At 31.5% G+C, this 228,358-nt stretch overlaps 5 protein-coding genes across 10 annotated transcripts; 1 reads left to right on the plus strand and 4 right to left on the minus strand.

Moving 5' to 3' along the window:
• Positions 1-35,156: 35,156 nt before the first annotated feature.
• On the minus strand, positions 35,157-54,262 carry LOC143042645 (dehydrogenase/reductase SDR family member 11-like). Its single transcript, XM_076215058.1, has 7 exons — positions 54,150-54,262; positions 52,022-52,173; positions 47,533-47,736; positions 39,648-39,742; positions 38,644-38,764; positions 37,070-37,222; positions 35,157-35,991 (listed from the first exon to the last, which is right to left on the minus strand). Exons 2-7 carry the CDS (start codon positions 52,151-52,153, stop codon positions 35,950-35,952), a joined length of 747 nt encoding a protein of 248 aa, XP_076071173.1. The 5' UTR covers positions 52,154-52,173; positions 54,150-54,262; the 3' UTR covers positions 35,157-35,949.
• Positions 54,263-57,751: 3,489 nt separating this feature from the next.
• LOC143042652 (serine/threonine-protein kinase Sgk1-like) lies at positions 57,752-116,486 on the minus strand. Of its 5 annotated transcripts, none has more exons than XM_076215085.1 (15): positions 116,383-116,486; positions 109,779-109,893; positions 100,288-100,371; positions 85,545-85,690; positions 72,588-72,678; positions 72,011-72,060; positions 70,795-70,852; positions 70,018-70,233; positions 67,438-67,550; positions 66,554-66,590; positions 65,865-65,951; positions 63,246-63,449; positions 62,859-62,996; positions 61,985-62,042; positions 57,752-61,227 (listed from the first exon to the last, which is right to left on the minus strand). In XM_076215085.1, exons 2-15 carry the CDS (start codon positions 109,878-109,880, stop codon positions 61,112-61,114), a joined length of 1,500 nt encoding a protein of 499 aa, XP_076071200.1. In that variant the 5' UTR covers positions 109,881-109,893; positions 116,383-116,486; the 3' UTR covers positions 57,752-61,111. The 5 variants fall into 5 exon arrangements, with proteins under 5 accessions (XP_076071200.1, XP_076071193.1, XP_076071184.1 ...); XM_076215078.1 differs by lacking the exon at positions 116,383-116,486 and adding an exon at positions 110,373-110,515; XM_076215069.1 differs by lacking the exons at positions 109,779-109,893; positions 116,383-116,486 and having other exon boundaries at positions 100,288-100,992.
• A 5,759-nt stretch (positions 116,487-122,245) lies between these two features.
• On the plus strand, positions 122,246-141,645 carry LOC143042679 (intraflagellar transport protein 52 homolog). 2 transcript variants are annotated; one of them, XM_076215120.1, is made up of 14 exons: positions 122,246-122,381; positions 125,827-125,951; positions 126,700-126,787; positions 127,291-127,420; positions 127,909-127,984; positions 129,244-129,306; positions 130,048-130,174; positions 132,307-132,390; positions 132,844-132,912; positions 136,875-137,029; positions 137,933-138,020; positions 138,627-138,735; positions 139,225-139,370; positions 140,982-141,645. In XM_076215120.1, exons 2-14 carry the CDS (start codon positions 125,830-125,832, stop codon positions 141,030-141,032), a joined length of 1,308 nt encoding a protein of 435 aa, XP_076071235.1. In that variant the 5' UTR covers positions 122,246-122,381; positions 125,827-125,829; the 3' UTR covers positions 141,033-141,645. The 2 variants fall into 2 exon arrangements, with proteins under 2 accessions (XP_076071235.1, XP_076071225.1); XM_076215110.1 differs by having other exon boundaries at positions 122,252-122,292.
• A 3,592-nt stretch (positions 141,646-145,237) lies between these two features.
• On the minus strand, positions 145,238-164,731 carry LOC143042698 (putative ferric-chelate reductase 1). Its single transcript, XM_076215137.1, has 12 exons — positions 164,605-164,731; positions 163,570-163,767; positions 162,212-162,307; positions 161,825-161,996; positions 151,262-151,375; positions 150,363-150,478; positions 149,419-149,505; positions 147,981-148,061; positions 147,390-147,489; positions 146,560-146,709; positions 146,254-146,354; positions 145,238-145,682 (listed from the first exon to the last, which is right to left on the minus strand). The coding sequence occupies exons 1-12, from the start codon at positions 164,713-164,715 to the stop codon at positions 145,590-145,592; spliced, it is 1,419 nt and encodes a 472-aa protein (XP_076071252.1). The 5' UTR covers positions 164,716-164,731; the 3' UTR covers positions 145,238-145,589.
• Positions 164,732-173,297: 8,566 nt separating this feature from the next.
• LOC143042690 (putative ferric-chelate reductase 1 homolog) lies at positions 173,298-209,129 on the minus strand. Its single transcript, XM_076215134.1, has 16 exons — positions 208,962-209,129; positions 188,670-188,864; positions 188,068-188,201; positions 187,358-187,455; positions 186,477-186,681; positions 185,687-185,890; positions 185,320-185,415; positions 183,937-184,108; positions 183,476-183,589; positions 182,380-182,495; positions 181,698-181,784; positions 179,852-179,932; positions 179,272-179,371; positions 178,491-178,640; positions 177,927-178,021; positions 173,298-176,381 (listed from the first exon to the last, which is right to left on the minus strand). The coding sequence occupies exons 2-16, from the start codon at positions 188,857-188,859 to the stop codon at positions 176,289-176,291; spliced, it is 1,935 nt and encodes a 644-aa protein (XP_076071249.1). The 5' UTR covers positions 188,860-188,864; positions 208,962-209,129; the 3' UTR covers positions 173,298-176,288.
• Between the last annotated feature and the right edge of the window lie 19,229 nt (positions 209,130-228,358).

The following is a 228,358-nucleotide window of genomic DNA, read 5'->3' on the forward strand; positions in this document are numbered from 1 at the left end:
TCATTTAAATGGACAAATATGCATTGATTCAAAGTTCAAATTTTGGATGGTGTATTCGTATAATTAGTTTCTACGTTGTTTTAGTATGACAATAGATGAAATTCTTTGTTTTAGTTTTGCAGTCTAAAATATTGTAGCGAAATATTAAAACAGTCTACTGATTTCTATTTCAGGCATATATGTTGCTGTCTTTGTATTATATTCTTTATTAAAGATAGGAAGGAAAGACATAGCGAGAGAGAATTTGAACAATCGCAGTATATCAACAAAAACTTGAGGGATACTGTAAATCAAATTAGAAAAACCTCAAAAACATCAGTGCAGCCATTGAATAATCTTACTTCTTCCTATAGGCTTCTAAAACATCCGCTCCAAAAGAAATGTATATCTCACATATGCGGATCTGTTGATATAATCTACCTTGTAAAATCTTCCGTGTTGAATTTTAGTCAGAGAATCGCCATTCGTGAGACATGGGGCAACAACACAGGAATGCGTACGTTGACGATATTTATCATAGGATACAGTGAACCTTTACAATCATTAATTGATATTGAATCAAAACATCACGATGATATTCTACAGTTCGATATGCAAGATATATATGACAACCTCGTGTTTAAAACTGTCTTCTCAATTGCTTGGTTATGTGATATTAACATTCAGGCAAAGTTTATACATTTCGTGGATGATGATAGGATGATCAATCCACAAAACCTTTTAAACTTGGCGATTAAAAGCATACCATTGTTCGAAATGAAAATGGTAGGGTTTAAAGTTACTTCTGCAAAACCGTATCGCAACAATTCTTCCAAATGGTATATATCAGTCAACGAGTATGAGTTTGATGTCTGGCCTCCGTATTTAATTGGAGGAACAGCAGTAACAAATATGAAGGTGATAAAAACACTAAGGGAAGCGATACCTTATTCCAAAATTATTCGAATCGAAGATGCCTATATTGGAATACTGGCAAATATGCTAAATATAAACGTGGAACATAATGAAGGTTTTTTGCCAGTTTTTGTACCTGGTAGTGAATTGATTCATAAAATATCAAGTCCGGATTATAAAAGTTACGATATCATGAGTAGGGAATGGAAAGCAATAAACTCTCATTCTGAATATTAGTATAGAGAGTAATATGGTTTACAGCGAAATTATTGTGAACTTTCCAGCTATTGTTTTAAACTTTCTTTGTACCAACATGCTATTCAAAGAGACAATATCACACAGATAAAGCCCCAAACAATATCGTTTTTGTGTGTAAAACATTCCAAACTAAAAGACAAATTGAAAGAGTTGGTATTGCTTTGTTTCATAAAAAAGAATGGTCAACGAAGATACAAGTATCTTGTCTTAAGAAGGATAAATCCTACTTTGTAAAAGATCACTCTGACTCAAACAAAAATATCTCTGAAACTGACATTATCAAGATGCTTGATTTCTTGATTGACAACATATTTGTTACGTTCGAGGGACGTGTTTTTGAACAGACTATCGGCATTCCAATGGGAACGAATTGTGTCCCTCTTCTTGCTGACTTGTTTCTTTATTATTATGAGGCTGTCTTCATACAGGAACTTCTTAGGAAGAAAGATAAGAAGTTAGCAATATCCTTTAACTCTACGTTCCGCTATATAGATAATGTTCTTTCACTAAATAATTCAAAATTTGGTGACTATGTCGAACGCATCTATCCCATTGAACTAGAGATAAAGGATACAATAGATACAGTTAAGTCGGCCTCATATCTTGACTTACATCTAGAAATTGACAATGAGGATCGATTGAAAACAAAACTTTACGACGAAAGAGATGATTTCAGCTTTCCAATTGTGAACTTTCCATTTCTAAGTAGCAACATTTCAGCAGCACCTGCATACGGGGTATATATCTCCCAATTGATACGATATTCCCGTGCTTGCATTTCCTATCATGATTTTCTTGATAGAGGGTTTGCTCACAAGGAAGCTATTAAATCAAGAATTCCAAATAATGAAGTTGAAATCATCTCTTCGTGAATTTTACGGACGCCATCACGAGTTGGTTGACCGTTATGGAATAACCGTTTCACAAATGATTTCGGATATGTTCTTTTCGTCGTAACTACAATTCCCTTCCCTTTCATAAATGTGACCTACCGAATTAGACTATTTACAGGATTTGTTATCTCATAAGCAACACGACGGGTGACACATGTGGAGCAGGATCTGCTTACCCTTCCTGAGCACCTGAGATCACCCCTAGTTTTTGGTGGGGTTCATGTTGTTTATTCTTTAGTTTTCTATGTTGTGTCATGTGTACTTTTGTTTGTTTGTTTGTCCTTTTCATTTTTAGCCATGGCGTTGTCAGTTTATTTTCGATTTATGAGTTTGACTGTCCCTCTGGTATCTTTTGTCCCTCTTTTATATGTACTAACAAATGCGAATTATGCAAGACGTCTACAATTTTACTAATTCACTAGTTTCGACTATTTCATAAAACTAGGGAATCCCTTCATAAGTAATTATTTTTAGGAACAATGAAACACATAATTTGAAAGCTTTATTAAGAAATAGCGGTCAATATCGCTGCCCTCTCTGTAAACTCTAAACATGTATACAATACTCCAACTTAATTCTACTCTTAACATACCAAATCGATGTATATTTTTATGACTGTTGTAGATAAGTCCTGTGGCCACTTGGTGTCGATTTTACAAGGTATATCCAGAAAAGTACTTCGGACGCAAGCAATTATTAAACGTGTTGTTTTTATTTTTTTATATCACTGGGTCGATACCTCTGCTGGTGGACTATCCGTCCCCGAGGGTATCATCAGCTCAGTAGTCAGTAGTTCGGTACTGACATGATTTAACACACTTTACTAAAATTGTCCGTCTATAAAGTTAGAAATTATAAAGAAACTTAGGTTTCAACTCCCTCAGGCAAAGTTGGCTTTAGATGAGTTTGGCTATTTATTTTAAGAATTTTTAACCTATAGCTCTTCAAAAGTTTCGGTACTTATACATCGTCGGGTTTCAAATATTTGGCTTTCAGCGTTCCTGATGAAGGTATATCCAGAAAAGCGCTTTGGACGCAAAACATTATTAAACGAGTTGTTTTCAATTTTTTACATCACTGGGTCGATACATTTGCTAGTGGACTATCAGTCCCCGAGGGAATCATCAGCTCAGTAGTCAGTATTTCGGTACTGACATGATTTAACAAACTTTACTAAAATTGTCCGTTTATAAATTTATAAACTATTAAGAAACTAAGGTTTCAACTCCGTCAGGCAAAGTTGGCTTTAGATGAATTTGGCTATTTATTTTATGTATTTTTCTTCTCAACGGTTTCGGTACTTATACATCTTCGGATTTCAAATGTTTGGCTTTTAGCGTTCCTGATGAAGATATATCCAGAAAAGACCTTCGGACGCAAGAAATTATAAACGTGTTGTTTTCAATTTTTTACAATAAAATTGAGAATGGAAATGGGGAATGTGTCAAAGAGACAACAACCCGACCATAGAGAAGACAACAGCAGAACGTCACCAACAGGTCTTCAAGAAATTCCCGCACCCGAAGGCGTCCTTCAGCTGGCCCCTAAACAAATATCTATACTATTTCAGTGATAATGAACGCCATACTAAACTCCAAATTGTACACATGAAACTAAATACAAGACTAACAAAGGCCAGAGGCTCCTGACTTGGGACAGTCGCAAAAATGCGGCGGGGTTAAACATGTTTATGAGATCTCAACCCTCCCCCTTTACCTCTAGTCACTGCAGAAAAGAAAACGCATAACAATACGCACATTAAAATTCAGTTCAAGAGAAGTCCGAATCTGATGTCAGAAGATGTAACCAAAGAAAATAAACAAAATGACAATAATACATAAATAACATCAGACTACTAGCAGTTAACTGACATGTCAGCTCCAGACTTCAATTAAACTGATTGAAAGATTATGTCTTCATCATATGAATATCAGGCACAATCCTTCCCGTGAGGGGTTTAGTATCATACCATCATAACATATATGAGAAGAACATAACCCGTGTCATGCCAACAACTGTTTTTTGAATAAATGTGTTTAGATCCGATGCAAAGACCCTATAAGTTAATCAATATTAACGCCAAAATATGCAATCTTTAATGACCTGACAACAGTATCGCAACTATATCCCTTCTTAATAAGTCTATTTAAAGGTTTTGTTAGCTTCTGAGGTGAATACTGACATATTGTGCTTAATAAAGAATATTTCCATAAAATACTGGATGTGAAATACCTGAACGTATAAGAAGTCTGCATTTTGAGCTTCATTTACGAATGATGTCCTTCTACCGATGATAAAATTTAGTAAATGTTTTGACTAGTTTGTGATATCAAAAACCCTGGTGTAATAATTTTTCAGTAATACATAAATTTCTCTCGTTAAAATCTAAAACATTGTTACATACACGAGCGAATCGTACAAGTTGAAGTCCAGTGCACGCGCGCGCGCGATTTAAAGCTTAGACATATTTGTTAAATAAATTTATATCGAAAAATGAAGTAGAGTCTGTATCAGATTCGCTCTGGAATAATGAAAACATTAAAATAGGAACAACATCTATTTTCTATAAAGACAAAGTAGATAAAGGGATCTCTTTGAAAAACGATTTCTTAATCGATGAGGGAAAACTAATGACTTTCCAACAATTCCAAAACATTTATAAAATACATCAAACTTATAATGGGGTAATTTCATCAATAAAATCATATTAAAAATCTCTAAAGAATAATTTACCCATAAACAATCTTTATAAAACACAAGGACCAATTATTCCAAATAATATAAGAATATCTTTTTTATTGAAAAATATCTATGTTTTATTAAAAAAAAAAAGCAGTACTAAACTTAGATTTGTACAAAAATGGCCCTTAACACTGAAAAAACTTTTGAATGGAAAACAGAAAAAAATTATATAAAACATTTAACAAAACTACTATCAAAATAGACCAAAACTGTGTGAAAATCAAGTAAATTTCGTAGGTCTGAAAAAAATATCTATAGGAAAATCTAATTATATAAAGAAAAGAAATATTCATTTGACCAACTAGGTAAACATTTAGAAATTTTCCGTTACCTGTTGCACGCCTCAGTTTCAGAATCGACTAAGCTCTCAATCTTAGATGTAATTCGTCAAGGTATTTATATCACAAATTTGATTTAAATAATGATTGAAAGGTTTTAAATATTAGTCGCAATAGGTTTTCTTTCCATTTCTGTAAATTATTTCGAAGTTTCCTTTGACCCCTCTATTTTAGAAACGACTCTCTGATTGTTTTAATTACTCCATCGGGGTATTTATATTAAATACATGCTGGAAAGGCTGCCAGTTCTGTAAAACATATCATTGAATTTATTTTATCCTGCAATTAGGTCTCCATTATGAAGATACAGCCCTACAGATATCGCTATGCAGGACTACGTTTGTGTATTGAAGAGTGTTGTATGAACCTGTGTGACCTCCGAATGTGTATTGTAGTCGCATTCCAATGACGTATCAATTACGCGAACTAATAATTTACTTACACCTAAATAACCGACAACCCAGTCTGGATATTTATAGACATTTAAAATTAACAGCTGATATAGGACAGTGGGAAAGCTAGTAACGTTGAAACCATGTAAATTGTTAAACTTGGTATATATCATTCGATCTACACCAAATAATTAGGAAAAGGGTGTAAAGGGGAAGGGGTTAATTTGTAAAGGTGGTTTTTTTTTCATTTAAATTTGGTAACTAAAAAGCATCAGAGAAATTCTTTTACTGAGTTTATTATTAAATAGTCCATTCATATTTAAAAAAAAAAAATAAATAAAACCTTACCTATCGCCCCAATCTTTTTTATGGACTTCTGGCTTTGGCAAAGCAACATTTTTTTTAATGTGGCACCACATCATGAATTGATACAGTCACCCAGAAAGAAGTATGTTACATGTTTTTATTTAAAACAATAACTATTAATTAAGAGGTCATAACTTTTATTGATATAATAAAAATTACCAATCCAACACGCATCGTTTAAGTTGTATTTCGTCATATTTCATTATATTATGACACAAAGAATTACATGCATCCCGGACTCATCAAAATCTATTGGGACTCACCATTTCTAAAAGTGATGAGTCCCAGGCCTCGCCATGAAAAATTCCTAGTGAGAACCCTCAGAGTGGCAGTTCTCTTATGTATCATTGTCATTTTTCTTAGTTTCTTTTGTTACCTATCTGATATCGGAATCGGACCTCTTTTAAACTGCGTTTTACTGTGAGTGTTGCTAGTATGTGTTTCTTCATTCTACATTGGCTAGAGGTATAGAGGAGGGTTGTCAACTTGAGATCTTACAAATCATGTTTAACCCCGCCGCATTATTGTGCCTGTCCCACGTCAAGAGCCTGTGACCTTTGTTAGTCTTGTATGGGTTTTTTTTATCATCATTTTAGTTCATTTATACGTTTTGGAATTGAGTGTGACGTCCATTTCCACTAAAATAGTACACAACTATATTTAGGCGCCAGCTGGTGACCACTTCCGGGTGCAGGATTTTCTCGCTGCGTTGAAGGCAATTTGATGGTCTTCGGCTGTTGTCTGCACTTTGGTCAGGTGGTTTCTTGAAATTTTCCCTATTTCTATTCTCAATTTTATTATTCTATGAGATTATTCTATAGTCATTGGGGAAAAAAATCTTTAATGTTATCGAAATTATTGAACCAATGCATGCATATGTTGTGTACAAGATTCATGTAAGTTTGTACAAATTATAATTTGTACATGGTTTTTGTACAAGTTTTAAGTTTTTTGACACATAGATTCTTGCACCAGGTGATACATGTTTATCTTCTACAATGTACTCTTTCAATATATAAAATTCAAATTTATATTGTTCAACCTAAAATTAAGTGCTATTCTCCTTGTTCCTGAATGGTTTAAATTCCAATTTTATTTTTCTCCGGATACTATATTCATATTCATAAACAGTCTTTTTGTGGTCTAATAATGTTTTTGTATCAATGCTCAGTATTAGATTGTATCATGTAGTGAAAATATGACAGAAACATGCGAAACAAAAGACTGTGTGCTTGAATCGTTCATGTGTGTTAAGCAGTTCATAAAACATTGATAAGTTGTACAAAAAAATCTGTACAAATTATAATTTGTTCAACATCACAACTTGTATACATATAAACTTAGCCTGGCATTAATATTAACGTTCTTTATATTTATAACACATATATACTGTATTATCGACAATTCAAAAATACTTCTTTCAGTGGTTGTTGATCGAAGCTAATTAACTTTCGAGTTTGTTTTCAAAGTTTACCGGATCGTGACTTCAAAAGTTTGATTAACAATAAAAACAGAACATGTGGAAACGTGACAGATACGTGTCCTGATATAGGAGGAATTTAAAGAAGGTAACCGGTAATTAATACAACCGAAAACTAAATGTGACATTATATAAGAAATAGTTATCCCATTCGGACTTGGTGTGTCAGTGTCTGAGGTCAGTGTAAGATCAACGCGATGCCCCAAGTCCGAATGGGATGACTTTTTTACATCCAAACTGTTTTAGATTAGACGAAAACCCATTTACAATTCATAAAATCTAGTATAGAAGGCCACACATCCATAATAATATACTTTATATATTACTATATAATATTTACCCTTTATGACCCCTGAACACGATATTTAAATATGAAACCATGTCATCTCGCCCCACTTTCCGATCGGCCCACACTAAATTGTCTGTCTGTGAGATCGCCCCATTCTTGTTTCCCAACTCGTCCCACTTATCAAAAAAGTTAAAAGCCCCTTTCGACAATCAGTCGGACAACTCGCATTATTTATGAAAAGGGTAAAAATCCCACTGAATAAATCTGCCAACTCGCCCCACTTATGAAAACATGTTGCTTTCTTTAAATATGTCGAATTACTGAGAGTTGGTATCAATTCGTCCAAGTATAGGGGTATGTGTCGTGGGTTCATATGCTAAATGTAGCATGTCTTGAGTTTGAATCCCGTCATAGACGGTGGATTTTTTATACATGAATTTTGCAAGGGTGTCTTTTCTCAATAAATAATTTTAACTCTGATTTATAGGCATTCCCGCCAAAATGTTACAAAACAAAGTATTGTTTTGTCCTTTTGATATTTGGAGAACATAGTAAAAACTTTACATGTCTCTGACTCATTTAAAAGTGTGTATTGATAAGACGTGTTGGTCTTCAAATGTTTAATATATCTTTTCAACGTAAACCTGCTCAATAAGGTGTCTAATAAATGTACGTATTATGTGTATACATCGGTAAGACAAATTTATGTTTTGTATGTTATAGATAAAAGCTTGTGACTCCAAAACAAATATAATCATATGAAAATGAAATGCCGCTTGACCTCGAGGTTGGGGAAACATGTGAAATTCCACGTCCTAGTATGCCATATTTTCAGCATATCAATACATAACGTAACAATGAATACATAAAACAAAACCAGAAAAATCACATCCTTTAAATAGGGGTGGAAATCAATTCATTGAAAATGACTGATGCGTAAATGTGTACATGACAGTACAATTGAATTTGTTACAAATTGTGAGATAAATTTACACACTTACTTTCGAGTGCTACCTTAACAGAAATATAAAAGGACAAAGTATTGAATAAATGTCAATGAGACAACAAAATAACAACAACATGTTCTCAACAAGATGAGAAGACTACGGGACAACACATTGTAACTCAAGTGATGGGTTCGATATATGATCAAGTCAAGACGAGAACTTGGAAATTGGTTTTCTATTATTCTCCACAGTTGAAAGCATAATTTAGTGGTTTCTGCTGTTGACTAAATGGTATTACCAAAAGTATATGATGTAGTAATTGACGCATTTTTGGGCCACACATAAAAAATAACACATCTACATACTTCATTTAAAGTGTATATACGCATAGTAACTGTTTTAATGGACGTAAAATGTGATGGTGTTGAGAATCACACAACTTGACTTCATGTAAATTTCAGAGCTTCAGATAAGCTGCGTATTTGCGTGATCACGCAATAGAAATAATTAATCAAAGCGCTGTAAGCACTGTAGGCAGTTAACCAAAAACCAAGGCAAACATAATTATGAAAACTGTGGCAATGTTGCTTCAATTTTTTTTTTTTTAAGATTTAAAGATTTAAAAGAACAAACATTAAACATTCATATATAATTGTACATTTATGTTCATTTAATGAATTAATCATTAAGGCAAATAATTCATATTTTTATTTCATGGTCATGAGTCCCGAGTCAGCAGTGGTACAAATTCGCAATGATTGAAGTTCTTCTAGTTGATCGTAATCGTTCGTATTAGTTGACTGTTAGTATTTCAAGTTGACTTTAGTACGAGCTTGTAAAAGTATGAATGGACTTGCTTCCCTTGAAAGAAAACTGAGTTTGTGTTCTACAGTACAAAAGTTATGAGACACAAATCAGACAAATGTTTACTACTACAGGGATCAATAGTGAGGTCTGACTGACCTGTCCATAGTAAATGTAAATGACTCCCACCTTCAACCCAAGTCCATGATGTCTAAGTTTGGAATAAAATGACAGGTGTTAGGTCTAACAAAGTGATATGCATATGTGACGCCTATGAGATTGACCTTGTATGTCATTCAATCTTTTTGAAATGACAAACAGGAATGAATATGGTTTAGGAGTTGGTATCTCAATCTTTTACAAGTTCTCAAAACACACACAAGAGGGTGTGAGTGACCCCAGGGACTACCCCTATTTTTCATTTGATTTTTTATATTGTCCCATACATGAATATATATAGTTTAGGGGTTGGGGACCCCAGTGACTTCCCCTATATTTCATTTGATTTGTTATATTGTCCAATACATGAATGTATATGGTTGAGGGTGGGGATCTCATCTGTTTCGAAGTTATCAAACTGGATTGGGTAGGGTGACCATTAGGACTCTCCGTATATTTCATTTGATTTTTTCTTTTGTCCCATACATGAAAATATATGGTTTAATTTAAGGTTAGGATCGCGACTGTTTCCAAGTTCTCAAACAATAGGAGGGGTGGGGTGACCGCAGGGACTTCCCCTATATTTTATATGATTTGTTATTTAGTCCCATACATGAGTATATATGGTTACGTGGTGAGGATCTCGACTGTTTCCAAGTTCTCAATCATGAGGGTACAGTGACCCTAGGGACTCCCCCTATAATTCATTTGATTTGTTACATGTATATTGCAGAGATTGGTCTGATTACTTTCAATGTAATTGATTACTTTGTCATTTGTACGATTAAATTAAATTAACGATTGCATCATTTCTGAAAGTATCTGATAAATTAATGATTACATTCGCAAAGTAATCATGATTACATCTGATTACAATGAAAAAGAAAATAACATTTTGAATGATGTGAATGAATAAAAGTTTAATATAGCTAGTATAACATTTTTGAAAAAGGATTTTTTTTTTTAATTATTATAAAATGATAACTTCAAACTTCATCCATTTAATAAACCACAAAAATTCAATGTATATATACATGCACATTGTGTCACTGGTTATGACCTATCACACTTTATCGTCATTGATCTCTGAATTGTTTTGAATTTAATGAATAAAGGTTTATGAAAAATCTGCTGTAACTTGTCTTCTGATCTCTTCCAGACTTTATATGTATTGCAATTTATTGAAGTTAAAATATGAATGAAATAAAGTTAACAGTTAAAAACTACTTGAAATTTTAATAGAATTGTTAAATCAAATTGTAAACAAAATATAAGTAGTAAAATCATTGCATTTTACATGTCCAGTCCCAATCCATACCAAAATTTGTTTATTTTCAACAACATTGTTGTCCAACTTTTATTTAGTTTGTGCTAATTAGATATTTTTTTATCTTTTATCAAATGCATTGCCCTACAGCTATGCTCAATTGGTAATTGCAATAAAAACAAATCTTAATTGGTCTCCTACCTGTCAATTCAAAGGTGACAAAAATCACAATTTCAACAAAAGAATATTATTCAGGGTTTATAAAGAAAAATATTACTTGAATGTAACAGTTATTATCAAATATACATATATATATGTTACAGGGATTTTGTAGAATCACTAACATTTCAGGGAATTTGTAAAATCACTGAACTGATTAGTGATTTTATAAAATCCCTGATTTTGACTAGTGACTTTACAAAATCCCTGAAATAATTAAGATCTTTTTTACAGATTCACTGATTAGATTCAGGGAATTTGTAAAATAAATTCATTCATTTTTATGAAGAATTTCTGTAAAAAAAAAGTCTACTACAGTAACGTTCACTCAGTTGGAGGTTAATCTAACCTTTATTTTACTATAAAATTCAAGCAGTTTTTATGCACTATGTAACTGATATACTGTAGAGCAATGGCTCAGGAACAGATGTCTTTAACTCAAGAGCATACACACAAAAGTTACTTCAAATAATTGACAGAAAACTAAAGTGCAACAAATGGAACCAGGGAAAATATGATGAAATTTTTGAACATGTTATCAATGAGCCACAGAAATTAAAGAAGACAAAACAAAAACAAGCTCTTTTCACTACCTTGTTTGAAAAAAGTTACTGTTTATTATAGTTTTTCTGTAAATAATGTATAAAATTAAACCAATAATATCAATTTTTTTTAATGGAACATTACATGTAGGTCACAGTGATTGCTGTCATTAGAGAAGAAAAACACATATGTAAGGTATAAGAAATTGAGTGGGTTAGGGTATATGATCCAGTGGCAAATATTTTTAAAAAAAATCGTTAAAAGCGGTATTTATCAGATGAAGATGTTTTAAAAATATTATGTATGTCTTGAAGACACGCACAGCATAGTTCAGAAAATTTACATGTGAATAGATCATGATGGTAGGGATAAAATGGTATTAAAAATGCGCAAACAGAAAGTGTGCAAACTGTACAAGGAACTTTAAGACATACATCGAAAAGCAGGGCAATTATGTAACAGTAGATGTCACCCAAACTTGCCATGCAAAAAAAAGTAAATTCACAGTGGTCTAAATATCCGTTTATATGTCTTTTAGTCATTATCATTATACACTAGTCCTAGCTCATAGGTTTAATAAACAAATATATTTAAAAATCATTAGTGATCATTAGTCTATTTTCATATTAAGAAAAATACATTTCTAATAGCAAGTTATACTTAATTGAAATCAGGGATTTTACAAAATCCCTAGCTCTATTTTCAGTGATTTTGTGAAATCCCTAACAATTTTAGGGATTTTACAAAACCACTGAAACTGTTAGTGATTTTACAAAAATCACTGATTAGCCCAGTGATTTTACAAAATCCCTGATTTTACAAATTCCCTGTAACATATACATGATATATGTACATCTGTAAATTGTGAATATATGTACAATATCTTTTTTTCAAAGGCCAGAGACATATAATTGTAGTATATGTCTCTGCATTGGCTATTGATGAATTTTCAGTACTGTAACAGTTTATTTTTTTTGCTGAAGTATGCAAATCAATTAGCATGCTTAAAGTAAACAAAAATAATTTAACATGTAAAATATTCATTAAATATGAATAACAAAAAGGGACATAAACACAGTTTTAGAATTTTTTTCATTGTAATCAGAATGTAATCAAAAAGTAATCAGGATTACAGGCTATTTTAAAAAGTAATTGATTAAATTAAATTACATGTAATCAGATTTGAGGCTGATTAATGATTACACTGATTACTTGAAAAATTGTAATCAATTACAGCTGATTAACGATTACAATTACAATTACCCCAACTCTGGTATATTGTCCAATACATGAATATATATGGTTTATGGAGGGGATCACAACCGTTTTCAAATTCTCAAACAGGAAGGGGTAGAGTGGCCCCACGAACTCCACCTATATTTCATATGATTTGTTATATTGTCCCATACATGAATATTTATGGTTTAGGGGTGGGGATCTCGACCGTTTCCAAGTTCTCAAACAGGAGGGGTGGGATGACCCACAGGGACTCCCCCTATATTTCATTTGATTTATTATATTGTCCCATACATAAATATATATGGTTTAGGGGTGGGGATCTCGACTGTTTGAAAGTTCCCAAACAGGAGTGGTGGGTGACCCCAGGGACTCCCCCTGTATTTCATTTGATTGGTTATATTGTCCAATACATGAATAAATATGGTTGAGGGGTGAGGATCTCGACTGTTTCCAAGTTCTGAAACAGCAGGTGATGGGTGACCCTAGGCACTTCACCTATATTTCATTTGATTAGTTATATAGTCCTATACATGAAAGTATATGGTTGAGGGTGGGGATCTCATCTGTTTCGAAGTTATCAAACTGGATTGGGTAGGGTGACCATTAGGACTCTCCGTATATTTCATTTGATTTTTTCTTTTGTCCCATACATGAAAATATATGGTTTAATTTAAGGTTAGGATCGCGACTGTTTCCAAGTTCTCAAACAATAGGAGGGGTGGGGTGACCGCAGGGACTTCCCCTATATTTTATATGATTTGTTATTTAGTCCCATACATGAGTATATATGGTTACGTGGTGAGGATCTCGACTGTTTCCAAGTTCTCAATCATGAGGGTACAGTGACCCTAGGGACTCCCCCTATAATTCATTTGATTTGTTACATGTATATTGCAGAGATTGGTCTGATTACTTTCAATGTAATTGATTACTTTGTCATTTGTACGATTAAATTAAATTAACGATTGCATCATTTCTGAAAGTATCTGATAAATTAATGATTACATTCGCAAAGTAATCATGATTACATCTGATTACAATGAAAAAGAAAATAACATTTTGAATGATGTGAATGAATAAAAGTTTAATATAGCTAGTATAACATTTTTGAAAAAGGATTTTTTTTTTTAATTATTATAAAATGATAACTTCAAACTTCATCCATTTAATAAACCACAAAAATTCAATGTATATATACATGCACATTGTGTCACTGGTTATGACCTATCACACTTTATCGTCATTGATCTCTGAATTGTTTTGAATTTAATGAATAAAGGTTTATGAAAAATCTGCTGTAACTTGTCTTCTGATCTCTTCCAGACTTTATATGTATTGCAATTTATTGAAGTTAAAATATGAATGAAATAAAGTTAACAGTTAAAAACTACTTGAAATTTTAATAGAATTGTTAAATCAAATTGTAAACAAAATATAAGTAGTAAAATCATTGCATTTTACATGTCCAGTCCCAATCCATACCAAAATTTGTTTATTTTCAACAACATTGTTGTCCAACTTTTATTTAGTTTGTGCTAATTAGATATTTTTTTATCTTTTATCAAATGCATTGCCCTACAGCTATGCTCAATTGGTAATTGCAATAAAAACAAATCTTAATTGGTCTCCTACCTGTCAATTCAAAGGTGACAAAAATCACAATTTCAACAAAAGAATATTATTCAGGGTTTATAAAGAAAAGTATTACTTGAATGTAACAGTTATTATCAAATATACATATATATATGTTACAGGGATTTTGTAGAATCACTAACATTTCAGGGAATTTGTAAAATCACTGAACTGATTAGTGATTTTATAAAATCCCTGATTTTGACTAGTGACTTTACAAAATCCCTGAAATAATTAAGATCTTTTTTACAGATTCACTGATTAGATTCAGGGAATTTGTAAAATAAATTCATTCATTTTAATGAAGAATTTCTGTAAAAAAAAGTCTACTACAGTAACGTTCACTCAGTTGGAGGTTAATCTAACCTTTATTTTACTATAAAATTCAAGCAGTTTTTATGCACTATGTAACTGATATACTGTAGAGCAATGGCTCAGGAACAGATGTCTTTAACTCAAGAGCATACACACAAAAGTTACTTCAAATAATTGACAGAAAACTAAAGTGCAACAAATGGAACCAGGGAAAATATGATGAAATTTTTGAACATGTTATCAATGAGCCACAGAAATTAAAGAAGACAAAACAAAAACAAGCTCTTTTCACTACCTTGTTTGAAAAAGTTACTGTTTATTATAGTTTTTCTGTAAATAATGTATAAAATTAAACCAATAATATCAATTTTTTTTAATGGAACATTACATGTAGGTGACAGTGATTGCTGTCATTAGAGAAGAAAAACACATATGTAAGGTATAAGAAATTGAGTGGGTTAGGGTATATGATCCAGTGGCAAATATTTTTAAAAAAAATCGTTAAAAGCGGTATTTATCAGATGAAGATGTTTTAAAAATATTATGTATGTCTTGAAGACACGCACAGCATAGTTCAGAAAATTTACATGTGAATAGATCATGATGGTAGGGATAAAATGGTATTAAAAATGCGCAAACAGAAAGTGTGCAAACTGTACAAGGAACTTTAAGACATACATCGAAAAGCAGGGCAATTATGTAACAGTAGATGTCACCCAAACTTGCCATGCAAAAAAAAGTAAATTCACAGTGGTCTAAATATCCGTTTATATGTCTTTTAGTCATTATCATTATACACTAGTCCTAGCTCATAGGTTTAATAAACAAATATATTTAAAAATCATTAGTGATCATTAGTCTATTTTCATATTAAGAAAAATACATTTCTAATAGCAAGTTATACTTAATTGAAATCAGGGATTTTACAAAATCCCTAGCTCTATTTTCAGTGATTTTGTGAAATCCCTAACAATTTTAGGGATTTTACAAAACCACTGAAACTGTTAGTGATTTTACAAAAATCACTGATTAGCCCAGTGATTTTACAAAATCCCTGATTTTACAAATTCCCTGTAACATATACATGATATATGTACATCTGTAAATTGTGAATATATGTACAATATCTTTTTTTCAAAGGCCAGAGACATATAATTGTAGTATATGTCTCTGCATTGGCTATTGATGAATTTTCAGTACTGTAACAGTTTATTTTTTTTGCTGAAGTATGCAAATCAATTAGCATGCTTAAAGTAAACAAAAATAATTTAACATGTAAAATATTCATTAAATATGAATAACAAAAAGGGACATAAACACAGTTTTAGAATTTTTTTCATTGTAATCAGAATGTAATCAAAAAGTAATCAGGATTACAGGCTATTTTAAAAAGTAATTGATTAAATTAAATTACATGTAATCAGATTTGAGGCTGATTAATGATTACACTGATTACTTGAAAAATTGTAATCAATTACAGCTGATTAACGATTACAATTACAATTACCCCAACTCTGGTATATTGTCCAATACATGAATATATATGGTTTATGGAGGGGATCACAACCGTTTTCAAATTCTCAAACAGGAAGGGGTAGAGTGGCCCCACGAACTCCACCTATATTTCATATGATTTGTTATATTGTCCCATACATGAATATTTATGGTTTAGGGGTGGGGATCTCGACCGTTTCCAAGTTCTCAAACAGGAGGGGTGGGATGACCCACAGGGACTCCCCCTATATTTCATTTGATTTATTATATTGTCCCATACATAAATATATATGGTTTAGGGGTGGGGATCTCGACTGTTTGAAAGTTCCCAAACAGGAGTGGTGGGTGACCCCAGGGACTCCCCCTGTATTTCATTTGATTGGTTATATTGTCCAATACATGAATAAATATGGTTGAGGGGTGAGGATCTCGACTGTTTCCAAGTTCTGAAACAGCAGGTGATGGGTGACCCTAGGCACTTCACCTATATTTCATTTGATTAGTTATATAGTCCTATACATGAAAGTATATGGTTGAGGGTGGGGATCTCATCTGTTTCGAAGTTATCAAACTGGATTGGGTAGGGTGACCATTAGGACTCTCCATATATTTCATTTGATTTTTTCTTTTGTCCCATACATGAAAATATATGGTTTAATTTAAGGTTAGGATCGCGACTGTTTCCAAGTTCTCAAACAATAGGAGGGGTGGGGTGACCGCAGGGACTTCCCCTATATTTTATATGATTTGTTATTTAGTCCCATACATGAGTATATATGGTTACGTGGTGAGGATCTCGACTGTTTCCAAGTTCTCAATCATGAGGGTACAGTGACCCTAGGGACTCCCCCTATAATTCATTTGATTTGTTACATGTATATTGCAGAGATTGGTCTGATTACTTTCAATGTAATTGATTACTTTGTCATTTGTACGATTAAATTAAATTAACGATTGCATCATTTCTGAAAGTATCTGATAAATTAATGATTACATTCGCAAAGTAATCATGATTACATCTGATTACAATGAAAAAGAAAATAACATTTTGAATGATGTGAATGAATAAAAGTTTAATATAGCTAGTATAACATTTTTGAAAAAGGATTTTTTTTTTTAATTATTATAAAATGATAACTTCAAACTTCATCCATTTAATAAACCACAAAAATTCAATGTATATATACATGCACATTGTGTCACTGGTTATGACCTATCACACTTTATCGTCATTGATCTCTGAATTGTTTTGAATTTAATGAATAAAGGTTTATGAAAAATCTGCTGTAACTTGTCTTCTGATCTCTTCCAGACTTTATATGTATTGCAATTTATTGAAGTTAAAATATGAATGAAATAAAGTTAACAGTTAAAAACTACTTGAAATTTTAATAGAATTGTTAAATCAAATTGTAAACAAAATATAAGTAGTAAAATCATTGCATTTTACATGTCCAGTCCCAATCCATACCAAAATTTGTTTATTTTCAACAACATTGTTGTCCAACTTTTATTTAGTTTGTGCTAATTAGATATTTTTTTATCTTTTATCAAATGCATTGCCCTACAGCTATGCTCAATTGGTAATTGCAATAAAAACAAATCTTAATTGGTCTCCTACCTGTCAATTCAAAGGTGACAAAAATCACAATTTCAACAAAAGAATATTATTCAGGGTTTATAAAGAAAAGTATTACTTGAATGTAACAGTTATTATCAAATATACATATATATATGTTACAGGGATTTTGTAGAATCACTAACATTTCAGGGAATTTGTAAAATCACTGAACTGATTAGTGATTTTATAAAATCCCTGATTTTGACTAGTGACTTTACAAAATCCCTGAAATAATTAAGATCTTTTTTACAGATTCACTGATTAGATTCAGGGAATTTGTAAAATAAATTCATTCATTTTTATGAAGAATTTCTGTAAAAAAAAGTCTACTACAGTAACGTTCACTCAGTTGGAGGTTAATCTAACCTTTATTTTACTATAAAATTCAAGCAGTTTTTATGCACTATGTAACTGATATACTGTAGAGCAATGGCTCAGGAACAGATGTCTTTAACTCAAGAGCATACACACAAAAGTTACTTCAAATAATTGACAGAAAACTAAAGTGCAACAAATGGAACCAGGGAAAATATGATGAAATTTTTGAACATGTTATCAATGAGCCACAGAAATTAAAGAAGACAAAACAAAAACAAGCTCTTTTCACTACCTTGTTTGAAAAAAGTTACTGTTTATTATAGTTTTTCTGTAAATAATGTATAAAATTAAACCAATAATATCAATTTTTTTTAATGGAACATTACATGTAGGTCACAGTGATTGCTGTCATTAGAGAAGAAAAACACATATGTAAGGTATAAGAAATTGAGTGGGTTAGGGTATATGATCCAGTGGCAAATATTTTTAAAAAAAATCGTTAAAAGCGGTATTTATCAGATGAAGATGTTTTAAAAATATTATGTATGTCTTGAAGACACGCACAGCATAGTTCAGAAAATTTACATGTGAATAGATCATGATGGTAGGGATAAAATGGTATTAAAAATGCGCAAACAGAAAGTGTGCAAACTGTACAAGGAACTTTAAGACATACATCGAAAAGCAGGGCAATTATGTAACAGTAGATGTCACCCAAACTTGCCATGCAAAAAAAAGTAAATTCACAGTGGTCTAAATATCCGTTTATATGTCTTTTAGTCATTATCATTATACACTAGTCCTAGCTCATAGGTTTAATAAACAAATATATTTAAAAATCATTAGTGATCATTAGTCTATTTTCATATTAAGAAAAATACATTTCTAATAGCAAGTTATACTTAATTGAAATCAGGGATTTTACAAAATCCCTAGCTCTATTTTCAGTGATTTTGTGAAATCCCTAACAATTTTAGGGATTTTACAAAACCACTGAAACTGTTAGTGATTTTACAAAAATCACTGATTAGCCCAGTGATTTTACAAAATCCCTGATTTTACAAATTCCCTGTAACATATACATGATATATGTACATCTGTAAATTGTGAATATATGTACAATATCTTTTTTTCAAAGGCCAGAGACATATAATTGTAGTATATGTCTCTGCATTGGCTATTGATGAATTTTCAGTACTGTAACAGTTTATTTTTTTTGCTGAAGTATGCAAATCAATTAGCATGCTTAAAGTAAACAAAAATAATTTAACATGTAAAATATTCATTAAATATGAATAACAAAAAGGGACATAAACACAGTTTTAGAATTTTTTTCATTGTAATCAGAATGTAATCAAAAAGTAATCAGGATTACAGGCTAATTTAAAAAGTAATTGATTAAATTAAATTACATGTAATCAGATTTGAGGCTGATTAATGATTACACTGATTACTTGAAAAATTGTAATCAATTACAGCTGATTAACGATTACAATTACAATTACCCCAACTCTGGTATATTGTCCAATACATGAATATATATGGTTTATGGAGGGGATCACAACCGTTTTCAAATTCTCAAACAGGAAGGGGTAGAGTGGCCCCACGAACTCCACCTATATTTCATATGATTTGTTATATTGTCCCATACATGAATATTTATGGTTTAGGGGTGGGGATCTCGACCGTTTCCAAGTTCTCAAACAGGAGGGGTGGGATGACCCACAGGGACTCCCCCTATATTTCATTTGATTTATTATATTGTCCCATACATAAATATATATGGTTTAGGGGTGGGGATCTCGACTGTTTGAAAGTTCCCAAACAGGAGTGGTGGGTGACCCCAGGGACTCCCCCTGTATTTCATTTGATTGGTTATATTGTCCAATACATGAATAAATATGGTTGAGGGGTGAGGATCTCGACTGTTTCCAAGTTCTGAAACAGCAGGTGATGGGTGACCCTAGGCACTTCACCTATATTTCATTTGATTAGTTATATAGTCCTATACATGAAAGTATATGGTTGAGAGGTGGGGATCTCATCCGTTTCAAAGTTATCAAACAGGAGGGGGTAGAGTGCCCCAAAGGACTCCACGTACATATAATTTGCTTACATTCAGGTATCATGTCATCTAGTTTTAGTTTAGACATATTTTATTTGTTTAAATACAAATTGGATAAGACACAAGTCAAACAGACTTATGAAGTCTTCTCCATTTAAAGGGAAACTTCGCAAAAAAATCAAAAATTGATATTATGTTCATTCTGTATAAAAATGCTCAAATTCATAGATATTAAAGTTTTATTCCGCTAGATAAGCGATCACCATCGATTTTAAATTTAGAGTATTAATTATCTGCGTTCCGCCATTTTGTCCTTCTTTCCCGATTAATGAAACGATATGTCTATAAACCACAAAGAAACAAAACTACAGTAACCGATGTAGTCGTAATTGCGTGTCGATATCTTGTCAATTGTACGGTTGTTTTATCCGACTAACTAACAATGGTCTGTTGTTTTTAAACTTGATATTGGAATTAGGTGAAAAGTCAAAGTTGAAATCATAAATAAGTGTTCCGTGAAAATTGTTTTCGAAAATCTAATTTGTTCATAATTCTTTAAAGTAATAAACTGTTTTCAAATAAATTTTGATCTTCCCACTTCTGATCACCAGCATGGCTAAAGGTATTACTTCCAAAGGTATTGTGAGGGGTGTGAGGTGACACGTCCAGGTATTCAAGCGATTTCCTGTCGGGCTTGCAAGTTCACGCATCGTTTCACTTCTGCAGGTATTAATCAGTGTACACGGCTAATAACATTTAACTTTCCATTTTGAACTATCAGATGTATAATATACAACTCTGTCTTACTTGTCATTACCAAACTCATACGCTTGTTTATAAATAACATTTCTGGTGTAAAGAATATTAATCATAAAAATATAAATAATACCCAAAAAATAAGATTTGATGAAATTAAAATCTATTTAAATATTTTTTCCAAGGGTGAATTTGGGAAAATGTAATATATACTCATTGTCAAAAGTGAAGGACAGATTGGAACATACCAGAAATATTGATTTAAAAAAATGTACGCACTTGCCGACGATTCGTTTATACGACTGGATAGAAAGTTACGGAACTATAGCGCAATTTAAAATATATACATGTATACATTGAACATAAGAAAAAACATATATTTTGAATAAATAGGGGTAAAAGTGTTGTAAATAGACTAGTCCACGTATGCCAATAGTATGTAATCATCGAATGTCGATAGACTATTGTATACCAGAAGAAGAAGAGAACCAATTTGATTTAAATACAGGTCGATATATAACTTTTGCTTTGGTTCATTGAAGTTGTGGACATAGTAAAATCACAGATTTATATTTCAATAAGATTGTTCTCGAACAAAGGAAGGAATTCGTCATCACAATTGTTATATATGCCACTGGACAAACACTAATTATCCCGAAGGGATGTGAATATTTTGCTGGGAAACTTTTGAGTATCAAAGTTTCAAATTAATTTCGGGATTTTTTTTTTCCTTGGTATTCAATAACAGAAAAAAGAATAAATAACTTGTCCGCTAAATAGGGGTAATCTTGTCAGATGAAAGACTTTTAGTTATATTTAAAAAAAAATAGGGAAATATGACATTGAATTGGTTCTGTCTTTTTTTTAAACATCGTTAAAAAGATGTGTGTCTAAGGTGAACGCCACAAGAACCCTGTAATACTAGTACGAGAGTATAGCATGTAAACATTCCTTCTCAATAATATGGTTGTATTGGAAATCTTTTCATACAGATTGACAACTCATTGTCCGATATGCATGTAATATTTGCCACATGACGCCGATAGTTCTTTCTACCATCATCATCTTATTCTTTGATATTGCTGTCAACATCGATGGTTCACACCCAAACAAAAGGGGAGTAATGGACCTTCGGAGCTTCTCCTTGTTATACACTTGTGAAATATATAGACGAAATTTCTGTATTGAAATGAATATACATCTCACAAACAGGATTTTCAAATAACGATTTTGAGTAATCACCTTACAAACCAATATAAACGTATGGCAAGATATAACCATGAAGGAATTTAGTTTTTGTCAGACTCAAGAACTCATCACTATCATAAACGTATACGTATATATGCATACAATTTCAAATATCAAGAACAAGCGGTCGATGTCGATAGTCCGTTTTCCAACTGTTCGAGTTAGACATGTCACTTGTTCATTCTTGAAAGCCTTCATATTCCCCGTCTAACGATGGGAACTGTTTCTGATTGTGTTGACTATAAATGCTTGTATGGTAATTCTGTTGTTTAGCTGTACAAGCGGTTGCATTTCATCTCCTTTCCCAACAAACAAACGAACGAAACGCTACTAGTCTGCTTTCTCTGGAGCTCATCCTCAATGGCTCTTATACGTCAGGAAACTTACATGTATACTAATAATGATTGTTTCAAGAACAACGATGTATGGACGAACTATTCTAAATTCGTCAATATCAGTTATGCATGACTAAAATATAACTTTTATTACAACTACTGTATTACTTATTTGGATTAAAGGGAAACTTCGCAAAAAAATCAAAAATTGATATTATGTCCATTCTGTATAAAAATGCTCAAATTTATAGATATTAAAGTTTTATTCCGCTAAATAAGAGATCACCATCGATTTTAAATTTTGAGTATCAGTTCTCTGCTTTCCGCCATCTTGTCACCTTCTCCGATGAAAAATCCCGATATGTCTATAAACCACAAAGGAACAAAACTACAGTAAACGATGTAGTCGTAATTGCGTGTCGATATCTTGTCAATCGTACGGTTGTTTTATCTGACTGACTAACTTGATACGGAAAATGGTCTTATATTTTTAAATAACCATATAGTCTGTTATTTTTAAACTGTCAATATTGTAATTAGTTAAAAAGTCAAAGTTCAAATCATAAATAAGTGTTCCGTGGAAATTGTTTTCGAAAATCTAATTCGTTTATAATTCTTTCAAGTAATAAACTTTATTTAAATAAATTCGGATCTTCCCTCATCGGATCACCAGCATGGCTAAAGGTATTACTCCCAAAGGTATTGGAAGGGGTGTAAGGTGACACGTCCAGGTATTCAATCGATTTCCTGTCCGGCGGGCTTGCAAGTTCATGCATCGTTTCACTTCTGTAGGTATTGATCAGTGTACACGACCGTTACTTATAACTTTCCATTTTGAACTATCAGGTGCATGTATAATATACTTTTTTGTCTTGCGTGTCCGAAAGTGATATAATATACTACTAAGTCATTACTGAACTCATACGCTTGTTTATAAATAACATTTCTGGTGTAAATAATATTATTTATAAAAAAAAAATAATACAAAAAAAAAAAAATTGAAGAAATACAAATCTATTTACATATTTTTCCAAGGGTTAATTTGGGAAAATGTAATATATACTCGTTGTCAATAGTTTAGGACAGATTGGAACATACCAGAATTATTGATTTAAAAAAATGTGCGCACTTGTCGACGATTCGTGTATACATACGCCTGGGTAGAAAGTTACGGAACTATAGTCAGTAGCGCAATTTAAAATATGTATACATGTATACATTGAACATAAGAAAGAAACATACATTTTGTGTAAATTGTGGTAAAAGTTTTGTAAATAGACTAGTCCACGTATGCCAACAGTATGTAATCAACGAATTCGATAGACTATTGTATACCAAAAGAAGAAGAAGAAAAAAAAGAAACAATTTGATTTAAATACAGGTCAATTTATAACTTGCTTTGGTTCATCGAAGTTAAGAACATAGTAAACTCACAGATTTATATATCAATTAGATTGTTCTCGAATAAAGGACGAAATTCGTCATCATCACAATTGTTCCAACATTCATGTAAAATATATGCAACTGGACGTACACTAATAATCCCCAAGGGATGTGAATATTTTCTAGGAAAACTATTGAGTATCAATTTCGGGATTTATTTTCTTTCTTGATATTCAATGACAGCAAGTTAAAGAATAAACTGCTTGTCGGATATTTGTCCGCTTTAGGGGTATTCTTGCAAGTTGAACAGACTTATAATAACATTCAAAAATAGGGAAAGATAACATTAAATTCGTTGTCTTTAATTTTAAACATCGTTGGTCAAATAGTTATTTAAGTATATATATACGTTGGGAGACGACGATTATTATAGTAGTCTCAGATTTTAATAAGGACGTTCCCGATTATGAATAAATTTGGTCGACGTTTTTCACAGTTGAAAAGAATATCTATTCGTAATTTTTCGATTCCATTCCAATACAAAAGTATTTTTTCTTTATTCGTTCATATTATATTCCGCTTCGGTAGAGTTATCTTCAGATAGTTTCATATATTAATTAATACATGGCTTTCAAAAGTCTAAATGTAAGTGTTCTCGTACATTTTTTCGCCTAATAAAGACAAATAAAAATGATTTAGTAAAGCTATTTCTAATTTCTAAGTCCCCCTTTTTTATGAGACATAAATCAAGGACAAGACTTGTATATCATTTCATTCTGACATATGAATTAAGATTCCCGTCTTTAACCGAAAATTGTGTATTTCTTAGTAAATTAACTTATTTGAATTCAAATAAATAATAGCACCAAATATAATTAAATAATTCCACGGCGACCAATTTTTATTTGTCACCAACTTGAATATGTATTTTTAATGTGTGTATTAAATGCTCCCACTGATCCGAATAGACAGTCACACCTGGCAAGGTGTGCCCTAGAGGCGTGGTTAAATACCGAAGTGCAAATAACAATTTACCTTTCAACAAGCCATCTACGAGTATTGCCACAGAACCGTGAATACACACATCGTATAAACCTAGTCATAGCAGAGATAGTAAAAGGTCAATAATAGTACACCAACATATTGTCTTGACAGATTATTGTACTTTAATTTGTTCACCTTATCAGTCCGAAAATGCATTTATTAAAAATAAATTTATAACTTTTTGTGTTGTCTACAAAAATAATTCGAATATATACGTTTAACATAGATAATTTATCTCACGAATGAGTACAATTGAACGTCTGTGCGTTTTATCTTCTTATTATCGGATGGTTATTAGATAAAGCATAAGTCATCGGCGCGCTTACGATTACGTTAAAATATGATTAAAAACCAAGACTTTTAATGATTGTATTTTAAATCCCGGCATGCAAAAATCAGGAGAAAACGTCACGACCTACAGGAAGTAGTTGATATTTTTTCATTAATTATTGAATTTCTCCTTTATTACTGCACATATAGCGATAAAACTTTGTGAATATATATATTATGTCATAATGAACATATTTAAACCATAAGTAAAAAATCGTGAATTTTCCCTTTAATGACGGCTATCATGTTCAACATTGCACAACTATTATCATAGAATTAAAAAAAAAATCCTCAAAAATCCTTAAAAAAAATTAATGCCTTAGCTTAGATAATTGGTATTTTTTCACAAAAAGTTCGTGTAAATGATTGTCAAATGAATTTAATTATGTAAGAATAAAATGTTAAAAAGAAACTAAAAAAAAATCATGTGTGTTGTATTTTTTTGTCAATTAAAAACTTTAAAATTGCAATAGTTTTATTAGCATTTAAACACAGCCAGATTTGAATACAAGTTCAGAAATTCCGGTAAAGTCAATGATATCAAACAGATGCACAATGGTATATCAAATTGGGTAATATTGCATTTAGTTTTTATTTAAAGATTAAAACTACTATTTTTTACTTCATATTTGAATTTTTACGCCAATTGCCGCTAAGAAAGCAATCAAAAATTGTTTCCTTTTATTTTTATACATTTTCGGATTTACGAATCTGAATTTTATTTTCAATTAATTTACACAATTCAATTATTGAATCTTTATTCTCATCGTGTATTAAATCTTAGTGTATTAACATCGTGACATCATACTCTTTCTAATCCTTTCTGGATATCCTTTCCAAATAACAACATTTATACCTGTGTACGCTTGAACTCACACCTGCGGCTAAATAGCTACAAGGTAAACGAATTGACCTCAAGCCGAGAAATATACAGTGACCTTTACAAAATAATATACACACTCTGCTCACACATTAGTTGCATTGAAATGATTATCAAAACAATAACGGTAAATAGACAAGTAAATAGTAAAAATGTTCAATAAATATTTTATGAATAAAATCTCAACAATAATTAATTAAATTTATTCAAAAACATTTACTAGAGACAGAGACATATAATTTTATAGGAGTTTAATTCAATGAATACAAAACGGTATATGCATATTCATTTTCGTTCATTATTATATTGTGGTTAATAACTACGACCATTCGTCAGCTGTGCGCTTTTAATTACGTATATTGTCGATAAGCTATAAGAGTTAAACAGATTTTATTTTTCCCAGAATTCAATAAATCGGGCTAATACGTCACGACCCACTCGAGAATTCAACCAAAAACGTTACAAATACTTGATTTTCTCCGTTATTAGAAGGAATATAAATTTAAAACTTTGCAAATGTGTTTTTTATATTAAGATGAACATAAATAGATGATAAGTAAAAAATCTCGGAATTTCCCTTTAACATTTATAGCAATATAATACAAAAATATATAATCTAGTTGTACTACTAGTATATGTGTAAAATAAGAAACTCCCAGCTATTTTAACTGACCCATCAAAATTGAGAAAAAAAATACCCATTTAGTAATATGTTTACACTTTAAAAGCATCTAACTTGCTTTACCAACATTTATTACTGATAAAGAAAATTTATACTGTCACCAGGACCATATATATTGTTAGATATACTGTTCGCATCTGTCACAAAGACTCACATTGTATTGGAATTTGACATTAAAATTTGTCAAAAAGTAATTTTGAGTTTCCTATGGATACCTGTGGATCTTCAGAACGCTGGTACTGTTGCACCATTATATTCTGCTCTACTTCATCATTATTGTATTTAATTGTACGTTTCTCACATTTTCAGTACAAAATATTTTCTTTTTTTTTTTCATTCTTTTACATATATCTTTTGGTTTTTAATTCTAGTGTTTATATTTATTTACCATGCAAAGATGTATTTTTATCTGTCTGGTTTTTTTAAAAGTTCAAAGATCTCCAAAACCCGGAATTAACCATATCCGCTTCCGGAATCGGAACCCCTGCCTCCAAATTGAAAAGATACAAAAAGTTCGTCTTATAATTTAAAATTGCCGCCAACAGCATGAACAGTGGAACTTATTTTAAGACTACTGACGTAGTTGACTACGTATTGACGACAAACAATATTCCTACGACTTTTGGCATTTGGGAAATCTAAACTACTTGTCTTTAGAAATTTTCGGCGATTAAACATTTCATACATTTGTTCTTTGACAGCTTAGCCAAAATCTCAGCGGATAATAAACTACATAAAGATTCCTAATGTGCCCTACTTCCTATGTGCAAATTCAAAACTTTTGGATAAATCGACGATCATTTAAGATTTTTTTTATCATATTTTTTTGTAATTAAGAATTAAAAGTATGAAAAAATTGTCCAATTAGTTATGAATAACATAACATCCAGCTAGATACTAACAATGGCACATATTTCAGCATTTATTGGGTAGAACACAAATCCAGGGTGCTCGCATAAGGCAGCTTAACTGCCTAAAAACCCAATGCAATTGCCCATTGCAGCGTTCAAAAACCCAATTAATTCAAAAGAAAACCCAATTATATGCCAAAACCATGAGTTCTTAACGCTTTTATTCGCTATCGTTTGCGTTATTTACCCTTATTTCAGCTTCTTTTTGATAGCCAAGGGATAACTACATGTATGATGATAACAAGACTCAGCTAGTGTTTTTAGGAAGCGTCTATCCGAGCATCCATCGAACGCACGGGCGTGTTTGCGTGCCTTTACGAGAACATTGTTAGAACGACAAACACGGGGTTTCGTCAATAAACTCAGTTGGAACAGTAAAAGGCCAAATCAATAAGAACATCATATGTAGTTGGAAAGCATCGGAACCAAAAGTTCTAATAACATGAATAAGGGAAAACTTAACCCAGATTTATTTAAATTAACAAAAACATTCAAGTATAATTTTAGTTTATATATTATTTTTTTTATTTTAGTTGATGAGTGAACCGTGACACATATGCAGCTTGGCCCGTTCTCTATTTTGGTCTAATTGTTCTGTATGCTTAAGATAGTTGTCTTATTGGCAAGTGCAGTGTAACATTGTCATTATTTAATTGATGTTGCAGGATTATTTGTAAATTTAAACCCTATCATGAACCTGGTCAAGGTTTTGGGGGTATATCTTAAAACTGGGAACTGCTTATTTTTTTTTTCAAAGTAGTTCTGGCAAATAGGTGGTATGACTGGCAAAACTATCTTGCAGCACCTCCCTTATGGAACTGAATTGTTTGCCGCAAACTTGCAGCAGACTTGCTGCAAGCTTGTGACAAACAAAAAGTTTACAGGAACACAGAAATTAGTGTTTGCAGATGTTTGCCGCTAGCTGCAAACTTCCGGAAAACATTGCAGCTTTTTGCTGCAAGCTTGCGGCAAGTTTGCAGAAACATCAATGTTTGCCGTAAGATTGTCAGAAAGTTAAGATAATAAAGAATGTTTGCCGCAAGATTGCAGAAAACTTTGACCATTCTATATGTTTGCCAGAACATTGCAAGAATTATACAATATTGACTGGGCATGCCTAGTTGGCACTTCCTGGAAGCTAACAATTTGAAATTGTGGCTAGGTCATGTTGATTGTGTTTGGAAAATGTATTTCACATATAAGAGATCAAAGGGGCATTTTGGTTCAATAATATAGGATATTCAATATCTAATTTTGTAAGTACAAATAATTCATAGAACTGCATGTTTTAATAAAATAATTAATGTCACATCATACATAATTAAGTAAGCAACTATATGTGTGTTTGAAAAACTTTAGTTATTATAAGTTTGAATTTTGTAACTGATGTACTGTTACAGTACCATATTTATTAAAATTAAGTTTAAGTTAAATTCTGTAATGCAATTATTACATAGCTTTTTACCCAATACACATTTGAGATTTATCCCTTTTCATATCTTAATACATGTATATGATGTCATTTGAGAATGACCTCTGTCCCCTTTTTCAAAACTCAAATGCATGCATGTATTTCCTTAAATCTTTAAGTTTGCAAGAATTCTTTCAATGTCTGTTTGTATACAGGCAGGAATTCTTTTTTGAAATGTTGCTGTGTAATTTGAAAGAGATAAATTGAATGAGTCTACACACACATGACATTGGTATATATGTAACACTCAGAAACGTGTCCTTCCCCCCAAACGTGTCCGATTCCCCAAAACGTGTCCACATTGACGTCACTGAACTGCAAAACATGTCTAGTTAAAAAATCGCCAAAGCGTGTGATTTGTATAAACGCCCAACGTGTCCATTTCTCAACAAACCCCAAAACGTGTCCATATTAAGCGATATTTAGTTATTGCTATTTCATTAACGTATTCTAATTTTACCATTTCATTAAAAATATAGATAAGGCACTTTATTAAACCGGCCGAAAAAAATGGGTAAAAGTGGGGGCGTCATTTCGGCTATGTCGTATGTAAATTGTAAACAAACATGTTTAGTTAAACTGTACAGTTAACGGACGAAAGTGTCCCTTTCTTTGCACATTAAAATTTGTATGTTCTCTAAAAATAAAAACTTGTAACCTATTTTCTCTCTAAATATGCATGAAATACTTACAACTGGACAATACGCAATCATCAGTTTAAAGATAATATAAACAGTATAGAACAGTAAAATAATTAAAACATGTATGTTCTCTAAATTTGCATGAAAAACTGGAAATACGCCATCAACAGTCTAAAGTTAATTTATACAGCAAATGTAAAACTATTTCGCTCTAAATATGCATAGAGTACTTGCAACTGGACAATACGCTATCAACAGTCTAGAAAGTGAATTTATACAGTACAAATTAAATTTGCAATTACGGTAGCCACTAATAAACGGCGTTGATCACATAACATTCATATTAATAAAAAGAATCTATAAAACCAATGCATGGAATATTTGGCACTGGATGTTATGTCTCTTGATCGTGTGTTTTTAGAGATGCTGGAAACCTAAAATTTATTTAAAAAAAACCAGTTTATGATGTGATGAGTTTTTGAAATACACACAAATTCAGATGGAGAACTATTAACAAAAGTAAAAAAAGCATCATCGGAGTTTATAAATACAAAATAATTTACAAAGTCACCGAATAATTCAACTCTATAATTATGTGCAGGTTCGCTCTAAATGAGTTTGAAATACTTGTAACTGAACAATAAGCAATTTCAGTCAAAAATTAATTAACAATTACAGATTAAATTTTGAATTATGATATTCATTAAAAACCTACATTTAATTAACTAAAGCTAATAAATGAAAACTTTGTCACCTGTGTTCCCATCATAAAATTGCCGTAAACGTTATCAGCGATTTTATTTAGGAGATACGTGTATTAACGCTAAAAGACATGAGACGTTCTGGCGTTAAATATTGGACACGTTTTGGCGAATAACATTTATCGGACACGTTTGGGGGTTATGAATTCGGACACGTTTGGGGAATATTGTACATTTCGGACACGTTTAGGGAGAACAGACACGTTTGGGGGAATCGGACACGTTTGGGGGGAAGGACACGTTTGGGAGTGTTACATATATATGTGTAGTTCCTGCAAGTTTGCCGAAAGTTTGCAACAAACAATTGCCGCAAGCTTGCAGCAAACAATTGCTGAAAGCTTGCGGCAAATCTAATTTGCATAATTATGTTTGCAGCAAGCTTGCCGCAACCTTCATTTGCATGGTAAAATGGTTGCGGCAAGTTTGCGGCAAATGTTTGCGGCAAATGTTTGCCGCAGGGCTTATTTGTCGGTAAGGGCTTATGTTCACAAATAATACATAAAAATCTAAACACGTAGCCACACCTACTCAACCTAAACTGTAGGGTGATCATATGTGATCTAGAAAGGTAATTATAGTTACTGCCCAACTATTGACACCAGCTGCAGTTTATATAAATTGTGAGAAAATACAAAACTGGCAGAACGGTTGAAACCGGACACAAATTAAACCTACAATTGCTCGTCAGTGTATAAACCAAATAACACAGCTATCACATATACAAAGAAAGAAACATATTTAAGATGGATGAACATCTCGGTTTGATAAAATGTTATTATAAAATGCCTTATATTCAATATTGTGTTGATGAAAAAACTCAATACATTAAGGAGCTTGGTTGTGAAAAACCCAATTTGATATTTGCTTGAGGGGTGAATTGGAATTGATAATGTAATTAAAAAACGTTATCACTCAATTACATTAAAAAATGGTGGGTAAAAACCCCAATTTGTGAATTCTTATCTGGAGCTCTGTAATATATACTTCCCTTTTTTGCACCATTATTTTGAGGGAGTTATCAACATTCTTTGGGTACTTTTGTGATGCATTCAGCTGCAGAAACATTCCCGTTCACACCTGCCTTTGACGGGTGCCACATGTGGAGCAGGATCTGCTTACCCCTCCAGAGCATCTGAGATCACCCCTGGATTTTGGTGGGGTTCGTGTTGTTTATTCTTTGGTTTTCTATGTTGTGTCATGTGTACTATTGTTTGTCTGTTTGTCTTTTTTATTTTTAGCCATGGCGTTGTCAGTTTATTTTCGATTTATGAGTTTGACTGTCCCTTTGGTATCTTTCGTCCCTCTTTCATTATATGATTGTACCCTGCCCTTGAGATCAGATTAATGTCTCATTTGTCCAAAATTCATAACCATTATTCTAAAACTTGACTTTACATGTTAAAATCTTTTGCATACCCAGTCTTTGAAAATTGGTTGACTACTGTTGCTTTGAAAGGTATACTTTTGTAACATAACATTCACAACTGTCTTACTAAATTAGTAAACAGTTACAAGCGTTTATTACAAATTGACAAATGGGGTCTTCAAACAGACAAGCTGAATATGATTTAATTACAACAAAATAAAACCAAAAATATACTTATTTTGTTATTTTTAACTTTTGCACTTTCATTATCATCAACCTCTGAGTTGTCATCATTTTTATGTTCACTTTGAAGGTCAGTTGGGCAGTCCATCATTTTATGCCCACTTTCTTTGCAAGTTCTACAAACCCAGTCATTTGGACATTCATATATCAAGTGACCAGGCTGCAAGCATTTATGACAAGTTTTTACATTGTTTTCATAATTGATGCTTCTGTTGAATTCAGGTTGTCCAGCATGGAAAACCCTAGCCATGTATTTGCCTATCTGCAGATTTCTTGGTATAGTCTTGTCTAGTACCTTGCTGATTACCACTCTGTCACCAGTCTGGCAAGCTGTTAATTCGCCATTGACTCTCAAATATTCTCGGAAAAGGTCTTGAATGTCACACCCTTGTAGAGTTAGAGCTCTGTGGATTTGTCCATCGTCAGCGGACAGAGGGACATTCTTCACCTTAATACGAATAGTATTTTCTTGAAGCCTACCAGGATTGCGAGGATTTTGCGAGTACAGAGGCACCTGCCTGCCACGCAGGTTAAGCCCTGTCACTAACAAAGACAGTCTGTCCTCCTCGTTGTCCATATAAAGGCGCCACATTTCTCTGATCTGTTGAATACCTTTAATACACTCTGCCGGTGTCCTATAGCCATTCTTCCTCCATGCCAAATTTTCCGGGGGGAAAGACTGGATCCATCCAATATTTCCCCCCGGAAAAATTGGCATGATCCTACTTTTCCCCCTCAGCGTTATGGGGGGAAAAATAGGATCAGGCCAATTTTTCCCCCACAGTTAGCGTGAGAAGCTAAATTTTCCGCCTTTGAATATAACGTCGGCGACGTCACGGTAAGAACTTTTTATGAAAAAAAAAAGAATAGTCACTTTTCTTCTATCAGTTTATAGTTACCAAAGCTTCATCGTACGACTATACTTTTGATAGGTATTTATAGAGATATATATGTTATATTTATACACAAGAAACACAATCTGATGTGATGATCACATCCATTCTCTTTCGTGAACCCTTGGTATCATTAACTAGATGAATACAATTACTTAAACCACTTCTGGTCAAGTAGTAGATTTTCCCCAGGACAGACGTCTATGATGTCTCCAAAGTAATATGGTGAAATGACTTCACATGATAAATCATGCAAAGTATAATTACTAAGTAATAGAACTCACCAAAAGCACGGATAGAGATGCATACTCGTCGACTTAAAGCTTTAATTCAGGAGAAGAAGTCCGATACGGATGAAACTTCATCCAACCCAGAGAAGATATGAGCACTCTCTCTAGCCAGTACGGGAGACGTAGAAGTACAAGGACTAACCACAGTATAGTTTAAGATGTACAAGATCTACAAAAAAAAAACCAACCTGCCCTACAGATGCATAGGGTCGAACACTTTCCAGCACTCATGATACAAATTCGACGTGGTAGTAAGTAATTAAAGGCCGCTGGTACCGTACGGCATTTCACAATGAGAAACCATCATAACTCATAGTCGGCTAAAATGCCCCGACCATAAAATTGTGAAAAAATTGAAACAAAACTAACGGACTTATTTATAAGAAAAATTTACGAAAAAAACATGACCGACATGAAACGACAACAATCACTGTACTACATGTTCCTGGCTTTGGAATTACACATAAAGAACATGGCGGCCTTAAACTCAACCCTCCTCCAACCGCAAGAAAAACTGTAAAATATCATCGGCAATTGACTTCACTAAAATGTTAGTACGGTGACGGTGCACCATAATCACTTACATAAAAACAAGACACAAAGCACCGAAATGAAAGTAAAACGTATTCGCTTTTTACACTGAAAGGTATTTCAAAGCCAGTAAAAATGTAGTCTAGTCGGACTAGGGGACATAGACAGAATGGTAAACATGTAAACAGACTGATGAATATGTAGACAGACTTGTGGATATATAGATAGACAGTTAAAAATGTAAAAAGACTAGGGGACACATAGAAAACTGCTGAACAGAAAGACAGTCTAGTTGACACATTGACAAACTGATAAAATCGTAGACAAACTTGTGTAAATTTGAACAACAAATTTGTATACAACTAAATATAATTCTAACACTGTTTGGTTTAATTTCCAGACATGCATATACATATATTGAAATCTATATCATGGGGGGAAAGATCGGCTTGGGGGAAAAGTTACTATATGTATACGTATTGTCAACTTTCCGCAGGGGAAGAATGACAATGATCCAAAATCTCCCCGGGGGAAACATTGGCTCATGCCAGTCTTTCCCCCGGGGGAAAAACTGGCATGGGGGAAGAATGGCTATATAACACCGGGACTTTGGTACCTATGGCATTGTATATCTCTACATTTGTGAGCCAAAGAGTTCTTGGGGGTTTTACTGAGCCATGTACATCTTCGTCTTTAAGAAAGATGGGTTTTACAAAGTTCCCGGTATTATTACTTTGAGGTGTCTCAGATTGATTGTTTTCAGTTTGTTTGTTTTGAGATTTACCAGTGACTACTTCAGAAAAAGACGCCATTTTTTCTTTGTTTTGATTATGTTCATTCATTTCATCTCCGTCAGATTTACTTTCTTCGTTTTGTAGAACACTCAGGAGGCGTTTCATACGATCAGCATTCATACGCTTACATATTGCTTCAAGTTGTGGATCCATCTTACCTCTATTTCATTAATAATTACACTTTTTTAACGGAGTGCTATCTCAACGAGCCTTAGCAACAAGGGACATCACTCTTCATTCCAAACTCAAGGGAGTTTATCTTAATAGATATAAAGTAGTCACCAAAGTTTCATGATAACTGCTGAAAGCATTATCAGAAAAATAGAAAATCACCCCTTTTAATAAATAAAATCACATAAACACTCAGAAACGTAACATCTAAAATTTACAACGATATACAATAATACAGTAAAAAAAGGGGCAAAAAATAAAACTGTTCTTAAAATTTGATGAATTGCTTAATTTCTTTACCAATTTCAGTATTGAATTCTTAGGATTCTATTATATGCTATAGCTAAGTCTCAACGTGTATTTATATTTTGGACTTTGGGCCCCATATTTTAATCGGTTCACAAACAGGTCTAAAGGGTCCACACATAAAATGTGCTTGATTTCATCAAAAATTAACTTATTGATTAAACAATAACAAAAAGCTTTCATGTCAGTTACTGTCATCAGAGATGAAATTACAGTATTATGAGGAAACAATTTAAATGTGCATTGTGCGCAATACAGGTACTGAGAAGGCAAAGCATCCATTTAAAACAATCAAAAACAAAACATTTTCTCTAGATCCTAACACTAATTTATAATCATATATCAAGCTAGCATATGAATATAATGCATAACCTGTATGTTGTTTCTAGTCAAAGCCCTTAACTTCAACATCTCTACATTTCTGCTGTTGGAAATTAGTGAATCAGAGGGTACACTTATTTCATACATTACTATATATAGTTGCTGTTTTTTTAAGTTTCTAATAGTTCTCAATCTAAATATCATGGATTCCTTTTTATTGGTAATTTGCTACCAAACAGCAAAACATTCTCAATGAGCTTCATCTATATGATTGTATCATCACTTTTATTATAATATATTTTGTTCATGTAATACTCCTACACAACTTGTTCTGTTGGGCGAATCATCATTTCACTAACCTGTAAAATAAAGGATATTTTAGAGTTGAACTCCATACCTACTAAGTTAATATCATTTTTTAACAAGCATACTTGCTCTATGAAGTGAAATAGCTAGCAAACCTAGACATTAAGTACTAAACACCTTTCTCTGGGGGAAAAAACTAACTCATCTATTATGTTGGGAAACAAAAGTTTTAGAATAAAATACTTATACATGTAAATATTTTTAGATTCTGCTTAGTAAATTCATGTAACAAAAAGAAATAAATGAATCTAGTCTCCTTCCACTATTATTAACAGTCAGGAGTCTACTTCTCCAAAGTTATCTCCCCATTATGCAAAATAGTTTTATAACTTGTAAAAATGGAAGCCATTGTAGTAATGACATAGCATCATTACAATCCTTATATGCAATTTGCATTTATAAAGACAAATGTAATAACTGGCTATCTAACATCATTAATGGATGGTGGGTATGTAGACCAATGATGTAACAGTTTTTAATACCCAAGACTAAGAATAATTGTGCTAAGACAAGCAGCCCAAACTAGACTCGAGATATGTGTTGTTGTCCTTTTACAGGTTATTTGTTTTTTTTAATTTTACCAGTACAAACAGAAAATGGCAATTTTCTCTGTTTTACTTGCAGGGCCAAAATTTGAAAGTCCTTGCCAATGAAAGCAATAATGAGAATATTAACAAAATGATATAATATTTATATCCAAAGATCAATATATATATATATATAAACAACTTTGTCTCTGATAGAATATTACAGTTTAATTCTTTTAACTTTAAAGAAACTTACAAAAAAAATATTTTAAAATCTTATTTCAAAGCCATCTCTATATGCACTTATCAATTAGTCACATGCTCCGAAACAAGGCAAGATGTTATATAAATGTAAGATGCTGTAGATAAGTAAAGATTGAGTAAATGTAAAATATAATGTAAGCTAGACATGTAATAAATAAATTGACCAGTTCCTTTTTTTACATACACAATTTTCAAATATCCTTATTTTCATGCCATGCAACATTTCTAATAATTCGTTGTTTCAAATTCTCATTTTTGTTTTACTACAAAATACATTCACCTGAACATGTGATGGGTAAGATAGAACTGTTTCAATGGCATTGGCGATGTCCTGCGGATCCAGACTTTGTCTTGTACTGTAACACTCGTCAGCTGCCACTTCTCCAACTGCAGTATAGGCAAAGTTAGTCTTTACTAAGCCTGGACTAATACTCTGTAACAACAAATAAAATATGTTATAAGGGATCTCTGGGTTGCCAACAAAATGTGTTGATAAAAGAGCAGACAATAACAGCATGATGGAGTGTAAATGTTACTGAAAAATATATATTCTTATTATATTCATTCAAAATTCAGAATTGGACTCAGTGTTCTCCCAAAGGCCTTTCAGCAGCATGGTAATGTGATGCTATAATCATCAATGTGATGCTATCTGAAGTGGTTTTCTTTATACAGATTGTGTTATTGATGTGATGCTTGAATTTTAAGAAACAAGATGGTAATTCAAATTTCCCCTTTTTTACCAGGATGCTAAATGAAATATCTGGGCACCAAACTGTTTTCATTATTGTGAATTTCTCATCCAAGATACCCAATATGGATTCACGTACCACAGTATGTGTATATATAGGGGTTTATTTCTAAATGATGTACATGTGTGAATAAATAGACAATAGACAATATCTATGTTCACCAACACATTTATATTCAATGGTTATGGCATGAAGTATTGAGACAATAAACTGACAATAATTCAATTGACAATAATTTAATTAGAGTGACAAGAAAAAAAGATGATCAATATGTGTGAATCGATAGTTAACGCATTATTAATTTTCATGAATAAAATAAACAGGATGCATATTAAAATGTTACAAGAATGTGTCCATAGTACATGGATGCCCCACTCGCACTATCATTCTCTATGTTCAGTGGAACATTAAATTAGGGACAAAACTCTGATTTGGTAATAAAATTAGAAAGAGCATATTATAGGAAACATGAGTACTAAGTTTCAAGTTGATTGGACTTCAACTTCATCAAAAACTACCTTGACCAAAAATTTTAACCTGAAGCAGGACAGACGGACAAATGATTCAACAGATGAACGAACAAACAGACACTCAAACCAGAAAACATAATGCCTATAAATGAAGCATTAAAACATAAACTATACAGATGTTATAAAAAAAAAAAAAAAATCATTTATATAATGTGTGGTGATTCCTATAATGAATGGCAAACTGCAATTTAAAAGTGTGGTCATATGCCTGATTTTTATAGCTCAATGCAATATTTAACAACATTAAAATTTAGATTAGTTGTAATATTTTATATGAATGACTAGAATAAATGATAATGAATTCCATGATATGAGGTGTACAAGATACAAGATATTTTATCAACCAACCATGATGCCCAAAATTGGAGCTATACAATCAAATGAATTACAAAATAAAGCACAGTTAATGGTTAGAATGAGAATAATTAAGGGGTCATAATTTTAAACAATGTCATTGACAAAACATTAAGTCATTTAAGAAGCCACTGTGGCTTATAGAAGATATTTTTTCTTAATAACTTTATAGTGATTTTTATAAGCCCAAAGTTTTGTTAATACAGCTCTAAACTTACTGTTATTTTGATATGACTGTTTATTTCTCTTAGTTCCCATCTTATGCCTTCAGTTAATGCAGTCACTGCATGTTTAGTAGCTGAATAAAAGTGTGCTTTGCCACAACGATGTCCAGATAAACTTTAAATATAGTAATGATAAAGTAAACACATTTTCGTGAATGACAATCAAACAGCATCTAAAGCACCAATGCATCCTGCAATGTTGACCAAAACAATTAAAGTTTCATATTTTCATTGGCTAATTTTTCAGAGAAGTATCTTTATGCATCTTCAGCTTGTATAACTTAACTCAATAAAAATCTTGCCACTTTCAATAATGAATGCAAAGAGAATAAATGTGCATCATATCATCTAGCAATCCCATATTATTACCGTTTCTTAAATTATACGATTAAAACAGCCCTAATTCTACCAAAACAGCATGTGTCATACTGGTGACGTCGTCCTGGTCATATAAATCATGTGATCTATATTGCTTTTCGGCCCGGCTTAATACTGAAAAAGTATTCATTGCCAGTCCGTATTGGAAATATTGGCCCTATAATCACATCATTGCCAGTCCGTATTGGAAATATTGGCCCTATAATCTCATCATTGCCAGTCCGTATTGGAAATATTGGCCCTATAATCACATCATTGCCAGTCCGTATTAGAAATATTGGCCTTATATTCACATCATTACCAGTCCGTATTGGAAATATTGGCCTTTTATTCAAGCTTGATGTATGTTATACAGCATTCAGAACAAGTCTGTATTGAAAAAGTTGGATTATTTAATAAAAGTGTTATGAACTGGCTGTTTCTGTATTGTCACTGGTATAAATTCTGAGTCAGAAGTATTGCCCCTCGACCCTACGGGTCTCGAGGCCAATACAGAAATAGCCAGTTAATAACAATATAATATATGATAAAGAAACATTAAAGTATATGTTTGCTTATGAAATAATTCTTATATCAACCTAATATTTGATTTAAAACTACACTTAAAATAAAGATTTCACCTGTTGATATTTATGATATGACCATCATCAACTCCATTGGCCCTCATCATTTTCACAGACTCTCTTATACAAAGACATAGAGCCATCACATTCACCTAGAAAGACAGAACTATAAATAATAATCTTAATTATACATGTCATTCAATTAACAATTGAAAACACCAATAAGAGCAGCTTTTTGACAACTTTCTAATATTTATTATTGAATAACATTACAATAAAGTGGGTACTGTGTGTATTGCTTTGTGGAATTAAAAGTCAAAGAGCGATGATAAATGTAAAATCGTTAAAACAGGAGTAGAATCACAAAAGCCATGATTCGGATCATGACTTTCCAATATGAACTGGGATGACAAAGGGTTACAAGTAGCAATAACCAATCATTGTATAGTATTAAGTGAGTTCATAAGGTAGAAGGTGTTACAATTACATGTGAGACTAACTATAGAGATCACTGGTAAAGAGGGATCTATGAGATCCATTGGACTTGACAATGTTGAGATGGAACCAGATACACAAGAAATTATAAACCAAATAGTTAATATTTACAAAGAGTGTACTTCAAATTTGAAAGAGTTTAAAATTCCATGCATGTGTTTTTTTCGAATTACTCAGGTTTATAAGATATTTTATAGTCTGCGTTATGTAGCATTCAGCAGCTCGATGATGCATCATATTTAGTTTTGTGACGCATTAATTCATAGAGCCTATCAAAATCGAAATTTATCATGAAGGTAGAGAAGCTATTCTTTCTAGTAATGTCACATGTTCTATTAGCATGTAACTTAGATATTCATCAAAAGCAGGCACTAAGTACAGTACAATGAGTGCAGTATAAAAGCCAATAACAAACTAGTAAAAAATCTAAGATAATGTGTGACATTCTTGTTTCGCTTGTGTCTTTGTCAACTTGTCTAATTTTAATAAAAATTTAGTACATTATGTTTTTTGTTGGAAACTTGACACTTATTTTTCATTTACAGATTGTTTTCAAGAAGAAAGAAATATTTGGATATTATTGATTTTAAGAAAGGTAGTTCATATGTTAACTCAGAATCCGTGCTCTTCCATTACATTAAGGCAGCAACCATTTGATTTTCTGGGGGGGCTATGCATTTTTTTGGAAAAAAAAGTTTGTTTCCAGTTTTGGGAGAAAAAAATAATTTGTTTCTGATCCTGAGGAAAAAAATGTTTGTTTCACCCTCAGCTGCCACTTTATGTAATGCTAAAATTGAAAGAAAAAAATTGTTTTCAACTTCTCGCCAAAAAAATAGATTGTATTTCGCTGGAGGCGAAAAAAAAAGTTTGTCCAGAAAAAAAATTCATAGCCCCCCCCCCAAAAATCAAATGGTAGCTGCCTAAGAATTGAAAATGTAAGATACTAAAAAAATTGTATTGTACAGCTGATAAAGTTGAGGATGAGCGTCATTTTTCAATCCAATGCTCACTTCATTTATAATAATTTCAGGGAGGAACTCTTTCACCATATTTCTAGCACATGTAAGAACTTTAAAAAGTTAGATATAAATATGATAAATTTTTGATGTCAAGAAAACTTTACTATTATGGGGGGGGGGGAATGACAATACAATGATTTCTGAAATTTGGTTTCAAGGTTTATAAAAGTCAGTTATACTGTGTGATGCTTTTTCAAATTCACAACTCAAAAACTTCCTGTTTACCGAAATGTTTGGGCGGGGGTATCATCAATAGCTTGTACCATCAATGTCTGTTCTTGATTATATGCTCTTTAAAGATTCTTGAATTTGGAAAATGAAATATTCTTTTCTGTTATATTCTATATACAGATTTCGAATTGAGTATATAGAAAGTATTCGAACTACCTTAGCCTTATGTTATATATACGGAGTTATTTCTTAAAATATGTTATTACATATCTAAACGTAATAATACAGACAGAAAAATTTTATTTTACCCTGATACCCTGGTACTTAACTTGATAAGTGACAGACTTATGGGTTGTCGAAGTATTGGGCTGTCGGAGCAATGCCTTGTTGGACTATTGGGTTGTCGGACTAATGGGTTGTCGGACCAATGAGCTGTCGGACTAATGGGCCGTCGGAATAATGGTGTGTAACCATTTGTACTATAAATCAAAGAGCAGATTGCTCTGAGGGATACGATTGCCATTGTTTTCATTGACACATGTATAAATGTAGCTGGATATTACTATTTTCAAAACTAATTCAAGACAACTGCACATGTAAAATGTAATTTACGTAATCTGAATAGTTACAAAATAGCCAATCCCGGATACAAGTGTATGAACAATGTACTTAGGCCTATTGTGTTTTGTTTTTGTACTATCAATTCCAAGTTTACACAGCAATCACGTGAGAAGGTATTTCACTTTGTATCTTTATAATCTTATCACCTATTTTCGTACGTTAATTCTAGGAGGAACCCCATTCCTAACTCTTTAAACATTTAATTTCCTTTGGGTCAGTGGTCATGACTCCTTTCCGTACACATCCCTCGGTTTAAATTGCAATTGTTTTTAATATAATACGACGTTTATCGACAGAACAAGTTAATTTGTATCGTATATTTTGGTCTCTCAGAATTGACGGAATTTACTTCAGGAAGGGAGACAAATCGAAATGATAATATGGAAGACCCCATTTCGCCTGAAGGGGTGTTGTAGTTAAAGCTCTACGATGTGGACTACATTTATTGTAATTTAAATGATGCAGATGATTTAAAATTATGCAACAACAATAACCCTCAATAGCAGACATACATAGAAAAGTTCCCATGAGTTTTAAATTAATCAATTGAGTGGGGAATCCAGAGCAATCATTCAATCTAATACCCCTTAAAGTCAGAAAAACTATATGCATGCGCACAATTACCCAAACAAACCCTGGAGCGAGAACGTGTATTAAATGTTAATTAAACGACCTAGATGGTTCTCTATTTCTTTATTGAAGTACAATATCAAAATAGTGTGAGTTCGTGGTCTAGTGGTTAAGACCGATGGCTACAGTGCTGAAGGTCCCGAGTTCGATTCTCACTCGGGGTGCTAAAAATATCAGTACATCAGAAGGGTAATTTTCACCCTCTCACACACATCTCTGGTACCCAGACCGGAGTTTAAACTAGAATGGGTACTTTGGGGGCCTCGGTTGGTCAAAGTTGTTCCCTACTTGACCTGGAGATCAATCTTCTGATATCTCTCTGGTTTGTCTGTTTCCACTGAGTGGCCCGGTGGTTCTCTCCGAGTACTTCGGCTTCCTCCACCATAATAACAGACTTCCCGGTGTCCTAGCACTCCCTTGGTGTTGGGTGGGATTGAGTTGTCCTTGTAAAAATAATTGTCGTATAAATATACGTTAGTGACACATCTCCATTAATCCCAATAGGGAGTGTACATGGATGCCACTGTACCCTCGCAGCTTTCGAGGGGTTCTTCGGATATCGGAGGCATTTACCAGTACATACAAAATGTACATACATATCAGTTTCATAACGGTGACATATAAAAAAAACTCCACTTCAGTTTTTATATGACAGAAATAGATTGATCGGAATTCAGAGAACTCTCGCATTTTTATCAAAACTGGGGAATTCCCTCTGAAGTGTTTCGAAATTTATAAACACTAAATATAAATACTGCACAAATCTGATTTTCCGTGTTGTTAAAAACAGGCATATAAGTCAAGGGAAATATCAAACATGAAGATTATATAAAGAACATAATAGGAAAGTTGTTTAAGTTCAATCCCTTTGTTTGTTTCTACCTTTTAAAGCAAGACAATCCGTACGAATCTAAGATGTTCCTTGGTGTTTAGAATAAAACGGTTGACGTGAGGGCATAGACCTGAGCCACTGGTATAAGTCTACAGATTGCTTGAAAGCAATCGTATCCCAAGAAGTGATTTTACAAACTTGAAAAAATTATGTGAAATCAGAATGTGTATCTTTCTGTTTCGGAAAATTCTGGTTTGCTAATTCTTTGCAGCTCAGTGGTTTCCCAGTAAAGATGTTGTATTGTGTTTTGCATTATCGGATATAAATTTTCTATTTGCATATGGGCTTTTTTCGGTTTATTTTGATTCTGTAGACTGCAGATCATATTGGTAATTGGCGAGCTCTTGAAGAAAGTTGCATTTGTGAGAATGTTATGACAAGGAATCATTTATATTACATCTGAATACATCAACATTTTTTTTGATAAACAAATCACCAAGACGTTTTATTAAAGGCACTGGCTACGGTTACATGGAAATGTAACAATAATAAAAATATTATTGTTACATTGGAGACTAATTGCCGGAATGCAAAGTTGGGTGAGGAACCGATTAATCACAAATGTAACAATAATTACTGTGGCTACGGTTACATTACGTTATTGTTACATGAAAAACAGCAATGCACGCTAGATTGATTAAACTTAAATCTTCTATAGTTGTATTGCTTCATTCTTTTATATGTACTAAACAATACTTGTAATTTAATACTGATAAATAATAAAATATTATTATTCAACAAATGGTGTACAACTTGAATAGTTTTACTACGTATTAATGGTTTTGATGTTCTTAAAGATACTACTCAAGATTAGGAGTGTGACTGTCAAAGGCGAAAAATATAGTTCAATGGTTTCACTTTTTTAAAGTATTTAACTGCACACCTACTCTTATTACTGTCATTATACTTTGGACCAATTTTGTTTATGGTGAAAAAATAAAACTTGGGATGCGTTTTAAACGAAACTGAAACAATATCAAGACATACATTTCATACAGCTTTATAACTTGACGCAAATTGATAATCAAAAGCAAAGTTTGCTAACTGTAACTTAAATACTAAGAAATTCTGTATGTACACGTATCCGTGCAGGACGTAATTTCGTTCATCAAAAATGTGTCGGACTTTAAAAACAACTTACTGGATTTGTAGAAATTGTCATTGTAAATAAAAAATTACAGTAAATAAATTGTATGTTATAAATGTATGTAATAAATGTCCTCAACTTTTATTATTTAGTACATATTACTAGTCCCATCGTACATTGCTTTTTTTTTCATGTAACAATAACGCAATGTAACCGTAGCCTCAATAATTATTGTTACATTCGTAATTAAACAGGTCCTTACCCAACCATGCATTCCGGCATTTAGTCTCTAATGTAACAATAATATTTTTATTATTGTTACATTTCCATGTAACCGTAGCCAGTGCCTTTATTAAAAGGACAAACTTTTTACTCCTCATCGTGTAATTTACGGTAGTTTTCTCATTTTCTTTTCCTTTATTAAACATGTCCTTCAATGGAATTGATCTGAGGTCCAATTTGTATATTAAAGCTTTTGTATTTGATTATCACTTTTTGTTTACGGCCGTAGTTGTTTTGTTCATTTTCAAATTCAAAAAGGTTCAAAATGAAATCATACATGTTTCCCACCTACATGATTCTGGGGGAAAACGTCTTTGAAAACAATGAACTTGAGAACGAGTATAATTACGTGACAGATGATTTGAAAAAAAATAGCGTATACTATGTACGGTTGTATATGCCTAAGCAATTGCTTAGATAATCAAAACCACAATTTATAGTAAACAAATGCCGTAGCAGTTGTAGTTCTTTTCGGTAACCATCGAGCCCTTGGAGAAACGTTGTTAGTGAGAAAGTAATTGAATGAAATCATTTCTGTCACATCTGATTATATCAAAATATTTTTAAGTAAACAAATCACCAAAACGTTACATTAAAATGACAACTTTTTTCTCCTTATAGAGTAATTTTATGATAGCTATCTTGTGTTCATTTGCTTTATTAAATATGTCTTTCAACGTAATTGATCTGTGTCCCAATTTGTATTAAGTGTTTGTATTTGATTATCACTTTTGTTTACGGCCGTAGTTGTTTTGTGCATTTTCAAATTTAAAAAGGTTCAAAATGAAATCATACATGTTTCCTCCATAAATGTTTCTGGAAGGAAACGTCTTTTGAAAACTATGAACTTGAGAAAGAATAACTTAGTGACAGATGATTTGAAAAAAATAGCGATTATTCTATACAATGTACGGTTGTAAATGCCTAAGCAATTGCATAGATAATCAAAACCACAATTCATAGTAAACAAAATAATGTAGCAGTTGCAGTTCTTTTCGGTAATCAGCGATTCCTTGAAGAAACGCTGTGTTTGGTGAGAAAGTAATTGCATGAAATCATTTATCTCACATCTGAATACACCAAATTATTTTAAAGAAAACAAATCACCTAAACGTTACATTATAATGACAACCTTTTTTCTCCTTTTCGAGTAATTTTATGATAGCTTACTTGTTTTGCTTTGCTCTATAAAAGAATGCCTTTAACGGGGTTAGTCTTTTGCCCAGTTTGTTGTCAGTGTTTGTATTTGTGATTATTTTAAAATTTAAAAAGGTACACAATGAAATTAAAGATGTTTCTGCGAGGAAATCACGTTCCCGATGTCCATCTATGAGATTCGAATAAATGTATGATATACGATTAATTTAAAATAGTGCACCTTATGTACAATGTTAAGAACATGCGAAAGCACTTTCATAGATATGAAAATTAAAAATAATTAATGACAACAAATTACCTTCTTTTCGGTAATCATCGAGCCCTTGAAGAAATGTTGTATACGGTGAGAAAGTAATTGCATGGAATCATTTTTATCACATCTGAATACATCAAAATATTTTTAAGTAAACAAATCACCAAAACTTTACATTAAAATGACAATCTTTTTTCTCCTCATCGAGTAATTTTATGATAGCTTTCTTGTTTTGTGATGCTCTATCAAATTACGCCTTCAACGGGATTGGTCTGTGGCCCTGTTTGTTTTCAGCTATTGTATTTGATTATCACTTTTGTTTACGGCCGCAGTTGTTTTGTTTATTTTCGGATTTAAAATGGTACACAATGAAATCAAAGATGTTTCTGCGAGGAAATCACGTTTCCGATTTCCACCTATGAGACTCGTTATGATATACAATTTATAAAAAAAAATAGTGATTCTATATACAATGTTTTGTTGTTTATTTATGCGAACTTTCATAGATATAAAACAAACAACTCAATTTAATGACAGTCTAATATGTTGCATGTTGTACATGTATCATAAGAATAACTTGAATCACAGAATGTTTAACTGTAAAAAATCTCATTGAATCATAAATTTGATAAAATATTATACATATATAACAAAGTCAATCACATAGCTTCAGATATTTTTTGTTAAAAAATGATTTGATTAAACTTGCTTTTGAAATAAAAGTCACTCAGCTATTTGAATTGAATATGTGTAAACAATATCAGTTTGAACTTACCTTATGCCAGCACAATAAGGCAGCAACCATTTGATTTTCTGGGGGGGCTATGGATTTTTTTTTTCTGGACAATCTATTTTTTTCACAAGTCGAAAACAATTTTTTTTCTTTCAATTTTAGCATTACATAGAGTGGCAGCTGAGGGGGAAACAAACAATTGTTTTTTCTTAGAATCAAAAACAAATTATTTTTTTCTCCAAAAACTGGAAACAAACTTTTTTTCAAAAAGCTCCCCCCCCCCCCCTGGTTGCTGCCTAAGTTAACAAAAAATCCGGCGCCGGCAATACATTTTGTATTTTTCTGGTGCCAGTAAATAAACCATTTCTCAGTATAGAAATAAGTTTGTTTGCCTTATGAATCAAGATATGTCAATCAGAGCCGGCACTAACCAAACTAATATCATGATCAGTGATCAACATACTTGCAAAATCCCAGTGGCAGATCCAGAACTTTTCATTAGGGGGCGCTGACTGACCTAAAGGAGGGCGGACCCAGTCATGCTTCAGTGATACTCTATTATATAACCAACCACATTTTCCCCACGAAACGATAAACTCACCTGCCACATGTTTTCCCATGAAGAAAAATCTCCATTAATAATCGGAGCATCCAGTGACAAACCAGCATTGTTAATACAAATATCAACACCTCCCCATCTCTTTTTTATCATCTCAAACATCTCCATGATATCGTCTTGCTTTCGTAAATCACAAATAATTGACAGGAACTGGCCACCATTTTCTACAATTTGTTCTTCCAAATCCTAGAAGATCAGGAAATCATATTGATTCAATTCTCGCCGTGTATATAAATTTTATAATACATCACACTAAATCTTATTTAAGTGGTATGCGTCAAATTATTACACTATGCATACAGTGAACAGAAAAAAAATATGGCGTTTAAAACGCTTACATTGGCAAGGTGTATATTATAATAAGTCTCAAACAAAATTGCAGAGGTGTCTTTTTTCTTACAAAAATTAACATGTATACACTTGTGGTTACCCTCTAAAACTGACACTGTACATATTTAATTGATTATAATTTAATCACCGACCACTTATTTTAAGAATTAATTAAAAAAGAAATCAAAACGACATTGATTTTCGAAAAATCAAAAAAAAATCGTGTTCATGTATCAAAAACAGTTCGTTTCTAAATTTTAATTAAATTAAATTGTAATTTAAATCAGGAAGCATCATCAGCCGGAAATGAGAACCGTCGTCAATGATTTGTACTTGTGATCAACACGACGTGGGTCACATGTGGAGCAAGATCTACTTATCCTTAGGAGCACCTGATTTTATCCCGTTTTTTCTTACTGTGAATCGTGGTGATCAGTCTTTGGTTCACTATGTTGTTATTTATTGACTGATGTTTTTTTTTTTTCGTTGATTTTTGTTTTTTCTGTCATGGCGTTGTCCGTTTGTCTTCGACTAAGGGAGCAACCATTTAACTCCAAAGGGGAGGTATTTTCTTCTGAACTAAAAAAAAAGACTGTATAAATAAAGGCAAGAAACACATAAACAGTTCGTGACCGAGTTCAGAGCGGGATAACGTTTGACAATAAAACGCACCACAATAGAGGAATCGCAAAAACAAAAAGTCTCTTTCGCCGACTTGATTTCGACGTTTGGGTTTTAATAAATAAAAAAGCAACAAAAAAAACCACAACACTTCTCTTTTCCTGTGATATTTCAACACCACGCATGACCATTTTCTTCATATTGAATTTATATTTGTAACATCAATAGTCATAACAATTTAAAACGGCTATTTTATTGGGATTGATTGGGAGACAGACGATCGAGGACTGATGAAATTGTTCAAGCTTTCTTCTTAGGGGTATGTTTTGATATTTACAGCAACAGCAAAATACTGGTACATGTATCAGATCATATCTGCAAAAGTCGTATAAAGCATATTTGACATAATACTGGTAAGCCCCTCAATATAAAAAAGAAGATGTGGTATGATTGCCAATGAGACAACTGTCCACAAGAGACCAAAATGACAAAGACATTAACAACTATAGGTCACCGTACGGCCTTCAACAATGAACATAGCCCATACCGCATACGGTAAGCTATAAAAGGCCCCGATAGGTTGTTATCACTAAGTCTTGTAAGTAATTTAATTCAGGTCTCTAGATATAAGCGTTAATTTGTCCCTTGTTTGACATTAATGCTTTTGTGTCTGCATTTCTATTCTTCTGGGACGACTCTTTAGGTTTTTTTTATATTTTTTTATTTAATTTATAACTTCATTGCCTCTGACAGACACATTTTGGGGTATTTCAAATGTAGTAATATGATTTGTTACCCTTGCGAAGAACCTGAAATCACCCCTTTTTGTGTTGTCCAGTCTTTAGCTTGATATATGAAGGTTAGGTCTATTGGAGGCAGAATTCGCCGAGTTCACAGAAGCAACCATTACTCAAAAATAACAACAATCTACTAAAGGTTGAAAAAAAATAGCATGCCAAAATTATGACATAACAGAAAATGTGTATAAGAAGATCCTAACACGAGTTTTTTCTAAATAATTATTAAAAAGATGATTGGGTGTGATTGCCAATGAGGCAACTCTTCACAAGAGAGAAAATCACACAGAAGTTAAAGAACCTTAGTGAGCACGCTCACATACCCCACGTCCCCACATTGTCATTGAAGAAATTAAATAAGTATAAGAAGAAAAAAATTGTATAAGAAAAATTATTGAATAATAATTTCCTGTTAATATACACATCTACATAATATGTCCTTTTCATATAAAAAGATTTCGTGAAATTCTGTTGTGTGGTTTGAGAGGAGTTGCGATGACAAACTGTTGCAGTAGTACATTAAAGTAAATAAGTTCAAAGGGGCGTAACTCCTAGAAATAAAATTGAATCGTAATTTCCCGTCGATATGCACAACTACATAGTATGTCCTTATTATCTGAAAAGGTTTCATGAAATTCTGTTGTGTAGTTTTAGAGGAGTTGCGATGACAAACTGTTGCAGTAGTACATTGAAGCAAATAAGTTCAAAGGGGCGTAACTCCTAGAAATAAAATTGAATCGTAATTTCCCGTCGATATGCACAACTACATAATATGTCCTTTTCATATAAAAAGATTTCGTGAAATTCTGTTGTGTGGTTTGAGAGGAGTTGCGATGACAAACTGTTGCAGTAGTACATTGAAGTAAATAAGTTCAAAGGGGCGTAACTCCTAGAAAAAAATTGAATCGCAATTTCCCGTCGATATGCACAACTACATAGTATGTCCTTATTATCTGAAAAGGTTTCGTGAAATTCTGTTGTGTGGTTTGAGAGGAGTTGCGATGACAAACTGTTGCAGCAGTACATTAAAGTAAATAAGTTCAAAGGGGCGTAACTCCTAGAAAAAAAATTGAATCGCAATTTCCCGTCGATATGCACAACTACATAGTATGTCCTTATTATCTGAAAAGGTTTCGTGAAATTCTGTTGTGTGGTTTGAGAGGAGTTGTGATGACAAGAAACAGGACTGACGGACTGACGGACGGACTGACGGACGGACGGACGGACGGGTCAAAACCATTATACCCTCCGCAACTTCGTTGCGTGGGGTATAATTAATAACTGTAGGTCACCGTTCAATACAGCCTTCAATAATGAACACAGTCCAAACTTCATAGTCAGCTTTAAAAGGCCCCAAAAATGACCGTGAAATGTAAAACAATTCAAACGTGAAAATTAACGGCTTAATTCATGTACACACAAAAATGAACGAAGAACAATAATGGAACACTGCAACAAACGACAACCGATGAATTAAATGCTCCTGACTTGGGACAGGCACATACAAACAGAATGCGGCGGGGTTAACATGTTAGATGGATCCTGCCCTAACCTGGGACAGTCGTGTAACAATATATCATTGTTTATACTGTGTAAAGAACAATGGCATAAACAATTGAATAAGACAGAAATTATGATTTTAGGGAAACACTGGAGCGGGACCCGCCCCTCTTATAGCAGTCAGTACCCCCTTTTATGATCATTTCTGGATTCGCCACTGAGTTTGAATTAAATCATTTAACGGGAGATAATCTTGAATCTATGATTGGAATGATTAAATATTAGATGCTTCACTCCCTTTAAACTTCGTGAAACCACCAGAATCCATGAAGAGAAAATTGTATTTTTTTTACGAAGTAAATCAATATCAAATTATGTCTGTACGGTGTCTATTTTGATAGTTTTCCTATGTTGCTTGCAAAAAGAAGCAATGATTCTCCATCGATCGTCATATAAATAAAGTGTTTAGAAAGTGTTTTACCGTTAAAAACATATATTGAGAAATGCCAAGGTGACGATTTTGTTTTACTCTTGTGCTCTTTGTAGATACAGATAAACAATAAAAAATATTGAAACAAAAATCAAAACGTGGATTTCTTTATTGTATTTAGATATTTGTAAATGAAGAGAATACTACGATTAAATAAGATATTTTGTATTTTGATTAACTATAGCTATTTATTGACACCAGCTTGCTATTTCTTTTTTTAACTTTTAATGCATGGATTCACTTTAAAATATACAGATAATGGAATTTTATAAGAGCTCATTTTCAAACTTTTATTGGACTTTATTATACTGTAAACAAAAATTTTAAGAAATACATTTGTACCGTTTCTGATGTGGAATTGAAATTACTATTGAATCCGAATTCTGAATGATCTGCAATAGGAGAGAGCAAGCCAACACTTAAATTCATAGTTATAAGTTTCGTTAGTGTATGCTTTTCACAGACACATATGCATGGGAACATGATTTGGATAAAAAAAATCATTGTTTGCACTAAACTTCAATTTTTAATTTTCTATTTTTGTCAACTCTGATACAATCTCTTATTTTACTATTTATACTAAAGAATCTGTTTAACCGTTCTTAACATGAATATGAACTGTAATCTAAGTAGATAAAAAAGGGGGCTGGTTATGTTAATTGTTCATTCTGATATGTTTGATAAATCTGTTATATCCTCGTTATGAATTATTTCTAGTTTGAATTACACCCACCTTCAGTTTTTCTGCAGATCTTGCACATCCAACAACTTTAATGCCATGTTTAGCTAGATTCTTGCATGTTATATATCCGATACCCATTGATGCCCCAGTTACCAAGGCAACTCTATTTCTCCATGTTTCCATAATATTTTAGTATCTTAAAACTTTATGAAATAAAAAAAAATTAAAAAAAAAAATATTCACGAAAACAGATAATACAAATGTTTACTTCGAGAATGATGAACAGTTATGCAAGAAACCGTTTGTTGATTCTATTGTTTTTATCTCAGTTTTTATTATCATGATGGATTCCTAAAATTATCCAAATTAAACATCTACACAATAATTGAAGGAAACCCTAGTCAGAAAAGTCAATATATGTATGAATATATACAATGGAACATATGTGCAAGAAAAGGTATACAAAAATGTCAATATTTACTACATATGTTTCATCATGCGTTTCTTTTATCTATCAGTGAATCAATTTCATTCAATAATAGTCTTGAAAACAAGATAAGAAGTGCTAGCCCCTCTTCCAAAGACATAATAGTTTATCCATCCTTAAAAATTTTCAATACCTATGCTTTAATATTGAATAAACTGTAAATGCTTAGAATTCTTTTTCTTATCAACATTAAAAAATATTACATAAATACAAGTTCAACAAATGAGATATTTTTATTGTGGCCTCAGAAATCTATTCCAGGATATAATCTGTTTACTGTCAATACAGCGTCGGACAAACGAACTAAATGTGCTGAAATTGAATGAAGGTCGTATGGGTAAATGTCAAACATGTATACAAATGACCTTCTTTTTCAACTGATTTTTATAGTTCGTTCTTTTTATGTTGTACTGCTACACCACTATTCTAGATTGGGGGGTCCCGCTAACGTGTTTAACCCCGTCACAGTATGTATGTATGTGCCTGTCCCGAGTTGGGAGCCTGTAATTCATTGGTTGTCGTTTGTTGATGTGTTACATATTTTTCGTTCATTTTTTGTACATAAATTCGGCCGTTAGTTTTCTCGTTTGAATTGTGTTTACATTTGTCATTTCGGGTCTTTAATAGCTGATTATACGGTATGGGCTTTGCTCATTATTGAAGGCCGTACGGTTCCCTATTGTATTTCTGTGCCATTTTGTCTCTTGTGGAGAGTTGTCTCATTGGCACACATCTTCTTTTTTATATTCATTCAATTTCAGCAACATGGTGAAAACCAAGAATTTATTATTGTATTTTGTATTAAGTTAAATTGTGACCTTAACAAATGCGCTGAGCGAGGTCTTTTTTTGTTTGTTTTTGGGGGGTTGTAACGACGGGTGTGTCCCTGCATAGTTCGCCTCTGCAGGTCAGAAAGGGAACAAAAGAAAGAAAGAAAGATGTTAAAAATGCCAAGTTTTCCTCCCGTAGATATTATTTTGAGTGGTGTAACAGTACAATATAAGAACAAACTATCAACAAATATTTGATCCCCGCCATCTGAAGTAACGAAAAAATTGCCCTTTTTCCATCTCCCCAAAATCACAGGTTCCCTTTATTTCCGCCATTCGCCTATGTTATAACTGAATTACCGATCCTTTATAATTCACCGTGCATGCCAATGTCATACTTTTTCGGATTGTTTATGACGTCTCTATATTCAATTTCATTGGATGGTTACTGATTGATAGTTAAGTGTCGGAGAATATTATTTATTTATTATCAATTGGCTTTTGAATTAGTTTTCAGTAATTGCGACTATTCTTAGATCGGTTCTTGTCACACGGTTGCCTTCATTATATGAGTGTTTTGTGCTTCGTGTCAATTTGAGGAATCAAACCATTTCTAAGTGAGTTTTACTTAACCTACGGATGATATGAAGAAGATAATAATAAAGGATCATCGGAGAATTTAGTCAAGTGCTGACTACACGGCCGATTATAACAGACAATATGCACATATATACCTAAAATGCATTATTCGTGTATATGTTAAACATCGATGACTACAGTGCTTTATTAATCTAAACGTTATCAATATGAAAAACATACATACATAAAAAAAAAAACAACATTGAAATACTGTATTAATATAGAAAAAACGAATCCATGAACAAAAAATCTGCCTCGAGCTACAATAAAAAGTTGTACGTACCTTGTAAACCTTTTGTACCGTAATATATCGATTTATCCGACACAAGTGTGACAGATTGAAACTGCATAATAACTAACTAAATACGCATGTAGTATAGACAGCGTGAATCATCCCAACATCAATCTTTACAAAGTATATGAGCGCAATGATTATCAATAATATCAGAAAAATTAAATTGAGAATGGAAGTGGAGACAGTGTCAAAGAGACAACAACCCGACAAAAGAGCAGAAAACAGCCGAATGACACCAATGGGTCTCAGTCAACGCAGCGGCGAGAAAATCTCGCACACAGAGGCGGACTTTAGCTGGCAATGGTGTAGCTTTCATTGGCGGAATGAGGCTGCCTCATTCAAATTTTATCATAAAAAAAGAGATAAAGACAATTATTTACCGTGTAATTCATGTAGTATAAAATGTATACTTTCAATATGTCTTTTAACTAATTCATACGTTTAGCTTTAGATAACATGTATGGATAATATATTACCTGTGATATAAAATTGGTTGTTTAAACCCATTTGTGGTCTTCGGCTGTTGTCTGCTCTATGTTCGGGTTGTTGTCTCTTTGACCCATTCCCCCGATTTCCATTCTCAATTTTATACTGAGTGACGACGGTTCCAAATGTTGACTGCTTTACTCTTTACTCACTCATTCCTCACACAGGCACTTGTCTCCGAATTTTTTTCCGTATATACCTTAATATAACATTATAACGTTATATTAAGGTATATAGGATTTTTTTTCTGAGACAAGTGCCTGTGATTCCTAACTATAAACAGCCTCGAGTAAACAGCATGAAAACTTCCTTTTATAAAATGAACAAGACAGATGTAAATATCTTTGTCAAGTTAAACAGGCAAAGTATACGCTGCGAAAAACTGATAAAAACTTTTGATGGACAAAGTTTTCCAAGGACACTTCCGGCGTGCCTACATTTTATGTAGAGTTCTTCTGCCTTGGTTAATATAAGCAATTATATCACAGTTAATATATCATCCATACATGTTCTCAAAAGGTAAAGGTATGAAGTTAAAAGTGGATTTTAAAATTTAACTGATATCCCAAAACCTGTACAAAAGGATTTTTTAGGAGGTCACGCATTTAATTCTGTCATTAATTTATTTTCGTTTTGATCAGAACCTGTTTGTAAATGAAAACTTTAAATTGACATATTGATTTAATGCTTACTAGAAATATTATGTTATGATAGAATTCCATATTTTTCATAGACAGAATCTTTTGCCAGTGTGTGACTTATCAAGAGTATGATCACCCAGCTGTGATCACCTACCCCTTTTTGTGAGTTATATTTTCAATTAACCCTACACTCATTATTGACATTGACGTGTTTAAACAAAATGAGGCTTTTACTGCCCAAATTTCAAACATTTGCCCATCCAGATATAAAATGCATGTTACGCTGCTGGATTGTGTACTAATTCAATGAAAATGGACGTCACACTAAACTAACTACGGCTCTAGTAATGGATTTCAGATCAAATACAATTTTGCTATTTGGGTTATGGGGGGATTAAAACAAGTATAGATATGAATAAGCTAAATGTCCAATTTATGGCTCGACCTGAACATGCATCAAATATTAGCCACTGGACGACAACCAACCAAAAATCAATCATTCATGAACGTGAACGGTTTCAAGATGCAAATATGCATGATTCCACAATAATTTCTTCTTCAACTTGAAAACTTTCTTAAAAGCATAACAGGCATGAAGGTATCGTTGTATGCCCCACTTATGGGCATTATGTTTTTCAGTCCGGCGCATGTTCGTTTGACCATTTATCCATCCATTGGTCCTTTCTTCTATCTATCCCCTTCAGGTTAAAGTTTTTAATCAATGTATTTTTTGAAGACGTTGAAGTCCAATCAACTTGGAACTGAGTACACATTTTCCCTATGATATGATATTTCCAATTTAATGTCAAATAAGAGTTTTGACCCCAATTATAAGGTCCTCTGAACATAGAAAATGATAGTGCGGTTGGGGCATCCATGTACTATGGATACACTCTTATTCTTTTCATTTTTATCTCACCTGGCACAAATGGCCTAGTGAGCCTTTCTCAACACATCAGAAAACCTGTTGTTGGGTTGCTGCCCCTGAATTGATAATTTTAAAAAAAAATTTGAAGTGTTTGGTTATTATCTTGAATATTATAATAGATAAAGTGTAAACTGTAAATAGCAAAATTGCTCAGCTAAGTAAGCTCTACAAAAAAGTAATCATGACCAAATAATCATTTGAGTTAAATAGGATTTATTGCCCTATAAGGTAAATTTTTCACAATTTTTTCGTCAATTTTTGTATTCTTTTGTAAAAATCTTCCCCTCTGAAACTACTGGGTCAAATGAAACCATACTTGGCCTAAATCATCCTTAGGGTAGGGTATCAAGTTTACAAAACGTATCCAATGACCCGGCCCATCAATCAAGATGGCGCTCATTGGGTAAAAAGCAGTTTTTGGCATATATCTCTGAAACTAAAGCATTAAGAGCAAATACGACAGGATAAGAATATTCATCAAGTCAAGATCTATCTGCCCATGTATTTTCAGACACACCAGACAACCCTTAAGAGAGTTGCTTAATCTGAATTTTTGATTTTAAAGAAATTTTGCAGTTGGTGGTTATTATCTTGACTATTATAATAAATAGAGATAAACTACAGCAATGTTCAGTAAAGTAGGCTCTACAAATAAGTAAGCATGACCAAAATTGTTAATTGACCCCTCCAAGAGTTATTGCACTTTAAAGTCAGCTTTTTACAATTATTTTTATTTTTTTTTACAAAAATCTTCTCAAAACTACTGGATAGATATAGATAGAGATAACTGTAAACAGTAAGAACATTCAGTAAAGTAAGATCTACAAATAAGTCAACATGACCAAAATTGTCAATCGACCCTATAAAAACACAAAAACTGAGAATTGTGTCATGAATTCTATTCTTATCTTTGATATTGTAAAGTGTCCTTTGTTTAATATGCACTATAGCACATAGACCAAGGTGAGCAACACAGGCTCTTGAGAGCCACTAGTTCAATGATATTGAAACATGAAATAGTGCATATCAAAGACTTGTGTCAAAATTTTAAGGAACAAGAATGTGTCCAAAGTACACAGATGCCCCACTCGCACTATCCTTTTCCATGTTCAGTGGACCGTGAAATTGGGGTCAAAAGTCTAATTTGGCTTAAAAATTAGAAAGATCATCTCATAAGCAACAAGTGTGCTAAGTTTCAAGTTGATTGGACTTCAGTTTCATCAAAAACTACCTTGACCAAAAACTTTAACCTGGACGGACGAACGGAACCACAGATGGACGAACGGAACCACAGACGGACGGACGGACGAACGGCGACACAGACCAGAAAACATAATGCCCCTCTACTATCGTAGGTGGGGCATAAAAAGCAATGAGGGACTTCTTTTGTATCAGTTGCCCTAAGCTAACAATTAACTTTTCTTGCCACTTTGGTTTATACTATAGGAAGCGTTTTTTCCATTTACCAAAATTGCCACACAAAAAAAAATTAGATGGAAAAAAGAGGTTTTGAAATAAATAAAACATATAAAGACTTGGTTTTGTAATTTTATTTTATCATTGTATGCAACCAGTTGCATAGATATCAACATATTTAAAGTCATTTTGACTTAAAAAAAAAGTTTTAACATTGAGCATATGACTAAACAATGTTAAGTACAAACAAAATTTGTGTTCTAAAAATGCTACATATATGACTGAAAATGAGGTTGAATACTTGTACAAAATGAAGTTTATGATTTTTTTTTCTCCAAATACTTTACAAAGCAATCATGAATATACAAATATGTTTATCGTCTGTGTCTAAAAAACCTAATCTTTCCTTGATAACAGTTTGTTACATCTATACTGTTGTCAATACTATTCATTATGAAAAAATGCTTTTTTCCAAATTACATAAAAAGAAATTTGCTAAAAATATTGATGTTAAAAACCATTTAACCACAGGATGAACCTAAATGTTGATGCAACAGATGACAACACTGCTGACAAAAATGTTGTAGGGTTGACAATAAAAAGGAAGGATGAATCTCATATACTTTTATTAATAATGCTCAAAATGAGCTAACTCTTGAAAGTAAAGATACTATTTCAACAAAAAAAATTACAATGACTAAAACTTTCAGTGAAGATGCCATCAGAAATGTTTTGGTTATTAAGGGCATACGATACAGTTTTGATCCTGTATTTACAAGTTCGTGAAAATTTGCATATAGGCTATTTTTTACCTGATTAAATCAAATATGTAATAAAAAATATACCTTCATGTGCTACTTTTTGAGTAAAATGAGGTCGAAATTTTGTATATTTGCTCAAAATTCAGATTTGTGGCCGTAATTTCTTTTTCGAAAGAAAGACATAACTTTTTTGTTATAAAAGATAAACACAAATTGTTTTTTGTTAAATAATCGGTGATTTCTGTATTTTATAAGTATCATAAAAAAATATGCATTTTTTATTCAAAAATAACTCATATTTATCAAATGTTCATGAATTGAGGAAAATACGTCATTTTTTGCTGCATGTTTATCAAAATTAAAAAAAATCCTCTATTTACAGTTTTATAAAATTTTGGTCACATAATCTCCCTGCAAAATGAAACAAATTGCTGTTTTGAAAAATAGGGGTCCATGAACTCGTTTTCAAATTAAATCAGTTTGAATGTTAAAAATCATTCGAAAAATGCATCTTTTCCCGATATGTCACAGTTTGACGTCGCGAAAATATCATTTTACGTTAGCAACGTCATTACCTCCCCTGTAACTGTATCGTATGCCCTTAAATATTTTATGTTAAAAAAAGAATTATGGTAACCCCCACAATAATTTGTGGGGGTTTAAAATTTACTGAAGCATTTGATATAAAATACAGTAGTTACACGTTTTGAAAAATAATACCAAAAAAAAAGGAACAAAATGTATTTTCGAACTGTGTTTTTCATTCTAATTGAAATTCATTCTCAGTTCAATGAAAGTTCAATGAAAGTTTTTGTCATATCTTAGCTGAAAAATACTGACCAAAATCTTTAATCATTACAAAAATAACATTAAGTATTTTAGTAACCAAAACATATGGATATATTAACTGTACATAACAACATGAAAGTCCTTTAAACCGAAATGTTTTCTTTCTCAAATCGGTTTACATACAATGGTAATACCAGAGGAAGAAAACATTTGTATGTCATTTTAAACCTCTTATTAAAATAACTACCATTATTTTAACATAAGTTTAAAGTAAATGCTACTCTCAATAAATTAGTTTGACTACTTTCAGTGAAATATATTCAAATTTAAACAATTGTGGCAATGGCAGTTATTTTTCAAAAAGGCTTATGACATAAAAGGCACCTCATACAAGGCATAATTCTGACTAGTCAATTTTCTTATTTGGCATTTTACTTGTTGTATTAAAATAAAGTCTGTATAATTGCACAAAAAGTCCTTTGATCAAAGTATTTTGATTGTCTTTTACCAGTACCAAGTTAAATAAGTATTTCACCCAGTATTTATAACAATACTGGTATATTATAAGTCTACAAAATCTTTAGACAAAATTTTAATTATTCAGTTATGAATTGGTTTGACAATAATTGGCATTACCAATACCTTTTTGTAAACAAAACAAAAACATGGAAATTTTTTAAATTAATATTTGATATACTTATACTGTCTATATATTGTTTGGTCATTTCTTTCAAAAACTTAGGAAAAAGTGCTTTTCATGATTAATTTGAAGAAACAAAGTAATGAAGAATTTATAGTATTATTATTTAAAAGTTTATAATCATATATAAAAATAATTTTATAACAAACTTTAATATTATAATATATATATCTTGACATTAAAACAATATGCCCTATGGAATGTAATGGGGATATAGTATCATCCCTTTTAAGAGAATTGTCTTGTTTGAGGTAAAATCTGACTATTATTCACACTATTGGTCCAACATATACATCTATCTTATTCAAGATATACTATCATATACTCAGAACTTTTTATCATTAACAAGACATATAAAGGATATGATAAAATTTTGATGAATATATTGTTAAATTCAACAGGTTCAAGAAGTTTGTAAACATTAGATTTGGAAATACAGCATATTTTCAACTGTAGAAATACAATATATTTTAAAATGTAAAAATACAGTATATTTTTAACTGTAGAAATACAGTATATTTTTAACTGTAGAAATACTGTTCAAACAAAATTAAAGAGACGATTTCTCAACAGCTTACTTATGACTTGAATGACAACTTAAACGCATATCTAAATACAATATTAAAAAGTATTAACGACCCACAATTATAACATTGATACTTATCAATTATTAATGTTAAAATTGTTCAAGTATAAAACACAAAATGATAAAATGCACTGAGTATATAATGACAGTCTATGATGTAAACTAGTGAGTTTTAAAAAAATCACAAAATATTTAAGGTGTATAAGTCTGAACAATAAAATATACAATAAAAACATATAGCACCTTATTCAAAAGTTATAACAAAAGTCCATGCATGGTCATTTGGTGGGCACTGTTCATTTTTTATTTCTAAACCTGTATTGTTCCATTCTTTACACGGGTGGAAATATTGAGCCATCCTTGCACTGTATATTTATGTCTATAGTCTATTTAAAGAATAAATCAATGAACACATTCCATTTCACAGTCTCCTCAAAATTTGTAAGAGAGGAATATCACAAAATTCACTGGTTCCTCAATAAATGTCTATTTTTGTATCAATTAACAATATAACAACAAAAAAACAATATAATGTACAAATAATAAATATTTAACAACTTAAAATTCACAATTGGAAAATTGTTGGACAGGATTTTTATTAATATCACAACCATGCTTATAAAGAAAGTTAGGTTGGTAAATACTAGCTAAATGCATCTTCTGCTGGAGGTACATAAGAAAATCCTTGAAACATATTGTCTGCTTCCATCACACTAGCACTTACCATTTTACCTCCCCCTGCAGATTTACCAACAGAAGCTGAAAAATAATAATAAGGCATTTTAAATGTTTCATAAAGTATAATAATAAATCTATATGACAGCTTTATCTATGCATAAACAAAAAATCCAAATTCAGCACAAATACAAAAACTTGAATTCCATGAACGACATGTATAGTTTGTAGGCATTCTTTTTATGCAAGATTATTATCACTTTTAGTATTTGATTTTTGTTAAATTTAGATAAACTCTAATGCAGCCTTTAAAGTTTTGGTTATCATAAGTAATATTTAACTTGAATTCAGTGAAATAAGGGGAGATAATCAAATATATTGATATTTCAATCAACTTGATTGCTTATAAACTTTTTTTTTACATTAAATTATGAGTAACAAAGAAAAACAAATATTCTTAGAAGCTGTATTGAAAACACATAATTCATCCAAACTTTTATACTCTTCATTGAATTTACAATATTATTCTACAGCAGAAACTTTTCAATCCTTGGACGGAGGGTTGTCTCATTGGCACTCATACCACATCTTCTTATTCATATTAACCAATTTCCTAGTGCTTGGACGTTTTACTGGTCAGTTCAATTTACTTTTATCAAGTATTTATTAAGATTCCAGGTATTGAAATAAATAATCATAATGAAACAGCTTGAAGCAATGAATTTTCATTAGATGCAAACAAGTTACTACTTAGAGGTGTCCAAATTCAGGATATAAATAGGATATAAACCACAACTTTCATGGAATATTTAACATAAATTGTTTCTAGTGTATAACCTACCAGGCACAGGTTCTCTGACAAATTCGGGATCAAAATGCTTCAAATCCAACTGTCCACTCTGAAAATAAGGAATACATATGTATTACTTTGGAAATGTTGAAATAGAATGATTTAATTTTATATGTCAGATGAATAAAGATTTAATTTTATATGTCATATGAATAAAGATTTAATTTTATATGTCAGATGAATAAAGATTTAATTTTATATGTCCGATGAATAAAGATTTTATTTTATATGTCAGATGAATAAAATGCACAGACGTTTAACTTTTTTCACTGTTTACCAATGTCAATATTATTAAAACTACAAATGGCAATAGTTAAAATCCTAATATATGAAATTGAAAGAGCAGATTGAAATATGATGTGACTTTTTAACATTGTTAAATGTTATTACATGTAGTACATAATTGTTCAGTGCAAAATAAAGCAAATCTATACGACTATAGCAAATTTGATGCAGAAATTGCATTTATAGGCGACTTTTAATTTAACTGAACAACATTTAATTATTTTCTCCTAAGAATGTTTACATCTTTAAATGTTTTCATTGATTTAAAATTCTGTGTCTTTATTATCATGGTTATATCAGCTACTTTACTGTTTATTTTATTTTATTTCATATTTTCATCTCATCTTGTCATGTGTGTTTGTGTTATGTTATATAACTTTTGATGAACTTCTTTGTACCATTGTAACTTTATGGTGTTTGAGAAATAAAGAAACTTGAGGGGAGATAACTCATTTTATATAGTTTAAAACAACTCTTTACCAAATTAAAACATAAATTACTGTTGGGAAAATATGGTTCACAGTTGTACAATTTTGGTTGTAACACTATTATTTCTTATAAGATCTTTAAAATAACTCACCACATTTGGATTATATGGTGGGTGAATCTTTTTCTTATCAAGATCATCCCAATTTATGTCAGAGAAAAAAGAATGAGTTTTGATTTCATGGAAGTCTTTCTTGGCACCAAGTCTCTGTTCTTTTTCTTTTTGCAACAGCTGTTGGAAGACAAAACAAAAATATAATTAATCAAACAATTAAATAAAAAACTAAATTAAAAGTATAAGAATTTTCTTTCACATTTTTAATTTTAATAGGGAGAATGAAAGAGCAGTCTAATTTCTTTATGAAATATACAATATCTATAACAAATTATTTCACAATACACTGTACTTTATCTTAATGCATTTTAAAAATAAATAAAAAGGAAAGTCATATATTTTAATAATAATTTTGTAAATGCTTACCCCCTCTAGTATTGATCTAGCAGCTGATGAAACATTAGTTCTAAGACGAAGAGGTTTATATAGAATATTGTCATACATTTCAGCTGTATCACGACTGTAAAAGGGAGGTAACCCATACATCATTTCATATAACACAGCTCCTAAACACCACCAATCTACAGTTTTGTCATAGGGCTGTTTTCTTAACACTTCTGGGGCAAGATACTGAAAAAACAAAAGTTATATCTTTAATACATGCTATAAAATCACAAATCATCTGGAACCACATCATTCAGTTTTTGTCTAAATTAAGAATGTAACAGGTGATAAAAGACATCTAGACCTATATCACATGGTAGATCACATGGTATAAATAATGAATGGACTGTAACATCTTGTATTTAAAAATAAACATCTAATATCATAAATATATGTGTCATTGTTTTTATGCACTGCAAGTTAACATATTTAATTTCAATTTTACACTGGCCAAGCACATGAAATAAAAAGTTTGTTGTTCTATTTTTTAGACGTATAAGTGATTCATTATCATATTTCTTAATGACGTAGTTCATGATGTGACAATAGATCATCATCAATGTATGTAAAGATCCAAACAACTACCATAAATTATAATGTTTACATAAAATATATGTACTTTTAGTGTTCAGATGAAATTTAATGCTTCATTCTGATTTTGAATACATATCTATCTTGAATTTATTGACTTAATTTAGTCTTTTTTATTATTTTAAGGAATAAAAATTCTTATTATCAATAAACAAATGGTTGAAATTTCAAGCAAACACAAACATGGTCTTTTGATTAACATATAAACATTTTACGTGTTATGAAAAAACTTAATTCATGTTATGTAATTAAAATGCCACAAAGAAAAAAAAAATCCAAGCTATTAGTCAGTACTGCACATAACATTGAACTTTGCAATTTAATTTTCATAAAAAATTTCATTATTATGTTTGAATCAATTATAACAGTGTGACGTTTATTGTCAGTATGATTGACAGACTGTAGTTTAAACATATTAATATATCAATCTACTTAAGGGGTAACAGTTAGTGTGGATGTACTTTTATACAGTTGTGTTCATGTTCAGCATTACTTTTTACTGAGAAGCTTTTACTACTAATTATTGAACAATTGATTTTGTATGAAAGTTTTTTAAGTGAGAAACATATAAGATAGATAACTAGTTTTCTTATTGAATGCTGTACAATACAATCCTACAGCTGTTCCAATATCTATATTCTTATTGAAAGCTGTACAATACAATCCTACAGCTGTTCCAATATCTATATTCTTATTGAAAGCTGTACAATACAATCCTACAGCTGTTTCAATATCTATATTCTTATTAAAAGCTGTACAATACAATCCTACAGCTGTTTCAATATCTATATTCTTATTAAAAGCTGTACAATACAATCCTACAGCTGTTCCAATATCTATATTCTTATTGAAAGCTGTACAATACAATCCTACAGCTGTTTCAATATCTATATTCTTATTGAAAGCTGTACAATACAATCCTACAGCTGTTCCAATATCTATATTCTTATTGAAAGCTGTACAATACAATCCTACAGCTGTTTCAATATCTATATTCTTATTGAAAGCTGTACAATACAATCCTACAGCTGTTCCAATATCTATATTCTTATTGAAAGCTGTACAATACAATCCTACAGCTGTTCCAATATCTATATTCTTATTGAAAGCTGTACAATACAATCCTACAGCTGTTCCAATATCTATATTCTTATTGAAAGCTGTACAATACAATCCTACAGCTGTTTCAATATCTATATTCTTATTGAAAGCTGTACAATACAATCCTACAGCTGTTTCAATATCTATATTCTTATTGAAAGCTGTACAATACAATCCTACAGCTGTTTCAATATCTATATTCTTATTGAAAGCTGTACAATACAATCCTACAGCTGTTTCAATATCTATATTCTTTGGTCTCTGGTGGATAGTTGTCTCATTAACTGTCACATCTCCTTATTTTATTATCATTTAACAATATAAGTACGTTTCCTATTTCTACTACAAAAATACTGTCATCCCTGTACTTAACGAAAATGACTTTTAGAAGTATTACAAGCTCAATTTATCAAAGTTCTCTTTTTCACATATACAGATCTCCACCAAGTAGGCTATCTAGACCATGTGTTGTTGATGTATGTTTTAAAGGCTATTCCTATAGGAGGAGTTGTGTATTGGTGGTTTTTGTTGTCTGTGGTACTGTCAAGTATTTTTTGGCAATTCTTGTTTTATGTATTATTGAGATATTTCTTGACAATTTCTGGTCTTTCTTATTATTTATTAAGACATTTTTAATTACAAAAATGCACATGATACATGTACTGAAGGGAATGGATAATGCTACAAGACATTCAATGGCCAAATGTGTTAAATAATTTTTAACAATAGACAATTTTTCAGTTTGAGGCAAATGGTAGCTCAACAATACAACACGAAAAATCACAATTAGATTTTATGGAAAAATTGAATGCTTACAGAAGAGGAAACAGTGGGTATTTGAGGCTTGACAGTAGTGGCAATCCCTCCCCTCTATAATAAAAGTACTAATATATCCATAAGTATAATTACCTCTGGTGTTCCACAGAAAGTGCTAGTTGTTCCCATGCCTTCTATTCCCTCTTTACATAAACCAAAGTCTGTCAAAGTCACATGACCCTAAAAGTATATCATCATATAAGTATATAATAACAATGAAACTTCAAGCCTTTGCTTTTGTTTAAAAACACAAGCTTTAGGTTGCTTAAAATTGTTAGATTTTGATTGGTTAATAAGAGGGAGATATTCCATTCTATCCCATGGCTTATATTCTATTATCCTTCATGGGGACTCTTATCAATTGTGCCCTTTATAAAACACAGATGGTTTCTTGTTATTTAAGAGCATGCTATATTCTCATCTGTTTTGAAAACAGTTTTGTTGCTGTTTCATGTCTGTCATATTTGTTTTTCATCAATTGTCTTGTTATAAACTATGCTATTAGCTTTCTCAATAGAATAATTTCATATTTTTATGCTCAGGCCTTTTATAGTCCACTATACAGTATTGGGTTTTGTTCATTGTTGAAGGCTGTACAGTTGTCTAGAATTGCTTACATAAACTTCATTTGAACTTTGGTTGATAGTTGTCTCATTTACAATCATACAACATCTCTTAATTTTTATATTATCAGTTGCAGACAGGGTTGCATAATATTCTTTTTTTTCTAACTTTGTTATATCTACAACATAATACAAGAATTACTTTAGTAAAATACTCACTTTTGAATCAAGTAAAATATTTTCTGGTTTCAGATCTCTGAAAGAATTTTAAAAAAAATAAAGATAAATCATTTTTTAAGAAATAATTAACATAATTACCAACTGTTTCGGAAAGTCCCTGAAAATTTATGTTCTGTGAAAATGTTCAAAATACATGTATGTCGTTCATTAATGACTCTGACAGAAGGAAACGTACATCAATCATAAAAATAGTGGTCTACCGATATAACACGTTGTCATGTCATCTCACAGAAATTATCATTTTGATTGATAAAATCTTTTGGGTTAACATTTCAACACCTTGCAGTTTTAATTAACATATTTTTTATAATGTAAAAGTTAACTTGTAAAGATTTACTTCTTGTATTTCAAAATGAACCTAATCAAATGTCTGTATTCAGGATTTTTACTAGAGGTAACTGCAGTAACCACTCCAATCAGGCTATTACTTAGAACAGTAATTACACACAGATTCATAATGTGCATGCACCTCCTACTTTGAACTAATTTGAATTGTTTTTCTTAGGTTTCCTTGTGTCAAAATAAAAAGTAATTTTCAGTGTCAGATCCAAGGTTTTTAATAGTTTTTATTCAACATTCCTCAACAGTGATTTCATACTTAATGAAAATGTGCATCTTCTATTAAGGACAGATTTCAAGTATTTTTCTCAGGTTTCCCATGTCAATCCTCTTTTTTTTATATTGATTGTTTTTCTTTGCAATGCTGGTGCAGACACAGTTTTGGTCTTAAATATTTTAAGAACTTAATATATTATATAAACTTAGTGAAATATTCAAATGGAACAGTCAACTTTTATTTCTTTCTTTTAATAATAAAGCGAAGAGAACAGATAGACTACTATGACTATAACAAACATATCTACCTATATATGATATTTAATGAATGAAGGTAACCAATAGCACTAGCCATTTCTGCAGCATAAAATTTGGCACGTTGTTCTGGAAAATATCTTTCTCGTTGTAAATGAAAAAACAACTGGAAAAAAAGACAAATAAGACTGAAATTATAGCAAGCAAACCTTCTACAGATTATATATGCATCGACATTAAATTGTTACATATTGTGTCAGTACGAAAAGGTGAACAGCAATCGTATGAAACTTGCGGTTTGATAGGTCAAATTATGTGTGACAATTATTTACACATATTTACAAAGAATACTCATTGTGAATGCATACAACCACAAAAAAAACAATGCCAGTGTAGGGTTTAATCAACTTAGACACAATAAAAATATTCTAAACTAAAGTAATTTCATAACAACATTTACATATTAGACATAACTCATATATTCTTTTAGTAATATGTTGCTATTTTGGTTTTTAAAAATACAAATCAATCTATATTTATCTCATAAAAACATGTTCAACATTATTTTTTCAAATGCATAACAAAAATATAGTGTCTGTGGTTGGATGTATCGATTTGGATATTGAACCCTAACAATGTACTGATTCAAACCACAAATAACATTTCATTCAAATAGTTGTCATGTATTTTGCACATTCATTAATGATGTAATGAGTTAAAGAAAAAAGTAATATTTTATGGTCAAAACAAAAACAATGATGAAATAGTATTATGAAATAGTATTACCGTTCCATCATCATTCAACATGAAATAACAAAAAAAAAAAAAAAAAAAATGTTTGGTCAGCATAACAATGATAGTTCAGTTTTGTTATAAATCAAGATAAACTATTAACTACTAGATTATGTCTCTAAACATTATATGTCAAAATATGCTGTTATATTTATGAACACTGATTCTTTGAGAAGTTCTATATATAACAAAGCCAATTGTATTTATGGTCATTTACTATATATATATATGTAAGTTAACATCATTCAAGTTATAGAATGTATGTTTTTACTGAACATATTTAAAAAATATTCTTTGCATTGGGGGATCCAGCAATTTTCATAAGAGGGGGGTCACTGACTGTCATAAGAAGGGGCCAGTTTGAGTGATTTCGAAAAATAATCAAACCCCGGACCCCTGCAATAGGTACAACAAATTCTATAGGGTATCATTCATTACCAGAACATTCTATAAAACAGGTAGGACAAATTCTCTCTTGGTATACATGTGTATCATGTTAAAAGGTGGTGAATTTATGAAGTTAAAATCTAAAAATAACTTGATAAGGTTATCTGTCCAAAAATGTCTAGCATTCATACCAAAATAACCAAGGTCAAAGTTCAAGTCAACAAGATATCTATTTGTAACACAATTGTGTTTCATATCATTAATTATTATTATTATTACTGGAGTATTAATTAGGAAATTCATTAAAAAGGAATTGATTACAGCATAACCGAACATTCAATGAAATGTACTCTTTGGACACTAAATAACGATCTGTACGAATATTATAAACATATAACCTGCAGCCAATAAATGACCATGTATACTGTGAAATAACATGTATCCTGCGGGTTAATTGTATAGGTTGACAATTAACCACAGACTAGAATTATTCAACACCCAGACTAATACGTAACCGGCCATCAGCTATGGGCCGATGTTTATGGACCACTGGACTATATAAGATCCAGCTTTGGACTTGGACAAGGGGACGGATTAATACAAGGGATTGGTACCGGAGATTCCGCCACGGTCTCCCACCTCCTGGGTAGGCTGGAACATATGCGCTTAATATCCAAACGTATTTCATCAGGATTGAAACTATACGATCACGTGCCCGTGTGAGATATTGAACATTCGAACAATTCAACTTTAAAGACAGTTTGTGAACATTCGAACATTTGAACTTTAGAATCTTTCTTAACTTTGTTATTACATAATAAAATATATTTATCCTATTAATGACTTCGTCACATATTCTGTTACATAAATAAATAATGTTCTGAGACTAAAAACACATGTCTTCCTACCTTGAACATGTAACTGTGCATCAACTTTAATGAATTCATTGCCATTAACAGCTGTGAAACAAGTTCCATGTAGTTAGATAACAAGCCTTATTAGGAATTCTCAAATACTACATACTTATAATAATCAGAATTCCCTTGTAAGGATTGTACAATTCTGTCCTAAGTTTCTTTAGTATAAAAATGAATATAGAGAATGGTGAAATCTTTGACAGATATCCTGCATTATTCAACCCCATTAACATCTGTTTTCAAATTAAAAGAGCAATAGTCTATCTACTAACATTAGTCCAGTATAACCAGTAAAAGAAAACAAAGTATGGAATGCATGACAATACCACTTTTCCTTTTGCTGATCAAAATAATCAATGGAAAAAGCAGGTAATGACAGTTATGCTGATTTGGTAATTTACAAGGGAAGAAACTTTGTGTAGTATATATGATCAGTCTTTTATAGAAGAAACAGTTGTCTGCCGTGCAAAATCATAAGCCCAGAATAATTGAGGAGTTTTTTTTTGTATAAACATTAGCTACAAATAATCTGCTTACCTCTCCACCATTAACATAATCTAAGACAAAGTAGAGTTTATCTTGTGTCTGAAAGGAGTAATGAAGTCCCACCAGAAATGGATGTTTGATGTTTTTCAGCAAAACATTTCTCTCAGACATGATATGTTTTACTTCATTTCTCTTCATTATTGCCTGCTTCTGCAGGACTTTAATTGCAAACATTTTACTCTCATTCTTATGTCTGGCTAAAAGCACCTAAAAATTATAACACATACAGTAAAATTTTATAACATATAAATAAATGCAAATTGAGTTTTTTTTTCAGTAAAAATTCATGTATTGCAAGCTTCATGCCTGTTTGAATTGTATTATTTATGAACAGTCAGTTGACATCTTAAACTAACTGTTGTTAAATGTGCACAAAAACTATATTACAGTTAAGTATTTCTTGAGAATGCGATTTTCTAAATCAATGTTTCCCCTTTCCCCTTCCCTTAGTAACAATCCCCATCCAAACCCCTGTAGAAATTACATAATAAATGTGTACTTTTGTATAAGATCTGATTCATTCATGTTAAACATAACTGATAGCTTTGACTTCTCAACTTGAAGTTTGCATAATTGAAATAGGTAACTATGTATCATACTCTTTTTATTATGTAAAAATAGATATGCATAGGTAAAATGTTTAAAGTTAACAATTTCATAAAAAGTTTAATTCCAGCACCCATGGGTGTATAGATTTAAATCAAGCAATTATGAGTCAACTTCTTTACATGTTAAAAGAAAGCCTCAAGTCAGTACTAGTTAACTCACCTTGCCAAAGCTGCCCTTGCCGATAACCTTCAGAAATTCAAAGTCACTTGGCTTAACACTGAAACAAAACAGGATGTAAATAGTAAAACATAGATAAAAAGTACATATGCATAAAACAATGCAGTTCAAAGCAAACAGAAGGTGGGGGTGGCGTCAAACTGTTTTTGGTGATAAAGGAAATGATTTACATACTTAAGTAGGAGAAAAGAAGTACTTTAGCATCTCAGTACATCAAAAACGGCACAATTTATAACCTTAGAAAAAAAGAGATTTGACTATTTGCTGGCATGAAATTTTTTTTAATCAAAGGAAAATTGATAAATAACTGAAAATTTATGAATATTCCAATATTTATTTTTTTACAAACTGTTAAACATTTCTGCCATAAGTAGATATGTTAAAATAACATATTCACTAACTTTAAAAAAATATATATGAGAAGGGATAGTTTTGGATAACTTAATATGGATAGTAATAGAGCTTGACATAATGTGTAGGCACCCGTCTATTTTAAAAGGCCATATGTTGACCTCTAAATGTCTAGTTGGTTGCTGTCTCATTTATATACACCCAATATGACCTATCAACCATTTCAATTATTTAACGACCCATCTCAACAAGTTTAAGGGGAAAAAAACATCTACAGGGCACAACATTTGTTCTTTCTTACTGAAATGAAATTTTCCAAATAAATCATTTCATATCAATTTTTAACATCAATTTCTGCAAGAGTGGTAATAATTTTTAAATTTCTACCATATTTATTATTTCAAATATATAATATATTAAGTAATGACCTTGTAAAATAAGGCAACATGTTAAACATACAGATTATTAAAATTTACTGTTAGCTATTCTAAATTAAAGTGACATAAATATCAAGATGACATTCTACATATGACAGTAAAAATTGTAACTAATGAAACCTGTTAAGGTGGTACCAAACACGTTCACTCAAATTTATTTGGCTCATTTAATTTTCATAGAATTTTAACAAAATATTTACTTCGACCCTTTGACAAAAATTTCAAAAAGTTAAACCACACACTTTTTTTTAGAAAATTTTCTTTGGACATATAGCTGTAAGACTAACACCAATTTTGATCATTGAGAAGCTTAACATTTCTTTAATAATAAAACATAATTATAACGTTAGCTGACTTTTACAGAGTTATCTCCCTGTAGTGTTATGTATCGACATAAAACTAAGGCTTACCTTGTCTTTTCACTTGGACCAAGATTTACTGGGTTATTATCTTTGCCATTCTAGAAAAAAAAAATGAATACAATTGGTATACTTTTTCATGTGACCGAGTAAATACATGTACATAATACGCAAAATTAACATTTGCCACTTTACTGTCAATTATAACAATGATTTTATTTGAGTATTGGCACTCATACCACATCTTCTTATATGTATAGTCTAGCTGGTTAAGTTGGGATGTAAAAGCAGTGCCTTGAGATCCCAAGATTCAGGGTTTTGATCCTACTTATACCATCCATGTATTTTCACAATATTATTTTTCCCACAGATAACAATAATATTAAATACATTATGGTTGGTAACATTTCAATCAGATATCAAATTTACAAGTCAGACAATCATTTAACAATTCTTTTTTTACATAACCTACACATTTTACTATTAATTTACTTGTAAAAAGATACTTCCATTAAACTTATGTTCAAGGTTTCTAGAAAAAATTTTAATTTAAAAAAACACTGTGTACCCCATCACTGATGATACTTATAGTCTAAGGCATAAGTTTACAACTTTTATTTATGTTTACCATAGCTTCTGAGTCCTCAAAGGTGTCTGTATCTACTGGTTCCGAAGCATTTCGGGGATTATCTAGTGACAAGAAGGAGCGTACTTCTGGACTGAAATAATAAAAACATTGGTCAGTAACAGACTGGCAACATGATCCATATCAATTTCATACTTTATATCCTAAACATCACAACACTGGTTAAAACCTGATTTAATGATTGAAAAGATATTCTTAACACATCTCTTAGTTGTTGTTAAACATGGGATAGACTTTTGTCATTACTTATACCTTGTTCATTACTATTAAAGTACACTGTTCTTAATTTTATGGACTATACAATAGACAGCATGCCTATCCATGTAACATATTTATATAGTAGTTTGACATTATTAAGTCATGTCCAATTTATGGATTTTGTGAATCCATCAAAATTATAATCACCCCAAGTTTATATTTTAAAATTTCCAAAAATGTTATTACGTAAATAATGTCTTGTCTGAATCAGTTCCATATACTAACAATAATAAACATTGAATCAATAGTACCAAGAAGGTCCCTACTTAGGTCCAATACACAAGACAATAATAAACATTGAATCAATAGTACCAAGAAGGTCCCTACTTAGGTCCAATACACAACACTTGAAGAGATTAATGGTGGGAGAAGCCTAAGAAGAAGGTCCAATACACAGAACTAAAATAAACACAATAAAAACAGGAGCACTCCTTTCAAATATTTTTCATTGAGTTATCAAATGGAATACTGAAATAAATATACTGATTTAATCAAACGGTAACTGAATAATGTACAACATGAATTAATTTCATTAACTTGTATAATTAATCTTTCGTATCATATTGACAATGTTGCTCAATATGTATCCATCAGAAACATACGTCATTTGAGAATAAAACATGTCAATACCTCAGAGTGTACAATACAACACTCTAAGATTTATAATTACATAAACTTTGAAGAGAACTACTGACAAGAAATAATTTAGTTATCAATCAATTATTATATAAAATCATTCAATGGCTATTATAGTGTTAACACAATCGTAAATCCTAACTGAAAATGGTTGAATGACAAATTCAAGTTGCTCCTACATTACTACTATAAAGCTTAAGCTGCTTTCCTGATTAAAAAGTACTCTATATATGTTATAATATCATTCAGGTTTTGCCTGATATCAAAGTATTCAATAACCATATTCATGACAACACTCATATAATAAAGAGATGAAAAGCAATCATATTTTGCTAACAAATTGGTTCATAAACAGCCTTATAAAAATATTTAATTTATGGCAAATTTGGTATTGAATCTTAAAACTTTTTAAAAGAAACTTTAACATACCTTTTCATAAGTCTTATTCATTAAAATATTATCTACATTAATGTTATTTTAGTTCGATCATTTTAAAAGAATGTTCATTCATTTCCAGGAACAAAACACTTATAATACTTATATAAAGTACAGTACTTCACTTAAAATTTTCCAAATGTAAAAAATATTGATTTAGTTAATGTAAATGCAACATATTGTAAACTCTTATGACGTATACTAAAAAATCCACCAACGCAAATATAGTTCAATTGAAACAACTTTCAATTGTCTTTCTTAAAATGAAATTAAGATTTACTGAAAATCTATAGGGTTTTTTCAATCAATTACTTAATATTCAGCATTCAATTTTAGTATTATACAAAGTTGTTGATAATTGCACTTGATAAATACATGCAGCAAAATTTGGAAAAAAACATCTTCAATTATGTAACCACTTTCTAAAATTCAAATGAACATGAAAAATAAAGTGAGCAGAACGATGAACATTTAGTGGCCTTTTATAGCTGACTATAAGGTATGGGCTTTCCTTATGACTTAAAGTCGTACAGTGACCTATAGTTGTTAAATTCTGAGTCATCTGGTCTCTTGTGGAGAGTGGTCTCATTGGCAATCATACCACATCTTCTTATGTTTATATATAAGTGTTAAACCCCTTCACAACACAACTATGTACAGCATCTAAACTGTTTGTGAACAGAACACATTACATATTAGTTCAATGTAAAAATGCATTTCTTGTTTTTTGTTTGTTTTAATGTCATATCATAAATATGTTTTGAAATTAGTTTCCCCTAATTTCATGAGGAAAGATCTTGTATAATTTATCAACATGTTAGACAGAAATCTGGTTAAACTAGTGCTGAATAGATACCAAAGGGAGAAATCAAAAACATAAGTCTAAACCATAGTCAAAAGAAAAACAATGAACAGCAGTCTACAAAACACAACATAGAAAATTAAAGATTGCAAGATGTTATGTCAAGGTTCAAGATGTTATGTCAAGGTTCCTCATTGTTTATTTTCCAGTATTGAATGGTATCAATAAATATTACAAATATCAATGAAACAAAACTATAAAAAAAGAGTTGAAATACTCCAATCCAGATATGACTACAAATACTGTGAGCTTACACATGGAACCTTAAACCCTCCAGCTCACTCCTCCTCCAAAATCTTTCAAATAAAAAACAAAATGGTTAAGATTTTGATAAAAAAAAATAAATAAACAATCTACTAAGTGGTTAAGGAGGAATTACATATACAATGTAATACAAAATATGTACTCCAAGTAATGAGAAAGTCCATACTTAAGTCTTGCCAATTTTTACCCCAAAAATCATTCTGATGAAGAAATGAAATGAAATAGGAGGTATAAAAGTAAACTATGTAAGTAAGATCTGTGAAAGTTTTATTGAATTATAGTGCAAAAGGGGTACAAAAGGAAGAATGGACAGACAACAACATCACTATATATACAACTTGTCTTAAAAATCAGGCAGCACATGTATTATAGAAAAAATAGGAAATTCAAAAACACTTCAAGATGTTTAGATCTTAAATAAATTAAAAGAAAACAACCTCATAAAAGCCTTTCTTAATACATTACAATATACATACATCACATGTTTATGTAAAAGACTGCTCAGACATCGGATAATTTTTTTCATACGTGCCGGCATTAAAGATTTTCCCTTTTAGTCTTTCTTTCAATCAACTCTCTCAGTATCAATTTACTAACTGTTAATTACTGAGTCACTCCACCAAAATAAAAACACAAATTTACGTAAATTGTGTACTACTTTTATGTAAGAATTACGTTAGAAGAATAACATGTACGTAGAGAGATTAACAATATGTCCAAAATGTCATTATAACACCCATTATGGTACATGTAGTAGTTAAATCCAATGCAAGTTAAGTTATGTTGATCGTAGTAAGATATCCCAGTATTATAGTAAATGTCCAGTTATTAGGTCAGAGTCGTAGTGTCAGCTGATAGGCATGTGTCCTCTCCATTCATAGTTATAGTATGTTTGTTATGGTCAATATTAAAGTAGGTCGTAAACTGATGTCATAAGTTTATAGAAAGTTGAGTTCGTTTACACCAGAATTTTTCTCATACATTTATTTATAAACAGTATATCCTCCTTAAAATGATAAAATTCCATTGGTTGGTATATTTCCACTTCCCAGAATAAAAATCCTATAAAATGACAGAGATTTAAATAGTAATTGTAGTATATAGACCTACATCACGATAAATCTCTATTTAAATTGATATGTAATGGTTTCCTTTAAAAATACTTTTAACCAGTTTCCTTTCATTAATGTTATTCTGTTCCCTACATTTTTTTTATTTAGTAAGTAAAAAAAAGACCGATCCTTGTATCAGTAGCAACAGGTGGTTTCCTATCCACGTGGAATATAGTTTTATGTAGAATATAGTTTTACGTATTGTTGTTTTTAATTCTAATGTTTACTCGGTCAATAAGTTGGGAAAAATTTTTGTTAAGTACACATCTCAGGCCTATAACTAACACTTTAGGTAGAATGTTTGTTTATCAAATAAAAATATAAAATATTGAACAGTTTATTTGTGAAAAAATCAACTATACAACATAAATATTGCTTACTATTACTCTTATCACTATTTTAAGAAAAGCTTGGGCAGATAGTTGAATATCCAAAAGTGATTCAAAATAAATTGAAGTTTTTCACCAAAAAGAAATGAACTATAAAACGTCCTTGGTTTTTTATAAGCTCTGGTGAACAGTAAGACAAATATATTTGAAAATTGATTATGGATGTTTAGCTTAAAAATAAAAGCAGGACAACAACCTTCTTACGTCAGTCTTACTTAATAATTAATTAAGTCTATATTCATGGGAGTAGTCATTTGATGAAGATGATGTTTTACTGAAATAGTAATCATTTATTGCTATATTTAGATTTTCTACTAGTTTATGTGTAATTAACATGAAAAACATGAATGAAACTTCCCGCAATCCTTGAAAAACACTGTTTTACTGTATTACATTTCCGTTCACAAAGTCTACATACAAAACAACAATTTATGATGGTAATGACCGCCAAAATATTTGAGGTTAACAAATAAAATTGTCGTTATTTTCTAAATAATTAACTACAGGGATCGTGAATCGCTCACCTGGGTTATATATTTAGTTGAAAAGGACTTTAACAACAGTAATTTAGTGATTATTTTGTCAATATGATGGTAAATGAATGGTACTGGACATACTATATATTAATATTTTATGAGTATACTTGGTGTACAGGACCCTCTAATCATCAAGCATGCAAAATTTAAAACTATTTGTTAAAGGAGATTTTTTTTTCTTCAAATGTGTCAATTAGATTTCAATGAGTTCTTCTAGCAGATGTGTTTTTTGCTAGATTGAAACCAAAATGAGAATAGTTTGTAGAGGACCTTAAAATAAAATCATTCCTGCCAAGTTTGGTTAAAATTGACCAATATTAATGTAGCCTAAATTTGACCCAAAAATTCCAATTTGATAGGAATCATTCCCCTTCTATAGATGTTGAAGTTGTGCTAGTTCACTGCAATGAAGAGCAGTGGTGAGAAGTAGATATCAATTGTTCACCAAACTTCAATATTAAAATATCTTCAGCTGTAAAATCCATTATGGAAACATAAGCAGAGAAACAGTTTTCCAGTTTTTGACAGCTAGCCATTTAGAAGCCCTGAGACAATCCCATCCTGAGTCTAGTAGTAAATAGCAAAGTTAGGATGTAGATTGATCAGTTAATTCTTATATGATTTCAGAAGTCTTCATTGTAATTATTAGACTAAAAAGGATTGTGGTCCTGTTGCAAGAAATTGTAATTGAAAACTGTATCAATTTCGGAATTAACCAGCCATCATATGTATATGCATATACAAATCTCGTTCTGTATAACTTAAAAGGATTTCATAACAGCCAGAAAAACAATCACGTATGGATAACCCTTTTGAAAAACAATTTCAAAACTACGAACTGTTTCGCAATATCATGACCTCCCCTATCTGTGTCCGAGATTAATGCCGATCTCATACACCTTGTTTATTGACCCTGAATGGTATACACACCACAGTTATTTGACGATAATCTCAGAAATTTCACAATGGTGATCAAACTTAATCTTAACTTTTTAGGGTACATATCTATTCTTTTGAACTTTTCTTCAAGGAAGTCATTAGAATTTTGCCACTTCTTTAAGCATATTAATAATTATTACATGTGGTGTTATACCTGCTTATAGGGGAGGGTTGAGATCTCACAAAACATGTTTAACCCCTCCACATGTTTGCCCCTGTCCAGTGACTTCAGGAGCCTCTGGCCTTTGTTAGTCTTGTATGATTTTTAATTTTATCAACATATTTCTGACTTAAGTATGACTTCCATTATCACTGAACTACATAGTACACATTTTTGATAAGGGGCAAGCTGAAGCACACCCCTGGGGGCAAGATTATTTCGCTGTGTTGAAGACCCATTGGTGGCCGTCAGCTGTTTTCTGCTAATTGGTATTGTTGTTGTCTCTTTGACACATCACCCATTTCCATTCTCAATTGTATTAGTCCTAATTTCTTGTTGATGCAATACTACATCTCATTAAAAAGATACATTACACTATGTGTGTTTTTGGCTCCTCCAGTTATTATAAAAAAATTCGTAAGGGTTCCACGGAACCCAGTGTCTCGCCTACTTTTGCTGTTAATCGCAGACTCAACAAAAATGAGGAAAAACATCAATAAAAATTTCCCTCTCGATACTGTCTTTTGATTGAAAGAAGCTTCCAAGTTTGGAATAAAATCCAGGATAGTTTATGAATCTAATAAATGTTTTATAAACTTTAACTGCAGACTGTATGTTATGTTAACTGGAAGAAAAACTAAGTCCATTTATAAGTAAAATACGGAAAAAGTGATGTTTTTTTTTTACAAAATTTACTTCTGAATAATATCTTATGATCATATAAAACAAGCTTCTGTCCAAGTTTGGTACAAATCAAGGATAGTTTATGAAAGTTATTAAAATTTTAAAAACTTTAACCACAGAGTGAATGTAATGTTTCCTCGCAGAAAAACTAAGTCCATTTATAAGTAAAATACGGAAAAGTGGAAATTTATTTTTACAAAATTTTCTTCTTGATACTATCTTATGATCATATAAAACAAGCTTCTGTCCAAGTTTGGTACAAATCAAGGATAGTTTATGAAAGTTATTAAAATTTTAAAAACTTTAACCACAGAGTGAATGTAATGTTTCCTCGCAGAAAAACTAAGTCCATTTATAAGTAAAATACGGAAAAAATGGAATTTTATTTTTACAAAATTTACTTCTGGATACTTTCTTATGATCATAAACAAGCTTCTGTCCAAGTTTGGTAGAAATCCAGTATAGTTTAAGAAAGTTATTAAAATTTCAAAAACTTTAACCACAGAGTGAATATTTGTGGACGCCGCCGACGACGACGCCGACGACGACGGAATGTAGGATCGCTTAGTCTCGCTTTTTCGACTAAAGTCGAAGGCTCGACAAAAAAGAATGTAATTACTTAATCTTTGTTTATAGTTTGAAAATGAATTTTATCTGGTGAAGATGCTGATCCAAGCAAGCATTATACTTATATTACCAAAAGGACCACTAATTAATGTCTACTTTTACTACCCTTTAAGTCCATTTTCAGGACTAAGAGGTTAAAGAGTGTATAATCTTCATTCCAAACAATTTTCCTTAACATAAGCTTTTGGTTTAAGTTTAATTTTAAGTAGACCCCTAATACATGTTTAACAAAAACCTCTGCCTACAACAAAAGATTTGACTTTGAACATGGTAATAAGATTTATGTTCTTCCTTCAAGCAATGTAACCTACCATTAACAATTCATCAATTACTCATGGCTTTGTACTTAAATAATACACTTTTTATACCTACTGATATATCAAAAGTTCATCAAAAACAAACAGATTAATATAAATTCCATAAATTTGACTGTCTGGATATTTCTATTATTCATGACAATGCAGATAATATGCACAAAAAATGCATGCACATGCAGACAGTTTGTAGGAGACCTTCAGCATGTCAAAGTACATATGTTTTTGTTTTGGTGCAAATGTAACTGTGTAGGATCTAATACAATGGTTTGTAAAATACATTACTAGAATGACAATTTCACATTTTTCTCACATAATATAAAGTATCATCATAGTGCATAATTAATTTTCTTTAAGTACAAAGGCTTTGTTCATATTCATAAAAAAAGGTTTAAAAAACTAATAGTTCGCAGAGACATAATAACAGCTGTCATTTAGATTGATTGTAATTATTTTCACATAAAATAGAAAGTAAACGAAAGACTTACCAATTATTTTTCACTATAATAAGACTTTTACATTGCTCATTTAAAAATAGAGGTGGCTATTAACCATGAATAAAAAGAGGGAAAGAGTACCACCACCTTAAAATCTTTTCTAATCATTTAAACTATATTGTAAGTACTTGGCAGAGAGAAAATTAGTATATTTACCCTGCTTTATTCACCCTAATGATACCTTATTTGAGTACCATATATACAAGATATGGTGAACATACCATCAAATCACTATACATTACGCCTCAGGCCCATCATTGACAGTACAAATCTATAATCATTTGATACAAACTGCTCGTATCATATTATGTTCTGATCTTATAGGATTTCTTAAGAATTCTACAAATTAATCAACATTACAGCATAAAGTGTAACATTCAACAACCAGGTCAAAGGGTCATCTCTTTTAATTTATATCTAATTTTCAAAAATGATTAATTCTAGAAATTAAAAAATTTTGAAAAAAGTTTTGAATACCCGAAAATATGTGAAAAATTGCACTCCTTACAGACTTTTCATAAAAAATCAGAGATTATCATCAAGAAATCTTTTTATAAATAGAAACTTTGTTATTCTCTCTACACGTTTCATAAAAGCATAATTTTTCTTTACTTTTCCAAATTAAATTATTAATTGAACTTTTTTTCAAACTGTCTATTTATTAAATTATTATACTCCAAATCAAAACACTAACTTACATTTAGAAGAACAAATCCTTTTAAATTCATTCAATTCTAAAGACAATGCTTAAAGATGCTTATTGAGCAGACAACTCTCTGTACAAAAATAGCACTTATATGAATATTAAGTAGTTAGTGACCTATAAAAGACAATAACTAGTCATCAATTTCACACCTGAGCAGTATTGTAGGACAATATATATTCATCTGGTAATAAAATTATAGAAACAGACATACATCTCTTACCCTCCAGCTAAACATTAGTGTTAAAATCCATACTTTTCATTCTCTTGTCCTTTCATGACACATTTTACCTTCGCACTTATTTCATCAGTTATCTCCCTTTTAAATATTTTATCAGAGTTACCTCCCTTTTAAAGATTTTATCAGAGTTCTAAAAAAAACTTGACTGTTTTGCAAGATAACCTTGAATAATGCTTTACAATTGTTGGTGAAGTGTTGTTCTTATAATAAAGCTATAAAAGTTTATGACTAAAACAGAGGACAAGTATAGCATGATTTGATCATATATCAACACTGCCAAGGTCGATGCAAGACAGACTTCTATCCATAACAAAGGCATCTTCAGCAGGCATGACAATAAATAACAATAAGAAACTTATAAATAGTAAAACCAGTATCACGATACAGTGTTGACTATAACCATTTCACCTTTTGATTTTTGTATCCTCTCTCACAGAAGAACTTGACCTTTAAAAATAACATTCTGATAAGAGATTCTGATAAGAGATGCTACCAAAATACTCTTCAACACCATCTTAACTATATGTATATTTCAGTATATTAAATTCAAGGTTGATATAGATACATTAGTACAATGGTAGTTAATGCTAACCTTGTATATCGTGTCTATAAAAGACCAAAATATTTGTAAAACAATACACTTTCAATTTATGATATAGAGAATAATACATGGCAAAATCCGTATCATATGTCGTATCATCCCGAGACATCAATATCAGCCCAAGGGCCTTTAGGCCCGAGGGATGATATTGGTCGAGGGTGATACGGCATGTGATACGGATTTTGCCATGTATTATACGCTTTATCATATATTTCAACAGAAGAGTATTATATTTTATGAACTGTTTTCTGATCCATAGCACTGGGTTACCATCAGTCCTGCTTTTGTCTTGTTTCAAAGCCTTAAAATAACTGCTCAGTTAATTATACGAAGCACCTGGGTTACCTAACAATCTGTTGTTTTAAAAATATTTTGTTTATTATTGTATTTATTTGAGTGTTTTGTATTTTTTATAGTTGCACTTAGTGTGCCCAAAAATATGTTGTGAAAACTTGACGTTCGTGACGTCACATACAAAACAATGACGTCATTAAAAAAAAATATTTTGAGGAAATTTTTTCTTAAGCCAAAAAAAAAAACAACAAAAAAACTGACTTCATGTAAAAAAAAAAAAAAAAAAGTATGCGATACGGGTTTTACCATGCGATACGGGGTATGCGATACGGGTTTAGCTATGCGATACGGGGCATGCGATACAGGGTAGGTGATACAGACTGGAAAAACGAACCTTTATTACATATACAAAATAGCTGTATTTTGTACTAAATATATGATAAATATGAATAAATAATAGTCTGAGATGACAGTGTGTATCAACTCAAAGATTATTTCAGTATTTTTAAAAGATTATAATAATGACTAAAATATTCTCCTTTTAAAGAAAAAAGTATCATTATATGGGGAAGGGGAAGACTTCTTTATTTGTTCTTACTTGTGAATTTCAAATATCCAGTTATCTGTGAATAATTGGATATACATTTATAAGGATACTTTACATCTTTTTTTTTTTATTTATTTAAAAAGGGGGTGGGGGGGGTCTAAGCAATTTTATATTACAGATTTTAAAAAAATGACGATATACATATAAGATTAATACTGATTTTTTTTATAATTAAAATATTTTTCTTTGATTTGCATTGAGCAATGCATCTATCATGTCTATATATTCAAATAATAACCAATATTTATTTACCTTACAGTTTCGCTTTCAGTTGAATCACTTTTACGGAAAAATTTTGCTAGAGTAAATTTAACCATGATAGTACATATCAATACACACAAGTAACAATTGTTATAACACCACTGTAGTAAGTGACATCTACACACATAAAAACAATATTTATGTTTCCTGTCTTAATCATATTCACAAGAACTATGTAAAACCTAATATACTATTATTTTATTGGACGACACAGGTATGATCACTGTATGATAATGTGAAAACTATTGTAGGTGTCAAAATATAGGTACAGCATTGGACAATATAAACTTTAAATTCAAGTTCACTATTTATCTGCCAATCATTTGGATAGGAACAAGTTTTTAATTCTAAATATATAACTTCTTACACCAAACATAAAATGGCATAGATGGATATCATAAATTCTTGTTTTGAATAAATGGAAAACAAGAGTGCACACACTGAAATGTCTCGCCTTCTTTACTAATCATTGATATTATGTTGATAGTATAAAGCTTTACAACAACTGTCACATAAACTTAACAATAACCAAGATAGTTAAACAAAGACCAATGAACCATGAAAATGAGGTCAAGGTCAGATGGACCATGCCAGGCAGACATGTACAGCTAACAATGCTTCCATACAACAAATATAGTTGACCTATTACTTATAGTTAAAGAAAAATAGACCAAAACACAAAAACTTAACACTGTGCAATGAACCGTGAAATTGAGGTCGTGGTCAAATAAAACCTGCGGGACTGACATATAAATCATAATATTTTTCCTTACACCAAATATAGTTGACCTTTGGCATATAATATTAGAAAAAAAGACCAAAACTTAAAAACTTAACTTTGAACACTGAACCATGAAAATGAGGTCAAGGTCAGATGACATCTGCCTGCTAGACACGTACACCTTACAATCATTCCATACAACAAATATAGTAGCCCTATTGCATAAAGTATGAGAAAAACAGACCAAAACACAAAAACTTAACTATAACCACTGAACCATGAAAATGAGGTCAAGGTCAGATGACACCTACCAGTTGGACATGTACACCTTACAGTCCTTCCATACACCAAATATACTAGCCCTATTGCTTGTAGTATCTGAGATATGGACTTGACCACCAAAACTTTACCTTGTTCACTGATCCATGAAATGAGGTCGAGGTCAAGTGAAAACTGTCTGACAGGCATGAGGACCTTGCAAGGTACGCACATACCAAATATAGTTATCCTAATACTTATAATAAGAGAGAATTCAACATTACAAAAATTCTGTACTTTTTTTCAAGTGGTCACTGAACCTTGAAAATGAGGTCAAGGACATTGGACATGTGACTGACGGAAACTTCGTAACATGAGGCATCTATATACAAAGTATGAAGCATCCAGGTCTTTCACCTTCTAAAATATAAACCTTTTAAGAAGATAGCTAACGCTGACGCCGGATCACTATCCCTATGTCGAACTTTCTGCAACAAAAGTTGCAGGTTCGACAAAAATTAATATCCACAATGTATGCCAAATGATTCTGATGAAAATACTGAGCATCAGCCTGAACAGCACTATCAGAAGTTTATAAGGGACATTTTTTTTTTTATCTCTAACTCAGCTTGATAATAGAAGGAGATAGTAGTAAAAATTTTGTCCTTAAAAGTCAATAGTAACAAGAGTGCACACGCTGAAATGTCTCGCCTTCTATACTAATCATTGATATTATGTTGATAGTCCTAAGTATAAAGCTAAGCTTTAATACAACTGTCACATAAACTTAACATTAACCAAGATAACTAAACAAAGACCAATGAACCTTGAAAATGAGGTCAAGGTCAGATGAACCATGCTAGGCAGACATGTACAGCTAACAATGCTTCTAGACAACATATATAGTTGACCTATTACTTATAGTTTAAGAAAAATAGACCAAAACACAAAAACATAACACTGTGCAATGAACCGTGAAAATGAGGTCACTATACCTATGTCGAGCTTTCTGCAACAAAAGTTGCAGGCTCGACAAAAACTAGAACAACACGAATGGCCCTCCCCGCAAAAAATTTGATGCCATTTTTAGGAGTGGAAGTTTGAGAATAAAAGTCCTCACAACTGTTTAGATAATTTAGGCACACATTAGCGGAGCAGAACCAGGAATAAAGTCAATCAGCAACTGATTGAAGTTGACTCACTTACAAAATATCAGATCCATGTCTGAAGACATCTAGAAAAAAAGACTGTTATTTCCACAAAATTTAGAAAGTCAAATTCTCATTATTTCTGCAAAAATAAAGCAGAACTGAACCAAATCAATATAAGAAGGTGTTTAGAAAGAAAGGTCTCTTTAACTGCTTTGTAAAATCCACCTACTGTTATAATACATAATTTCTGTACAATTCACTCAATGTTGTGAGATTTTAGGGTGAGATACATGTACAACTTTCAGTATAAATTCTCCTACTGTTGAGAGGTTTTAGGGCCAGATACATGATCTTACTGTTAAGAGATTTTAGGGTATAGATTTACTTACTGTTGAGAGATTTTAGGGTGAGATACAAGTTTCTGTATAAATTCATCTAAGCCATCTCTTCTCTGCTGTATAAAGTCTGGATCTAGATTACCAAATAGTCTCTTTCCTGGCAGTCTGAGATTGGCATCAGGATACAACTTCTTAATCTGAAGAAAACAATCAGTGTCACAAATTAGTCGAAAGACAATTAAAAACAAAAGATAACTAATCATTTCATGCATAATGTAAGAAGAACTTATCTTTTATGAGTAAAAGAACTTTTAAGAAAGACATACTTGCTGTTACGTTTTTCTGTACAAAGCACCTTTTAACTCTGACTAACATACAAATATTGTACAAGAAGCTGGTCATCTGTTACAGTGATCAATAAAGACAAACTGACTTTTTGGAAAGTATAGTCAGCTTTAGTTACACATTAAAAACATTTAATACAAGTTATTAAAAAATCTAAACATTTATATTTAAAAATGATTCTCAGGGACGCTGAAATCTCTGGATTAATATCCAACAAATCATGCAGAGAAACAAAAAAGGCAATGGCATAAGGTCCTATAATTGTCAACAATTATAAAAAAAAATTAAAGAACCTTAGTGAGCACGCTCACATAACCCACGTCCCCACATTGACACTGTAGAAATAAAATAAACGTAAGAAAAAAAAATTGTATAAGAAAAATGCATATCTACATAGCATGTCCTTATCATCTACAAAGTTTTCATGAAATTCTGTTGTGTTCTTTCAGAGGAGTTGCGATGACAAACTGTTGCAGAAGTATTTTGAAGGAAATAAGTTCAAAGGGGTGTAACTCCTAGAAAAAAAAATTGAATCGTAATTTCCTGTCGATATGCACATCTACATAGTATGTCCTTATTATCTAAAAAGGTTCCATGAAATTCTGTTGTGTGGTTTCTGAGGAATTGCGATGACAAACTGTTGCAGTAGTATATTGAAGCAAATAAGTTCAAAGGGGTGTAACTCCTGGAAAAATAATTGAATCGTAATTTCCTGTCAATATGCACATCTACATAGTATGTCCTTATTATCTAAAACGTTCCATGAAATTCTGTTGTGTGTTTCAGAGGAGTTGCGATGATAAACTGTTGCAGTAGTATATTAAAGTAAATGAGTTCAAAGGGGTGTTACTTCTAGGAAAAAAATGAATTGAAATTTCCTGTCGATATGCACATCTACAGTACATGGCCTTATCTAAAAAAGGTTTCATGAAATTCTGTTTTGTGGTTTGAGAGGAGTTGTGATGACAAGAAACAGGACTGAAGGCCTAACGGATGGACAGACGGAGGGGTCAAAAACATTATACCCCCCGCAACTTCGTTGCATAGGGTATAAAAAAAGAAAGTAAAGGCATATCAACACCTAAATCAAACTGTACAAATTATGCTTGATTTGTCAATATGTTGAAAAATATAATGTTTCTCCATAAAAAAAAAAATATACAAAATTATTATTCATTGCTAACTGAAAAACAAAAATGTCTATTTTGTTTCCTTTAGACTTCAAAACTTTAAAAGAAATGAGTACATGTAAGTCAGGATATAATGTTTACAGGTAAAATTTTGGTCATCTCTGAATCAATAAAGTTAACCCTAAGGTCAAGCGTACATGTATTTACTACTACAGAGTTGGTAATGTTATCACAGTACATACAGGTGTACACTCAGTCAACTAAACAATATATAGGACATTAAACATAGGTCATATATATAATACTGGACCTATTTGTACTTGGCGAAATGAAATTCAAGATCACTTTAACAACAATGTAATAGTCGTTTTACAACCAAATCAACAAGTCATTTTATAAACCGTAACAAAAGTATAATTTGCAACCTCATATAAAGAAATATAGACTACTGATATTAAAGATCTACACCATTATATTAATATGATATGATTGTACAAAAATTTAAATAATATGATCATAAATTTAACTGCAGTTCATTACAATTTTCAGAGTGTAACTTACCTTTCAAATCAACAGACATCATTATATATCATATATCATAACAAACTTTCTTTACTGTTATTCACACCTTTTATGCCAATCCAATTTGGAATTATTTAACACCTTAAGCAGGAAAAAAATAAGCCTGAAATTCTTGTTGTCCTAAATATCAATCTTGTTTAATTTTAATCCTTCACAAATTAGACTTATATGGTCTGTACATGTTAATCATTCACCGATTCTAATCTCAGTGACGTTTTATTACAAAAGTCCTACTTGAAATGCATACGCTGAAAATATGTAATACTTTAAATACCATTATGTAAATAAAACCAGACAAGAGTGGGTACCAATACATGCTTTGTATAACCAGATCACTATAAACATTCAAAACATTATTTAAATATCAACTGTTTATAGTTGTACAATTTTGTTCCGACACAATAGCCATTCTTAACTTTAAACGTTTCTTCAAAACACAAGCACTTGTTTCTGAAAAAAATACTTCTATACCTTAATATTATGCTATCATTAAAAATCTGATTTTTTTTTTCCATAGGTACTTTAGAACAGGACAAGACAATATTTGTTTAGCCCTCCCCCTCTTTTCCAAAATCCTTTATTTTTGTGTCTGTTTTATTAAGGTATATATAGAGGTTTTAAAAATAAATCAGAGACAAGTGCCTGTGCATCAAAAGCAATAAAACACTTCACATAACTTTACTCAATTGACTACCAGATATAAAAGTTCTATAATATGTCATAATACATGTAGTAAAATGACAAGCTGGAGCACATATTATTGTGACCAGATCTTAAAATCAATTCACAATCCAATACAAATAAACAGAAATGTTCTGGTTTATAATCAATCAATAACAGTGTCCTATTCATATCTGTAGCTTACATAAAGACGTTACTATTTGAAACTACTACAATTGTACAGCTACTAATATTACAGTGTAATGTAACCATTCAAATACATGTGTTATAATTACATTCTGGATTGTAATGAAAATCATATGTATGATATAGTCCCATTTAATGGACCTCCATTGTTGACATTTTTGGCCTAGTTCATCTAGTTTTTTGCTTTGTAGGAAAATTGACATTGTGAATTAACTAACAATAAAAATTACCCCTAAGTAATAGGTTAGTAGTTCAATAGCCTATGCTAAGCTATGGTTTTTAACATTTTTTCAAGGTACCATAATATGTCCTTTAAGCATTATTTTTTACTAAAAGTTACATGAATTAACAAGTAAAACACATGTCAATGAATATTCACATGATTAAGATCTTTAAAATAAAAAATAAAATAGTCAAGGTAAAGCTAAGTGATAAATCAACCAAGATTAATATACAGATGCAGCTCAAAATTTCAAGCTGTGCATGCAGCAATTTAATACTGTTGAAAGAACTAAATGAGTGAGATGAGAGGTCTTTGCTCCAAATTAAAGGCTTTACAGTGACTTTGCGAAGAAGAACAGAAATAAAAGCGCTATTCCTTTGACTTTTCCTGTACTGATTAGTTACAGATAGATACCCCATATCCTTTCTTTTCTATTAATTGATTATTTCAATAAAGTTAAATTGCTTTGTTCAGTTTATAAAGAACTCAGTTGTAAGATTGATTTCATTTAATTTAAGAACAATGTTGTGCATTGTTGTTTGGAATTTTTGTTGGTTTTCTTCTCAATCTTGATTCATTTCGTTTCATTTATTAGAAAAACAAAGGATATTGGGAATCTATCCATGACACAAAATAAGTACATGCACAGCAAAAAAAAACATACAGTAAATATACACACAAAAAGCAAAGGAATAGTGCTTTTATTGCTGTTCATTATCTCAGTCACAGGGAGCAAAAACAATGTCACTTCACTGCAAGTTTAAGATGGCCCCTAGCACCAGCTTCAGTTGGTTCCTGGCTCAACTTGAGAGACCCATAGCTATATTCGACTGGGATTCCCAGGCTATGGTACATTGTGGTGTCTAGTTGATAAGATATATGCTGTTGGTCAATTTCTGGGGTTTTTTTCACGTCTTGGCTGATCCTATAAGTGTTTCGGCCAGGTGAAAGATGTTATTCGACATTGTACAAATTGGCAAATCCATTAAAATGTGCAGTCAAGTAATCTTGTAAAATGTTTGCCAAAACTCATTATAAATATTCTCATTAACATAATGATGCATAAAAATTTATGTGCATGATTATATCAAATCCCTTTTAAACAAAGATCAGGGCAGGGTTATATTTCCTTGTAACTTACTCTGTGATTCAGTCAAAAGTAGAGAAGCCATGTAGAATATCCCATACTATCTGTAATTTACAGGCCAAGTATAGGGGAAAATGTATTACTAGCTGTAAACTAGATTCTGAAATGTTTTGATGTTTGACTGATTATGATAGATCTTATGTTGAAGGTTACTAATATCATGAATATCACAGTCTAACTACATTTAAAACAAAAAGTAAAATATCAATGATTCATGAAGATAAGGTCAAGGTCAGAAGAACTCTATCAGACAGACATGAACACCATACAGCTATTCTTTACACAAAATATAGTTGACTTACTACTTACATCTGAGGAGAGATGGGCCTTAGAACATTAGTCAAGTGTTAGGTGAATCTTATGTCTTACAGACATGCATACTTTGCAATGAGTCTAAATACCAAATAAAGTTGTCCCATTATAAATCATGTGACCAAAAAACTTCAGCTTTTTAAAAATGCTATTGAACAATGAATATCAGATTAAGGTCAATGGACATAAGCCAGATATATTCCTCAGATAATTATGTATATGCATAGCAAATATGGCTGTCCACCATCTGAAACATGAACCTGTATATAAAGAGCAAAGGACAACATTGTCATAATAGCTGGATTGACATCCTTATGTCTTATATTTAGTGACATTCTTTGCATAAGAGACAAAAAAGGATTAGGATATCAGGGGGGTAGCCAAAAACCATAATCCAATGAAGAATAGAAAACATTATGGTCAAAACAAATAAAGACAAGCAACAGTCTGTGTCATCAAAATAACACACAAAATTTAAAAATTAATAAATGCAAACCCCACAAAAACTCAGGATGATCTCAAATGTTTAAAAGAGTGGTAAATAGTTCCTGTTCAACTTAATTCACCCCTTATGTTGCTTATGTCATGTAAATAGCTTACTGTAACTGTCAAACTGTCACACTGGTATATATGTGCATTGTCATGTGGACTTGTAGGAATGTCTACAATATACTTTTGTGGACTACCCCTTTCTCAATAAATCATATATTTCTGTGGCATTCCACTTAAAAGGTCCAAAACATTTAATAACTATAATAAAATATAACTAGAGGCTCTAAAGAGCCTGTGTCGCTCACCTTGGTCTATGTGAATATTAAACAAAGGAGGCAGATGGATTCATGACAAAATTGTGTTTTGGTGATGGTGATGTGTTTGTACATCTTACTTTACTGAACATTCTTGTTGTTTACAATTATCTCTATCTATAATGAACTTGGACCAGTAGTTTCAGTGGAAAATGTTAGTAAAAATTTACAAATTTTATGAAAATTGTTTAAAATTGACTATAAAGGGCAATAACTCCTTAGGGGGTCAATTGACCATTTTAGTCATGTTGCCTTATTTTTAGTTCTTACTTTGCTGTACATTATTGCTGTTTACAGTTTATCTCTATCTATAATAATATTCAAGATAATAACAAAAACGGCAAAATTTCCTTAAAATTACCAATTCAGGGGCAGCAACCTACAATGGGTTGTACGATCCATCTGAAAATTTCAGGGCAGATTGATCTTGACCTGATTTACATTTTAACCCCAGTCAGATTTGCTCTAAAAGCTTTGGTTTCAGAGTTATAAGCCAAAAACTGCATTTTTCCCCTATGTTCTATTTTTAGCCATGGTAGCCATCTTGGTTGGATGGTCGGGTCACCAGACACATTATTAAACTACATATCCCAAAGATGATTATGGCAAAGTTTGGATTAATTTGGCCCAGTTGTTTCAGATAACTTAAGATGTACGAAAAATGGTTAAAAATTGACAATAAAGGACAATAACTCCTAAAGGGGTCAACTGACCATTTTGGTCATGTTGACTTATTTTTAGATCTTACTTTGCTGAACATTATTGCTGTTTACAGTGTATCTCTATCTATAATAATATTCAAGATAATAGCCAAAAAACAGTATAATTTCCTTAAAATTGCCAATTCAAGGGCAGCAACCCAACAACCGGTTGTCCTATTCATCTGAAAATTTCAGGGCAGATAGATCTTTACCTGATAAACAATTTTACCCCCATGTCATATTTGCTCTAAATGCTTTGGTTTCAGAGTTATAAGCCAAAATCTACATTTTACCCCTATGATCTATTTTTAGCCATGGTGGCCATCTTGGTTGGTTGGCCGGGTCACGCCACATATTTTTTAAACTAGATACCCCAATGATGATTGTGGCCAAATTTGGTTCAATTTGGCCCAGTAGTTTCAGAGGAGAAGATTTTTGTAAAAGCTACTGACGGACGACGACGACGGACGACAGACGACGGACGCCAAGTGATGAGAAAAGCTCACTTGGCCCTTCGGGCCAGGTGAGCTAAAAACTATAGAAACAGATATGTAAGGTTTTGACAGCATGAAATGCTTTTGTTTTTAACATTTTGCTTAATAATAGTTCCCATAAACAGGAATTATCTCAACTTTTTTCTTATGTTATGTTCAACACAATGTTCAAAGAGAAAGAATTTCAATATAAAAAAAAACCACTTAAAAATAACATTCATGTTTAAATGGTTTAATAACAGTATGTAATATTTATTACAGAAAAGTGAACTTTACACTGCAAAACTTTAAAACTATATAAAAAGAGACAAATTTTACACTATATAAGTCTCTGATATACATACATTGTGTACATATATGCTATTTGCAGTCAAACATTATCATAAAAGAAATGCTACCACTTTTAGAATTTATTGGAACATAAATACTCTATATTAAGTAGGCCTTTAGCATGACCGGTCCTTTCCCCCAAACGTACTTGACACTATCTAAAGTCGTTAGGTTTATTGGCGTTCAAGCCATTTATAATCCTGACTAACATTGACCTAAATTTTGGTCAACTTATGCCGTAGTGGAATGAGATTATTATATATTGGATAAGAAATGTTATTGTATTCCTATCTAAAGTTTTCTTTACAAGTTTTAAAGTTCAGTTCAAAATGAATGATATCTATATTATGTGAACCACCTTATGTAAATAAACATAGGAAGGGAGGTAACCCTGGCTTTACTGTATGACAGGAAAGATGTTGATACTGAGTAGGAGATGATCTCTATAAAGTATCAAGACGTCTTGGTTATAAATTTGGGAGATCAATTATACTTGAATACTGTTAACCAACAAAAAATAATTACAAAAGTTGCCTATACATGTCTGCACAATACTCCAAAACTTTTTAAATTTGTAACCCCAAATATAGCAAATTAAAAACAAATTGGCCATTAAAAGTACTCTTTGAGTTTGTTCAGTTAGGTTAAAAAATCATATATATATACATACAATAAAAGCTAGCCTTCTTATTACTTTTTTCTATAGAGATTTTATCAATATTTTTATTCTTTTATATAAAATTATGGGTTTTTTGTGATTATTTTTAGTGCAAAAGTGATAGTAAAATAAATACACTGTTTGAAAATTAAAGATGACAATTACAACCTTGAAACGCAACCACTATTTCTAGATAACATTGAGAATGGAAGAAGGAAATATGTCTAGGCCACCAATGGGTCTTCAACACAGCACCCATAGACGGGCTTCAGCTGGCCCTTAACAAAATTGTGTACTAATTAAGAGAAAATTGATGTCACACTAAACCCTGAAATAAAAATTAAATACCAAATAAAAAATACCACACAAGACTAACAAAGGCCAGAGGCTCCTGACTTGGGACAAAGACATCACATATTAATTAGACCTTTCTCATATTAAAGAAAAATAAACAGCTGCGACATGAGCGCATGATAAGCCTGTTGTCTTGTGTGCAATAATCATAAAGTTTCAGAGATACAGCGTCACATGTATACAGATTTTTAGATAAATATAACTAAGAAGTGTGTAAAGTTTTCAGTAATAATCATTAACTGTTTTTGAGATACAGCGTGACATGTGAAACCCCCACCCCTTATTTACAAAAAACTCAATATTTCTAAAACAAAATTTTTAATCAAAACCAAAAAGTGTACAGATCTTTTGATTAATACAATAAAGAAGTGTGTAATGTTTTAAGCAATGATCTTAAATCGTTTTTGAGATACGGTGTGACATGTAAAAAAAACCATCCCCCTTTTTAACAAAATACTCAATAACTCAAAAATAAAATTTGGAATCATCACCAAAAATTAAACAGATCTTGAGATTAATATTAGCATAAGGAACAACTATATTAAGTTTCATTAAATTTGGATGAGTCGTTCTCAAGTTACATGTTTACACCAGATAGACAGACGGACGGACAGACGGCCAGACAGACAGACAGTCGGATGCTGGACATTTGTATATCATAATACGTCCCGTCAAAATTTTGACAAGCATTTAAAAATACCACTAAAAAAAGGCCTTAAATATATATGTGTTTTCACTAATCCTCGAAGCCTAAATTTGCAGTGCCTATTCTTAAGATTTTTTAAGCAAACAGTATAAGGGGTTCTTGTTTACCCTAGTTAAACTACCTTCCTATCTACTGACCCAATGTTTTAATTATCAAAGCACACATACAAGGTTTTACTACATGTTTTTAATCTTTTTAAAAAGAAGGCTTTGTAATTGGCTAGTTAATTTTCTGGACAAAAATGCATAGACATGAATTGTTTCAAGTTTGCAGTTTCCTTAGAATAATAACTGGATAAAAAAAAATCTCAAGTGGTGTAACTAATATTTAAAATGTCCTTCTTGGTCAAAATATAAAAACTGAATACAATAAAAACATGCAAACTTATAGGAATGATATAAATATAAATGAAATTGTTTCATCACAGTTGATAGTTTTGTACAAAACAGAATGAAATTCCTTAGTTCCTTTACCTGATGTATGTTTTATATATTTAAGTATTCAGATCATTATCATTGTAAAATAATAAGATGATTTAATTAAGATCATCCAGTACAATCATGACAATCAGATTTAATTAACCTTTAAATGACCTTTAAAATGTCAACAAAAAGTTACATGAGTCATTCATTATGCTGAAATATATATTTTCTATTTATTTTTGCGTCTTAAAAAAAAAACCATCAATCTGGATGACACAAGTAAAACCTGACTTATTCAAATTCAAATCTAATAGAATCATACTACATGTAGTTGCCTTTGTTTTTCAAGTGAACTTAGTACACAAAAGAAAACGTCTGTCCAGGGTCTATTATTTCTCTTACAGTGTTACCTTGTTTTTTAAATCTTTTCTTAGGTTTTTTGATGATCAGAAGAGTTCAACCTTTTCAAATTGATTTTTAAGGTTTGATTTTATGAGGTGAATGATTGAAACATATTTAATCCTGGGTCACACATTCTTTATGTCCCTGTCCCAAGTCAGGAGTCTGTAATGGTGGTTGCTGTTGGTTGCTGTCTGCCATATTTGTTTTTCTTTAATCATTCTAACAAATAAATCAGGTTGTTGGTGTTCTCTTGAATCCTTTCCATTATTTTCATGCTGGCACCTTATGTAGCTTGCTGTTCAGGATTGATTTTGTTTAATGTTGAACTGTATTAAGGTAGACTATTAATGCTTCTATCCTCCTTCTTTTGTCTTTGTGGAATCCTTTAAAGTAATCACCTGAAGTTGTGAGTGTGAACCCCACAGTGGGCTATTTGTGACAAGGTGTGTTCAATCCTGGTCTTAATTGTCAGGGGATGTCAGTTTCCCTGCTATTTAATTATGGTTGTGGTACTCTCTGGGTATTTTCTCCCTTGCTTTATATTGGTCTTCATACAATATTGAGTGTTGAAAGTGGGGTTCAACACCATCAAACAAACAAACCAACAAAGCCAATCTTACAACGTATCCTTATTTTCATAAAGTCTTTGCTCATTGTTGAAGGCCAAAGTTGACCTATAGTTGTTGATTTCTGTGTATTTGGTCTCTTGTGGAGAGTAGTCTCATTGTCAATCATACCACATCTTCTTTTTATATTTTCTTAGTATTTACTAGATATTAGTCTGAAATTGAGATTAGTCAAATAGAAACATATGGTGTTTTTATGTCAAAATTTCAATCGAAAGTACCCCAAATAACCTATATATATTTCAGCCACTGTATCCCTTGTGCTCTCTATAGGTAAATGAGGTCAATAAAGAAAGATTCATTACTACAGGATCTCATCTTAAAACTTCATCACTAACATATGTCAATGATTCTGCCACTGGACATTTAGCTTACAGCCATATGATCAATCATGTTTAATATAAAAAGCTAAAAGTTTTGTCAATTTATTACCTTGATTTACTATGTTGCTCTTTATTTGTTCTAGAACACAATTAAGCTGACCTTTGATTATATAAAACAAGAGCTTCTATGTTTTTTAACCCTATTCTGACCTAATGCATTTACAAGAATTGACAAAATTTTCATTTTTATGTATGATTTACACTTTATTTTACTTTTAATATTAATAAACAATTTATAACATGACTTTTGAACTTGGGGTTAAGAGAAACAACATACTTAATAACATAAATATAATCTAATTTTTTTTTCATTTATATTCATGTTATTCTCTAAAAATAGAGAGAAAAACAAATTCTATTGTCATAATTGAGGACATTTGTGATAATTTAACAACCAGGTAAGACAACCACAAAGTAAATATCAGAAACTGCTGAAATAATTGAATACATGTACTGAAACTGTTACAAAATTTGTAGTGACATCGAATAATCATCTTATTATCTAAGCCAGTCATTGTCATTTTATGGTACAAAATAAAGATTATTTTCACTCAGTGCATCTTGCCAGAGCATGATTATTTACATGACAATGGTATCAAATGTTACAGTCGGTCAGACAAAAACTAAGTAAAACTTTTAAAAAAATCAATATGGACTTTGTACTTTTCCAAAACTGCTAGTTAATTGATTTTTCATAGAGTATACTGTATATTGTGAGTGCATTTATACTGACAATCATGAAATCATAGCTGTATCCCAGGTGCCCAAAAATGTCTTGTACAATCTGGTTTCTGAAGGGATATACTCTCATACTTACAAATCCAATACCTCTCATAATGAGACAATAATTTTTTACTATACATGTATGGAAAAGAAATTGTCGCAATCGATCTTTCATCCAATAACATTTCTAAATTACATACAATTAAACCCTAAATGAGAAAAAAACTTTATTTAATCTAAATAATTGAAAAGATTTTGTTTGTTATTTGAAGGTGCCTACAGAGACATATGAATAACAAACATAAATATTTTGGAAAAAAATCTGCAACTGAAACCAAAACTCATATCTAGCAATTACAAATATACAACTAGATATGTTATTCAAATGTATAGATATGGTTGATACCCTGAAAAAATAATAACAACCTTAACAGTATCCATAAGTAATACTGTCTTAATTTCGTCTCTTTGACCTTGTCTGTAAATAAGGTCAAGATATATAACCTGTTTGCACTGATGCACATTTAGCCATATACAATCAATCAATCAATGTGAATCTAAGATCAGAATAGAAATTTCAGATTTGTTTATTTCCTTGATTGTTGAAGCTTTTAGAATTTGATATTGAGCCTGGGCTCTGAGTAATTAAACGAGTGAAAAGTTTGAGCTTGGAATTCTAAATCTATTTTGAATGCTTTATTTGTATAATAACTGTCCAAAAAAAAATTGACCTTCAGTCCTGGTACCAAAACAAAAACAAATCAATAATCTTGGCAACATATTGAATTCAAAAGCACTTGTATACAGTACCAAACAAAACAAGGTTCTTTCAATTTTAAATAAATGGTTTTAAAACAAAATGAAATAATTCTTATCTACCTGCCTTTATATTAAGATCCTAGTCAAGTTAGTATATATACATATAAGTAAATGTAAATAGAATCATAAATCTTAAATATAAAAGATTAAACATAGTGCAGATGAATTAGTCACTAAAAAAATGGCAACAATTTGTATGGCACCTGAATAAGTAATTATCTAAAATCTGTTTAAAATGATGAAGTACATATGTAAGTCACCAGAGTTAATTAATTAAACAACATTTCATAACCATTTAAACAAGGATATAAATGTATATAGATTAGTAATGTTTGTTTTGGTATGGAAAATGTATATGGAAAATGTGCATGCTATATCAACATGATATGGAAAAGCTTTCAAATTTAAATGAATTAAAAAGTTTTAAATCAAAATTGTCAAACCTATAAAATGATCATATCCATGTCTACGATTTAGTTTTAACTTAAGAGGCTCTAAAGGATCTGTGTCACTCACCTGCATCTTCAACAATGGCAACCTTTTTTTTTATAAAAGTCATCATAAAAGGACAATAACTTCAATAAGGAGTCATTTAATGATTTCAGCCAATGACTTATATGTAGATCTTGTATTGCTCATCATTTTTCTTAATAAAAGTTTCTTTATAACTATTATAATTTTCAAAATATTGTATAGCGCGTTATTTTCGCTGGTGTAAAATTTCATGATTTTCATTGAATAAGGTATACGAAATATTTTGGCCGTTACTATTTGTGGATTCTAAACTTTTAATAATACCTTTGCATGTGCACTTTTAAATTGGCGGAATTTATTTTGGCGATTTTGTTCTATCCGCGAAAATAAGCGAAAATTAACAACCCGCGAAAATAACCTGCTATACGGTAATAGACAAGAAAGATACGAAAAAAGATAAAATATATAAAATTAAGGGCAATAACTCCTATAAGAAAACTTCTGATAGTTTTGACTCAAATGAACAGCAGGTAGATCTCATTTTATTTTGCAATACATTTTTAATTTTTTTGTGTGATTTGTAACAAGATTTTCATAAGTGGAATAGCAAAATCTAACTGTTCCACAATCAGTGTATGTATTATGACACTATTGTCTTTGCAATATTCATGTACATGTATCTCAATCTATAGGGGTTTTTATTTGAAAAATTTTGTTTGTTTTTTATTAAAAGAGCATTATCTAATTCTTCAATTTATGACTTCTAGCAGGGGCGGATTTAGGCAGGGGCGTGGCGGGCGTGTGCCCCCCTAAAATTTGCAAAGCATGGGTTGACTTCAACATATTTAATTATTAGAAGAGACCATTCAATCTTTTTTAACATTCAAAGTATATAAAACAGTCAGTTTAACAGAATCAACGTGATTACTAATCAAATGACCTACGCTTTATTAAAGTTCTATAAATAACTTCAAAGGAAGGTGTCAAACGCGGAGCTGCGTTTGATGACAAATATAATAGGTTTTTAGCAGTTAAAGTAAAATCAAATGTTACATTGTATTTGCAGTTTTTATAATAAACTTGTTTGATAATCGAAGTTCCAAAACATCCCTTACTCACTTTCACAATTTCATCATGACACGGTCAAGAAAACAGTGAGATTCTTTTATAATATCCGTAATGAAAGATAGAAATACTGTTTCAAGCGAAAGGTTAGTTTATTAATTTCTTTCTCTGTGTCTATATATATTATTTATTTCTCACTTGCAACCTAAATATTTAGCTGAATTCTGTACCGTATTACTGTATGCTTGGGATCCCAAGAAAATAAATATAACTGCGTAAATGCATCTCATTCTGATTTTAGTTGTTTGTGGCGAACACAGTGAAGTCTGGCACGACCTCCGAAAATCAAAAAAGTAAAAAACAGATAGTAAAAGGACAATTAAAAATCGCTGATAAAAGTAGAAATTTTCGTTTGAAAAATATATTGGTCAGGTGAGCAATTGTGATCTGTCTCGTCTCACTTTCCGTTCGTCTGTCCGCCCGTCTATCTGTAGATTGTTGTCAGGTGTGGATTAAAGGCAGTTTCAGCTTGAAACTTTAATTTCTCGCTAATTTTACCACACAATAGTTCGAGTTATCTACATTTCACCCCTTTAGAAGAATATTTCAATAGTTTTACCTAAAGAAACCTAAAAAAAATTTTCGCCTCGCTCCGCTCGGCGAAAATAAAACTTTGCGCCCCCCCTAACTCGAAATCCTGGATCCGCCCCTGTCTAGTGGATGAGCAGTATTTTTGGTGGTTATTCTTATCCCTTTATATATATTTTCAAATTGACTCCTTGCACCTGCAAAGTTATTTTACTGCAGCAATCATAAAGTTTATATGTTTAGTTAGTCTGTTAGTGAATCTAAGTGAACACTGTCCTGCATAGCATATATTGGGAAATTTGGGCAAAAGTTTTTTTTATCAACTGTTTAAGTTGTTAATGAAAGCACTTATGAAAATAATAAACAGCTGTGCCAAAAGTACATGATAGGCAAGTTTAGTGCATATTGGAATTGTTGCATAAATAAAATAGAACATTTAAGAGGCATTACATTTTTTTTTAAAAAGTATCCTTAATTAAAATGAGTCCGAGAAAAAATTGCACCACAACAACTCAAAACACACAAAGACATCTAAGAGGTCAAACATTAATTATGATAGGTAAATCAAAGAGTTTTATTTGGCCTCTTAAATATTATATCATTCTTTATAAAGTATCATTGTGTATAATAAACTTACCTTTTCATGAAGTTGATAGAATTCATTATATCTTCTGAAGATGAACCATGACTTATTGTCAGCATTGACCACTACTTTGTACACCTGCAGAGGAAGAACATACTTAATGATTCCCATTAAATTGGACTGGATGATATTCTTCTTGACCGATGATTTACATTTGACACTAAGCTCTAATGATACTGATATGTTAGGTTCTTCCATAGTTTATAGTATCAAATAGTACTAATACTGTGACTAGTCATTACTAATAAACCAATGTCTTTACAATGATAAGATATAGCATGTATTTCTATTTCATTCTGCAGGTCCAAAAAGAAATACAAAGAAGGGTTGTATAATTCAGTTCTAAATCACTGAAATCATTTATCCACTCATCAGTTCATATCTTGTGGAACCTGTTTATCACACCAGATCACACACTTCCTAATGGTAAGTCACACTTGTTCACACTAGAGATAAAAATGTTAAATATACTCTGCTTTCAGAAAAAAAAATAGAATTTGAATAGTAGTCCTACACTAAAACAGATCTAATGTTTCCACATGAACATACAGATTTTCAGGATTGCATTTCTGATAAGCTATAGTTCCCTTAGCTTAATATATCAACTTATTAGACCGTGGCCTATATAAACCAGCTGGTACAACTATTACAATAGACTGACTATAAACAACTGAATGTCAAGCTATTTAATCTCTCTCCTCCCTGTCAACTCAATGGATAGTTCTTACTGACCACACAGGGGTGTTTATCAGTCAACTCTACAGGTAAAACTTTAGTTACCTAATTAAGGTAACCTTGACAGACAGTGCTTCAACCAGTGTTAACATTTTTAATTAAAAGTTGACGTATTGTTGAGTGAATTACTGACAGATATGAATTTTTACCCAAATATAATGTGATTTGTCATATTTAAAGACTATGTTTATTTAATTGAACAATACAATTATTTTGTTACCTAAAAAAAAAAAAAAATAAAAACTGCTTTTTATTATTGTTGTTTAAATGTCTTCAATCAGCTCTGCATAAATCAAGGCAGTACTAATAAATTATATTTAAGAAATATTTGTTTCACCTTTTTTCAACAAGCGTGGGCATCATGTTTGTCAAAAATTCTTCTTGTAAAAATATTGAAAAATAAAATGTTCAATTGAGCCTAGATCATGACATCGAAGCATTATTTAGTTTATATAAATATCTGACCTTTTGCATTAAACCAATATGGAAAGCCACTGTTTTTCCTAAATAACCAAATGCTTCATGTTTTAAAATTGTACTAAGACAAATAAGACTGTCATAAATAGACTTATTTTATAAACTGTTTTATTGAATTTTATTTCAAGCGACTCCCACATGTAATTCTATTTTGGTCTCAAGCGTCATTCAAATACAACTTGCATGGCAAATTCCATCGTGAAGTCAAAATTTGTTTCACATTTTTTATTGAGAGGTTTTTATATTGCTTACTATATGATATGGGTATTGCTCATTGATGAAGACTGTATGGTAATCTATATGATATGGGTATTGCTCATTGATGAAGACTGTATGGTAATCTATATGATATGGGTATTGCTCATTGATGAAGACTGTATGGTAATCTATATGATATGGGTATTGCTCATTGATGAAGATTGTATGGTAATCTATATGATATGGGTATTGCTCATTGATGAAGATTGTATGTAATCTATATGATATGGGTATTGCTCATTGATGAAGACTGTATGGTAATCTATATGATATGGGTATTGCTCATTGATGAAGATTGTATGTAATCTATATGATATGGGTATTGCTCATTGATGAAGATTGTATGGTAATCTATATGATATGGGTATTGCTCATTGATGAAGACTGTATGGTAATCTATATGATATGGGTATTGCTCATTGATGAAGATTGTATGGTAATCTATATTTGTCAATATCTTTGTTTTTAGATCACTCTGGTGGAAAGATGAAAAATAGAATTGGTGGAAATCATATGTACCATTAATCATCTTATTACTATACTATATATAAAAATATTAATTTTCGCGAATCATTTAGGTCACGGAAATTCCAAAATATGGCATCAGTAAGGAGAGTTGTACAAATAATTTGAAAACTCAGAACTCCCATCCAAATTATCTTTAGCTAAAAGTATTCATCTTTTTCTATTTAATATGTACTAACAATATTCCATATTTCTATAATTTCGATTAAAATGTCATGAATGTGCCAAAATCTGAGTTAAAATAGAATGCCCCAAATAAACATTCCCTGATTGGTTGAAGTACTGTGGCGTCGATGATAAGCATAGCAAGCCTCAATGTAAAGCAAACGCTTCACAGGAATAAGGAGAGTTTTACAAATATAGTGAATAAATAGACACTCAATCCAATTTATGTATTGCTGAAAATAATCAAGTGTTCATTTAATTCTGTTTTGATTCTGCTAACAACGTTCCATATTTTCTATAATTACGATTAAAATATGTGAAACTCCGCAATAAACATGATAAAAATAGATGGCCTCAATGGTAAAAGCAACGCTAAAAATTTCCGTTAATATGTTAACATCTTGAACTTCGACCCTGGATTCAAAGGGGTTAATAAACCGATTGACAAATAGAGATCTCCTTGCTCTCAAAAGTAATCCTTAGTGAAGTATACAGGCAACTTCTTTTATTCTTATTTATAAGTTAAAAACTGAACATAGAAAATGATAGTGGGAATGGGGCATCTGTGTACTATGGACACATTCTTGTTTTATCTTCTATTTATTTGGCCAAAAAGTAAAAGATTGATAAAAATAATTTTTTAAAGGGGATTAATTTGTATATGAAAGGAGCCAAACAACAATTTCTGCCGTCTCTACAAATTTGTAGATCTTGTCCTGCTTATCATTTTTGTAATTTACGTAAAAGTTGTCTTTATCTATTACAGTGAAAAACAATATGTTGGGGCAAAAACACTTGAAAGAAGTCATCCCAAGATTTCTGCATTGACTAATATGTTAATTTTTTTTCTTTTATAGAGCTTCAAGCTAAGTTAAAAGGCAAAACTTAAGCAGGTAAAACTCAGTACTGAAGAACAATAATAACTTCAATGAGTTTTGGGTGTTAATCGACAGTTGACAATTATAAGAAAATTCTGAATATTTCTGTCCCATAAAATTTTCTCTATTAACAGCATTTTCAAGATAATAGACAAAACTTTTTTAGTAAAGGGACATATTTTTAAACTAGATACTCCATTGATGATTGTGGCCAAGTCTGGTTTGATTCGGTTCAGTTGTTTCGGGTACTACGATCTTTGTAAAAAATGATAGGAAACAAGGACATACACCAACATGCAACATAAGCTCATAAGCAGCATGATTCCCATTTGGTTGAAACGTATCATTCTAATTTTCATAATAAAATAAACTTGTTTCATTAAAACATGATTAAGTACTGGTATTTGTAGAAGAAAGAAGAATAGTCAAGATCTTTTTTTTTTAAGTGCTGAAATTTACACAATCATTTGAGTTATATTGAAATAGATCCACTCGGCTTGAATTGTCTCTGGTCCAGATATGAGGGGGGTAATGATGGGGATACCTTCATGACGAATAACTGTAAATATTCTTGCCAAATGACGTTTATTTCTGGTCCATGACAATAATTTATACACTTTCTTTGAGACGATAAAAAAATCGATTGATTATGACAAATCACCTTAAATTTTTCGTAAAAAAAATTGTAACAATAAATAATTGAGACCTCTGACGAATCACGATAAGGATATTTTGACATATCCCGGTAGCCAAAAATGACCATTTGACGATTGACAGTAAAGCACATTACTGTAACCCTCAGATATGCATAGCATCTTGAAAGGTTTACACTTAAACAGCCTCCCACACCATGCATAATACATCTTATGTGAATGAATATTTAATACCTAGTATGGCCTTGCCATCATGTGAAGGCTACATGGTCACTACTGACCTACATGTCAACAAACTGTTTAGTAAATTCTATCTTGATATCTACCTGTCAGGAAATAAGTCTTCATTTGAATAAAAGATAGATTGAATTTGTCATTCTTTGAGGTTTTTATGATCTCCCTGTTAACACAAAAAATATTTGTGAGTTAACTGATGATGGGCCTAGTTACATCATCCTACATCATGCACATTACATGAGGGTCTTAGTCTTGTATATCTAATTTCCTACAGGATGACGATGGGCCTATAGTTTATACATAATCCCACCTCATGCACATTACATGATATATTTAATTTCCTACAGGATATTAGGGTATTGCAAAATGATAGATTTTTTTGTAATTTAAATATGGGGTCTATCAGCAATTCAACCTATGTGATTGGAAAGCATGCAAATGTGGAATATTCAATTACTTTTAATGACATCTTAGTGTAAATCATTTACATGTAAAACATGACCTTGAACATTATTGTCAAATATTGATAGCTCTTCCAATATTTAACAAACCATGACAGAATCCTGGACCAAGAATATTTTTTCTATATTACTCAGCTGACTCAATAACTAAGAGAATCTCTAACATGAAAGCTCTACTAGTTTTAAAAATATAATAAGAAAATAAGTAATTCTCTTTATTGAGGGTGTAAAAAAGTAATATCTAATAAGTAATATTTTACCAAAAGCAAAAGCCAATAAAATTATAATTTAGTATTTGTTTTATACTCCATCTTCTTTTTATCCAATCCAAGTAATATTGACAAGTCAATGATCTTTCTTTTAAGTTGTTTTTATTGAATCTTAATGATTTTTTTTTTAATTTAATATTAATGTGTTGTTGTCATGTTAAATGTTTTTATATATAAATCCCCCTTTGGAGCCCTATAATAATTAGAAATAGAAAATCTGCTTGGTATTCATATTTTCCCCTTCATACTTCTTGGTCATATGAAGTGTTATTTTAGTCAAAAGAAAATAAACTATATTCAAAAGCAAGGTCAATATTTACAACTTCGGTCAATGACAAATATGAGAAGTTTTAAAATGCCCCAAGCAGATATATCTATTTATGGTTAAATAAATTTTATATTTAGAATACATTTACAAATTCATATGGTTTTGAAAGTTGATAAAAATCTTCCTTTGCCCTGGGTTCTTATTATAAATAGAAAATAATAATGCTGGTCAACTTTTGGTTGACCCCCTCAGGGACTTCACCAGCCAGTAATGTTCACCTTCAAGAGAAGTAAAGCCTCTTGAGTTTACAATAAACTGATGAGATGTGGACTTCGTTTTTATAAAAGCAATTTTAAATATCAGCATTCAATAAAAAGAAAATAGTCCATGTAGTGGTCTGATAATGGATATGACATTACAGTCTGATATCCAGATAAAATTAAACAAAAAAAAACACACTTTATTAGAGAAGTAACAAGGTCTAAGTTGGTATTTTGGGATTGTTTACATATACGTTTCTAAAGCCTTTAAACGTTAAATTTGTATGCCTATTTAGGTCTGTTTGCATCTTATATACTTGTTGATTACTCAAATTATAGTATGAAAATAAAAGCTATTTGAGTAAATTGTTGACATTTTAATTGAGGAATAATTTTCATAAACAGATTGATTTTAAAGAGCATTAATTTGCATCCCTGCCATATAGTACTTCTTTTTTTTTCTTTTTTTTTTTTTTAGTATTCTTAACATTAAATAATCATTTAATTTTCAAACCTTGTCTAACTGATTACATAGCTGTCTCAAATTTAAATGCCTTGATTAGCCAATAATTATCTAATATAATAAAACCTTCATCACACACCCTTACCAAAAAGGTGAGAACGAAGTCAAATTCATAATACTTTTTGTAAAAGTTTTCAAATAAAACAACAAATTATAACAGTGATAAGATCTATGTATCTCTTCTAAGCACTTTAAGATCAGTGAAGTGGACATTGTTAAGTATGTTATGCTGACAGCAATATTATAGTGCTTAAAATATGTTTGACAAATGGACTTTTAATCCTCATAACTACTGACCTGTGAAACATATGAAGTCATTTTGTTTATTATGTCTTATTTATGATATAATACCAATATCTGAGACTTAACAATTGAAAAAAAGTTTAAAAACTAAGATGAATTATGAAGAATAACAAAACCTAAAACAAAACATGATTCACTCATCAATATGTTTTTGTGTTATATATATGTACCGGTTAAAAGTCCGGTTTATGTATTCAAAAATAATTCTTAGCATGTACTTGTACTTATGCTTCTTATTTACTTAGTAACATACAATATTTATGCTCTTTGGCAAATAAAATTTAAAAGTCTGCACCAAAAACATTTTTAACTACTAGTCAGAAGACCTATATTCTGACATTTTTCTTATTGGTCCAAACAAAGTTTTGTAAAAAATTACTAGTCTGAATGAAATTTTACTAGTCTGGGGCATCGGACTAGTGGCTAACCGTGCAGACTGTAACATTGCATAATACATGTAGTTTTCATTCATTTTGTTTATTTGAATTTTTCTTTTAAATAATGCATAATATGCGGTCATTTATTTCTGATTGACGCTGAAGTCAGAGATTAAATGTTCAGTTTTACAGCTTGACCATTATAAAAAGGATGCAGTACTAGTCCTTTTCATCTGACCTGCTATCGATATAAATCATCTGCAAATTACAAAGAAGAAACAGTTCACAGATTAAGACCTGTTGGTGACCTTCTGCTGTTGTCTGCTCTATGGCCGGGTTGTTGTCTCTTTGACACATTCCCCATTTCCATTCTCAATTTTATATCCAAGAAGAGAGTAATCTGTTATTAAAAATGTGTTATGTTAAAAAAAAAAAAAGAAACAATTTGTATTTTAAAAATATATGTGTGGTTCCAGTAACCCGACCGTCCCTACTTTTTCGGCTTAAAAATAGCCTACCCTAAAGATTTTAGCACTGTAAAAGTCAGAATGTTGCTCCCATAGACTCAATGTAAAAAAAAAAAAACATAAAATAAAAAAAAATCCCTACCTACCTACCCTAATTTTTTTTCAGATGTACCTGGAACCACACATACTTTTTTATTTGGCCTTATACAAGCAGTGTCTGTCAACATGACATATGCTTAGTAGTTTTGAATAAGGATCTAATAACATGTTCAAGACACAAATTGCATAACAAATATAGAAGATGTGGTATGATTGCCAATGAGACAACTATTCACCACAGTCCAGATGATGTGGATGTCAGGAACTACATGTCACTATACAGCCTTCAACAATGAGGAAAAAAAACATTAGGTATTATCAATTCTAAAAGGCACCAACATGAGAAATGTGAAACAACTCGCACAATAAATTCAATGGCCTGATTTATGACAAAACATTACAGGAAAACAAATATGACAGACAGCAACCAGCCAAGACACTTAAAAACTGCTGAAACTCACAAATCTTAATAGATGCATTTATTTTAAGTATCTGTGGCAATTTAGATTCTTGCCTGGGATAAAAAAATATCTAACAATTCTCTCGATAGCTATACTGTGAAGTAAAATATATCTTACAATTGGCAGATAATATAAGCTTGGAGTGTTTCACCTTTATTATTTATTGCCATGAAAAAAGTTCTAAAGTGACAAAAGAGTTCATAAATAACATTTTTCAAGGATAAAATGACAAGAGATGACAACAAGGGTTAAAAAACTTATTATTAATTGCATATAATAAATATGTATTACTTATATAATAAACACATGTCTTAGTATAAGGTTTTATAGCTAATAAAAAAAGACATGAATTGTAAAGTAAACAGCGCTATTGTGAAAGTCTTGTTAAGACACTGAGTGAAGTCGCTCTTGATTTCCTTTAAACATCAAACTTATGAGAGTCATGTTTCCAACTAAACAGATGTGACATATTCTTAAATATGGTAATCACTTCAATAACATCTGAAGGACAGCAGTCAGATAGGAAACCTTCTAAAAATTAATAACTAATTGTTTAGAAAACATTTGAAAGTCTTTCCATTCCAATTTACATATGAGAGAATGAGAAAAAAACAGTTTGTCTGGCTGAAAAGAAGCAATATTAAGTCAATATAAGAATTTAGAATCCGACCTTGACCCCATTTTCTTTTTGGTAGACGAAGGAAATCAATTCAAAAGACCTAAAGGGAGATAACTCTTACAAATAAAATGTTCCCAGCTAATACCAACAACGGCCCTTTTCAGGGCCACCAACATTTTTCAAAAAGAATCTTAGATTTGTTGTACATCGTTTTAAACTAAATCTTGAAATCAAAGCTTGCTCCCACTTCTATTCTCTAGTGTTCATGTATTTTCCCACCATTTACTTGATTTCCCTGATCTGCACCTTTTTTTCTGTTTTACAGGGTCAGTTTTAAAAGCGCTATAAGTGTTTGATATCATATGAAAAAAATCTAAGAGACATCTTGAGAAACCACTTTACACCACAAGAAAAAAAGGCTGTGAAGAAGAACAAAATTATTATAAGAACAAAATCAATCTTTCTTTCCACAGAAAAGTGAAAAGACCTAATTAATAAATTAGAAATTCCAGTTTTTTCTAACCAAAAACAATCTTTGTGAATCTGGAAAATGGATTAAGCTTTTATTATATCTTCTGCACAATAATGTGTCCATTGCACAAGGATGCCCGACTCACACTACCACTATCTGGTACACAATTATCGTCCTTTGATTTTCGTTGTCCACAAATATAATGCCTAGTGTGGACAGTGTGTTACTTGCCAATTTTTTTAAACCCCTTCCAAATTTATTTCTCCATGTTTTATGCCTCAAACTAGCAAGTAGGGGGGTGAAATGACACTGTAAAAAATTTGGGAAATGAATTTTAAAGTAAAGAAGTGATTTGGTCCAGCTGAAAAAGGTTAGAAATTAGCACTTCGGAAGCTGTCAAAATATTTCAAGACCCCCTTCACATAAAATTGTCCATATTTTGAGTTAGGAACCAATGAAGTTTTATATAATTTTGATATAATTTGTCCCAAATGTAGTACAACACACTGTAAAAATATTATTGAGAAAGAGCAGGTGGGTTTTATTTTTATTGTCTATAAGAAATTGACTACGAAATAACTTTGTACTGGAACCCCCCATGTTCAGTGAAAGTGATATTGGGGTGAAAAAAATTTCATTAAAATTCGAAAGATCCTATCATAGGGAATATGTGTACTAAGTTTCAATTTGATTAGACTTCAACTACATCAAAAACTACCTTAACAAAAACCTTGAACCTGAAGCGGGACGGACAGACACACAGACCAGAAAACATAATGCCCCTAGGTTGAGCATAAAAGGAGTTCAGATAAAAAAAATTATGCTTAGATCAACAACTAACTTGAAATTGGACATGAGTTTGTAAGATTTTTGTATAAGCCATTTTGTACTGTGAGGACACACATAAAGGTGAGAACTTTATCTCTATCTCTAAACTACAAGTGTGCTAAGATTGACTATACTTAAGTCTATATTTACCACAAATCTTTTATCGGTTTCCCAGGTTTGATAGTCAGATATGGCAGCACTGGTAGGTTTATTATGTTCTGTTATAGATCCAGCAAGTCCATCCATACTCATTTCTTTGTTTTACCTACAAATCAGTAACCTATACATCATCTGATGTCTAATGGAATAGTTGCACCCTATTTCATGCAATTTAAACCACATTATTGGACATTGATAAAAAAAAAAAAATCCATGATCAGTGTGTGTAATTAAAAGTAAAAATAATATTTCTCTGTGTCACTCTCTTTACAATGTACAACTCAACATTATAATTTCAACATCAGTCCTTTATACATAAGCTTCTCAATGACGGATCCAAAAAGTTTTTCGTACAAATATATTTTATATTTTCCGCCAATGTACATATATGTATATATACCCTGGAATACTAAAACCTGATATTCATTGATTTATTTTTTTAAGTTTATTGAAGTATTAAATGCTATATAGAACTTTACATTTTCAGGTGACATTCCATTTATCCACAGTTGATAATAAGTTTGGTATCACATAAAGGAAGATAACTCTAACTATAAAAAGATAGCTATATAATATTTCACCTACTTTTTTTGTCTGTTTAAGCCACAGTGAAATACTATAAAACTATAAGACTTTTCAATGACTTTTTTTCAGTTTTCAATTTCTGCATTTAAAACAGAAAAGAATCCAGTATACAAATGAAAAATACACAAATATTCACAGTTTAATGGTTGTTATCAATTATTAATACACTTTGTCCAACAGAGTAACCTTTGACCAGATTGCACAACACTGATATGAACAATCAATGATTATTTATCTTACAATGAACTGGATAAAATTAGATCTTTGTAAACAATATTTAAATGTCTGTGTGGGAAGGAGGATGTGCATACTTGGGCAATTGTCTTCCTGGGTGTATGCAAATTTTATTTCCTAATATATGTTTTTATGCCCCCGTTGTAGCAGAGCGGACATTAGAACATTCAGAATTTAAGCAAATAGGTTCCTGTTCTCTGACTAAGGTTGCGCCACCAAATGTTATGAAACTTAAACATTGTTGCTTATTTCCACAAAACACAGATCAAGTTTATATTTGCAAATTGGGTTGTCACTTTTAATGTTCTAGAGTTATGCCCCATAACAAACAAAAAAAATGCTGAATTTACTATTCTAACTTAAGTTTGCCTCAAACAAATTGTATGAATCTTATACACAATGCTTATTACCACAAAACATTTTTTTTATCAAGAATTTATTGTTCTAGAGTTATGCCCCTTTACAAAATAAAAATTGCTTCAAGTATATTTTGTAAAAATCAGGATTTTGACTTGTTTTTTGAGCATGAAAATCAGGACGATATCGCTTAAATCAGGATAGTTGGCAGGTCTAAACAAATTATGATTGGTGGTATTACACCTTGTGCATCTACAGTTGGTTTACAAAACTTGTATTATTTGGAAGAAAACTGTAATATACATCATAAATTCAACAAAGTCTCGTCTTCTTTACTTACCAGCTAACCATTGTTTTTATGTTGAGTCCTAAATATAAAATTTTACTTTAAGTATCACATAAATCTTACATGATCCTAGAAAATGAGGTCAAGGTCAGATAAACCGAAAAGAGAAATACATTTATACCTTGCAATCATTTAATACACCACATATAGTTGATCTATTGCTTATAGTTTCTAAGAAACAAACTCAACCACAAAAAATAAACATTGACCAATGAACCATGAAAATGAGGTCAAGGTCAGATGAACCATGCCAGACAGACATATATACCTTACAATCAATATGTGAATGAAATATAGTTGACCTATTAGTTACAGTATCTAAGAAACAAACTTAACAATAAAAACTTAGCATTGACCAATGCATATGAACCATGAAAATGAGGTCAAGGTCAGATGATACATGCCAGACAGACATATACACCTTACTGCTACAATCCTTCTATACAACAAATATAGTTGACCTATTGCTTGAATTTTTACAAAAGTTTTTGAAAAACAGACTAAAACACAAAAGCATAACACTTAGCATTGAACCATGAAACTGAAATCAATTTCAAATTTAACCTGAGAGACTGACACTTACGTCATGAAATATTTCCATACACCAAACATAGTCGACCTATTGCATATAGTATCAGAGAAAAAAAGACCAAAACTAAAATCCTTTTCCCACTGAACCATAAAAATAAGGTCAAGGTCAGATGACACCTGCTAGTTGGACATGTACACCTTACAATCATTCCAAATACCAAATTTAGTAGACCTATTGCCTATAGTATCTGATATATATGGACTTGACTATGAAATTTTAACCTTGTTCACTGATCCATAAAATGAGGTTGAGGTCAAATGAAAACTATCTGAAGGGCCTGATGACCTTGTCAGGTATGCACATACTAAATATCCTATGGCTCATTATAAGAAAGTAATAAAAATTACAAAAAAATAACTTTCTATTCAAGTAATGAAGTATTCACTGAACCATGCTTGATTGATTGTTAGTGTTTTAACGCCACTCTTAAACGCCGCATTTGGGCTATTCTGAGACAGTCAGCTTTATTGGTAGAGGAGGCTGGAGTAACCGGAGAAACCGATCTTCAAAAGGAAAACTAAGTCCTTATCATTAAATCAATTAAGACATTTTGCAAATACATATTTTTTAATAAATTGAATATTTTAAGCTGGCCTTCGTCGAACATAAAAATTATATATATTTTCGAAATATAATATGAGGAAGGCGCTACCTTAAATGCCAGCTTTATAATGTCCTAGATATTGATTGGTTGTTGGTTGTTTAATGTTCAGTGGCAAATATTTCATGCATGTTCAGAACGAATGTCCAAGGCTACAGTAACGTTTTGTTTATGTCTAAAATAAAATTATAAGTTCAGATGGAAAATGCTATTTTTCTTGAAAAAAAATATTCTGATTCCCAAATTGATGAATAAAAAAGCATAGGACAAAAAAATATTTTGAATCCAGATCTTTGCCAAAAATGATTTTATCTTTCAGATATGCAAATTAAATTTAACTTTTATATATATCTAAAAACATAAAAACTTCCCAAACCGCACATGTCAGTCTGTACACAGTATTTTTTAGGTGATAATAAGACTGTATTTGCCAATTTGTTATGATAAACCTTAATACTAGTGTTAAATTTTGACTAAAAAATTTTAAATGATAGTGCTGAATGGCTTCGGTAAAAAAAAATCTGACTCGAATAAAAACATTTGTATTTCTGATCATCTTCAGTTTGTGAGTTCTACATCAATATCTGACATGTACTATTAAATTCAGAGTCTGTTTTATGTCATTTCTTGCATATATTTTTTTTGTTACATGTACATAATGTAGCTTACTTTTCAAGTTCTTATATGATAGCAAAAAAAAATTGAGAATGGAAATGGGAAATACAAGCATGTTAAAAAAAACACATTTGGTTTCAGACAATAACTTGAGTTAAGTAAATGGATTTCCATGAAATTTTACCAGGAGGTTCATACACAAAACTCAAAAGGAAGATAAGAATTGATTTTGGGGTTATAGTACATTATTGGGGGTATTTTTATTTTTTTATTTTGGGTTTTTCTTCCAAAAATTACCTTATTTACATCAATTATACTCATCTAGTACAGATTTGGCAGGAGATGCACTCAAAATATGGTGTTTTAAACATTTTATCTGTAGTCTGTGCATTTTTCCTATGATGTACATGTACTTCTTGATAATGTTGATGTGAGTATCATGATAAAGAAAATATATTTGGTAACCGTAAGTATATATTCACAATTGACATGCACCAGAGCGAGAAAAGGATCTTCTTTCCCTTTAATTCCAAAAATTGCACATGATTTTTTTTCTCTCACAGAAACACATGAGTTATTTGGTAAATAAAACATTTGTCAATGTTTGAAACTTTCAGTAATAAAAATTCAGTTTAGCTTGTTTGAATGTTTCACTGATTGTGTGAAAATTTTAACAGCAATGTACAAAACACTTGAATAAATTGCATTATCTGCAGAATTATTGATAACTTTCCTCACAATAAATTCACAAGGACATAGAACTAACACATTGTCCATGCTATTCTGATCTGAGTTTTATACATACATATACTGGCATGGCTGTGCTGTTTCAAGTTGTCTTCTTTTTCTGTTTCCTAAGAAGTATTTGTTTAACCTGTTCAGTCACTATAAAGTGTTACAATTCTTATTTAGATGCAACACATAAATGGTGACCAAAAAGGTTCTGCTTTCACACGAGAGGAGCTAGAAAAAAATTAAATGTACACATTTTCAATAGTTATTAGGACTTACTATCAAATGGAATTAAGGAGATATGTACATGTAGTTTGAGACTTCTGCTGAATAGAAATATGTGGGTCTACCTGTGCCTGTTTTCAAATTAGTCCATATTGAAGTTTAAAGGATCCAAAATTAAAAATATGTTTGATTTCAACTGACATAAAAAAAATTGGTGTTATTTATATGCTCAATATACATCTGCGGTCGTATCAGGCTGTGCATGGCAAAGCATTTTAATGCCTTTAGGTTTGTACTTTTTTTTTTTTGGGTCATGAAAATAAATTTGCTAACATGAGAATACCCTAATTTTACCTAAATTGTCAGTTTTTTTTACCAAACTTTTTTTTATGTACCAGACAAAAGTTTATTCTGTGCTTATTTTGTAGACTTCCCTTGTTTACAATAGAGTAATACCAATTTAATTTTGAGTCCATGTAGAGTCATTGAAAAATTAGTTTGAAATAACATCCAAACAATCCATGATCCTGTAATGAGACCAGTACCCAAATTCCATACATCTTTACATGTATGGTTAATTTCAAATCCTTTAAACTGGGATATAAAAAGAGATTTTGTTTTATTTCATGCTGTAACTATTATTTTTGAAAGAAAAGGATGTTCATGGTAACACATTTAATTTGCTCATTTTATTGGAACCCAATTGAACCTTTCCATAGATTCACCTGATAGTTACCTGTCCATTTAAACTGTTTGCAGTTCTATTGTCCCATTGAACAAATACAACAGGTATTGTTCTCTGTATAGTTTATAGTCACTCAGACCTTTAAATTTCTTCTAAGAGAAATCTATCACTTATTAATTAATGTACCAGAGTAAAAAGATGATAACAAGATAATTTCACATGGTGAAACAAAACTTGTAAGTTTTTTGCAGGTATTTTTTGTTGAATAGGTGCAATTTGGTTACTGAGTACAATTTTTGTACTGTGATGTTATATCATAAGTGTGTATTGCTAAATAGGTTGAAATGTGAACCTGATAGTGATATAGTGATAAAATACTTGGTAGAGTGAAAATGTTTTGATCAGGGATAAACTGATGCATAAAATATGCAGGCGACTGCTGCAGCTTGAATTTTAAAGGATGTAGCCCACATGCTTCCAAGTAACATGCCCTATAAACACATCATGGTTTATTCTCATGGGTTATCATAATAACTCCATCTTCCCATAAAATCCAATTTTGGACAATATTGAAGCATACAATATATACAGTAGTCAGTTCTAAATGTACTACTTAGACTCAAGTCTCCTTTTATGATTCAACTTAGAGAGAGAAAACAAAACAGTTTCCATTTCCTGGGACTGTATAAGGTGTGACATAATCAATGAAAAGATGTCTTGAGAGTTTGCCATTTTAATAGAAAGTACAGAATAAGAAGATTGTGAATTATTTGAATGTTTTAACTTTTGTTAAGTTTTGAATTAGTCTGTGGTCTACCAAAGGATCCAAAGGGAGACCCTTTTCTTGGGGGGAAAATGATGATTATATAGGGAATAACTGAATCATGACTGGAGCGCCCCGTCAGCCCCCCCCCCCCCCCCTTTTTATGAAAAATGCTGGATTCGCCATTGACTACATGAATAACCGTGATCACATTCAACTGTATAATTATGACTGTTCCTTGGTGTGGGGAATAATGATATGTGGCAGATGAACATAAGGAGTCATGGTCAACCAGTGCACCGGAGTTTACCCCGCATGTCCGACATGGTCAATTTGTAAAAAGAAATGCGAAATATATTGCTTGCAGAGTTTTTTTTTCTGTGTTCCCATGGCTGGACGGAACTTTTACGCTAAATATGTTATCGTTAACTATGATTTTGTGACTTTTGAATGAAGTACCTGTGATTATTTAGGACATTTGCTTTGACCTCACTGATAATGGAATGTTGAAGCAGACGAAACATGGCGTCGGATGTTGTTGTCATAACTTCGGTAATTTCCGTGGTACAATAAAATTTAAATAAGCTACACAAGTAGCCAACATTTCTGAATTCTTGTTTTTGCAAACAAATAAAAATTCATGTCGTATTTAACATCGAATTTGTTCCGTTCTGCCTGTTTTTACAAGATCGCGATTGAACGAGAATTTTGGCAGCCATTAATAAAAAATAATCGTACGAGATTTAACGAGAGTGACGAAACTTTTCAGATGGGTCGTCTAGCAAGAGTTATCGTTCTTTGTCCCAAAACGATGCTTCTACCATAAGTGCCAGCATAGCTGGCATATGACTGTCACTTACATTACACCAAAAATTATGTGAACATTGTTGTTTGGTACAATAGGCAAAAGATGTACCTTTCTTTTCCTTTTTTTAATTTTCCTCCACATTTACTTCAGACGCCCACTTTTATGTTGACCAATGAAAACGTATGACATTAAATTGTCCAATGAATAAGCGGCTTTGAAAACACTATTGGTGCAACTAATTTGAGACAATTTAAATTTTAACGACAGAAAGCGACTAGAAGAAATATTTAGACAAACAGGTTATAATCTGGGGGGAAGGGGAGGGTGAAATAATGACAAACGCGACAGGTTCTCCGAAAGAGTCGACTGATGATTTTGTAAATCATATCATTTTTCGTATATAAAGTTTCTTCCAATCTATTATAGTTTTTCAGATACTAGGAAAACATGAACATAATTTGGTACTGAAAATTCGCCATCACTATAAAGTTAAGGCAAATTAATTCTCACATAAGACTTCTGACCGTTTTGAAGTAGAAAAAAACAATACTAGTATGTATATCTTAGCCACTTATAGATTTTCTCCATTCATAAAGGTTTTCAAGATAATAGACCAAATTTGCATTTTACCCCCAGTATTACAGACTAGGGGAATAGCTCTGGTTGCATGGATGGAGACGATAACATACGGACACATAAAAAGACACAGCTTTCATTTTCTACATTTTAATCAGACAAAGATGACGTCACAAACATAAATACAAAATACTGACAAAAAGGGAACAACTCTCTCTTACATACAGAAACATAATCTGACCATACATACTGATATATAACATCCCGCCCCCAAAACAAAAATTTACTAAATTTTTACAATGGTCAATATGTTTCTGTGTAAAAAATATAATTAATAATAATTTCCAAAATTAAAAGTTCACATGAATAAAGTTAATCTCTCAACACTCTAGTAACCATTTTAAAACAAACGTATCAACTCTGCAAACCGAAAGTCTGGCATCTCGGACTCCTCCCTGGGATGACCTTATGCACGCATTACTTCCACACAACAATTACAGTGATACACATATCAATGGCATTTCCTACTAGACAAACATATATCATTATAAATAGCTGAATACAAATTTGATAATATCATCAGAGACCTTAAACTCTTAAATTTAATAAGGTTTTATTTATGATAAATATCACACCGCTAAATGATAAACACATTCACATTAGCTTAATTTCAAAGTAAACAAATAATGTAGATCAAAATTAGCATGAAAAGTATCTGGATTCATAAAATCAACATGGTTAAAAATAGAATGTTCTCGTACAGAATAAATTCATCAGCTTTTCTTTAAAATTGGTCTTCTCGGAAATCTGCAAAACCATGGCGATACAGTTATCACCAAAACACAGTAAATATAATTACGTTTTTAAAAGACGGAGTCAAATAAAGGTTACGGCGGAATGAACACAACAGCAATACAGTCAACATATTACGCAATACACATCACACGTGTAGAAGGTTCAACGGATAAATCTGGGTCAACAGTTGTTATGTAAAATGACTCTTCTGATGAAATCGGAACTTTAGACTATGCATGGCGATACAGTTATCACCGATGCAAATTGAATAATGTCAAATGAAAATAGCATATATATTAACAGGATCCAAATGTTACGAAAATCAAATAATGTATGCTGCAATGAGATAATTCTCACGTGCTTTCTGGTTGGAAACGGAATACATGTGCCCGGGTCCTCCACCATATTACGTACTAGGGGAATAGCTCTGGTTGCATGGATGGAGACGATAACATACGGACACATAAAAAGACACAGCTTTCATTTTCTACATTTTAATCAGACGAAGAATGACGTCACAAACATAAATACAAGATACTGGCAAAAGGGGAACAACTCTCTCTCACATACAGAAACATAATTTGACCATACATACTGATATATAACATCCCGCCCCCCAAAACAAAAATTTTACTAAATTTTTACAATGGTCAATATGTTTATCGTTAAAAAAATACAATTTATAATAATTTCCAAGTTGAAAGTTTACATGAATAAAGTTAATCTCTCGACACTTTAGTAACCATTTTAAAACAAACGTATCAACGCTGCAAAACCGAAAGTCTGGCATCTCGGACGACCTTATGCACGCATTACTTTCACACAAACAATTACAGTGATACACACATATTAATGGCATTTCCTACTAGACAAACATAATATCATTATAAATAGCTGAATACACATTTGATAATATCATCAGAGACCTTAAACTCTTAAATTTAATAAGGTTTTATTTATGATAAATATCACACCGCTAAATGATTAACACGTTCACATTAGCTTTAATTCAAAGTAAACAAAATTAGCATGAAAAGTATCTGGATTCATAAAATCAACATAGTTAAAAATAAAATGTTCTCGTACAGAATAAAAATCATCAGGGTTTCTTTAAAATATGTCTTCTTGGACCTCTTCAAAACTATGGCGATACAGTTATCACCAAAATACGGTAAATATAACAGTTAATATAGGTTACGGCGGAATGAAACACAACAGCAATACAGTCAACATTACGCAATACACATCAGGCACACGTGTAGTTCAACGGGTTAATCTGGGTCAACGAATGTTATGTAAAATGGCTCTTCCATGTGATGAAATCGGAACTTGAGTATGCATGGCGATACAGTTATCACCGATACAAATTGAATAATGTCAAATGAAAATAGCATATAATAAATGTATAAACAGGATCCAAACGAATGTTACAGAAATAAAATGCATGATCATAATGCATTGAGATAAATCTCACGTGCTTCAGGTTTAAAACGGGATACAGGTAGTTGACATTCATCACAAATCACAAAGACAGTACGTATACAAGACGAGACATGGTCTGTTCTTCTTTCCAAAAAATAAATTTAAATGTTGGTATCATAATAAAAGTTCATGTAGAAATCTTTAAAAACAACGAAAAGTGTTCAGCATCATGGCGGCATGGCAGATCCATCAGGAACAGTCGGTCAACTTTATATGTAAAAATATTCAAAATCCAATGAAAAAAATAATCCAAAATATGTATAAATCATTATTCACGATCGTTTAGGTCACTCCACCATATTACAGACTAGGGGAATAGCTCTGGTTGCATGGATGGAGACGATAACATACGGACACATAAAAAGACACAGCTTTCATTTTCTACATTTTAATCAGACAAAGATGACGTCACAAACATAAATACAAAATACTGACAAAAAGGGAACAACTCTCTCTTACATACAGAAACATAATCTGACCATACATACTGATATATAACACCAGTGATCTATTTTTAGTCATGTCAGCTATGTTGGTTGGCAGACCGGATCATCGGACTCATTTTTCAACTATAAACCCTAATGATGATTGCGACCAAGTTAGTTTTGGCAAGGATTTGTATAGTGACACCATCCAAATTCTTGGTTTTGACCTAATAGTTTCAGATGAGAAGAATTTTGTAACTTGAAAGTTCATAACGACAGACGACAGATGACGATGGACGACGGACGCCAAGTGGTAAGAAAAGCTGGGCTAAAAATAATAAAGCATAAGTTAAAAAATACGAAAAGTAACTTAACAACAGATTAAACCGATGATAAGCAAAATTTTACTGCATGCTTAGTATATAGCTATAGACGGCAAAACCATGTATTATATTTAAAGTTTTGAAATTTCAAAAAGAACTGAAAAGGTAAATGAAGATCAAAGAGGTTCAAATATATTCTTGGAGGCAGCAGGAGATTTCAGTATTTGCATGAGCTGTACCTGTAGCTATCAATTCTGTAACATTCCAAGTGAAAACATTTTTTTTTCTGAACTGGAAAAAAAAATGACTCATTTGGTAAGTAAATCCATCGTCTTGCTGCCTTTTACCCGAAGTTTATTTTATCATATTTTTTTTGTTTTCGGTCGTGGTATTTCAGCTATGCCTTTGTACCTAAAATTATATTATTTTCTTAAATGATTAAAAAATTGGGTAAAAATAACCTTGACTGGATTTATTTATTTTTTATGTGTCCCTACTATATTGCGCTTTTTAAACAATACCGTCTCTAATGACATTGTTCTAACCATTCTGATTTTTAGTGCTGGTAGTAAATGGACTGTTCCAGTGGAATGTTATACGACCTTTTGCAGTCTTAATAAATAAATATAAAGGTTCGTTCCTATATTTTTTCAATTTTGTTTGTGTATTGTTCACTACAAAGGTGCTTTATAAGGACATTAATATATGTTTGAAAGTAAAAGTTAGTTAGATCATTTGAATAGATGCGTTACAATTCGTTATACTGATGCCCGTTTAAGTTGAAGACTTTATGTGTGTGTGGTTTTGTTTGCTTTTTGTGATTGTCTGGAATTGCCAGAACGTATTTGGATGTGAACCACGATATAATGGATTTACTATCTTTCTCTAAGTGTTTTATAACTGATTCCAGAGAAGTGACAGATTTAAAAGGGCTTTTATCAGCGACAAGCAGGTAGTTAGTTATCTTTAATAAAGACATTGAATCATACAGGTCCAACTTTAAACTCCCGATGAACACCTTAACAAATATTAAGCATTTGTCATATACCTTGTCCTATTTCATCACACTGTTGATAAATCTATAGTGGAGATGTACTTAGGCAATAGTTTGGATCCTGTGGTAGACCGTCAAATGGTTTGCGTATGTCATTTTGTATTGCTCTTAAAGACGGTTTATTATTATCTGGGTCTATATTTCTGTTAGTATAATGTTAGTTTAATAGTCCCAGTCATTATCCAGTGGTGTTTTATCAGTCTTCTTTGATCTAAAAGCTGCGAAGAAATGGTTAAAGACATCATCCAGGTATTTAGAATGTTGATTTTCCATGGATGTACCGAACATTCTTGATACAGCAGGTATAGGACACAAACGGGTCTATAATTCCCATTTTCAAGAATACAACTGTTTGTGGATCATGTGGCGCAACTTGATCAAAGAGTCTGGGAAAGTAGTTGAAGATGATGGCAAATTTTCTTAAGTGATAGGTTTAACCAAAACCGTTTTTTGGCGATATGCCGTTTATACCAGTCGTTTTTCTGCATTTAATTTAATTATGCGCTTGTATACAAAGTTTTCTACAGGCGGAAAAATAAGTTACTGGCTTGGATGATAACCTTCCAGGCCTTTTGTGAAAAGGCTGCTTTACTAGAGTGTTTTTCGTTTACCCGTATGTTATTGTCACCAATATTTGTGGCTACATTGACAAAAAGTTGAAAATCTCAGATATATTTTGTTAGTTTGTTGTAATTTTTCTTTCTTCGTGAAGTATGATATTTTCATGAGTGGTGCAACATTTGTTCATTACTAGATACGGCCGCTACAGTCATTCAAAAGTTTTTTTAATGGGCTGTTTGCTTTTTTTAGTTTTCAGTGTTACATAATTTCATGTTCTGTATGCATCTAAAGTTCTTTCCGGTTTTAATTTGTTCGAAATTTGTTGTAAATCATTTTTTAGTATTCATCAGATCAAGTTAATTAAGCTGTTTGTGTATGTATAACTGAGGTATTCGTTTTTGCATTTATATTTTCCCAATACTCTCTATTTTCTAGAACAAATATCAGTAAAATTTTCATGCTAATTTTAAAAAAAAAAGGGAAAAGTTCAAAATAAAAAAAGTAACCCAACATCTATGACAAGGACCTATCATTCTGTTTTTATGAAGGTTCCTGGTTATTTTTTTTTATTAATTCATAAAAGTAACTTTAGAGCTTGTTTTTTTTTTTTTTGAGACAGAGGATCGAACATCCGTAATTTGTTTTCTTGTCGCTTTTGACGCTTTTTGTCTCTAATTATTGAGACTCTTCAACAAAATCCCACAATGCATAGCGTAAATAGTTTAGACATGGCGCCGACTGCTGAGGTAAACTCCAATTATTGTTGACTTTTGTGGACTTTTCATTGTATTGACAAATTTTGACAGTGTAAAGGAATTTAATTTTTGAACATAAGGTATATTAACACAAATCTATGGTCTAACTGTTACTGATGTAATCTTATGTAGAAATAAAATGACCCAGAAGATGTTGTCATGGACAATTTCAAACGTTCAATATATGTCATATGATATGGGTTGGTGTGTGCCATGTTATCAAGGCGAACGTATCCGATAACGTGTATGCCAGAAGCTAATGAAGACTTTAAGTTTAAACTATTAATACAACAATTAAGTGTATTGCCTTTTACATGTAAAATCTCCTTAGACTTAGTCTTTCAGTAAGCACCATTTAAAGAATCCATGACAAATCGCCCCACTGGCAAATCGCCCCACTCCTAATTGCCCCACTTTTTCATAAACTCGCCCCACTTTATAAAAAATCGCCCCACTCTTGTTTACTAATTCACCCCACTTATGAAAAAGGGTAAAACTCCATTGCAAAAAGGTTGAACAATATACCCCACTTATGAAAAGGGTTGAAATCCCGCTGAAATAAGGTTTGCCAACTAGCCCAACTCGGGACAAATAGATAAACCACAATGAATTTACTAGTGTCAATTAACTCGCCTCGGGGATTTAACCCTTTTCACAAGTGAGGCTATTTTTTTGTCGAGCCTGCAACTTTTGTTGCAGAAAGCTCGACATAGGGATAGTGATCCGGCGGCGGCTACGGCGGCGGCGGCGTTAGCTAACTTCTTAAAAGCTTTATATTTTAGAAGGTAGAAGACCTGGATGCTTCATACTTTGTATATAGATGCCTCATGTTACGAACTTTCCGTCAGTCACATGTCCAATGTCCTTGACCTCATTTTCATGGTTCAGTGACTACTTGAAAAAAAAGTTAAGATTTTTTGTAATGTTAAATTCTCTCTTATTATAAGTAATTGGATAACTATATTTGGTATGTGTGTACCTTGCAAGGTCCTCATGCCCGTCAGACAGTTTTCACTTGACCTCGACCTCATTTCATGGATCAGTGAACAAGGTTAAGTTTTGGTGGTCAAGTCCATATCTCAGATACTATAAGCAATAGGTTTAGTATATTGGGTGTATGGAAGGACTGTAAGGTGTACATGTCCAACTGGCAGGTGTCATCTGACCTTGACCTCATTTTCATGGTTCAGTGGTTATAGTTAAGTTTTTTTGTTTTGGTCTGTTTTTCTTATACTATATGCAATAGGTCTACTATATTTGGTGTATGGAATGATTGTAAGGTGTACATGTCTAGCTGACAGGTGTCATCTGACCTTGACCTCATTTTCATGGTTCAGTGGTCAAAGTTAAGTTTTTAAGTTTTGGTCTATTTTTCTAATACGTTATGCATTAGTCAACTATATTTGGTGTATGGAAATATTTTATGATTTATATGTCTGTTACGCAGGTTTTATTTGACCTTGACCTCATTTTCACGGTCCATTGCTAAATGTTAAGTGTTTGTGTTTTGGTCTGTTTTTCTTAATTTATAAGCAATAAGTCAACTTTATTTGTTGTATTGAAGAATTGTTAGCTGTACATGTCTGCCTGGCATGGTTCATCTGACCTTGCCCTCATTTCATGGTTCATTGATCAATGTTTCGTTTTCTTTGGTTAATGTTGAGTTAATGTGACAGTTGTAATAAAGCTTTAAATTTAGGTCTAGCAACATAATATTAATGATTAGTAAAGAAGGCGAGACATTTCAGTGTGTGCACTCTTGTTAAAAAGTGGGGCGAGTTGGTAAACCCGTTTGATTTTTTTAATAGTGGGGCGAGTTTGTGAAAAAGTGGGGCGTTTTGCCAGTGGGGCGATTTGTCCTGCTTCCCTATTTAAAGTCGAAAATATTTAATATTTTACAGGTTTGGTACTGTAAATTCAGAAATTATTGCTGCATTTATAATTGAGATTTTGTCATTTAAGACTAAAATGCAATATTGAGAAAATCCTGTTTTATTTATGTTGAATATATATGGGCGTTTTTCAATAAAAACGTATTTTCCTGTCCCAGCCACTTTAAAAAAGATGTGTTTGATCTTTGCAAGTAATTTTTTGTGCAGTCAGTACATTGAATTAGATTTAACATTTTTAAGCAAAGAAACAGTTTATTTTTAGAGGGATTGATAAGATATTGACTCCTGAATGGTCCAAAACAACCAAAATGGCATGTCCCTAGACCGCATGTTCAACATTCATATTCTAAAATATCGTAAAAAAATGAAGAAATAAATGTTTTATTTACTTTACATAAGTTCTTTTATAATTCAAAAGTATGTTCAGAGCCAACATATTTTAATAAACAGCTTTCAATATAGTTTTTTTAATTTCAGAATGTGTGTCCCTCACAAAATGTCCACTACGAAACGAAGTCATTAAAATTTGCCAATAAACAGTTTTATAAAATCAATGTAATTTTTGTTAGCAAAAGATATAAACATTAGGGTCTTACAAAAGAAGTGATGCTTTTATAACGGCAATTAAATTGTTGGTAAGAAAAATTGAGCACATCAAATGGACCAGAGTGATACCGTATTTTTGATAATGTCCACTACGAAACGGGTCAAATCTCCTTCAGTATCTGGTTTTAAAATTATGAAAAAAATATCAGTGTACAGCTTGATAAATGCTTAGATGAATATAATCAGTTTTGTTACTATTGCAATATAGGGATTGTGGGGAAAAAATAAAACATGCGAATACGTCCCTTACGAAACGGTCCCCTACGAAACAAGTATGGGAGACACTACCACTACCATGCAGTCTTTTTTTAATCTTTTTTCAATTATATTCTTGCAAAACAAATAACAAGGGTTAGTTTCATATAATTTTTATTATGTTTTTATTAACATATGATGTCAACTATGAAACTTTTTGTCCACTACGAAACGCATCAAAATGTCCACTACGTAACATGAGTTGAACCTTCATATGTGAAGTACTGTCTAATCTTTATCGATAAAAATGGTTTTCCAATTCAGAAAAAAATGATATTTTTCTAGTATTTAAAGTATTAAAACAAACTGGAATGTCTATAGGAAACATTAAAAATTGCAAAAAATATGTGTGTTTAGAAGAAGTTTCATAGGGGACAGACAAAAGTCCCCTATGAAACATTACACAAATTATGAAAATAATATCATTTTAAAGAATATTTAAGATTGCACTCTTGTTTACAAACAGGTCTGTTATAGAGGTATTCAAAATAACTCTTGAAATTAAATTTTAGACAAGTCGATTTTCCATTTTTTTTAGGTCTGAAATTTACGCTTTTATTGAAAAACGCCCATATATTTAAAATGTGAGTTTAAGTTAATGTGATTATAACCCTGGCCAGCCCCCCCCCCCCCAAATTCAATGGAAAAATTTTGTTGCTTATATAGTGAATCACTAAATCATGACTGGAGTGGACACCCCCACCCATTGTATGAAAAGTTCTGGATCTGCCACTGATAATTATATTAACATTTATGTGAAATTATATTTTAGACTATGGAGGACAAACAGCAAAGAAATACCATAATATTCAATGCCTCTAAAAGTGAACTTTTCACTCCAAGCAATGGATTAAAGTCGTTAAACAGAAAATTAAGATCACAATGGAAAATTATGAAGTAAGTAAATGGTACATAAACACAACAAATACATATACACATGTGTCTATATAAGCATTTTATAAAATGAATGTTCATACTCATAATAAGATATTATTAACTGTCATGAAAAAAAAATTCAGTAAAATTCATTGACACTTTTTAAAAATTCCCTAATCATTTTAATAGACAAGCATGGTTGCCAGATTTCTGATAAAGAAGGCATGAATGGTCAAATTAAACTGCATATATATATACTGTAGTTCTCTGTGTTAACATACATTTGGTGAAGGATAATGACATTAAAACTTTTGGCTGCTATAACATGTATAACTTGTCATATATTTTATACAATTTCATTGTCTGGAAAATTTTAATTCTAATGACTGTCTATACTTTTATTTTCATAATTCAAATACATGCAAATTCACAAGTTTATGATAAACTGACAAGACCTTGGCAAACAAATGTAAACCAAAATACAATCAACAGTTCACAAAACATAACACCAAAATTTTAAGACTGATCACCAAGGGTGAATTCAGTCTTTCTCATCTTTTGAAGACTAATTAATTATTTTTGGGATTATACATCGGATAGGATAAGTCGGATAGATTTAAACTCACAACATTGCACAAGGAACAGTCTTTGACAGAATTTAAGATTTTTGGAACATTGATTTATTTGAACTACTATTCAATATACATGTACAAATGTACATCATGTACATGTACTTAATTTTATTGTATATTATCATTTTATATTTTAGCAATAAAGAAGAAATCACATTAGATAGATTGTCTAATGCCAGTATATTTGCCTTATGTGGATCAAGAGAGAAATTTACTGGTGCAGAGGTATATTAACCAGAAATGATGTTTTGGGTTACTCAATCTTCTTTCAACCAAATGAATCTTACTGTGTGAATACTTTAATGTTTTGTTGTAGGACTAACCATACTTATTTGTCAATCAATGTACTTCAAATATCATTACATGTAGTAACTTAAGAGCAGGTTAACTCTTTTGATGTAGATGGTATTAACATCATTAATGCACATCATTGTAATCTTGTGGTGTTTAAATATGGAGATGAGCATGATGATAGCACACTAGAAAAAATATCACCATTGGAAATTACATGTATAAATATACATGCATATATTGTAGTTTAATATACTGTTACAAGGAAATTTTGCAAAAAATGCAAAAGAAAATTACATGTCATGAACATATTTACATATTAAAAATACCTATTGTCGCAGAAATTTACATAAGAAGATAAATTCTAAATGTTATATTTAGCTTCTATATTTTAGTTGTTTAAATTTAGAATTTTATGGTATATTTTTTGTTTGTAGTTTAGTGCCATTAAAACGTACATGGAAACAGGAGGAAGTCTGTTAGTTATGTTAGGAGAAGGGGGAGAATCAAGATTTGAAACAAACCTGAATTTTCTTTTGGAAGAATATGGTGTCTTTGTGAATAATGGTAGGTTTGTCTCTATGTCTTGTTTATTATAATTACAAATATAGTTAAAGGTGTTTACCTCTACTCTTTATCTCACCAAAGTCCAATGAAATAACCGTACAAAATATGATCATGTGAAGACATGTATGCATGAAGTTAATCATATATGAAATATCACCATAATCACCTGCTAAATACATGTAGTTGCAGGTTAATATACATTTTGTACATGTATATGTTCTAATTATTGAAACAACTATGAAAAATATTTTCATTGGTACAACAGCAATGTCTACATGTATATTCAGAAAAGACAACCTAAATTTAAATTAAAAATAGCTGTATAGTGGTTTCATGAGATGGAAAATGAGTTTATGAAGAAAAGAGACAGCAATGAGACAGCAAACCAACAACTAAATCAAACAGCAAAGAAAACAGACATTTATTTTTAAAAGTTTTATAAGTAACTGCACATTCTGTACCTTAAATGAAGTTTTGATATTTTTAAGATGCTGTTGTCAGGACTTCCTATTACAAATTCTTTCATCCAAAAGAAGCTTTAATAGCTAATGGTGTACTGAACAGGTAAGGAATCATTCAATATATTGTAACTTTCTACTTCATTGTCAAGTTTAATGCAGAAAGTAAGAAAATGTACTGTCCACAAATGTAGATTCTATATAATCTATAAATTGTTATATTTCTGTTCTGGGTATTTATAGTCATTTACAGATGAAATATAAATGTTCTTGTCTCAGCTTGCTACATAAAATTTACAGATGAAATATAAATGTTCTTGTCTCAGCTTGCTACATAAAATTTACAGATGAAATATAAATGTTCTTGTCTCAGCTTGCTACATAAAATTTACAGATGAAATATAAATGTTCTTGTCTCAGCTTGCTACATAAAATTTACAGATGAAATATAAATGTTCTTGTCTCAGCTTGCTACATAAAATTTACAGATGAAATATAAATGTTCTTGTCTCAGCTTGCTACATAAAATTTACAGATGAAATATAAATGTTCTTGTCTCAGCTTGCTACATAAAATTTACAGATGAAATATAAATGTTCTTGTCTCAGCTTGCTACATAAAATTTACAGATGAAATATAAATGTTCTTGTCTCAACTTGCTACATAAAATTTACAGATGAAATATAAATGTTCTTGTCTCAGCTTGCTACATAAAATTTACAGATGAAATATAAATGTTCTTGTCTCAGCTTGCTACATAAAATTTACAGATGAAATATAAATGTTCTAGTCTCAGCTTGCTACATAAAATTTACAGATGAAATATAAATGTTCTTGTCTCAGCTTGCTACATAAAATTTACAGATGAAATATAAATGTTCTTGTCTCAGCTTGCTACATAAAACTTGTAGTAAGTTATCATGAATTTGTTAAAATTAAAGCTTAAATTCACACCATTTGGACTATGTTGAAGACCACATCATACCACATCTCCTTATTTGATAAAATAAAAAATGCTTTCCCTGGAAATTAGTCAATAGTGAATTCAATTTACAGATGATATCTAAAACAAATCATAGCATCATTTCATCTGGACCCCTGTTTGGTTGAATAATATCAGGTAAAGGGAACCTATACAGGCAACAATAGGTGTGAAATTCTTCCACTTTCTGTCAAGCTGCTTTCCTGAGATTCCTGTTTCAGTTCTTGTCAGTTTGTTTGTCTCCAGAATATGCAAGAAAACTGCTACTGTAGGCAATTATAAAAAATGTATTTTCTTTGGAAACAGAAAATGTACAAGAGTTTGTACATGCATTAACTATTTGTCTAATTTTCAATGACAGTATGACTGTTTACATATTGTAGAGCTGTTAGTCAAGCTGCTGGTAAAAGTTTTTCCATGACAGATGATGATTCAAATAATGCACAGTAAGTTTAGAATAATAAAAAAATACATTTTCACTGTATTTAAATAAGACTTTTGAATATTCTTGATATTCTCCTTATATAACAGCATTGAAGAGAAAAATTTTGGGATTCTTTAAGGTATACTAGACCATACCTGCGACATTGAGGTCTGTGACTGATTTAAAGAATCTAGACCTTATTTTTAATCTGGATTTTTAGAATTTATATTATCATTTGGTAAAGTCACACTTATTATAAGGGTCACATCAAATCCCCAATTGATGCTGTCGGAGCTTAACATACAATAGTGTTATCTCCATTCTAATGAAACTGACAGAAAACAACGTTAAAACATGCAATTAAAATCTGTCATATGCCGTCTGTGCTTGCGCCTAGGTCCCATAGCATCAATTGTCAATTGATGCCATGTAAAAAAGTGATGTTATCCAATCAAAATAAACGTTACAAACGTTGTTGCTTTAGAATTGTCATTGACAAACATTTTATAGTAAGCTATTGTCCAGACCTCAAATGAAAGCATATCACACACTATATGAAATATAATGCTTTGAGTAATTTATGTTGAGATTGGCTAAATTATTAAAAGTTGAGTCTAGTGTCTAAACTTTTTGTAAATTTTGACTGTTGTTGTTCAAGCATTATGGTATTTAAGTCTACAAACAGTTTTTCGCATATTTTAGTATCAATCCTGTGTCATAGATGTTTCTGAAATGGCAAATTATCTTTTGTTTTATTTTTCAGAGCACTGTCTTTCCTTTATCCTTATGGAGCCACATTGAATGTGATGAAGCCTTCTGTTGCTGTGCTATCTACAGGCAGTGTATCTTTTCCACTTAACAGACCAGTTAGTGCATTTTATACTTCAAAGGTAAATACTTTCTTAAATACACAATGAAAAAGGCTGTAGCCAGAATCATGAATGGTGAAGTTTTATTCACATTTTTTTCAAAGTGAAGAGTTATAAGAAATTTTTAAATTATTTGAATTGTATTTAATTTTTCAAAGGGAGGAAATGTATTTTTGTCATGAGATAGCACCATATAAATGAAGGGTCCAGCTTATGGTCATCTAATAGTTTAATGGTGATTGATTTAATTGAAAAGTTCAATTTAGAATAAAAGTTAATATGAGTGCAGCAATAGTTTTGCTCATAGATTTTATGCCTGAATATTTTTGTTAGTTACACAAATTGATAAATGTTATTAAAAGAAAATAAGTTCCTCTAGCATAGTCAGTGATGTCACTAAGTTTTGAAGAAGCAGGCTGAATTTCTAAAATAGGCGGCAAGTAATTGCGGATGGTGAAGTGGTTCGCGGCGACAAGCTTGCTCGTTGTTACTACGGCTGGGGGTCTGGGGCCCACTCAAGGGCCCCAGGATTTTTTTTTAAAATGGTGCAAAATCCTGCATTCTGGGGGTATCCCAGACCCTTATTCAGGCCTCTGAAAACATCATGTTTTACTGAAGATAATGTAAATGATTAACTAAAATTAGCAACATGATGGGTAATTTTTCTGTACATGTGATCACATCATTGATCATCTTGATGGACCAATATACATTTCTGTGCATTTTCCTGTTGGTTGACTGCTAGTAAATATTTTTGAACTGAAAGAATCCAAAAATCTTAGTTTGAATAGAAACATATTGTCTCTGGTTTGAATTATCACTTGAATTATTTAGTTTTAAATGAAAATTGTAATTCTGGCATTATATTAAAAAAGTGTTGGTTTTGTTTTTACAAAATTAAAAACAATATTCACTGACTAGTAGTCAGCTGGAGCTTCGATTTCAAAGTTAAAACTGTTACAGAGTTGCTATATTTTATAATAACGTATGCTCTCCCCAAAAAGATTTGAAAATTTAGACTAAAAATCCTGCATTCTGAGCATACCTGGGAGTGATTTATATGCTTGGGAAAATGTAAATTTTGTCTTATTTTTGTTGTTGACTTCAATCACATTTGAAAAAAAAAATCAAAAATGGGAATCTGCAGTCCTGGCAAGGTTAATCTATATTGATTTTTTTGTTTGTTGGGAAGTTGCCTTTTGTAAGACAACTAAGGAAGTCTGTTCTTTAATATAGGTAAATAATAGGTGAAATATTATAATTTTATTTCAATAATACAATGAAATCGAATTTATCAAATATCTTGGACGATTTATTTTGCGTACGTACTTAGTGACAAATGACCCCCTTTTTCTCATAAGACGTTGTACACGTATTTCAAACATGTTGTCAAGCTATGTCCTTTTATTTTTTTCTTATTTGTTAACTGTTTGGTAAGCAGTAAACTAAAATCCTTTTGAACTAAAGATATTTTTAAAAATAAAAATTATTTGTGGTCGACAATATTCTACTTTCGTTATTGACCTTCATTCTCTGGACACCACGTGGTCGTGGGCTTTGAAATGTGAACTACAAAAGGTGGTGATTTCCAGATTTTTGACAACATTATATATTATACTTTCTTTTATTTGACTGATGTATTTTCATAACATGCTATTGTCATCTTTGGCGTATTCCTTCTGTAGAAGCCAAAACAGAACATAACTCGAATAATTCAGCGCCCTCTATCCACTACTTTTCTTGAGGGGTTAATGGAGTGATGGTTATATAACGACTAGATTATTCGGGTTAAACCGAACAGGGTCATAATGTCCATCGGAACATCTCTCTTTTTATCCTTGCAAACATACAATACTTTCCGACTTTAAATAGACGACCAATCAATGGACTGCATTTACATGAACTATATTTAGTCAAAGGTCAAGACTGATTTACATCCTTGTTTATCGAGACTTTAATCCTGGAAGCTGATACATTGAGCAATTATTTTTTAATATTAATCTGATTATCTTATGATCTTTATTAATTTTTTTTACTCATGCAAAAATAGCTGGCGGGAAAAGGACAATAACCGGCGAAAATCGCCAGCTGCCGGCTTTTAATGACATCACTGATTAGTTTAATTATCATTATATGTTATTGATTTTTTTCAGGGAAGAGGAAAAATGGTTGTTCTAGGGTCTTCACATATGTTCCATGATCAGTATATAGACAAGGAAGAAAATTCAAGAATATTGGTATTTGATTTTATATAGCTTAAAAAACGTGTATTTTGTATAAATGGCATGAATTTTTAGGGTGCTGTTATGAGTGTCATGTATTTGAATTTCCTAAAAGTAATACTTTTGTAATGCTTAGGGCTGTTCCATGATTGTAAAAGACAGGGGGTACTTTTTAAGTAAGTTTTGGTAAGTTGTGTATTTTCCTGAAAAATTTGCTTAAAAATTTATATCTTTATGGTTTGAGATTTATCAAAACCCCCTTTCCTTTAAAATATGGAACAAATTAAGTTTTTTTTAAAATGTTTATAGTGGACAAAATTATGAGTTTACTAATTGAAAATTGAAATTTGAGATAAAAACAAAAAAGCGATTTGAACTGACAGTCATGATGTTTTAAAGCGATCAAATATACATTATTTGGATAACGAACATAAATACATGATTGAGTGTATGTTTATTTATTTTAAGGATGTGGTAATACGGTTTTTAACAACAGATGATATTCGGTTGAATCCTATAGATGCTGATGATCCAGAGGTTTGTCAATTAAACATTACTAGAACACCTGCGAAATCGCGGGCACATACAGCTTGTTAACTGTTGTAGGATAATTTTTTGTAAAAGATATTATGTATGGAGAATTTCATAAAAGGTATCAAAAGCCCTCTCCCTTTTTACAAAGTCCGATATTTGTTTCCTTTCTGTTAAATTCAATTATTTTCGTGTTTCTGGCCTCAGACCAGAATTATTCTTCTCTTTTGCTGCAATGTTTCTTTTGGTAAAAGTCAAATCAAATTAAAAATTTGCACCGTTTCAAACATCAAATAAATGTAACTGCTTAAGGAATGACTGATATTTTTTTTCTGTCTAAGAAATAACATTAAAAATTTGGTGCACACTGAATAATGCGCGTAGCCAGTTATTTAACAGTGTGCACCACATTTTTTATGTTATTTCGAATAGACAGAAAAAATATTGCAGTCATTTCTTATAATTTAATTCTAAATTCCATTTTAAACCGTAGAAAACCATGAAAAAACGTTGATGACGTCACGGTCACATGACTAAATTATGTCTATGGGCTCATAACAAAATAATGTCAGCCAATAAAAAGACGCGTAACATTCAAAATTAAATTATTTATATATAGACCATTATAAGTCTAATAAAATATGCTTCAAGGTCAATTCATCTGCTTTTTCTTTTGAGAGCCTTACTAATGGTAGGAAATGAATCTTGTATAAATGACTAAGACAGACTAAGGCTAATTTGAGGGGTGGTCGGAGGGGTCCTGATCCCGAAATCCTGAGATGCAGAATTTAAAGAAATTCATGTCCCGAAATCCAAAAATTCAAAAATATATTCCCGGATCCTGACGCCCCGTAAAAGGTCCTGCCTCCCTCTTATCTCTACCTTACTTTCATTTTTGCCAAATCACTATTTTCACTTTCAACAATAAATTGTTATGTCCCATCTAGTTTGTGCATCCATGCGTTCGTTCGCTTGGTCGTCCGTCTGTCCTGCTTCAGTTTAAAGTTTTTGGTCGAGGTAGTTTTAGATGAAGTTGAGCATGTTTTACTTATTTTAATATATATGCAAGTGGTATGACCCCTTAAATAGTAAACATTTCAAAGAACAGTAGTCAGAATCAGGGACTTTCTATACTAACATAGAAAGTCCCTGATAAAATACAGAGAGTCTCTATATATTAAAGTAGTGTAATCGTAGTTTACATGTAGATAAACGCGAACAATAGTTGTCCTCTCTAAGGAGGTATAATAGTTGTGGTTCTTGCGATCTTTACACCATGAAATGAAATGCGAAAAATAATTGTCCTCTCTAAGGAGGTATAATAGTTGTTTTATTTTTGCTATCTAAACACCATGATATGGAGAACGCTCTGAATGGCTTATTTATTTTTCATTTTTGTTATCTATCATACGATTGGTTTTTTAAAAATGTGTCACATGTTTGACTTATTTTAATATATATGCAACTGATATGACCCCTTAAATAGAAAACAATTGAAAGAAAACAGTAGACAGAATACAGAGAGTCTCTATATATCAAAGTAGTATAACCATAGTTTACATGTAGATAAACGCGAAAAATAATTGTTCTCTATAAGGAGGTATAATAGTTGTGGTTCTTGCGATCTAAACACCATGATATGGAGAACGATTTGATTGGCTTATTTATTTTTCATTTTTTGTTTTCTATCATACGATTGGTTGTGTTTGTGAATGTTTCAAACTGGAAGTCTTATCTGACTAAAAGTCAGTCTGATGACGGATTCATATCCGGACTCCTTTTTGTCGTTTTTCTCCCAAAATAACTCAATCTGAATAATCATAAGAATGGATGACAAATGCGACTATGCATGTTACCTATAGGACACAGAGGCATGATGATTGATTTATTGTGAAAGGAAGAGAAGTGACACATAAAATGAGGTCTTCTCGTTTAATAGTATAGATGTAATACTTTCTTATCAAATTTTGAAGAAAATCATTCAATTCTCATGAAATATTTTTATGTTTTTCAATAGTAACTTTGTATAATAAATGCATCTGGAATTTAATGATTACAAGGGCTTTCCATTGAAGCCTTATAGCCGGCGGAAATCTGCCGTTTACGATGGCTTCAAGTGCTGGCTACTTCACTGACAAAAATATAAATTCAAAAAGAAAAAAATATCTTTTCCAAATGTTTACAGACAGCCGAGAGAAGTATTGTCGCAAAGTCGCGGCCACGATAAACAAGGGATGAGAAGTCTGTGTTTACCTTGGGCTAAATATAGTTCACATGAATTCAGGTCACTGATTGGTTGTCTATTTAAAGTCAGAATGCATCGTTTCTTTTCAAATATAACAAGAGAGACATTCAGGTGGTCATTGAACGATAACAATAGAGACGTTCCGATGGTCATTTCCTCGTTTGCTTTTTTTGGCTTTTAAAATATGAAGACAATCAGATAGAATGACAATCTTATGTTATGGAATAATATCAGACAAATTAAAAAAAGTATAGTAGATCAAATTGTTCAGAATCTGGAAAACAGTATCTTTTGAAGTTCATTTTTCAAAGCCCACGTGGTGTTCAGAGAATCAAGGTCAAAAACGAAAGTAGAATATTGTCGACTCTACCTCAAATAAATAACATTTCCAAATGATTTATGTATCAGATTTATTGAACAGTTTAAAAAAAAAAGAGCAAATCAGAGGATATATCAATTTTCTGTCAATGCTTGAGAAATAATTGTATGATTTGAATACCGTAACAGTCTTTAGAGAGAAAAGGGGGGTCATTTGTTTACAAATGCACGTAGTTATGCAAAATAAATTGATCAAAATTTCTAACAAACCGGATTATTATTTAAATAAAACTCCTTTAAATGAATTTTAAGCATAAGGTAATAACAATAAAAAAAAATATGAAATTTCTTTGAGATTTTTTTTTCTTACTTTAATTTCATACATAAAAAATGGTCATTTGAAAGATGAAATTAGGTGCCAGGAGATTGCAAGAATGTAGGATTTTGCTCTGTTTATCCCAGACCCCCTGCCGTAAGGCACCGAGCTTTCAGCTTGGTGGGGGTCCTGCTTTGCCGAACCCATGTTACAGCCACCTATAATTTTAATTGAGCCTTCTACTTCAATTTCAAGGGAAAGCCCTGGATTAAGAGAGCATAAATATTTATTTGGCAGTGCTGTATCTAGATACAATTGTTAGATGAAAAGTTATTCTTCTTTACCCGATTGAACTGTTTGTGTCAGATGATTGTTTAGCAAATCTCATGTCAGTCAAAAGGAGAAGAAGTATTATTTTTTTATTGATTAAGTACCATGAGTAATGTTTTGTTTACCATTTCTTGTTCTACCCACTGTTTTTTAAGCTGGTAGATTATAGTGATTGCAGCAACAATCAGTTTTTTTCTTCTGTCTAACTTTTGTATCCAATGCTGCTCTTTACACTGTACAGATGATTCATTTAATGAATGGCTATTATTTTTTTTAAATTTATTGAACCATCAAATTAATTTTTGACTCTTCGCATTGAATAATCTGCGGAGCGGTTAATGTAAAATGTGAAGAGTATATAGACAAAATGAATTATTGCCATTCTTTATAAATAAATTTCTATAAAAAATAAGGCTCAAAGAACTTTTTATACTACCGGTATTTATTTTAACAATAACAATGTACACACATGTTGGCGTATGAATACATAACAATCAGAGTGGGCGTGTCGCCATAAAAATTGACAACATTGAAAATAAAAGTGATACTTTTAACCACTTAGAAGACAGTAAATACACCAAATTTATTTATTTAACTATGATCTGGAAAGATTGATAAAATGTTGCCATAATCTTTCTATGTGTCCATTTAATTTTAAAAACATCAAATCATTATATTTGAAAGAAAAGACTTTCAAAAAATTGAGATTTAGAGTTAACTCTTTTATAATTATGATTGTAAATTTCCTTGTTTTTACAGATATCAGATTACAGTCAGTTACCAGATATAGCTACATTAGCAGCTAAGTTAAAAACATGTCTACAAGAGAGTGATGAAGTACCAAGGGACATAACTGCATTGTTTGATAATTCTTTATTCAAATTAGATACAAGTTTAGTTCCTAAATCTATAAAGTAAGTATGTAAAATGTTGGGCTTTTTATATTTAATAACTACACATCCACTTATAAGACCTATATTTCTTGTCAAATTTTTGTTAAAGTAATTTTAAAGGTTATAGTCTTGGACAAACATGAAAATGGGAGTAAATCAACTATTGTATCCTGATTTTTATGTGTACAAGAAAATGGTTTAGTTTTGGCTGCTGAACTTTTTTTAGTCTGTAGTAAAAACGAGTAAAAAAATCATATTTTTGGAACTTGAAATGTGACAATGAATTGACATTTAAGAAAGAGGCTTGTTTAGGGGGGTATCAATATTCCATATCCAATTAAGTTTTTATCCCAATATCCCGTATCCCTATAATGTTTACCCCTAATATCCCAATAAATATTTTTTACAAATATCCCATATCCCTAAATTTAAAATGGCAAATATCCCGTATCCCAATATACCCTATACAAGCCTCAAGAAAATTTGCTCCATTTATTTAAGACTGAAGCAGGTCAATACCTTTCCTGATCTGTGGGGCTGTTGAAAAATTAATGTTATGGATAGGAGAAGAGGACTATTTATATTACCTGGTCACACAAAATATTTTGATTGATTATTTCCATTAGTTGTTCAAGCAATCTTTCTTGAATAACCACCTCATCTTATTTAAATGTAAGTGCCCCAAACCTTTGTTAATACACTTGTACCTGGAACTGTCCACATATGAAGTCAAGTTTGTCACTAGTAATAAGTGTGTGCGTTTAGTGACAAAACCCATTTACCCCGTTATATTTATTTCTACCATCATATAATCAGTTACCTTTGAAGGAAGAAATTTTTTAAACTTATAACAGTTTCAGATGTATTTAATAAAAATTGTTATGAAATTTATTTTATTATGGTTGCCTAATTTGTCTTTTTCAGAGCTTATGAACAATTACATTCCAAACATGAACCATTGACACTGATAACGCCTCAGTTTGAAACACCTCTACCACCACTTAACCCAGCAGTTAGTATAGCTTTTATCAAATATAAGAAGATTGATTTAGATGATATCATAAATTTATTTTGCATTCTCTAATACCTGCATTTGGGATAAGTAGATATTTATTCTTTAATTCATACACAGTGTTGTTGATAAAAGGATCAGCTCTGAATTATACTTGGTTCTGTGAATAATTTGATCCAGTTTGATTAATGCAGGTGGTGTTGATATCAATAGGATCAGTTCTAAATTTACATTGATGCTGTGGTTGTGCTAATCAGAACTGTGAAGGTTACTGTTGATTTAAGGACCAGCTGGGAATTTCCATGACATTGATGTTATTAGGATTGCTCTGAAGCCAATAAAACAGCATCATTTTTAGACAAACTTAATTTACTGCTTGCAAAAATGAAAAAAAAGCAAGCAAAACATTATCATCTGATTTATTATTATTTCATACAATTTTTTGGATGAGCATCCTGAATATTGCTTTTAAATATTTTTAAAATGTTTCAAGAGATAGTTATTGCTAAAATGGTAGTGATATCAATATGATGTATCATTAGATAGTTCTTGGTTGTAATATTATTGTTTAACAGAAAGTGAAACCAACTGTGTTATATATTTCAGGTGTTTCCCCCACAGTTTAGAGAGTTGCCACCACCTTGTCTAGATCTATTTGATCTTGATGAACAATTTTCTTCTGAAAAAGTTAGATTAGCACAGCAAACAAATAAATGTAAGTTATCATGTATGATATCTGTTTTAACTTATTTATTTTATTTTTCTTAGCTATGAGTGCTAGTGTAGGATATCGCCCTCATTTAGTCTCATTGCCCACATGTAAACTTTTTCAAAAATCTTTTTTAACTTAAAACACTCAATCAATTTGAAGCAAAATTGGCATGAAGCATGATTAAGGGTTCTAGGTTTAAATGTATACCAAACTTTTATCAGGTATTACTGCTAAGGGATGCCATAATGCTGTCAACTAACCAACATGACCACTGATAATTATGAGAGAAGTTAAAGACCTTGACTACCCATGTTGGGATTTCATGGTCGGCATCTGTTAATACATTCAGAAAAACAATTAGATATATTGTGACAGATTGGTGAAATATGTAACAGATGTTGTGAAATGAGAAGTATGAATAGAATTATAACAACCAATCTCCTGGTGTCTTTTTTACCCTGCATATGTTCATTCTAATGTATATATTTACAGGTACAGACGAAGATTTGGAATATTTCACAAGAGAATGTGGAGATATTTTAGCTGTTACAACAAAGTTACCAGCAGATGCCCGGGATGCTAAGCATATACTGGAATATGTATTTGCACAAATTGTTGAATTCAAGAAATTAAATCAGGTAATACTGCTGTTATAATTCAGAAGTGCTTGCTTTGTAATTTTCTGAAATTTAAAAGTTTTTGTTTTGTTTTTATTAATTCACCTGGCCCAGATGTTGTCTTCATTCATCTACTTTTACAAACTTGTACAAAAACAGTCCAAATGGAACTAAACTTGGCAACAGCCATACTTAAGTTATAAAATTGAGAATGGAAATGGGGAATGTGTCAAAGAGAAAACAGCCAAAGGCCCAATTGGTCTTCAATGCAGTAAGAAACTCCCACACCCAGAGGTGTCCCTCAGCTGGCGACTAAACAAATATGTTTACTAGTTCAGTGTTAATGGACGTCATACTAAACTCCGAATTATACACAAGAAACTAAAATTAAAAATCATATAAGACTAACAAAGGTCAGAGGCTCCTGACTTGGAACAGGCGCAAAAATGTGGCGGGGTTAAACAAGTCTTTTGAGATCTCATTCCTCACCCTGTACCTCTAGCCAATGGAGAAAAACAAACACACAACAGTATGCACTGTGAAACTCAGTTTAAGAGAAGTCTGAGTCTGATGTCAGAATAGGTAACAAAAGAAAATAAACAAAATGACAATAATACATAAATAACAAAAGACTTCCAGCAGTAACTGACATGCCAGCTCCAGCCCTCAATTAAACTGATTGAAAGATTATGTCTTCATCATAAGTTGTCTAGTTTAAATAGTATGTCCAATGATACTGCTGGTCAACCAAAATTTTCTACTAAGACAACTAGAGAAAAGAGGTAAAATGCATGTACTGTCTGTAATCTTAACATCTGTCATAGAGAAACTGATATTGTAGAAATTGTCAGTTGACTTGTAATAGGAGTTACTGCCCTTCAATGAGTATGTTAACCATTTTTTGCATACTCTATAATATATATCAAGAAACACATATTGGCAAGGATTATCAACAGCATAAGATGTATAAAAATCAGTCAACATGATTGAAATCACCGACTCCTTATAAGAATTATTGCCTTTCAAGGTTGATATTAAATTTTAGGGGGTAAACATGATTAGCAGGTCAATTCTATCTTCTTTGTCAACAAATTTTCAGAAAATTGATTTTATATTAATTAGAATATTTTTTTTGTTATACTTTAAATGCAGTATAAAAGGATGGATTGAAATGTAAGACATGTTTCCAACCTTGACAATAAAAAGTAATATATATGAAAACATTATGTAACTGATAAAATCAGTTTACTTAAACCTTGGATAAGCATGGTACCTAACGCTACAGGGAGATAACTCTGTAAAGTCAGCTAAACAGTTTAATAACATTGTGTTGTTAAAGGAATATTAAGCTTCTCAATGATCAAAATTGGTGTTTGTCAAACTGCTATATAACCAGTGTAATTTTTCTGACAAAACGCTTTGTTCAAAATTTTTGAAATTTTTATATTTTTGTTTAAAGGTCAAAGTAAATACTTTGACAAAATTTTATGAAAATTAAACGAGCCAAATTAATTTTAGTGAAAGTGTTGGGTACCACCTTAAGTCAGTTCCCATTCAATAAACAACTTATTGAGGTTTGACTGTATTATTGATAGTATATAAATATTAAAATAATGTTATTTTTTTTTGTAGGAACAAGATTACGACACAGCTCAGTTTGGAGGTGGTGGTTATGACATGTGAAGAATAACAATTGTTTCTCACTTATCTCATTTTACAAAATCTTACAGTTAGTGTTCACCAGAATGTTCTGGGATAAAAAAAACTATTAAAAGATGATACAAAACATGATATATATAAAGATTATAAGCTTATGGAGTCTACACATTGTAGTTCTCCTTTGTTGTCTGTTATAATATTCTTTATATAAATCACCTATAGTAAAGATCAGAAAAATAGGCTAACAAGAATTGACAAAAATACTGTAGTTGAATGCAATCAAATAGTATTTATTTCAGAGTATTATATATCCTTATTCTGCCTTACAAAAGAATCGTGTTTCTGTGACCTTCCAGTTAAAATTACTGAAACATATTTGTCTATTTCTGTTATGAATTAAGATGTCTTTACTGAAAACATTTTTGTTAAGGGGATATTTTTTATCAAGTTATAACATTAAAAAGTTATAAAAAAGTTACAAAAAGATAATTTTATATCTATTGAATATCTGATCTGAATACATAAATTAATAGTAACTCCGTCCTATTTATGTATATTTACATATCATATGTTTCTTATAGATGTAAATTATTGTTTTTATATAGATCTGATATGTGAATAAAAGTAATTTATTAAACCTTTGTGTTGTTGACCAGTTGTGTTTGAAATTTGTCTTTAATTGACAACAATTTCAAACTAAAAGTTTCAGTTGTATTTGCAAAGTGTTTTAATTAAAAAGATATAGTCTACTTAAATCAAAATAATGCTTCCCTCTAATGGAGAGGTTAAAATTGCTAACCTTGGTCTATCCATTTTAACACATATCTGTGGAATATTTCTCAGCAACTACAAATCAGGACACAAATCGTGATATTTGGTGCCAAGCTTAGTATTTGGTAGATAAGGCTAAACCATCTGACACATTCTCAGATCAGTCCGTCACTTCTCTTGAGGACATTTGTTCCAATTGTCATAATTGCCATAACCAAGATAAATCCATTTAGAAATAGTGTGTTTAGATGAACACTTCCACTATCTTAGGTTTGTTTAACTAGTGTGCTGTGGTTAATTCACTTGGCAATATTATTTTTTCAGGGAAATAAAGGCCAAGAATTTATCAGATTGTAAGAGGTATATAAAAGAGGGACAAAAGATACCAGAGGGACAGTCAAACACATAGATCGAAAATAAACTGACAATACCATGGCTAAAAATAAAAAGACAAACAGATAAAAAAAACAGAAGACACAAAATAGAACTGCAACAAAAACTGGGACTGATCTCAAATTATGTTTTAAAAAAGTCCGAGATTTGCTCAATGCTACACTAATAAGATGGTAATATACAAAGGGGATGTTATAAAATCGAATTTAGAAATGTTTTAGCTGAATGAACAGCCTTCTTCAGTGACAATGTCTATCAAATGATATACAGTACTAGGTGTTAAATTTTTAAAAATAGCTCAGTTGTACAGGTAAGTATTAAATCTGAAAGCTTACCAGTTCTTGAATTGTCTCAACTTTGTGACAAACATAACCAATGTTCATGAACCTGTTGTTCAGTGATTGTTGTTTGTTGATGTGGTTTATAAGTTTTTCTTGTGTCTCTTTTTTATTATATAGATTAGACCGTTGGTTTTCGTGTTTGAACTGTTTTACATAAGTCATTTTGGGGTCCTTTAAAGCTGGCTGTTCAGTGTGAGACAAGGCTCCTTGTTGAATGTTGTACTTCGACCTATGATGTTTAAATTTTTTACTGAAAGTGACTTAAATGAAGAGTTGTCTCATTGATACTCATACCACATCTTATTTCTTTACAGATTTATAATAGCAGGCAAACATGATTTGTTAGTTCGCTTGAATATCTATAAATATCTATAAATTTTGAATGCACATTTTCAGAATCGTACATTGTGTGGTTTTTGTTTTAGTTTGGAGACTCTTGTACATTTATATAAAACAGGTGTTGGAAGATATCATTCTAATAAAATAAGTTATATTATTGTACACAATTCAAGTATCCTTTACTATCTTCTTATGTAAAGTTAACCCAAGTAAAAGGTAATTTTTCTTGTAATTGTCTCATAATTTTCCTTTTTTTACAGAAAGAACATGACAGAGACAACATGCTAGTATTTTGGTTATTGATCTACTGATATGATACATGATTTTTGAAACAAAATAAAAAAATTTGCAGTTTCTAAAAAATAAATGAATCCATTTCCTAAATGGGATTAAATTTTCATGGAAAATTTTGGACCACTAAACATAGATTAAATTAGATAGTAGGTTTCTATTTAATGTTTTAGTGTTATTTTATGATACTTGATTGTTAGAAAAATCCCAAATGTTGTGCCTTTTTGAAAAAAAGGCAGAAACCATTTATGAAATTGATTTAAATCTGGACAGAACATTTTGGACCACTTAACACATATTAAGTTTGATATTTGTTTATTCACATCTACTGTTCTAGAATTGTGGTACTTGATTGTTAGATTTTTGTTAAATTTAGTGCCTTCTAGTTAATAAATAGAGATCCTCTTTCTGAAAAGGATTTATATTTAAATATAATATTTTGGAAAGGAGGGACGAAAGATACCAAAGGGACAGTCAAACTTATAATTCTAAAACAAACTGACAACGCCATGGCTAAAAATGAAAAAGACAAACAGACAAATATTAGTACACATGACACATTGCTTAACTTTTTAACATTACTATAACATTCAAATATCGTTATACAATACACAGACGCTGTATCGGTAAAACTGAATGATTCTAATCGAATAGAACTGATCAGCATATATAGAAAGATTTACCAACAATATTTGATTCGATCATATACAGTTAGTGTCTGTGTTAACACTTGAGATGAATTCTCTATGTGTGTGTAAGAAACTTTGACAATTACTTGATAGATGTGATATCAGTCGGTAGCTCTTTTCGTCATGCTGACCCTTCTTCAAGAAACTAAGGGTTGTAGGATTGCCATTTTTTGTGCAGTCGATGGAAATATATAGAATTGCATCGTAAGTAGCTGATGGTAATAAAATCGTCAACTAAACAAGAAAATTAGCATTTTAACTGAATAAGATTCTACTAACTAGAAATCTGTTTCAGTTGGAGATGGCAAGCTCAAAAAATACATTACACTGAAGCCACTTACTAGAAGATACTATGGCAACTTGCAATGATGAAATGCAACACATTTCATGGTGAAAATTCTTATCAGCAATTGATCTTAACCAAACAAATGGAGCGAATGAATTTGACGTCAACAAAGCGTTTGCGATGGCATCCTATAACTGGTGTCTTAATAAACGTCAAAAGTCGTCTTTAGCATATGATGCTCTGGTGGACTATAACTTACTCTTCCGAAACCTTGTTAGACTATTCCCATTCCTCAAGAAGTGACATTGGATTTAACATGATATCATCAAAGACTTGAAAGACAATTAGATCGATTGTACAGTTACCATTCTTCCAAAAATTGGCGATTGTCAGACAGACAGATAGTTCTACTAGAAGTTAGATAAAATAGGGCGGAACATATCAAAGACACTTTCAAAGCTCCATAGTCGAGATAAACTGACAAATTTTCGAATAGACAGAAAAAATATTAAAGTCTTTCCTTAAAATATAAATCTAAATTCCATTTTAAGCCGGAATAAGTCATGAGAAAACGTTCATAACGTCATGGTCATATGACAACATTATGTTTATGAGCGTAAAGACAAAACAATGTCAGGCAATCAGAAGACGAGTTACATTTAAAATTAAATAATAACGTGGTAAAGTGTTCTTTTGTATGTTTTTTTAAATTATTACCCTAAATATTTAGTCTATTTTTGGTAATACCCTTTTGGTGTGGCTCGGTACTCAAACACCACGTCATTGTGTGTTTGTGCTATGGTTAAATTTTTTATTCTTGTCTTTCGTTTTTGCTTATGTGCTTTGTCTATATGACATTTTGTTTTTCTTTTTTGATATTTTTTTGTTTACAGTAATTAAAATAAAAACACAACTTTGACTGCAGAACCCCTATTATTGACAGTATTACCTATTATGTCTGCTTGTTTTGTTCACATATTGTTGTCAATATGGAACCTTATGCGACTTTCATACAAGCGAGAGGTTTAGCTAGCCCAGGTTTAATTCACCATTTTCTACATCAGAAAATTCTATTCTGTGCTATATCCGTTTAACTGGATTATGTCAACGAAAATATTTTGAATCTATTTTATTTTATTCTCTGATGAAAATGCAATCTTTAAAAATTGTCAAACACTAAATGCTGCATACTGTTATACAAGGCACATATAAGTAAATCAAGGCCACAGTGGTTTACCAATGTTCAATTCGTGTGATTCGTCCAGGAAGAGACACGCAAAAGTAACAAACCAAATCGCATGAACTTCACAAACATCTTGGCTTTTTTCGAAAAGGATATTATTATAGTCATTCATTTGTATACTAAACAACTTGTTGTCATACGATTATATTCTTATAATCAATTGAAAAAATAAATAATGTGTATACACATATAATTTCGTATTCCTTCTTTAGAGAAAATATTTAACTATTAATACAAAGACACCAACAACAGAAGGGCTAAGGTGAACGCCAAAGAACACACTACATGTAAAGCAAGCAGGAATTTTTTCAGCAAGGTAACCTGAAATAAGATTGAACTTAATTTGTTAGAATATGTGTTTCATAAATACTTCTTCAAATAAATCTTCTTAAATTGTCAATAGATCAGTTTAAAGAATAACCGTTTCATAGATGATATCGGATATATTCCTTACGTCGTAACTACAATCCCCATTCTCTTTTCATGAATGTGACATACCGAATTAGACTATTTACCGGGTTTGTAATAACATAAGCAACACGGCGGATTGCACATGTGGAGCAGGATCTGCTTACCCTTCCGGACCCCAAGTTTGTGGTGGAGTGCGTGTTGCTCAGTCTTCAGTATTCTATGTTGTGTCATGTGTACTAATATTTGTCTGTTTGTCTTTTTCATATTTATCCATGGCGTTGTCGGTTTATTTTCGATCTATGAGTTTGACTGTCCCTCTGGTATCTTTCTCCCCACTTTTTTTTTTAGCCATTTAAGTTTATAAAACATATTCAACTTTTTTTAAAATTTGAAGTATGATATGACTTAAAGCGATATGTATGTCTTCTATCTATTTGATTTTAATTATCACGTTGATTTTCGTCGTTTTTTTTATGATTACCTTGTTAGTACTCCTGTCTTTATCATCTAACTTTGGTAGAGATACATTATATGAACTCCGTTGAGAACCACCCAGTGTCATTTCAACTTTCATGTCTGCAGCTGCAAACATCTATTACTTTAATTATATTGGCATTTTAAGTATTCCTACGATGTTAATTTCTTTTCTTGACAAATTAAGCATGAAATATTTAAACTAAAGCATCAAAGATGATAATATAGTTAGCAAAATTCAATCATCGACTATTTACTTTTTACAATCAGATAAAATTCATAATATATCTATATGAAGATTGAATAGCTATACCTTTATTCATTTGACTGTTGAATAATTTGTCCACGATTTTCTGAGTAATCTCCATAATGACATAGTAGATAACAAAGCCAATAACAACCCATACTGTATACTTAGGTGCTGTTGACTTCTGTAATTCTACTCCAAAGATTATTGTTATAACTGTAAATTTAAATTGAAATTGTATTACAAAGAAGACAAATAAAAATAACCGCATACATAAATAAACACGATGTCTTTAAGTTTAAACTTGTATATTTTACAATTTATCATATTTATGTATTTCTCTGTCCCGATTGTGGTCTTGCGTTTATTTGAACTGAACTGTATTGTATTCTTGTCACTTAGTGTTGTCATTTTAGCGATATTTTGAACATTGTCATATAAGCGAGAAATTTGGATAGCCATAAAACCAGGTTCAACCGTCGATGTTTTCTTAAAACGTTTTGTACCAACTGAGGAATATGACAGTTGTTATCAAATAGTTGGTTTTCAAGTATGTTGGAATTTGTTTTTGTTGCAGTTCAATGTGGTTCCGTTGTTTCATCTTATTGTTGATGCGTTCCCTCGTTTTTTCACCCTATCGATTTTTTAACAATTGAAATTTTTTATACTATCGCTGCCTTTATTTTTGTATATTAGCACTTGTTATAATCTTTGTTAATGCAAATTAACATTTTTTTCTTTTGGAGGTTTTTGGTGTTTTCATTTTAAAAGATGGGTGTTTACAGATAGTGGAATGTGGTATTGACCATTGATCATTCTAGATGATATTTGTATTTACTCACATATCCTTATTTTCACCTAATTTTAAAATGAATAACGTAAAACGAACAACTTACTGGCTAGAATCTGGGCAACCATGCCAACTCCCCAGTGAGCCCAGTTGAATATTGGGCGTTTTTTATCTGTTGGGCCAGGACGAAACAATGACATAATTGGCTGCAAAAATAGAAAATATGAGTTTATCATTATTAAAAGCACCCCATAATTTCAAAATGGTTTCAATTAAAACAAAATTAGATGTTTGATGATTAGTGTATACTTATCAACAAGTGCTTAATAGTTACAGAACATAATATAAGAAGCACATGTGACGATGTTATTAACAGAAGAAAAAGATAACATGTGATAATCTTAGCATACGACCATTAAAAGAATATAATTAAATCTATAAACCACTGACTGACTGGATTTTAAATTATTCGACCGAATCATTCCCCTCCAGTGAACATACATCTATCGCGCTTAACAAGAGAAAACGGTCACAAATATGTCTTTTGAATATTTCCTCGATTTCAAATTCTTTGTATGGTTCTAAAAAAAAACAATTAAAGCTTTGTACTACAAATGTACTGCTAAATCTTAAGACAAATGCTTGTATTTAAAAATTAATTAAACATTTTTGGCAAAAAACTATTCATAGTACCTACATTCAAAATGCACAATATGGTAACTATAATTCCTAAAACTGGATGTGCAGGAAGATATTCTTTTCCTGGTCTTGCATACACCTGAAAAATCAAACTATATTACGCAATCTTTATGACTTGCTGTTTTGCAGACGTGCAGAAACCTATAAATTATCAATACATCACACGTTTGAACTTTGTTTTCGTCACCTAAAAACGTGTTAACTCAGATCACTCTACGCCAGTTATCATCTTTCTTGTACGCTCAAAGTTTCACAGTCATATTGGGCAATTTAAATCAAGCTAGAAAGGTCTGCATCTTCGATGTTCCCTATCAGACAATACGAATTTGTTACAATTTGGGAGCAATGCAAAATATGGGTATGTCTGAATGGTTCCATATATTTGGGTATTTAGGCAATCGTTGACAGCAAATGTTTGGAAATGCCGTTCCTTATGAAGGTATGCCCTAAAAGGCGCAAAATAAAGGCAACACAGTAGTTATACCGCTGTTCGAAAGTCAAAAATCTACTAGTTTTCATGCGGTTATGCTACAGGACAAGTAAAATCTTCATGGAAAGATTGTCTACTAGCAGAGATTTCGGTCCGCTGGCGATAAATAAAGGCAACAGTAGTTATACCGCTGTTCGAAAGTCATTAAACTACTAGTTTTTATGCTGTTAAGACTGGTAGAATTCTCGGGAACCTCGCAAGCCAGGGTCGATTGTGCTAGGGATTGATAACCACTAAAGGTCGTTAAAAAATCCAAATAAGTAAGTTATGAAGGTAAATTTATAAAAACCCTTCGGATGAACGTACTAACACATTCATAAAGTGTTATTTTTATTTAAAGATCTAACCCAAAACTCAACCATTTGACATTGTTTGCAGCAGAAAATGGTGGAAATAATCTGATATAATTTTAATTTTTGTGCATGCATTTTATCTAAATTAATGAGAAACCATTTAAATTATCTTAACAAACTGGAACAAGTCATCAATTAATAAAGTTCATATTGTATTGATATTTTATATCTTAGTGTAACCTATACTGCAATGAAACAATATGAAAAGTGTGATTGAAATAACTGTATTAAATTGTATTTGATTTTATCGTAACGCTGTTATGGAAATCAGCATAAAGTCATAGTTTGAAATAGATATATATGCAACTATGTAAAAAAATGGCATTGACATAAAGTTAACACTGATGACATTACTTTTCGTTAAAATGGGTTACACTTCAGCGCTAAAAGATCTAATTCTTTTCGGTAAAATGATACTTCTGCGCTTTAAAAAGGTTCTCCTACTCTCGAAACTATACTTTGACAAAAAATTATGATTATTTTCTTTTACTAATTGTGATTTGGATGGAAATTTGTCTCATTGACACTCATACCACATTAAAATGAATATTGATTAAAACTAATCATTAGTGTATTGGTGCTTGAATTGATACCTCACTGTAACCTCCAACTTCAACAAAAATAGTTATAAAGGCTATAACCGTCAGTATCATTGCTGTAACCATCAATGTCCTATGAATCTACAATAGAACGACAAAATATGGGAATTAGAATATATTGTCCTGCTGAAAACATTTCGAAATCTCACACGGCATTTAAGGTAATAACATCTTTGTTGTTATGTCCAATTCTTGTATTCCTTTTTTATCTAATTTGTAAGATGTTCCGTTGAGAAATTTTTCGTTAAAATATTTGAAAGACCATTATTTTATAGATTCTAGAATATAGATTAAGAATTAAAAAAATAACCTTTTAAAATATATAAATTATGTCAGGTATTTGTGTCTTTTATCTGAGTGATATATAACAGTATAAACATTCATTGCACTTTATTTTATACGGATATTTTTATAAAAGTATTTCAATCATTTCTGTACTCGAGTGTGAACTTGTACTTATATGTGTGATAGGGGGGATGCGTCACTTTATTCGGTTGTCTGTTGTTTCAACGAGATTAAACGATTTGTTGGAAATGAACCATACACATTATTGTTGGTTCATTTACTTCAGTGGTTACCATTTTGTGTGAAAAAGGGCTTAATTCATCAAATACATACAAAGCACAAAATACTTATTAAGTCAAAAAGTACAGAGAGTATTCGCAGCGACTAAAAGCTAGCTATAGCTCAAAGCAAATAGCAACCATTCAAAAATCATGTATATAAGATTAAAATATCAATCAGTATACATCCATCATTCAATGAGTTTAGTGTAAAGATCCATTACTAACCAGAAAAATAAGCACGATTTTGTTCAAAAGCCCACTGTTCACGACACAAAGCAATTAAGATTTATGATATGTTCATATGTATATATATTATAATTATTGATTTTGTTTTTGAAAGGATTTATTTGTGGAAATATATACTATACGAACCTGAAACCATATTTTCTGATTAAACCATGACCATTTAGACCATACGGGTTTGTAATGCCTCGCAGCTATTATAGCTATTCCAGTACAAAATATCCAAGCAATGATCATCAGACATGCTAGAAAAACAGTAATGTATGTTATATAACAATTAAAAACGCCTTTCAAGTCCAAAATATTTTTAATTTATGTTTTTTCCGGCATGCTGACACCTTACACTTTGAAATAAAGTTCAATATAAGAGAGAGAACAAAGATTTATAACCAAAATTTAACTTTAAAAACATTAATAAATCATTAAGCAATCTTCTTTTTTCCATGTGTTGTTTGATCATCACTTTGAAGTGGGATTTATTTTTTCTCACTGCTGATTAATTAAAATCTATCATCAACTTTAAAATATTGTCCTGTGGAAATTGCCCTTTTCTTTCTTTCGCTCTCTTCTGTATTTGCAGATTTTTATGTTTCGGTTGTGAATTCCTGGTGTACTGTCTTAATTTCATCAGAGGTGTCTGTTGTTAGTCTGTGGTTTACATGTTGAAATGTATATAAATTATTTATGTATGTATTTCTCTGTCTTGAGTGTTCTTGCGCGTACTTGTACTGTATTCCTGTCAAGTTGTCACATCAGCGGCTAGCCATTAAACCAGGTTCGACCTATCAAATATTTCGTTTCTATTGATGTTGACGTTTGCTTTTGTTGCAGTTCAGTGTTTCTGTTGTTCTGTTGTTTTCCTCTGAAAGTTAATTTGTTTCCCTCAGTTTTAGTTTCTAAACCGAAATTGTTTTTTTGGCTAATTGAACATCGGTATACTGTTGCTTATATTTATCAAATCATACTATAGCTATAAATTATATGCACATAGATATACAGCTACTGTTAGTATATAGTTTTTGCATTACCGTGAACTTTTACTAATGGGTATTTAGCGGTATCTCCTATAACGGTAAACGACTGAAAATCTACTTTCCCTGGAGTAACAACTGGGTTCTCATTATGTATGGATACAAGACTACCTAAAAATAAAATCAAAATTCAAATCAAACAAAGACCTTTTAGTAAAGTGTTTATGGTAAGGGATATATTTGAAATACTGCCAGGTTTGTGAATTGAATCGTTATAAACTATCTTTCAAATTCCAGCAGTCTGTGCTGAAAACAATTTTTTCCTACACTGGAAAAAAAAACACTCTGAAGATTACACATTAGATTTCACCAATGTTTTGCAGATATAGTTTGCATTGTTATTTGAAAGAAATACATGTTTAATATTTGAATTATTCGTAAGAGAAGTAGAATAAGAGAGCAAACTGGAGACTAACGGGTTTCAAAATATATAACATTTTACGATGCCCAGGACCAATACCAAATAGTGTTTGTATTTTAAGAAACAATACAGGGGTGACAATCATTAAGAAACACGAGTAGTCGTATGATCATTGAATCAGAATTAGGAAAATTTGAAGAGGTCGATTTCGAAATATTCTGTCCTACCATGAATCATCGCTCATACAAATATGTTATTAGTTATTGACCAAGTAAGTCGGTATATTGGATTTAATCTGCACAGCTTGGGTGACCCTGATTAACCCGAACGACGTAGGAGTTCAGGTTAAAGGGTCACACGAGCGTGCAGATTAAATCTAATATACCGATTTGATTGGTCAATAACTGTTTTAACACATGACGCCATCAATTTACGTGAACGTTTTAGCAATATGCAAGCGATGTTCCGCAATCCACGGCTCCTGAATTAAGTTTCTTGTAGAGTAAAGAAAGGAGCCTTTATGTAGTGAGAGGTTGGTTAGTTTTAAATTATTATTTTTTTTTTATATTTAGGCTTCTTCCTCAATTTTTACATTATTTGCGATTTAATTGTAAATTTTTTCTATCGTTTCTGTTAAATTAATTCGTATTTTTTTTTTCTTGCAATAAATGACGATTAATACTTTGACATATTGTACTTTTAAATCGGTGTTATTGAGTAAAGATTAATTGCTTTTCTTTCCTTATGCTTGGAGAAAGATGAAACGAGGATGATTTTAGTACATAAATTTAAAATGTTAAATAAACAGAAACAACGATTCGCTATCCAATCTTTAACCCCTCCCCCTCCCTGACCCAAAATTTAAATTCGATACCCAAATAATCCCTTTATAGGAATAAATATGCCAAAAATCGTAATGCAATTCATTGAGTCTAAAACTTATTCAAACCAGATTTCATTTATTTGAATATTCTTAAGTACATGATTTCTTTTTTGGCATAAACTACAAAAAAATCGTTATTATCTGTTCTGACTTTGAAACACCGATTTAATTTTACACTGTGTACACAAAATAAAATAAAATATTTCATGTCCCAGTTTAGATAATAAAAAAGGACGGAGAAACCTTTTTTTTCATCAGGGGCCTCGTTTGCCAAGAAGTCTAAGTAGTTCTACAGTAATCAGTAGACAGTCAACACTGATGGTTTGAGGGCAAACTCCGCCCGTGATGGGGTTTTCGACTCCAATATTAATTGATTAGGACTGTCAGTTTTCCTATCAAATGTGTGTGGTTTTCTCCGGGCACTCCGGCTCCCTCTGCAATAAAAACTGGGCGCCACGAAATAGCCGAAATGTGGCACTTAAAAGTGACGACTATCAATCCATAATTTTTTTTTCTTATTTTGAAACTACGATGTTTGTACAAAGTGTTTAATTTATCAACTTTTATGTAACTTCAAGTCAGATGGAGGATTCGGTTTTTTTTTTTTTTTTTTTTTAGGGGGAAAAAGGGAGGGGGGGTCGAATAGGCTGTTAATCCTTGATTTGGAGAACGAAACGTTTTTGGTCTCGCTACAATCGTTGATATTTTTTAATTTTATAGAATACTTGTCACACCCATTTCAGAATCCAGGAAACGCCCCTAAAGGTAAGAATAGATTTGAACTGTGCAGTATATCTGAGGTAGTTAATGATCACCTTAGCTGTGCTTTATTCAGATTATAGCACAGTAAGAACAAAGAGAAGAGATTTTACCCATGCCATGTGTTAAGGGGGCTCGCGGGTCTAAATGATTTTTTTTATTTAATATAGGATTTGTCTATATTTTTCTATAAATGAACTTTATCTTATACTTAATAGAAAAATGAAATAAAAAAAATGGGGTCACCGTTCATTTACGCTCACAATCTGCCTTCGAAAGAAGCATACATTTTTGTTCATGTCCTTTTGTTCTGTTGAGCTAATAGGAGAAATAGCGGTAATATCGAAATAAAAAAAGAACTAAATTACAGAAATCGCTAAAATTTTAAAATTATTTAGTTTATATACAGCTTATTCGAAAACAACAATAAAAAATCTAGGTCACCGATGAGCTAAATAAGATATTTTAATTTTAATGCCAAAAAATGGCATTTTTGCACCAAAGGGAGATAGTTAGGAGCTTTTTCAATGATATCTACATTTTAAAAGTCCGCTGGGGCCAACACGAATTGATGTTTTGGAATGATTTTTGTACCATATGATAAAGTAACAACTACTTAAGGTAATAAATTAATTTGTAATGAAAAATTAATGTTTATTTTTTTTCTGAAAATCTTATACCCGCAAGCCTCCTTAAGGTGTTAAGAAGTCTAGTTTGCTTAATACAATTTTAATAACATATTTCATCCTAATTCATACTTGATAAAATTATTGAAAGCTTTCAATACGCATCTTATTTTGGATCCTAAACTGTTGATTGTTTCATAGAATACATTCCATAAAATTGAGAATGGAAAATGGGAATGTGCCAAAGAGACAACAACCCGACCATAGAAAAGACAACAGCAGAAGGTCACCAAAAGGTCTTCAATGCCACAAGAAATTCCCGCACCCGAAGGCGTCCTTCAGCTGGCCCTATATATAATAAATATATATACTATTTCAGTGATAATTCAAGTATGTTTGTTGGAGCCTGTTTGAAAGGTCATTTCATCTTAGAGCCAGTGCAATCTCTTCTCTCGACAGTATGCGTCCGAAAATGTTTCCTTTTATCGACAAAACAATTATCTCCCTAGCTGTTTGTCACCACCTTAAAATCACACCGAACATATTCATACATATAAAGTAATGGTAAAGAGATATTTCTTTAACAGTTATACTCGGGATAACGCTGTAATCCGAGTAAATTGTTAAACAGCAGATATGTAATATCAGATTATAACATGGCATTTTTCATATCGCATGTATTATCAGCCCTAGGTTCAATATCAGCCCAAGAGCCGCATGGCTCGAGGGCTGATATTGACCGAGGGCTGATAATACATGCGATATGAAAAATGACATGTTATGATCTTTTTATCATATGCTTCAACAGTAGAGAAAAATAACAGATTCATATATTGATTCTTCTACGTGTTTCCCGAAAAGATCTTGAAAGAGTAAAAAGTTCACGGACGTCGGACCCAAAATTTGATACATTCAATAAGAAATCTTTCTATCATATGCCTCAACAGAGAGAGAGAAAAAAACACATTTTAATATGGACGAATCGACAAAAAATTAATTTAACAATATACATAATGAAAGTCGTTTGGAAAAGTCAACTTTTTCAAGTTAAAGTAACTTTCTAAATTATGTTTCAGAAAAACTTAAAAAATGCATTTATTTAATTTTTTTTTTAATTTAATTTAATTATTTTACACAATATACTTTCATGTATTCATATAATTGTTTTGTACACTACTTTGTAATGTTTTTCACTGAAAACGTAGCATTAAGGTGTATTTTCCGGAATTTGCCGAGTATCACCGGAATGCCATGTGATAACGTTACGGAAAGGCATGTGATAACAATCGAAGCATGTGATAAACTTTTCATATCAGCCCGCTAAGCACCAATTCGAAAAATATAGAAAATACTTTAATTTAATGCTATTATCATACGGTAAAAATCATATGTTATTAAGTCTAAGTATATGATAATAAAAGATATTTACTTGTAAAAAAAAGAAGAGATATTTCTACTACTGTTTTACGTACGTAATCAAGATTTTATTGACCGTTGCCTGCGTCCATTATGGCTATGGAAATGTTTCACTTGTCATGGTTACATCGTCACATTCAAAGATACATATCACAAGCGTTAGCCTTTCAAAAAGGCTATTCGACTCTTAGCTGATTAAAATAATGGAAAGTGCTCTCGCTTTGTAGATTAATTCATTTACTAGAATAGCCACGTGCATCAATCAGCAAATTTTACCACACACGTGAGGTCACACGCTATGAATTATTATCGTTTAACGTTGTTGTTTACTCCAGAAGATTCGACTATTTATAGATAAAGGTTATCTGTGTAAAATCTAATTGCTAAAATAAAGAGTCGAGAATAAGACCAGCTACCACTTCCTATATTTCCAATGGATTGTTAGTTCGTTTTTGTCTTAATGAGTTTGAATACTACTATTCCTTTGGTATCTTCCGACTTTCTTTCAACGTAAGACGTGCAACAAGTGCTATTAAGCTAGCGAGAATTGTTTTCTCAATACAGACTAGTCCGAGATTACTCTGACGTCCAACGGCTGTTTTGCCAGACAAGCAAAACAGCCGTTGGACGTCAGAGTAATCTCGGACTAAATACAGACTAGCACTAAGAGTCAGTAAAAAGACTTTCATTTGAATTTATGGACTCCTTTCTATTAAGGATTTATATGATATTCGTGCAATTTGATGTTATACTAGTATATGAATGTTTTATCCATGTTTTATCCATGTTTTAAAGAAGAGTTGCGGGGATGGCGGGGGACATATTTACAATTATTTTCATGACTTGATAGCGGGTGCAAATTGAATAGGTTATATTATATGTATAGTATAACCATGTAAGGTTTGGGAACCAGGGGTGGTGTTCTCGAAGCTATCTTAGGATTAGGACGTGTCCTAAGACCATCTTATGACAAGTCTTTGTCCTAAGTCGTGTTCTCGAAGCTCTCTTAACTTAGGATATATCACATTTTTCGTTCTAACTTTAGGACACCTAATTAGGTGTCTTAAGAACATCATATCTTCATCCAAACTTTTTGCATGCTTTTTTCTCATTTTTTTACGTGAAGATGAACATGAAATGAAACGCACCATCGGTTATTAATAACTCGTATACAGAAATTGTGCATGATTTTAAACTTTGAACTTCGTGTTTTACAATACGATAACACTACGAATTCATTATTCTCATTTCAAAACAAATTGTTTTCCAGTTTAAATCCCGATCCTTTTTGATATTATTTTTTATCCTGCAATTGGGTGTCCTACTATACAGATACAGCCCGACAGATATCGCTATGCTGTATCTGTATACTATACAGATATCGCTTTAAAGCTCCGCCCACTGCCGGACTGAGTATTGTTTGAACCTATGTGACCTCAGAATGTGTATTCCAGTTGCATTCCAATGACGATGAAAATTGTCGATTTCAGAACTTGAATGTGTTGGTAAATTTCAATGGGAACATTCCATGTCAGACAATTATCATGATGCTTTATTACATAAAGAGTCTGTAAATGATATATTAGATCTAATGAAAAATATTGATGATGAAAACTGTGATGATATTGATTTTCTTGTCTCATCAGTTAATAAAATTTATGTAAATGCAGCATCAGAAACTTTAGTATTAAAAAAGAAAAGTTCTCGTCCATCTCATAAGAGAAAAAGAGCTAAACCAAAAAAAGCATGGATGTCCAATGATTGTCTTTTGATGAGGAAAGAAGTAAGGTCTCTTGGTAAAAGACTCCAAAAGGATAAAAATAATGCTAACCTGCGCCAAACATATTCTAATTGTGTAAAACATTATAATAAACAAAAAAAGAGCTTAAAAGCAGAGTTTTATAGGACATTTATTAGTAAATTGAATAGCCTAGAACACAAAGACTCTAAGTCCTTTTGGAAATCTATTAACAGTCTAAAAAATAACCACCAACAGGCACCCAGTCCATTATCAAAGCAGGAATGGGTAGAACATTACAAATCCTTATTAAACTCTGATTCAGAACTTAATTTTCCTGATGATCTTGAAACATCAAAGGACAATCATTGCTCTCTGGATTACCCATTTACTTGTAATGAAGTTAAAAAGGGTATCACTAGACTTAAATCTGGTAAGTCTGGTGGTCCTGATTTGATATTGAATGAGTTTATTAAATGTAGTGCCTCATCCATGGTACTAGTTATAGTAAAACTTTTTAATAAAATACTACAATGTGGAAAATTTCCAAAATCATGGAATCTGTCATATATTTCTTCAATTTTTAAATCAGGTGATCCAAATGATTGCAATAACTATAGAGGTATATGTGTCTCTAGCTGTTTAGGTAAATTATTTACTTCATTACTGCAAAACAGATTAACTGTGTTCATAGAGTCTAAAGACTTGTTGAGTGCCAAGCAGGGTGGTTTTCGTGAAGGATATAGAACAAGTTACCATATATTCATAATGAAAACTTTAATTAATAAGTATTTTAATAAGTGTAAGAAAAATCTTTACATTTGTTTTGTGGACTTTAAAAAGGCATTCGACAGTGTTGTAAGAAAGGCATTACTACATAAATTGCTCAAAAAGGGAATAGGTGGGAAATTTTATGACTTGTTAAAACATATGTATAGTAATACATTATATTGTTGTAAAACAGATGGATTTATTAGTGAATCATTCCATGCTAATTTAGGGGTGAAACAGGGGGACAGTCTTAGCCCCACCCTTTTTAATATTTTTGTCGATGACATCGATTCCTATTTCAACCCTGTTTTGTCTGATCCAGTTAATTTAAATCAGAATAACTTTAGTCATCTTCTTTATGCAGATGATTTAATCTTAATTTCAGAAACACCTAATGGCTTGCAGCACTGTGTGGATGCCTTACAATCTTTTTGTATTGATTGGGGCCTAAATGTGAACACCAAGAAAACCCAAACTATGATTTTATCAAATAGTAAAAATAGATCTTTATTAGATAAACATTATTTTTATTTTGGTCCCCAACCATTAGAATCTGCTACAGAATATAAATACTTAGGTATAGTCTTCAACAATAGAGGTAAACTTAATATAGCAGCTGAAAATCTTGCTGATAAAGCACGTAAGGCATATTTCGCCTTGAAATCAAAATTACCATATTCTAATTGTATTGCAGTGGAAAAATGGGTAAGACTTTTCAACTCATTAATTTCACCAATTATGAGTTATGGATCTGAAATTTGGATTTCAGATTTTAATATAAATCTTGACACTGCTGATAAACTGCCATTTGAAAAGGTCCAAAATAAGATTATGAAAAATATTCTTGGCTTCCAATTTAGCTTTACGTACAGAACTTGAGCTATATCCAGTGTGTTTTATATCATATAAACTAATGTTTAAATACTATGCTAGATTAACTGACATTGAAGTTGGAAACAACCCAAAATTTGATTTATTAAAATCTGCATTCATTGAAGATAAAAAATTGTATACACAAAAGAGCTCTTGCTGGGTACAATCATTACATAAACTAAAAAAGTTAATCAACTTTGATTCACTTCAAATATCACATAATGTGTTTGAGGACTCACTCAAAAACTTTTATAAATGCAAGATTTTGGGTCAACTTGAGCATATCAAATCTAATAACACAGGTAAACTAAGATTTTATAGTAAAATGTGCTCATCTTTTGACTTAAAAGCTTACTTAAGATTTGATATTAAGAAATATGATCGATCACTTCTTACAAAAATTAGGATAAGTGCACATTCACTTGCAATTGAAACTGGGAGGTATAGCAAACCAAAAATTTTAGCAAGTGAAAGATACTGCAAACTTTGTAAAGATAAAGTGGAAGATGAAGTTCATTTTCTTTTATATTGTCCTCTATATAAAGACCTTCGATAGAAATTTGATATTTTCAATAACCTTAATAATGATGATGATATTAAATCAATGATTTATTTACTTAACCCAGTAAATCTGGTTGACACCAGACAAATATGTAATTATTTAAGTCAAGCTTTTGAACTTCGTAATAAAAATCTAATGTCAGTTGGTCTACCATAAGTATAACACTGTGTAATACTGTGATATTATATACAATTAGTACTTGAAATGTTTCTTTCTGTTGTATTTGCATAAATTGTCATGTTTAATGTGTTTGTATCTTGGAATACGCATTGTATCATATGTGCTTTGTCCAATAAAATATTTGAATTTGAATTTGTGTATAATTGTGTTACAAAATCAACCATGTCAATTTCAGCATGCATGTTTAGTGAATGTCAAGTCTGAAGCGTAGGACAACTCGTACACTTCTGTTTCAAATTAAACAATGTTTTGTTATTTGTTTTTACTGTTGAAATAAGTTGTTATGTTAAAATAGATAATTATTCAACTTGAGCGATGTATTATTGTTGAACATTCGAGATTCTTTTTTTGGGAACCCGTCTTCAGCGTAATGTGTGATTTTGATATTACTACGCGGGCCTCAAGGGATTACAAATCACAAATAAATGCTAAATATGTTAGTTTTTGTGTCTTCCAAAACACAAACAATATACAGAATTAATTGCAGGATAAAGACAATAACTGTTTAGTGTCTTTAAATATCAGCTGTATTTGTACTCGGCTCGAAACAGGTGTAGTAGCTCGCTAAAAGCTCGCATACACCTTGTTTCCTAGCCTCGTACAAATACAGCTGATATTTAAAGACACTAAACAGTTATTGTCTATATAATTACATTTGAAATTATGCATTTTATCAAATACATGTTATTACAAAATTTCGTAAACAATTTTATCATATGGTTTCGTCTTTAATAAATATTTTACCAAACAACAAGTATGGACACAGACGCAAATTGTCAGTGGGGTTAAAGGTCGTTACAAATGTATTGAAAGCTAGACTGGAAATGTGTATTAACAAATTGAGTTGATGTGTACATGTCTTCATTCAAATGCATTGACTGATAAAAAAAAAGGGGGGGGCTTCAACTTCCACCCCTCTCTGTGAATTAGTTGTTTGAGTGTTTGAATATGGAGTTTGTTAATAAATAGCTGCACTGTAAGCGCATGATATGTCTTGATTCCTTTTAAGCTTGCTTAAAGGTTGAACTATTTTGTTTTGTACAATTATTAGTCTATTTGTTTTCTCATTTCAGTTGTTTTATATTTGTCATTTTAAGGTCTTTTATAGCTGACTGTGCTGTATGAGCTTTTGTCATTGTTGAAGGCTATTTGGGGACCTGTAGTTGTTAATCTTGTTTTAAATTTTGGAATGTAGCTGAAGTCAACAGACATAGACAATTCACCCAAGTTTTATAAAATGATGTGGAAGTGTTTATGTGAATAATTGAGATGGGAAATGAGGAAAGTGTCAAAGTGACAACAACCCAACCATAGAGAAGACAACAGCTGAAGGCCTCCAATGGGTTTTCAATGTAGCCAGAAACTCCTGCACTTAAAGGTGTCCAAAAACTATAAAATCCCTTCTTTTTTTTAGCATATATAAAAATTCATAACACAGAAATGTATAATCTGAAATTTATTACAATCAAAAGGGACCTTAGGTCAATGGTGTAAACAATTCACCAAAGTTTAATTAAAGGTGATGGATGCATTTTTGTGTTATTGTTCAAAATTGGGAAATTCTCTCTTTTTTAAGGATAAAATCTCTCTTCATAACATGATAATGAAAATTCTAAAATTTATAAAATCGATGTGGAGCTTATGTCAATAGATATAAACATTTCAACAAATTTTCTTGAAAGTAGGGGGAAGTGTTTTCTAGTTATTGTCTGAAGTGTGGATGATGGACTAATAGACAACAGTATACTATATTATGTTGTGTGTGAGACATTGGTATAATAAAATGGTTTCGAATGAATAATGATTAGAAACTGTTTAATGTAGTTATTGAGGGAACGACAGTGAAGAAATTCCTGAGATCAATGCGTTTGAATCCTAAGAATTCAATTTTTGTTGAAATGAAACAAAGTTCAATTTTTGACCCTTTGGATCTTAATGTAAACCAATTTGAAAAAGGGACAATCCTGTGCAATTGAATATTTCTTGCTATTGTGCAATACTGTGCAATTAAAAATTTCTTGCTATTGCACAATACTGTGCAATTGGAGATTTCTTGCTATTGTGCAATACTGTGCAATTGAAAATTTCTTGTTTACCAAACAATAACTTTAACTATTAAGAATTTCGCACATATGATATGTTTAGGACGTCTTAACATAAGATGTGTCTGAGATAGCTTCGAGACACAACTTAAGAGTGTCCTAAGTCGATCCCAAGTCCATCCTAAAATTGGTCTTATCTATGACTTAGGACGAATCTTAGGATACTTTCGAGAACACCACCCCTGAACTCTATTTTTCTCTTAATCTGATGTACTAGGTTAGTCGATGGAACCATTTATTGTCACATTTAGTACAAAAACATTCAAAATAATTTTAATCATTTATTTACCTGATGAAGCTGGTCCAGTGCCAAACATAACATTAAAGTCGTTGTCTAAATCCACAAACAACGACCTAGAAGTTTGCCTCTTTTGTCTTGTTAATCGTTTGTTCTTTCTAAAACTACATCTGAAAATTCCATCTTGAACCTTAACTATGTAATTCGATAATCCCTCCGCAGGCTACAAAATAATTCATCATAATGAATTTGAGAATATTGATCACATACAAAAGACTTGTACGATCAGATATTTTTCTCAACGAAAATTATTTTAAACAGCATTGAATTTGAAAGTAATACTAAAAGTTTGAAGATAGATGTGCAATGCAAAAAAAAAATAATTGATACAAATTTTATTTCCTCACTTTAAAAGAATTTTAAAATTAAGATAATTACATTAGCGACTGGAACATTCCCTTTGCCATCGTTAAAGCTCCTCAGGACACTCGTATTATTTCCAAAAAGTATGCAGGAAACGACTTCATCGTCACCCTGTAGAAAGAAGATTGTTATTATTATCTTGTTATCTTTATATGTTACACTTTGTTAGTAATTTGATAAGGCTAAACTATTTGTTTTACCCTTATCCGTCCTGTATTTTGATACCTTCCAGAAGATACAGAGCTGATTATACTTATGAGAATCCTAAGAGTGACTGGTGTATAAAAATAAGTCATGTTGGTCTCCTTCCTTTCGCAAGTAAAACCCTTTCCAAATTTGGGCGTCCGTTTGAATTTGCGGGATATTGAAATTCGTAACCTTTGTCAACATATATTTTTCCCCTCCTAATATGGATTATTTTTATAAACTATGCTATAATTTTTGTCCCTATTGGAACACATATTCTAAAACCTTTATTCCATAAGGAAGAAATACTGTAATAATGTTCTAGTGAAATTAATATTACAAAATATGTTTTCCATATACACTTCGTATGTATTTTGACGTAACTTTTATTTTTGTGACACATATGTGTTCAGAGCGGGGACGTTAAAATCGATGAAGCACCTCTTTGTGGCCTACTGTAAAGCTAAATTGCTAGCCTTATCAAATAGACCCTCACTTTCCAGTGGCATTCCCAATTGTTTTCGCTCATCATCCCGGTCGACGAAGTTTGGAAATTGAAGTTCTTTTTATTTTTTCACTTTTAATGTGGTTTTGTTTAGACACGCTTGAAAAAAAGTATAGTTTAATGCCAGTACTTAATAGAAGGTAGTATATTGAAATAAACTGTTCGGGTAAATACTTCCGTCATGTTTTGGTCTTTGTTAAGAAACAGCGCACCCTGTTGTATTGTGTTTTATCCAAATAGTTGTTCAGCACGCTTAGTGTCTTGTTTTAGGTTTTCGTAAAGTTTTATTTAAAACAAAAACACAACTTTGCATTAACACAAGTTGCTCTCTTTCTGCCGCTTACATTGATAGTCCACTGAAGATAATCTGAAAACGTGAAACAAAACCACGAATAAGGATGACTGATATGCTACTAGCTACATAGTAATGGACGCGAATTATCGATAGCTAATCATATGCATTGTTTATAAATTACTTTCAAGCAAAAGTTGTGCTTACTTTCAAACATAAGTTATACTTACCTTCAAGCAAAAAAAGATTCTACTTTTAAGCAAATAAAGAAAAATGAGCAATTGAATTTGTGGAGTTTAATCAAAGTATAAGCTTTATAATCAACTCTATTGATAGTCAAACCTAGACTTGTTTTGGCCTAATTCATATCGGTCTAGTTGTGTTTCATACCATTTTTAGGTCACTCGAGAATCCAATGGCAATCCATTTATTGTTTGTGTCTTGTAGTTTTGTTGACAGTTCAAAGTCCACTGCATCACCATTATCTCTCCAGGTTACAATATAGTTACAAGAGTTACCAGTACAATCTATAAAACATCCTTTTGTAGCTCCACATTCAGAATCAGTTGGAAGGGTACCACTTGGTACCTTGAAAATAACCAAATATTTTTGATAAATATCTATTGTTTTTCTCTTTACTCTATTGATGATCGACAGAAGACATGCCGCCTTACACGAAGACATTAATCTTACTCGATATGACCAGTCTTTTCTCTTAATCCTTTATACAGCACAAGACACATTTTTCAGCCCTTCCCCTTGTTCCAAAGCCTATTATTTTTTGTGTATCTTATTGACAGTTACTGCAGATAACAAAAAAAACCTGATTGCAGTGTGAAACATATATATGTTGGTCGATTTTCGTATATAAATCATTCAAACTACCAAATTTGTCAGAAAAAAAGCTGTGTCTTAAGTTTGATACGTTTGAAAAGTGAGGAATCATTCTTTCTCTATTAAGCTACGCGAAGAAGATTGTCATTTTATTACACTTGATACTTAGATATTTGCATTTTTCTATGCTATTCATATTCCGAAAGTATCATAATACAGAGTGTTTTAACAAAGTATGATATCGTCCAAGCAAACGTTGTTAATGATTGGTATAATGACAGAATGGGTCAGATAATTAGTCTTCTAACTTATCTTGAAGCTTTAAATGAAGCAAATTTGTTAAGAATAAATAGGACTACATGAGAAGCTTTGCTTATTTGTACTCTAGCAGAGGTATAGATTTTTTTATATGGAAATGTCGTTCTTAGACGGATTAAACCCATCGTACCTTTTATTGGTAATTTTTAAGATAGCGATGATATGGAAGTAAATTATGGTGATGTCCAGTTTTGTATTGGTGCTATCTTAAGATATAGAGTTATATGGGGATGACTATTTTTTAACAGTTGCTATGTTATGATATATATTTACATTTGCTGTTGTTCCTATTGTAGTTGTTACATTTGATGGTGGCAGAGGTGATACTGGGACTTCTGGAGTAACTACTTCTGTAGTAATTCCCATCCAGAAAGATGGCTCCATCTCTACAACTGTTGCTCTAAAACATTTTTAAAAAATAGAATGATTTAGTTTTACTTTGAGTGATCTTTTGATGTATCCTTATCTTGTAATTACTATAAATTTCAATGCAAATTTCTTTAAGGACAAAATAAAATAATATATCATTATCTTTTAGTGGAGGAATAAGATCCAAGTTGATACAATAATTCGATTTTCCTTTATTTGTTTTTTCTTGATCTTTATTTTGTCAGAAAAAAATATTGTTCTTGTATTCATTTCACAAGTAAGTGTTAATTAAAGAAGTCCCCACTAAAACAATGCAAAGGGCCTTCTTGAAACAGTAGTCAGGTTGTACCTTTTTGTTCCCTGTATAAAGCGTTACTATTGTAACGTTCGGAGAACGTGTTTTTCAACAGACTGTAGGCATTCCAATGGGAACAAACTGTGCCCCTCTACTTGCCGACTTGTTTCTTTATTATTATGAGGCTGACTTCATGCAGGAACTTCTTAGGAAGAAAGACAAGAAGCTAGCAGTATCCTTTAACTCTACTTTCCGCTATATAGATGATGTTCTTTCACTAAATAATTCACAATTTGGTGACTATGTAGAACGCATCTATCCCATCGAGCTAGAGATAAAGGATACTACAGATTCAGTTAAGTCGGCCTCATATCTTGACTTGCATCTAGAAATTGACAATGAGGGTCGATTGAAAACAAAACTTCACGACAAAAACAAACACCCCTAGTTTTTTGGTGGGGTTCGTGTTGTTTATTCTTTAGTTTTCTATGTTGTGTCATGTGTGCTGTTGTTTGTTTGTCTTTTTCATTTTTAGCCATGGCGTTGTCAGTTTGTTTTAGATTTATGAGTTTGACTGTCCCTTTGGTATCTTTCGTCCCTCTTTTGTTCCTGAGCGTTTTTCCCCCAAGTGGTTGCCCTGATTTTGATTCATGGATTGATTCATTTTCATTTTATTTGAACTTTTGCTTAAACTCGTTGTATCACAATTTCTTGTATATATATTTAAGTTTCTGACAATAATTTGTATCATTTCTTTATATTTTATTACAAATAAGAAATGCTTGAAAGTTGACATACTGCTTTAATTTTGATGGATAATAATTGCATTTAGTTTTTATTTAAAAATGCACTTCGAAAGACAAAACTGTATATTAATATTATCTTTCAATAATAACGAATAGGTTTGGTTCTGATTATCCTTCAATATAAAATTTAAGATACATATTTTTTTCTCTTAAACTGTCATTTTGGCATTTAGATTATATTTTTAAAATATTTTTAATTAGATTATTGACAATACGTAAACACAGAAAAAAAAAGTATTTCAGATACTTAGATTCTAAGTATTGAAAGTTTAGCTGTGTTTTCTTTAATAACCCTCCAATATTGATATTGTTTGTGAAACAAGCTTTTAAAAATCGCATTATTTACTACTTGCAATACAAATTTCATCATCTTTTCGGCAAATAGGCTATTAACATTGATATAGATTAAAGTTGTTTTGGGAACTTCCATCTTCTTCGCGCGGTTTATGTAGCAGACACGCCCATCAAAAAATCAGAAACAGTAACTGAGATTGAATATGCATGTGTTCACATAAAGTTGTCATTCTCTCTCTTGCTTTCTCCTTGATTTTTGTGCAGACAAAAAAACTCGTGAAATTAATGTTAGTAGTCAGATATTAACTAACTCTTATGTAACTTTCAATATATATGCAGCGAAACGTATAATTTTATACTTAAGGTACCTTGTTTCGTCTGTTATTTTCCGTATAAAAATCTAAATAAATAATATTTCATGCAATAAATGAAAAATATTTTAATGATTTCGTGCGTCCTACACGCTTTTTCTGGGTTGACCTTCTTCAGGTACAAAACTAATCATTTGAAAGCTAGTGATGTATGAACACATATAATCTTTATCAGCTACATGAATAAAAGGGGTATATGAAAAAAATCATGAAAGGTCAACTTTGCCTTAGGGAATTTGAACCGTACTTTTTTTTTTCAGAGGGGAATAACTTCTTGGTCATTTAGAGCACAGAGGGTAACAATAGAATCTTTCTGCCAAATATTACAAATATGTTGTCAATCAACAAATCATAATAAATATAATGATTTTCAGAAATCTTTGGTAAGTATTAAAAAATTTAGATGTTCAAATCACAAAATAATCAAACCGATAGCAACATGGCGACAAAGGTTGAAGAAATGAATAACATTGTTAATGAAAATTCAACAGTGCAACTATCTAAGTTCAAACGGTAGAATCCCTTTTTTTATTATAAAAAAAAACAGAGCTAATTGCCTAATTGGCAATTAAAATGTATGTTTTAAAATAAAGGCGCATAAAACAAATATGCAGAAATAACAAAAATTATATAAGGATAAGAAACTGCATCCCAATGATGAAAATAATACTTAATGTCTTATAATTTTGGTGCATCACACTGCTTGCGGAGAGTCAAATTTATCAGGAACACGAAACCCCAAAACGTTTACAAAGAGTTGTGTCAAAATGACCCGAAATCTTATTTCAATAGATTTTAACACAGAACACTTACTATTGATGACATCTCCGAGTTTGTAAGTGTTGGTACTAGCTGTCAGGATATATGGTGGTAACGAAACTTTTGGTTGTTCACTATGAAACGGTCGCATATCTCCACAGCTGAAATCCTGAGCACCATTTCCATACCCTACCGTCCTTCGGAAAGCAAAAGATGCGAATAATAACATTGTCAACTTCATCTTTTTCATTTAGATAGGAGTTTAAAGATTTAAAGCGATTTTGAAAATCTGTTATTATGTTAAATTGATTGAAAATATTTTGAAGCCTTAAAACAGAGTGACAATGCTGATTATCGTTTGCAAAGTAATTATTTACAACAGGGTCGTATGTTTAAATATACTGATTTATTAGGGTTTGTTTTGTCGAAACAGATATAAATCATTTGTAAATATCTGACCTTCCAAATCATTATCAGAGGGAAATTGTGTCAAGCATAATTAAGAGTAAATGTGTTTCAACACCCCTGATACAGATTTAAAGGGAAAGGTTTCAAAAAAACACCCAGTTCAACTCGAACGTATACATGTGCTGTTACAATCGAGAAAAACCTTGACAAGAATTTTCTTTGTCATATCTTTATTTTGTTTTATCTTATTTGGACGGTTTAATTTGAATAAAGAGATATTTGGTGTTAATCGGAATTAAACTCATCACATATATCAGGATTAAAATTTCGTACACTAACACGCGTTTCGTCTACAAAAGACTCACAAATGACGCTAGTTAGACTCTTGACCATATTCAGAACTTGTTATGACTAAAAGTTTGACATACTGTACAGACAAGTGTTTATTGTTGAAGTATATGTTGATGATGATAGTTATGAGGAAAGGGAGGAAGAGGATATTTGTTTGTTTGTTGTCGTTTTTTTATAGTTTGTTCTTGTGTTGTGTCGTTTCATTATTGTCGCAGGTTAATGCAGGGTTAGCGCCTTCAATCATTATGTATGTGTCTATCCCAAGTCGAAGCCTCTAGTTCAGAAGTTGTCGTTGATTGCTATATATACATTGTTTTCGTTCGTTGTTTTGTACATGAACCAGACTGTTAGTTTTCTCTTTTGGATTGTTTTACATTTGTCATTTGGGTGCTCTTTGATAGCTGGCTATGCGATATGGGTTTTGTTCATTGTTAACAGCCATAGTGTGACCTAAATTCTATGTCATTTGGTCTCTGTTGGAGAGTTGTCTCATTGACAATAAATCCTTTTTATTTTCGTATATAAACTCTATTGTGTACCACACTGCCCTGCTGATGTTGAATTAAGTAAAGACTATAAGGAAACACCAGTATCCAAGTAACCTTGAAGTAATTGCAACAGAAGATTTTTAAGTTTTAATCTTGAGCATTATACCCCAAATATACACAGATAAAAGTCTAACAAAATCTAACTTGAGAAAAACAAAAAAAAAAAAACGTTTTTAAATTCCTATGGAGATTTGCATTGAAATGTGAGATAACTCTGCAAAAAATGCAGATATATCAATAATAATTGATACAAAGTTCTCACTTTACCGCATCTATTCAACAGAATGTTATGATTCTTGATATTTTAGCCGTCTTTATAGTATAACAAACAAATCTAAAGGTGTTTTCATATCTTTTATCAAGCTACAACCTAGATTTCTTAATTCAATAGTTGACCATTTATTAGATGTTTCATCTTGTCAAGGTGAAGAATCTCAAATTTAATACATCTCGTCAATGTGTTTGTATTGGCTTTCATTTTTTTGTGGTTTCTTTTGTATTTGCGACTTTTTGTATTTCTTTTGTTCTCTGTACTCTGTACTTTAAAAGATCCAGTCAATATGATAGTGTTCTATTATATGTCATTATGATATATTTCTATTATGAATTACAATATACGTTGAACCACAAACGTCAAAATCATTCAATCGCGTAGTGGAATTAACTATTTTTGGATTCTTATAAATTCTAAATATATAACTTTTGGACTAGTTTAAATCTCGGTCTATTTCTTAAATTTATTCTTACATACTTTTGATTTTTTAACCCTGTATGCTAACATTCCCATGAAAATTTTAAAATTGTTTGTACGCACATTGAATGACAAATTTATGTGACGTATAAAATTTTCTGACGTCAGACACTCAAATCAATAAATGTGTTCGTAGATAGTAGATGTTTTTGTGTTCTGTTAAATTGTTCCTTTTAAAATTGTTAAACGATGATGACTGATGTACCCATATTTTGACTATTTTATTTATTGTGTCTGTTTATTTAACGCATCAATGTAAAAATATCGGAAATTGATGAGACTGTCATTAAAGTGAGAGGGTTAGCGCTATAGAACCAGGTTTAATCCACCATTTTCTACATTTGAAAATGCCTGTACCAAGTCAGGAATATGACATGTCTTGTCCATTCGTTTTTGATGCGTTTTGTTATTTGATTTTGCCATGTGATTATGGTCTTTCCCAATTGATCTTCCTCCAGGTTCAGTATTTTTGTGATTTTACTTTTTAATAGAAATAATTAAGCTTCTATTTTTCTTTTTGTGGTTTAAAGTATCTTGAAACAATGTAGATGCTGAACAAATAATATTTACAGATTTCAATTTCTTTAATGAAAAATGTAAAAAAAAACCACTTCGGTTTTGTACATTTTATGAGCAGAAGATTAAATAATGTAGTCAAATACGAACGTATAACCCCATCAAAGTATCATACTTAACATGAATTTTAGGAAAATTAACCAAAAAATTACAAACAAATGACTATTTTTTGCGGAGCTATCTCTCTTTCCAATTTTAATTTCTATAGGAAATTAAAAATGCGGATTTTGAGTTTTCCTCAAAGTTAGATTTTATGGGATCTTTTTCTGTGTTTATTTGGGGCTAAATACTATAGATTAGAACTAACATATTTTCTGTTGCAATTAGTTTGAGGTTTAAACTTAATTTGACTGGACTATAAGGATAATCTTAGGTGTTCCGTATTAATAAATAGGGAATAGAAACATATGTCAAATTTTTATTAACGAGTAAAGTATGGATCGCCAGAATCCACAATATCAACAACAGTTCCAAAACCAATAAAAGAAAAACTTTGAAAGCTCCTCACAGAACAGTCAAATTTCAAATCATGAGTTTATTTGAATAAGTCATACACCACTTGCGAATCAGATTTTCTTTCTGGGCCGTAGTTCAAGATGAACGTTCTCATTGGAAATATTTGTCCACTATAATATGTATCATAAATCTTATACAATGCAATAAATTAATGTATAATTGTACATTCAATTCAACAATATATTCACATTGCAATTCAATAGGAAATGACTGCTGTAAAACTTTTAAACAAATATTTCAAAAATTTTACGATGGTTCCAAAGATTTATCACAATTTAAACTTAAAATCATTGTGGATGTATTATTTATGAATACATAAGGTCATAAATTTCCATAAATGATAACGTCCTCTCTTAATTGTCCTTGATTGTACCAATAACCTTTTGATTACAAGTCTATTTTTACATCCTATCAACCCCATTCCATTCACTTACTACTGTCTTAGAAACAATTGAATGGTACAAAATATAATCACCTGCATTTACCATACTGAGAAACAAAACAGTTGACAAAGGTATAACATATAGTCACCTGGATGTACCATTGGATGGAAAATACATTTAAATAGTTATCAAAGTTACCAGGCTTATAATTGATACATTAAAGATAGATGGTCGTTTTTTTGTGTGTTGTTTCAAAAGCCGCTATGTCTCACCTTCGACAGTTATAATCAAAATTCACGTGTAAGGATATTGAAACACTCTTTCGTACGTTAAATAAAAAGTTTCATAACACTTATAAAAATATCATTCCAAAATTTTCCAGTACACCGAGGGGTTGGGTTAGGGGGTTTGAGATATCAACAGATATTTTACATTACAGTACAATCAAACTAACATTGAAATTGTACGAAAAATTTGCCAATAAGATAATTTGATTTTGACACTGTTAATTCAGTCCAACAGAAAGCAATATTCATACTTTAGATAACATAACAAATTGTAAGAGTGTAAACTTGGTATTCTTTCATTCATAATTAGTCTTGTTTCTAGTGTTTAAATTCTACTCGTCAAAGCTCGATGAAAGAAACTTTAAACCACTTTAAAGCTTTGTTTATACATGTTACATAGAACATATCTTACTCATGACTCACTTGTTTAAAATGGAAAAAAAGTAGGGACAGTCTTTCTTTGTAAATTCGTTTTTTTTTATCAAATTTGATTTTTTTTTGTAAACAGGTGAAGAGGAGAATATTCAAGCAAAAACTAAACTAAAGATGTTAGAAAAACAGACAAAAACGTGACTAAAACTAATTAGACGAAAAGACAATCAATTCCTCATAACACTTCATAGCAAATTAAATATTGAACATTACAAACACTACGGTGTGAACTTTTGTGGTCTTGAAGGAGTAACAGATCCTGTTCAATTTATGATACCCGTCGAGGTGCTCATGTCAAGTTAAACTGTACAGTATATTTCATTCGGTGATGACGTTGTCGGGAAAAGGGAAATAATTGCAAGTACCACAAACGGAACCGATCCATTGTCATATGTGACACATATTTTCTATAACAGCAGTCTATCAAATCTTGATTGTCGTCGTGAAACATTAGGAGATGACTTAAACTTTACTATTTGATGCCCTTGGTTCAATTATTTCTTTGTAAGTAACAACGCAATATCAAGGAAATATAACCCATAGACTATTGTATTGCACGGGAGATATGTGAATAATATGTTATAACTACACCGAAATTCACAATTTGAAAATTGAAATCATCTCTATTTTGTAAAGTTTTGTTCACAGCCGACCCTTATTGTCAATATATAGATAAGGGTCAATACATTAAGTAAACGTAAATGTAACGTTGAAAATCTTTTTCAACGTTAGTCATTAATCGATGCGATGCAAAACATTGAAATCTGATGAAAATTGAACTCTACTATGTACATATGGACATTCACATTTCATAGCTGTGAATGTGAATGAACTATTAAAAGTCGCCTGATGTGTTACGAGTATCATGGACAGTTGGTGGAGTGTAAAAGGTTTGATATGCTGTTCGACTGAAAAAAAAATTGGTCTAGTAGGTCGTTTAATTTTTGCTACTGTTGATTTTTTCCAGCAGAAAGCATTAGTCTTACTTTATATATATCATAATTTTTCGTCTGAAAGTTATCCTGGTATTCTTTTATTCGGTTTCAATCTTTTGAGATGTGTTCCTTTTTTATTTGTAAGATTGTTCTCTCACTTTACGTCATGCATGCGTCGTTCATTGACTAAAACTTAAAACCGATTGTAGATTGATTCTCTTCTCAAATCTGAGGAAATCTGCATCACCAATATTATCAGTTTGGTCTCTGAAGCTAATTGCATAAACGAATGCTGGTAGAAGGTCTCATTCAGGTACGCTATCAATCACTTCATTACATTTTTCAAGGTACCATGATATTTTCAGAATGTTCATTACAGTAAATCGTTTTTGAAACTGCAAAAATTTTTTTTAGATGAATGGATTGAAAGAGCTGTTGAACAGTGGATTTTCATCAAATACAACTAGTTTGGATTGCAATTCTGTCTTTGCGCTAAGGGATCATTGCGAACAACTCTTTTCGGGGTCTAAAGGTTACCTGCTGACGATAAAATGTTTTCCCCATGATAGTCCAAAATTCCCAACATACCTTCTTTGGAGCCTTTTATAGCTTTCTGTTCTGTGTTAACCAAGGCTCAGAGTTGAAGACCATACTTTGACCTATAATGGTTTACTTATATAAGTTGTGACTTGGGCGGAGCGTTGTCTCATTGGCACGCATACCACATCTTCTTTTATCTATCGAAAATGTACAGTAAGTATTGCACAATTTTTATTTATGGCTTCTGACTTAGGACAGATAAACATAATATCGCTGGATTTTACATATTTGTGATTGCTTACCAATCTCATACCTTTTTGTTTGGCATAGAAAAAACATAATAAGTTTTATGGATCAATAGAGATTAGTTTTTAATCTGTATTTCGTTGTTAATTCTACAGTAATGATACAATAGAAATACAGTTGTTTCTATCATATGCATTTCATGATCAACAATTACAGTTAATAAATTTATGAGAAACTGTATATTTCAACATTTTTTATTCCCTAATGTACAATAACAATGCAGTAACCTGCATATATGTTTCTTACATGATTTGATCTTTCAATGTGATCACTTAGTCTGTCTTATGATGGAGAATTCAAATGACAATGTTTACATTTTTGGTTATTGTTTGCAGGCAGTTACCATGCATGTTGATACAACTGCTATAAAATTTAAAAACAGTCAAACGGTATTTCGCATCTTACCCTTTGTTTTACACAGCAGATGCCGGTATAAAAATATCAAAGGCCGAAAGAAGTTCTGTACACCAATGAATGATGAATGCATGTAGATATATTCACATTGTAAATCAACTTTTTTTAACAACGTCCTTAAAAATACTTAAAGATAAAAAAAAAGTTAGCAGTTTACCTCTTAAGACAATTTTCAAGTCATACATTTTTCAAACATCTGCTTATCCGGATCAAAATGTTTTCTTTGAATTTCCTCATGACAATTTTCATTAATAGCGAAGTTGTTTTTTTTTTCATTTCAAAACGGTCTTTATAGTTATAGTAACACAATATAAGACGCTTTATATTTGAACTATCTAAATAACTTAGTAAATTAAAAAAAAACTTGAAAATGCTTTCTAAATTGATATCCATGTAATTGTTATCGAATCCGATATCAAAATTAAACAGAGATTCTGTGAGTGAAGTTTCATCCCAAAGAACATAACTATTTACTGTACAAATAATAATGTTAACCATTTTTTAAACTTATCATTTCAATTCTATTTACACATTTTGATTAATAAGTTCTACATTATTCATACATACACACATGTATACCATACTATACCATACTATACATACATACATACGAAGATTCATACAAAGGCACACACACACTCACAACATGCAAACATACTTACATGAACCGTGGACACATACATTCATCTTACAACTTCTAACTAAAATTGATTTCAATAATGGCACTACTATAATACAAAATTAACTATTTAATGTTTAATAAAACCCATCATTAAAGTCCTGGCATAAAACAACATTTTGATGTAATTATTTGTATTGCTAGGAAAGTAGTCATTTGTATGATTCCTTGTTTCCATTTTTTTATTTAAATACCAGCATCCCTAATAACAAAGAAGTGGTAGAAATATGGTAGGAAAAATTACCTTTATATCATATGCGAAACATACATCAACTTTCCTGCTCATCTGCTTACCTAATAATGTTAAAGACAGTACAAATATGTCTATCGAAACACTAATATTCAAGTAAAATATAACCAGATATGTTAAGTCTACAGAAAATAAAACACTCTTGATACTCAGCAAAATCACAGATTTCATGTATGTGTAAAAATCATCGCTAACTTTATAAACCCTGTTTTATTTAATGTTAACTATGCCTGATTATTTGTCGAACAATAGCTTTTTGCCGTAATCAATTTTTTCGATTTTCGTTTTTAATTATCATAGATATAAGATATGAAATCCGATTGATTTATTTTAGTAAATATTATTTAAAGAATATACATAGACAACAGTAATGGAAAATGTAATCCTAGGCTTTCTTTTATCTTAATGATAACCAGGTACTTTTAGTATTTTTTTTGCTTTCAAATGCATACCACCAAGACCTTTATTCAATCTCGTGTGACACTGTTGCAATTTAACTAAAAGGATTTTAAACATGTTCGTGCTTAATTAATCTCTTAGTTTTGTTTTTTAACCTTGAAGCTTTAAGAATTTGGCGAAAATACCAAGGATATATTCAAATCTATAAGCCGAAGAAAAATAGACAACACCATGGCAAAATGTAAAATACAAAAAGACATATAACGAACCAAAAAACTGTAAATTAAAGATTAAGTAACAGTAAACCATCTAAAAAGCTGGCGTGGACTCAATTCCTCAAGCAAAATCAGTAATTCATGCTTCAATAGTGACGCTCCGGTTTGAATCGTTAATGAAACATATCCAGCGATAGACATCAAACAATAACAGATTAGTATGTATATGCTTCTTGTCAAGCCTTTTTAAAATCCTCACATTTTGTGTGTAAAGCTTTTTCTAAGAAGAGACAGACATACAACCAAAAATAAAGTATAATAAGTATAATATGTAAAGCATAACTTTCATACAAAATTGTTTTTAATGCACACTTTATTTGTCTTGTTGGGACATCTATTTGTAAATATACCGATTAACATTATAAACAATATTCATTATAAAACATTTACAAAACACAAAAATAAACCAGAAACGAGACAGTATTTTATAATCCAAATATACCAATTCCTTCCAGAACTTATTGTACAGGTATTTACTTAATTTGGTTTGATATTCATCAATATCTAAAGTTTCAAAACGAGATGAATCCGGTATATTGCGTACTGCTGTAATTACAAAAAATTAGAATGCGAATTTTCAAGCATGGGGGAAAAACAATTTGTAGACTTTTGGTGTAGTTAAAATAATTATCAATCTAGTTTAAATGCTCTTATAAAAGTATTTTTGTAAGAATCTAAAAATAATCTGACAAAAGATAAAAACAATTGTAACAAATGTAAATAAAGCGTTATTCTAATGGTATTGGGAATAAAACGAAAGATTTCTACTTTGGTATGAAATCATAATAAAGTGTTGTTTTCATTTTACATAACACAAGTCATTACAATACTTATATAAATAACATATTGAGAAGCAAATCTTTGTATTGTCTGTGTTCCAAGGCCTCAGCATATCATGTTCATGATAACTCTCTCTCATTATTACGAGAAAAATTAATTGATAGCGCTCCAACTTCAACATCCGGTTTAATGATATGCAGTGTGGGTATTTGTATTACATTCTCCAAATGCGTTTAATACATGGTTACAAGTAAAAGCAGTGTAAATGTGAATGCCAAAGTACAAATACCATGTAAAGCTAGTAATGATTTCTTCAACAAGGTATCCTACAAAATAAAACAAAAGTTATTTAAATTTTCGAACGATTGTAAGACAGTCATTTTTCTTTTTTTCTATAATTAATATATTTCTATGTTCAGACACTTGTATAATGCTAAACTTTATATTGCATTGCATTGTTCATGTCTATTGATGTCGCATTGACATTTTCTATAATTACAACATCGTTTTACTCAAAAGCTGTGAAGGTTAAAAAGTAATGTCAGGCAATCATCGAGCTTTTCTTTAAAGTGACTTGACTGTAAGTGTTGCTATCCACCAATTGCAATTCATTCAAAATTTTGACCAAATTGCAATTTGTTTTATTAAACCAAATTGTTCAACTGGTCAGAAATTTGAACCAACTGCTGTAGAAAACCACAATCAAGTCGTGAAAGTGCAAGGTGATAAAATAAAACATACTTACAATCCTATAATACTTTAACTCCACTTTATTGATGGTATTACTAAATCAGTCTATCAATCTGTATAGTTATATTATAGCCATTAACATACTAAAGCTGAACTGTTTTATTTTTAATTGCTATAAAAATGTCCAAACTAAGCTTTTATATAGTTTTTCTTTCGAAAAGTATTCTATATTCATAAGAATCACACATTATGTGAATAAAAACATTTCATATTCAGTAAAATATTTGTGAAATTGCAATATGTTTGTAGGAAGGGGAGATAATCTTTTTTGGTTTCCAAAAATCTTTATTCAAAAGAATAGTATTTTAGGTCATCTCCCAAAGGAAACTTATCAATAGCATATTGTTATTTCACACGTATTTTACTGAATATCTGATGTATTATTTTAAATGATATATGATTCTTATAAATATAAAATCCTTTTCGAAAGAAAAACTATATAAAAGCTTAGTTTGGACATTTTTATAGCAATTCAAAATTAAACATTTTACCTTTAGTATGGTAATGGCTATAATATAACTATACAGATTGATAAACAAATTTAGTAATAACATCATTAAAGTGGAGTTAAAGTCTTATAGGATTGTAAGTATATTTTATTTTATCACCTTGCACTTTCACATTTAGACTGAATAATTTGTTAAAAATTCTGACCAGTTGAACAATTTGATTTTATAAAACAAATTGCAATTTGGTCAAAATTTTAAATGAGTTGCAATTGGTGGATAGCAACACTAACAGTCAAGTCACTGTAATAATATACTAAATACTACTATTAGATAAATAGAGTTAAAGAAATATATGTAAGGATGTGAATGCAACATTTACAGACTGCTGATGAGATAATTATAAATTAAGGTTAGTATGGTATTTCTTTTTGATTTTAAACATATTGCTTATATTCTCTCAGTATGTGTTTTTATTTTAATTTGATTCGTCCTTTCCTTAACAAATTTGTGAGATTCGAACTTCGGTAAACTACTACAAAGGTGTGTATAACAACCTTGACTACCCATATGTTTTCATTGAGGTAAACTGCTCTCGCCTTGATCAAAACATGTAGAAATAGATAAACTGAATTCGATACACTTTTGGCTTAAATATTTCTACTTAATAGTTACCTTTTTATTTTTATTGTCCTCGCTATATGCTGGTGGCTGATTAAATGATCCATTTTGCGAACCATTTTGTTTCATTTCAACTGTATCGATTTCTCCTGTAAAAGTGAGTTTTATTTTCTTAAGACTATAAGATCTTATTAGAGCCAGTAAACAAGTCTTGTTTGGCCTTTTATGTATTGTTATTTATTCTTTTAGAATAAAAATGTTATTCTTATAAATTCAGAAATTAAGAAAGTAACGGTTGGTATATTTTCTGTGTTGGTTTAGTTTAGTAGTCCTAAGATGGATTTGGCATTTTTTAGGTTCTTTTTGGTCAAATAACTCTTAAACTGTTCCGGTTCTTATATATCCCCGACTGTCAAATATCCGGTTTTCAGCGTTTATGATGAAGGTAAATCAAGACAAACACTTCGGACGCATGCACTAATTAAGTGTTTTCATGTCATAAAAGTCTATTGATTACCTACATTGGAGTGCAATTTTATACAAAGGAAAAATATGTAACATTTGTATTAAAAAAACAGTCATATATCTATAATATTTTGATAGCAAATATATATTTACCTTCACCTGTTTTTCTTTCTGATAATTTGTCCAAGACTTTCTGAGTAATCTCCATAATGACATAGTAGATAACAAAGCCAACAACAACCCATACTGTATACTTTGGTGCTGTTGACTTCTGTAATTCTACTCCAAAGATTATTGTTATAACTGTAAAAAAAAATATCAATTAAATTTCTAATTATTCAGTTTCTGTCTAGATTTATTAAAAATATCCATAGAAGTTTATATTGATTAAAAACCTAATAATTAGACGATCCATAAAACAACTATTTGATTTTTTACATTTCCTTCTCCTCTTCAGTTTTTTTTCTCTATTATCAAATTCTTTAAGTAAGTTTAGAAACAGTTCGATAATAGAGATTCAAACGACAATGTTTAAAAACTAAGAAAAAAGATATAATTGATAATCACACTAGTATTTGATATGCTTTAAAAAGAACATATATAAATGCTTGAAAAGAGAGTGGAATGCGTCTCATACTTGAGAAAACTAATGACAAATACATGATATGGCAAGATATTACCTAAATTAAATAAAAAGTGTATAAAGTACCATCCATCGAATATGTTGCTAAAATTGACTTTTTATTCGCCATCTTAACAATTTATGCATATTCTTCAAATTAACACTTAACCTCGATGGCTAATCAAACATTCTTCAATTTAATTTGCATGTAAAACTGCACTTATTCCAGAATCAAAGTCTTCATTCGACGTCTTTTATATCTATATCTCATTTTTTAAATGTTTATGTCATGAACCGATCTATTTTACTTACTAGCTAAAATCTGGGCTAACATTCCGACTCCCCAATGAGCCCAGTTAAAAATTGGACGTGTTTTATCGTTTGGTCCTGGACGAAATAATGACATTATTGGCTGAAATAAAAACATGTGTAATTAATAAACAATATATATATTTGAAATAGTAGACGATACCAAACTATCTACGGTGATAAAAACTATTGCATATATTCTTTCTTTGTGGAATTGGGTCACAAGACGAAACGATAACCAGAGTACCAATAATTATATTGCTATTCTGCAATAAAGGTATTAGGCGAAAACTCTTTACATGCAATGTGAAAAATCGAACTTGTGATTTTAGTCTTTCGTTTTGAGTACAGGCACTTGAATTTGAAGTATATTCAAAGCGGGAGGGTGGGGGCAAATATTTTTGCCATGGTGTTTTATGCATTTATATTTATATTTTATCATTAACTGAATATGTAAAGTGTTATTGACTAAATAAGCTGTTATCTGTTTTCTTAAAATAGTCATTGTTGTTAGCTGTTCTGGTTTTAACTAACGTATGTCTAAATAACATTGTCTCCGCGTATGACAAGCTGTTGTACTTACATTTAATACACATAGTATGGTTACAATAATTCCTAAAACTGGATGTGATGGAAGATATTCCTTTCCTGGACTTGCAGATACCTTAAATAAAGATCAATGGTATATCAAAATAAATACTACTATATGTAAATCAAGAACATTGATATTGATATAAAAATAGAGTAGAAATAAGACAATGTGATATGTGTGCATATAAGAGAGCATGTGTGTTTCATGGAAAACAAATCAACGCACAGAGATTAAAAATTGAAAGACAAACAATGTTGATATGTAACACAAAAACATCCATCCGGTAATGAACATATTCGGTGGATAAAAATGAAACTTGTGATGATCTACTCTAGTGTAAAAAGTAGTAAATAAAAAGCCTGCTCTTTGATACAATGACCCCGTTGATAAATATTCAGTATCAATTTCACAAATATTAAACGATGGTCTTGAAATACATATTCTAGGTACTGACGTTGTTTGTCATCTTAATTAAGTGGTAAAGTGTTCTTTTACTTGTATTTGTAAATTATTGCTTTTACTGTTTATTCTATTTTCGGTTATATCAATTTGACGTGGCTCGGTACTTTTAACATCCCGTCATTGTGTTTTTGCGATATGTTAAATTGTGTATTCTTGTCTTTCGTTTTTGCTAATGTAATAAAGGCAACAGTAGTAAGTCATAAACTTTAACCATGGGAAAAACATCAACTATAAGAGGAATACAAAGGAATAACAGGAACACTAAAGTGCAACAAAAAATAAACGCCAACATACACAGAAACGAATTATTTGATAACAGCTGTAATATTCCTGAATATAGGACAATTTTTTTGTGTTTTGTTGACATATTTGTTTGTTTTTGTTTTGATTGAAATTTTAACACAATGTCGACTGTTTTTATGTTTTTACATTTTCACCTATTATGTCTGTTTGTTTTGTTCACACATTGCTGTCAATATAATGAAACTTATGGGACTGTCATACAAGTGAGAGGTAAAGCTAGCTTTAAAACTAGGTTTAATCCACCATTTTTTACATTAGAAAATGCCTGTCACAAGTTAAGAATATGACAGTCGTTATCTATTCGATTGATGTGTTTGAACTTTTGCTTTTGCTATTTGATGAGGAACTTTCCGTTTAGAATTTTTTCCCGGAGTTCGGTTTTTTTTATATGTTTTACGTGCAACTTATCCAAAGACAGTGCTGTTGGGCGTTTCATCCAAGAGTTTATTACATTACGTATAGTAAGCAATTATGTGATGGCATGAAGTATTATGATACAGTCTTTTGCTGTTTATAAAAAGTGAACCGATAATTCAAAATATTAATGCTTTTCAACCCTCTGGCATACATGATCTTAGCCAGATTAGTCAAAAATATTTGAAATTTGGAAAGCCATCCAATTTCTGCATCATTGCAAAGTATTGTGTAAACAAAACGTGCCACTGGCTTTCCAAAATTATATGGTTGGTATATTTGATGTATTTCTTTTTGAATGCATGATTATATAATGATTTTTGTCAAAGCCAAGGACTAAACAAACAAATTGTTCGGTTCCAAACCTTGAAATAAATAACTTTTATACTTATCTATTACCCGTTGGGTTCGTCTTTTATCACAATATCTTTGTGTTGCTACATTGATTTGAGAATAACATGACACCCTTATATGTGATGAGTGTATCAACAGACGGAGAGATGTGACAGGTGTATTGATAGACAGAACACACAAGAGTCATACAAGACATCTAAATACAATACAATAAAGTATAAATCAGATTTAGAAAACTCACAGGAAAATTGTTAGGAATTCATGAGCATTTTGTTCACTATTTGTATAAAAAATTAAACAATACCTGACTATAACCTCCAACTTCAACAAATATGATAATAAATGCCACAATTGTCAGTGCCATTGCGGTTACCATTAATGTTCTGTGAATCTGAAAAGGGAGAAAAAGTTAAAATGCCAAACTACCAAGACACCAAAATTAATCTTAGAAAGGTACACAATTGTTTTAAAGAACTTATTCTCGTCTTTTGATTTTATTTTTGAAAAAAGAGTTACGTTTTTTTTTTATTTATTCAACTGATTCTGTAGAGAAGTTTGGAAGAATTAAGAAGTTTCAATAAGAAACTTAAAATCAGTTACGAAATTAAAGCAAAATAAATGTAGATTTCTAGTAGGTAACATAAATAAAAAGTAGTAAAAGAATGACTTAGGTATTTCTAAAATACATTTTAATTTTAAACATATTTGTATAATTAAAACATCCCTTATCATGAATACAAAAAAACAAAAAACAAATTTTAAACATGTTTTTTTCGAAATTTCAATTTTAATGTAATTTGGAATGTATAATTTTCTACCGGAATCGATAAGTATTATAATTGTGTAGTATGAATAGACACTGTTAACTTCCACTAACTTTCAAGGTATTTCCTTGTTTGAACATAATACACATTTTATATGTAACATGATTGATATGGTTATCAGAAATGACAACTGTTTTATTAGGTAAGCTGTAGTATACACACCTGAAACCATATTTTCTGGTTAAACAATGATGATTTAGACCATACAGGTTTGTAATACCTCGCAGCTATAATGGCTACTCCAGTACAAAATATCCAAGAAATTATCATCAAACATGCTGGAAAAAAAATGTCGATATTATAATTAATAGATGCACATTACTTCAAATTAATTCATGATAGATGGATTATTCTGCGCTATACATTTGCAAATATAGTTATAAGAGATTATGCAACAAACTGACCAAAATGCTATAAATAAAAGTTTTCATACTTAGATGCACTAAGTTATGTCATGTCTAAATCTGTCAAAACAGCATTTTTGTAACCCCTACATTTACATTATGACCACATAACATGATAATAAATAGTGTTCAGAGTTTGACATTGCAATGTACTTTATTAATTAATATTGTGCATTATTTCAAATGATTGAATACAAACAATATTAATTGTTATACGCTATACTTCTTTTTACAAATAAGCTATAAGAGATTAAGCAATGTAACTGACCAAAATGTTAAATATTCCTCATTAAAAGATCAACTAAATTATTGCAAAATAGCAAGTTTTATTCCAACCCCTACATTAACATTGTGAACTCATAAAACGATGTTAAATAGTTTTCAGCTTTTCAATTAGCAATGTTCCTTACAAATTAAATATGTAAATTTCATAATCTTTAATTGCGCATTAATTCAAATGAATTAATAAAAGATGATTTATTCTACGCTATATTTTTCACAAAACAGTTACTAGAGAGTAAGCAACAAAACTGACCAATGGCTATAACAGTTTTACATACAAAGATCAACTAATTTCTGTCATGTCTAAATCTTGCAAAACAGCAATTTTTTTTAACCCCTACATTAACATTGTGAACTCATAAAATGATATTAAATAGTTTTCAGCCTTTGAAATTGTAATGTACTTTGATAAAACCATTTAAATCATTCTTAATCACCAGAGTGTAACAAATTAAGATAGAATAGCAATCATTAAAAAAAAGTAAGTGATGTGTCAAAATGTCACGTGAATTATTTATAAGAATACTTAGTCTGATGAGGTGTGGTGTTTTTTGATAGATGATTTGAATTACCATGAATCTTTACTAATGGGTATTTAGCTGTATCGCCTATAACGCTAAATGACTGGAAATCTACTTTCCCTGGAGTAACAACTGGATTTATTGAATGCATGCCTATCCTGTTTCCTGAAAAATGCATGTTCTATATTAATTAACAGTAGAATTTTACATGAGAAATGTCTCAAACATTTCCTCGAACAATTAGCATATTCAAATTTCGTCAGAAAATACAAAACGACACAGATAAACACAGTGCCTGATTGATGAAGGATAAGATAACTCTTAAATTCCCCAAACTTTTTAAGTGTTGTTTTGTACTTACATGTATTTTCAGTCGTTTTTTAGTCGTTTTGAATACTTTCAATTTGTTCTTTTAAAATTTTTCTTTGAGTAACTACATCGTTTAGTTTATATTCACAATAAAGAACAGTAACGATCAATCAATGCAGTCAAGTATTTCATTTCATGCTTACCTGGATAAGCCGGCCCCGTGCCAAACATTAAGTTATAGTCGCTATCTAAGTCCACAAACAAGGAATTGGTGGTTTGTCTTTTACGTCTTGATAGTCGCTTGTTCTTTCGAAAACTACATTTGAACATTCCATTTTGAACTGTAACCACTGTATTTGACAGTCCAGCTGAAGGCTATAAGATAAATTTTAAACAGATATATATTGTATGTAAAAGGGCTTGTAGCATGTAGTATATTTAGTATCCGTCATGATCTGCAACTTTCATGATACACATTATATATTGTTTATGTGATTAAACATATGAACAAATTTAATTTAAATATATAGATAAATTTTGAGATGGTTGTCAAAGTTATGTAAATCTTTAACTTCAAAATGTGATTTTTTCTTGATTTATAAATGAATACAATGTTTTACTTGAATCTTGTTTAGTTTACGGAAGAAAATTAAAACGACCTTCAGTTTATCTTGTATTGTTGCAAAGATGACATGATATTATACACCACGGAACAAATCTACATGTGGTAATGTTCCGTGTTTATGTACAGCCTACATTTCCGAGATTTCTTTCTTTAAATCGAAATATCTTGCCATTAAGAACTCGAAAGATTATTAGTATCAGAATGTATGTAATGTTCGATTAATATAGAGGTGTGAGGTATGTAGAGAAGTGAATGAAATTTGTAGGTGCAAAATAAAGGCAACAGTAGTATGCCGCTGTTCGAAAGTCATAAAAGTCATCCTTTTTCTTAACCGTTATAACGAGGAAACCTTAGTTTTAACACATTTATTTATAATGGATTGGGAAACAAGTTTTTATATAAATCCATTTCCACTTTGCAGGTGCGATTGCTGCCTTGTAGCGGCATTAATCTGTTCTTTTTCGAAATCTACCAGGATGTCTTTTGTGTGCAGGAGATATGGCTCTCTCTTAACACTATTATCGTTTCTCGAGACCACACTCGGAAATGTTGTCAAGTAACCTTAATATTCAATCAATTGTGATAACCTCCTTGATAAAAGATTATTCCAGTCTATCATTATATTTTAGGTTTATGAATATAAATGTGTGTCATCCAGCCAATAATTAAACACAATTCTTTTTTGACGAAGAATAGTCTTATTTGTAACATCAGACTATATTTATCGTTTGGTATACATATTCGAACTGAACAAATATATGTCTTTTGAATTATAAAAAAGGGGTACCAAGAATGCAGTTTTCCAGGTTTCAAACATCTGTAATACTCATAAATCAGCTGACATAATTAATAAAGGAATGGCATAAAAAGACATACTGAATTCATTAAATCATCCCCTATTCCCATAGATGTGTAACGTTAATCAATTTAATCTGTATAAAAAAAGTTATTAGATAATTACATTTGTAACTTGTTTATTAACTTTGCCGTCATTATAGCTCCGTTGGACAGCTGTGCTACCACCAACATTCAAACAGGCAACTACTTCATCTGCACCCTGCATAAAGAAAGAAAATATTTTTAATGTCATGTTAAAAAAAAAAACGTAAATTAACAAGATTTCTGCTTTAATTTTTTTTTTTTTTTTAAATAAAACAGTATTTTGTTTCAAATATTTCTACTCTCCTCGACATGTAATAAAGCGGGAATAAACATCTACCAATCAATCAATTCAACAAATACTAATATTGAGGTAGCAATTTCAAACTGTTCAAATTTCGATTATTACAATAAACATACTAAAAAACACTAAATACTAAAAAACAAACCATCTTAAGATCACTCGAAAAGGCAATGGCAATCCATTTATTGTTTGTGTCTTGTAGTTTTGTTGACAGTTCAAAGTCCACTGCATCACCATTATCTCTCCAGGTTACAATATAGTTACAAGAGGTACCAGTACAATCTATAAAACATCCTTTAGTAGCTCCACATTCAGAATCAGATTCAAGTGAACTAGTATCTCCCGGTAACTGAAAAGATAGTCAACATATCAAAATTACAAGTATTTCAAACGAAAACAAATATAAAATATTCGTTTTCAGAGGAAAATTTCTTAACATTCTACAAATGGTGAATAAAAGAGGGACGAAAGATACCAGAGGGGCAGTCAAACTCATTAATCGAAAATAAACTGACAACGCCATGGCTAAAAATGACATATTTTCATTTCCATTCTCATTCTATATACTAGTAAATACAAAATACAATGTGGAAGTGTGTAAGTGAACTGTTCCAGTTTAAAACATTACAATCAGTATACTCTTGAAAACTAAGACCAATCCTTGGAATCTTTTATTTCCGTTTCCCCGTCAACCGCCATTGTAAAAGATGCAATAAAAGCTACTAAACATTCATTTAATTTTGATATATATATCCACCTATTTAATAAACAACCGCGGACATTCATGAAAAAACACCCACTACAATCTAATGAAATTTACGTCATATGTAATCAAATAAATATAGATTATTGTCGAAATGAGTTTGAAATAGATCAATCACCATGTATTACGATATAAGATTGGTAATGTTAATAACAAAAATAATAGTACATACTATACTAGCTTTAGTAGTTTGCTTAATGGTAGTAGTACTAGTAGTGGTAGTAGTTAGTTGAATGGATTCTGTTACCGGTTGTGTTGTCGTTTCTGGTTTCTGAGTTGTTTGTAACATAAATGCTTGGGTAGTTTGTACCTCTGGATAAATTGCAGAAGTAACAATGTTCATCCAAAACGTTGAATAAGATTCTACAACTGTCGCCCTAAAATGAAATATTTACGATGTTTCAAATACAGAATTTCAATCCTGGTATCTATGATGTGTTTAGTTTATATACAACCACATGGTCGATGCTACTGCTATTTTTATTCTCAGAGGGTATCATTTACTAAGTAGTCATCACTTCTGCGTGGAGATGAAATATCACTGATATGGTCAAAGTTTGCTCTTCAACTTCGTACTTTATTTGGCCTTTTTAATTTTTTGGATTCGAGCGTCACTGATGAGTCTTTTTTTAGACGAAACGCGCGTCTGGCGTATATAAAAAATGTAGTCCTGGTATCTATGATGCGTTTATTTATATAAATTAACAGTTTACAAGACTATGCATTCTTGAAATACTAAGGTTTTTCTACATCAGAAATAGATTACACTAGCAACTTTTAGGAATTTTTGGTTCTCAACGCTCTTCAACTTCGTACTTTATTTGGCCTTTTTTACTTTTTTTATTTGAGCGTCACTGATGAGTCTTTTTATGAAATTATGTTATTCATAACAATGTTTGTCTTGAAAATTATCAAATGGTTTTTTAATAACATTCTTAAATTAGTGTTGTAGCTTTACCCAAACCACTACCACTCAATCTGGTAATGTATTTTACTCTCCAAAATATAAAAGAATGGAATCAATTATATGGACGACATAAATAAATTACTTACATAAAAATCACATTACCAGTAGTGTCAGCTGTTGGTTGCCATTGAAACTCCAGCCGATACTCCGCCTGATTACTTTGATGAGTAACAGCACCAGCACCCTGAAAATAGAAAAAATATTTTATTTCATGTGCTCTTCTTGTTTTTTTGATTTTTGTGTTGTTTTTTTTTTTTCGTTCTTCCCTCAGCAGGATTCTACAACGTTGATACAACGCGTGCACTGTGTCCACCTCCCTAGACCACTCTACCAATTAGACTATATGTATATATGCAATTAGTATTATCTTAGCAGTATTTTTGAATGTTTTTGGCCTTTTTTAATTTTACTAATGCAAGCGTCATTAATACAAATTTTAAATTCTGGTTGCTATGTTGAGTTAATATACAACATGTCCCTATATTACACAGTTAATATACGGTAAGGATTTTAGCAGAAAACCACCAATCATTGACATAATGTTTGCGACTTCAAACTAGAAGACAAAACAGTCATTGCCATTTTAAATGAAATCTAACCCAATAAAAATATTTTGCTTTTTTAATGATGTATTGACAAACCTCTTTGTGCTCAAATAACTAGTTAACCTCAATCATTTCATAAATGAAAAATTAACTTGTATAAATGTTTGACCAAGGCAATCATTTTAGAACTGGTTATGGTTATTTATATTCATCATAAAGTAATATATATATATCATCAAACTGAAAAGTACCGATGAGCCGCAAGGTAATATTTTGCCTGTTGCTGAATTTGTAAATCTACCAATATTGTTGTTTAAAGTTGCTTGGTCTTTAGCTCCTATGATGTAACCTGCGAATGACGCTCTTGTCGGTGATACAAGTGTTACTAAAATATAAATAAATAAAACAATTAAATAGTATACAACTCCAGAGAACTCGAAGGTGAGCAAGTTATCGAAATTGATACGGCTTTTAATTTTCATTTTGTATTTAATTTATTCATTATATAAATGTTTACTATGATTCTAAAATTTTTTTTAGCAGATCTTAATTAGCAATTTACATCTTCACGATGAAATTTACCTATAAAAAACTTATAAAAACTACGAGCAAGATTTACAACTATCTCAATTTCAATGTTCTATTATTTTTAATATTATTATTATCATTGTTGTTGTTGTTGTTATTCGGAGTATTTACAACTGAAGAAATTTTTATGTACAATAAAGTTCAAAAATGCTGTTGTTCTAAATCCATTTAAAACCGTATGTCCAAGTGCTTCTGATCTTGAAATAATTTGTATAATACAGAAAGAATAAATCCTTGACATGCTTCATCCTGATAACCGACTTACTTGTAATTGTATCGCCTTGTTTGTATGTGTAAGAACTAGCTGTCAAAGTATATGGCGGTAAGCTATTTTCTGGTTGTATTTGACTGTGTGACGGAAACATATCTCCACATTTAGAGGCCGGAGCACCTGTTCCGAATCCCTGTATCCTTTGGATAACAAGAGCTGTTATCACAAACAGAACGGACTGCATTATTTCTGTAAAAAAAGTGATGATGATTAAATAAAAATACTAGCCATTACAATTGTCGTACACGGATTTCAGTACTTATTATCGGAAGCTGGGTATAATGCGAGTATTTAATGACATCAATTGTAACAACTTAATTTGTATCTGTATAAGGTGGTGTTGATTGTGAACTAATTTTAATCCAATGTAGTGTGTGTATATCAATAGATTTGTAAGAGAACCTTCTAAAAGGATAGAGTGAAGGGTCGTGGCTATCGATGGAGTTTACAACACTAGATGTATTTCGTGCAGCAGACGTGCTGTTTGTTTTTACCTTCCTCATAAGCGGGAAAACTGCAACGAACGATTTTGATTGAATAATTTGATTGACATTAGTATTTAATTGTAAATATTTCATGCTTGTTCAGGGCGATATAATTTTAATTTCATTCGAATACATATTTGATCGACACACTGAGTAAGGGTTATAAACATGCTTAAAAAATACAGGTCCACATGAAGACAATTTTCAACCAAAACCATCTTTTGTCTGGTCTTTGCGCAATCAAGACAACGTGGTAATAGTTATCCTCGTGTCACTTGTTAAAATGAGAACAAACAACCATAAATCCAAGAATTTTGACATGATAGATCCTTGCACATCAAATCCAATCAAATTAACTAAATCATAGAACGCCACCTCTTATTAGGCAAATGATTTGACCGTGAATTATTGCACTAGTATTTTTTGTCTTCCTGTTTCTTTTTTGCTATGAATCACCCATCATCTGATTCTTATGAATGCGTCACACAGATGGTTTATCGTAAGACAAATGAGAGTGATTAAGGGAAATTTTTTAAGCAACGTTTTATGGTTTCGTGAAGGAAAAGTGATATGAATGTTTAGCTAGGTTTTTATGACAAGGTATAATAAATCCCCTTACTTCATTGCTCAATTAATATACACCTAATTGTAATATGGTTACACCTGATTGTTAATCATTATATTAGTTAATTTTTTGTGGAAGTTTTTTTTGCAAAAGGTGAAAGAATAGTATATTGTATTAACTGATCATATATTCAGTGTCCATTTTTAGACTAAGAACAGACATCAAATGTGTATTTACAGCTATATATAATATATACATGTATGATAGATGTTGAAGTCATTCTTTATGTTTAAAAATTATGATATACAAGTGGTGTTTTTTTGGGGTTTTTTTTTTGTGTTTTGCTTTATTACTATAGATTGGCGTGTGTGCAAGTTATCCGATACATTATAAAGCCTACAATATACACAATCTCTGCTAAATCATATCGAAAACCAGTTTGTAAACTTAAGGGTATAGATGGGTAATAACATAAATATAAAGAAATCTTAAAGTCATAAGAAACCTCAAATTAAAAAAAATAATGCATATGATTTTTTATAACTCAATGGATAGTTTTCATTATAAAACTTATGTATAAATACTTTTTTCTGAAGAAAATTCTTTAGTTTGTTCATATTTAGAAGAAGTTTACTTTATTTTAATTGCTTCCTTCAGGAAGCAATTCCCCGACATATTTTCCGTATGCAAAGGGACCTCAGTGTAACCCATCTCGTAAAAATCCGGTGATCAAAATACACATGGATGTCCTTAAAATTATCTATTATCTGATTGTACATGTTAAACACGTGCTCAATATCCAGGCTTAATTTGTTGATGGTTGACAAACAGGTGACAATCGTTCAACTTCGGCTTTAAAACACAAACTTTAATCACCTGCCATATTTTCACAACACTGACCGATTGAAAAAAAAATCGACGATTATACAAAATTTATGCGAAAAAAATGATAAAATCGTGCACAGAAGACTAAGTTTATGATGTTTGTATGCATTGGTTCAAGAATTGAAATGACATTATTTTCTACCGGTCACTCGTTTATTATGACTTTAACTGTACAAAAAAAATATGGTGAATAAGACACTACTAGCAATTGCCTAATACACGTATATTAATAATTGATTTCTATTGGAATCAAGTCAGTGCCAATTTTCTAGATATTGGTTTCTTGTGAGTGTAACATCACCAGCCTTACACTATTATATGTATAGTTGGAAATGAAAGTAGATACTAAAGGACAACGTATTTTTATATATAAACGTCAATAATAGGCCATGTGTATGCAATTGCCTTAATATTAAATCCTCTTCTTGACTATTTGTTTTATGTATTTCGATAGAATATCGTTTAGTATAAGTATCAGCTTGTCCAATCATATGATCAGAACACCTATTAACTTAACCTATTAAATGGGTCCCAAACAGAGCAGGAACTACCAACCATTCCGTTTCACCGGAATGTATCCCTCGTTTTAAGAGGTTTGTGTCACCCAATTTTAGTTTTCTTGACTATGATTGGTCTTTTTTCTTTTCTTTTTGCCATGTTTTTGTCATCTTTTAATTTTACTCACACCTTTGATTGCCGATTTAGTATTATTTCCCTCTTAACTGTTGTGTAAATAAACTGGATACTTAATTCAATTCTTTTTGGAAACACGTACACCTAAACAGTTGCCGTAGTAAATGTGTAGATAAAGCTTTGATCTTTGGTATCTGGCTTTCTTTTTACCAGTCGTACACCAACTAATTTTTGCAATACTTCATGTAAACAAAATAATTATTTAAATTTCTTTTGTAATAATTTTCACTTTTAGGAAATGTGAAACACGTCAGTATATGAACAAACTATAACATTTATATCTTAATAAAAATAAGTGTTTTTTTTTTTATTATTATCCAAACCAGTCGAATGCAATTACAAATCACTTATTCCTGACAATTGACTTTATTTTAAAAGTTTCAATGTCATAAAATATCCCTAATAACTTTGAAAATGGTATGCCATAACAATAGCAACTTTTGAGTACCTGTTTTTTTGTTTGTTTTCCTTTCAGACATGACCTTGTCAGTCAGTCTTTGATGTGGTTTTTTAATTACGCCCAGTTGTCTTATGTTCCATTTGTTTATATAAGTTATTAGAAATTATCGCAAATCTTTCTAGATAATTGAAATATTTTATTGTTAATATTCACCATTATTGAAAGTGTACGGAAAGTCTAGACAATTGTTAATAATTGAAGGCTCATGTGAATTTTTGTTCTAAGGTGTCTAAGGATGTTCGATAATATTCATGGTAATAAGAACCATTTGGCATCGATTTGTGGCAACATATCAGTATTTCAAAAATCAATATATCTGTGATGATAATAGACAAGATACTTGGGAACAGAAATCTAAAATAAACGTTAAACAGCGAAAATACAAGCACCCCAAAACATTTCTTTCATAATCCCAGATAAATACATCCGAACAAAGAAAATGAAATTCCTAATGAATATTGTCTCAATTTTTATAAAATATATTCTTAAGAATAATCCACATAGGAAATCATGTCCCGTTCGAACCGTTACACTTCAAAGTTCAGTGAAACTTGATTTTATGGAAAGGAAATGATATGGAGTATCCATTCATCACATAAAATCAGTAGTACGTTCACAGCAAAAATCACAAAACACAAGTCAGGGATATGACAGTTGTTATCCATCCGTTTGATGTGTTTGAACTTTTGATTTTGCGTTTTGATAATGCACTTTTCGTTTTGAATTTTACTTGGAGTTCAGTTTGGCATGTCTTTTAAATTTCACGTCATATTGAAAATATAAAACGTATGTATTTATGTGACTACATCTACATGGTATACTTTGTGGTTCTTACAAGGAACGGGCGAATGACTGCACGAATTACAAATCATTAAACAGAATAACCTTGACTATTTAAGGCGGGGGACCTAAAAAAATATATTGCATTTCAGTAATGAGGTTATCGACTGGTGGTCAAATGATATCAACGAGAACAACCAGTCAGTAGAAATATGTATCGACTGAGCGACAATACTATTAAAGATATGTTAGTATTGATACATAAGATTTCCTATTCATAAGATTAATTCTTCTGATGGTCGATGGTTAGACACTGACACTGTCACACCAACAAAGTACCAACTACATAGCTAGAATTCATTTAAACGAATCAGAGAAATGCTTCTAGCCATAAACGAAACATTATATCTTTGATAAGATTTTACCAATGGGTCGATGTCACTGCTGTAGACGTTTCATTACCAATGGTACAACTAGCCCGGTAGTCAGTGGTTTCGTGTTAGCATGAATTTTCATTGATATGTTAACTTTCATATTAATTTACTGTTCATAAAATACTGAACTATTTGGAACATTAAGGTTGCTATATCCTAAGTATCGTAGGAAGTACACTGTATACAAACTATTCTACATCTTTGGAATGTGTCATGTCATTTTTAATGTTTCTGAATGATTGAAAAGGTTCACACCTGTTTTGCAAATAATATATGCACATTTAATCATTTACACAAATATCTTAATCATTATTGATTTAATGTATTATTATGAATTCGAGTGGTGAAATCATTAACCTGTTTATAACAAAATGACTGTTAACTAAGCACATTCATGCAATTCGAATGGAAATGAACACACGTTTCTTTCATATCGAAAAAACAGTTAAAACGCACGAATTAAAAAAGTATTATTTTCATTTTTGGTTCCTTAAAAATGTCAATGAACGGTTTAAAAATATTGCTCCAGTAAATTCGTCACATACTTTTATAATCAATCTAAAAGTGGAATTTTGTCCTGCAATACAGCATTTTACAATCGGTTCCTCCTGAAAGACACACTTCCATAAACATCTTGGGTCAATTTGTGTTTTGAATAAATATCGGTTAAGGTTATAAGATGCTTTTTGTAGGGCCAAATTTTAATGTTAATTTTGCTAATCAGCATTTAATATTGTATTGCGTGGATTTGTCAGTATATTACAAACACCTGTTATGGGTACGACTAGATCATACTTCATATCAGAATATTTTTTAATGCACTTTATCGGTCGGATGTATTGTATTATTAATGTTAAGTTTGGTTTAAGATGAAGTGATTTTGGATAAACTCGAATGATTGCGTTAATGTAGCAATCGGACTTAGTCGAAGATTGGCGGAATATAATGACTGCCTTTATTTAGGTTAATTTTAGAGGGCTACAATAAGAAAAATGTGTAGAGATAGGCGGGTGATCAAGTTATAAATAGAAACGGGATGACAAATATATTACGATCACATAAGGAAATAGAACTCAAAGTCTGCAAATGTTGGTTTCAAATTTTCTAAAAATAAGTTTTGATTGAAACGAAAAGAATTTTGTAAAGAAACTTTCGTAAATGAACTAACAATGGCTTCATTGAAGTTAGTAATGGAAAATATAAAAAAAATATCATGACTCTATCATTTAACTTATTTCGTATGTGCAACGCGTGCTCTGTGTTGATGGTTTATCATTATCATGTTCCGGTACAAATTCGGCAACACTCTCAAAAGTTAGTAAGCTTGATACAAACTATCATCAAATGTATTATTTGTTGACAATACGTTATAGATTCGTAATATAAATGGTATAACAAAAAAAACTGCATACTAGACTTAATATAATATACTAGAACACACCCGTATATCGTGGGTCCGTGACTGAATTAAACAATATAACTATGCGCAAGCCTTATTTTAGTATTAGTATTGTCATCTGATAAAGTCATTCTGATTATAAGATACACAGTTTTCTCTGCTTTCAAATCTTTCTGTTTGAACCCGTCGAACTGGAACTTATCAATTATTGATAATATTAATTATTTGGAAAACAAAAGGTCCTGGAATGGAGTATTTCAACAGCATTGTCCTATATTAGTTATAAATATTGAATTCTTTGATTCGCTGTTTTACGTCATGCCCGCTAACAAATTGAAAACTGTACCTATACGCCTTATTTTAGTCCAGATTTTTAGTATTCGTATTGTTATCTTAGAAAGTCTAACTGATTAAAATACTGCAATAGGTAACAATTTGACAATTAAGTAGCGTCAACCCTGTGATTATGACCCGTGTAATACTATATAGCATATTAATCCTGAATACACCGTTTGGTTGTGCGCCTGTCAGATGCGGAACGTACAGATAAGGTAATCGGTAACAGGTGAATATACTATTGGTATCGGTATCGGACTCGACCCGGAACTTCTTAATTATTGGCAATATTAATTACGTGGAAAACAAAAGGGCCTGGAGTGGTGTAATTTTTAATCTACACCTTTGTACTATATTAGTTATATATAAAGTTGAATTCTTTGATTCGTTCTTTTTTACGTGATGACGGCTGACAAATTGGACCTCGTAATTTTAGTATTATAGATATGCGTGCATGGGTTCAAAAATTTCGTTAACATTAAATTTACAAGAAACTCGATTCAAATGACTTTAATATTTGAAATTCAAATGGGAAACACAAATTAAAACTCCTTTGTATATCCCAAATTTGAAATTACAATATTTATAGTATTCGGTTTTTACCGATGTTAGTCTGAAATACATTTATAATAATAAAATGAATGTAGAAAATATTTTTATATAGATGTTGATGATATTAAATATATTTCTGAATAATGATGTTACTCAAAATAAAAATGTTGATGAAATTTCTTTATGACAGCGGCTAGTTTCTATCATCATAACAATGAAAATCAATTAACCTCCGTGTTAAGGATCAAGGCTGAATCTGTCGTGCAAACTGAATTCTATCGCATTTTACCATACCAGAAACTTCACCAAACCTCGTTCGTACGGAATCCCTGAATTCAAATTACGCTAAGTTACTTCAAAGGCCGTAAATCTGGTTAAAATGCAAAGTGCAATGTTTTGAACAGATCGGATGGCGGAAAATAACATTTTACAAATATAATCAATGCGTGGTGTATATATAGTTTTGATCAAATTGGCCAAAACCGCTTTAAATGCATACAAAATTAGGGAAACATGCATAATGATTAAAATTCTATTGAATTTTATTGATAAAAAAGTGATGATTGATAATGACTGATTAAGTAAAAAAAAAAGTGGGGGTAGTAAATGTTTATGTTCAATATCTCCTTACATCCACGCGGAAACTATATAAATATGAAAATTTAAAGTCATGTTTGAATATTCTAAAACAACATATTTATGATCACATCAAGACATGTTTACTAAAATGTCAATATGAAAATGTTTGAATTATAATTCAGCTTATGTACGAATGAAACGTGTACTATAAAATGAAAAATAACAAACAACAATCCGTTTGATTAAAAAACACCATTCAAATCATTAGATAATGAAATCAGTTGTCTGATTGATAGGAAGGGAATAAGCCTTAATGCTAGATAACCTACCTCATTAACTAGAAGTTACCTCCAAGTCATAGCCTCATTTCGATTAGAAATTAAAGGAATAGTACATTTTAGACTGAAGATGCACATGACACGTATGGTATGTGGATTGAACAAATAAAGGACATTTTAAAACATATTGAAATTGTTGACTACCAGCTTGATTCAATATTCAAAACCTACCAGCTTGATTCAATATTCAAAACAAGGGGCTTCAAAGAGCATGAATCAAGCAAATTGACAAAACTATTAAATTCAAACAAATTAAATTCGAAATTCTTCAAAACCCCTACCCCCAAATAAAGAGGACCTCGCATAAGAAGTCATTAGAATATTTGCAGCAAGTGAATATTTGATGTAAATTTGCTTTTATCATTTATTGTGCAGGTTCTCTCAATCTTGTTTTGCTGTTTACAGCTTCTGTCTATCTACAAGAGTGTTAGAGATATATATTACAATAAGCAAACATTTAAACTGTGAGAAAAAACATCATTTTAAAAGTAATAACAATTGGTGATTTAAGTCATAATCTATTGGCATTTAGTAAGGTTTTAAGTGACGATAAATACATTGAAAGATGACATAAAAAGGCGTAATGTACGATGTCACAAACCTTTACTCTGTTTGGACGAAATAACGGATTGAACAAAAACCATAAACAAAATGTTTGATACAATTAAAATATAGCATTACGCACGTAAAACCAAACTTAAAAATGAAATGATAAAGATAAATTTTTAAAAGGAAGGTGTCATTATCACCACTGTCAAGTTGTTTGGATTTTGTAGCCTTTAGTACATGAGTATGTAAATATCACTGACAGGTTCATTTTTCTACCATGTCCATGATAAGGCTACTCGAGTGTTATTATTAAAAAATATCTGATCAACTAAAACTTCAAAGGCTTAATTATAATCACAAAGAGTACAAGTTAGTATTATTTAATAAAATATTGAATCTGAATCTTCAAATAAATAATGTCAAAATACATTTTAAAGGAGAGACGAAAGATACCAGAGGGACAGTCAAACACTGACAACGCCATGGCTACAAATGACAAAAAAAAAAACAAACAAATAACAGTACACATGACAAAACATGGAAAACTAAAAACTAAGTAGCACGAACCCCACCAAAAACTGGGGATGATCTCAGGTTCTCCGGAAGGGTAAGCAGATCCTGCTCCACATGTAGCACCCGTCTTGTTGCTCATTTTATTATAACCCGGTAAATAGTCTAATTCGGTAGGTCAGATTCATGAAAAGTGAAGAGGATTGTAGTTATGACGTAAAAAAACATATCCGATATCATCTGTGAAACGGTTATTCCATAACCGTCAACCAACCCGTTATGGCGTCCGTAAAATTTACGAAGAGATAATTTCATTTTCACCATTTTGAACTATTGGTTTAATAGCTGTCTTGTGATCAGCAAGTTCAGCAACACTCTATCAAGGAAATCATGATAGGAAATACAATGACGGGAATATCGTATCAATTGGGAGATAGATACTCCGTATGCAGGCGCCGTTGTAATGTTGCTACTTAGAAATAGAAAGTTCACAGTTTGGAAAGCTGAAATTATCTCTTTTGTCGTAAACATGTGTCAGAACAGAGTTCGGTTATTACAGGTTCTCAGTTAGGTCGGGTTTGTTTACAGATTTCACTTTTAAAACATGATGAGATAAAGAGATAATGGTAAGTGTGACAGAGAGAATAGGAAATGTACTTGACATGGTTTAATGATTAAAATTTATCGAAGTATTGTCTTTTTTCTTAATTTACACTTACCTTTACATTTATAAATTAAAGAAGTATATGGTTTTGAACTTACATAAAACTTGGAATTGTTTGAAAGGTAACAGATTTATACTTATTCATAAAAAGAAATGATCTGCAATTTATCATTATGATTGATTGAATTAGACATCTAGTCTTATTTCATTATAATTTAACAGTGTGAAAATATTGAAAGATAGAATATATATTTAGCAATGGCGTTAGAAAAGTAATAAGTCACATCTTTTTTTGTTAAAGATGGCGTAGTTTTGTCAGACTGCGTGTTTTGTTTAATGTACATTGTTACAGACAATGAATAGATCAGACTGAGAACTATTGTATTGTATATAGAGCTGAAATTATTTTCCAAAAATTAAATTATAGAAGTCATTAACTCAAAGTTTTAACGAAGGAAGCATTTGTTTCAGGCAGTAAGGAGACAAATAGTTGCTTTGATCTATATAATTTCAGATTCTGGTAGGTAGTTGTTAAAGAGGGGCCACAGATACTAAAGGGACATTCAAGTTCACAAGTCTAAAATAAACTAAAACGCCATGACTTAAAAAGAAAAAGACTCAAAGACAAGCAATAGCACATAAAACACAACAAAGAAAACTAAAGACGGAGCAACACAAATCCCACCAAAAACCGGGGCCGAGCTCAGGTGTTCCGGAATCGAAGCAGATCCCACTCTTATTCGGTAGGCTACATTCTGGGAAAAGAAGACAAGATTGTGGTAACGTCAATTAGAACATATCCGTTGTCATCTGTGTAATAGATATCCAATAACGGTCAACCAACTTGTAATGGCGTCCACATAATTTACTAAGGAATTATTTCAATTTCACCACTTGGAACTCTTATAGTTTAATAGCTTCTTTGTGAGCAAAAACTCTTCATCGAGGAAATCCTTATAGGAGTATCGTATCGACTTGAAGATATATGCTCCGTATGTAGGCTATGTTGGAATTTTGCTGCACAGAAATGGAAAGTTCACAATCAGGAAACTGAAATCTCTTTTGGCGTAAAATGTTGTTTTCAACCCACTCTCATTGACAATTTCTAAATGTAAGTCAAGATATGAGGCAGCCTTAACTTATCTATAGTATTCTTTATCTCAAGCCCAAACGGAAATATACATTCAATATAGTAACCAAACTTTTAATTATTTTGAGTAAACATAATCTATATAGCGAAAAGTTAAGGATAAACGTAACCTTTTTCTTTCTACATAAGGAGCTACTGTCTAATGTCAACCTCATATGAATAAAGGTACAAATCGCTAAGAAGATGAGTACAGTTGGTACCCATGGGGTTATCAAATGGGGTTTTCAGAAAAGCACGTCCTCCAAACATAAAAAAAAATGTTGTCAATCAAGAAACCAAGCATCTTAATAATGTCAGTTGAAAAGAATTTATGTTTGAATCGGAGCAATTTTTTACAAAGTACGATTTACCCTCCCCTGAGACAAGATACTTGTATCCACGTTGTCCATTCCTTTATGAAAAAAGCCATCCCCAACTCTTCAATTTGTTTCTTAATTTGGACTTGGGAATACTTTTGTAGATAAGTCAAATGTTTTAAATTGCTATTGCAAGTGAGGTATACACGATAAAGGCCAATAAGTGTTTAAAGCTGTTCAGTGATATATAGTTAGTTATGTTTTAATATAGTAAGTTTTAGTTCTAGTTTATAGTTACTGTATAATTTGGTAAAATCATTAAAACAATTCAATTATATCCAATATTCCATTCACTAAGAACGAGAGACTAGTGTACAGATGACATTCGATAATCAAAGAGTTTTGACAACCTCACTGGAGTTCATCTACAGATAACGTTGGTTTTTTTTTTTTTGGCTTTTTTAATAATTGTGAAAAAATTATGTGTAGGCACGTGCCTAAAGTGCCTAACGGCAGCTACGCCCCTGGTTTCATTGACTAGGGAGCTATTTTTATTTGTCACAAATTGATCATTTTCAAAAAGAACACGATACATTTCTCATAACCTTGACTTAATGGTATGATATAACTTACATATCTGACAGTTTATACCACTATAGGCATGATGTACATGTATGTAACGACATATACTTAATGAAGAGTTTTATGAAGGATTACAACATATTTATAATATCATAGTTATATAAAAGTTACAGCTTTGATTAAAGTATAAAATATGATTTAAAATTTCCTGAAAGTATTTGCTTTTTTTGTAATGTATAATCAACTTGTGGGATCGATGGTCGAATTGTTGACCAATCCTAAGAGAATGAAAATTCTAAAATAGCCTTCCAAACAAGTTTGATACAGCTACATCTAGATGTAATCTAAATTACATATGGTTTTTGCTTTTTTTTTGTCATTGCATCTTAATCGAACAGACGTATAAAAATGGTTTGAAAGATCAAACTAGAATAAAGTTGGTAAAGCTCTGCACTCTGACTTTACCACTTTTAAAGAGTAAAAAAAAATATGCAATATGTTGCTGTGTGTTTTGCATTTTTAAAAAGTCACTAGAAATAATTGATGTTGAAAAAATAAATATTTTTACTATAGACATTATTTTTTTTTACAAACATCTTTTTTAGATATTGGACGATACAAATGACAACCTTACTAAGACTGCAACAAAATACCAAACTGTTCACCATATGTAACGTAATAAAAAAAATAATAAAACATAGAGTTGATATGTGTAAATGTTCGTCAAAATCTATAGAAACAATATATATAAATAGTCCCATTGTAATGTTAAGAAAACATTAGTGCATTTAGTTTGCCTTGGAGACAATAACCATAAAGAGTACAAAAGCAGTTATTTTATAAATAAACACAATGTACATTGTCTTCAACAGTATACAGCTTGTCTATTGTTTAATTAACCATTATATTTGGTTGTATTGCACTGCTGGGTTGCTGCATCGTTGAACCGAACTTCTCTTTAAATAATACAAATCAAAATAAGTAAACCGTATTCACATTTCTATCACTTTTTATGGTTTTTCAAACCTTTGCCAACAGTTGAAAAACCTTTTATTTTTCATAAAGATCTTTGCCTGCAAAAACTATTTACAGTAGCTAGCTGTCGTTATAGCAATTGATACTTAGTAACAGGGTAAACAAGTCGGTATATTATCCTCTCAAAGTTGCTGTATAAATCCAAAACAAAAGATTTGAAATAAATCATTAAGATCTGTTGCAAAAAAAAAAAACGATCAACCAACGAAACAAATAAATACAAATTTGTAAGTCATTGATTTGGAAATTTTGGTGTGAAAAATCTTAATAAACAAAATTTATCATAAAACAATTTGATTTTAATTTTCGAAGAAGCAGCTATACAAATATTTAAAAACTAGATGTGTCAAATCGACACGTATGGCCCCGTCCCAAAAAGTTGAAAAATCTGCAATTTCAATATAAACACATGTGGACACAAACATGATGGTAGTCTCACATACCAAAGGTCTGCCCAATATCTGAAAGCGTTTAGAAAAAAAGTCCGTACAACTGTGATTTTCAACAATTTCTCAAAGTCCAAAGCCCGTAATTTCGGCAAAAATTAGTGGAGCGGAACGAAACTTAAACTTGATCGGTTAACTTACATACCAAAAATCAGCCCAATATCTGAAGGCATTTAGAAAAAAACTCCATATAATGGTTTGTTGCGGAATGACGAAATGACGGAATGACGGAATTACGGACTTTCGGAATGACGGAATTTCTGAATGACGGACAAGGGTAAAACTATATGGCACCAACAACTTCGTTGCGAGGGCCATAAATAATACAATCATTTCATTATTTCACGTGTCGAAACGTTTCCCTTTATTTACTATCGAAGATATTTATTGTCAATGTTATGTTTTTGGTAGGTAGCTTACATATATCGTTTAATTGCACCCCTCTTGGAATTACTTTTCTACATTTGAAAAAGCCTGTACCAAGTCAGGAATATGACAGTTGTTGTCCATTCGTTTGATGTGTTTTATCATTTGTTTTGTCATTTGATTAGGGACTTTTCGTTTTGAATTTTCCTCGGAGTTCAGTATTTTTGTGATTTTACTTTTTACAATGGGAACATGCACTTATATTTATAAAATTGTATTTGTTTTTCAAAAATTGTTCTTGTGCTTGGGTTTTGTGTGTATCTTATGTGTCCATTTGTCCGTTTTCCTCAAATTACAGAGGTGGCATAGCGTATTAATTTATGCTTATATATTTTTAGCCGAATCTTTTGACTAGTCATGGGAATGTACATTCATGAAATTTAATGTAATCAAACTTTGTAAACTTATACTATAATCTAGAGTTTGAAGGAAGAAACTGAGAAAAATTACAATACACAATATAGATCAAATGTGCCGTGCGATGTGTGTGTGATTATAAATTACCTAATGTCCAGTAGCAAATATTCTGTGAATATTCAGGATTAAAAAAAATCAACAATTTGCACATTAGGCATCCAAGATTCATTTATCATTTTTTTTCCACTTTAAAAAAAATAAATTAAGGGAAAAATTTTACAAAAGTAATTCTACGCATTTGAAAGAAAGGCTTGCTTATTTATGAAACTATGGGGTATCAATTCGGCATTTGTGCATCATTTCCGACTACATGGAAAAAAGAACATTAAGTCTATACAAGTGAAGTTATGATATTAAGGTTAGCACTATGCAACATACGTTTGTTAAAACACGTATCCTTCTGTATTCGATTTCTATATGTATATTAGATTGAAATGTGTAAAGGTCATTATCATCATCTTCAAGGGTGTGTGTACTTTAAAGAGAACTAAAGTACTAGACATTTTCATAAAATGCTTTCAACAAATATCATATGATTCTCAAATTACTTTTCTAATGTTTCAAACAAAATGAAAATCGTTCCTATTGATAAAATAAGAAAATCCTCTTTTCGCTATTTTTATGTTTTGTATCTAAAAAAAAATGTAACTACACAAACAAAATAACATTTATTTGCACTGCTACGTATGAAAAAATAATTTGTAGTAAATGTAACAGTCAACTTAAGGATGTCTGCTGCTCTAATTTAAAATAACAAGGATTTCATGTGATTGCTTAAAATGAAAACAACTTTGATATTTAAAAAAAATGAAGTAATAAAATCGATAGTCTCGTGTGTAGTTTTCAAAATACGAGACATTTAGAAAATGGCGGGAAAAGGGTTTTCTTCAGACTTTACTATTTGTTAACATTGGAATTGTTTTTTACCCTTTAAACCAAGAAAAAATAACAAGGATTTCATGACAAAAATTCAAATGGTCATCAATGATCTATTGAACAGATTTATGAAGACAAAAGTGGGGTCTCGTGTAAAAAATATTTTAATACATTTGTATGGATAAAACCTGAGAAAATCGAAAATATGACAAGAATTCAAAAACATGACCAGCAGACATCCTTAACGGCCTATACATCTTTAAACATAGTTATAACTAACTATTAAAATGTTAGATAGGTTGTACAATTTACAGGACAAATCAGGCCAGTCAACATTACCGACATATTTAAAACCAACATTATTGCAATCAGGACAGTCCGACATATTTAAAACCAACATTATTGCAATCAGGACAGTCAACATTACCAACATATTTAAAACCAACATTATTGCAATCAGGACAGTCAACATTACCGACATATTTAAAACCAACATTATTGCAATCAGGACAGTCAACATTACCGACATGTTAAAAACCAACAATATTGCAATTAGGAAAGTCAACATTACCCACATATTCAAAACAACATTGCTGCAATCAGGACAGTCAACATTACAATCATTTTCAAAACAAACATTATTGCAATCAGGACAGTAGACATTATCACCATATTCAAAACAAACAATATTGCAATTAGGACAGTCAACATTACCGACAAATTCAAAACCAAATATATTGCAATCAGGACAATCAACATTACCGACATATTCAACACTAAATATATTGCAATCAGGACAGTCAACTTTACCGACATATTCAAAACCAACGACATTTTCAAGACAATCAACATAATCAAAACCAGCAATTCAGTTTGTAAATATTGCAAGTCTTTTAAGACGATATTCCCTCAGTATCCTCCTTTTGTCTGACATGTATTTTGATGTATAATGTGATTAATGTGAATTTGACAACGATACGTTTGTTATACGTTAATGTTTATGACTTTTTCAGTAAAAAAAACTGTGTTATTCATTTCTAATATGGAAAAAAAACTGTCAGTTTTGTTACACCCAAAAAGAAAGTAACTATAAACCAGACTGAGTGATAATTGTATAGACTCAGTATTAGTTTATTCTTATAATCAACTTACACAGAGAACAAGCAAGTCTCCCATTTGATAACTTCTATTCGGTCGAAAATAAAAAAAATCATAGCGAACAAATTTGCGAACTTTCATTGAAAACGCGTGATTCGATAAGATATACTAATGATATCATGTGACTAAAATGATTAGAGAAAGATTTGTTTTACACCATTTTTATGTCATGGTGTAAAAAGTCCTGTTTGGCAAACGTATAATGTCGCCAGGAAATGTCAGTACAATGTTAAAAAAAAATCTATTGCTTTCTATCTCCTTTTTGTCGCCTATTTTTTGGGTCAGGGCAAACGAATATTTGAGAATTTCAAAGTTGCTTTCAGAAACCGTTATTCAAAGAAATAAAAACCATGGACAAAAACAAATGTATAAAAAAACAAAACAACTAACACCATCCCACCTTTTTTCTATCGAATACTACATATTTATTGGGCAAAAATCAAACAGAATTCGTTATATACATACTGATCATGACTATAAATGTTTTACAGCTAAGGTCATAGGTCATTGCTGATCATTTAACATGTTATTTTATGATATGATATCCACGATAAAGTACTGATAATCACATTTTGCTTTTATAGATCTCCATTTTGTCATGTTAAACAATCAATTTACATTCCTGTTCAGTAGACCTATTAGAAAGCAGGCGAAGAAAAGTACCACATCACAAAGGCGTGGTACTATGTGCATGTCAGGGCAAAATTTAAAAAGGAAATAAAAAATTTAATGACTCAGTTATACAAGACTTTTTTATTCCATGAAATTATAACCGGACACTAATTATCAACATATAAATTATTTGATTTGAGGTGCAATAATAGAAAATATATTAATTTTGTTTTGCCATTCAGTTTCAGTTCCTGGCAGTAATTTCTGGAAAATTCCATAAGTTTTTTTTAAACAGACTGGAAAAAAGGAATTGTCCAAATCCAAGGCCTCATAAACTGAAAAAGCGCTAGGGAAATGGAAACCCATTTTGGTAAATTGATCACTAACATCAATTTGAATTTCGACCCATGGAATGACTGAGGGTACTGATGATTTATATTTATTGTCAGCTCAATACTTCTATCGTCCAGCAGTAATACACTTGCATAAATTGGGCACCCCTTTGACTGTGTGGGATGTACAAATATGCAGCCAATTCCAGTCGGAATTAGAAAGTTCAATCCGCTGCCTTATATATACATATATAAATATATATGATGAACACCACGCTCTCTACATACGTTAAAAATGTATAACTAGGTGGGCTCGTTTATATTGCAAGGCATGATTTTTCGCCTATTCATCATAACCTCATTGTTGAGAGGCAACTCACACCCTTCATCCCGATTCGATTGGCATGCCTTGCAGAGCCTATCTGTTCTATAATATTTAATGTGTTCTACGTCTAAATATGCAAGCAATATATATGCACAATGACTTTAAGCCACTCACAACAAATCAATGCGCATTTCAACATTATCTTATTTTTGTGCGTGTAAATGTTACCGGCTTAACCTTTCTATACGAATCGATGAAAAAAAAACATCGCCTGTGATTAACTAAATCAAAGGCAGTTTAAAAACAAAAGAGAAAATATCGAAATATGGTTATGTGTGTTACCACTAAAACAAATTGTGTAAAATTTCTTGAGATCATCAATAAAAACTTCATTTTAATTTCTAATTTCTCAACAAAATATATGTAAATAAAGTAAAAATTATTCTTAAACCTTTGAAAACTTTTAAGTGAAATTCTTTGGCTTCGTGACATAATGAAATTGTGCCCTTATTTAGTTTTCTGTTTTAGAGATTCCACCAGAATTTGAAAACACGAACAATTGTTGCGGTTTTTGGAAGGAAGGTGGTTAATCTCTTTGACTGTAATCATATAAAGGAGTGACAGAGACTAAGGCGACATGAAGGGGAGGAAGAAATATATAATTAAAGCATCCCCGTGTACATAACATGTATTGAGGTAATCAAATTATCACCACGTTTAAAAACGTCATAGATACAAGAAGATCATATGGTATGAGTGCCAATGGAACAATTCTCCATCTAAGTCACAATTTATAAAAGTAGACCATTATAGGTCAAAGAACAGTCTTCAACACAGAGCCGTGGCTCACACCGAACAGCAAGACATAAAGTCCCACAAATGGCTAGTGTAAAATAATTTAAACGGGAAAACCAATGGTCAAATCTATATAAAAAAACGAGAAACACTTATGAACCACGTCAACAAACGAAAACAACTAAATAACAGATTCCTACATGTCTGTATATATTCTGTTCCGTATTCTGTGTGCTTATGTCTCCTCTCAATTTTTCGTCATGTCTATGTGCGACAATGTACAACCATATATCTCTTTGTAATGTATGTGTACGTCTATTTGTCCGTCTGTAAATCTCTGTTAGGCTTGCCTTGGCGCATCCATTAAATCGTTCGTATATATTTCTTTGTTTTGTACTTGTATTTGTCTGTCCAATCGTATGTTTTTCTGTCCTGTCTGTGTGTGTGTGTCTTTATGTACATACATATCTTTGTCATAAAATATTGTTAATGCAAACTGTTCTACAGTAAACACAGGAATTGAAAACACTTAACCAAATTAATTCACACTGTGTGAAGTCGTCCATTTTTGTCTTGTGATTAAATGGTTTTTGGTGGTAAACCGCTTCACAACATTCTATTTTATATCTCATTTTTGGGAATTTCCCGCAGGAAAATATAGACAGATATGTGCTGTCATTGTGAAACTTTCCACTTTTTGTTTAAGTCTAAATAATTTAAAAGGTTTCCATGTGCGTATGAAAACTTTTCCGTTGTATTTCCAAACGAAGATTTCCACCCCTATCTTTGCCTATTTCCTTTTATTTCCTATCCTTTTCTTTTCTTTCTTTTTTAGCTGTTGCATATTTTTGACTTAGGACATCTTTAGATTCAAACATGCAACCATTTTTAATTTAATCCAGCCAAGAAGCTGTATACATGTTTACAAGGTGATGACATCGGTTAACGTGGTAAACTATTGTTGGCTTAAAAATGTCAATAAATTACTGATCTTCTATGTTTTGGTGATAACTTTTATGTCAATGCATTTATATTTTTTAATTTTTTGTTGACTTAGATAATAGATAAGGAATTTAGACTGGTACCTAAGGTGCCATATTAACTACTGACTTACAGTGCTTATAATATTTTAAAATACAAGATTATTTTTTTACATAAGACTTTGAGAAACAACCAATTTATAAACCAACATATTTTGTCTCTGCATATTAACGGTCTATGTAATCATTCATAATACATCTTGTGGTCAAGAACATGACAGTTTGTCACACATTCTTATTCAATGATGACACACGAAAATTGTATGTAAACTTATACTTTAACATTAGGACATGGATCAGTTTCCTGATTTTACTGTTGCTAAAGAAATAATTTAGCTAAGTAATGTTTAGATAAAATTGACGTGTTATACCACTTGTAAACTTACCAACTAAGTTTACTACTCTCAAAGTCATAACTAATACTGAACTAAGTTATTTAAGTTGAATCAGTAATCTGTTCGTGGAGAAAAACTGCATCAAAGTCTTTAAATTTTTACTATAAAATCGATGCTTGCTAATAGAAAACCATAACAACAACACAAAAAAGATCTGTCCTGGTAGTGATTTCAATTCGGTACCCACCTTTTTTCTGCTAGTCAACATCAAACAAATGTCATATTAGGTTCGCTGTATTTATAGATTAATTGAATTTATTTTCCAGTTCTGTTTAAGTCAATCAAAATGCATTTCAACACAAACCGGTTTAATTAAAAAAAAAAAAAAAAAAAAAAAAAAAAAAAAAAAAAAAAAAAAAGGTAATGTTTAAAAATACAGTTTCAAAGATTTGTAAAAATTCAGTGTGAAGTAGAAAAAGTATCTGCCATATTTGGTAGTGGTGAATTCTTAGTATATTAAAAGTAATAACTAAAACATAAATAAATATATCTACATATACATCATGTATATGGTGACAGGCCACTATACATCTTGTGTTCGCAAACAAGACATGAACATTATACGACAACGAAACGTAGTTTCTACTTTGAATAAAAGTTGTAAAGATATGAATATAATCGCATTGTTGAAAAGGTTAATAGTTAAGTGTGTTAAACATATCTTAAAATCTCGCTAAGATGAAGGATTTGAACATATTCTTTAAAATATACTAAATACATGTGAAATACAACAAAATCATATAATTTCGTATAAAAAAGGACTTGTAATGTAGTAGTAAAAAAAGGGTTTAAAATGGTGAAAATCCTTCCAAAAGCGAGAAACATCCAATGGAATTTTCTATCGTGTTAAAAGGGCAAATGTAGACTTTAAAATCACACACACATGCAAGGAATCGTCAATATTGTTTTTTGTGATGTGAGTAATGTGTATGTACATGTATGATCCTTTAATCTGAAACAATAAATATTGATGGATGCTTTAGATATTCTTGCCATATCCAAAGTAAGTCCTTCTTATTTTTATCTAATCCTGACAGTATATAAACGTAGCTATTTAGAGGTCATATAGAACACAAATAGAAGTGTAATTGTAACATGTCTCATTTTAAACGAATAAACATCAATATTTATCTGTACAAGAAACAAAAGTAACATCTGTATTAATATCTTACCTGTGATTGACAGGTGAAATAGAATAAAAAAATCTTCCCGAAATAAAGTTATATCCACACTATACTAATATATATATTCCATAAGAGTACTGCATATGGTTAAATATTCCTCCGACCTGCTCTGTAAAACAAGGAGGTAGTCGTACAAACCGACATATATATCACACTACAGCCCGGAGCAGTAGAATCATCAATGACATCCTTGGGATGAACACATATGACATAAACAATAATATTATTGAGAACAGCCAATAATATAACGTTTCCTTAGAATTTAACTTTTAGGCGAAAATATATAAAAAAAGAAAAAAGATTTAGTTTTATTAAAGTTGTTTAAGAAAAAAATCGCCATCCTCTTGTTTAAACAGTATATATATAAAATAGGAAGACACCAAATGTGTTTAAAAAAATCTAACCTCTAGATACTATTCCATGACATAACATATTTTTTTCTTTTGAGCTGATCTTTGATCGAGTATTTTCTAGTACATTTAACTCCATTTTTTTGATAATGTCGAATTAGCTAGCCATTAAAACATACCTATAGTTGCTTACATTAAATTCATTGGACTCTGATAACATGTCTAATTTGACAATCATACCACATCTCCTAATTTTTACATTTACAATTTATTGATGACGTATTTGATGATCTTCATGTTTATTCATTATTAACAGGCTACGAATACTAATGTACTTATTTTTTTAAATATTGTTTCGGTAATTTGCAGCATTTATATTAATAAGACACGGTTTTAAATAAAATTCAGTTTATTAGATAAATTTAAACTGTTACAGTAAGTTATGTATGATTTGCTTTGCATCTATAAAGGAATATCAATAATAAAATTACGTCATATTACCTGCTGAAATCGACTAAAATGAAGATTACAATTTCTTTTAAAAGACATTTACATTCTTAATCAAACTTGGATAGATTTTAATTGGCTACTATATGAATATAACTGCAAGCGATGCACCAAATATTGCTTAATCATGTTAACCCTCGACCGTTTCCTCTATTGTATACCTTTTAGTGTAAACTACTTTACCACACAGTTAGTTATAAATGGTACGCATGTAGTCTTCTAACCAATAATATATAAAATATCTTCCTCTTAATTAAAGATGGAGAATAATGAAATGTCCAAAAAGTTATTAAGGCAACGTAATTTACCTAATATTAAGCCATAATGACATTTGAAAATGAGCTACACGTTTAAAGTATGTGGTCTGTTGGACCTGGGAACAGTATAGTTATTGCGAACCCTATCTTAGTTTTCCATAGATTCACCTGCAAGTTACCTGTCCATTTAAACTTTTGTAAGTCCTATTGTCCCATCTAACAAATACAACAGGTATTGTTCTCTGTGTAGTTTATTCACTGGGACCTTTAAATTTCTTCTAGGAGAAATATATCACTCATTGATTAATTTACCTGACCAAAAAATTATCTTCTTTTTTATTGAAATACTTCTAATAATTCACATAAACTGTATGCAATATTGTATTTATTCAATATTATCATTAATATATTTTCAATCTGTTCAATATAAAATCTGGTTTAATACTAAAAAGTTTATTTCAGACACATTTTTTAGTATTTTCCAATGAATTTACATGTTTTTGTTGTTGTTCATTTATAGACTTATGTTTATGAAGACCTTAATTTAAAAATAATAATATTCAATTTTTTATTTATCAAACACACAAAAATATTGAATATTTGATCAGAAATCAACTTTTAATTTTTGAATCAGTATTACAAATGTAATATTGAACACATTAAAAACGAGTTACTCCAGGTATCGAATAAATACAACACCACATGCAGTTTTGTGAGTCCTTACTTAGTATTGGTATAAGTATTTTTTCTTCATTGACAGTTCAATTTTTTACTCAGGTAGATTAATCAATGAGTGATATATTTCTCCTAGAAGAAATTTAAAGGTCTGAGTGAATAAACTACACAGAGAACAATACCTGTTGTATTTGTTAGATGGGACAATAGAACTGCCAAAAGTTTAAATGGACAGGTAACTTGCAGGTGAATCTATGGAAAACTAGGATAGGGTTCGCAATAATATATATGTTCCTGGTTGGACATATTTTTCTGTGGTGAAATGAAAAGCTTTCGTCATGTTGGGTGTGTAACTCAATAGACTCATCAGACGCTTTTCAACAAATTACTTTCTCCTCGGGCAATAAAGGTGATCAACTGTCAAATGTTACAATTATAGGTAACTAATCATCTTTATAAAGTATGAAATAGCTCGCATTAAATAGGTATTAGTACTTCATTATCAGCCACGAAGTTAACATCGATATAGGCCAGAAAGTGGAATATTTCTGTTTTAATCTAGGGTATCCTAGGTGCGATATGTTTTGTTCGGTGTAAAATCAAAGATACGAACAATAGAGATTTCGGAATGAAATTTGCATGTTCAAAGTAAATTTAATTTAGCATATATTCTATTGATAAATTACATTTTATTAGAAAGATCGTGCAGAAAAGGTTAATATTTTCAATTTGTTGTAAAATAAATTCGTTATTAAGCTGTGTATGAATGAATTTATTCTAAAATTCAACTCTGAGGGGAAATGATGATGATGATGAAAATGAAAATCTATATAACGTCCTCTGGCAAACTGAATTATTATAAGAAGATAACTTGTTTTAAATGCAATATATGAACCGGCTTTGTACTAGAACGACCCACTAAGAATGAATTGTAACATGTTAGTTGACACTAGATGATAATGTCATTTTAACTTATTCGGACACATTATTTTGACTCTGACCCGACCAGTCTTTGCTCTTTATAACCCTTCATATCGAAAGAAGCAGCATATACCAATTTCCAAGTCTTTGGTAATGACTCAACCGGGACACAAACCCTCGCGACGAGCACAATTCCACGAGACCACCGAGTAAGTCCGAGAAATTACTGTTGTACACATCTAAACCTTATATATATCTTATCATATTTGACTATTTATATACTCCCTATAGATCCTGAGGTTCATAAGTCATAAAGTCTCAATTGATTGCATGTTCAATATTTGTCTAAACTCATCCATTGGTAAGACCAATGTTAATTAAACAAGTACACATATAAGCAAGAGGCACCTTTATAAGATTATATGGTAAATTTTTTCAGGCTTGAATTTTACTGTACATTCAATATATCTTTTAACATTCTACGACGTATACAGTAAAAGGATAGGGATTGACATGATGATATTTCTGTTTGTCTGTTAAATAAGCATTGTATCTTTGATGAGTTTATTAGAATTCACTCTTACATGTTTATATTCCAGTGTAAATCAGGAGCATTGCCAGTGGTTGCCTTTGTTTTTATTCCAGTCTTAATCAGGAGCATTGCTAGTGGTTCAACCGTTGCATTTGTTTATATTCAATCTAAGTCAGGAGTATTGCCAGTGGTAGCCTTTGTTTATATTCAGTCTAAGTCAGGGGCTTTGCCTATTATTGCATTTATTTATATTCAGTCTAAGTCGGGAGCATTGTCAGTCGTTGTCTTGTTTATATCCAGTCTAAGTCAGGAACATTTCCAGTGGTTGCATATATTTATATTCAGTCTAAGTCGGGAGCATTGTCAGTCGTTGTCTTGTTTATATCCAGTCTAAGTCAGGAACATTTCCAGTGGTTGCATATATTTATATTCAGTCTAAGTCGGGAGCATTATCCGTGATTGTCTTGTTTATATCCAGTCTAAGTCAGGAACATTTCCAGTGGTTGCATTTGGTTAAATCCAGTCTAAGTCAGGAGCATTGCCATTGGTTGCCAGTGGTTATATTCAGTCTAAGTCAGGAGCATTGCCAGTGGTTGCCTTTGGTTATATTCAGTCTAAGTCAGGAGCATTGCCAGTGGTTGCCTTTGGTTATATCCAGTCTAAGTCAGGAGCATTGCCAGTGATTGCCTTTGGTTATATCCAGTCTAAGTCAGGAACATTTCCAGTGGTTGCATATATTTATATTCAGTCGGGAGCATTGTCCGTGGTTGTCTTGTTTATATCCAGTCTAAGTCAGGAGCATTGCCAGTGGTTGTCTTGTTTATATCCAGTCTAAGTCAGGAGCATTGCCAGTGGTTGCCTTTGGTTATATTCAGACTAAGTCAGGAGCATTGTCAGTGGTTGCCTTTGGTTATATTCAGTCTAAGTCAGGAGCATTGCCAGTGGTTGCCTTAGGATATATCCAGTCTAAGTCAGGAGCATTGTCAGTGGTTGTCTTGTTTATATCCAGTCTAAGTCAGGAACATTTCCAGTGGTTGCATTTGGTTATATTCAGTCTAAGTCAGGAGCATTGCCAGAAGTTGTCTTTGTTTACTACTTGTTGCTTTTTTCTTTAAGTAACTCGATGCTCTTTAGTCTCTTTGAGATGTGTTTACAGTCTCTGTTTACATTATTTGAAGACGCGCAAATATTAGTAAGTACAAGTACACACCCGTGATATCGCGGGTCCGTGACTGAATTAAAGTATATAACTATGCCTAAGCCTTATTTTAGTAATTAGTATTGTCATCTGATAAAGTCATGTCGATTATAAGATACAAAGTTTTCTCTGCTTTCAAATCTTTCTGTTTGAACCCGTCGACCTGGAACTTATCAATTATTGGTAATATTAATTATTTGGAAAACAAAAGGTCCTGGCTATCCAGGAATGGAGTATTTTTTAATCAACAGCATTGTCCTATATTAGTTATCTTAGAAAGTCTTGCTGATTGCTGAATAAAACTACAATAGGGAACCATTTGACAATGATTGAATTTAGTAGTGTCAGCCCTTTGATTATGACCCGTGTATATAGCAAAATCCTAAATACACCGTTTGGTGGTGCGCCTGTCAAATGCGGAACGTACAGATAAGGTAATAGCTAACAGGTGAATATACTATTGGTATCGGTATCGGATTCGACCCAGAACTTGTTAATTATTGGCAATATTAATTATGTGGAAAACAAAGGGGTCTGGAGTGGTGTAATTTTTAATCTACACCATTGTCCTATATTAGTTCTATATAGAGTTGAATTCTTTGATTTGTCGTTTTTACCCGATGACGGCTGACAAATTGGACCTCGTAATTTTAGTATTATAGATATTGAAATGCAATACAATTATTTAAACAAATTGTTTGTTAACTGAAGTGACAAGACATAAACAATATGAATATATGTATGCGCATTAATTACTAGTCACCTACCATACGAAAAAAATCAAATTTATTCGTATTTAAAACACGGAACGTAAATTTGTTTGTAATAATATTTAAGAATTAATTGCACTTTAAGTATTGTTATTTATTTCCGTACTTTTAATATACAACAAATAATTTTTTTATTAAAGAATAAAAAAAAAGTGAATAAATTGATTAATATTCTTTTTGTAGATTGCTGATGAAATATTTATGAACTTTCACTTTCTATGTAGAAAAATTCAAACAGCCCTTGATTTATATGGAGTATATATTGCGCAGTTATGTTGAAACGATATTCCAGAGATTGCATTTGATGAAGATAGATCATCTATGTTTAACGACCTTGACCGGCTATACAGCCCTCTCATAGTCGGTATTCTATCATGATTGCATTTATAAAGGGTTGCTGCTTACATGGAAGCTATTAAACCAAGAGTTCGTCGTAGTTAATTTGAAATCGTCTATTCAAAAATTTTACAAACGCTATCATAAGATGATTGACCATTATGGAATATGTTTCACAAATGACGACGGATATGTTCCAATTTTTGTTATCTCAAACCGGTCCTGCTTTCCTCGAGTGTGACCTACCTGATTGTGGGCTGGTTTTGTACCTACGCGAGCAACATGTGGAGCAGAATTTGCTCACTCGAGCTAGACCCGAGATGACGGACATGTTGTTTTTTCGGTGGGTTTTTCTTGCTCAATGTTCAGTTTTCTATGTTGTGTGTATTGTTGGTTGTCTTTGGTCGTCAAAAGTAGTTCGCATAAACTATCATTACACCTTATACAAGGCATCTGATGTACCGTCACCTTTGTTTCGAGGATATAAAATAATTTGGGTAACGATCAAGTTGAGGAATATAAATCATTGAACATATGCACTTTACAATTCAGGTGCGTTCGAAGCGCTGATCTAGATTTATCTACTTTAACCCGAAAATCTGAAAACCAATGTTGTATTAATAATTGAAACCCGGGGAGTTTTGATTTTTGACATTTTTACCTGATTATGTCTGTTTGATGTGTCCACACACTGTTGTTAATATAATGAAATGTTATGTGATTGTCATACAAGTGAGAGGTTTAGCTAACTATACATCCAGGTTTTATCCACCATTTTCTACATAAGGACATTTGTGAATTGTTTATAAAGTCTGAATAGTTGTTATAAGCTCTTGAATATCGAATGAGTTGTGAAAGGTATATCCCACATTCAGGTGAAATTGGTATACTGCTTCAAAGGTGTGGACAATTTGATAATTTCAAAATTAAAATCGTCTCTTTTGTCATATTTTCTATTACTGAGATGACACTTCTGTCAAATTCGAGGTCACTGATAATTAAATATGGTATGAGTGCAAATGAGACAACCGTTCAAGTCATAATTCGTAAAAGTAAACCATTAGAAGTATATAAGTGAGGCGATGGAAGCCATGTCTGTTAATTCTATACTTTCTGATTCTTGATGATATGTTAATTGAAACCAATCAGAAAAGTTTGGATTGTAAGGGACGACATCAAAAGTTCAATGAAGGATAAAAAACTTAATTCACATAGTTTTTTCACTGACCCCCCCCCCCCCCCCCCCCCCCCGCTTAACTTAATTTGGGAAAAATTGATTGACCAATAGGGATATATGTAAAATCGATTTTAGATTAACAAAACTTGCAGCAATGTTGACCCCCCCCCCCCCAAACTATTAGATTTAAGTTTTTTTTATCCTACATCGATCTTTTGATTTCGTCCCTAAATGGAAAGAACATCATCAATATGTGAAAACAAATAACCTGGCTTCTTTTTTTGACAAGTGTATGAAGAAACTCCGACTCATTTGAAAATAAGAAGAGGACGGCAAGGAAAGGCGCGCAGCTCGTTCGTATAGGAATGCTAAAAATATCTTTGTAATAACTCTCGGGGGGGGGGGGGGTCTTTTGTGGCTTGTTGCCATGCAAAATTGCTGCTCCTATCCAAATGACACTTTTGATTAATTTTGGTCAATCGTGTACAAAATATTTTTGTATGCGTTAGTGATTCGAATGAGTGTCATTGTAAGACAATGGATTTATTAATCGTTCCCTATTGCATTCTGCCGTACCGATTTCCGGTAATTAGGTGCGTTGATTAGTCTGAACAAATTATGAAATCCGTATAATAATGTACTGATCAAAGAGAAAAGATATTACCTCGGTTGAAAATCAAAATTGTTTTAAAGGGATGCATTTAATTTCATCATTGTTGCCAATTCCGATAGAAAATCGTATCGTGTAAACTTTCGTAAAGAAATTGGGTTCGGTCGGATATGGGATTTTCAATTTTTCAGAATCCCTTATCCTTAAAGTTTATAAACATTAAACAATTAAATTTTTTTTTTTACTGTTGTATTTATGTGTTGTTTTTGGTGTGGTTTTTTTTACGATTCAATGTTTAAATTTATATCTAAAACAAATGATATTCAAACTTTATCTTTTATGAACATTATCTTTAACTTCAAGCTGAAAGGATGGGAAGAGTTTATAAATATTATCGTTCCTAGACTTTTCCCGTCAGCAATTAAGTAAAAATAAACGAAACCAAGAATCTGGGCTAGTTATTTTGTACACCAGACGGACGTTTCTACTACAAAATTCTCATCTGTGAACTCGAATCAAAAAGTAAAAGCCTTGCAAAATTTGGCGTCTGTTTGAGCGGAGTATTTGAACATGCAGTCACGTCCGATCGGAATTTGTACGACACATCCAAAGCCCGAAGTAGAGAGAGAGGGGCATGCTCTTGAATGTTAAAGAACCATGGACACACCTCTCTAATAAATTTGTATGTGGTCTGTTGCTAAGCCAAATTTCTGCCAGTAATCAACTTAGCTAATTCAAACCAATTTCAAAGTTATTTTGTGGGTCCTCCTGGCTAAAATGTATATTATTTTGAAACAACTGCATTGTATATATGTTTTATGAATAGATCTACATTCATGTACATATTTTGCACTCTCTCTGTACCTATGTATCTGAAATGGTTATGAGAATAAAGATATTGTAATCTTCACGAGCTATAGGAACAAAAGATGCAGTCAGATACGCGTTCCTGGTTGCTATCAAATACAATGGTATATGCCTTATTGGTACCGGTAATAGGGTACCCTGATTAAACTAAACACATTATGAATTCCGTAGATTAGTGTCCCAAACAAAGAGACAAAATAGCACTGTTTTTATAAAAAAAAACTTAATATCAATGTTCATTCAACAAAGGGGATCTCCTGAAGCATACTAAATCTCCACCCTTAAATTGATAGAGCCCAAGATACTGAAAACCCTGCGTTCATTTAAAAATCTCTTGATGTTCAGAATAAAATTTTAATGATTAATTTTGTTTACATGACTGAGTTATAAAAATTGAACTTGAAACATGTATTATTGGACTAATATAGACAAATGCGTATTGCATGTTCGCATTTTAATGAAGCACAGCTACTGGAATTTAACAATAATAAAGGAAGTTTCCAAACGAAAATAATTAAAACAGATTTGTTATGCAAATTAAGCCACAGAACAACTTAGATTGGCATTTGATGTACAAACAATATGCAATTCTAATAAATCATATGTTCAAACAAAGATCAATCACTAATTGAATGATTACAAATATAGTGAAATTAACGTCTTTTGACAAACATTTCATAACATTCTGGACGGGAATTTTAAAAGAAAATTTTGTGGGGTTCATGAAGCAACGTTCGGTGTTCCATATTGTGTTTTATAGACTATTGTTAGTGCTTTTGTCATTTTTGTTTTATTTTATTTTTTGCAATGGCATTGTTAATTCGTTTAAAACCCATGCATTCGACCATTCCCTTGGTATCCCGTTCTCTCTTTTAATCAATAAGGTAGTTTTACATATTACGAGATGAAGGGTAGGAACTTTGTTCTGCTATTAAAATAATGTGGTATACAGAAAAGGAGCAGACTATTGCCATGATATTAGCATCGTTGTTTACGATATTTGTTAGCAAAATATCCTTTTAGCTCATACTAATATAAAAAAGAAGATGTGGTATGATTGCCAATGAGACAATTCTCCACAAGAGACCAAAATGACACAGAAATTAACAACTATAGGTCACAGCACGGCCTTCAACAATGAGCAAAACCCATACCGGATAGTCAGCTATAAAAGGCCCCGAAATGACAATGTAAAACAATTCAAACGAGAAAACTAACGGCCTTATTTATATAAAAAAATGAACGACAAAAAAAATATATAGCACCATGATAAACAAACGACAACCACTGAATTACAGGCTCCTGGCTTGGGACAGGCACATACATACATAATGTGGCGGGTAAACATGTTAAGGGGGTTCGCGGGTCTAAATCATTTATATAGGATTTCTCTATATTTTTCTATAAATGAACTTTATCTTATATTTAACAGAAAAATAAAATAAAAAAGTGGGGTCACCGTTCATTTGCGCTCACAATCTGCCTTCGAAAGAAGCATACATTTTTGTAAAGGTGTTTTTTTTTTGTTTTTTTTTTTTTAAAGTAATAGGAGAAATAAAAGTAATATCGAAAAAAAAGAAAGAAATTTATTACAGAAATTGCTCAAATTTTAAAATAATTTAGTTTAAGTACAGCTTATATAGAAATTATATTAAAAAATATAGGTCACCGATGAGTTAAAAAAGATATTTCAATTTTAAAGCCAAAAAATGGCATTTTTCCACCAAAGGGAGATAATTTGGAACTTTTTCAATGATGTATACATTTTAAAAGTCATCTGGGGTCAACACGAATCGTTTGTTTTGAATGATTTTTGTACCATATGATAAGTAAAAACTACAAAAGGTAACAAATAAAAATTTGAAATGAAAAACAAATGTTTATTTTTTTTCTGAAATTTTTATACCCTCGAGCCTCCTTAAATCTATTTATGAGAAGATTTCAAAATAAAGATACATTGGCAATTTCAAAATCATGTCACGGGTTTGAAAGAGTTAGGCAGTTCCTGCTCCACTAGTGACATCTAACGTGTAACTCCATGTAAATACAATGTCATATCCAGGAAAGAGATCGGCATCGCTGCTACCACAAGTTGAACAAGTCATTGATATTTGATTTCTTCTGCGACATTTATATAACGGTCAACCAAATCATGATTGGTTCAGTAAAACATTCAAATGGATTACTTCAACTTTACCATTAAGAATTGCTTTTGTCTAAAGGTGCCCTTCGATGTAAGGTTTTTTTTTCGACCTATATAAAACCGTTAGAAAAAACAATTTTGAATGGTACTGTTTTCTGACTATTTTTTAGCAATGCGTTCGTAATTCTAGATATTATTCGAAGATCGATTTTGCAACTATCAATAGTAAGTAAAAAAATGTAAGAACACAAATTTAAAACATAGTTGAAGACATAAAAATTGATAAATGACAGTTTACAATTTTTACATCATAAATAATGTTTACTCTGAAATGGATCATTCATTTTTAAGTCGGAAGTTTTCGAGTAAAAAAGTATCTCTAGATTTTAGGTTAATATTTGAGCTTCAAGACAGCTTTATTGTGAGCCCTAATAAACTCTCTTGTGGTTAGTTGTCTCATTAGTAACCATATCACATCTACTCGTTTTTATATCCGATGTTCATTTGGGCATTAGTATGTCAGATGTCGTGAAATTTGAACAGTTGCTTATTTAATAGCTATTTGATCAATCGAATTTATTCCGAAAATCAATCAAAAGTGTAATATTTCAAAACACATTTACAAAAATTTACAGTTTGATGAAAATTTGCATATAGGCTATTTTTTGCCTGATTAAATCAAATATGTAATAAAAAATATACCTTCATGTGCTACTTTTTGAGTTAACTGAGGTCGAAAATTTGTATGTTTGCTCAAAATTCGGATTTGTGGCCGTATTTTTCCTCTCGAAAAAAGACATAACTTTTTTGTTTTCAAAGATAAACACAAATTGTTTTTGTTAAATAATTTGTAATTTCTGTATTTTGTAAGTATCCTAAAAATCTATGCATTTTTTTATTCAGAAATAACTCATATTTATCAAATGGTTATGAATTTTGAAAAAACGTCATTTTTTTTTTATGTACATTTATCAAAATTAAAAAAAAAATGCACTATTTACAGTTTTATAAAATTTTGTCCACATCATCTCCCTATAAAATGAAACAAAATGTCGTTTTAAAAAATAGGGGTCCATGCACTCGTTTTCAAATTAAATCAGTTTGAATGATAAAAATCAGTCAAAAAATGCACCCTTTCTCGATATGTCACAGTTTGACGTCGCAAAAATAACATTTGACGTTAGCAAAGGGTCTTTTAGGACATTTCATTAGAAATAAATGTGATCAATATGTCATTCCAGTTGAATTATGTAGTCGCCTTGTACAATGATTTCGTTTAAACCAATTATATTGTGAATGTCATTTTATTTAGATTCCTGGAATCTCAACTTATCTGGAGACAAACATTTTTAGACAATAAAATAGATCACTTTACAATACCAATACATGAAGTATACATCAAGAGCTTGTGATTCCTATCATGATAAGGAGCAATTCTCAATGGTAAAGTTAAAGTAATCCCTACGAATGTTTGACAGACTCAATCAGGATAAAATCTCCGACCGTGCGAGGGCTGACATCACCAGCCAATGTCGTTAAAAACTCCAATTATCATCAACAACCAAATACTGAAGTCATTTAGGAGCGTCAATACCAAAAAAAAAAAAAAAAAAATACAAAACGGCCAAACTCTTATTAATTTGAGTTTACTTTGAAAATAAAACACATCTTTTTTAATGTGATTTTGAAACAAAAGAAATCTAAGAGAAAAAAAGTACCCTGACGAGGCATTCAAATATAAAATTTTCAATTCAAATATTATGACATTATATTGCACTATATGATGAACCTTCAAAATGACTTTGATATTGAGAATGGTGATCTTCAATTTGTCCATCAAACGGCTAAGCCCTCTCGTAAATCGGCATTAGTTTAGCCGTGTGGGGTATATTTTAATACGCAGCCGCGGCCGGTAGAAGGGTTACATTAATTCTGATTACCACTATAGGAAGAATATACAACTGTTTGCAAATAAAAAGAACACCCGCAATAACTCTTTCAGCGCTTCGGATGAGATTTTTTTTTAACACAAGTCTCATCTATCGTAAATTACAACAACTCCCTTTTTCGTCGTAGCATACAGGAGAAAATTGATTATGTCATTTCAGTTTGTTGCCCTTTGATTTGAATATCAAACAGAAATATAAACCCGTATAAAACAACATCCACCAAAATTCTGGAACTCCGTGATTGTCGTTGATTGCTGTTTGAATTGTTGTTCATTATTATTTTAGAATAAATCAGGACAATTGTTTCCCATTTCATCTTCCCATAACCTTTTTTATCTTACCTCTTATACATTTCTAGGACTAGGGTTGGTTAAAAGCGTCCGCGTGGAGACCGTGGATATTTCATATTAGGTTAGAAGGGAAGCGGGGCTTATTTCATACACGGTTAGTAGTAGTGTTACGTCCCTTTATATTCCATATTAGGTAAGAAGGGAGGCGGGGCTAATTTCACACACGGTAAGTAGTGGTGTTACGTCCTTTTATAAAAACAAAACGGTACAAAGAAAAAAAATCTTAAAGGTTTCAACAGACGAAGAAATTGATGATTAAGATGGAAATAAATTTATAAAACACATTTAAACCTAATGCGTTGTTATAAGGGGCATCTGTTTTTATAGGATCAATGGAAGCAGTTTCTTAATGCTAACAGTATTGAAGACTTGCTCATTTTGATAGGTTACTAGTCTAAAATCACACGTTAAGATAGTCGGTAAGATAAATGGGTTACATAGTGTGCTAGTGACGTAATACGGTATATATGGGGTCAGTTAATTCCATATCATTGGGGGATTCGAGCTTCGATGTCACCCCATATGGTATTTACTGACCCCATATATACCGTATTAGGTCACTAGCACACTATGTAACTAATAATATATAGCTATGAACGATGTTTGGATGTTGTTTGCTTTTTTTTTGCTTTTTTTTTTCAAATATCCAAACGGTTTCGTGAACACGATGAAGATCAACCAAGAGTTAATCTCTGTATGGCAATACCTATAAAGATATGCTGTGATGTATAAAACAATTCATTGTCAGTAAGTACAACTCTTGATTTTTAATAGCATAGAATTGATCACTTCTTATCTGGAACTTCTTATCTGAAATCATAAAAAAGGTTTTTACCAATATTTGTTTTGCAACACCATAATGAAAAAGTTTTAAAACTTGTTTTCTGATTATACTTGTTGTTTTATAACATTTTTTGTTTGGCAAAGAGACATAAACTTACCTTAGAATAAAATTGAGAATGGAAATGGGGAACATGTCAAAGAGACAACAACCTGACCAAAGAGCAGATAACACCCGAAGGCCACCAATCGGTCTTCAATGCATGTATCAGATAAAGATACATATTAGATATCAAAGAGGCTCAGGGAACATAGTTATTGTCCTTTGAATTTCCTACAAATATAGTTCTTAGTGTGGACAGCGTGTTACTTGCAATTTGTTATACCCTTCCAAATTCTTCATTCTCCATTTCTTCATGTTTTATGTCTCAAATAGCAAATATTAATTACACTGTTTATAAATTTGGGTCATGAAATTAAAAGTAAAGTAATGATTTGGTCCAGCAAAAAATGTTTAAAAATTATTATTTCTGAAGCTGTTAAAATTATTTAAGATCCCCTTTACATAATAATTGTCCATATTTTGATTTAGATCTGATAAATGTTTCGATAATTTGTATACCACACTGTAGAAATTTTTGAAAAAACGCAGGTGCGATTTTTTAAAAATTATTCATTAATCGTCTTAAGCAGAAATGCAGTACTTTGACCAACTATGCTGCAGTATATAAGATTTCAAATAACTATCATATAATTTGGACTCTTGTGGATAATTTATCATGTGGAAATCCGAATCATACCACATCTTCTTATTTGTATATTCCTAGTATTTATTTATATAAAATGAAAATTACGAGGCATCCACACAAAATACTCATCATGAAAGGAAAGACCTTTTTTTAATAATCTTATCATTGAAAACTCTCGTGGGAAATAAATATTTTGTGTGGAAGAAAAAATTATTTCATATGTTTATTTCAAAATGGACAGTTTATGATTATGATTCGGGAATACTGAAAATGAAACCTACTATTCGATATCTTAAAAAGCTTATTGCTTAAATATCTTGACAATAAAGAAGATCAATTTGATTTGAATAAATATGCATTTTATTGCATCCCTGTTGGTAATGTTTTGTATCTTTTTTTTTTATCCTTATTCAGATGTTTGACGGATATATGTCCATATGAAGGGACATAATTCATGCAAATCTTTAATCTTTGGAGTACAAAATTCAATGTGGAACGCGTGATAGAGATTTTAAGAATGTATTTAATATTTTATATCAAAAAGACTTATTTCAAGTTTCTCATGCGTTAATGTTCAAAGTATTTCAATTTTTTAGTCATATTACATAACCTACTGTGATTTCTTTCTTTAAATTATAACTCCATCTCATTTGGAAACATTAAAGTTTACATTAAATATTTAAGTTATTTTCAAGATAGCTTCATTTCCGACATCATATTACAGACATTAAAATCGCAACGGACAAAATCCAAACTCTAAGAGCGGTTTATTGAATTATCATACGTATGTACACAGTCTAAAAAAAGTAACGTTTGATTTTTTTTTTCATTTTGAAATAATCCACACGATTATGACCTTTGTGGAATTATTATATTTGCTTATATTTCATCTGCTTTTTTGCTATTCCCTGCAGGCAATCATACATAAAATGTGAATTATAACAATAAAAAAAAAGAAGATGTGGTATGATTGCAATGAGACAACTCTCTCCGGCTTAAGATTTTTATTAGTTGTTAATGGCTTTTTCAACTGAGTTTTATAGTTCGTTTTTATATTGTACTATTACACCACTGTCCGAGGTTAGGAAGAGGATTGGGATCCCGTTTGCATGTTTAACCCCGCCACATTCTGTATGTATGTGCCTGTCCCAATCAGGAGCCTGTAGTTCAGTGGTTGTCGTTTGTTGATGTGTTACATATTTGTTTTTCGTTCATTTTTGTACACAAATTAGGGGGATCAGTTCGTTGGTCCGAAAGGTCAATAGTCCGAAGGGTCAATAGTCCGAAGGGTCAATGGTCCGAAGGGTACTAGTCGGTAATACTCCATTAATAATCATCTCCTAAGGAAGGGATGGACAGGGCCGGAACCCGGGAGATATGGGGCGTGAACAGGGAGACAAGGGACGGGGAACCATGAGTGGAGGGGACGGGAACCCGGGAGTGAGGGACATGTACAGGAACCGGGGTGAATGGGACGGGAAGTGGGAATAGCTACCTCCTTGTTAATCAACATAGATAAGAAGGTGGACAGGGTAGATGGGCGGGAAGCGGTGGTCAAAGGGGACAGGGAGCGGGGAAAAAAAAGGGTAAAATAAAAAATGGAAAAATAGGAAAGTGGGGTGTGGGGGTTGAGGAGACGGTTGTAGAGGGGGCGGGCAACGGGGATTCGACACCTCATTAAGGGGAGTTATCACTATCTCGTCACCCCTCTATCACATATCCAACAGGGAGCGTTGGTACGGTGATAGACGGGGGGTGGTGACGGTGGTGGAAGGGGTTTGGAAAGCCACGGTGACTAAGGGGGCGGGGAGCGACAAAAACAGGGGTAAAACGGAAAAGTGAAAAAGGGGAGATCAGGGGAAGCGGAGGTACGTGGAAAGAGGTAGCGGAGAGCAGGGATTAGATATCCCTGTCCAGTCATCCCAATCTCTGTCGTGTCGATTACCATTTCCTCCTAGCACATTCCTATATTTTACCCATCCTGTCTACGGTCGGCACATTTTCCCGTCCCCTCAAATCCTGTACCCCACTTTCCCCTTTTTTGAATTGTCGAATTGGCGCCCACACACACACACGAGGATAGGAGTTAAATAGAGTAGCTCATTCATGATTTCACTGCTAATTAGGAGGGGGGATAGGAGAAGAAGGGGGTAGTAATATCCACTTCCCGCCCCCAATTTCCTGTTCTCGCGCCCTTCTGCCTTCCAGTTCCCGTCTGCCCGTACCCTTTACTCCCGGTTCCCACCCCTGACCTCCGGTTCCCGCCTCTGGACTCTTGGGTTCCTGCCCCCTATCCGACCCTCAATAATGTAGCTAAGGAATCGGCCTAGTTGTGCCGAAATGAGGGTGCACCCCAAATGAGGCCGTATAATCCCGAATTATGCCCGAAATTAACCGGAGAAAATTGAAAATTTGTACTCGGCATACCCTACTCCCCCCTACGGATTTGTCAAATCTTTATAGTAAATAGACGGCCTTTTGGACCAATGACCCTTCGGACCAATGACCCTTCGGACCAATGACCCTTCGGGCCATTGACCTTTCGGTCCATTGACCCTTCGGACCAACGACCCTTCGGACCAACAACATTTCGGACCAATGCCTTGGAACCCAAATTAGGCCACTAGTTTTTTCTTGTTTGAATTTTTTCTATTTGTCATTCCGGGGCTTTTTATAGCTGATTGTGCGGTATGGGTTTTGCTCATTGTTGAAGACCGTAAAGTGACATATAGTTGTTAATTTCAGTGTCATTTGGTGGAGAGTTGTCTCATTGGCAATAATACCACATCTTCTTTTTTATATCTCCACAAGAGACCAAATGACAACATTACTGAAAACATTACAGATGTGTTAGTCAATCAGTTCCTGAAAACATGACAGATGTGTTAGTCAGACAGTTCCTGAAAACATTACAGATGTGTTAGTCAAACAGTTACTGAAAACATTACAGATGAGTTAGTGAAACAGTTCCTGAAAACATTACAGATGTGTAAGTCAATCAGTTCCTGAAATCATTAGATGAGTTAGTGAAACAGTTACTGAAAGCATGACAGATGTGTTAGTCAAACAGTTCCTGAAAACATTACAGATGTGTTAGTCAAACAGTTCCTGAAAACATTACAGATGTGTAAGTCAATCAGTTTCTGAAATCATTAGATGAGTTAGTGAAACAGTTACTGAAAGCATGACAGATGTGTTAGTCAAACAGCTTCTGAAAACATGACAGATGTGTTAGTCAATCAGTTACTGAAAACATGACAGATGTGTTGGTCAAACAGTTACTGAAAACATGACAGATGAGTTAGTCAAACAGTTTATGAAAATATTACAGATGTGTTAGTCTAACAGTTCCTGAAAACATTACACAGTTGCTGAAAATATTACAGATGAGTTAGTGAAACAGTTCCTGAAAACATTACATATGTGCTAGTCAAACAGTTACTGAAAATATTACATATATGCTAGTCAAACAGTTACTGAAAACATTACATATGTGCTAGTCAAACAGTTACTGAAAACACCACAGATGTGTTAGTGAAACAGTTCCTGAAAACATTACATATGTGCTAGTCAAACAGTTACTGAAAACACCACAGATGTGTTAGTGAAACAGTTCATAGTGTGTAAGTCAATCAGTCCCCAAGAATAGGTATTGATATGTTAGTCAATCAGTCACTGAGATCATACTCTAGGTATGTTAGTCAATCAGTCCTCAAGAACGAATTCTTGGTGTGTTAGTCAATTAGTCCCCAAGAACAAATTCTTGATGTGTTAGTCAATCAGTCCCCAAAAAACAAATTCTTGATGTGTTAGTCGATCAGTCCCCAAGAACAAATTTTTGGTGTGTAAGTCAATTAGTCCCCAAGAACAAATTCTTGGTGTGTTAGTCAATCAGTCCCCAAGAACAAATTCTTGGTGTGTTAGTCAATCAGTTGTGGAAATCAGACTCTTGGTGTTTAAGTCAATCAGTCCCCGAGAACAGACAATAGGTGTTTAAGTCAATCAGTCCCTGATAACAGGCTATTTGTGTTTTAGTCAATCAGTCCCTGAGATCAGACTCTAGGTGTGTAAGTCAATCAGTCCCTGAGAACAAGCTATTGGTGTGTTAGTCATTCTGGTGTCGAGATCAGACTCTTGGTGTGTTAGTCAATCAGGTGTCGAGATCAAACTCTTGGTGTGTTAGTCAATCAGGTGTCGAGATCAGACTCTTGGTGTGTATGTCAATCAGGTGTCGAGATCAGTGCTGTGTAAGTCAATAAGGTGTCGAGATCAGTGCTGTGTAAGTCAATAAGGTGTCGAGATCAGAATCTTGGTGTGTATGTCAATCAGGTGTCGCGATCAGTGCTGTGTAAGTCAATAAGGTGTCGAGATCAGTGCTGTGTAAGTCAATAAGGTGTCGAGATCAGAATCTTGGTGTGTTAGTCAATAAGATGTCGAGATCAGACTCTTGGTGTGTTAGTCAATCAGGTGTCGAGATCAGACTCTTGGTGTGTTAGTCAATCAGGTGTCGAGATCAAACTCTTGGTGTGTTAGTCAATCAGGTGTCGAGATCAGACTCTTGGTGTGTTAGTCAATCAGGTGTCGAGATCAAACTCTTGGTGTGTTAGTCAATCAGGTGTCGAGATCAGACTCTTGGTGTGTTGGTCAAACAGGTTTCGAGATCAGACTCTTGGTGTGTTAGTCAATCAGTCGCAGAGAATAGACAATAAGTGTGTTAGTCAATCAATTACTGAGAATATAATCTTAATGTGTTAGTCAATCAGTCAGCGAGGTCAGACTCTTGGTGTGTAATTTTAGTCAATCAGTCCCGAGATCAGACTCTTGGTTTATAAGTCAATCAGTCACCGAGGACAGACTTGATGTATTAGTCACTGTTACTTAAAACACAGTCCTGCTGTGTTAGTCAATTAGTCACTAAGAAGTAAGAATGGATGTTTGATGTGTTGGTCAATAAGTCACTAAGAACGGATATTTGATATGTTTATAGTTAAACAGTTGCTGCATTGCTGTCAATATAATAATTTTATGCGACTTTCATATAATTGAGAGGTTAAGCTACCATAAAACCATGTTTATTCCACCATTTTCTAAATAAGAAAGTGTCTGTACCAAGTCAAGAATGTGACAGTTTTAATCCTTTCATTCATAAGGAATTTTCAGTTTTGAATTTTCCTCAGAGTTTGGTATTAATGTATTAGTCATTGTTACTTGAAA

This window comes from Mytilus galloprovincialis, chromosome 1 (assembly GCF_965363235.1).
Source record: "Mytilus galloprovincialis chromosome 1, xbMytGall1.hap1.1, whole genome shotgun sequence".
NCBI lineage: Eukaryota > Metazoa > Mollusca > Bivalvia > Mytilida > Mytilidae > Mytilus > Mytilus galloprovincialis.

What these genes read in the sequence shown, in the direction of transcription:
- LOC143042679 (XM_076215110.1), top strand. An exon ending in AGAAATTTACTGGTGCAGAG is followed by an intron (nt 126,788 to 127,290) that starts GTATATTAACCA and finishes TTTTGTTTGTAG; the next exon opens with TTTAGTGCCATTAAAACGTA. An exon ending in TACCACCACTTAACCCAGCA is followed by an intron (nt 138,021 to 138,626) that starts GTTAGTATAGCT and finishes TATATATTTCAG; the next exon opens with GTGTTTCCCCCACAGTTTAG.
- LOC143042645 (XM_076215058.1), bottom strand. Translation starts at nt 52,153, where the DNA reads ATGGAAACATGGAGAAATAGAGTTGCCTTGGTAACTGGGGCATCAATG. An exon ending in CATATCATAAATATCAACAG is followed by an intron (nt 38,765 to 39,647) that starts GTGAAATCTTTA and finishes CTATATTTAAAG; the next exon opens with TTTATCTGGACATCGTTGTG. An exon ending in ACAGTCATATCAAAATAACA is followed by an intron (nt 37,223 to 38,643) that starts GTAAGTTTAGAG and finishes TTGTTGTTACAG; the next exon opens with AGTATTAGTCCAGGCTTAGT.
- LOC143042652 (XM_076215069.1), bottom strand. Translation starts at nt 100,491, where the DNA reads ATGGAAGAACCTAACATATCAGTATCATTAGAGCTTAGTGTCAAATGT. An exon ending in CACCCTAAAATCTCTCAACA is followed by an intron (nt 72,679 to 85,544) that starts GTAAGTAAATCT and finishes TTATTATTTCAG; the next exon opens with TCCAGAAGTACGCTCCTTCT. An exon ending in TTGAGGACTCAGAAGCTATG is followed by an intron (nt 72,061 to 72,587) that starts GTAAACATAAAT and finishes TTTTTTTTCTAG; the next exon opens with AATGGCAAAGATAATAACCC.
- LOC143042690 (XM_076215134.1), bottom strand. Translation starts at nt 188,859, where the DNA reads ATGCAGTCCGTTCTGTTTGTGATAACAGCTCTTGTTATCCAAAGGATA. An exon ending in ACCAGAAAATATGGTTTCAG is followed by an intron (nt 181,785 to 182,379) that starts GTGTGTATACTA and finishes CTCCCTTTTCAG; the next exon opens with ATTCACAGAACATTAATGGT. An exon ending in GTTAGCCCAGATTTTAGCTA is followed by an intron (nt 178,641 to 179,271) that starts GTAAGTAAAATA and finishes TTTTTTTTACAG; the next exon opens with TTATAACAATAATCTTTGGA.
- LOC143042698 (XM_076215137.1), bottom strand. Translation starts at nt 164,715, where the DNA reads ATGGAGCCATCTTTCTGGATGGGAATTACTACAGAAGTAGTTACTCCA. An exon ending in CAATAGGAACAACAGCAAAT is followed by an intron (nt 163,768 to 164,604) that starts GTAAATATATAT and finishes GTTATTTTCAAG; the next exon opens with GTACCAAGTGGTACCCTTCC. An exon ending in CAACAGTCAAATGAATAAAG is followed by an intron (nt 146,355 to 146,559) that starts GTATAGCTATTC and finishes AGATGTTTGCAG; the next exon opens with CTGCAGACATGAAAGTTGAA.